Consider the following 288358-nt stretch of genomic DNA (forward strand, 5'->3'; position numbering starts at 1 on the left):
CTAATATGGTCTGAAAAGAGAAGCAAGAATGGAAGTGCTTTAAACTTGCTTAAACATGAAAAATCCTCTGGTTGCAAGAAAAGTTGAACTCTGTAGAAGTCCTCAAGAAAATGACCCTACTCTTCACTTAAGTTAAATATTTTGAGCTTGTAACAGTTTGTTTTCAGTTTACATTTCATCTAAAATCGTCTTGTTCTGCATTCAGATGAACTAAAACACCGTGATTATCCTTTGCAAGTCCTCTAGGGTCCATGCAAAAATCCCTGTGACCATATAGACTTGTGTGTGACTTGTTAGACTTCAAAGAGGCGTAACAAATATGACCAAAATAACACCTCAATACATGTTTTTTGTCCCGTCTTCCTCCCCTCACTCCCAACCAGTCACAGCAGATACCTTCACAGCCAAATGGTGTAAAATGCCAAGACAGTGCAGTAAAAGCCCAACCAAACTGCATCCATCTCTTGCATATAGAACTGTACGTCTCATGACAAATTCAGTTCAGTTCAATTCATTTAGCATTTCTAACACCAGTAATATACTTTAAACAAATCAACCTGAGGACTCATCAAGGTGGGGGAAGAAACTGACGGGGCTCCTGAGGAGGGATTTTCTTTTCACTCCTTCCTTTATATACAGACACAACGAAACACAACACACATTTTAATTTGTTTTGGGGGTTTTTCTAGAGTCTTTTGTTCCCACATGCTCTCCTGCTGTCTCCCCCTTCCTCTTCACCCTCTACACCACAGACTTCAGCCACTGCACAGAGACCTGCCATCTTCAGAAGTTTTCTGATGACTCTGCGGTGGTTGGATGCATCAGCAGGGATGATGAGACAGAGTATCGGGCTGTGGTCGACTCCTTTGTCACGTGGTGTGAGCAGAATCATCTGCAGCTCAACGTGGCAAAGACCAAGGAACTGATCGTGGACTTCAGGAAGACCAGGAAACACTTGACCCCTGTTTCAATCCAGGGGGTCAGTGTTGACATTGTGGAGGACTATAAATACCTTGGAGTACACATTGACAATAAACTGGACTGGGCTAAAAACACCACAGCACTTTACAGAAAGGGCCAGAGTCGTCTCTATTTTTGAGGCGACTGAGGTCCTTCAACATCTGCCAGAAAATGCTCAGGATTTTCTACGAGTCTGTTGTGGCCAGTGCGATCCTCTATGCTGTTGCATGCTGGGGGAGCAGGCTGAGGGTAGCAGATGTCAACAGACTCGATAAACTGATCCGTAAGGCCAGCAATGTTTTGGGGATGGAGCTGGACTCCCTCAAGGTGGTGTCGGAGAGGCGGATGTTGTCCAAAATAAAGACAATGTTGGACAACACCTCCCACCCACTCCATGACATGCTGGTCAGTCACAGGAGCACGTTCAGTGAAAGACTGAGAGTACCAAAGCACCACTGAACGACAGGAAATCTTTCCTGCCTGTGGCCATCTCCCTGTACAACGCATCCACTTAACACACTGTTTACTGCTACAACTGCACGTTTCTTTTTTAGCTATTTATTAATAAGTGACTTTTTTTATATATATATATATATATATGTGTGTATATGTATATATATAGGGCAGCACGGTGGCATGGTAGTTAGCACTGTTGCCGCACAGCAAGAAGGTCCTGAGTTCAATTCCACCATCAGGCCGGGGTCTTTCTGTGTGGAGTTTGCATGTTCTCCCCGTGTTTGCGTGGGTTCTCTCCGGGTACTCCGGCTTCCTCCCACCGTCCAAAGACATGCAGCTTGTGGGGATAGGTTAATTGATTAATCCAAATTGTCACTAGGTGTGAATGTGTGAGTGAATCTGAGTGTGAATGGTTGTCTGTCCCTGTGTGTTAGCCCTGCGACAGACTGGCAACCTGTCCAGGGTGTACCCCGCCTTTCGCCCTATGACAGCTGGGATAGGCTCCAGCTCCCCCCGCAACCCTGAAAAGGATAAGCGGAAGCGAATGGATGGATGTTTATATATATATATAATCGTAACTTGTGGCTTGAGTCTGATGACACTCTGGTTTTTGCTATGACACAGAGACAAGAGTTTTCTAGTTTTTCTATAGAGAAGTGGTTAGGTACTCTTGGAGGGAGGGGGGACTTTCAGAAACTTTTAAACTTATATGTTATTGAAAAAGATTGTGACTGAGTCACTGTGGATCACTGTGTATATATATATATATATATATATATATATATATATATTAGGGGTGCAACGATACACAAAATTCACGGTTCGGTTCGGTTCGATACTTTGGTGTCACGGTTCGATATTTTTTCGATACAAAAAAAATGTTCATGCCTTTTTTATTTGTCATTTATTAAAATTATAAATATATGTTTTAACTCAAAAGTACAGTTTTTAAATTTAACCCTAACCCTTGTGCGTGTTTTTTATTTTGACAGCGAATGCGCACCTGCGGACCACTTATGTGCAGCCCTGGTTATTTAGCTCGTCATATTGCAGCCACAGAAATTCTTTTGTCCATGAAACCATAAAGCTGCACTTTCTTTTTGCCTTATAGTCTGATTTGTCATAACTTCTCCGTTTTGTGGTAAGCTTTTCTTTGGCTGTCACTTCTTCACCCTGACCTGTCTTATTTGCTGCTTTTACACACGCACTCACATAAGCTCAGCGATTCTCTGCGCGATCAACCTCTCACAAGTTTAAGCTTGCTGCGGGAGATTTCACTTGTCATGTTTGCATAGTAAGCTACCAATTAATAAGACGATGTCAGAGGAATTGGTGCACAAATTATCATCACTCACAGATCAGTGCTGTCATTGCAAAGTGAAAGCAAAAAAACAAGCGCAAATTCAAACGTGATTTCAATATGTCACATATTGACAGTGGCTCACCGATGCCAATGACATAATTACCCAGCTACATTTCTGAAAGAATGCAAAAGCATTGACATATATTCTTCCTACAATAGCCCGACGGGCAGGGAAGAGATAGATTTTGGTAGCCCGACTGAAAAGATCGCTAGCCCCGGGACGTCGGGCTAGCGATATTGCAAGCCCTGTATCTGATTGAGGAATCACTCATCTTTGGAAAAGAGAGTTTATTACAGAGAAATGTCTCTTTCCAAAATAAAAGCTATACTATCCGCTTCTTCTGGGCTATATTCTCAGCAGCATATTAAACATATAAGGAGAATCATGTGCTAACAGCTGTCTAAATGACTCGGCTAAAGTTAGTAGCATGCTTGCTTTTTTTTGTTTGCTTCCACTTGTCTTTGCACTAGGATGATGTCGGCGTAAATGTGCAGTCATATTCGTTGTGTTCCCACTAGTGCTTTCAGGTTAATCTCGTTGAAATTACCTTAACGCCACAACACGGCAAATCTCCGTTAACGAGCTACCGCCGATCGCTCCGTGCATGGGGCTAGACGGCCAACACGTTAACGAGCTAACTGCGCTAACACACTAGTTCCCACCCATGTAATTGAGCATTGCATGGCACATCCAACATACTGTTTTACTTTAGTGCATGACTCGCTTACCTTCAGGGTCATATGTCACATGAAAACCAAAATAATTCCAAACGCCAGATGTGGGGCCCGTTCTTCGTACGTCGCTTACTACATCCAAGATCAAATGACACATCCAAGATCAAATCATCGCGCTAACCGTGAGCTCGCTAATCCGGTTCCCCGAACACACCTGCTGTTGACGATTACTACAGCTGGACGCAGGAATGTGACATCACTGGGTGTCGTAAAAGGGGCTACGCATCGATAGTAGAAACATTGATCGGCAACCCGCTGATTGGTCGGCGAAAATGTCGAAGGGGCGTGCTCGGTATTTTCCGGCAGCAGAGCAAGAACTCATGAGTGAGGGATTTCAGGAGTTTCAGAGTTTAATTAAAACGCAAGAGAACACTGCAAAGGCTGCAAAAGCAAGGAGAGAGGGCTGGCAGAAAGTTGCTGACAAATCAAACTCGTAGGTAATTTAATAATAATAATAATAATAATGGAGTGGATTTATATAGCGCTTTTCAAGGCACCCAAAGCGCTTTACGATACCACTATTCATTCACTCCCACATTCACACACTGGTGGAGGCAGCTACGGTTGTAGCCAGGCTGCCATATCGCGCCATCGGCCCCTCTGGCCAACACCAGTAGGCGGTAGGGTAGATCTATCATATGACACTATATTGTCCAATATCATATGGCATTATATTATATTATAATATGTTATATTATATCCCCTTTCACATTAGAGCCACAACAGGACCCACAAGAACATGGGAACAAGTAAAAGTGGAATACAGGAGTATTCTACAGAATGGTAATATTTATCTCTTAGATTGCTTTGCGTCTCTTGGCAAGGTAATACTGGCCTGTAATACTCTGTTAGTTTGTTCATAACAGCAACCAAGAAAAGGGCAGAGGAAAAAAAGACAGGTGGTGGTCCTGCACCCCCTCGTCAACAAGTTGGTTAAGTGAATAATACCCTCACGGGAATATCGATATCTCTCTATGAGCACACTGTCGCGCTGAGCTAAAGGATCCTGTCTATCCCGCAATATACGCTGAATTCTGAGGACTCTCCTTATCAATCTTGCACCTTCCGCAATGGGTTGGTCGCGTATACGGACAGGACATGGCTGCGACAGGCTTCCCAAATCCACCTTCGCTTTTATAGCCGTGGTCTCTCATCTTGATTACACGAAGTAATTTACAATTACTACTCTGAAATATGAATTACATCTGTAATAATCACATACATGTAATAGAATGTTAATAGTACATTTCCCTTTTTTAGGAAATGACCTGTATGTATCTGTGTGACATCAATAAAAGGATCAAGTGCTGCATTATCTTTAGTTACATTGATGTTATTTATTTATGGTGAAACAGTGGAAAAATATCGCTGTTGCTTTCGTATAAATGAAGCGGACATACCTGCGTGGCCGCGATCTAATCCTGTTTACATAAAGTAAACCTGCTCCCGAGCAGGTTTACGCTTACGGCTCTGTTGCTATGGCAGCAAGTCCCGGATGAGCTTCGGGGAACCGAACGATCCAAGATCACGCGAAATCGTCAACAATCTAATCCAGCTAACTTACTTAGCGAGGTACGAAGAACGGGCCCCTGAATGAGGGTGGGGGAGGTCCATGTTGCAAGGAGAGCTTAACTTCTGTCTTGCTAGCTTGCCCTGCGCTCTTCCTTCTGACGATGCTGTCTGTGTTGAGCGCTCAGTGGATCTGCGCTCGACAGTGCAGCCTAGGCGGAGCATCGTCAGAAGGAAAGTTGATAAAATAAATTAAAAATGTTGTATTGTTCGATACATATGCGTACCGAACCGAAAGCACTGTATCGAACGGTTCAATATCGATACGAATATCGTTGCACCCCTAATATATATATATATATATATACATATATATGTATATATATATATATATATATATATATATATATATATATATATATATATATATATATATATATATATATATATATATATATATATATATATATATATGTGTATATATATCTATCTATATATATATATATGTGTGTGTATATATCTATATATATATATATATATATAGGGATGGGTACCGGTGTCCGGTGCCATGATGGCACCGGTTCTGACATAAACGGTAGTAACCAGACCGAAAAGCAGCGCACATTTCGGTGCTTTATTTCGGTGCTTTTTTTTCCTGAGCTGTGATACACTTCTAGCCAATCATTTTACGTTTCCGAGGATAGTAGGCGGGGCCAGGTACGTTCTTTTATGCAGAGCTACAGATTAAAAATGCCCAAAGCGAAGCGGTCAAAAGTCTGGCTGTACTTCACAGCAAAATATGCAAACTCAGCAGCCTGCAACAAGTGCTTTAAGCTGATACTGTGATACTGTCAAAGGAGGTAACACCTCAAATCCGATGAAACACCTGGCAACGCATAGCGTTTTTTTTTTAAAAGCCGAGAAATGCGCCGTATTTGATGGCAGCAGCAGCCGTTCTTCTCTGCGTGAGTAGCTTAATGTTGTTTGTGTGTAATTTACGTTGAGTAGGCTAACCACGTTATTACATTAATGCATGTAAGGTGAACTAGCAAACATCATCATAGCTACATGCGGCTGTCCTCTTGTTTGATGGCAGATACTCCCTTCACCCTGGCTAAAAAGGCTAAAATGACCAAAGAAAAAGTGGAAAACAGTTAAACATGAGAGGTTTTTGGACAAAGTTTGTATTTTTTCCATTGTTTAAGCACTGCTTCCAGCTAAGAGTGATACCATATATGCCCCATAGCTGCAGAAAAGGCTAACATTGTTATCTTTTTACAAAAAACCAGCTGAATATGAGAGGTTTTTGGACCAATTTTGTGTTCTCCATTCTTTAAGCACCGGTTTGAGCACCGTTTGAGCACCGGCACCATTTCAAAAGTACCGATTTGGCACCGGTATCGGATAAAACCTAAACGATACCCATCCCTATATATATATATATATATATATATATATATATATATATATATATATATATATATATATACACATACACAGTGATCCACAGTGACTCATTTTTTTCAATAACATATAAGTTTAAAAGTTTCTGAAAGAGTCCCCCCTCCCTCCAAGAGTACCTAACCACTTCTCTATAGAAAAACTAGAAAACTCTTGTCTCTGTGTCATAGCAAAAACCAGAGTGTCATCAGACTCAAGCCACAAGTTACAATTAACATGTAAACTAATACAACGTGCTTTACTGAATTTAATGAAAACCATTTTCTCCCTGCGACAGACTGGTGACCCTGTGTTAGCCGGGCCGGGCTCAAGCCCTTCCGTGACCCTGATAAAGATAAGCAGAAGAGAACGACTGGATGGGCACAATTTCTGATAATTTTTTTAAAATTCAGTTCAATTCAGGTTTATTTATATAAAACCAAATCACAACAAGAGTCACCTCAAGGTGCTTTAAATTGGAAGGTAAAGACCCTACAATATTAAGTAGCTGCTTCTATCTTTGGTAGTTTAATGGGTCTGACAATGCTATTGATGCTATTATTATGTAGGTCAATGATTCAGTAAATTCTGGCAGATCATTCCAGAGTCTTCCTGCTTTGCTCTTTCAGTTGCACATATAAAGACAATAACAGTGAAATTATGCACTCGTGCAGCTTAATTCTGGATAAAAGTCCGGCTGCTAACTTCTGCCCTGTCTAAAGTCAAGCAGTATTTTTTTCATTCAAGCAGATAAAAAGACTGTTGCATCCCTCCAAGTGTTATTGGGTGAAAGCATCTGTGTCTTTAATGAATGAAATAGAACATTCTGGAACATTCCTACACTGACAGAACACAGGTCAGCATGAGAGCATGAGACCCCATGTGCATAGCTACCATTTACAAAAAAAAAACCCACGCAGGTTTAACCATTTCCTTTCCAGTAAGTCTCCTCCCCCTCATATCTGTCCCATTTTGCTAGACATTAAGACAAGCGGGATGACTTCTAACATTCAGCAAGCACCTCTTTGGAAGTCTCACACAGTATTTCTGCTCTCTGAAGTCCACCTCTCTTTGGTGTTTCCTCCTGTCCATCATGGTCTCTCTCCAGAGGGCCTTTTCATCAGGCTCAAGAAATTGAACTTTTGACAGATCCAAGTGTGAGTAGTATTTCCAAATAACACTAACCCAGCATTATATTGTTTTGTAACACTAACCTGCACACTAGCCTGAAAGCTATTTTACTGATTTTTCTAACTGGATCTCCAAGTTAAGAGACATGCAGACATCAGAAATGTGATGCACTGGCCTCTACTGCAGTTTGTGCAACTTAAGTTGATTTTTAAGTTGTTGTTTTTTTTTACTGTTAAAGCCAGTAAAATGTGGGCATACTAGAGCTTATTCAGGAGCTGCTTTGCATTCGTTGGTTTCTGTTTTCGTACGTAAGCAGCCTAGCTTTTGTGCCTTTCAAGAATATATTTGATTAGGTCAGCATGCTGAGATGACTAAGCCTGCCTTCCTGATTTGTAAACTGTCAAAGATTCCCATGTTTTGTTTTATTTTGCATTGCTGAGAATTAAAGAGGAACACACTAAATAGGCATTTTTTTCTCTCTTTTTTTTTTGCATTGATCAGAGATCCCTAAACCGGATATAATATTGCCCCGTGGCTGCATTTGATCCACTTCAAAATCACACTGTTTGTGTTAGGGGACCGAATCCCAATACTCGTTGTGTCAAACATTGCTCCAACCCAAGGATCCGGTCCCCCGGCAGAAACAGAGTAATATTGTGCACGCTGTCAGGAGGATTACAGTGATTTATACATCAGAGAAGCCAAACAACCTCTGGCTAAGCAGATGGCACAACACAGAAGACCTACCTCCTCAGGCCAGGACTTTGCAGTCTATTCACACCAGCAGTTTACACCTCTTATGTACTGTTGGGGTTGGGGAAACCTGCAGCAAGCTGAGACTGAAGAAATCACTTGGATGCGTGACAAGACGTTTTTCCCATTAAAAACGCCATGTCCAAATGAACAGCATCAGCTTTTTGGAACGAGTCAATTTTTGCATCCAGAAAAGTACATCATGCTTTGTTTGTTTTCAGGACTCTAAATACATATATGATATATCCATGTATCCATATCCATGCAGCTCGAGTGCTCAAAAATAACATGCATCGTTTAATGATTCATTCACTCTGATTATTAAGGTGGTATAATATCAAAACACAATGGAATTCAAAGAATATCTATTCAATTGTCTGGAGTGGCTGTAGCTGAGAAGGGAGAGCAGGTCATCTGCTGATTGGAAGGTTGGTGGTTAGCCAGTCTGCATATTTGGCATGCAGACTGGAGTAGCCAGATTTGCATGGGCAAGATATTGCATGAATCCATCAGAGTGTGAATGTTACATAGAAAGCATTTGCACATAGAAAAAAAGTGATTGGGTGAATGAGGCATGTTGTATAAAGCAGCTTGAGTGCTCACATAGGGTAGAAAAATGCTATGTAAGAGCCAGTTTACTTACCAAGTGTGTTTATATATATAAAAAAAAAAAAAATCTGACGAACAGCAGACCAAGCATGGAATTAAAACGATAAGAATCTGTGAAACTGTGATTCATCATTACAGATGCACGGAGAAACTGTTATTTTTAATTTTCACTAATTCAGCATTTATACACTACATTAAAAAGGAATGTGGAAAACATGAGCTGTCACAATGAGCAGTTCTTACTTATGTGCGGTTAACACCATCTTAGGCACATATGCAAATTACCAAATATGTGCATGTGCTTACGCACTTTGACTTTAAAAAAAAAACCCCGCTAATAATAAAGACAGTATGGAGAATGAAACCTAATTCTTGATCATATCAAACTGAAGCATATCAGTTACAAACCAGAAAGTAGATTAACGAGTGAGTAGGTCCGGGTCAGCTGAACACAGGGAATTTCAGAGTTTCCCCAGTTGACAGATGACGACTCAGCATGAGCGCAGGGCTACTTAAGTTTCACATCACACCAATACGGGTTTTTCATACTGCTTGTACAGCTCTGCAGAAATAATAAATTTGTTGACAACGTTTTATTTATTATTGCATGCTTGTGTATGTGCATGTGTTATTCTGTGTGTGTGTGTCAGGTTAAAACCACTTAGGTATTGGCAAAAAGCACTTGTATAAATGTGTGTGTGAATGAATGAGGACTGTGGTGAAAACCACTTCAAGTGCTCAAATAGAGTAAATAGCACCAGTCCGTTTGCAGTCAAGTGTGCATTAAATAAATAAATGATGATGAATTCGTTTTTTCATTTCCATCACTAAGCAGAGCACATTCATCACAGTGAGTAAGCTGGGAGGGCAGTTCAGTGACTGAAGAATTACTCGTAGTTCTCTGTTGGTCAACTACAGGGAACGAAGATGAAGCTCCAAGAAATTTGCTCTTTTACTGTTCTGAGCATTCTTCAAAATAGGCATCGATCCACCCCGTTACCAGCTGTCAGATCAGATCTCATGCAACTTGTTACCACACCCATCCATGTGAGTGTGACTGGCGGTATCAACGATACTTACTGACCCTGGTCATAGAAGATGCATTTCTGATCATTTCCTTTTTGAGAATTTCTAAAGCTACACAAAACTAGTGAAGACACACACACTCACACTTCATAACAATTGTTTATGTTTATATAACCAAAGCCACAAAATATAAACAATAACTGAAACATACCTGAGAAGAGTTGTGTGCTACAAATGAGGGGGGGGGGAGAGTACACATACGCGCACACACACACGCATTCAAACGGACAAACAATGTGAAAGTGAAAGAGGAGTGTGGTGAATGTGACTGTAAAGACGCGTTAGTTTCTGATAAACTGACAAAAAATGTGATGCACAAGGCTGAGGAAAGGCATAACTACAATACAGAGTGCAAGTCATCAGGTCTGCAGAGCACAAGAAATTCACATTCAGACGCATTGTTATATCAGCTCATTTCTGTCAAGTTCCAGGAGTGGGTTAGGTTTCAACTGGATGTGATATCAGCAGTAGTTTCATGTAAAGGGCTGAAAATCGCTGACAGCAGATTCTCAGCACTGGTGCATGACAGCATCAGCAAACTGAGGTGAAGGGTTAAGCGCAAAGACAACAGAGACACCTAATTATTTACAAGGCATACGCCTCCCAGCCGACTGTTACAACAAAGCGACAAGATGCAAGATAAGCTCTGGCTCTGCTTTGTCCCCATTTCATTGAAGCAAATTGTGAACAGGACATGAAAAGGGATGTGTTGGCAGAAGAAAACCGTTGTATGGTGTGGGAAATATCACTGCTAAAGCACTTCTTTGCGGTTTCGTTTGACAGGTTACCTTTTACAGACTGAGATGAAGACGCCGCTTAACGAAAATGTTAACTTTCTGACAGCGCAGATTCTTTTTCATAGTATTGTCATATTGCTAAAACAAAGAGATAAAACTTCACGCCTGTAGCTTTCATCTATATTTTGCAGCGTTCTAGTGTGAAAGTCACAAGTCTGTCAGTTTACTTTATTTTATATTAAAATGAGACAGAAATGCAAATGTCACCCGAGAAAGGCAGCTATATTAAAGTGTATGCGGTTTTCCTTTTTTTGGTGCTACATACTGATTCAAAACCAGGAAACAGCTTGTTACAATGTGACTGATGGAGGACTGATGTAACCTCTGTACCAGAACAGAGAAGTCGACTATAAAGTGCCTTAGCCCTTAAAGAATAAGACCCAACTTCTCTCTTGATTTATTACCTCAGTAAATACTTTGACCTTTTAGCACTGTGTTTTCAGTTTCAGTAACATTTCCCTTGCCTTAGATTGCTGTTAAGATTTTTTTCAGTCTCGAGAAGAGTTTTTGCTTGCTACAGGCTGCATGGCAGCACGGTCCTGAGTTTAATTCCACCATCAGGCCAGGGTCTTTCTGTGTGGAGTTTGCATGTTCTCCCCGTAAACAGGAATGTGTTGCAAGAGGCTACAGTTTACATGGGCTCATCACAACTGGTGAGATTGGGAAAAACGTCAGGTGTGATGAGTCTAGATTTGTGCTGTGACATTTGGATGGCAGGGTATTGCATCAACAGTCAGGCTGCTGCTGCTCGTATAATGTTCTTGGCGCACTTTAGTACCATCTTAGCATCACTTAACTGCCACAGCCTACCTGAGCATTATTGGTGTATTATTGGATCCTTACTGGGTATGTTCATCCCTTTGTGATCCCAGAGTATCCATCTTCTCATAGACACCTTCAGGAGGTTATCATGTCCCAAAGCTCAAATCATCTCAAACTGGTTTCTTGAGCATGACTTTGAGTTCACTGTACTCGAATGGCCTCCACGATCACAAGATCTCAGTCGAACAGAGCACATTTGGGATGCGGTGGAACAAGAGATTCTCATCGTGGATGTGCATAACTGTCAAGTGAATATGAACCGAAATCTCTGAGAAATGTTTCCGACACCTTGCTGAATCTGTGCCACGAAGAATTAAAGCAGTTAAGGCAAAAAGGTTTCCAACTTAGTACCTACAACAGGAAGGTGTGGTGAAATGCTTAACTGGAGGCATGAAGACGGTAGCCCACAAACCAATGGATGACATCATTTTTGCTAATCTTTTGCATATGGTTTCAGGTATATCTCGTGGCAAACGGGATTAGCATTACTAATACCAGTAACACAATTTCAACCTGAACTAATCATACCTTGATAACACCTCAGTTCTGTGAATGGCAGGTCTGAAGACCTCATTTATTGTGTGGTGTGGGTTTCTATTACTCAGGAGTTTATCTGGTTAAACATCTTATGACAAAAGATTCTGACTAACAACTTAAAATTTGTCATTTTCAGAAAAATGACGTATCAGACTAGTCAGAAGTATCTTAAAAGCAACTAATTATACAAATTATAAAATCACAATGCAGAGCGCATACATGCACTGATGTGAAGTATGAGGCGTTTCCCATGAACTGGTCACTGCTGATTCATTTATTTTACGTGGAGTAACTTCAGCTGTTCCCTTACTTCCTAAGGTGTTGCCCCATGCATAGATTTTACGCTGGATTGGCCTTAATGACATAACCATGGGACCAAACGAGAGTACACTAGCTCATGACCCTCTAAGGATGGAGTTTGTCGGCTCTCGGTCTCAAATCAGGGATCTTTTACACGTTAGCGAATGGGTTAACGACTACACTATAGATTTCACAGATAATAGAAATCGTGGATAGATTTGACCACTTCTTGATTTTTCTCTCCCTAACCCAAACCATAACATGTTCCCTTGCTCTGTTTATTTTTTGTAACAAACTGAAAGTTACACCATAATTTAGACATTTCAAATCTTCTGCCTTCAAAAACAACTTGAAACCCTTTTATTAAATCTCTTATTACAATATTATTGCAAAACTATGTATGTGTCACGTGTTAAATGAACTTTAGCTTGACCCTTCATTTGTCTGCTGACTGCAAAGTCTGTTTATCACACAGAGGCGATCACAGAATGACCCCCCCCCTCCCCACACCCACACACACGGGCGTATTTTCCAAATGCCAGTGTTGCCTAACATGCACGGCCTAAGACGACGTGTGAATTGGGGAGATATCAAATTATCTGGACTGCTGGACATTCCATTCAAAAAAAGTACTAAGGGGGAAATACCTCTTACACTCCCAACATTACTGAATCACTTCTCGGTGCGGTTTCTCTATTACAAATCTGAAAACCTATATACATTGTTTTTAATGCAAAATGGTTCACTGAGAAAGGATTATGGAATCTAAGAAAGATTGCAGTAACTCGAACTCAAAGTGAAAAGCACTCTTATTACGTATGTCTGACATGCAGCGAGAATCCACAGCGTCATCATATTCAAACCACAATTCATGTCATTTCCATATGGGGGTTCGATTTCCTTTGTTATTGTGAATAGTCATACGTTGCTTTTCATGGACTTTAAACACAGTTTTTACACTGAAAAATCAGTTTGGAGTTCTTTATCTGCTCCTTTTAGGAACTTAGTAGGGTCGATGCGTGTAAACTTGTCACTTAAAAGCAACAGGTTGAATAAAAATTCTAAATATATAATGATTATAATAAGGTGATGAAGGATAACTATATTTACTATTACTGGTAGTGGTAGCAGCATTTTTATTATATATGCAATATTATTACTATATGAAAAATCATTTTTTTTAAAACAAGCAAAAACCTATTGAATTATTGATCACAGAAAATGATGTCAGAGTTTATTTCCATGATGTCAATACCAACCCATATGATGGGAGTGGTAGAACATATGCAACACACTAGCTGCTTCTAGGCCAAAAAAAAAATTCCCCTTCATGTATGAAGCATGTTTAACCATTTCTCTTCCAGTAAGTCTCCTCCCTCGCCAGATTTTGCTATAAATTAAAGCAACTGATGAGCTCTAGTATACACATTTTTCTCTTCTGAGCAATTCAGCAAGATCCAACAAAGCCTTTTGTGCAGCAGCAGCAGGAGCATCAGCATTTCTGTGGACCAGCTATTCTCTTCATTCCAGCCAGAACACTTCAGCATCTTATCCAGCAGAATGACTTCTCAGACCGTCCTCCTGTGCGTCCTGGCGCTCGCGTCTTTCTTCAGCTCTGCTTTGTGCTCTCCTATGTGCAACAACCGCTGCTGCCGTTTCGTGGAGGGCTTCCCCGTCAGGCTCAAGAAGCTCAGACAGGACTATTCACGGATCAGAGATTTCTACGTGAGTAAAAGCACGTTCTCTGCAGGCATTTTTGCAGCATCACCAGCCTTCCCCACAGCGGGGATGCTGCACTTTCTCACTTCTGCCTGTCAGCCTTTGTGGGTGCACGGGTGTCTCACGGCGCACTTACTATTTTTTTTCTCCTTCGCTGTTTTTGCAGGAAGCAAACGATGACTTAGACTCAGCGCTGCTAGATCAGTCCGTCGAAGACTCCTTTAAGGTAAGATTCTCGAGGGGGAAAAAAACCCTCTCCACAAAAAGTTTAGGATTTGATAAGAAAAGCATGAAAATAACCACGCTGATGTTCTGCTCCATCAGAGCCCGTTTGCCTGTTACGCCATGAACAGCTTACTGGAATTTTACCTGGACACGGTTCTGCCGACAGCCATGGCCGGAGTGACTGAAGACACCAAGAACTTAAAGCCTCACGTGGAGTCCATACAAGAAATTTTCAATACCCTGAAGAGAGATGTCACCCAGTGTGTGAGTATCTGACACGTGTTAACTCCCACAGCAAAACAAACCGTGTAAATATTCACCTTGCGCTGCTTTAAGGTCACGAGTATCCTCTGTAGAATACGCAAGTGCATGCCTTAAACTACCATTCAGTGGCTTCATATGACTTTTTTGTTATGTTCGCTCAAGTCGTTAAAGATGGCAATAAAAAAAAAAGCCGAGCAGAATTCAATAAAACTATTTACAAGTAATCACTGCAAAGTATGTTTGGTCAGGTGGATAGGGTTTGGTTGATAAAATACACCTATAAATTGAGTTATATATTGATTTTGATTTTTACTTTAAATAGCCGTTTGACTTTGTGATCATCTGCAAGGAAGTTAGCTTCTACTCTGCATTTACAAATATCCAATTTCTTAATTCATTAAACCAAAAAATTTCCAAGTACCCTGCGACAGGTTGATTCGGGTTTAAGTGAGTGCTCACAGAACGAGTCTTAATACTGCATTAGTCATGTGATTTTTGAAATGCACAAGTGTGCATCTTCCAGATTATGCAAAAAGGGAAGAGAAGAGACTGAATGTTCCCGCCTTAAGGTTCTTTTCTTAATGTTGTCCGCATGCAGATCACCAGTAGTAACATCATGTCTCTTTTGCTCTTCTTACAGAGGAACTACTTCTCCTGCAAAAAACATTTCGACATCAACAATCTGAACTCTACTTACACTCAGGTGAGTGTCAAAGTCACACATGCAGTGAGGCAATATTTGTAATCCTGATTTCAAAAGAATATGCATGCCTATACTTTTTGCCATTTGTACTAAGTGAACCTGTCTTTGCTCATATGCAGATGGAGAGCAGAGGTCTATACAAGGCCATGGGAGAGCTGGACATATTGTTTAACTACTTTGAGACATACCTGGCTTCTAAACGACACAGACAATAACCTCTGCTGGAAGACCTCCTGACCTAAATCAAGATATGAAGCTCATCTCTGGGAGAAACAGAACTTTTACAAGTATTGACAGATGTGAATTTTTTGTATGGGACTTACTGAACTGTTGTCTTTATTTTTTATGAGACGTTATAACCAATTTGTCCTATGGACAATTTTCTGTTAGGATCCTTTTGAATCATTATCATGCTGTTTTTAAAAAAAGGACACTTTGTTATAATAATATTACATTTGTTATAATTATTTATAAAGATGTTTCATTCTGTGTTTTTTATATTTATTGTGCCTTCTGTTAAATTGAAATAAATTACTTTAATAATATGACAGATGTCTCTTTAGAGTTGCTTTCACGATATGTAAAAGCTGCTATGTTTGCCATTAAAAGGAATAGAGCACTGAATACATCACATCCTGCAGTATACGTGAGGAACCATAGACTGCACTGTCAACATGCTGATGCACTAACCTCAAACGTGACCCATATACATCACTTACCAGCAGCAACACTGCTGTATCTTACCGTAACTCCAACTAGCCAGCCTCACCCTCAATGGCATATGCACACTTGCATGCATGCAAAAGTAATCTCACTTAGTCACACACATTTAGAACAAAACTGACAGGCAAACTAAAACCACTCTGTCACAATGAAGGGAGCACAAAGTCATGGGGAGCAATTGCAGATTTATTTTGGGGAGGGTGTGGTGAAAGCATCATACAACAGTCAATGATCTGAACTGCAAATAAAGAAGAAGAAACTGTACACAGACACCTGTGTACTGTAGTATCTTTGACTGTTTTTTTGAAAGTGAAGCATCTACAAAACAAACTCACAAGCATCAGTGAGGTTCCAGACCTGACTCAGGGCTGCACTGAAACTACTCCAGGACATTTCGTCAGTCACTTGCTGACTCAACGTGGGATGAATAGTATCAATTCAGCAATGACAGTACCTTGCAAAAAGATATCATTCATAACTTTGTTCTAACAGGGCATTGCTATTTTTTTGACCTGTGCAAAAAGCAGTTTGTCAGCAGTGTTGTGGTCAGTGCTTTTTTTATTTCGATTTTTTTAAAGATGCTTGCAGATTCACACTTCAGTCACCCCCCGCCCCCCAAAGAGCTCTGGAATCGGTTCCACGTAAACCGATTAAGATCACATCTGGTTGTTATGTAATGAGTGGACTTTCAGACAGCAGTAGCTTCAAAGCAGGCTGAGAAAAACTGAAGAATCATTTTCACAAGTATCACGCTGGTACTCTTTTACACTAAATATTCACATCCACCTAAAGCATGGCATTGAGCAGAATGCAACATCTCTGAATATTGTACAGGCATGCTCACGAACAGCAGGTCACAATAAAGAAAGCAATTAAAATATCTGTTCCTTGGGCAAATGAAATACGGCTGTGTGGAATCTTTGAAAATTACGTTTCATGGTGTTTTCAGTGAATAGAACATTTTCACAGATGCATGCGTGTCTGATTTTGTTGATGGAAATATAAACAAAAAAAGTCTTTCACTCATCTGTTTCATGGCTCACGTGTATAGGAAAGTAACAAACAGTGCACACAGACGCATATGTGTTCCGCACCCTGGAAAAAAAAAACATTTATTCAGAGGTTTCGGTACTCGATCACGAGGCAATTAATCAAAGGGAAGGTACCTCTTATAAGACTGGTTCTAAGGCTGCAAGTGCATATTGAAAGTTCAGTCAGTTTGCCGCTTCACTATATGGACAAAAACGGTCACCTTCACATTGCACCTACAGGAGGTTTTATGACATCCCATCCTACATCCGTAGGCAGAGCACCTATGATGTCTTCCGCTCTTCTGGGAAGGCTTTCTATGACATTTTGGAATGTGTCTCTGGGAATGATTGCCCACCCCCCAACAGTGGTGTTGGACAAGAGGCTTGACTTGCAATTTCTGTTCAATATTTTCTCAGAGGTGATTTTGATGGGGTTAAGGGAGGTCAGGGTTCTGTACAGGCCAGTCAGATTATTCCACACCAAACTCGTACTTTTTTTTTTTTTTTAAATTAATAGAAAAACAAAGTCTGTTTAGAAATCATGAAGCTATGTGAGGAAACAAAAGCATCTTCAAGAAGAAAAGGAAACAGCAGTCAGATGTCAAATAGACCAGCTATGATTCATTATTTTTAGAATAATTAAGATTCAGCATGTTTGCAAAGAATATTTCTACACACACATGCACCAAATTTAGATCCTTCAAAGACTGATACCCTTTAGATAGAAAGTGACAGACTCAATTATGAGTTATTAGTCCACCTTCTTGGCATGACACGATTAGTAAAAGGACAGTGCATGACATGTCACTTTGTAGGCACAGTATGGATATTCTTCCTGGCAACCTTTCTGCATCGTTCACTGGAAAGACATCGGTGTGAGCTCTGATCATGTTGTGACGGATTTCACAAACACAATATTAAGAGCTGTTCCCCACACATTGCACAACTGGGTACTTGCTGAAAAAGGACATAACCATATTAGGTTATGTTCTGCAAATGACAAAAGTGCCACACAAAGCATGTGGTTGTCACAGTACGATCCTATTCTACTATAACTACTCACTGTATAACTGCATATAAGATGAATATCACAGTGTTTCATGGCAGAATATTAGCACAAAAACTGTTAATAATAACAATAACTATGACTTATTATTACTATTATTAATATTGAGGCATCTGATAGCTGCCAAATTCATTTTGTAGCACCACAATAAGCCTAAACATGCAGCCTCATTCACAGAGAACAATCTTGAAAAACAATCCAGCAACAGGTGGTCTGACTGCCATCAGCTCAGGTCTCATAGTCTGAGAATTACAGAGGAGCCACTGAGAGCCTGAATTCATAAGCTGTTCTCCAAAATAATTTATTTATTAAAGCTTGAAACCAAGAAAAAAAAGCAGCTTTTCTTAAAAACAAAAAACAAAAACAAGTTCTTTGGGTAGCAACTGAGAAATCAAAAGCCATCCATTGTATTATTTCTAGAAAGGCCCCTCACTTTGCTTTCCAGTATTTATAACTTGCACTATACTAAATGTATAGTGACACTTCCTTGTGCAACTCAGCTTTAAAGATCAAGAAGCACACCTTTGTTACAGGGACCTAAAGAAAATTTATCAGAAAAACGTAATCAAAGCAACCGCACTAACCACAACATGCACGCTGGGCTGTTCTTGACAGTAAGATGATGTGGATTTCCATCACATGTGAAAGATAAGCCACTGTACATGCTAAACTGACAACACAAGGATTCCATTTCATGTCTGGTTTACTCTGTGCTGCGGGTTTCTTGCTGAGGTAATGTGCCGCATCTACGGCTCTACTGTCTGCAGCAGGTCAAGTCAGAGCCGGCACGTACAAGAGGATGTGTGTTTGTGTGTGAGAATCAGGATGGCATGCCACTTCAAAGAACTCTGAGCTGTGTGTCACCAGCTCAGCTGAGAAGTCTCCATCCTCTACATTTCCCCACACCTTTTAAAAACAGTGAACACAACAATAACATATTGGAGGCCAACTTGCTGACAGTTTCCAGACCAGGAAAAAATTTTTAATCACTTGTTTTTAAATTGATGAGGGGGAAAAAAAACAAGCATCTAAACCAACTTCCTCTGATCGCATTTATCACAAATCACATCAGCTGCTGAGAATATTACTTTAGAAAACATGTACATATAGTGATGACATTTTACAATGCTGCTCATCTCTACCCACCCAGACCGCAGAAAGAGTCCGGGGACCCGTCTTTTGTGAAAAGCATGCCGAGTGGGCGCCCTAAGGTTCTGATGCATTTGTAGTGAGGGGTTGAATCTCCACAGGACTACTATTACAAGGGACTCCCCTGGGGCCCAATTTACCCCCTCTCTCACTTACCTGGCAGAGACACACGTTTTACAGAGATGACTGTGGGTTTCGTCACACTCAGAGCTGGAAGCTCAAAGTCTACAGTTGCCTTGCACCTGAACCATATGCACTAGCGGGAAACTGCTCTAAACACCCCACTGTTGGCAAATGTCTGTGTTGACTCAATGCCACTGTGCTGTTTTGCTACGCAAATGCGTATATTCCAGGAGTCACTCATTCTAGCAGGGATGATACAAACTGGTCACGAGTTGAGTCTGTGCACTTCGGCTGAAAGCCACAATTCCCAAATCGACACAAGAACCTGAATCATAACCGACAAGTGTTTCAGTTGAAAAATTCCCTGAATGTGGAGGCATAGGTCAAATATGAGGAAGATATTTTATATATATATATATATATATATATATATATATATATATATATATATATATATATATATATATTTTTTTTTTTTTTTTCCCCCATATTTATTGAATTTCATAAAATTTCAGTTATACAACAAAACAGACTTGAAGTGCAAGACTTTCAGTTTTACTTTGAGGGCACCGGAAAAGGGTTTTATAGCTCAAAGTCTTGGCTTTGTGATGAGATCTTGAATCCATACTATACAGAAACACAGGCATTCACACACAGATCCTGTTTTTTTCTTTAAAAGAAGAGATAAGAGAAAGTTGGTGTTTTATGGTTGTTGTTTTTTTTAATCCAAAGCTGAAGCAGACAAATGTACGGGAGCTGAACAGATTCCAAGACACATCTGTGTTTCCACTACAAAAATGTGTTGAGAGGGACAAAAAATAAAAAATAAACATTGTCACAAACATTTCATGAACATTTTTCCTGTAAGAAATTTCTAGGTGCGATATGACAAGTAAAGTGGAAGTGATCTTACAAAGTGAAGTGGCCTAAACTGACAAAATTATACAATAATATTCCCATGATTCCCAAAGTGAGCTGGGAAGTGTCCTGTTGCATTAACAAAACACTACAGAAGGAGAGACCATTATACTTTCTCTGAATGTGATGACAGCTTGCTGGTGGTAAATCAGACTGTGCACAAGGATGAGGAGCAGCTACTACGTACTTTCTAACCTATCAGTTTCCGAGGAATTGTGAAGAACTGACAGATGATAATGGAACTGCACTAGATTAGTCAAGTTGAGTATATCCTGACTAACCCTGGTGCAACCAACAGTAACTGGAAATGACCAGTGTGCCCTCTGTACTCCCAAGGGGATGCTACTGCTTACATAAAACACGGGAACACTCCCTACAGTTGCTCAACATCTCTTCAACACATGTACAAACAGAAATCACTCGTAATTTGATGACAAAAAACATCTGCATAGCATTAACCTGAAATATAATCTGGCAACGTTTTAAATTCTGAAGCAAAACATTGGTAAAAGCTTGAACCAAATGGTAAGTTTGAGTTAAAAGCCATTTGCTGATTTAGCAGTACTCATTAAGGCCTATGCTAAAACGTTTATAGAATTCATAAAAAGTACAGTATAGGCTGCCTCCAACTCTCCTATGAGCTACATGCAGGAGAAAGACGGGCCAGTTTCTGTATTTTAATCTGGCTTCCCTCTCTGCCCTAAAATTGTGTACCTGAAAAACAAGCGTAGATAAAGATAGGAGAGAGGGGCCACAAGTGAGGTGCTCTGTCAGAACGGCCCCTGTGTGAGTGCATAGGCCTGTGTTCAACATTCACAAAGACAAACTGAACCTGACACACACTCCGAGTCCCGGGAATCAGCAGCTTACTTCTAGCTGATTCCAACAATCGAGGACAGAGTCTTTACATTCCACTTGTCAGTTCAAAATACATCTGCTTATTTTGCATGTAAGAAAAACTAAACCTTCCCTTGTGTGTCTGTGTTTTTTTGTTTTTTCATTTTTGGGATTTAGCCATCAGAGTTAACATTCAAAAGTTTGGGGCTTGAGCTGGAGCAGGCTTGTGGGGGGGTGTAAAATCACTACTGCTAATGCTAAGGCGTACATCTCCTATTCCAACATTCGAGCCCCTGTGAGTACACAACCTGATATTTAGGAAAGAAGAGGCAAGAGGATGTGTCAGTTCCCCATTCTCCCCTTTTCTAAATTTCATAATCTCTTCAGTGGTGTAAAAACACAGATCAACATCCCCTCTGCTGTTGCAGAGCGACGAGTTGTTAAAATGGTAGAGTAATAAAAACAAACACTCTTACAAAACATTACAATTTGTCATGAAAAATAAAACACTGAGAAAAAAAAAAAGAAAGAAAAATCCATGCAACCCGACTCACGTGTCGACAACTTATTGCTTCCTTTTCACAACCTGTGTTTGTATGTGAAGGCAGGCATGCATGCATCTTTCAGTGAGCAGCAGGTGTAGCCACGGCGTTATTTGCCTTCTTCCTCCTTTTCATTAGCAGTGGATTGGTCGAGTCCTCGATGGTCTTAATTCTGATTTGCTCGTAGTCGACCCTCATTGTTGCCAAGGCACTAGTCATTTCTTCCTGTTAAATTGAGAAACAAAACAAGGCCATTAGTTTTATTTACTTATCAAAATCTGTGGTTTTAATGGATGGGAGACATACATTTAAACTATTTGGTTTATCAAATAAGCAAAGCAGGTGCCAGAGCCTGGCATGCACTTGATGTGAAGCTACTACTGGGAGTTTTTAATTTTTAAATCCAACACAGACAAAATACCCTCACACCAGATTTTGATATTTAATCCATTCAAATTACCAGAGACCAACAAGCTACTGATAACTTCATCTGTTTTACTTGGTGAGCCTGTTGCAAACACACTCAAGTAGAAATAATAGATTAATAAACAAAAATCATGACATGATTCCAAAAGTTGATTTGTTTTTCCTTTTAGGTAGACTACTTGTTTTCCACACACTGCCCTAGATCCACACGCTGGGTTGGTAAAGCTGCTCAGTCTCAATGACAACATTGCAATTTTTTTCCTTGTTAAAGTTTCCGTTCACATGAATGAAAACTAATGTGATTAATATAACTATTTTCACCAGACACTGTGTTAGAGGAAGAGAAGAAGAAAAAAAAAAATACAGTTCCGCTGAAGCTTGTGGTTACACCGGTTCAGGTAGCACAGATGTTCCAGTATATTAGCTGCAAGCATTCCCAGTACAGCACATCAAGTACTCATTTGTTTTTGCTTACACAAGAAACTTGCAGTTTGTGTTTTCAGATTCATAAATAAATGACGAAAAAATACAACTTTCCATGTTTAATTCTGGATTCTGATATCCATGAGCTATTTAAAATGTTTGCTTGGAACACAATTTATTTTTGCACGGAACCCCCCCCCCCCCCCAAAGAACTCTTAAATGTAAATGGATTTTTGCAATTATCAAACAACTGAAACCGCAACAGGTAGTAGGTGTCAACTTTCACATTAAGTAATTTTTCTATTTGACTATTTGTCACCATAAAAGCTGACAACATATGGATGGTGCAACGATAAGCAGGCATCTTTTACCTTGACTTCCTCCCATGCGTCCTTCTCTTCCATCAGAACCCGGCTGGTGTGAAGGGGGGTCTGGGGAACCTCCATTGATTGCTTTAGGATGACACACAGAGGCAAATTCATTCATTCTTACTTTTTTATATATATATATATATATATATATATATATATATATATATATATATATATATATATAAATATATAAAATGGTGAAAAACACTCATGATTTTAACCAAAGGGGGTAAATAAAAGATCAAATAAATAAAATTTAGTAAGCTGTTTAAGCAGAAGTTAACTTGCGTGCTTACATTGATCCAGGGATGATTCATGAACTCTGTGATGGTCAACCTTTGGGTGGGCTCAGTCTTTAGAAGAGTCATAATCAGCTGTTTCGCTGCAAAAAATTTTTATTATATTAATAAAAAATAAAAGACACATTTGTATGAAATCACCCTTTGTATGTATTTACAAATCTGATTTAAGGAAATGAATCAAAAAGAATGTTTTGTAGACAATTATGTCAGAGTGAAGTTGACTCTTAAAATCCAAAATAACTCTTTGAGTAATGTGATCTCAGCAACCTTTGACTTTCAAACCTAATTAGCATTTTGAATGTCTGTTTGTTCCAGATGTAATGATATAATAACAGTTCAGGGAGAGTCCATAGTATCCCATATTTGAAAACTTTTCCAAATTATTCATGTTCTTAACCAGGCCACGCCCTGGACAAGTCACCAGTCCAAATGGTTAATTTAAGATCACCAATAACTTGTGTCAGCAAGCCAGAGTGCCCAGAGATGACATGCAAACTCCACACAGCAACGACCCAGGCAACCACAAGGTTCAAATCTTTTTAATGTGGTACAATAGTGCTAAGCACCTCTGTCGCCTATTTCCTAAATTAGGTTATGTGAATTGAGAAAAAAAAAAAGTGTGTAAGATTTGGTATGATGGTAATACTTTGGCTGCCTTAACCAAAACACTGTAAACACTAGAGCTCATCTTTCTTTGATATACTGCTTTGTCTGTTTTGTGGTTAAAAAGAAAAAAACCCACTCTGAAGTAGACGACTTTATCAGCAGTAAATACTGCACTGCTTCTTGAGTAATGCATTACAGTAAGTACAACCCATCAGTCGACAACTTCCACAAAAACTAGAGTCATTTTACAAGGTATAGAGAGCAACACCAGCTTGCATTTTCTCTTTTAAACAAAAATCCATCACAGAATAAATGCATCACTTTCAATTGCAGAAAATGTGAACGACAGTAAAGGATGTGAAACACATCAAGTTTCTAATTTTTGATAATAAAGTAAAGACCAGTCTGACTGTCATATTTAGGTGAAATCTTTTATAAAGACTTGAAAGTGATACCATTATGAAATTTCTTGTTTAGAAATAAGGCACCTCCATAGTTCCATTTTACATATAGATACACCACCAGTCACAAGTGTGGACACAGTCTCAATGTTTTTTCTTCTTCTTTACTTTTACTACTTTCTACAGTAGATACATACTGAAGACATCAAATATATGAAACAAAATACATGGAATTTTGTAACAAAGAAACCATTGTTGAATAACTTTTAGTTTAGATTCCTGAAAATAGCGACCCTTTGCTTTGTTGACAGTGCTACAAACTCTTGGCCTTCTCTCAATGAGCTTTATGATGTTGTCACGTGAAATGGTTTTCACTAGGGCTGCCACAAACGATTATTTTGATAGTCGACTAGTCACCGATTATTTTTGCGATTAGTCGACTAATCAGATCATCATCCATTGGACGTACAGCGTACAGCTTATTGCACCAGCAGCATCTGGTCTTATATAACTATCATTAGCTTACAGCTTGAAGTGTTTGTGCTAACTAAAAATAAAGACAAGATGGTAGTTTATTAATTTTTAATGAAATTTGCAGATTGTTTCGGTGAAGTTTAATAAACTCCTTGCTTTCTAAAATATAACAGGACACCGGAGTATATTCTCCAGCGTCTCACACTTCTGATAATCAGCTGTCTGCTTGACAGTTTTAGCTGTGCAAAAACTATAACTTTAATCTCAGCCAAACCGATTTACTCAGGAACAAATAAAATACTAAAGAAAGCCAAACAATAACATTTTTAAGTTATCTAAGTGACTTATATATATGTTTAACCTGACTAGCGAAAGACGGCAGTGGGTTTGAAAACGATTTGCCGGGAGTCCGGTGTTCTCATGGCTCTAGTTAGCCTTGCCCCCGCCTAGCTAACGAGCTAGTGGGTAACAGACGTCTCCGAAAACGTCGGAGCGCTTTTGAAAATATGTGGTGTCTTGATAAACTGAGCAGATATTTGAGGTTTACACAGCTACATTCTCGCCTGAAAATATGTTAAACGTTTATTTTGTGACCCAGAAAGAATAATAAGAGTAAAGTTAAAACTAACTAGCTGCCGCCATTGTTGACAACTGCGCTGGGCTGCGCTATGAATTCTGGGACACAGCTTCTTCTTCTTCGGGGATTAACGGCAGCTGGCATCCTTGTACATGCAGTGCTGCCATCTTCTGTTTCAGTCCGTTATTACACTCTTAAATCCTACTACTCATTCCTGCGTCCTTTGTGATCTTACAAAGCTTCAAACGATGCGTCGACTATTAAATTAGTCGTCGACGATTTTAATAGTCGACATAATCGTGACTAGTCGACTAATCGTGGCAGCCCTAGTTTTCACTTCACGTGTGCCTTGTCGGGGTTCTTGCCTTCTTAATGGGCTCGAGAACCTCAGCTGTGTTGCGCAGTCAAGGTTTGTACACAGCTGACAGCCCTATTTGACAACTGTTAGAATTCATATTAAGAACCAATCAGCTACGTAAAGACAGTCAATCATTACTTAAAGAACTGAAGGTCAGTCAGTCTGGAAAAATGCTACAATTTTGAATGTGTCCCTAAGTGCAGTCGCAAAAACCATCAAATGCTAGAGTGAAAGTGGCTCGCATGAGGAGCGCTCCAGGAAAGGAAGACCAAGGGTCACCTCTGCTGCTAAATAAAGTCGTCCGAGTCACCAGCCTCAGAAATTCCAAGTTAACAGCACCTCAAACTAGAGCCCAGATAAATGCACAGAGTTCCAGTAGCAGACATACCTCTACATCAACTGTTTAGAGGAGACTGTGCGAATACGGGAATTAATGGTCAAGAAACTACTAAAAAAAAAGCAACAAGCAGAAGAGATTTGTTTGGGCCAAGAAACAAAAGGAATGGACATTAGACCAGTGGAAATCCATGCTTTAGTCCAAATTTGATATCTTTGGATCTACTTGCCATGTCTTTGTGTGACACAGAAAAGGTGAATGGATGTCTCTACATCCATGGTTCCCACCGTGAAGCATGAAGGAGGTGGTGTGATGGTGGGGTGATGGTGGGGGTTCTCTGCTGGTGACACTGTTGGGGATTTATTCAAAAGTGAAGGCACACACGGAAGCAGCATGGCTACCACTGCATCCTCCAGCAACATGCCATCACACCGGGTTTGCATTTAGTAGGACCATTGTAACATGGTAGACTAATGTGCCTGTGTTAATTCAGCTCCATATTATTGTGTGAAGTTGCACTGGGTTGGGAGTGGTTTTGTGTGTGTGTGTGTGTGTGTGTGTGTGTGTGTGTGTCACATTTTTGGTGAGCCAATGGCTGGAATGGGGTTGGACTAATTAGAGGCAGGTGTACTTGATTGCACTGATACACTGGTCAACTTATAGCCCACACTACAAACACTGCTGTGTCGTTTTGTCTCTCTGTGCAGGTATGTAATGTGATGAAATCAGATATGTTTGGGATGGATGGATTTTGTGCTATGAATTCTATAGTGAAAGTGTCGTTTTGTCTCTCTGTGCAGGCCAGGGCCTATTATATGCCACAGCCTAAAGGTAGCAGAGTTGCAGAGGCTGGAGTGACCACTGGCTATATGCTTGCAGGGTGGTGGGTCTCCAAGGACAACTTCTAACCCTGTTACAGGCAACACGTGGAGTGCAACTGGCCATGTGGCATAGCTGGCTCTGGCCTTGGGACTGTGTGTTTTTTATATAATTCATAAATGGGACACTGGACTGTTTTATCTTTTATCTCTTGATATATTTTTTTGTCAATAAATTATCTTTTAGAATTTTATTGACTGTCATCTTTTTGCCCACGACAGAGACGGTTGGTCAGACCTAGAATCTTTCTTTGGGTGTGTTACACCATCATTTATTTTTCAACAGGACAATGACCCCAAACACACCTTCAGGCAGTGTAAGGGCTATCAGAAGGAGAGTGATGGAGTGCTGCGCCAAAAGGCCTGGCTAGAAAGTCACCTGACCTAAACCCAATTGAGATGGTTTGGGATAAGATGGACCACAAAGTGAAGGGAAAAAGGCCAACAAGTGCTCAGCATATCTGGGAACTCCTTCAAGACTGTTGGAAAACCCTTTCAGGCGACGACCTCATGAAGCTCATCGAGAGAATGCCAAGAGGTGTGCAAAGCAGTAATCAAAGCGAAGGGTGCATATTTTCAATAATGTAAAATATAAAACATGTTTTGAGTTATTTCACATTTTTGTGTTCACTACAGAATTCCATATGTATTCATTCATAGTTTTGATACTTTCAGTCAGATTCTACAATGTAAATAGTCATGAAAATAAAGAAAAACCATTTAATGATATGGTGTGTCCAAACCTTTGACTGGTAGAGGAAATATTACAAGTCAATATAAAGTTTAAAAAAAATTAGTTTCGACATTGCATTAACAAAGTCTATTTTTATGATCTTACCTTCCTCTGATACATCACACCATTCAGGGTTGGGAAACTCATATTGACCATTTCTGATCCTCTTCTTCATCCCAGGAGAGATGGCTAGACCATGGTTAGAATAAAACGGAGGATATCCACACAGCCTGTGGAAGGTGTAAAACATCATTATATGCTTCCGTATTGAATGTGACATCTATAACAAAAGGATTAGAGGGAGGAAAAAAAACAAGAACTTACAAGATATACATAATGACACCCAACGACCACATGTCACATGACTTGTCATATTTCTCTGGGCCGAGAACCTCTGGAGCTGTATGCCATAAGGAAGAAAAGAAGGAAAAGGCAAGAGAGGGATGTTTTTAACTAGTTATCAATGAGAGCAGCTGTAATGTAGTAATAAACACAAACAGGTTCTTACCAACATAGTAGGGCGTGTAGCAAGGAGTAGCTAAAGAGTTAAGTGAGGTGGTCTCCTTGGCAAAACCAAAGTCTGTGAGCTTGAGCAGGGCACGGGGTCTCTTTGAGGAATACAGTAAATTCTCTGGCTGCAGGGAGTATTCAGGAATCCAGCATAAAGATAAGATTACAACATTAGTAACTTTAAGTCATCCTCAGTTTAAAGAAAAGTTTATTTCTTATGAATAAGTATGATAAGGCAATGCAAAGAGCACGTACCTTGACATCTCTGTGGGCGATGTTGATTGCGTGTAGAAATTGTATAGCCTCACCTATGCTCTTCATGATGTGAGAAGCCTCTGAAGTGATGAGACAGTTCAGTTTTTTAACAGATTTTAAGTGACTGTGTCAGCAAATGTCAAGCGTCACAAATGGAGACTGAATGTATTTAGCTGGTATCAGAGTGCATATGTCTTTATGATTAATCAAATCTTCTACATAAAGCATAGTAAGAAATGCTGGGATTTTTAGGGCAATATAGGTTTATTACCCCTCTCTGTGAAGGCCTGGTCTCCTCTGGACTGGATTCGATTAAAAAGCTCGCCACCATCCATGCTAAAAAAGAAAAAAAGAAAAAAAAAGCCTTATGTCAGTAAATACACGTGCTTTACAGTCTTCTATGTTTGATTCCAGGTTATTGCATGTACAGCGTGATACCCTACCAGATGTCCAAACAAACAATTATGGTGGCTTGTTGCAATGATACCAATAGAGACAGAGGAAATTGCTCTCACTGGGACAGAATTAAAATGAGAGAAAAACTCTGGTAAATTAACTGCAGTGCGAAAACACATTAAAACACATGTCCTCTGAAACGTGTGTGTGTGTGGGGGGGGGGGGGGGGGGGGGGGGTAGCACAAAAGCTAAAATAGCTGTCAGGATGTGGGGTTTGGTGTGTGCCCTAGTTGTAGGAAATACAGCACACCATTCAAGCCGTTTCAAAGCAAAGAGGATGCTCTCTTCCTCTGCCTTGTAGAGGTGGTCTGCGGTCTGTTGGTTGACCAACAAAAGTGTGCGAAACCAATAAAATGACTTTTTCTCACACCTTTTGCAAACTAATCTAATCCGCCATCTGTAAGGTATTTAAATCTTACAGTTACTTCCTTCTTCCATGAATGTAACTAGTTCATCTTGTATACCACAAAGTGTGCATGGCAACAATTCAAATTTGCATGGTTTTTTTTTAAGTTAGTTCAAGTAAATTTACGATAAAAATTACTACTATTTTACTGGCAATCTACTAGGTCCAGCTAGAGTCTGTGAAAGACAGAAGTAGGTTGCTATGGTCTTTTACACACTTCTAGTATGACTAACAGACAGATTGCTGGTTGATTGATCTTCTGCTTCCCTGTGTTGCGCAAATGTTAAAGACTGCTCTAAAAAGAATGTTAATGTGTTCAACGTAGCTGATAAACTAGGTCTTTAAATGCCCCCTTTCGTTCCAAAAACGTGTTATGCAGAGTACTTTTATGTATGAACCATCTTGAAAGTATCTATATTTATACTGTAGTCAGATTTAGTAAAATACTGCTTACACATCCATGGCCCCTCATCACATTATGATAACACACAGGAACACCCCACACTATGTATTACCAATGAGGCGCAGACATATGCATGTGAAAAGACTTGAAGAAAAGGTCGATGTAAGCAGATGCTGACCACTGGTAAACTAATGAATGTTAGCCTGAATTTAAATGAGTATGAGAAACTCGCACTTAGCATGCTTGATGTTAAGTTTCATTTAATCTCATTGCACACGGTATGACTGTGAGAGTTTCAGGTAGAATCATCAACGTCAATTTTGTATCCGAGTGTGTCTAATGGTATATGGCAGTGTGCGTATGTATAGCAAGCAAGCAAGATCCGGGGACGCCACGGGACAGGGCTTCTAAACCACAGCACACTTCGAACTTCTTTAAATTAATCATTCACATTTTGCATACTGAAAAATGGGCAGCAGTTTGATTGAACTCATTTTGATTAAAAAAAAAAAAGTGTGAGAGATCAACATGTTAAACTGCCAGTTCTGAGGTGATCCAGCCATTATTCAAACTTATCTTATACTTTTGCACTGCAAGCAGTAGGGTTCATCAATGTAAATGAATCTATTGAAGCATCTGTTCTGCTGAGAATTCACACTTCTTTTAATATTTTCAAAAGCTCAGAGGAATTGCACACATTTTACACCATAACAGCAGCAAACTGTAACACACTTGTTAAGCTACAGTCTTTCACATGTACATGTGGAGGGTACAGTGTTATAAAACTGGATTTTTAAAGCTGATTTTCTCAATGAATATATCATAAAGGCAAGTTTGTATTTGCTCTAAGGATCTAAAACTCTAATAACAGAGTGTAATACTAAGAACAAAGTTTCTATCAATCAGGAGTGGTAGTAGCAACTGTGGTTAGCACTCTGAAATTAAAGAAATCCCATAACCACAATGCCATACGGTTCAAACCACCAAGTTTGTGCTGAAGGTTGTACAAATAACATGTTTATCCAGCAGTCCCAGACAGACTTCCGCTTCCAGTTTGTCATGCAGGAGAGATGACCAGCACCGAATTTCCAAAATTATGTTGCGGACCTGACATATTCACATGTTGGGTTTTTACACAACACGGGAGAAAACAAAAATGTAGGTCATCACACTGACTCAGTTACTCAGCGTATCTAGAAAAGAGAAATGCCTGACTATGTTTCTCTCTGTCCACAGGTGATTTTCTAGGAATCATTTTAGCTTCATCAGAAAACTTCATTGGCGTTTCATGCCTAGCACATTTTCTCAAGGAAATGAGTCATCAGCGGCGCCATTTTTTCGCATGTCAGTGTGTAAGCAGATCGGTCCACTAACGCCGACGACTACAAATTGAAACCGCAAACCTAATGAGTGCACGTGTTTGAAGTTGGTAGTGGGGGATGGGGGAAGGGTGGTTTAAAATGCTTCAAGTGGAACTACAAAAGCAAGGAAATTGTACCAATGTCATTTAGAAGAAATGGGTCATTTCAAAGGTTGTACACAAGTGATTTACAATAACTAACCTGGCAGAAATTTGCTTAGAGCAACAGAGAGGTCGAGATGAGTATCACTTCACCTTTGTTCTAGGTAATCTTACCTTACCTACCTTACCAATTCTAGAAACTGAAAACTATATAACAAATGAAAATTTCACTCGATTTATGGTTTGGCATAATAGCCCATAGACGAGAAATACTTAAAGATGAGTGGGCTTATGTATTTTAAAACAAAGATAAATTTACGTTTAGGATTAAAGAAAACAAGCTGCTCACCAACACTTTGATTGTTCCCAACAAATCCTGTCAATCCTGTTACATATCGAACACATTGTTATCACTCTAATTTAAGCTTGCTTACAACCTTCTGAAAAGTTTATATTTCCCCCCGCCATTTAAGCGTTTTTTAATGAAGACATAATAAAGAAGAAAGTATCATTAATGAAAAATGTAATCCATAAGTAATAAAGTATTAAGTTTAATTTATCTCTACCTAATCCTCAGTTTTGCATTTGAGCACAATGGCAGCCACCGACTGTGTCCAGAACTGGGTCAGCCCTTTTGCATTCAATACAATACTCTACTTAAATACTAGAAGTTCCTCCAAACTTTGAGCTTGATTTGTGCTTACATTAGGGCCGGGCGATAATTTGAAGCATGTGCGGTAACGATATATATCACGATATATTCTTTTCTTCTGTATAACGTATTTTCCACACTATAAGGCACACTTAAAATCCTTTAATTTTCTCAAAAATCGAGAGTGTGCCTTATGTATGAATTCTGGTTGTGCTTACTGACCTCGAACCGATTTTGGCGTGCAGAAATCTGTTAAAAAAATGTTTTAGTACAACTTTGGTAAGCTGCACAGCTTGATGGATTGTCAGAACATTGCGGCTGCCGTAGTGAGGAGCTTCGCGGAGTAATCTGGGTCCAAAACTCCGTCCCTTCAGATCCCAAAGTCAAATGAACACTGAAAGTTAAAAACGGTCTAAATTCTTTCATCTTTAATAAAATCATCAGCGTTGCTGCTTTAACAGGTGTAACAATTAAGTTTAACATCCAGGCATCCATGAAAACAATATTTATTAAATTTAACGGAGTTACAAGTTAACAGGAAGTTAGCTCGCTAGTTTCCACCTAAACCTGACAGACCATGTTCTGACTGAGAGATTTTTGAAACTAATTAAAAGGTACAGCTCTGCTACCACTTCCAACATAAATGAAGACAGAAAACTAAACAGCAGTGGTGTTTGCAGGGTTACTGAAGCTGGACTACCTGGTATATAATGTTGTGCTACGTGATTGCTAGCAACACAGCTATGTTAGCATAACATTAGCACAGTGAAGCTGGAGGATGAACGCCAACTTTTTTTCCCCCACTCGATAAAAGTTAACGTGAGGGATTCTGGTGGTTAGGGACAAATGCAATCGCATAGCAGGATGCTATACACGGGGCAAACTTCAGTCAGGAGAACAACTGAGATTATTCATCCACAATACGAGGTTAGTTATTAATATACTGCAACAACATGGGAAAGAACAGCTGCGAGAAAATTCAACATTAATGAATCAATGTTACGGAAGTGGAGGAAGCGCAGTTTTTGGCTTTCCCCATATTTCAAAAGTGCTTCATCACTTTGCTATGACTGTCGCCCGGCATAATTTGCAGATGATAATGGTTGTAGCTGCTGCGATGCTTTCAACCAAAACAGGTGCAGCTTGATGACATCATCAACACGCGCTATCGCGGTATAGTCAAAATCTCTATCGTTGGCCAAATTTATATAGTTTCTATCGTATATCGTTTATATTGCCCACCCCTAGCTTACAGTGGGGCAAAAAAGTATTTAGTCAGCCACCGATTGTGCAAGTTCCCCCACCTAAAATGATGACAGAGGTCAGTAATTTGCACCAGAGGTACACTTCAACTGTGAGAGACAGAATGTGAAAAAAAAAAAATCCATGAATCCACATGGTAGGATTTGTAAAGAATTTATTCGTAAATCAGGGTGGAAAATAAGTATTTGGTCAATAACAAAAATACAACTCAATACTTTGTAACATAACCTTTGTTGGCAATAACAGAGGTCAAACGTTTACTATAGGTCTTTACCAGGTTTGCACACACAGTAGCTGGTATTTTGGCCCATTCCTCCATGCAGATCTTCTCGAGAGCAGTGATGTTTTGGGGCTGTCGCTGAGCAACACGGACTTTCAACTCCCGCCACAGATTTTCTATGGGGTTGAGGTCTGGAGACTGGCTAGGCCACTCCAGGACTTTCAAATGCTTCTTACGGAGCCACTCCTTTGTTGCCCGGGCGGTGTGTTTTGGATCATTGTCATGTTGGAAGACCCAGCCTCATTTCATCTTCAAAGTTCTCACTGATGGAAGGAGGTTTTGGCTCAAAATCTCACGATACATGGCCCCATTCATTCTGTCCTTAACACGGATCAGTCGTCCTGTCCCCTTGGCAGAAAAACAGCCCCATAGCATGATGTTTCCACCCCCATGCTTCACAGTAGGTATGGTGTTCTTGGGATGCAACTCAGTATTCTTCTTCCTCCAAACACGACGAGTTGAGTTTATACCAAAAAGTTCTACTTTGGTTTCATCTGACCACATGACATTCTCCCAATCCTCTGCTGTATCATCCATGTGCTCTCTGGCAAACTTCAGACGGGCCTGGACATGCACTGGCTTCAGCAGCGGAACACGTCTGGCACTGCGGGATTTGATTCCCTGCCGTTGTAGTGTGTTACTGATGGTGACCTTTGTTACTTTGGTCCCAGCTCTCTGCAGGTCATTCACCAGGTCCCCCCGTGTGGTTCTGGGATCTTTGCTCACCGTTCTCATGATCATTTTGACCCCACGGGATGAGATCTTGCGTGGAGCCCCAGATCGAGGGAGATTATCAGTGGTCTTGTATGTCTTCCATTTTCTCATGATTGCTCCCACAGTTGATTTTTTCACACCAAGCTGCTTGCCTATTGTAGATTCACTCTTCCCAGTCTGGTACAGGTCTACAATACTTTTCCTGGTGTCCTTCGAAAGCTCTTTGGTCTTGGCCATGGCGGAGTTTGGAGTCTGACTGTTTGAGGCTGTGGACAGGTGTCTTTTATACAGATGAGGAGTTCAAACAGGTGCCATTCATACAGGTAACGAGTGGGGGACAGAAAAGCTTCTTACAGAAGACGTTACAGGTCTGTGAGAGCCAGAGATTTTCCTTGTTTGAGGTGACCAAATACTTATTTTCCACCCTGATTTACGAATAAATTCTTTACAAATCCTACCATGTGAATTCATGGATTTTTTTTTTCCACATTCTGTCTCTCACGGTTGAAGTGTACCTCTGGTGCAAATTACTGACCTCTGTCATCATTTTAAGTGGGGGAACTTGCACAATCGGTGGCTGACTAAATACTTTTTTGCCCCACTGTATATTGTTTTTTCTTCACAGTTCAGTCTTTTAGGTTATGATCTAATTGTTCTTCAGAAAAAGGTAAGTGCATTCAGAGTGCATCAGGAAGTTACCTTTCTTCCATGATCAGTGAAAGTGGTAAATATGCTTGCCTACTGGTCTGCATGCAGCTAGCTAGCTAGCCAGCACCAAAGATCCTTATTCAAAGTAATGTGCAGAGAATGTATGACTATGTCAAGTGGTTAGATGCTCATTCTGCATGGTCGGGCAGGTCGAGGGGGAAGCAAGTCGACTGGGAAATGCATGGGTTCTTCCACCTGACGATTTTGATTTTGACTCTGAAGGGGAAGCCCCCCCCCACCCAAAAAAAAGTATCCAGAGAGTTAACACGTTTTCCAGCTCTTAGCCAGAGCACTATCAAATTCAAATCGAATTACTGCCCTGTTGCAGTCTTCTGAAAAGCTACAGTAAAACCCATCAATACCTGTTTGTTTGTCTGTGTGCACCAAGTTCAACAGTTTCTTGTACACTTGTGCATACAATGACGCTCATCTAATCTTAGCTGGCATCATGCTTGCATCTTTAGCAGTAATAACATAATTTTCTGCATGACTCCAGTCTTACAGAAAACAATTCAGTATGATATTGAGGAACGTCTTTACAAGGTTGCTTCAGTTCATTGAGGTTTGTGGGTATTGTGTTTATGCACAGTTCTCTTAAGGTAAAGCCAAAGCATTTCAATCATGCAGAGGTCCTAACTTTCACTGGGACGTTGCAACACTATTTTCCTCCCAAGAGTTTCTGCTGTAGATTTGCTACGATACGTGGGGTCATTTTTTTCTTGCATGACTCAATTTGGGCAAATGGTCACACATTTGGGTGCCACAGTAGCATGGTGGTGACTCTATGTCTTAACTTAAATCTGAGCAGGTTTATTTTAATATAAAATGATACAACTGAGAAACAGTTTGTGCAAAAGAACTCAGGCAAGTAATTTTGCAACAGTACATTTTTAAAAGGACAGTGACGACAGAGAAATGGGATATTTAGCTACTATAAACAAAACTGAAGGCAGACACACAAGGATCAACTGAATGTGGCAGCAGTAAAGGCTTGGGAAAGAATCTGAAGGGAAACATAGCATTTAGTCATGGCCATGAGTTCTAAACTTAAAGAACGAGAAAAAGCATTACTAAAATCCAATTAATTACAATGAACCTCAAATTCAGAATTTTACTAGTTTGTTCATTGAGTCTGACTTTTTTGATAATGTATACAAATTGCTGTGTATCAAACTGTCAGTGGAACAGTTCTGACTGATTCAAAATCTACTTGGACAGTGTACAGAGTCAAATCTGTAAAGCCTGTGTCACTGTCTAATTACTTATAGACCCAATTGCACATTTTCAGTGTGTGGGTGTGTGTGTGTGTGTGTGTGGGGGGGGGGGGGGGCACCCCAAAACTGTATACTCACCATTCCATAACGATAAGCAGACACTTTTTGCCCTGATAGAGGTTCTCATAAACATCGATGATACGCACAATGTGGTCACAAGGTGATGCCCTCCAGTGAAGCTCCACTTCCCTGCGGGCTTTGGCACAATCCTGTAGCATCTGAGTAGAACAACAAAGAGGGACATTGAGGTTAATAACAATAAGAATAACAATGAGAAATTAACAGGCTTTAGGAAGAAACTGGAGTCCATGTTATATTAAAATTATCAGGTGTATATTAAAGTTTGTTTGTTTTTTTAAATTGGAGTAGAGAATAAAAAGTTTGAATTTGCAGACCAACTGAATGCCTCCAATTCACATCAATACCAACCATTAAGAGTGCAGTGCTGCCATCAGGTGACAAAAATCATGAACCATTCCATTTTCCATTCATGTGAAAGTGGCACCCTCTGTTGGTTACACCTGGTCAATGCACCATTCAACATTATAAGCCATTGAAACAATATACAGTAAATGCAATGGACTGGAATCTATAACATACCTAGGCGTCTCATTCAACCAGTAATACACAATCATGCAATGCCTTTAACTCTACCTAAGCACTTTGCCTAACATTCAAAGACACTCCGATGGATTCATGGAGGGCAACTCGGGATTCAGTAAAATGCCCAAGGATAGTTCAACACATGGACAGGAGGAGCTAGGGATCAATCAACTGACCTTGGTAGACGACATGCACATTCAGCTGGTATGTAATATTCTGTTTATTCTATTATTCAATACTGCTACATTATGATCACATGTAATTAAACTTAGCAAAGAGTGTAAATGTAAGTTAAAGGAAAGGGTCAGGGTGTTATGACCCTGCCCATTGTAAATAACACATTAAAACGCCTACGAGATTGACACAGGAAACCAGCCGATTCTGTTACACTAGTAAAAATAGTTCCTTAGACAAATAAGGACCTGAAGGTCTAAAATATAAGCTCCTGCCTTTCTTAAATAGCAAATAAAGGAAAATAGATTAATATACCAAGCAGGAAAACATAAACTACACTTTTCAAAATGTCTCTAGAGAATTGTTTGTTTTTTTTAACTCAGTTGCACTGCTGATAGAAGTGCATGACTACATGTTTTTATTTACAAATTTAATTAAAAGATAATTAATGTAGCCCCACAACCTTAAAATATCTTTGTCAGCCCACAGAAAGAATTCTGCCATGTAGCTTAGCCAATGAGCCGCCGTCTGTTTATTTTGTTGTGTATTACATTCCAGCTCTACCACACACACACACACACACACACACACACACACACACACACACACACACACACACACACACACACACACACACACACACACACACACACACACACACACACACACACACACACACACACACACACACACACACACACACGGTTTAGTTCCAGCTGGAGTGTCCAGTCTGTTGGCTGAGCATCATTACATTTACATACATGATAACCTCGTTCCCTTGAAATACCAGGAAAACAAGAAATTAAGCAAAGTGTTAAAAAACAGTTTCAGTCATATCATCTATACCCTACCTTTATAAAGCATTCTGTCCTTATCATACAATGAAAGTAAATTCTTATTTGCCTTATGTACAAACTTTCTTCAACCTTTAGTCAGACCATCAGTAACATCAGGCTAAATAATGTTTTCTCTGGATTGGAGTTCAAAAACAGCATTAGTATTAAATGCTTCCGACCCAAATCAGTAATAGCTCTGAGTTAGATTTTTCAACAAATCACCACCTAAGGGTACATTTAAAAAACACAATTTTAACATGACAAAATACACTTAACCATGTACAGGCTATTAGACTAATGTCAGTGACAGTGCTGCATCAGATGATCTGGCCTCCATAATTGTCTAACTTAACCCAAACTGAGACGGTTAGGTTGAACTGGAGTATGCTGACCACATGAGGGAACCACCTAAAGGAATTTGGAAAGAAATTCCAGGCAACTATCATGAAGCTGGCCAAGAGAATGCTAAGTATGCACGAGCTTGTTATCAGTATAAGGGGGAGATGTGCGAGGAATTGAAAATTCCACTTTTCCACTACACTTTTTGACTTCCTACCCATATCCAAATGCTTTATGTTTTGTTTTAATGTCACCACTGCTTTCCAGTGGGAAAACAGGGAAAAACAAAAGAGTCAATGTGTCAAAACCTTTCACTGGAATGTCCCTGCATGGTACAAAACACATGGATTGTTAAGGTGAGAATCAAATGTCTTAGGGCTCACTGACCATTAAAAAGTGACAGTGTTACCCAGGAGGAGTATGGTGTGATGTATGAGTCCACTTTATGTCAACACTGAACTCACAGGACAGTTCAACCACCCTTTGCAACAGAACAAACAAGGGTGGGTCTTACTTCCTTCGTCAAAAAAGGAACGAGTCTATGGATACACACAGGCATGAAGGGAACAGAAGCTTCTGTGACATAACAGTTGATATTTTGTGCACATCTTGTGAATCAATTAAAAAAATGGATTTTGAAAATTAAAAATCCACGGTGCAGCGTGGCACATTATTACATGTCCTTCATCCTGACAGCAGGCTGTACAATCTACACATTTGAAATATAAAAAAAAAAAATTAATGAAATACAAAAAATAAAAAGTAGCTCACTGCTGGTTTACTTCACTTGTGAGAGACTATGCATAATAACACGACCGTCACAGGAGGAAGAGATCCACTGTATCAGAATTAGTCAGCAGCCAGTTTCTACCTGGAGTCTGGGAAGGCGGGAACAATAGGTAATATAAACTACAAACATACCCCAGCTCCTAGATACAAATAAAATGGAACAAACAAACATACGCAAAAAAACAGCCCAATACCTTAAACACATAAAACAAGGACATATACACATATATGCTCCCCATTCAGTATATAAAATTACTATAGACCATTTTATAATACATCTCGCATATTTAACAAATTAGTGTTGCTGTCTTGTCTTTGTGTCTGTTCATGTAGGCATTTGTAGAGTGAATGATTTTGGGTATGCAACCTTCAAAGGCAGGCTTACAAAAACAGTACACAGCCAGACGGTGACGATGCTATGCATAGGTCAAATGCTGTTGAAAGCAGAGTTCAGTACAAAGGGGAAGAGGTGCAAAAAAAAAAAAAAAGAGAAAAACAAAAAAAGAGATAAAAGATCAAAAAAAGCAGCCTAAAACACAGACAGCTGCTGCAGTAGACAGACCAAACCAACTCCCTTAGTTCAGTACATTCTGTGATTCAATTAATTACCGAATACACTGTAATATCTCTCTGGACAGAACAAGTACAATAACAAAGTGTGAGTTACACTGGGAACACGTTAGTGCACCAGCTGTTTTCCATCAGTAAGAGTATGCTAATGGGGTAGGCCTTAAACACTGCAATAGTTATTTACATGAAATGTGTTCATTTTAAACTAAAACACTAAACATTTTAAATATCGGTCACAACCTGGGACTCACCCTGTAAGGGGAAACAACAAAACAGTCCGATATTGTGGCAATGTTTTTAAATTTGGTATTATTTATTAATTATTTCTAGATATTAGCCCTCTGGTCTTTTGTCCACCCTCACTAATAATAGTTAACACTAGAAAGAGAGCAAGAGTTACAGTTTTTGTGACTGAGAATGACTGAATTATTGTTACACTGACTATTATACTACTACTACTACTACTATTATTATTATTATCATCATCATTATCTTATCATCATTATTATCATCATTATTATTATTATTATGTTGTCCAATTGTAAAAGCACAATTTAATTAAAGACTGGTGTGCATGCATGTACTGGAAACAAAACTATTGTATGAAACACTCACACCACATCTTTAAGTATATGGGCACAGATGAACATGCTCCTGTCACCTTTCAGCTGATGCATTACTGCATTGCAACCCCCCTCCAATCTGCTGGTAGCCCTTTGAGACCGAAGCTTGTGGAGAGAAGGAGGGATATGTGGAAGACAGATGGACACACAATACACTTCCTTTAGCCGGCACAAAAGCTCCCCTGCCCAGAGCAGGACAGTGGGAGGTGGGATGGGGTTACGCTAAAGGAAGTAACCATCCTCCACCTGCTATTCCTGAGCCAAGGAAAAGCCCAGGGCTGATTAGAGTGAGACCAGAGGGTGGTAGGGAAGTGAAATTCAGTGGAGAGGCGATAGGTTAAGCTAGGCTCAATTAGAAAAAAAAAAAAAAGGGTTAAACAACACTGTAGCAGTAGACTTGCTTCTGTATGTGACTTTTTCCTTTTGTGGGCTCAGTGAAGCACCAAACATGTTTGTGTGTTAATAGGACATGATCTGATTAAAGACATCTGTTAAGTCTCAAAATACAATCACATCTGTTGTTGTGTGTCTGCACACTTTCATGAAATCATGTTTTGCACATCTATGTAATTAGATTCGTACATCTGTACGTTTACTAACATTTCAATAAGCAGTCTCCAATACTCCTGTTTAATACAGATACAAAGGCGTACAATTTTGCAGTCAGTACAATAAAAAGTTCATTTCTTCAGCTAAATACAAACAGAATTTTATAGAGTGACTGCATGTCAAGACAAAGCAAAGATCCAAATTCACCTTGCACAGTGCAAATTAGACATCCATGGGTGAATACTGTTTGTAGTTGGGTGAAATGTTTGTACATGGAGAGATATACAAAGGTAAGAGTAAGGTGGGCTAATTGAGAGCGAAAACAAAGGCCTCAAATTCCCAGTGAGTTCTATAGGTCTGTCACTCTGAGCTAGAAAACACATAAAAAAATAATAATGCAGCTTGTTCATGCGTAGCCCTGTGACGGACAGACAATCTGTCCAAGATGTGCTCTGCCTCTGGTCCTGTGACAGCTGGTTAAAGCTAACATTTGCACAGAACATACTGTTTGTGGCAAGTAAACACAGTTTTCAACTGTGGCACTTGAGGTGAGAATTTGTTTAATTTAAAAAACTAAATCTACGTTTTGAATGTCTCACCAGTGACCAAACAGCACTGTGAAGTTCTGTCAATAATAATGACTGTGAACCTAGCAGGACAGATGGCTTAAAGCATTTCAATTCATGAAAAAAAAACAAGTGGCTTGTTAAAAGAAGGAAATGAGACAGGACTATGTCTCTATGACAAAAAACACCAAGTTGTCTCACTTCCCAATATAGACTGGAAGATGGAGGGTTGTTTTTTTTGTTTGTTTGTTTTTTAAAATAGAAGCAGCTGAGTTGGGACAGATGAAAACCGTTTCAGGCAGTGGATGGAATTATTATAGAAGTGAAATAGTGAAATAGAGACTAATGACATTTAGCAACATTTTGACTATAACCCTTCCTTTTAGCTAGCCTCAGTACCGCCTCCCTTTGGCCACCCTGTGATTCATTGTGTAAATCCCCACCTGCACTTGTGGCTTTACTATATAAATACAAGCAAAGTGGCGTGTTATCAAGTGCTTTCAAATGACAGCAGGCCAACAATGTGACCAGTTCCCGGTTAGTCACAGGTGTGAGTGTGTGAGAGTGTTTTCAGACAGACAAACTAAGATGTTTAGCAGGACAAGTTCCCAGAACAGTTAAGCTATAAGGAAGTTCCACTCTTTTGCATATTAAGGATCCTTAAGAGTTCAGCAGTTTTATTTTGGTTCACAATTTCAAAATAAAGTTGCACAACAGCAACTTTTGCTTTTAAATGACTATAACTAGCTTCAAATCTGTGAATTACTAGAGTGTTGTGTCACAACTGACACAAAAGCAACAGATCTATGTGATATGTTGCATGAATGAACTCTGAGCAAGAGAAACCACTCACTTCCCGTTACTGTTAACACCATTCAGCACTATTTAACCATGCTGCTTCCATATTAGGAACTGATCATAAGACCCGAGCAGAAAATAATACATGAAGAAAGAACAAAAAAGTGAGGATGAATACATAAAATATGCCTAATTATGTTACATGAAAAAACTAAGAACTTGCAAGTACACAGAAACAGGGGCTAATTTAGTTTCACAAAGTACTGCATCAACTTGGAAATTACTCTGTCACATCTACAGTTGCCTACCTACATCTGGGACCATCTTTCACAACCACAATACCACATCCTTCCAAAAGCACTTCCCTCCACAGAAAGAGATGCAAGAAAAAGACATGGTCAGTATGTGTGGGTGGTTTCAGTTGAAATTTAGTTATTTATTCACAGGGGCCACATTCACAAAGAAGAGATGCACCATACCTCATTTATCTACTAGTCAAGCAACATCTACATCTTTGGGTGGTTACTACACTCGATCACAGACAACATAACTGATTAAATCATATTAGGCCAAAGAAGCTTAAACCCCTGAGATGTTTATGAGGCTTGAGCTAATCTCTTTGTTTGTGGCAAATGTCAAACACATTTTTGGGGGTAAATATGCCACCATTTTGACAGCAATAAAGATTTAAATAATGCTATGATACAGATCCCACTTGTCACTGAGCCTGTGACCTTCAGACTAAACACAAAACAAGCACAAAGAGTAGACAATGGTCTTTCTTCTTAACCTCCTGGCGTCCACATATGTGGAGATCACATTTTGGGTTGTCTAGACCAAAATGCCAATAACTAGTGAGTAACAAAACCCCAAAAGGTTTTGTTTCAGCGTCATACCTATGATCTGCATCATTGTAGCTACTGACTGAATAAGTAAACAGTTGGCTCTCTGCCCACAGATAAAAGGTACATATACACACTGAGTTATAACATCAAGTCAGTTCATTTTATTCTTGCTGTCCAGACATTCCCCTTTTCCTTTCACTCTTTAAAAATGAAAAACATTACTGTCTTTCAGTTTCACACTACCTTCAAAGCAGAGTTTCAGTGAATCAATGTGCCTGTTAGCGAAATTATGTGTTCTAAGAGTGAAAAACATTTTTAGCCAGAAGTTTGGTACATCTGGTATCTGATGGCAAAATGAAAAGAATACTTTTAGAGATTTAAGGATTAAATTATTGAGTAATACATTCTGTTTAACTCACTTTCCACAGCAAATCAGTGATGACTAAATGTATGCTGAAAGCAGGGGGATTTCAATCTTGCTTAAGCAGGTAATCAGATGCATAATGGAAGTAGCTCATCATCAAGCAATGAAAAGAGAGAGAGGAGATGGCAAACTCATAGGGGAAAATCATAAGGGTAGAGAAATAACTCAAAGGAGACCAAAAGAGAACCTCTTCCTTCCTCCCCGTCCTTCCTTTTCCTGCCATCTCATGATTAACGGGTGAGCAGTTTTTCCTCCATCAGTGATAATACTTAATCAGACCCCTTACCAGCATAAAGTCACAAGAAATTATGATGTTAGACTTTTTGTTAGCCGTTTCAAAAAACACTACTTTTAAAGCACCATTTAGACAGGTTTCCTCTGCTCTGTAGTCCAAGTGAAATTGTGGAAATGCAAACCACAAAAACACACATTTAAACTGCCTAAGATCACCACTTCCTCTTTTCTTAAACAGACCTTGACAGGTGTTTACTTCACTTGAATAAGTCAAGCATTTTTTTTCCTTTTTACCTCAGAAGGGACAACTGTTGGAACAACTCTGAAAATGTGACCAGAGGATTTAGTTTCTCTGTCTACTGTCATTTTCACACAATGTCAAGAGAATCAGTTTGGGATATTGCTCAAAGTTGCTATTTCTGATGCAGAAAGAGGAAGCTCGCCTCTCACTACAAGAAATACTGCAATACACAGACGATGTCCAAGTGACAGTTACCTGCACTACTCACACATTGCCACATCACGCTGACTTCATACTAGGAAGCTGACAATTTAGAGACAGAAAGCATTAGGAATAAAATTCAGTTCATGTGGAAAGTGCTTAAACACCTTAAAAATGCACAGTACAGGGAGTTCCTTTCCAGATACAAACAAACTTCAGAGGGATATCTTCTTTTGAAAACATACTGTTAATTTCACATTTGTGGGTCAACATTATGCGAACATCCTAGTCTAGTGAAAATACTTGACTACAGCAAGATGACTGCTTTCTTCCAAAACAGAAAATATAGTTATAATAATATATGATAGACCCACACAGAATAAATAAATTATAAAAGCCATTGGTGATGTATTAATTCCAGAAATCGCTACAGTTTCCAAAATATCTCTGCTCATTCTAAGCCCATATAGTCTAGAAGGCCTAAAGCCCTCTCAGCCTTGTTCTGCATTCCCTTTTATGGTTTTGTTAGTTTGTTAGTGTTCATCTAACATCATTTATTTGTCTTTATTTAAATAATATACAAACTGCAGCCAACTACAATCACATAACACTAAAGTATGTCACTAAAATAACCCTTCTGTCAACCAAACAGGCTTCACTGTAAACTTCACTTCCAGCTGGAACACAGTTCAGTCATAATGTATAACAAGCCTATATAAACAGGCACAATCCTCTGTGATCTAAAAAAATAAATGTACCCGGCTAGATCCTACAGGTTTAAACCTCTAAAGTGCCTGCTGTATTCAACCTCTTTAGTTACTGTGAAGACACCACTGAAATTGCACAGCAAGGAGTCCTGACACTGAAGTCCATTTTTTACCACACATTAGAGAAAGAGAAAAAAAATGATAGCAGTAAAACTGAAAAACCGTGTAGCATTCTGGCATCAAGCAAGTCTAATGAATGCCTTATCCCATTAGGACTGTATGGAGGCATTTCATTTTCTTATCTGTGTCATCTAACAACTTCACAAATAAAACCCTTTGTGTTTCGATTAAAATGTGACGTTGAATTTAAGCGCTTCCAATAACCTGCTTGCTTGTCAGCATTAAAATGCAGGCATTGTAAGACAACACCTGCAATGCTTCACACCTTGTAAGGGTTCGCCTGTGTTACGACACTTTAAAGATAAACCAATTCGTGCCCGTTTTACGGTACAGCAGATGCATCCATTAGGTATTTGCCTATGGAGAGGTACTGTCAATGTATACAAACATGGGGGCAAATACCAGTTGGCTAAAAAGTGGGCCGAAATAGGGAAGGGTACAACAGGCTTCTCCTATTCCAGTGACCTCCAGAATGAAGCCTGTTGCTTCCATCAACAAACAAAATTTCAATTTGATAAGCAAAGACAGTGACTGCAGTGGACACAATTCATAGTTTTTAAACACTTGTTCTCACTTCTCTTTTTATGCTATAATTCGCCCTTTTCAACACCACAAGCACAAGTAGCCTGCGGACCCGGTTGCACCACATATTTTGAACACTGCCTCCAAGAAACGCTCAAACAAGGACACACAACACTGTCTCCCACAAAAGTTAAGAAGTCAAAGCTAGTGTTTCTGTGTGACAAACTATATTAAGCACAATACATCAGAAGGTTGCAACTGACTATTTAAGGGACTCTAGGGCTGCACGATTAATCGTTAGAAAAATCGCGATATCGATTCATACTTATGTGCGATCTCATTTCCAAATGACAACGATTTTTAAAAAAGACGACCACGATTGTACCGCATTTTGATCCGGGACATAATCTGCATGAAAACAAGCGCTCACTCTTCCTGCTCAACAAATGACAAGGGCGGAGCCTTATACCACGTGATACAGAAGCTGGCTGCTAAAATTAGCAGGGAAAAAACAACGGAGAGCACGTCAGGGATGACGAGAAAGTGACAGGAGAAAATCAGTCCCGGTCAACCACCCAAGCATCAATAACGGGAACCTTATACAGCGCTTCCCTATACCCGTCGAACTCCCGCAGGCACAAAGAAATTACAGAGGCTATTACTTATCACCTGACCAAAGATATGGCTCCCATCAACACTGTACAAAACAAGGGATTTAGGAAAATGATCAACACCCTAGACAAACGCTACACAGTGCCGTCCCACAACTATTTTTCTATTGTTGCACCACCTGCTCTATACACGCAGTGTCGAGCAACGGTGGAGACGGAATTTCAAGCAGTACAACATTTTGCGGCAACAACAAAACGTGAGACATTTGTTGTTTTTATGTTTATTCATTGTTTTTATGTTAAGTCTCAACTGTTACGAAGTTGATGTGCAGTTAATAAGTGCAATAAATATTTATACTGGAAAAGAAAATCGTGAGAGAATCGTGATCTCAATTCTAAGCCAAAAAAATCGTGATTCTCATTTTATGCAAAATAGTGCAGCCCTAAGGGACTCCACTTCTTTATCACAGTATCTCTTGCATGCACAGCTGAATAATCATGACTTTTTCATCTGTATTATTACCATAAAACCTGGTTCAAGAAAACATTTTACAAGGTGACGCCACTGTGGGAGATGTCGGCAGAGTCCTGAGGGTGGTGGTTGGGGCTAGGGCTGGGTATCGTCCCTAATTTCTATAATCAATTTGACTCCGATTCACAGGGTCCCGATTCAATTCGTTTCCATTCCATTTTGATCCAGTCAGAAATATTATAATTATGATAATTTATCAGTACATATCCACATTTTTATATCTATGTATAAAAACAAAGCTGACACTTGTGAGACTTCATCAGAGGTGTAAGCATCACAGCAGATGCAAAGATTATATGACCGCCTTAAAGATATTCTGCAGTAGATCAAAAACGCAAGAAAACCATGAATCAACATGTGAAAATTACCCGATACGGCTGAAGTGAAGCAGAGCAAAGTTACAGAGGTTTTATTAGAGGCGCAGCTAAGAGTTTTGCAATTTGGCGTAATTTTCAAAAAAATTTGGCTTCTACCAGTCGGAGGTCATTTTTGAGAAGAAAAAACACAAAAATCAGCAGCCGACAGTGCTGTACACAACAGTTGACTGATGCGTAATAAGCAAGCGAATAATGCAGAAAACAGATTTGAGATGGGAAACGGTTCTTGTACACAGAGAGAGAGAGAGAGAGAGAGAGAGAGAGCAGTGCAGGAAGTTTGATTTTATCGTGCTGGAAGCAGAAAGCAAAAGTAACAGGGAATTAATGACGATGTTTATCAAACATGAAACCTAGATTTGATCTTTTGCTGCTGGTTCAGTGAATTTTGGTGAAAGACTGACAAAACCTGCAGCTTCACAATCTGTGACATCTCGGCTTTCAGCTCCTGTGTAGGGTGAACGATCCGCGCTTTGTGTTTACGTCTTCGTGCGGAATCCGTTTACCTGCGCTCATTTGCCGTTTTAGCTGTTCGGCAGTTGTTGAAATAGTTTTGTGAGCTTTAATCTGAGATTCTGGCGTTTCTGAAAAAATACATTTATATTTAAAAATCGATTCAGGATTTAATGAATCGATATTGCTTTATTCAATTCAAAATCGATTAGAATTGGAAAATCAATTTTTTTTAAACCAACTCCTAGTGGGGGCTCAGGGGTCTTATGGAAGAAATAAAAAGTAGCCTTTTACAATAATTATTACTGTTTGAGTCTATGAAATTAGACAGGCAGCTAACAAAGCCATCTGTCCAGATGCTAAAACATAAGAATATTTATGTGGAAGCATATTTATGTTGTCATTCAAACAGTGTACAAAGATTAGGTAAAATCTTCACTAACTTTCCTGTAGCTGTGATACATAAACAGCAAATCCCCCCAACTTCTGTCTCCGGTTAGGAGAGAGAACAAGTGTTCTGTGCAAACGTTATCTTTCATCACTGCTATTTGTTCTTCCATTTTAGGGGCTTCTTTGCAGCAACATGTCTTCTAATCCAATTTTTCAATTGCATTTTATCAGTGAGGTCCTAACAACAGTTTTGACTTTGTACTATCAACAATATAATATTAATTAAGCCATCTGTCACTTTCTGCAGCTATTTCTGGCAAATATTTTTAAATATACAAGTTCATATCAGGGGAAGGACTGCTTTGCTGATGGAAATTCGGGGTTGGCAACATGACCAAAAAGGGAAAATCTACATGGCACCCCATATCTTAGGTTATGAGCCGCAAAGTGCTGCCAGTTGTAATGTGCCTTGGCAGAGATTTTGTAGGTCTCTGAAACTAATACATATTCCCCCATTTGGCGTTTTGATGATGGTGTACAGTACTGTTGAATATGCAACTCCAAAATTTCCAATAGGACTTCAGTTGGGTTGAGATCTAGTGTCTGACAATGTAATTTTCATCAACCACTTAGTGACTCCCCACCTTGTGCATTGTCGCCCTCGGAGGGACTCAAATCAGGATGAAAATATTTCATTGTAAGATAAAAGTGATTCCTCAGAAACTCTTTGTACTGATGTGCACCAACACCTAAAATTATAAGGCTGCGAGGTCACCTGAATTTAGGAGACAAGTGTTCAGATTTTATAACTTCAGTCATTTTAGTGAACCTAATGTGTGCAGTTAAGAAATTTGTTGTGTTGTGATTAAAAGGATAAAAATGATCCACTGTTGACAGCCTCTTGGACACGATCTCGAGTCTGACGATAACAAACGCTAAAGAAAAACCCCATATTGGCCCCTAAAAAGTTGATTGCATTAGCAGATGCAGTATGACTTAGGCACTGTGGATGTGCATGGACAATGGGGTAGTGGTAGATGCAAAAGACAGGGTTTATTATTGCCCGGTAATAAACACACCCATACCACACCATAATTACTAAGGGCTAACCCCTCCCACGTGAACCAGTCTAAAATTAAATGACCCTACCACCCACCTTCAAACCAAAACTGTTGCTCCACATGATTACACTCAGACGTCAACAACCTTTACAGCTGGCATATCAAATGAGATGTGATAATACTGCGTGCCATAAAACATTCTCAATGTAGCGGCAGTAAAAAGAAAAAGAGATAAAAAACATCTAAAAAGGATGCATTCAAGCCACTATATCCAACAGAAGAAAAAGACATCTAAATAGTCAGCTTGTACACAGTAACAAAAAAGAAAAACACCAAACTGCAGCATCTTTGTCATTCAAGCAATCACATGACCCAACCTCCCTTAAGTTTTGCATAAGGTCCATGTTTTTCAATCGGGCATTTACAGCATTGAACACAGTAACAAAATAGCAAAATTTCCCAGCACCTAGACCAGAATAATGAACACTCAGCACTGAAGGAATCGGGCAAAGTAAATTATAGCGCATGCAGGTAGGAGGAGGGGGGGGGGGGGGGGGGGGATTCCTTTTGGCTTCTTATGTGTATCAACTTCACTTAGTTCAGACTTGTATATTTAGTTGGAGAGATGCCACAAAACAGGGTTTGCTCAGTGTGATTCATTTTAGATTCAGACAACTCTCAACACAGGAATGCTTGAAGATTCAAAACAATTATATTAATGTGCAATAATGGCAACTACTCAACTTCACCAAGTGACCAGAGTCAGGAGATGCAGCAGCAGTTGCTTTATTTATTATACCTCATATTGGATTAGGATCATAGTCACAGTTTGAGAATTACAATTTTAGGGTTTTTTGAAGTGTTATGGAAACAATATTCTTATTCTTACAATTTTATCTTATTCTTATATTGTTTCTAGGTGAAACACGGTTCTGGAACCTGTCTTTGGGAGCTCGGGGTGCCATGTTTAAAGGATCCCTGAGTGGACTGTGCTGAACGCCCTGATTCACAGAAACTTGGATGAAGCGTTAGTGTTAAGCAAACAATTTCTCATTTCAAGTCATTTAAACTGATACCTACTTCTAAACCCAACCCAGCAGTTAATTTTCTGCAAGGCAGACAGTGTTCAGGAGTCTGCCTGTACCTCTGGATCAGTTTACTTACTAGACCAGGGGTATTAAACTAAAATTTGAGGAGGTCCAGTTGGAGAAAATCTTCTCAAGCAGAGGTCCGGGACATCATAATGTCTAACTTACGTTATGATTGTGATAGAGAAGCAACCTTTTTTTTTTTTATTTATTTATATCTGAACGTATGAACAATAGACTGTCAAATCAATGAAAATACAAGTTAAAACATTTCAACAAAATTTATTGTTAACACTGAAACACACAGTAGGCCTACATTAGAAATAGGGCTGCTGTTTAAAATGAATTAGAGAAAATAAATAAAATGGCTAAATTGTGCATCTTAAAACAAAGTGCTTAGTTTCAGAAAAAAAAAAGTTTCCCTTTTTCTTTACATTTTACATCTCGACTAAACAGTCTCAATACATTTTCAACAGATAACCTCAAAACATTTTAACAATTTTACAGTTTCTCTTTCTTTCCCCCTTATATTCCACGTCCCAACTTTCTGTTGTTCAGTGAGAGAACTGAGCTTTAGTTCGCTCTACTAGGATTTTAAATCTGGGCTGGAATGGTGTCAGGGCCATTCTCATACACATGTGTAGGTGCTCATTGGTGATCCTGGAACGATATTTAGTTTTTATTATGTTCATTTTGGAGAAAGCTGCCTCACAGCTGTATGTGGAGCCAAACATGGCAGGTTCAGTTCTTCCAAACTGCTCTTTCAGGGCCACATCTGCTTGGAGATCAATTAGTTGCATTTGAAGAGGCCCAGCATTTGCCCACTTGAAGTGCTGTGTGACTTCCTTTGAGAACCCTCTGACATCAGTGATGGCAAATGGGTTCTTTATGAACATGGTGAGCTGCTGTCCAAAGCTGAAGCTATCAAAACGTTTGCTGAAGTTTTCAATCAGCTTATCAACAAAGTCAACAAAAGAGGACACATCTCTCTGTCCCTGAACCTGTTCCTTCACTGTTGGGAAGTGTGCATAGTCTCCTTGCAGGTCTTCTTTGAACACTTCAAGTTTCCTCTGAAAGCAGCGGACAGCTGTCATCAGTTCACAAATTGAATTGTCCTTGCCCTGCAGCTTCAAATTCAGTTCATTCAGGTGTGAAGTGATATCAACCAAAAAGGCCACAATATCCATGTTTTTCCCATCATTTAAAAAGAGAGAAAAGTTTGTTGCTTTTTGACTTTCCAGCTCTTCCAAGAAAGCTGCTACTTCACTTCTGATGGACCAAAATCGCTCCAATGCCCTGCCTTTGCTAAGCCATCTCACATTGTTGTGAAGCAGAAGATCATCAGCGTGTGCATCAACTTCTCTGAGAAATTCCCTGAGCATGCGATGCTGACAAGAAGAAGATGCCCTGAGAAAATTAATCATTTTCATCATTGTTTTCATCACCTCAGCATACTCGTCTGACAGGGTGGAGCATAACACTGACTGATGAATAATGCAATGATAAGAGATTAGCTCGGGATTGTCCTCTTTCATTCTTGCTACAGCTCCTTTCTCTCTCCCCATCATAGCAGGGGCTCCATCTGTGGTTATTGAAACCACTTGGTTTGGCTCTATTCCTCGCTTTGTTAACATTTCCTTAATGGCCAGGTAAATATCCTCTCCTCTTGTAGTGCTGTGAAGGGAAGTTACACCTAGCAGGTCTTCACAGAACTCTTTCTTATCATTGTTGAAGAACCTTACATAAACTAACAGCTGAGCATTGTCAGACACATCAGTGGACTCATCTACAGCCAAGCCTACACATGGTGTCTTATGAATAGCTTCTTCCAGCTGGGATAGCACATCCTGAGCTAATAATTCACTTCTCTTTGTGGCTGTTGATGCTGACATAGGTATTTGCTTTATTTTGTCATGAAGCTCTTCTTTTTGTTTACCCTCAAGTAATGTTTCTGCTACTGCACTCATGTACTCTTTGACAACACCTGCATCTGCAAAGGGCTTTTTGTGTTGACCTAAAATCCAAGCAACTCTGAGGGAACATTCATGAGCACGTTGTTGGGCGGTGAAAGAACTGGTTAAGATCCTTGTGGACTGATCATATTGGGCTCTGAGACTGCTAATTTTCTGGGACCTGAGTTCAGACTTGGGTGGGTATGATTGTTCAAAAGCTTTGTCTCATAGTGGCGTTTGACATTGCCACTTTTAATCAGTGCCACGGTTTCTGAACATATGAGACACACTGGTTTGCTGCTTGCGGCCGGAAGAATGAACATATATGCGTCAGTCCATTCAGTCTTGAAAGTTCTATTTTCGGTGTCTACTTTTCTCTTTTTTGAAAGCGCTATAGTTGTTTTACCTCTTGTGACTCCCGCTCACGTCTTGTCTCACTGTATCGTTAATTGTCTCGCTTGTCATTCACCTCTCACCATGTCTTTCCTCTGTCTGTCTGTGTCTGCACTCAGAGTTGCGATCGCCTTCAATGCGCAGATGTGATTGGCTAAGTAGTGTCACGTGGGTGGCGTAACTCGCACACAATTGGTTAGTATGTTCCCTGGTCTAATACAGCATGTTCCCTGGTCTAATACAATGTAAGGTTACTGCTTAAAATTGAATCGCCCCGTCAAAATTAAATATAATTTAATATTTTGTTAACTATAGGTCCGGGTCCATATAGGATGGCGACTGGGTCCGGACTCGGACCCCGGTCCGCCTGTTAGTGACCCCTGTACTAGACTGATGACAACCTGGGCTGCTGTGTAAAGAAAAAAGGAATATTTTTGCATGAACCACATTCTACACTTTGCTAGCATTTGTGAACAAACAGAGGGGCTAGTCATTAATGCATCCAATTTAACAAGTATCTGTCACCTTAACTAAACAAAGTTGGTAAAAAAAAAAAAAGCTCCTTTGCCATCTAATGGGGTGTTCCAGTGTTAGAGACTATGAATAGTCTGTAGTGGCTTAATGGATTGATTCAGGAGTTTATTGCTCAGGGTTGAGTCCATTTCTCAGTTGAGGGGTGTGACCAGATGGAAGTCTAAGATCCTTACAGTTGCAAAGAAATTTTTCAGTAACAGCATTTAATAAAGATTTGTTAAAAATGCTGGTAAATACCTCTGCTAGTTTGGTATTTGGTATTCTAATGTCAGAATTAAGGATGTCAGAATTAGTTGAACCACATCTAGTGATGTGTCAAAACATGTCATTAAGGATACAGGAGAGGTATTCAGATACTGTCTCTAAAGGGCAAGGACCTAATGTAAAAAAGCAGTTAGAGATTCAAAGATGTTATGACCCCAATGGCCACTAACCTGGGCTGCAGCTCTGACAGACAGATGCCACCCCCTTTCTGTCTGTTAATTTTTCTTTGAAGGGAAGTTGCAAACAAGCAAGGGGAAAAGTAAACAGATGACAGCCGGCTAGCATGGCTGTCACCCCCCCCAAAAAAAGAAGTGGCCGTTTGTCAGGGTGTGAATGCTAGGATAAAAGAAGGCCACTGCTGCTGCTAGCACTGCTACGTTTGGTTAGCTAAATTCTACGAACACTGATGTTGTTTTTTGTGTAGCCATTTCCCTTGTTGCTAGGTTTCAAAAAAATTGTGGTTTTGATTTTTTGTGAAGGAGCTGCTCTCATGATTCACTGAGTGACAACAATAACTGGCCAATCAGTGGCATGGAGTCTGTTGACCTCACATTTTTGGATTATTTCAGATCACTTGGAACCTTGGCCAAGTAGGTATCTGGTGCCAGGTACTACCACATACTGGAAAACCCTACAAAATGGAGTTGAGTCGAGCCAAGCAGGTACTAGGCACTAGTGGAAAAGGTCTATTAGTCGCCAGAAACATCCCTAGTTTTGGTACTGAGGAAATTAAGAAAATAGATTTATTATTACAACATAAAATTATTTTACAATGATGTAAACAAAATTATTTCATTACCGATTCCCAAGTCTCCCTCTCACAGCCTGTCATTTATCCCTCTTAAGCAATTATCTTATAAGGCAGATGTGCAAAATATCTTTCAGTTTTGGATCATTTTAACTGACACCGGAAATGGATTTAATTATATTCATATTCAAAGATGTTATGTTAACCTAACCACTGCTTTGTCACTACTTTTCTAGAAAGTTTACACTAAAATGAATTACTCACTTATGAGACAGAATCTAGCTAACACTAGTTAGTTACCAGCTGCAGTTCATATATCTTTTCTTTACTTCTTTTGAGAAAGAATTTATATATATGTGGTCTGAAACTGATGGAAAATTGACAATATTTGCAAATGTGATTTTACCCTCCAGGACACATTCAGTCACAACCTAATAAGACTAAGATTTAATAAAAGAATGACCCAATATATTAAATCATACTTGGAGAAAAGTTCTCTACTCCCTCAGCCTTAAGCGCTCAAAAATCCTGGAAACAAATTAAGTAGTACAGAATTTCAGCCCACTTCTGTGTAATCTGTGGACCTTTAGCTTGGAAATTTTTTCACAGGGTGAACATAAAACTGATTTTTAATCGAGTGGCACCCATTTTACATGAATTACTGAGCAACTGCAACAATAATCATGGGAGCCTTTTGCCAACTTCTTTTCAGCTTTGCACTTCTATTGGATATTAAATACTGCTTTACTAGAAATGTTTTACACTTCACTGTGAACTGAGTCCACTTCCACTTTAAAAACGACAACTATATTCACATAAAAGGCAACTATAGTTTTACATGCAGCGCTATCAATGTATAAGGCCCCTGCTCACACAAAACAGCTGAGAAGACAATTGAGAAGGCCTGAAAGTTCAACATGACTTTCTAAGTTTATACTTGTTACAAGTGTTTTAACAACAAACAAAAACATGGCTGATTGACGGTTGCGTGGGAGCTTGTGTGAATTTGCTGTTTAACACACACACACACACACACACACACACACACACACACACACACACACACACACACACACACACACCTGTTTTTTCAGGTTTTAGATTTGTATTTTTCGTTTTGTCTTTCCCTGACTCATTCACTTGTAGAAGATTTTGTGCAACAGTTATGTATGCTGACAATCTTAAGATTACACTCTCTATCATAATGATGGGGGGGAAGCCTTCAGTGATATTTAGCCTCACTGGATAACATTTCAGTTACTTGTGTGTTTATAACTGTTGTGACGTTTGTCCTTTATCAATCATTGACCAATACAGAAAATGATCTCTTAAGAGGTAGATCCTGATACTGCAGTGTCACTTTACAGCCACAACCCTAACAACCACCAGCCCCAACCCATACACGCTTTTTTTTAAAGCTACGTATGACATTCTTACCTTGTTACTCTACGTGGTGAAAGTGGGTGACAAATAAAACAATGACAATGTGAAATCAAAAAAAAAAACCAAACCAAAAAAAAAAAAAAAAAAAAAAAAAAACGCACACAACTGAGAAAAAGCTTTAACATCACATAGCAACCTCCAGTCACAAGAAGCAGCACTGCACACTTGAACTAGAGATACCTGTTGTGTATCAATTCATTATTTGCTTATAAGTTACTCTAGGTTCACTGTGCACCAGCTTATTATGATGAAGTTACATGTTCTAATAATAGGAGTTAAAAATCACCCGTTGGACAACATCGGGACATGTTTTAGGGTAAGAAATTATTGCCAAAGGTGATCAAAAATTTAATTCGTGGATACACTTTTACCAACATTGCCACATCAATGAAAAGGAAGGAAAAGGAAAGAGAGACATAGAAAAGGAAGACAAAAAAAACAGAAATTTGGTGCTCTGTAAAATGTAAGCACGCTGAAAGTCGAATTTCCTGAAAGTTTGAGGTCTTGATATGTTTTATCTAAATTTAATACTTTGCAGGACAACAAACAAGGAGAAATATGCCTAAATAATAAGTCTAAAAATGACACTGTGGGATAAAAATGAACTGCTCTGATTGACTCTGTTTGCCTATTAAAGCGTCCAGTGGTGTAGAATTGAACTTTAAAAGTCTTCATTGCAAAATAGTGACCACTGCATGAACTCATAGCTGGACAAAATTGTGTTGCTTTCATTACAGATATGACCTACCTTTAGGGCATACTTGTCGCCAGTGCTCTTCTGTACTATTTCGAGCACTTTTCCATTGATTCCCAACCCCAACACCTGGCTGGTCACCTTGTATTCGTCAGTGATTGCGTTCTTCCTGATCTGTAAGGTGGGTCTGGGCTGGAAGGAGTGGAACTGGCCCGAAGGGTTCTGTTGCCCGGCTGGGTTCTGCTGCCCCGCCGGGTTGGGAAACAGTGGTTGGTTCTGTGAGTTTGATAGCATGTTCATAGTTCGGGGCTGAGAGGTAAGCAGCCTCCCCTCAACAATACTGTTCTCAATACAGAGACCGAGTCTTCCTGAGTTAGCTGGCCTCTGACAAACTGCTCACCGCGTCGCGTCCAGGCCCGAGGAAAATCTGGCAGTAGTTCTAACGATACGGGTTCACAAAGTCGCTCGGTTAGCCGGTAAAAAGCCAAGTTAGCTAGCTAGCTATTAGCATCGTAGCTCGAGTCTTTTCGGTGATTCTCAGCTAACAACTCAGCTATCGGTTAGCTTATCCATCTCCGGTGGTGTCCGCCGTCCACCGGTTTCCTCAAAGAAAGCTTCAGGAACTTTTCTAAAACATCCTCTAAGGCGGCAACAGTGGCAGAGTTTTTTTTCCAGTCGATACCGTGAAACCTCTCGAGGGAAGTAAAAACAAAAATAACAGAAACACTTCACGAAAGACAGGCAACACAGGGAGAAAAAACTCCGATAGCAATAGCACGACAAACACACTTCACTTTCCAACGGACAGACACCCAGCAGGTTTAGCTTCTGACGTCATATGGCCGGGGCTTTTTTTCGGCGCTTAAAGGAGAAGTGCGCCAGAGGAAACGACTGGATTCATACAACAGACTGGAGCGTCGGCCAGGAGAGGGCACACGCACAGGCGTTTACAAGAACAGAGACTTACTTTGCCAAAAGATAATCTAAGAGTAGCCTGCATTTTTATTGTGCGTTTCCTGTGTGACAGTATGAAGCGTTACGCAGGTTTTAATTGCCAGTCTTTCAGGCAAGAGACCCCCCTCCAGAGTTTATTAGCAGTCTAACAGGGACGAAAATAGACACACTAATCTCTGACCAGAAGGACCAAAGTGCTATAGGTGACCTCAGCGCTAGAGCTTTTGTGCCTTTAAGTCTGCTGTTCCTACTTTCACATTGATTTGTTTTGAGAAAGGTACGATATTGGCGAATTAGAACCCAGATCTGCATGAAAGTATTGAAGTTACAGAGCAACCAGGATTGTACACACACATACATACACACACACACACACACACACACCTTGCTTTGTCTTTTTTCTGTATGTATGTCAAAGGGCAGCAATATATAAAATATTTTCCATGCAACTACTAATATTGTAACTGTCAAAAAATGAAACCTTATTAATTAGCCTAAAAGCAGCATTGAATGCTAACAATAGCCTGTGCAATCACTTTAATACCTATCATTTTTACATTCTAGTTATTAAATGAAAACTTCCTCAAGGATATAAAATTTCCACTTTCAACACAAGATACAGATATAACATGGTGTTTTGGTCCGTACGTTTTAATTAAACTGTGGTACCTTTACAGTAGGCTGTCTCTGAGCCTAAATCACTGCAGCATTGTTGCATTTCAGAGGGATACATTGTGTTGCTAATCTGCAAGGGAATAAGACAGCACAATAACTGTGGAAAAGAAATGATTACAAAAAATGTTAGGATAGGGGAAGGCTTATGGTAACCAGCATGACTGAGGAGGAAACTGAGCAGATGGGCCTCTGCAGGTCAGTCTGTGTAGGTTCTCAGTTGTCCATGTCAAGGTAGTCTTAACAGCTTTTTTTTTTAAAAAGGAAGCTGGACTTCTTTAAGTTAGTGGAAACATCATCTAAGAGGCTGGAGAGACCTATGTCTTGAAACCCTAGTACAGTTGACCCAAGCTGTACATCACTTAAAGGAGAAAGGTCACTCTTTGAGGATGAGAATGTCCACATTTTAGACCAAGAAGACAGATGGTTTGAAAGAGGAATGCAGGAGGTCATTTATGTCCACTGTGAACAGCCATTGGTGAACAGGAGTGGTGGCTTACAACACCAGCTATCAGCCACCTACAATGCAGTTTTGATATCCCCTCCCTGGCGCTTTAACCCTCCCTCACACCTTGCCTCAGGTGACCTCAACAGGGTGGGGTGAGGTCTCAGTGTTTTAACCCTTAACCGCCATTGATGGTATTGACCTGTGCATTTTTTCACACCTTGGCTCATGTGAGAATTCAATTACTTCCAAAGGAGAGAAATCCCACTAGGCGCTAGGGGTTAAATACCTGGGTCTCGCCATCCTTTATTTTCAGAACTGAAGACGCTTCTTAGATGAGAGGTGACGCGTCTTCACAAACCTAAAGATGTCCACTTTCCTTCTTTCCCAGACTTTGAGGTGTATTCTTCATGTGTCCTTGAAACTAAAATAGTGGTCGTTGAGCAACTTTTAAAGCATCACTCTGCTCTGAAGTTCTGAAACAAGTGGAAGTGTGTTGAGGATATTCCATGCTTACATTCAGCTGTTCTGGTGAGTTCACTGATGCACTTAAGCACCTGGAGAAAAGGTCTCCTCTTTGTCTCCTGTTTGGCCTCTGAAATATTAAAAAGATAAAGTGTATGAGTGCAAGCAGTTTTTTTGTTGTTGTTGTTGTTGTTTTGTTTTGGGAGGGGGGGGGGGGGGTTGTTCCAAAGGAACAGCAAAGTGACTTTAGCCAAATCCTGTCAAAATTGGTTCCCTTTTCAAGTTAATATGGTGTAGTACTGGCCTTGGCACAATAACAATGAGCCTGCAATTTGAACAAAAAACAAACAAACAAAAAACGTGCAGAAATAGATGAGCACATTATTTCTGTTTATTTTTCTGCCACTTTAATTTCTTACTACAGTGTCAAGCACTTGGTCCGGAACTAATGGCGGTAGAGAAGCTATAAATTGAATGCAGCGCCTCTTTTTTACCAGGAGATGGCAGACAAGTCTTAACGAAACGCCTTCCTCAGAGCATATTAATATAGGGTTTTTAATCTCACTGGAGAAGAATATGAACAGTGTATAGTGTACAATGTGGGTCACATTAAAATGTTTTAATATTTGTTTATTTTTTAACTTTTTCAAAATGTTAACAGTGATCTGAAGAGCTTGCAATGCTTTTTCCATTGAAATGCTTTGGTATGTAGTTGTGTAGTTCAAATGGTAATTAGCCAAATCTAAAAACAATCTGAAAAATCAGTTTGGAACGCCATCTTCCAACAATGTATATGCTTTGGTTTCCTTTTGTGCAAAGTATTGTTTATTTCAATCATGCTGCACCGGCTCTGAAGATTTCAACTTAAAAAGTACCTTTTAATAAAAATTGGACTGTTATTGAACACAAACATTATTGCAGCATTCATATGTAGTATACAAAAACTTCATGTGGTCATTCTCATTGTGCTTCCAACAGTCACAGGTCAGTTTGGTTAACTTTCTGTCTGTGAGTGGGATAGATTTCACCTGAAAGTGTTGCTGAATGAAATCAAAGTCTATTTCACTGCCATCAGAAATGAGAGAATACAACTAAGATATGTTTAATGTGTGAAATCAAGATTTTAAAGGTTTATCCAAAGTAGTGCCACATTATTAAAAACCTTAAATGGAAATACACATACACTCATCTGCCAGTAATTGGCTCACAATTATGTAGAAACGCCGCGTTTTATTCTAGTGACATATGCTCACTGACCACAACTCTTATTGGTGGCAATCATGCTGGTCTGAATATTTCAGAAACTGATGATATACTGGGATTTTCCCAGTAATCTTCTCTAGGGTTTACAGGAAAAAGTCTGAAAAGGTGAAAATATCCAGTGAGGCAGTTCTCTGGACAAAAAAGTGTGTCTCGTTGATGTCAGACGTCAGAGGCAAATGGTGAGCATATTTTGAGCTGATAGGAAGACTAACAGTAACTCATTACAGTCAAGGTATGCAGAAGAGCATCTGTGTAATAGCAGCAGAAGACCACACAGAGTGTCACTCCTGTTAGCTAATAACAGGAAACTGAGGCTACAATTTTACGCAGGTTCATAATAAAAGATTGGAAAAACACTGGCAGCATTCGCAATAATCTCAGTCCAGAGCACCTTCACTATAGAAGAACAGGACAAAGAACTGTGATGCTATCATGTCAATATGGACCCAGATCTCTCAATAGGTTTCTAGCATGAATCTTTGCCACAAAAATAGGACTTTTATCACAGATCAAGATCCAAAAATGGTAGCTCCTATAAGCTTCACCATACAGACTTAAATGGTGGCCAAGCTCTGCCAAAGCTGATTTTATATACTACCTGGACACAGCAGAAGAAATGATACAGCTGTTTTAACCAACTGCTTCCTATTACAAGTAAGCTAATATGCCAGGGATAAAGGACATCTTACAAGCTTCATAAATTTCCAACCAACAGAAATTTTCTCTGGCATGGTGTACAGGCACATCTCTGTCTTTATGCCTCTTTATCCACAGTTATGTAAGAGAAGCACATCACATGTCCTGACGGACCACCTATATATATGTATGCAGAGAGTACATCTTATAAAACACTTTTGCACAAGCACGTGAACACACATACAGACTCCATATACCACATGCGGAATGTTTGAGTGAAGGCTCTGAAAATGGAAACGCTCGCCTGAGCTTTTGACAGCTTTGTACTGATGAATTAACACAGTCTCCTTACATAACTCGTGGAGTACATATAGTGTCTACCCAGACACTGGTCTGACCTGTTTATAACAATATTCACCTAGGGTTTAGTGTCCTGGCTCCAACCTTTCTTCATTATCAAAGCAACCTGAGTGACTATATGACACCAACTAAACATAGAAGATTTCTATCCATGGGTTATGCAGCAGTGTCCCAAAGTTTATCCTGTTCTACAAGAATCAGGAATGCGTGGCCGGTGCACAGGGCTGCACAGTTTGGCATGTTGACATTTTCCTTTTCTCCACTCTTTCCCAGAATGCTCCCTAGACACTCTCTCCTGTTTCACAGCACCTCTTTTAACTTCCTGACAGGGGCAGGAGGTGCATCTCCTTTCGTATTTCCTGCACCCCTCTCTGTTCTTCATTAGAGTGCATAAGTCAAAGCAAGTTTGGATCAGTTATTTCAGGCTGGCTAGAACCCATCTTTCTCAGAATAATCCTCCGCGCAGGGCTGAAACTCTAGCCGACTCTTGATATAGACCCATGGTCAGCACTGGCTCTGATATAGGATTCTAGCACCCGAACACTTCCAACCCTCCTGCCCAACATGGGACCCGATGAACCTGCTCACCCCACTGATGCACTCAAACACACACAATCAGACACACACCCGTTATAATGCCCTCTTATGATCTTTGTCTCCCACCAACTTTGGCTCTTTTCTCTTTGACTCTCATGTCTCTGTAATTGTTATGTGAAACAACAAGAACCCATAAATTAATGTTTTCCCATTTTACTCTGATTTAGCTGCATCTGTTTGCATGCAGTCTGATTTCACTTAGCCAAAAAACAATAATCTGTAGACTCTTCAACTAGAAATTCAGTTATTTCCATGCTTATGGTCTGGTTTTTCAGAAAGCCAATAATAAAATGCTCTCTCCTCAGGAGATCTGGTTTCTCTGTTCTAGTTTTGTTAGAAACAGATATACAGTAGCTTTTAAAGACAGTGCATTACTAAAATTTCCCTTTCTCTAGCCTCCTTTCTCACGGTATCCCTCTCTTTCTCATGTTCTCAAACATAGTAGGTTGTAAATATCACAACGATAAGTCATAGTCACTAGCTATGAGGCAGTCCAGTCATGTGGCTTGTGGTGGAGTGATACAGCGTGTGCAAAGACACGTGCAGTCTCACTACATACATTTCTGGAATATGTCATGGTCTGTAGATGATAGTGTAAGCGTGAGTTAATTCGTGAGTTGGTGTGCAAGTGTGCTAACGGAAGTGAAAATAATTCATTAATTCATCTCATAAAGTAGTACAAGTTCTTTCACAATATTCTCATGGAGCACGTTTGTGTAGAGAGTTTACACACTCACTTAACCAAGAGGAGACACAAATCGGTGGGTTTACATTAGAAAGGGCATCCGGTGTAAAATCTGCCAAATCAAACATACCAATCATCAAGAATGAGACTTCCATATTGGGTCAGTGCGGCCTATGTTAAGAATGAACAAGGTCCTCATTCTGTTCTAGTATTGGCCGAAGACAAAGGAAGAGGAATGGGGGAGGCATGTTTGAAGCCAACTAGAGGGAAGGAAGAAGAGATGGTTGAAGTGGTAGAGAGTGTCCCCAGGGGAAGAGAGTGGTGATTGGAACAGATGTAAGCTGATATATATTCAAAAAAGAAGGTGGCAAAGAACAGTGGGATAGTTAGGGAGATGAAGAAAGTAGAAAGTGTAGTATCAGGTAAATGTTAAGAGGTAGGAACGTTTCTGCTGGGTTGTTGTGGGGGGGATGAAAAATAATAAAGGACACTCATTGGAGTAATGGCCCGTCTCGTGTCTGTGAGTCATGCCTCCAGTCAAATAACATCCATAACCTCAACTAACGGAACATGGTGTCAGAAGACAACTGGAAACGTTAGTTGGGTATAAGCGAAAGGTTTCGGCGTCGGTGCCAGGTTAAAGGTCAGCCATAGAGGAGCTGCGCGAAAAGAGACGTGACGTCATGAGTCAGTTTCAAGTCACCCCGCCGGAGACATTCACTTTTAGGTCCGACGACTGGACCAAATGGATAAAGCGTTTTGACAGATTTCGCATCGCGTCTGACTTGGAGACGCAAGCGGACGAAAATCAAGTGAACGCCCTTATCTACACTATGGGCGAGGAGGCAGGTATCCCTGCACCTGACTCCCGAAGAGGCGAGCAATTATGAGACCGTTAAAAGGAGGTTGGATGCTCACTTCGTAGCCCGAAGAAACATCATATTAAAGCGTGCGGGTCTAATCTGATTTCTTGGTTATATCCCAGCATCACATCCTATTTAGTAGGGGGGTGTAGTATCAGGTAAATGTTAAGAGGTAGGAACGTTTCTGCTGGGTTGTTGTGGGGGGGATGAAAAATAATAAAGGACACTGTGTCTGTGAAGGTTCTCAGTCATCCAGGTCATCGTAGTCAAAGGACACTCATTGGAGTAATGGCGCGTCTCGTGTGTTTTTGAGTTTTGCGTCCAGTCAAATAACACCCATAACCTCAAATAACGGAACAGAAAGAAAGAACAAAGGTGGTATGCTGATAAAGCTGATAGGCATAATTTGAAGATATGGGAACGTGTTGATGAAGCTAGGGTAAGAAACTATCAGTGAGAGTGACAATCGGTGAGCTTCATGCTTTGAAAGGACACTCCAGATGTGCTTTTTGCTTTCAGAGTGTTGATGGAGATGTATAGAGAACATCAGAAGAAGTCGCACTGTGTCTTTCTGGATCTAGAAAAAGCCAATGACAGGATGCCAAGAGATAAACTGTGGTACTGCGTGAAGGTGTCAGGAGTCACAGAGAAGTATGTGATATTTGAGGACACGGTGTTGAGGTGTGCAGGAGTGACAGATGGGTTCAAAGTGGAGGTGGGATTAAATCAGGGACTGGTTCTGAGCCCCTTGTTTGCAGTGGTGGTGATGGACAAGCTGGCAGATGAGGTCAAGCAGGAGTCTCCGTGGACTATGATATTTGCAGATAACATTATGATCTGTAGTGAGAGTAGGCAGCAGGTGGAAAAGAGCCTGGGGAGGTGGAGGTATGCTTTGGAGAAAAGAGGAATGAAAGTCAGCAGAGGCAGGTCAGAATACATGTGTGTGGATGAGAGGAAGAGAGGTACAGTATAAGACTGAAGCTGCAAGGATAAGAGGTAGTGAAAGCAGATGAAATTAAATATCTGGGGTCAACCATCTAAAGCATAGGTGTTAAACTCTGGCCCGCGGGCCAAATTTGGCCCACAGCCTAATTACATTTGGCCCGCGAAGCCATACCAAATTACTATTAGAGCTGGCCTACTGGTATTATACAGCTAATATATATATTGTTTAGTATATAGCATCAAGAGTGAAAGTGAAGGTTTACAAGGTAGTAGTGAGAGCGGCTCTGCTGTACAGTTTGGAGATGGTGCACTGACAAAGAGAAAGGAAGCCGAGATAGAGGTGGCAGATCTGAAGATGTTAAGGGTTTCACTGGGAGTGACTTAGTGCGTTAGAGAGGCAAGGCTGAGATGGTTTGGACATGTGCAGAGGAGGGACAGTGGATGCACTGAACTAATGATGCTAAAGATGGAGCTGCCAGGCAGGAGGGAAAAGAAGAAGACCTTAGAAGAGTAGTAAAGGAGGACATACAAAGGGTTGACATGACAGAGGAGCATACGGTGAGATGGAGGCAGATGATCTGCTGTGGCAAACGCTAAAGGGAGCAGATGAAAGAATAAAACATAAAAGCCCTCATGACAAAGACCAAACATTAAACTCACTTCACTCTCTCTCCCTCTAACACACACTTATGGTACATACCTGTGGAACTAAAGACAAAAAAGGAATGCGTTAAGCATAGACTGACATTGACCTGCACAACGCTATAGAAATGCTGTATGCACATGCATCCAGACACAAAGGAAAACCATGTACGGCTTATTTTCCATGCAGTAGTTGGCCTCTTCTATAGCGCCGCAGGAAGCATGTGACCGTCACTGGAATCCCCCTTTCATAAGAGAACAGAGACTATATCACAGAGATCCCTGCAGAGGCACGAGAGCCCTCATGGTCACATAGTCTGGCCTTTTTCAAACTGGTCCTCTGTGGAGCTGAGGAGGGATATTTTTAAGCTGGTAAAAGAAATAAGCAGATGAACAAGATTTCCTTCTTTCTTTCTTTTCTCTTTCATGGATAGAAGGACAACAACTTGTGGGTTTCATGTGTGACCAATTGCTCTCACGTTTTAGTCACATGAACATTCCTGTCCCCCTCTGCCCCCCGACCCCCCGACCAATAAACAAGAGACTGTTTGATGATAGGACATGATTATTTAGCCTACTTCTGCTGCCAGCTCCTCTTTTGCCCTGCTCAGCTGTAAAGAATGCCCTAATTTCAGTTCCACCCTACTAACAACCAGCCTCACACGCCCCCTTTTCCTTTTCATTTTACAGCTTTGGCCATCTCTTGTTTCTTTCTCACTTTTGGGCACACACACAGATATGCAGGTCTGATTCTGCTGACCCAGTGGCATGTGGCTGCAGGATGCTCCAGTTATTTTGCACAGAGAGTTTCTGCATTTATTGGTCCACTGGCATAAGGCCCACTTCCAACCAGACACAACAATTCCATGCTGCTTTTTTCCCCAATGATTCACTCCTGTCCACTGACCCAGTCTTGGAAAGAAGATACACTCTCACACTCACTCAGTTATTGCTGGTAGTTAAATCTGTCTGATACGACCCTAGGACACACTCAGCACCTTAAGATGACTCAAAGGGCTGCTTTGACCCCAGGCGGTTGTTATTTTGTCACGGATGGAGATGCATATGCAGAATATCCAAACAGCATGGTACACTAACCGCAGTTCTGCTTGTTCCTGAGATATCAACATGAAGCTCACAGTGTATGTTTATGTTTACATATTCAGTTCAGTTCAAGTTTCCATGCTTTAAATCAGTGTTCTCTCACTGAGCCAAGTACATGGCATGTTTATATATCAAACTTGGCCCGTTTCTCCTTTGTTCAGTTGTCCATTTAAGATCAGTTACAGCTGTAATAAAACATAATTAAGCTTCCAGAAGCCATGTAAAGGTGCAATACCTTAGGATCCAGCTATAAAAGAATTTATTCTATTTCACCAACCTGACAAGTTGTTTCAATACATGATCAAAGTCTAAGAGACATGGATGTCAGTAAGATAAAAACTCATGGTGACGTTACAGAGATTCAGTAACAGAGTTCTCTAAGTCAGTTTTAGTGATTAAATGTTTGGCCCTAACAGATCAGCTACAAGTCCATCCCATCAGGCACTGGTGGAGGTGGTTGGTGTCCCTTGCCATTGCGGGAACTTGATTATGTGACTCTTGGATTTTTGTGTATATTATAGGTAATTTTGAAAATGAATGTGATGTCCTCTGTCCTCTGGAAATTTAATATTGGTAATCACAGGACTTTTGAACAAGACAGTGATTCCAAGCATATTTGTTGTTCACAGTAAGTTTCAGGAATCTCTTTGAGCATCTGTCTCAGTGCTCAGAATCCCATGAAAATAAAAAAATCTTTCATGGTATTTAAGGCTGGCTCGTAAATCACTTTATGCTCTGCTTCAGCGTAAAGTCTAGTTCACCATTAACTTTTTATAATTTTTTGAACATTTGGCAGAGACACAACTGAAGAAAAAACGCTTTAAACTTCAAAACAGTAGAATCTCATTTGTGTTGGAAAATTTAGAAAAAAAATATTAGAAGCTTTAAATGTCATGTGGACCAAAACTTTATTATTTTACTACACCAAAGTTCTGTGTTTTCTACCAGGTAAGCCCAATATATATTATGGATCTTTTCCTTGACTGTTCACTAACAGCTTATATGATGTTCTGATTAAAGCTCATCTTCTGGCAGGTTAGCATTGTCCTGTCTGTCTGCTATATATGAGCCTGCTTAGCTTAGCTTAATAACTTTGTGTTACAGAAACATGTCATTTTAGGTTCTATACTAAATTATTTAAACAAGTCACTGTATGAATTTTAGTTCAGTCACTTATTGGAATTTGTTACCCTTTAAGAGCCAGGTTAGCTATTTCCCCAGCTCCCTGTCTTTATGCTAACATAAGATAAGCTAAACTAAGCTAAGCTATGTGGTTACTGGTATCAGCTTCGTTCTGCAAGTGTAAGTTTCAGCTGTCCATCTTTTTTTCTCTCAGTCTGTGTCCCTGCCTCCCTGCAGGGGGGGGCTCGTAATCCAATAATCCATGTTAATCCAAACTGAGATTACATGAGGTGAAAGAGCCACTTTGTCCATGGGAATATGGTCCAGTTTAAATCAGCCCGACATTTTATATAGATTACATTTGCTGCATGTTTTGTACATAATCAAATGTATTAACATCTGTGCATGAGTGTTGATCTGTTATGGAGAAGAGCGCTGTGCTTCTTTTTAATGAACAGCTGTTCCTGCAGCCTAGCGGTGCTTCTTCCTCCCTCCACTGTGTTCTGCGTATTAGCAGAGGTCAGCCCAGCCAGTGCTCTTTAATCCTGCCAGTCTGATCCTCATCACGTTTCACCTCCTACACTCAGCCTACTGCCCCACTGCCCTAACACGTCTGATCGACTAGATTTGCTTCAGAATATTCCATATTCTTGGCGTACTTGCTCTGTTAATACAGCCCTAACTGACTTACAGCATCACCTTAACCTGCCTGCATCACACTTCTGCTGGTGTCTTATGATTGAAGAAAGAGAGCTGAGATGAATCCTAAGACATAACTTGGTTTAATGATCATCCTCTTTGTCTCAGCAGACATCACAGAGCTGAGAGAAATCTGCTGTGATTTACTGGACTTGCGGTCATGTGTTCTTAGAGTCCCATGCAGTTGCAATCCTCCACTCGGCACTATTTTTAAGCTGCCCAGCTGGCACCACCACCCCCCACACCACACATGCACACACCCACACTGATGTATGTGCTTGTGCAGGGCTGGTATGACCATTGCCTCTACTATGTCCTTGTATGGTTGTGTGACCCACACACCCTGCTAGTACAGCTTTCCATTCCTGGAGTCCACTCCTAAAACATACTGTATATTCCTCATTGCCAATATTATGTCCTGTCACGCCTCTTGCGTACTATTTGGCCTACCCCTGACATGCATATACAGTAAACCATCATGGGCATGCAGCACTAACAGAAACAACCACACCTGCTTATCTAGATGATGTGAACCCATGCCATCTTTACGGATAGATGACATAAATAGACCATTTTGGACTTTTAGTATATCCATACTGTATATACATAATATCTCCCTCCCTGCCTCACGTTCCCAGTGTATCTTTCACCAACTGACAGGATTAGTAACATTAAGCCCTGAACTCTTGAACCCAGGACTGTCAGGGAACACGACCAGTGCACTACCACTGTTAACTGCAGCAGGCTTCGCACACTGTTGTATGCATGCTTTTTTGTTCTGTGGTGAAGATGAGTCGAGGAGATGCATGCCACTGTCATATCTGCCCATTAAAAGTGAAGAAGATACAGTCAAGTGCTAGTTAGCTTCACTTAGTCTGAAGACTGGGAACAGTGGAAAGAGCAAGCCTGGCCCTGTCTAAGCAAAATGTTGTGGGTTATGTGCCAGACTGTTTCTTGGCTCTGTGTATTTTCCAGGAAACCAGCAGACACTCCATTTAATTACTTGCTCCAAACCAAAAAAAGAAAACTAAGGAGGAAAAAAAGTCAAAGGACACATAAAACCAGGAACCAGTAAACAAGGAACTGTCTTTTTTTAGTTAAAAAAAAATAGATTCATCAAAGAACACAATCTGCTATTAGGCGGTTTTAGAGGTGCTCTACTGATCTCTAGCTCTATAGCTACACTAAATGGCTAGAACTAAAACTAAAGGACTTACAAATCAAATGATACTGCCACGTCTTTTCTGTTCTGTTCATTTCTTTTTCTGTCTCTCCCTTTATTAGGATTTTTTTTACCCTGCTTGCGATGTTTAAGCAGCCAGTTTGCCTCTTAACACAATGCCTTAGGCCTTAATGTAGCACTAAGTCTGCGCTCAGCTGCCAGTGAAACATAAACATTAACACTTTGCAGAGCACTTGAATTATTAATGCTCAGCTGATGGATTGTGTTCAGTCGTTGCTTTAGCCTCTTCCAGTGTGTGTGTGTTGGTGTGTATAAGACAAAGGGGTAGGATAATACAGAAAGAAGAGGCTAATTCAAAGTGTGCTCTTCACTGTTTTGGCTCCTGTGGGAGACGCTGCTCTCCTCTCGTCAGTAGGTCAGGATGTTTCCTGTCAGAAGCAGACAGTAACAGCAGCTCCTCACACTCTGCCATGGAAAAAACTCTTAGGACAACAATCCACTCAGCAGCTGCTAACAATAGAGAGAGAGCTCAGAAAGAGGACATAGAGAAGAATGAGGCCAGTGGGGCTTCCCCTGAAGATGCAAACTTACAAACATATGCACAAATATCTTTGTACAACACTGGTGCCACCCTGTCCCGCAAACGCCAGCATATAATGTGCTGTGTAATACCTTCAGGGGTGATTTCAGTGGAGCTTTTGTCCCTTGTTACAAAGTAATGCAGTATGCCCTCTTCAAACTACAGTCAGTGTAATCAGCATTGAGCTGACTTCTCAAGTAGCCACAGATAAAGAATTACGGGTGGTTATGAAAGCATTCAGAGAACAGCTGGCCTGACTAAAGGACAGTAAATCGATTATCTTGTTGTCCAGTAGAAATACAAAATTGAAATTTCTCAGAATTCTTTGTTCCAACACAACAACACTGGAATACACAGATTCCCATACTTCGAAAGCGGACTCTGTAGAAGTACAAACAAGATAAACCATGTGACAGAAAGTGATGAGTCGGTGTTTACTCTGTGCATCTACTGATGCAAAGACAGTCACAACACACATGAATGTGTTAAATATATACAAGCAGCACCCGAAATTACTTTATTATTTATTTTACAAATGCCAAACCGCTTCCAAAACTATAGGCCAGTGAAGGTGGTGTAAATTGATTGTCAGTGCTGATGTTTACTAAAGGTTCACACCAGAACATGACTGTCTTCCAAACTCCAAAAATTCCCTGCTAAAGGTTATCCTGTCTTTTAAAGGAAACCCGAAACCCACCATAAATATACCATTTACCCAGCAACAGAATAGATGGGGCAAGAGTTTCCAGGCTGCAGGTGCCTTACCAGAAAACACGAGTCTGATGTTTTACTACAGATAACCTGCAGGTCGCGTTCTCTTAGCGACAGCTAAACATCGAGCACAACGTACAATGATTTGCTGTGCTGCCGTGACATGTTTAAAGTGGACAGGCTTGGGTCACCAGGCTTATCGGAGCATACAAGGGAGTGCATGCATGTTTGATGGGGAGGGAAAGAAGATAAAGAAAATAAAACAGAATAGATGGGTGATGTCATTTAGGAAGACTTTTAAGGATAGGAGCTTGCCACCACTTGGTCAAGCAGCCTTTTATGGCTTTTAGAAGTAATTTTGTAGGTGTAGTTATCATAAAGCCTGAATGAGTCAACCACATCAGCATACATTCCCGATCACACAAGATAAATATCCTTTATGGTGGTTTCTGTCCTGAAAGTCAGGGACTAAAGCTTCCCTGTTTATTATCTGTTTATTTACATTATCTGATACTGAATTTCAGTGTTTCTTAATCATTTTATATAGTTTTAAGATCCAATTTGAGTAAACAATTTTATACAACCTCAAGTTTATCTTATATTATGTTTTTTCATGCAAACTACCTGTTGTCGAAAGACACAACACAAATACACATGCCTGACACATTATTGGGTGGATGAAAACAAAAATGTCAGAAGAAAAACACTCTCGAGCGCCTGGTTAATAATAAATATGTTGAGCAAGACCAGACTGTGGAAAATTTGAGTAGGTGGGCAGACAGATTTTGAGATAGGATTGCTTTGATGCGCCCTTGGAGCGTCTTCCTAGAGTGTTGCTGTGCAGACCGGTTACTTAAGGCTATAAGAAAGCACACACTAACTTACATACACATATAGAGAAAAAGACACACAGTCAGATTCACCTCTGCAGACAGGGGGATGAGTCATCCTCTATTCCAGTCCCAACTGTGATCCAGCCGGGGTCATGTAAACAAGTCTAGCAAGCTGGCAAACTAAATATGGGGGCTGTATGTACAGGCAGCAAATACATTGAGGAATAGATACAGTTTCAACCAGAAAGATTAATTTAAAGGTTGCAATAGGATGCTTTTTAAAATACTTTTTTTTTAAATGGGGGGGAACAAAGTGTGCACACGGTGTATCATGCAGTCTGTGTGGAATGTAGATTGGTGGGTTGGGTGGGCAAATGTTCTTGAAGTGCTACCCCACCTCTCGCAACGATCTGCATCTGTTCAGCCTGTATAGACATGTGCTCAGCTGTGCATGTGTTTGTGTGTGTGACTAGTGCGAGCTCAGCTGTGAGTGTGTCATTGTGTGCACATGAGTAAGGAACAGTGAGCTGTAGTCAGTCTGCTTTTGTGCATGTGGAGGCATGTGTTGTGTTTGTGTGTGAGTTTGTGTACTGGTGCAACAGCAGGGACTAATGTGGCATTCGCCTGCTGCTTCCCTCGCCTGGTTCGTACCTCAGCTGTTCCAGTGGACCGAAGCCAGACGACACTCATAGCTCTGGTGTGTGTCTGCACTCCGTGACCTGGGGCTGTGTCTGTGTGTGTGTGACAGTATTGTCCATTCCAACATCGTGCAAAAAAAGAAAGGTTTGTGTAACTGGAGAGCTGAAGTGAGCCTACTGAGGAATAAGAGAATGAGCTATGGAGTTCACCAGAGAATCGCCATTCCAGTAGACAGTTCAGTTCAGGCAGCGTTAATAGGCTGCCGCTGGTGGATCATCACAGAGCTCAAAATTACATAAAACGAGCTTCGTAACGAAGTTTTGTAACATGCAAATATGTGAACAAACTAAATCAAAAAGAGGCTCGACAGACCCCTAAATCCTTTTAATTTACCAAGAAACATCAGTCTCTGTCTCATCCTTAAACACTGGCTAGAGAAGTCTGCAGTCACAGATGACTGCACTAGAAAATAAAAAACAAATTCTTGGCCAATTCTTTGGGTAAACCTGATACTCTACTTAATAAATCACTAGAATTACTAACGACCTCATTCTTTATTAAAACCACGTTTTTCTTATTTATGTTTCTTAATATCTATCAATAAATCCAGCTTTGGCATATCCTCTTGTCCCTATGCTACCCCGAGTGTCTTTAGAAACACCATTTATTTTAAAAGAAGGAGGTGCCAGGGCCTAACAACTGCTGCTGAAACTCCAGCCAGCAGCACCAAATTCTGGTGCAGATACAAGTTGCAGATTAAGCCCTAAATGTATTCTTGCGTCGACTGAAAGTTAGCGTTCTATGTCCAGTCTAACTGCAACATTGTGTTTGATTAAATGTCATTTTTCACACAAACTAAAACTTTTATTTTATTGGGAGCAAGACAGAAATCTGAGACAAATGAACTGAATTTCTGAAAACTGGCTACATGGCAAGAAACAACTGGAGGTAGGGCTTCACTTTTTATGTATTTTAAAGTACTGCTTCCACAGGTTTTAAGAGGGTATAAGTAGCAGCCAGGAGCTACTAATCAAATGCATTTCAGCACCTGATCATCAGCAAATGTGAGCATTTCTGTGAAAGCAGATATTTTGTTGTTTGCAGTTTGCTTGTCTGGAGCATTTCCACCTGTGAGTGTCGCAACAAATTCAGTCTATGGCTGTATAATAATCTGCAGAAAACCCACAAGCTACATATCAGAGCCCTCAGCCAGCAATGTTAAAGTTGATGACAGTACAATTAGCAAAAGACTAAACAAGTACAGCTCCTTTGAAAGGGTTGCCAGGAGAAAGGCTCTTCTCTCTCAAAAGAACGTGGCAGCACGGCTTAGCTTTACAAAGTGGCATCTGAACAAACCACAAGACTTGAGTGTCCTCTGGACTGTAGAGCGGAGATGTTGGACCACAAAGGCCTTTACACACTGCAAACAACCACATTTTCTGGTTGTGTAACACATATATATGATCCCGATGTTTCTAAACAAGAAAAGGAGGAAAAGGAGATCCTAGGTTTATCCAGTTTTCACAAGAAGGAATCAGCAGGGAGAATTTCTAGGTTTGATCCAGGAGTTGAAGCGGGATGACTGCTGTCGTAGATAGTGCATGATTTCAGTTGGGCAGTTAAGCTTTTCTTGGTTCAGGACTGCATCTGAGGAGGCAGAGAAATAAATTCAGAGAACCAACTGACCCAGAGCAGCATTTAGCTGTGTGTCTGAGGTAAAATAACATTATTTAAATATTTCTATATAATTATATAGTCAATACTGGTGCACATTTTGAGCTACGAATACATTTACTTATTCACATCTGCAAAAAATGGGAAAAATCTAGCTCAGAAAAAAGGCATGAAATATTCACACGAATCTTTTTACACGTCCAGTGTGTGAAGGCCTTAACACATGGCGTCGTGTTTGCTGAAATTCAAACACATATCACACAAACATGTCATACCAACTGTCAAGCACGGTGGTGGAAGGGTGATGATTTGGGCTTGTTTTATAGCCACAGGAGCTCAGAAACCTTGCATTCATTGAGTCAACCTTGTACTCTCTGTATGCCAAGGTGTTCTAGAGTTATATGTGAGGTCGTCTGTTTGACAGGTAAATCTTGGCTTAAACTGGGCAATGAAACAGGGACAATGCCGCCAAGCACGGCAGAAAATCTACAACAGATTGGCTGAAAAAGAAAACGATCAACATATTTCAATTTCACATCACAGTCCAGACCTCAACCTGATTGAAATACTGTGGTGAGACCTTAAGAAACAAGAAGAAACATTTTAAGAAGCCAGGCCCAAATCCCTCCACGATGTGAGAGACTGACAAAGTGACATACACAACCATTACTTCAAGTTACTGCTGATGGAGGTGGTTCCACAGGCTACTGAATCATGAGGTGATTTATCTTTTTCACATGACTGTAAGCAACATGCCTAAAATGTTAAAATCATTGGCAGATGACACTAATTTATATTGCTCTGGCAAAGGTTTGCAACAGCTTCTGCACACAAATAAAGAACCTTAAAGTCTTAAAGGAATGAATATGTTTTCACTAAACTACAGGGAAACCTATTATGTATAATAACAGGCAAATAAAAATAAAGTTATCCGATCGAATCGACGGCATAGCGGAGCTTGTAGAGAGACAGAAACACATGTTTACACTTAGAGCCAAACTTTTAGGAAGAAGCAGGTCAAGATTTCCTAACCTGCAAGGTAACCAGAAACCTGTCACCACTCTGCCCCTCCTCGTTCAGACTCAGCACCAAAAATCCTGCTGTGGCTCCATATGGTCTGCAGGGTTAGACTCACTGGGAGATTCTCGTGTGGGAGAGAGATGTGTGGGGTTGACAGAAATAGAAATCAGTGTGTCAAAGTGGATGTAGGGACAGAGGAGCTTTACACCATATGGTCAGAAGGTGACTGGGTTGATGTCTAATGGGATTGGTCTAATCTGCTTTTATGTTAATCAAAAGAGATGAAGAGAGAAAGATTCAATCACTTAGCTTTAGAGTCTCTCAAGTTCTACTAGCTGATTGTACGAATCATTTTAAAGGGAAAGCTGAATACAGGAGAAATGCATCCCTGTAAAACCTGTTCTTCTGCTACAGCGCAAACAACGTGAGATGAGAACGTTTTTACAAGGACGGGTTACCACATCAAAACAAAGACAGAAGTTTTCTTGTAGGCTTAAATTCCCTGAACAATAAAATGAGATGGTCTGTCTTTTCGCATGCATTGTCTGCTTGCTTATTTGTTCTGCTTAGCCTCATATTTGAATAAAGATTTTAATAAGGGCACCCTGACCTACTGCTGATGGAAAGAAGGTGCCACACCCAGGCTCAGGCAAAATAATGGTACACACATCATTTTTACCCTAAGGCAACCCTCGTATTTTCAAGATCAGCTGGCAATAAACACCTGTGTCAAATTCTGTTACGTATACCCGGCTACCTAGTCATCACAAACCACTTCTCTAGTTTCTGTATCCAGTCATGTTGCTCAACCGGTTTCTCCTCCTCCTGTTGCATGTGTACCTGACTTTTTCATCCCACTGGACACCAGCCTGCACAGTGTAAACAGCCATGAATCACCAGTGTCTGCGATCTTACGAAAGCAGGCGTCTTCTTCCAAATTTTTCTTGACAGGATTATTTTTAGCAGTCTTGTGTTTTGGTTTTGTGTCACATCAGGACACGAGACACAAAGGACATAAAAGGACAAGAGAAAAGTTGAGAAATATCAGGAGGAGGGGCAATTTAATCTATATATAATGAGATCTAATCAGCTAATCACATGGCAGCAAATCAGGCCGTTCAGGCATGTAGACACGGTCAAGACGATCAGAAGTTCAAACTGAGGATCGGAAAAGGGAAGGAAGGTGATTTAAGTGACTTGGAATATGGCATCTTTGTTTATGTTAGATAAGTGTTGTCCAAAAAGGAGAAAGCATTTAGTGAGCTGCTGCACTCCCGCCAAAAGTCCCCCGCTGACGTCAGAGGTCACACTGCATCGAGCTGGTAGGAGGGCAGCAGTGACTTAAATAACTGTTTATTGGTATGCAGAAGAGCATTTCTGAGAGCACAACACTTAGATCCGTGGAGCAGAAGACCACACCGGGCGCCACTTTTGTCAGCTAGGAACAGGAGTCAGACAGCAGGGTCATAATTTAGCATAATCAACATGAAGTTTCACATGTCACAGAAGCTGTAAATGAACAACAACAAAAACATTACTGTCAGCACTTCCTCATCAGTTTACTAAGATAGCCTGTACTCATTGTTAATTTTGTTGGCAGAGCAGCTGTTTCGGCTCTGGCACAAACACAAGTAGCAGGTACACTTACTTTGTTTCACTACCTAGAACTAAAACGCAGTCCAATAGCCTGGAAGGCTGAATCGTCTTCCCGTATGTGTGCTGCGTATTTTCTCACATCTGTTCCTTACATCTTTATGACTTTAATAAAGGTGGCATAACAACAAGGCAGCCTCAGTATAAAAGGCTATTGACTCATTCATTACCGTCTGTAACCTGATCGCTGACTGAAATCCAGTTCACTTAAAAGTGATTCATTATGCTGACTGCAGTGTAAGCCACTGTTTTCCTGACACAAGCTCCTGATGTCAGGCAGAAAAAAGACCCAAAACAACCCCCCCCACACACCTGGTTTCTTTGGAGATGAGAGCTTCACACTAGGTGACAAATGAGCAATACATGTCTCATGGAATTAAAAAAATTCATTAAAAAAAGCCCATTTCAATCCAGAAATCACCCCAAAGCTTAACAGTTCACTGAAATCATTTTTATTTTTTCTTAGAAAAAGAAACTATCACAACTTCATTTGGTTACTGTACAGTTTCTCTCATAGTCACTCAGTTTTGATAACAGGTTGTGATTTCATGCTGAACACCAAACACCCTCCCTACTAACTCACACCACTAGTACAACATGACAGTATATGACTTTTCTCTTTTTTTCTTCTTCTTTTTTTCATTTTTTTTTTTGCATTTGACATCCTTTGATATTCAGGAGTGAAAAGCATTAGAAACCACTTCTATAAAAAAAAATGGAGACAGAGTAGAAATCCCTGACAGTTTCACTTAGAAAATGAGGGACAAGAGAAAGAACTCTTTGAATGGTGTGGTCCATACCAACATGCACCTGACATGTTTCTGTGTGCGCGTCTGTACGTGTGCATTCTGGACAGCACCATTATTCACTGTGTATGTGAGCGTTTAAGAGGTTCCCTGCCCTACATGAGACAGAGTGAGAAAAAAAGAGGAGCGATAAAAGTGAATGTGGGGGAGGAGAGAGAATCTAGGTCAGATTGTGGAGCATGCAGACCCCCTTCACAGACTCTCGTAAATGCTCTCGCTCTGAGCGGACTGGGCTTGCATGCCATCTTCATCCACAGTCAGGATACATGACTATAAGTGGAACACAGTAAATTTTAAGATTAAGGGATGTATCAAGTATGTCTCCCTGAGAAACGTTTCTTTCAACAGTACCATTAAAACCGTTCGTTTTGTCACTGGCTCGTCTTCCACACATCTCTCCTCCAGAGAATAAAATATCCTGGCTCATATTGAACATACTGCCCTTCATTTTATCCCGTGATCTATCTTTCCTTGCACTACCCACCCATTAGGACCACTACCGCTAACAATCTCGGCAGCCAATTACAGGCACGGGCAGGTGACATTCATACAAAACTTTCCAGCCAATCAACCCAAAGGTGTTTAGGTGCTTTGACTTACGGCTCTCTCCCTCTCACTCTCTATCTTGCAAACCAGTTGTGAGGTACCGAACGCGACGCCTTTGTGACCGAGTCCAAGTAGCTCTACTGTTCTTCCGATTCCCCATTTTTTCCCCACTCGTGTACGGTGAAAATAGGAGGACGACAGTGGGCTATAAATAGGTTGTCCTATGTCCTCTCAGCGTTTTCCATAGTATTAACATCACATACTGAGCTGACACACAAGTGCAAGGGATGAGGAAAAGTGGTGTATGTGTGTGTGTTTGTGGGGAGAAAAAGGAAAGAGGAAAAAATAAACTTCTTACTTCTGTTTTCAGAATCTGTCGCTACATAAAGCCAATCCTGTATTACCAGTCTGAAGGCATTTTTGTTGTATATATGAGGGATAACTGAGTTAAGTGTTCGCAGAACCCAAAAACTAACAATTTGTCTTCTAGTTAAAATCCATTGGCTGAACAAATCTCGCTAAGTCTAACTTGATAAGAGTAATCTCTGTAGCCCTTTTCAAGTTTAAGAGAGTGAAGTGAGGCAAGTGACAGTGCAGGTGTGCTTCAGTGCGTTTTACCAAAACACAACACTTACGTGAGATCGCACACAGGTTAGAGATATTTTCTCATTGAACAAGCTGTCCACTCACACGAGGAAGTTTTCTTTTGTTTTTAAAAAGCATTATCTAATATCAAACCACGTCCTGTGGCTGTAAACGGAAAATCCACAGCCGCTGTATAAAAACTTTTGAGTGTTTCTTTTATTATTCCTCTCTTTCTCTTTTCAACTATTATTAAAAACCAAAGACTGGGGTGTCGACACCTCGCAGTAGAAAACAAATAAAAGAACAAACAAAGCTGTTTTAAAACCACTTTCTCCTTTACTCTGACTCCTCCTGAGGAGTGGGAAAACGTGGCGAGGGAGGAGATTAGAGGATTTTATCTCTCGCTTTCTCTCTACGAGACAAGTTTAGGTAGGACCGTGCGAAGAGGTATGGCCTCTCCTGAATCTCCCATCATGTTGCTTCTAAGTTTGTTGTTACTGGCAGTTGTAGAGCTTAAGCCAGGCCCCCCCTTGGCCAGAATAGAGGGAAAGGAGGTGCTGTGGTGCTCGGGGAGTCGTTTCACAGACGCTCCTTGGCTCTTCTCTGTCCCGGGTATTGGTTTGGGAAGCCTGCGATACAGCCAAGGGTGTCTGAGGGCCTGGCTGGGGGTGAGGCGAGAAGACGGGTCCCAGTCCAAACACTTCTTTATGAAGTCAGTAAAGGCGGGGTCCTCGCAGCCCTTGAGTGCAGCACTCCAATCCTTGCTACCTGGAGGGCCTCTCATCTTGCCACGGCGCGAGCGGGACCCTGTCAGCACAGTGGCTCCAGTGGGCAAAGTGTTTGCACCGCAGTACCGAGGGTGGCCCTTGGAGTTGATGAAGTTTTTTGCTCTTTTGGCCTGCTCCAGGACCTTCTGCGGCGGCATCCCCAGCAGCTCCATAACACAGGCCAGCTGGTCGCCCTCATCTTCGCCGGGGAACAAGGGGTAGCCAGTCAGCAGCTCGGCCAGAATGCAACCAAAGCTCCACATGTCAATAGGAAGGCCGTAACGTGAACCGAGGATCACCTCCGGAGCTCGATAAAAACGAGATTGAATGTAGGTGTAGACCCGCTGGTGTTCAAAACAGCTGGAACCAAAGTCAATCACCTGGTAGGGGCAAGAGAATAAGAAATGATATAAATGAAAATGAAAACCAAACGCACAGACCCATTACAGCACAGACGAGAAGGCGCCGCCTTTACCTTGATGCCGCTGCGACCCTGCTGTTTGAGCAAGATGTTCTCTGGCTTGAGGTCACAGTGGATGATTCTGTGCCTGCTTAAAGCCTCCAGGCACTGCAGGATGGAGTGCGCAAACTTCCTGACCAGTGCCAGACTGAAGCCCTGGAACTTGTTGCGTTTGATAAGCTCATACAGGTTCATGCTGAGCAACTCAAAGGTCATGCAGATGTGGTTGCGGAAGGTGAAGTTCTCGAGCATGTGCACAACATTCATGGTGCCGTTACGATCCTGCTTCCGCAAGTGCTCCAGGATGCGGATTTCCTCCTGCGCCTGCCGGTGGAAACGCTTCTCGTTGCGCACCATTTTCAGAGCCAGGTGTTGCTGCAGTTTGTGGTCATATACCTTCGCAACCTGGCCAAAGCTACCTTTACCAATGATCTGTAGAGAGTAAGAGAAAGGACAAGCATTTGTTTAGCTAAAAATGAAAGAACAAATTTAAAGCCACAAACATCAGAACACATCTGACCTTGAGGAACTCGTAGCGGTAAGCCAGGTGGTCGTGGGCGACGTGAATATAACCTCCTTGCTCGTCATCGTAGCCGCAGTTGTTGCTACCTCCGGCAATTGCGGGCCTCTTCTTTGCATTGGGTCCCACAAAGTAAATGTCTGGGTAGGAGTGGATCTCCGCCTGTTCCAGGGTGGTGAGCTGAGTTCGGTACAGTCTCAGAGCCTGATCAGGAGTTAGTGGGCCGCACACTTTACTGCTGTTGACGCCATTCCCGGCTCCATGCGGGCCAGAGGATTCGACAGAGCCCTTACTGGATTCAGTGCTGTGGCAAATGAGGATGGAACAAATGTGTTAACCGACAGCTTGACTGGTCATCATCTCGCCTGTAACATTTTACTTAGTTAGCATGCTCTTAGTTAGCATGTCCATCTTTCTCACCTGTCCACACTGTGCTCTTTGGACAGGCTGGAGGCTGGGGCAGGTTTAGTGGGTGTCTCATGAGTGGTCCCACTGTTCAGTGTGGTTGCTGTGGTTATGGCGTTGACCTTGCGGTTGCTAGTCGAGTCATCATACAGGTACTTCACCTTTGACGGGGCACCTCGGATGGTCACCTGATCCCTCATTACAGCCTTGTTACTGACAACCTATTGACACAGAGGCAAAACAAGACTTTACAAGACGCAATCGTTGAATATCAGAGCAAATGCAGTTTATTTTGCTCTACAAAGAGAAAACAGTTTCTTAACTGAGGGTCTTCTAAAAATGACTCAAAACTCAATATTATCCTGCATCATTCCAGCTCCACATATAAGACAGAGTCTGCAACATTTTTAAATCCTGATTATTAACAAGAAAAAAAAGGTTGTATTTGATGCAGATCAAAATATCAACACCCAACTGTAGAGTCTCAGGTGGAGAGAAATGAGCAGACATCCAGTTTGCAGTTGGTTAACCAGCACAACAGGATCCAGATCCAGTCTGGCAGCAAATGCTAATGCGCAACGTCCCCTCTTCTCCTACCAACACATGCAAAACGACCCACATCCCCACCTACTTGTTTGTATCCTTGCTTAGATGAAAGATACCACTAATCATTGTTAGTGCTGTCATAATCTTGCTATAAACATTTAACTTCTAACTTACTCCTTAATTACTGCAAATAGCATCTACGTACAAAATGAAGTTCAGAATAAAAGAAAGTGATCGCACAGTCACTAGGCGATTTCCCCCCCCAATATAACTGTCCACAAACTTTAAAAGTGACAGTTCCACCTTTGCTTGGGGGTGAAGGTTAAAGGAGTTTAAAGAACGGTCTCGAGTCTCGCCGGAGAGCAGCTTCGTTTCAGCAACCCCAGGAATTCATTCCTCCTCGCTCTCTCTCTCTCTAGCGGAAAGAACGCTCCGCAAGATTATGGAGCACAAGGGAAATGATGGTCATTAAAGTTGAATTATATTGTTAAACTATAGAAGATGTGTGGCTGTTAAGACATGAACTCACCGAAGCCTTCGTACAAGGAGTTAGACTGGAGAGGGATATATCCTCGCGCTTTTTGTCTCTCTCTTACACATGTACACTTTTTACTCTAAGGGCAGACCGATTTTGGGAAGATTGTTTTGTTTTTTTTTAGGAAAAGTGGGTGTTGATCATCCACGGAGAAAGGACTCAGCTGAGAGTGTGTTTTTGTACCAGGTTTGGGCTCTCTAAAAATAGAGTGGGAATGCGGGATGGGTTTCCATACATGTAACTATATAGTCTTAACTTATTACAACAGCTCTGCTGCTGACCCAGGGTCTCATGCAGCTGTTGTTCCAAAGTACACAGTGAATGTCACTGATCGAGCCCCTTCACCCAGACACATACACAAATATTGACATACATATCAAAGCTCTCCACACGGGGAACAGCGTCTGTGATGGATTACTGACTGACCCGGCTGAAAAATACAATAAAAATTCAAACGTAAGAGGGCTCCAAACGGGAAGAGAAATCAGAGCGTGCGGCATTTTCTCTCACTCAGGTATTACAGAGGGTGGAGTCCCCTGTGTGCAAATCTGCATGGTGCAACAGATGGAGGAGAGCTAATCTCTTTCTGCTACAGAAACACCTCAGTATCTTTTTCTCCTCTCTCTGAAGCTCACACAAGGTTGCAGCAACCACACAAACCTCTGTCACAAACAAAGCAAATGATGGTATTATTACGCTGCCGTAATTTGGGTGACAGTCAGAACACGGCTATAAAAGGTGGGGGCTCATGAATTCAACTTACTATGAGTACAATTTATTAAAGCAAATCAAGCCCTCATCTATCAGTTTATTACTTTAATAGAGCATGAGGCTAGTGTCTGAGGACTGAACACGCTGAACTGGGGCGAGTTACTGTCAGTCACATTCACCGGAGGACAGTAACTCTGTGAGCGTGACACAAAACACAAAGGAAGAAGGATGGGACTAGAATAGAAAACTAGGCCTAAACTCTGTGCAAGCCCACTGATGGAGGATTACACGAGCTAGGGGAAGGGGAGGAGAGGGGGAGAATGCTGATTGGTGAGTTTGTTTGTGGGTCACATTTTCAAGCCCAATAAATCTTTACAATATATCAAACCAGCCTTTTTCATCTACTGACATGTAGGCCTGTGGACTATTGTTGTTTGTGTGTATGTGCATTTTATTTTGCCATAGGGGACATTTATAAGATCACATATATATATTTACCTAGGCTAAAACAGATCATTTATTTTTGGTAATAACCCTCCTTTAATGTAAAACTGCCTAAAAAACTCAAAGCAAATCCCTAATTATCTTTCAGAATGGATTAACAGAACAGCAAAAAGTAATTATGGTATATGGGTCAATTTATTGAGATTAATGAGGTCGTATCCTCAATGAAAGTTACCGTAAGCACCGTAAACATGCATATATATCACCTGCTCATTAACATGGTTTGAGTCAAATGACGTGTCCAAAAACAGATGAAGGCAAGATAAGCGCACTCTGTATTCACTTTAGCCGAAAAAACAAATTGGCCAATTCACCGTAGTTTCCCTGACGCAAGCACCGAGAACTGCTGGGGCACCAAACTTTGATGCCCTAGGACAATAAATGAGTCTTACTCACACAATGCTATTAAATGAAGGGTATAAAAATCTACTGAAAGTCACATGTTGGAGATAAGGAAACAGATAAGCTGCCCATCCTACGCAGCCAGAACACAGTGGAACGAGGGAGGGAACGAGGGAGGGAGGGAGGGAGGGGGGGGGGGTACAAATGTGATGAACAGGAACACAGGCAAGGGAATATCTCTCAGAGGAGCAGGAAGTCTGGAGACAGAGTGTGCTCCAGCACAGGAAATAGGGCTTAACTGGCTATGCGCGTATGCGTGCGTGTTTGTGTGTGTATACTTACTGTGTGTTTGGGCATTGGGGGTAGCCCCGACGGACTGTTTGTGTCTGCTTCGTCTTTCAGGATGTGGTCGGTCCTCATGTACGAGTCGTACAGACCGTCACCATGGCGAGCTGCAGGGACAATGATGAACAAAGTCAATCAGTGTGATGATGTGAGGCTATTAAATCTGCAGCAAAAGCACAGAACGATCCTCGAAGGTGACGTCAACAGAATGCAATTTAATTTTCTCCACTGAGACGCACTATCCTTGTTTGACCAAATCAGGCAATGTCCTATTAATCATCTCATCAATCACACTAGCAGTTCTAGTTACCCTGATGCTAAAACAAACTGCATTGTACAACTAGACAAATCCCTTGAGCCACCACAGCAAGACATCTTGCATTACACCGATCTCTGTATGCCAGTGGAGATGAATACGGTCTCCCACAACAGGCTAGCTCACAGTTGCAGTGAAAAGACCACCATTATCAGATACATCACTGTAGCTATTGTACCCAATACATTGTGTCTAAGGCCAGCGCTCCAACCTGACCAGCTTACACGCGGCTTAGGGTCCCAGATCGCTAGCGCTGCAAGTGGTATTATTGGCCTAATGGGGCTAACAGATGCCTCTGTGACGACAGCATCTTTCCGTCTGCCCATCTGTCCATTCAGCCCAAATCATGTGGCGCACACACCAGGTGTGTTTGGAATTAGAGCTAATATAGAGGGATGCTTGTGCCTGTCATTCAATAGTGCTGTGTTTCATGCTCACCTCTTTGGCATTGAGCCAAACACCTAATACGAGATGATACGGCTACAGTAGATGGACGAGCACGGCATTTGGGACTGTGGGTGGAAGCCAATTACAAAAATGGCAATCGCTCCCATTGGCCAACTGTTTACCACAACAGTCATCGAGCTTACATGCTAGCTGATACACCAACTGATTAAAACTAACTGTGTAAAGTGCAGCTTGAAATCAGGGTGAGTAGCTCATTAGCCGAAGTTGTGGCGAGTTTGGCGTTCTCCCTCGTGAGTCCCAGAGAGTGCTGTAACCATGTGTAGGTGCGTCAGAGACTATGTTCCCAGCACAGGCTTGCTTCTGGACAGATTAGACCTGCTGCCTGGATACGCACGCATTAAACCTGCACAGCACTGCAAACAGTGGCATTAGGACTACACACACAATATTAGCCAAGCACAGACTCCATTAGCCCTTAGCAAACTCCTAATCGCTCAGTGGGTGCTCAGCACTTTTTGTACAGAATCTGAATTTGTTGTCCAAGCAAAGCTTGAAAGGAAAAAAAGAGAAGAAACAGAGAGCAAACATCTGTGTAACCCCAAACATCCAGCCCACTATGTCCAGCTCTCCCCACTATGAAAACTCCTCGGCACTGTAAAGGATAGAGAACAGGGTTCAGGCAAACAAACACAGCAGCTCATGTGTCATAAAACGTGTGAGCGTGGCTGTGGTGGGGGAAAGGCTCAGCTTTTTGTCCTCTTCCTGGCATTCTGGACAAAGTGTGTTTTACAGAGGCAAGGTAAACCACAGGGTTCATATGACATGACATAACGATGACAGCCCTGTCATTTTTCATTCTTTATTTCTTGGCTTCTTTCTTATTACCAGCTAAAAAAATAAAATTAAGAAAAAAAATCTGCACATAAGCAAACAAAAACAGATCAGTCACAGTGTCATAAAACAATAATAACACTGGTCATAGTACAAATTCCAAAAGCGCGTCTTAAAAGGATGCCAACTGAGATATTACTGCTTATCAACCCTTTGATAGAACAATAAAAGTTTACGAGAAAGATGAAAATAAGAAAATAAAATAAGCTTCCTGGTGTGACATTCAAAACCTTCTTAGATAAAAGTCTTGTAACTGATCAGGGTAAGCAAAAGGAAAAGAAAACTTGTTAACATGTCGGGTCTTGTGAGAAGCCCACGGCACTGTTACAGTAGCTTATATACGTGCTCTATCCCCACAGACGCGACGTGACCGCGAAGACACTTGTGAAATTAACCAGTTCTGCAGCTACTTGGAGGGCATTTTTTTAAATCCCAATCATACTCACCTCTAAATTACCCCCAAATAAATCCTATTCACACGACCACGAGGAAGCGAACGTACAGACAAACAACGTTTTACTTTGTTTTGGTTACCTGTTGCTATTGGGCCCTCTGGTTTCCGGCTTATTATCATCATGATTGCAATTAATATTAGATGCCAGCATCCAAAGTGAGGGGAAAAATCAGATTAAAAAAAAAGGAGAATAAAAGTTCAAACTAGCAAACTGAGCTACTAGTATTAAAAAGTCTGCTGTTGCAGTGTTTTGATAGCAGTCCGAGTACCCGTTAGTTGTCTTTTCGACTGAACTCAAGTTGTTTTCCTTTCTGTATCAGCAAGCTTTCTTCCCAGTGTAAGCAGTAGTTTCTTCTTAGTTTTACTGTGTTTTCATGTGTTGCTCTCACACTCGTCTTGGCTAACATGGGCCAAGCTACAATTAAAAAAATGAACAGGCGGTGGGGGTCGTTTCCCTCAGCTAACTAGCCAGCTAGCTCGCAGAGCCACGAAACACTCGTCCGCCGGAGAGCCGCTTCCTCCGTTAGTTTGAGTCCAAATATCACAACTCGATGGTCTGACCCATGTGCCCCTCGCCTTTCTCTGACAGTACAATGAGTCGATCCAGAGCACCATTCCCGTGCCTATTCCTGGTAAGCTGGCTTGGTAGTTAGCAAACAAGAGCCCCCAGGATTTGTCCTCCTTCGGGACAGCTTGGGGGGTGCTTCGCTCGTCTTCGGGGATGGCTAGCCCAGAACAGGCTAACTGTATTCACGCCTCATGTTTATACTGCACTAATAACCGGAGCAGAATCCCCGTCGCGTAAAATCTTCACCTGAGGTCAGTGCAGTAACGCTGCACTGTTAAATCCTTCTCCTGTGCGCTGCGAGTATCTTATTCGACGGTGCAGCTGTGTGTTGTTGCTAAGGGCGTCTTCACTGAGCTCAGAGTCAGCAGGCGGACGGAGGGAGGGAGCAGGGCGGCGCTTACCGGGCATCCAGACGGCAGGCAGAAGGGCGCCCTGCAGCGTCCACATGGAGGTCTGCAGAGGAGCCAACAGGAAAGTGGTCGAGCTTCTGCATGCATAAGAACATCACAGGTTGTTTTTTCTCACATCACTGCGCGAAAAAGCAAGGGGGGAAAAACAAACAAACAAACAAAAGACTGATGTAAAGAATTAGCAAGTGGTGCACTTGTGTAGAAGAGAGCCATAAGTTTCAGAAACACCCGGGCTATTCCTGCGGCAAGAGTCCTGTAAAAGGCTTATAAGCAACACTCATTAGCAATGCTATTATCTCAAAGTAATTATTATATATTATAAAGCAATTATAAAAGTGGTTTTTATTAGAAAGTGGTGCAAAAGGGTCAATAATTTGCTAATTCCTGTATTTGAACTGTGGATACATGCTAAATGTGTTTTTTTTTGTTTACTTGTTGTTGTTTTTTTTGTTGTTTTTTTACTGTTTTCAGACATTTCTACAGCACAATAGGTCCACTGATGGGCTAATAAAGTCAGATGCACATATATGGCATAATATACTGTGCCAATACCCTTTTCGTGCTTGTTTGTTAATGTTTTAAGAATATGATTACCTGTGATCTGCAGCCCAAGAATTAAGCATGGCTTCTCCTCTCCCTCTCCATACCCTATGAGGGAAAGCTGTGGATTGAAACCGGAGTGTGTTTGGAGATCTATACAAGGCTGGATATAGTTAGAGGCAGGGCAGAGGACAGACGGAGTGAGACCCAGCAGGCATGAGAAGGGGAGCAGGCTATATTCAGATAGTGATACATGCTGGGCAGAGGGTGATTCTAATCTTAGCTCTTTCTCAGAGGTGAGAAGAGGTCTCTCTATATTTGCTGCCACAAATACATACACTGACACACTTTCATTTAGACCCCCCCGGGGCAGCAACCGACCCTTAAAACCTGTTGCTTATTCTTAGATGGTGGTGTATAGAGTGAGTAGGGTGACAATGCCTATAAACTGATCTGCTTATTGCACTTGCCTCTCAAGAGGTTTCAAGGTGTAAGCTTGTGGACCATGTGCCACTTTTAATCGCAGTGAAGTGAATTTAAAACTGCGGCCCAATGGGACCAGGTGCAAAGCTACCTATAGGTCCTCGAGGTGGGGGTCTGGGGGGGTCTGGCTGTATTTAGTCTGAGGCTGTGTGACAGACACTGACACTTGTGGGTTTATTCACCTGACACCACATTTTAAATGCTCTTGAAAACAATCTCATCTGGGAGGATACGTGTCAAAATGTGAATACTTTCTTACCAGAACATATAAAAACAAAATAATGGAGCTGTGCATGAACTCACACTACCTGTTACTACACAGTGATTACTAGTGATTGCTGTTGTTATAAGAACCCGCCACCTGCTGGTGATTTTGCAGCAATGCAAGCTGGTTCTGGCGGAGAAGGCATAATTGTCTTGTTAGAAACAGCAAGACAAGAAGAACAATTACATTTTTTAATATTGGTAATAGTAAGGTTATTTTTATGCTTATATGTGTAACGGCAGTACACTATTAAAATGTAAAAACCAGAAACTCATTATTCAAATACTGATCATAAAAAATGATGTCAAATTTTATTTCCATTTCATTCTTTTCACCCTTTAAGATCTTTAAAACTTATAGCACCATCTGATGGGAGGAGTGTCCCACAGAGTTCACAGAACAAATCTTAAGTGGTTCAGCAGTTCCTTAAAATGAACCACTGTGCATCACACAGTTTATGGGAAAAGGGAAGCAAAGGGACTGAATGTTACCACAAAGGTTGATTTCCTTAATGCTGCCTCTGATGCGCTGCATACAAACCCAGCTCTCTTATGCCCAACAACAAACAAGGAGTTTCTCCGGGTCTGTAGTAACCTCATCTTTCTTTTGCTCTTCTTGAGAAAAACTATACTGCCGAGATCAGACAGTAACTGGGTCAGCCTTATCAGCTACTACCTCTCTGTTGTTATTTTGTCGTTGGTTTGTACACAGGAAACAAGTTTCACGCTGCATGTACATAAATCTGCCAGTAGGGGGCACCAAAAGATGTATTTTTACACACTTTTATGTGTTTTATGTTTTACGCAAACATTTCATCCGTGCTCAGGATCACTTTATGTTCTTGAGCATCTTTTCACCCAAAGTAAAGTCCACTATGACGGTGTTAAAATGATTTTTGCAACAGTTTGTTCATTTACTCAGTGTAAATAAAGCACAGATCGTGTGGGCCGTTATATTTTCATTAACATTTAATAATGCATCTGTATCCTCAAACATCATCTTTGATTATTGTTCATTTTTACTTAAACAGTTGCATAATGAGTGAATCATAGTGCGGTGGCGTAACGTCTGCCTGCTTCAGCATGTGCCACAACTCTCATTCACAGGGTGTAAGATCATTGTACAATCTACACATGTCTGTGCTTCGTATATATTTTACTTTGTCATCCACCATCCACAGAGCCTCTTTATTCATATCAGAATATCAGAGTGCTTTGTGATTTTTTTTTATTTATTATTACATCTTGAATGAGAATGTAGGATGTTCCTCCTTAGAGAGCAGCACTGGATGGTGTTCATTTACAAGGTTTTCATCCAACCGTGGCCGGGTAACCTCTGCTCTTTGCTTAAATTTGAATACAGTGCTTAGAGTGCAGGTCACAAGACTTTCCAACATCAGCTGGGCTTCGTATTGACACTGAACTTGGAAACCCTGATTTTAAATGTATAATTGCGCCCTCAAATTTGATAAAAGACACTGTGTCTGATTTGATTTAACACTTTATAAGGTTATATTTATGTGTCTGGAATTACTCATGCATGTGCTATTTGTAACTGATGAGCATGAATGTGCTTTATAGTTTTTTTCTGCTTTTATGTAAAACAGTAAATGTGAAAAGCCAATGGATAAAAACAATAATCATATTTTAGCATTAAAAACATCGATAACACTTTATAATAAGGCCTGCAACTAAGGGCATACTTGGCTTTTTAAGTCTTTACTTAATGTTCACTATGTTGATGTGCATGATGGATGTTTTATTTCTCCCTTATTAACCTACAAGAAAAAATAAATACCATAACATTTTGCAGGGCTATGTGACCTTACATTGATGGAGCTAAGGCTAATGTACTGTTTTCCCTTTCACATCACTGTTCAAGCCATCAAAAGGATTTCACAGGAAAGGAGTGTCTCTTTCCCTGTAAAATACCTGGAAGTCAGGCAAAGTTAAACCACTCCCTAAAATGCCCAATCCAAAAAGTACAGTGTGTTTACAATGTAAGCCTGGGAAATGTTGTTTGTTTCTCCACAAAATTACCAAGTACTGTATAAAATTATTCATGCAGTGCTTACAATTGCTTGAGCATCAGTATAATTTCTGTCTCCTTTTTTGTAAAACACCCAGAATTTAGGCAGAACCTAAAATTACTTTTGCACTACTTAAACTTACTTACAGTATAGTTATGCGTTTTGAGGGTAAAAACAAACAAACAAAAAACCCTTACTTGGTAAATATACAAATTCATAATTCAATTTAATTCCAGGGGAATTATGACCTTAGTTATGGGACATATTATAAAGTGTTGCCAAAGTATAATTTTGATTAAGGAGCTTGCACATACTGGTGAGTACTGTTGATTTAGAGCAGCTGTGACTTTACATTGAGCGGTGGTATAATAAATTTGTTAAGCTCTATGTCTTTTGTACACAGACCTCTCTTGTATCGCAGTAAAGCATTTAATAAGTATTGATTTAACAGTATAAGATTGTTCACTGAAATATTTTATACTGCTGTAAAGAAAAACAAACAAACAAAGGAGAAAGTTTCAATAAAGGAATTTCCTTTTTTTTAATTTCATTTTCAGATTTTGTACAATTCTACTGATACACACACACACACACTTCTTCAAATAAAACAAAATAAAATCGCAATAAAAGCATCAGGTCTACACATCCCTCACATAATAACAATGTGGATGGTGTGAACCGTGAAATAAATAACACACGCACACACACACACACACACACACACACACACACACACACACACACACACACACACACACACACACACACACACACACGGAGGGTTTGGTGGAAAGACATGAGTGTTACAGGACAGAAAGAAAAATGAGAGAAACAGCACCACCCGAGGGACACAGGTTTGCACACATGCGAAAGCACCCATACATTTAACTCGGGCACCTGTGTGCTGAAACACAGTACATAGATACACAGGGGCACAAGAAAAAAAAGGCACTGCCAGCAGGAACAGCTCAGGCTTTGGGTGGTGGCGTTAAAAGTAAGAAAAAAAACAAACAAACACACAAACAGTACAGAGGGACGCATGTGCTCATGGACAACAGGCCTCGTGTATCAGTACTTTTATGCACTAAATGAAGAAGCATAAGAACTTCTCAAGGTTGAATGTTTTCTGTGATGCATGCACTCCAGATGTTTTAGCAGCCAGCTAATGTGCAGTTAGGATCCGTTACATTATACGTGCACTAAATGCACATCTTTGTAAGTGAGGCCCAATGATGGAGCGCTGTTGACAGACACACTCATTTTAAAACACTATTCACATGATCCTCACTGCCCTAAATGAGAGTGCAGACACACGCGCACACAGACGCACACACACACAAACCAACCAGTAGGAATGATACCTAAAAATGTTCATTTCAACAGTTAAGTTAAACCTTGTCACTCTTTTTCCAGTGTCTACATAATTCATATGCATTGCAAACACATCATTGGTACATCATAGCCATGTTCATGAAATTTATATATTATTATTTCCTCTTTTTTTTTTTTAGGTTGGAAGGCAGGTAGATTCAAGAAAACCTAAACGCATGCCCAGCCCCAGATGTTTGGACCATCATTAACCTGCGTCTACTGTAAATGTGCAAAACAGAATCAGTTTTCCTCACATACACCACCTTTAATTCAACAAACTTTTGTCTGTAATCGCTTTAATCACTCTCGGCAGATGTGCCCCCTCTCTAAGCTTTGGCATCAAAGTCCTGTAACATTTAATATACAACTCCATCAGTGTACATAAAGTGTGTCGATAAAGGTTTGTGGTTCACCTCCCTCGGCAGGCTTTTCTCCGCAGGTGGGGTTCATGCAGTTTGCAAGTGGAATTCATGCAAGTTTGATTGCGATTAAAGTGAGAGGGGAAATGGAAATTATATGACAGTTATCATCTTGGAACATGTCTGGATTATGTGTATGTTTTGCAGGAGCATGGAGAAGGGTGCCAACTGGGTGTGGCTGAAGAAGCACTGACTGAATTTAGCAAATAAGAGCAGATAAGCAGGGGCTAAAACGAGCTTGTTCTACGTGGAACAGGGCTATCTTTTTCCTCCTTTAGCTTTTCTCTGTTCCCAATTCATGCTCCCTGAGAAAAAGCCCAGAATGGATCTCGCTTTCTTATACCTGTTCTGAGATTTCGAAACTCCTTAAGAAAACATTTTCTAAGGAGAAGCACGGGTTGCCAGTACTTCAACTCCCACCCTAAATACCTCCCTTAGAACTCCAGAGAGATAAAATAGCACATCTGCTGATAACTGATATATCATTTCCAGGAACAACACAGTATGATTGTCCTTCCATCCCTGCATGATGCAGAAAAAAAGTAATCATGCCTACTGTTCTAATCCTAAGTCTATGTGCAGGGAAGATGAGCTCAGACTCATGCATAAGTAACACTTGCAGTAGCAGCAGCAGCAGCAGCGGTAGCAGAAGAAGAGGGAATCTTTACAAACACCACTTATTATGAAAATCTATCAGTCTCAACTCGAGTTGAGTTACAGTACAGATCTTTCTGTGTGTATGTGTGTGTGTGTGCAAGCGTCCTTGGCACTATTTGTCCCATCAGCTAGAAGACAACACACACTCTGTAGCTTTTTACAACGCTTTCGACTCCCGATTCCCTTCACAAGGAGGCGACGTATGAGGGGTTGTGGTGGCGGTGAGAGGGGCTCATATGCGTCCTGAGAAAGGCTATGCAACCACGTGTGAACATGTGTGCACGTCCGCGTGTATATCTGGAGCTCCAAGAAAAGCTAGTTCGGGCTCTGCTCTGCGAATAGATCTCGAAGGTGTCGGAGTTCAAAGGGTCAGTCTCTCCCTGGGTTAAAGCCATGACGTTATGTGTGACGGGGGTCAGGGGGTATGTTGTTGAAGGGCCTGCTGTAGTTTCTTTCGGTAAACAGTGTATTTTTGCTCCACTGCTCTAATGCGCTCCGCCTCCTCTTTCTGAAGGATGACCAGGAAGTTTTGAAGCTCGGGGACAGAGAATGCATGCCACTGTGGGATTAGGAGGGAAAAGAGAAGGAGCAGATTTATAACACTTCTGGAGGCACTTACCCTCTTAACATTTGCAGCTTAGTAATAAACTTATGCATGTTTTTTTGCCTTCTCACCTCTACTTCTCCGGTCTGATTTTCCTTAAGCACAAAGCTGAGCTGCTCTGGATCTGGTCCCGCAATCAACCTTAGAAGAAGAGGGTGGTCAGAGAGAGGAAGCTTCTGGAAGAGGTCTGCAAAAAGAAAAACATAGCGTTGATATCACCAGTTACTTTTCTGGAAACCACGCGAGCTAGCGGCTGCACATGTGTTGTCCTCACCCTGTCCATCGCGGTGCGTCTGCCTGTACAACGCAAACTTGCGTGGATCGTCCAACACCATGAACTTCTTCAGCAAGCCCTTGATGACCTCTCCTGTGGTGGTTTGAGAGCTGATGTGGAGCTGCTTCACACTGTCGCTTGGTAGATAGAAGGACGTTCTCTTCTCTGAATGCTCAGAGTCTGTAGCTTCCTGCTCCTTCGGCGGAGCTTGGAGGCGGTCGCTGACCTGCTTGGACGCACCCTCTGAGGCTGACGGGTCCACGCCATGGACGGTGACTGGTCGATTGAGCCTCAGGTGGACTTTAATGAAGCCTGTGTATGAGCCGTCTGAAGCCTACAGCAAGAGAGGGAAAGGTCGTGCATTAATGTGTGCAAAGTAACAAAATGCACCCTAATGATGCTGTTTAGGATCTAATGTCCACCAAACTTGTGGTGGTTTAAGATCTTTCAATTTATAGACAGGTTAATGCAGTGAAACATGGAAATTAGGAAAATGTGAAAGATGTGTTTTTTTCTGAACTTAACAAAAGATACAGTTTTTTAAAAAAAATGAATCTTTAGTTACAGTTATGATTTTTTTTCTAATATAAGTGGAAAAACATGACAGAGCAGTTAGTTATGAAAGACCTACTGCATGAAAATTCACAGGCCTGTCAAAAAACAAACTACAAAAAAACCACCAACCACCACCCCGAAAGCACTCTAACATGTTCAATCTTGTTTGCATAGTTCATGAGAAAAATGTTTCTCGCCGGCAGCAGCCACTTCCTGGTGCATTGCTATTCTTGTGATGTTGCAGACCAGCAGACCAAAATGAACTTTGAATGGTCCCAGGTGTTTGCACCTGTAAGCTAAGTTAAATCAAGGCTTCCAACAGGGAAGCAATTTTTATCATCTCTTTTGTGTTTTTCAAATCATTCCCGTACTTTGTTTTGTTTTTGTTTTTAACAGTTAAAAGCTACATATATAAAAGTGTGTTACTTTATTTGATCAAACTAAGTATTCCGAAATACTATTCCTAATTTAATATTTTACTTTCTACACTACATCCAGGTTTGTTTGGTTGTTTTTAATATGTGTGCATTAATGAAAAAAAAGGGAAGCTAAAATAATAAGGTTTCATTGTGACTTTGAGACTGAATAGTGCAAATTTACAAATTTGTTTAAAAAACAAAACTCTCACCAATTTCATTCCATTTTCTGTGACTTGAGCGTTATACGCTTCAATCCTGGCCCGCACTTCTTCCACTGATAGGTCTTTTGTCGCTCCCTTCTCTTCTTCCTTTGCTGCATTCTGCTGTGAGGCAAAGAAAAAATTATTATCAGCACTGCACCACTGTCGCAAGTAGCAGGAATGTTTTATCTTTAACCAGCAGATGGTGCCGCTTCAATCTATCCAGAAAAACAAAAACGGTCTAATAGTCTTTGCTCAAGTTTCTGAAGAAAGATGAACCACAATCAGGAAAAACCCTTTCACCTTCCACACAGACTTGCAGACCTAGTGGGTGTCATGCTTGGCTCACAAATAAGACTAAAGAGAATCTAGGCCAGTTCCTGCAGGGTGGTCTCTCTTGACACTACCCTGCCCTCCATCTTTGCCATCCTCACACAGAAAAAGCTGACTCTGACTGCAGCTGATGGGCTTTGAATACACGCTAAAGCATAGTTACACTAGCCCGCAGCTCTGCACGGGGACAGGAAATGTTGTGAATGGAGCTAATCGTGCATTCAGCATCTCAGCGCAAGAATATTGACAGCTTTGCCTCCCTCTTACTCATTTCCCTTTGTGAATAAGGATGAGAACAAGAGAGAGAGAGAAAGGAAGGATGCAACGAAAGGAGACGAGGGGGAGTCAAAGAGTGGGAGGCAGCGAAAGAAGGGGTAAGGAGTGATGAAAAAGCGGCTGCTGAGCCAGCCTTAGCAACACAGAGTTTGACTAGGTTATTTATAGTACAGTGGGATGCATCCTCTCTATCTCACAATAGCTTTTTTTTTTTTATTTATGTAAAATTTCCTCCCTTCTACTTGTTCGTTTGCATTTTCCGGGGAGGTGGGAGAGAGAGATTATGTGTCTTTGTGTGTGTGTGAGAGAGAGAAAATGTGATGCAGCTATGGTTTCTAGAGGGAAGTCCTCAGGTTGAAGATGAAGTCACTGTTTCTTTTTTCAATGGAAATGCAATAAGTGCACCCTTATGGTAACAAACGACACAAATAAAAGGACCCATTCTGGCTAAAACTGGGCATCTGGCAGGGGAAACGCTGCACTGCTTATTCTTTTTGTTGCTCTTCTTATTGCGCTACCAGACTCTGCCCAATTATAGTCCCACAATTCTGTAAAAATGCCAAAGTTGCAGCAGTGCAGCAGAATGAAGGTGGCGCCTTTGAGAATAAAATGTTTTACTAATTAGGACCCAAATACGAGTGTTTTTGCCTCATATCTGGATCATGAATGTAAGTATCTCTGTCATGGGGGAATTTGAAGCCTTCTGTTCTGCATCTCACAAGACCCATAAAAAGCCACTGAGTTTACTGACCCAGCTGCATTCATAAAAACATAAATAAAATAAAGAGCACATTGTGCAATCCAAGGTTAGGAAAGGAATCTGAGGGATACGGAGGAGCGGACTCGTATCGAGAATTCCGTGCAGTGGAAAGCAACAAAATGCAAAGAACCTCGCAGGAATTCCTGCGTTTGTATGTGAGTTTATAAATGTATCAGAAGCAGTGCCCTGCCCTGCCTGTCTGCATACCAGCGAGAGTGATCAGAGGACAATAGAGCCGGACAATAGTACAGTTTTCGCTCCTGTGAGGTCGGCAAAAGCCCTGACTGTGACCAGGTCGCAGAGGCGCACAGAGTCTGCAGAGGCATTCCAGGAAAACACATCTGATGGACTTGCACTGTAGATTATTGGCTCCAGAGCTAAGTGTTTCACTACATTAGATAGTTAGATATCTTTAGACTGTAAGTGCTTGAAAGTCTCTTAGCCAATGTGCAAGCACACTTCCATCATCTAATGCATACATGTAATAAGTTATCTGATTATACTGTCTCAGTCTCATATGAAACAATCAGCTCTTGTTGCCATGTTGGTTTTTAAACGCTCCTGTTTTCATAATTTAGATACCACACTTTTACCACATAAACAGCTTTTATTATGCTACTTGATTGAGCTTCACTGTGTTGGCGAGGGCGCATGAGGCAAACCTGAAGCAACTCAAATTTGTTCTTGTTGCTGAATGCATCTAAAGGTACATGTGTATCTAAAAAGCATGAAAAATATAAATAAAATATCTCTGACTGTTACATAAGAGTCTCTCACATACACAGACACAGACACAGTCCCTCCAAGGTGACGCAGATAAGTGTTGATGCTCTCACTCTTGTGAAGCTGGACAAGAGGTTTTACGACTGCTTGAAATATCACGGGAGTGTAGTCGATATGAAATCAAGTATCACACCTGTCTGTGTGTATCACCTGACCAGCTTTTTAACTCAAACTTGTAAGACCGACAACATGACGAGTGATGAGCGTTTTCACAAAAATACAAACATTTTGAACAGTGTGCGATGGTCACATGCAATCACATACATAAAATACACACATGGACCTATGCACACGCAAACTGTCAGCAGTTTGTTTCAGAGCGCTGTCTTTACAGGGTCAAGTGTCAAGGAGAAGTGCAAGCTGATTCTATTTCACAGCCCACAGAGCGCTGTGTGTGTGCCATCACTGCCAGCAGTGCAGGTCTGTGCATGAGTGTGCACTCACACAACAAACGCACAAAAACCTAAGCACCAGCATCAAAATAGATTTACTACCACAACTTATTGCATTTTTTTATGATGACTGAAACTGCAGATATCTACGGTTGTTGTTCGTGGTCTCACTGCGATGCTAATTTAGAGCAGGATTGTAGCTCAGTTTTTAATATGTTGTATGTTTGAGTGCAAGCAGTAACAATCATCTGTGCAATGACTAACTAACACGAGAGCTACAGTTGATTCAGCTGGTTTGGATTTAGCATCACTTGATGCTCTGGACTGGGCCCCACAGGTAGCTAGGTGGCTAATAAGGCAAGCTACGTGACACAGTAACACTTGGTTGTACACTGAAGAAGTGAGAGATTTCACGACAGGTTGATGTGTTTGGATCATATCAGAGTTTCTATTAGCTAAGATAATGTAGGAGGAAGTAATAGACACAATATTCTTGTTTTATTAGCATAACACGGTCTGTTTCTGAATAAAAGGTTACAGGTTTCCGGGTGAATATCAGTGTTATAACTCATTTATTTGGACCATACCAGAGAAACACACACACACACACACACACACACACTTCAGTTCACTTCCTTATGCACAAAACTTATGATAATGTCTCTATTTACAAGATGCATCTCAGATCTTTGCATACTCCTTTTCCATATTCAAACACGAGGATAAACAGAGCACTTTGCTCTTTAAAGACGCACTGCCCCACAGGGCTGCATTTAACGCAAGCACACAATTCAGTTTCTATTGGGTATGTAGACTAGCTACCATGTTGTCTAGCTAACAGTGCTACTACATTATAATTCATATAATATTTCTTGGTTACAGGGCGTCGGGGTCATCAGTCTCAATCAGCTGGCAGCTTCTGTTCTCTCAGATCAGGCAAGTCAGCCTCCTTAGGCTGTGAGCCTGGCTGCAACCCTAACTCCACAACCTGACAGCATAGCTGGTCAATTATTCAGAGATTATACCTTCTCCAAGTCAGACACCAAAGGCAGCACAAGGCAAGGACAGCAAAGAAGGGGGATGAGCAGGTTTTACATGAACACCAACTGTCTGTGTTGGTTTGTCAGGCCGCCTCCCACTTCCTGGGTCTCTTTTCTCTTTTTCGTCTATAGTATTGACAGCGCTGCTTTTCTTTCAAGTGCTACTTTAAATACTTTGGTTATGGTTTGTTACACAATCAGGTCACTGAATGTACAGTAGAGCTAAACGAAATCTCAGGAAGTGTGAAGACTGCCAGTAAAACCAGCAATGGGTTGCTATGGTAACTAGAAAAGTGCAGTTAAACAGTATACACACACACACACACACACACACACACACACACACACACACACACACACACACACACACACACACACACACACACACACACACTTGCTCTCGTGCAAAAGTATCAGCTTTGCCTCTATGGAAACCTCTCCACTCCCACACACTGTAGAGAAGAAGCCTCCATGAAATCAGTCTGTTAAAAACAAGCAAACCTGACAAGCCAACAGATCAACGTTGAACAATACAGCTGTATTACAGTAACCCCTTCCTACTTTCTCACACACACACACACACACACACACACACACACACACACACACACACACCTAGAGGCCTACTTAACCATGCACAAACGCCACCGCTTCCTCTCCTAACTTCTCCTTTTTGGATAAAAGTTTTGTTTTTTTAAATATAGAAAAAGTGCAGTAGAGTTTGTTTGCCGGCACGATTGGCGCACTGACTGAGCTTGCTCCGATATTAAAATTTCAATTATCAGGTTGACTGTACTCCTGATTCTGTACCTTAGTTGTTTGCCTAGGCTTGCGGAAGAACGAGGTCTTGGCTGTGAAGAAAGTGAAGTCCTCGCTCTCGTCATCCAGGCTGCAGTACCCACTGCTCATGCTGTTACTGCTGGTCATGGAGGGGGTCAGCACTGTGTTGACGGTCATGGAGAGGTCCGAGGACAGCCTCTGGCACCAGAAAAGCACCAGAATAGCACGTTGGCAGCTCGAGGAAGCGATGGGTTGTCTCGAAGTGACGCTTGGGCACAGTCAGAGTCTACACGCGTACAACTGCCCTTTACTCATCCAGAAATAGTCTGCGCTCCTGTGCTGATGCATCCAGAGGGTTTAGATCCCACCTGCGAGGGCGAAACAGGTGAACTCTGCTTCGATTCGGCACTTTGGGTGCTACCGGAGAGACGACCAGGAAATGCAAGAGCGAGCAACAGACGTGTCACTTCCTCCTGTCATGCGTGTGAGTGTGTGTGAGAGTCACAAACAGGCCATTCTGTATGTGCACCTGAGTATTCTCAGCTAGACATACAGACACTTTTACGCAAAGCTTGTAACTACCTCACACGCACGCACGCACAAACGTAGGCACACGGCGGAGTGATGGAGTCAGCTTACAGACTGGTTTCAAGTTAAGCTCGCTCACCTGAGAGCACCTGTTATGCCCACAAACACACACTCGTTAAGGCATGCATGCAAGCAACACCACATCCTGCTTTGATCCTGCTCTGTGTCTCTGTGAAGACCCACTGAGAAGGAGCGAATAACAGTCCAACTAAAGTCCCTCATGCACAACCAAGTCAATTATGCTGGCATTTATTTGTGTAAGCATCCATCCGTCCCCAGGGTCTTGGGTAAATAGCAGCAGCAGAGCTCCTCGACTGCAGAAACGAGATGCTCACAGATCCCCTGCTACCTCCTCTCTGCTCTCCTTCCCATCGTTTTGACAATGTTACCAAAAAAAGGACAGAATCCTCACACTCAGCTCCTCTCTTTCTTATCCTCTCCCTCTTCTCTCAGCCTGTCTTTGCACCAGCTTCACCGCCTCACTCTCTTGCAACCTTGCTCAACCATCTGTGGTTGAGCGTGTTATCAGTCTGCAAGCGCCCTCCCCCTTCTCCCTCTACTCTCTCTCCCTCCCTCTCTCTCTCTCTTCCTGTAAGCGACTGCACCCTGCAAAGCATGGCCACTTCCTCTCACAGAGGGGAAAGAGAGAGGTATGTGTAAATAGAAAGAAATGCTGATGAGTGAGAGATATGAAGGCCCGTAACTTCTGTATGACATACAAAACACGAGCACAAACAGGAAGCAGCACAAAAGCCGGGCAAGATGGCTGCTCTGCAACTGATATTTGGGTGCAGCGTGCAACGGTTGACTGGAAACCATCATAACCGCCGTAAATGTCACTTTTATGTAGAACCATCCCGACTCTTAATTTGTCAGCACCGAAACACAGGCAGGGACCGACACAGTACTACAACAAAAAGGTGCACAATCATTGCTGTTTTGGTGATGAGGGATAGGCTTATGGTGCCCACAGAGAGAGAAAGAAAATGAAGAATGATGGCTGTTAGCATAGAGATTACCGTGACCCCTAACCTCAGAGCGACCCTACAACCTGCCCTCTAACTCTGGCAGCGACCCCCTTGCCAAAAAGCAGCCGACGCTTGCTGCTGCTGAGATTGATGTGCCCATCTGTCTGTCGGCTGCTTCAGTGCATGTAGCAAGATTTTAAAATCACACAATAAGCTTTGGGAGAACTGTGGCATGCACCGACAGTGTGTCAGCCTTTTACTGGGGTGTTTTTCATCAGGTTTAAGTCAGCTGATGACTGATAACCTGCAGCTCTGCTCCTCGCTTCCATCAGCGTAATCAGTATAGGAGAAGAGTGCTAGCAGGGGGTGCTGCACACAAACTAGAACACACACACTACTGGTCTCAAGTCGATGAAACCTGGTCAGCGTGATGATCCTTTGTGTGGCTGCAGCAGTCTCCGTCCATATGGGGCAAAAGGCGATCAATTTCTGCTGATGTACACACAAAAAGGACTCGTACTAACCACACACATGGTTACAGTTATAAAACAGAGCAATGGAAAAAAGGGGGCTGCAGGAAACAAAGTGTCGTCTCTCCTCTAGCCATTCAAGAGGCTTTATTTGAAGCACACCAGTCACTAAGTTCATATGCCACTAAAACTGACATAATCTTTTAATGCTGACATGCTGACTAATGGCCTAAATGTAAAATACATAAAAGCAATTTTGTCGTTATTGTTTTGTTCATGTGTAGCTGGACAGATGACCTGAATGTAGGACACCAAGGCAGATGAAGTAAACACAACAGGAACCGGTAATGGCGATTACAAAAACACAGAAACACAAAGTCCAAACAGCAGCAAACCAAGAATCCAAAATAAGAGCACAAGAAGCATAAGGAATGCAGGGGAAAAGCACTGAGCACAAACAAAGGGAAACACAAAGTCCACATGGACAGATGAAGACAGGGCTATTAACCCTCCTATGAGAATTTCAGTTTTGATTTTGTTCTGGGGTCTTTAAACACATCTTTCACTAGTTTTCTTTCCAGAGTCTTTGAAATCTTTTGCTTCCTAACTCTGCCAGGCTCGTTCTGTACTGTGTGGCTCTCTTCAGTTCTTGACACTTTTTGTGACAACTTTGTATATCTCTCTCTTGTTATATGAGCATCAACAATTCTTTTTCTCAAGTCTAAACTGATGTCTTTTGCTTTTGCCAAATAGAAATAATTTATAATTTCTAAAGAAAACTAGTGTTTGTATAAAATAGGAGCTGGTGTGATGAAAATCCCTTGCTCTACTAAAAATAGCACTTGGGAAAGTTTGACCAAAAAAAAAAAAAATTCATAATGATTTTGTCCTCTGGGGTTAACTGCAAAATGAGACACTGGTAGGGACAAGGAGCGGGTGAAGTAAACAAAGCACATATAAAACTAATGAAAGGCGAGCAGACAATCACAAAGAAAGGAAAGCAACAAAAACAGGAAGTACATAAAACAACACCACACATGAGAAAATAAACCTTCAAAGTAAAACAGGAAATAACTGAAAGACAAATAAATAACAAACACGCTGAAACAAGGAAAATGATGCTAAACATGATGCACGGAAACAAAATGACACCAGAAACAACTAAAAACTAAGGGAAACAACTGGGACTGTGGCATTTATGTTCCACTAGAGATTTTGATTGAAACCAATAGAGAACAAGTGGTGCTATTGGATCAAACGACAAACACACTTTGCTCCAATTCTGTGCACGCTGTTTTGATCGTATTACGCTCTATGCATTCGCTCACACTCGCTAGATGACCTCGGGACATAAGAGGAGCTGCCAACATTTTGCTGCAGGCCTGCTTGGTTAGCCAGAGTACTCTTGTGCCTGATATCTGTGTGTCTGTGCGTGTGTGGATGGACCACATCGCGTGGGTGACTGTGGATGGCATGCCAAGAGCAGCACACTCACAATCTTATAGGTCCCTAAACACAACCATGTGCTTACACAAAGAGTGAATGAGGCACTATTTTGACGATGGATTTTACGTAACTACTGTATCACTTGGACGCCTCCGGACTTGTACAGTAGGAGAATAGGAAACAAGGCTAAAAGCTGAAACTTTGAATTTCAAGTTTAAAACTGTTGATTTCTTCTTTATATAGGTTACTGACTTACCATCATCCATGGATACTAAAAATTACATATTCCTTTAACATCTAAAAACTCTGATATAGAGCAAGCAACAAATAAGGTTCCTGTACACAGAGTTAGTGCTGTGGACAAGGAATGTCCACTAATTGCAGTGTGAGTGGTTCTCCGGCTCCTCCTGTCTGTATGCCGAACTGATAAAGTGCTTTATGGGTGTGTGAATAAAGCCATTTGAGTGGTCAATGCAACTAAAAAGCACTTAATAAACTCATTAAGCAATCCAACGGTAGTAACCAGACCGAAAAGCAGCGCACATTTCGGTGCTTTATTTCGGTGCTTTTTTTTCCTGAGCTGTGATACACTTTAGATTCTAGCCAATCATTTTACGTTTCCGAGGATAGTAGGCGGGGCCAGGTACGTACGTTCTTTTATGCAGAGCTACAGATTAAAAATGTCCAAGGCGAAGCGGTCAAAAGTCTGGCTGTACTTCACAGCAAAATATGCAAACTCAGCAGCAACAAGTGCTTTAAGCTGATACTGTGATACTGTCAAAGGAGGTAACACCTCAAATCCGATGAAACACCTGGCGACGCGTAGCGTTTTTTTTTAAAAGCCGAGAAATGCGCCGTATTTGATGGCAGCAGCAGCCGTTCTTCTCTGCGTGAGTAGCTTAATGTTGTTTGTGTGTAATTTACGTTGAGTAGGCTAACCACGTTATTACATTAATGCATGTAAGGTGAACTAGCAAACATCATCATAGCTACATGCGGCTGTCCTCTTGTTTGATGGCAGATACTCCCTTCACCCTGGCTAAAAAGGCTAAAATGACCAAAGAAAAAGTGGAAAACAGTTAAACATGAGAGGTTTTTGGACAAAGTTTGTATTTTTTCCATTGTTTAAGCACTGCTTCCAGCCAAGAGTGATACCATATATGCCCCATAGCTGCAGAAAAGGCTAACATTGTTATATTTTTACAAAAAACAGCTGAACATGAGAGGTTTTTGGACCAATTTTGTGTTCTCCATTCTTTAAGCACCGGTTTGAGCACCGTTTGAGCACCGGCACCGTTTCAAAAGTACCGATTTGGCACCGGTATCGGATAAAACCTAAACGATACCCATCCCTAGTTAGGACATCCAGAAGCAAACCTCTACACTTCTGGAGAGAGTTGGTGGAGAGCCAAAGCTGGGAGAGAGAGGGCGGCAAGAGAAGTCATGAAAGTAGGGGAGCAGACGCTAATGTGACGTAGCATATTTTGTCCTGGGAACACTTTGTGACCAAAAAAAGCAAATGAGTGCATAAATACATTCTTAAGTGGAGAGTTAAGGAGGAGAGACCGCATGCAGTCAAAGTGGAGGATGGTTATGTAAAAGTGTGGGCACGGAAGGAAAGAACTCTTCCATTACCCAGCCCTGACTCACGTACACCTCTGCTGCACACGTCAAAGTGCTTACTCTTCCTCTGTACCCCCCCAAAAATGGCACCCATTTCCTGTCATGTCTTTTAAAATACTTACCCTGAACTGAGAGGCTGTGGAGGAGCTGTGCCGTCTGGGAGAAGGAGCTTCCTCGGGCTCTCTGTCCCTCTTGTTGCAGTCAATCTGTACTTTACTTTTACACTCCAGGTGACATGTGTAGCTGCAGTCTGTTGATCACACACACAAAAACAAAACACTCCAGTCAGAGACAAGAACAGAGGCGCAGAACCGAGAGGGAACAGCAGCGAATTTAATCATGTGGTGATTTAATAATGTGGCCCCTGTGAAAGTGTGAAATGGTGATTAGTCGCATGTAAGTTATAAATGAGACCCAGTTCTGACTTAATCAAAGGTGAAATCATTCAAAAGATCCATTTGCACAGAAATCTGGCTCCATCTAGTGGCTAAGGGCAGACTCACAGCTTATACAGTGTTAAACTGCTAAGAGATTATATGCATGCGTGTAGTGATTCAGGAAAAATGGAGGCATTGATACCTGAACATGTGCTCTAATCAAGCAACTTTACCTGATACTGACTAATTTAAGGCCCGGTGAAATCTGGCTGTCATAATATTACTGCTCAGAGAAGGGATCAGAGAAGTAAATTCCCCTCCAGTGGAACTACATTAGTCAGTCAATAACGAACATGTCACATCCATTAAAAATCAAATGCATAATGTAACACAGTTTTAATGCACCGCAACAACTGATGGGCTTACTCCATTTAAAGGGAACAAATGGTGCAATGCTGCCATTGGTCAACTCCCATCGACCGCCCAGCTAGAAAAGAATAGATTCAACTCCCCCCCCCCCCCCCCCCCCCCCTTTAAAATGTCCCCAAATAGTCCATCGTTGTTCTTTAATTTCTAGGTGGTTCCGCGTATGTCAGCGTCTGTTTATTTTTGCCCTGCTGACTTTATTGTGGTCAGAGACTTTCCCCATTGCAACGCGCAGCCTCAGATCTCACTTCTCCTCCGCCGGTGAGATAATCCATGCACAAGGATATAGTAAAAAAAAAAAAAAAAAAAAAGATTACTATTATAGAGCTGCACGGACAAAGAGAGAAGTGTATTTTGTGGAAGCTCTGAGTCAGACGCCTTTCATGGTTTTTGAGCTTAAAGCTTCATAAAGGACACACAGTGCGCTATACTGCATGCGCTCGGCGAGATCAAACCTCAATCCGCATGTGTTGTTTTCTGTTACACCTCTTTGCTGCAGCTAGAGCTGAATGAGTAAGGCTGAGCCCTGCATGTTGTTTTTCTGTCTGCTGTTCTTAGAGGAGGGAGGGAGGAAAGAGGAGGGGGGGGGGGGGGGTATCACTGCGTCTCTCACACTCAGCATCAGTAACCATAGTAACAAGCTTGTTAATGAAGCGCCTTGATGCGACTTTTGTTGTGATTTGGCGCTATATAAATAAAATTGAATTGAATTAATGACCACCGTTAAAGAGAAGGGCTTTACAGTTTCACATTATTATCCGCTACTGATTAAAAAAAACAGAAAGGTCTATGTGGGCATTAAAGACACTGGATAATGGTGGGCTTGCTTTTTAAAGCCGGGCTACGTGGGGAAAAAGTTTTCCCATGACAGTTTAGAAGTCACTTCAGATTGAGACGCCTCTCTGCAGTGACCTCTAAACTGCTGGTGTGTGTCTGTAGCTTCAGCAGAGAGAGAAGGACGTCAGTGCCTCACCGGCAGGAGGGATGTGTTGAAGCGAGAGGAGAGTTCAGATAGGGGATGCTCTGCTCGTGACACTTTAGAGGTCACTGCAGAGAAAGAGAGATAGAAAGGAAGCACGCAGGGGAAGGAAAAGGAGAAACTCCTTTCCTGCCCTGCTTTTCTTCATTCACTCCCTCCATCCACACTCTGGCTGGCATTCTGTGCCTTTTTTCCTCTGCATTTGGCTACGCTTACACAGAAAAACCACTGCTGGTGTTTGGTTGGGTGACAACTTAAAGACGGACCCCACCCTTTTCTCTGATAAGTAACTGCAAAAGTTGGGACATGCTGAAAGGAAAACAGCCACAATGTAAGGGTGGAACGTCTTTCCCTGCTCCACACCTACATGATACACCGCTGTCAGCAAGACGTTGTTCACCTAAACTCCACGTTATTCCCACGCTGATAGCATACCTCTGCCTCGCACATAAACAAACAAAGAATGGAAATGGCATTTCAGCGTTTTGGAGTATTTTGAAAATTCACAGAAGTGTTCCTGTACAGGTTTCAGCACCTTCCTTATCCCATTCTTTTGAATTGTTTGAGCTCAGGTTTTTCTTGTATGTTCAGGGTAAATGTTTGAGCGTCTGCTGGCATGCTGGTGCATGCAGGCCTGGTATTACATGAGACTCCTTCAGATGAGTGCTAATGAGCAGGTGGAAAAAAAGAGTAGCAGCAGATCCAGTGAACCAGAGGGTTTCTGAAGGTCATGCAGGCGTGCTGACGTACGCACAGGCAGAACAGAAAGAGTAAGTAGGAGAAGAGTAAGCACTTTTCTTGTGTGAGTTTTCTAAGTAATTGCAGTTGAATGCAAATTGACCCCACCAGCCCCGAGCTCCTCGCTGGGACTTGCAAAAGGGGCTTTCCACTTTCTATTCTGGAAAGTACAGTGCACTCTTACGCCGTCCACTCAGTGGAGAAGTTCCTCAATCTTAAATAGATTCCACCCTGCTGGAGTTTTAGATTTTTGCAGTAGGAGATATTTACAGGAAATGCCATTTTACTTCCATATCTTTATGTGAAATTAGGCTGGAAACTACCTTTCAAAAACAACAACAACAAAAAAAAACTTCAACCACTGTCCGCTGTGAGCAGAAGAAGGAGGACGAGCTCTGATTTGTGAAGTAAATTCTGATCTCAGAGGAGGATGAGGCTGTTTTGTTTGTTTTCATTCTTTCTGGGGGGTTTTTCTTCCTCGTTTAGTTTCAGTTGAAGTACTTTGAGACGTTCCTGTACGCAATCAAACAAATTTGACTATGCCAAGAATCGGCAGGTAGGGCATGTGGGTGGTTGTGGTTGTTTTTTCTGCGACATGGTGGGTGTGGGAGACACAGGCGTGGGTAAAAACAGAGATTATCAGTGAGTTTTTGGCTATGGAGGATGTCTGTATGGTTCCAGATAGAAACGAGGGGGGGCATATTGTATTTACTCCTCGTCTGGCTGAGGATGAAGGGGTTACACAGGGGTTAGGTAGCGATAAAAAAGGGGCGAGGATATTAACACACTAATGAACCTGAAGGGAGCTCTGTAGGATTTAGAGTAGCTTTGGGGGTCTTTGGGGGGCCTTTAGCTAGTCTGATCCCATCATAGCTGATTTGAAGCAGTTATCCATGTTCTCCTACTGCGTAGCTGTTCTTCATCTCTCGGCACATTGGTGAATAAAAATATTACCGTTCCGTTTTTATACTTGTCTCCATCCTTATTCATAACTCAAACCACCCCTCCATATGCTGCCAAATCGGACATGAACAGATCTAATCTAATCCCAAATCTGAATTTAATCTGACCCTCTTACCCCTTTGACATCTGTTTTTATTTGTGTAAACAGTCATTTCATATTTCGTTCTGACATTTTTAATCTTCATCGCGGCAGAGTCTGTCTTCTCCTCTCGCAAAACTCCCATCTGCGAGGTTACAGATGCTCTGAGAATAAGCAAAACAAACAAGACAGGAAGTGGGCTTTATTTTTGTTTGTTTTTTTTAGTCTGTGCTGTGAGCTGTAAATAAATACAGCTGAATATTTTTGTGGGTAATGATTACATCGTTAGTGAATGTTTTGGAATGATGACAGTTAGGCTGCATGATAAAAAAAACAAACAGCACATTTTAAAAAAATATGAAGTCCATACATGCATGTTGGCCCCATAAATGTCAAATAAGCAAAATTTCCATATAAAGTTATGGATCCCAACCTAACCATCACCCTACTATTAACTAAATGAGTCCATCTGAAGTGCGGTCATAAATGGATGGATGGATGGATCGATACTACATGCTAAATGAAATACAGTTACAGTAAAGCAGACTGACTGTACAGTATGTCCATATAGCGTTTATTTGAGGCTGCTTAACACATGTCCCCATCTGTTGTCACGAATGTAAAGCTTCATTCTGTGCTGACAACTGAACAAGCAAGCAGGCCTTGAGAGTTTTCCCATCATTCTATGGTGCTAATATTTCCCAGTTTCTAATTCACAAATGACTCTCAAACCTCAATAGAAGAACGTCCAGCGTAGTAAACTGCACTAAACTGCGTTCCAGTGAGGCAAAACTTTTAAAATGTGCACGACAGAAGCCTTGATAAGCCACTAATAGCTTGACTCAATGAGCGCTCAGATTTGATACTACTTGTACTTAGACTGAGAGAACAGGAAGATTTTATAGCAGCGCAATAAATTTGGCACATTTTCGTAGCTATATGGTGTTTTATATGTTGTGCAGTTTCTTTTTTTTTTTCATGTTCTGTGTGCTAATGCTTAAAAAGTACTTTATGGTTAATGGAATGGCCTCCATTTGGCTTCTGAGCACAACCTCTGATGGGCTACGGATACACAGACCGAGCCCTGGCGACGTGGTTTTAAACTGACAGAGTGCACTTTTTCTAGTTATTTCTGTAAATATGCAGTAGCGCTAAATTATAGCCCCGTGTTGGCAGGAAGAACTGTCAAAAGCCTCCCCTGATATAATTATGTAACTGTGTCTTTTGTTTCAGGTCAGTTATTATATTCTCAGCAGGTTACAGCATCTAAGAAGACGCCCCGGGGATCCTCCACCATTTATAAGACTCTTTGGCAGACAAATATAGACTAAAGATGCAGTAGAAGACAGAACAGAGGAATCCAAATTGGACAGGTTCATTCTTAAAAGGATGAATAGGGTTTCCTTAGAGGGAACACCATCCAAAAATAGCTGCTATCTGTCTGTGGCAGCTTGTACTACTGATGGTGTTTCTAAAGCTTTTGAGGCCGCAGCATGACGTTACTCAGGTGGTGCAATGATGACCTGCTCCTTGAGTCATGTTTAGTTAGGCTCTTATCAGGCTCACACAGGAGGGCGCTCCTACACCTTCCCCCAAAAGATGTGCACACACATTCACACAAAATAAGCTGAAGTTTTCTTTGTTTTTTAGTGGTGGTGGGGGTTTAAGCAGCTGCTGTCACTCCCTGGCTGAATCAATGATTCTGCAGCACCCAGCCATTTCACTCCCTGCCTCTTTTTTTTAAACCCATTCACACTTTGTGCTGATGCTACATTAGTCCTCTATTTGGAGAAAACATGGGAAAAATCAATGGCATGCAGCCTCAGGCAGGCTCACTTTAATCTCAAATTTCTGCTACAAATATGAAAGTCAATATGATAATTGACTTACAGAGGTTTTTCCAGGCAGACTGAAAAAGTGCAGGTTAAGAATAAACTCTAGTTACTGTGTGCTGTACACAAAAGCACACAGGGGGTTGATCACCCGTTAGGGGTACTGACAAAGACTAACACAGCTTACCGGCTCATTTCAAAGACAGATGGCTCAGTGCGCACAATACACAAATATTTTGGCACATGGCCGACCTCTGAGGCCAACCCAGCTCAACCTGTCTACTCATCATCTTTCCCCTTGTCCAGAGCACTGACCCTAACTAATCAATGCCCTATGCCCACATTTCCAGGTTTCACAACTTGTACACACTCTGCGGTCATCTTGATCATCTCCATACCTGAGTTGTTAAGCAGAGATCCATTGGAGGATGATCGCCGGAGGATTCGCAAGCTGTCGCTCCAGGAGCGAGACTTGGGCAGCCTCTTCAGCAGCCGCCCCAGCCGCCGCGACACGTGACCGAAGCAGGCGCTGCCAGCCTCCCCTTCCGATTCACCCGTCACCTCCTCTAGACACAGTGAAACCTGGCCGAGAAATGTCCTGCCCACCCTAACGCGCTCTGCTCCCCCAGCCCCAACTCCAGCTGCTGCCTCCCCCTTTGCCTCCTCCTGCCCTGGGACGGGAGGTGCTATCTGTGCCATGGATGGAACATGGTGGCACCATCCGGCAGGCACCGTCCTGTGTGCGTAACCCTCGCTGGAGGACCTCCTGTCCTGCCGCCGGCCGCCCCTCTCTCTCTGAGGACTGCACCAGCGCCAGCCCCCCCACTGCCCCCCTCTGCCATCCCAGCGCAGCCACTCTGCCACCGGTGCCACGCTCCGAATAAACAGCCCCCTCTCCACACGCTCTGCCACCCCTCCACCTGTACTTCTCACACCCTCCCCAGTGCTCAACCCCCTCTTCTCGCCCTACACTGTCCTCCTCGGGTCTACCCCTGAAAACAGTCGTCTTCAACCCTCAGCGTGAGGACACGAGCCCCAAATCTCTGCGGTACAACTTGTTCCTCTGTCGTCCTGCTGCTTCTCTCACCGCTGCTCTCTCATCCTCTCTTCGTCTCTCCCTCTGTCTCTGCTGCAGCACCCACACACTCCGCAGTGAAGAACGGCCAGCTTAAAGAGACAGAGACCCCCAAATGCAACCACTGCCCTAGCTTCTCTGACCCTCTCTCTCTCCTCTCTCCTCTCTTTATAGCAACAGGAGTCTTTCTGTCCCATCAGTGGCTGACTTTCCTCACTTCATTCAGTATCTGAAGACATCTTCAGACGTCACAGGCATCACTGCAGACGCTCCCAGCGCCGTTCCCCACTTTTCTGTCTCCTTGGTTTGAAATCCACATCATGGCGAAGAGGAAGTGAGTCAGCCATGCTGTCTAACCCCTCAACAGTGACATACTGAATCTTGTCAGTGTGAAGGATATGCTTCACCTTGTGTGTGTGTGTGAGTTTGTGTGGTTCGCTGTGACACGCAGTCCGTTGCTTCTTAATATGCACTGTGAAAGAGAAAGAGTGAAAGCTCCTGAGAGTTCTCGTCCTGCCCCACTTACAGAACTGAGCAGTACAAAGGAAAGAGATGCTCACCATTCTCACACAAATCCATTACATTACAAGAATTTTCATCTATTCTCACTGCTTTTTTCCCACTGAGGTGCCTGGTTTTTTTGTTTGTTTGTTTTTTTAACCTGTGATGTAATGTGTGTTGCTAAAGTCTAAAATCCCCCGAATCGACCTCACCTAACAGGTTCTTGAGAATGTTTTCATTGGTCCTTACTGCTCTAACCACCTCTTCCTACACAGTCCTGCTATCAATATCCACTAAGGGCAACCTAAATATAGCCTGCTTGAACCCCCCATATACATACAGCAGAGTGGCAATGCAAAGTGAGGCAAACACAAAACACCACACGGGTCTTTCTGCAAAAATACAACAAAACCCTTCATGTCCTACATTTCTGCTTCTATTACAGCTAAACATATTAATCACCCTGATGTGTAAAGCCTCACTGAAATGACATTAAAAATAAACAGATTATAATATAGGTGTTCAATCAAGCTCTGTTCAATACTCAAAGCAGCTTTGTACTCAGACTCAACTTGATTTCAACTTTAGACACATGAGCTCCAAAGGAATGCTTTGGATGAAGTCTTATTCAAACTATATTCAGCTCAGCGCTGGCAGAGCGCAGCAGCGGTATGCAGGGACAAGAAGGTTATGAACCATTTAACACAACCCTCCTCCCATGTTTTCTTCTTCAGTGGTGAAAAAGGCCAAAGGAAAGCAGTTGCTGAGACAAGGCCTGTACTGTGTGGACCACAGGAAGAGGTAGGATAAGGATGGAGTTCAGGGAAATAATACAGTCCCTAGACAGACAGGGGGTATGCCCCGAGGTGAAAAGTGTGTGTGTGTACACTTACACAGGCTTCCTGTTAGACAAATACAGAGACGTGTGTGGGCTCACACACTTGTTCATGAATGCTTTTGCTGTTGTCATAAATTTGAGGATCACTGACCTCTCAGGTGCTCACCTTGTCAAACAGACCTCTGACATGAGAAGCAGAGACACGCAGAATAACCGATAGCAAAGCTCACAAACGGTGGTCGAAGTACAAGTTCATGCAAACATGGCCACCGTGAACAATCTCTGAAAAACTTATTGATCTAAAATAGTTGAATTACTTGAGTAATCTAGCAGTTAAATAAAATGAGGATTCAGATTCTCTGGTTGTTGCTTCAAAACTTTGGGGCATTTCAGGGGTCTTTTGTTCTTTTTCTATATTATTGCACATCATACTGTGCTGGGACAACATAACCAATGAGGAAAAATGCTAACTCTGACAGTTTTCTTTTCACTTCCTTCTGGTTTCTCTTTGAAATGTTTCGTTTCTATCCCTTCAAACTGTTTATTTAACTGAATGTACAGAGAAACATTTAAGGGCATCTCTGCAATTGTCAGTAGCCATGTTTCCTCCTCTGAGGCTCTCATAGCCCTCTTATACAGCATATAATGGCCCCAGATAACACATTAACAAATCCCAAAGCATGCTATGCTGCATTTGACACTTATAAATCAGCTTACATCTACATTAAATTGCGAATTGTTCATCTGCTGCCTGAATGTTACGCTCAGGGATTAACTACAAAGAGGTTAAAATAGCATTTAGGAAGAAACAGTGTAAATACAGACAGTGCCACATGTCTTATAGATGACCAGATCCAGCATATCAGTGTACGAGCGCCACAACAGCACGCTTCCCTGAAAGCTTTAATTAAATATTAATCTGACGTCTGATCCTGTCTGTTTGTAATCCCAGTGATTCCACTCTGGAGAGATAATCCCAGGGCTGGAGACACTCAGAGCTGAGATTAGTGGGAGTGCCCTACCCCTCCTCCTCCCTGGTATAGTGTATAGATTTACAGATGTACGTATGCATCTGCTACACACTCATTTCTTTTTAGTGTGTTTAAATTAGCATTTTATAACAAGTCGTAATAATATGTGTAGTGCAGCGGTGTCAAACATAAGGGCTAGGGACCAGAGTCAGCCAAAGCAAAAGAAGCAGTGCATACATTTTTGGACATTTGACTGTTTTTCAGCTTTTCCTGGTGATAAAGAACTCTTCCATGGCCAGTCAAGCTAAACCAAAGGAATTAAGTAATAATAATTAAAAAATTAAATGACAGAAATGTTCCTTTTTAATCACCATCTATGGAAATATCAGTAAAGTTTTCAACGTTTATCAGATAAAAACTGAGACATGCTGTTAAAATTGTACTTCTTTTTCTTATCGTAAGATATTTTAAGGGTTTAATGTTTAGTTAAACATCTTTATGGCCCACTTAAGATCAAAGTGGGCCGTATGTGGCCCACAACATAAACTGTGTGCATGTTTTCTGCCTATAATGGTAAGGGGGGGGGGTGTCTCCTACTGGGACAGACTAGCGCCAGTAAAGCAGCTCATAAATGTCCTGACTGTCACAGTCATCAGAATCTGTGTTGGTCTTTATGCTTTCATATGTCGTGCTCCACTGAAGCCTGATGTCACATATGGCTCATATATGTGAGTAAAGTCTTTAAGCTTTACCACAAATCACATTCTCATCCATCACCCAAGAGGCGCAATAAAGATAAAGAAAACATAAACACAGAAGAAAGGCAGCAGAAGAAAGTTAAAGGCCTGTACACCAACAGAGCAGCAGACTAGAAGACTGGGAACTCTTGGGAGATTGACAGATTCCAGTGCAGAGCAAGGCCACAACTGTCCCAGGGGTGCACGCTGCACAGCTGTTTGGGCTTCGTATGCAACAAAGCAAACACAGACAAGGCCGAGCGAGTGAGGCAACCAGACAAAGATGGAGAATGATGGTTGTTTATGGTTGCAGGGCCTCTTGTCTCTCACTCCCTGTCATTTGCAGGGAGCGGGGTGCGTGCGTGCCGTTTCTATTTTGGCAGTCACGGCTGCATTTCTTCCACCGCAAAAATACCTTAAAATGCCTACATTTGTATTGCCTGCTGAACTTCACGGCTGTTCACCGCATTCACCTCAGATGTCTTCTGATAAGAGAGAGCAGATGTACAACTAATTGGTTTTATCCATGAAGAGAGTAATTGTGAAGGGGAGTGAAAAAGTTAGTGAAGTTTTTGAGATTTAAAGAAACTGTGTGTTTTGTGTGTGTGCATGTTTCTGTGGGTATATATGCTCCAGTAATCTTTCTGCTCTTGCCTCAGTGAGCTCTTGCTGATAGCACACTAAATCAGACAGCTCGGCAGTGCCGGCAAACTTGCGCTCTTTTTCCTCCATCCCTCTCTCTTGTGCACTCTCTGCTCTTAGCTCTTTGTCTCTCCTGATTCCCGTCACTTGCCATCACCCACTGTTTGCAACCACATGCCATCCTTTATTTTTCTCCTTCATTTCCTCCTGGTTTTGTTTCACTGTTTGTTTGTTTTTTAACCTGCTTCATTCATTATCCCTCCCTTTCCAATCATCCTTTATCCTGCCTTATCTCACACTACTCTGCAGCTCCAACCTCGCCATGACAAACTACTGCTGACACAATGCCTGCTCAGCAGCCGCATACACTCAAACACACACACACAGAGGATGAACGCATGTGCAGTGGGTGTGCAGAGAAGCACAAAGGTACCTCAGGTTGAGTTCTAGTCCAAACTGTCTGTGACAGAGCCATGCAGATATGTTAGGAGTGGCATCATCAGATGCTGCTTTCTGTCTCTGAACATATTCTCACATCCCACAGCATCAGACTGATGTATTTAATATATTGTCCCCATTAAATGTGTCTGAGCAGACATTTCCACTACTCAGGATTTCACCAGTACACCACTGTGGATTCCATCTCGCCCTCTTTCTCTAAGTCTGGTAGCAAAGTGGGAACTCTGGGAGGCACAGCTGCAGAACTAGATAAAGCTCTTTCCGTGGAAGGATTTTGGCTGCCTGTGGTGAAAAAATCTTTGGAAATGTCCTTCCCTGTCACTCCGAGTCACTCACAAAGGCACATGCACAATTTTTGTGTGTGTGTGTGTGTGTACAAACACACAACCACAGCTATGGTTTGGCACCCAGCTACAACGTGCCCTTCATAAAAACTGCGCTGCAGGAACAAGACGCGGATCTCTAATTCAAAACACTCTGCATTCACGTGCGCAGTCTGTTCCACGATGTCTCGTGTGGGGAAATGAAACAGTAATCACACAAGTGAATAAAGCAGGTATACACCGAGTGTGTGGCGTGGCACCACATAAGCCTATAATCACTCATTTCCACGGGGAAAGAAAAAAAGCAACTCACTTGCAGTAGCCTGCTTTAACTACTTACTTTGACATTTGAGTGCCTCCACAGTGACCTGCCGGCTACACGCGTCACACCAGTCCTGCTTAACGGGCTTGGCCTCGAAACGGTGTCCTTCACCCCTTTCCGTCTTCACCCGGGGGTCCGTCCCCTGAGAGAAGATGGACCAGGCCTCCATGCGGTGAGGTTCGGGACGAGCCAGCTTCACCACTCCGGTTCTGCCCTGCGTAACCCGCTCCAGTGGAAGACCGCCGCTTTTCCCTGGCGCTGAATGCCGCAAGGAGATGCTCTGACGTCCGCTGTCTCCGTTCACAGAATCTGCCTGCGTCGCGCTCCGATGCCGGTGCAATCTTTTATGTCCACTCGCCAGCGATTCGCTCGGTATGACATTAGTGCCCGGTCCCTTCAGCGAGGAGCTCCTCCGACCCCCGCGGGCGGTGTGCTTGGCGTGACAGTCCATGTAGCTGTTGCTGCTGCAGTCGCCGGTGATGTGCCCGTTGTGACTTTGCCGTGCCCCAGCGGCGGTGCCCGCGCCGCTGTCCCGCTGCTGCTCCGGGCTACGTGGCGCAGAATGGGCGGACGGAGCCCCGCATCCTTCACCGGGCATCATTCCTCCTCTCACCACCGTCCCTGTGTCTCCTCCAGCAGTGACAGACACATCTTCCTCCCCACTCCCTGAGCTTCTCCTGAACATCTCCCAGGACTTTTTCCTCGGCAGGATGGTTTTCTTCCTGCCACCGAGCTGCCCGAAGAACTGCGGACTCGGCTGCTGCCCCACCACACTCACAGACGCCATTATCCTGTCAAACCCCCTCCTGTAAGCGCGTGTGTTCGTCTGTTTGAGGGGTGTCAGTGTGCGTGTTTTCACTCCGTGCCCTGACTGTAAACTCAGCTCTCCCCGCCGTGTCACGCCTGTAGTAGTGACGCAAGGGAAACGACACTTTTAAAGCGCGAGCGCGCTTCCCCAAAGACACGAGGGATAGTAGCGCGCATGAATTTCTGTTTAACGTTTTAGCACGCTAACCAGCCCGCATCACTGGGTGATATTGAACTTGATGACGAGTCAGTGAAATTTGTTTTATTCCAGCCGGCCACTTACTGTAAATGAAGGGAAAGCAACAATCTCCTGAAACCAGAAAATGCGTTTCTTAAAGAATCACAGTTCAGGGATATGCAGAGAAATACCACGGACTGGATGTATAATGAAACGAATAGCTTAAAAATGATAAATCTTCTCTTATTTAAATAGTCCGTTTCAAGTGGGTTTTTTTGTTTTGGTGTTTTTTGTTTTTAATGGGACAGCAAATTAAAGGCCAAGATATTTGACATGCCACACGTTTACCTCAATTTTATTTTATTTTTCTAAAAAAAGTGGAATTACCACCTCGAGATTGTATGCTTCCGCCATCCAGTCAAGTTCTGTTTATGCTGTGAGTCCAGATATATGTTACGGAAGATGATTAGATATGTAGACTTTGAATTTACACCAAAGATTACATCTTTGACCCCTCAGGTAAATATTTTCATCTTGTGTCACATCCCTTTTATATTTAAGGTTTAAATTCTTAAATTATGGACAAAATCACTTTTTGTGATTATGTGTGTTTATTTCTAATGGGGGCTTAGAAATAAACATTATTTTCAAATGATTTGATTTCTGTTTTGAGTTTCTTGTTGTCGAGTCTGTTTTGTTTCTGTTTGACTCTGTTCAGTTTCACTATTATTTTTAGTATTATTTTGCATGGAGGGGATTTGTCAGGGGCAAAATGAAAGGTTCTGACTCGGTACTGCAAGACAAACAGCATTTTTTGGGCAGCAGACTAACAAGTCTCTAACCAACAAGACAAGTCTCAACAGACCTTAGTGCCAAAGCCTCATCAGGAAGGGTGTGAAACCAAAACTGAGCAAACTGACAAAAACTCAAATCTTGTCCAATATATGTATATATTTATTTTAGAAGCATAGTTTTTATTTCACATAACAAAAAAATAAACCCAGAATGGCTCAGGCTACAACTATTACTGACCGGGAGGCGTAAAAAACACACATTTGATGAATCTGATTTGTAGGCCTCACTCTGGACTGACAGTATCGCAAATTTTGTCTCAATGTAAAATATCACAAAGTCTGTCTGTTACACTTGTTTGTGTGGGCTAAAAACAGTAAAGTTTTCCAATTTGCCAGAAACACGTCATGAGCTGAAAAAAATAACCACAGAGGCAGCTGAGCTCATCGCCCCCAACTGATCTGAGAAAGTCCACGAGGACGCCCACGCCCTGCCCACACACTTTCTTTCATTTTCAATTTCTCACACTTGTTTTACGTTTTCACTTCAGGGTTTTTTGGTGTTTAAGAGCAACGATATTCGTTCACACCCACCATAACCTGACATTAGGGGCCAGGAAAGGATTTCATCCACTTTTCTGTTTGAAATCTGGCTCTGACTGAATTATTTTTAAAGACTACAAAACAGTCAAATAAATAAATAAAAGTTGAAAAAACAGCAAGTATTTCCCCCCTAAATACCGCCTTTCATAATCAACAAATAACAAAGCTGGGATTTCCCCAGCATACACCACAGTGGCTAATGTCACTTTATAATGTCATTTTGGTCAGCTGTTATCGAAGTGTTAGCTTTAATGCCCTTCTGCAAAGAGAAAGAAGACACTGTGGTGAGTCCTGAGTTCCCCATGGTCGTGCTTCTCTTTTACAGGGATTCCCATGATGAAACACACAGAATTATTTTATCATTCCACTTAAAAACCAACAGGAACAGAAACAAATGTGGGTTAAAAAGATGAAATAGAGCAAATTCATCATCAAGTGGAATGATCAATCATTGGAAGGCCTTTTTCATCAAAAACACACAGACACAAAGAAAAACAGAGTCTACAAGCACAACCATTACCCTGTTTATAAGCAGATTTGTACAGAAACATTTTATACTGTTTTTTAATAATGTTTCTATATCCCAAATATAATCAAAACCTGCATACTAGTACACACTCTGTCTGGATAAATATACTATTCAAGGTTCTCCAGAGCCTACTCTTCCTCTTCTGTGAAACAAAGGACCACAAAAAACAGAGTAAGAGCTGACTATGCATTCATTGATCCTGGCTGACTATCTCTATGGCAGCCTATTACAAATACAATAACACTTAAGGCATTAATGAAGATTTGATTGATCTTATTACTGCTACACACACACACACACACACACACACACACACACACACACACACACACACACACACACACACCTGAAGCCTATCCTCCTTTCTCTTTGTGCTTATCTTATTTCTAAATTGATAAAGGACATTTCATTGATCATTAAAGGAAGAGGAAGCAGATAAAAACAAACACTGTAGATGGTCCTTGAAAGGCCAGTACATTCATTAATGGCACTTAAGATGAGGTGATTTTCAGAGAGTGTGCGTGCGCCTCTCAGAGGCAAGATCCAGAGACAGTGGTCTTGTGTCACAGTGTAGAAGGTCTGGCCAGAGTCGGCTCCAGAGCTGCAGGAGAGTTCACGGCTCCCAGGCTATGGAACCACAGAAATACCATCAGCATCATGCTGTGTGTGCTTTGACAGATGAGATTTGTTAACAGTAAGGTGGTCACACCACTGACCTCTCTATAATACCGTTGTTACACTGTAGCTCCCTCACCAGAATCTCCATTTCCTCCTTCAAATGGTGCATCCTACAAAAAAGAAAGAAATACTGCAATGGCAGTCGGGAAATGTCTTAATTTTACACACACACACACACACACACACACACACACACACACACACACACACACACCTGGAGACCATCTGGTCATTGTCTTTGGGTATGACTGCTGACTGTTGTTCTGGTCTTTTGGACTGCAGAGTGTAAAGGATTCTGTCCATAACCTGAGGACGACAAATGAGACATGACATAGTCACTGACTTGCTCGACATCACTAATACAACAACTACTGAGCACAAACAAAAAGGCAGCACAGGAAAAATGCATGTCAGACTCCATGTTTATGCATAAGGTGTCAAGACTGTCTCCTAGGCATGAAAAGAGTGATACTGACCTTATTCTGGCACTGCTCACTCATCTCTAAGTCTGCTATTAAGCCTGCAGAGAAAGAACTGAAGTCCTGCAGTCGGGTCTGCAGCTCCAGCATAAGGCTGCAAACAAATGTAGAAGCACACTTGAGTAAACCTAATTGGTAACAGACAGGTTTTCAAACCCACACCCACCATCCTGCACCATTCTTGGAAAGACCACTCTGCTTTCAGTTATTAAACACCATCATTAGGCTGGTAACTAGGCAGGGTTTAAGGCTCAACGACCTCATAGAAATAACCTTTTCTTCAAATTTTTAACCATCAAGTGAATACCAAAAATGTTGTTCACCCTTGTGTCCTTTTGGCCTCGCACTCCTTCACCTTCTTTTCCTAAGCCAGAGTTTCCTGTTGCTCCAGTTATTCCACTGCCTGCCATGGGAAAGCTATCGCTGGCCACACGAGTAAACAAAAATGCCATCCTGTTCCTGTTTTAGTTGCTCAAGCATCAAGTAATTTTCCACGGAGATTGGATATCCACTGACAGACAGTGCTGCCAAATGAAACAAATGCTTATAGATAAACAATCATGGTGGTGGTGGGTTTTATTTTTAATTTTTATTGTCCAATCACGTTATAACGACGATGAAAGATAATTTAAAAAAGCATTACTGAGAAAATGGTGGTTTGTACATGTGCAGAGGAGTTGTGTTTTGGAGATGATCACACAGGATTTAACGATATTAAAGAAGTTTGATATAAAAAAGATTATCATTGAATCTAGATAAAACCAAATTTTTGTTGTTTGGAAACCAAAAGAAAAATATCAAAGTAAAAATATGTGTTGACAATGTATATTTAAAAAAAAGAGTGAATTAAATAAAATTTCTTGGTGTGATCATTGACCACAAGGTCTGTTGGAAACCACAAATTACTTATGTTCAAGGGAAATTGGCACCGGGCATGGCCGTCCTGGGGAAAGATAGGAAATACTGGAGAAAGAAAGCACTGCACATATTATACTGTGCTTTACTACTGCCGTATATGAGCTACTGTGTAGAGGTCTGGGGAAACACATACAAAAGTAATACACAAACAATAACAATACTACAAAAAAGGGCCACTAGATTAATAAATAATCCAGGATACAGTGACCCTGAATCCTCCCTTAGTTATGTTGCAATAGACGTAGGCTGCCGGGGATTCCCATGATGCATTGAGTTTTTCCTTTCCAGTCACCTTCCTCACTCACTATGTGTTAACAGACCTCTCTGCATTGAATCATATCTGTTATTAACCTCTGTCTCTCTTCCACAGCATGTCTTTTATCCTGTCTTCCTTCTCTCACCCCCAACCGGTCGCAGCAGATGGCCGCCCCTCCCTGAGCCTGGTTCTGCCGGAGGTTTCTTCCTGTTAAAAGGGAGTTTTTCCTTCCCACTGTCACCAAAGTGCTTGCTCATAGGGGGTCATATGATTGTTGGGTTTTTCTCTGTATCTATGAAGCGCCTTGAGGCGACTTTTGTTGTGATTTGGCGCTATATAAATAAAATGGAATTGGATTGAATTGAATTCCAAAAGAAATCTGATAATTGTTTATAGAAAGAGAAGGTGAGTATAACTTAAGAAGGAAATGGAATTTTAAAATACAAAGTGTTAGAACAACTTTAAAAAGTATGTCTATCTCCATAGCAGGAGTTAAATTATGGAACAGTCTAACAGAAGAAATTAAAGAAAGTAACAACATAAACCAGTTTAAAATAAAATATAAAAAACACATTTTAAACAAATATAAGAATGAAGAAAACAGGGTTATCCCGGGGCGGTAATGTTGTTCGTAATAGTGTTTTAGTTTGTTTGTTTCATAATTTGTGAATCTGCCAATGTAACCATTCTGTCTTTATTTATATGAAAGTAACTATACTGTGGTGGGGCTTGTTTATTTGTTTTGTTTTATTGTTTGTTTGTTTTGTCTTTGCTTTAGCTTCATATGTTGTTTGTTTAATTTAAGACTAAAAGAAAATTAAATCAATGAGACGTAAAACTTGAGGGGGTAGGGACTAATAAGTGTATACTTCTGCCTACTCCTTTTCAAACAAAATAATGGAATGATCTTTTGTAATGATTGTGAATGCACATGTTTGAAACAAAACTGAACTGAACTGAAGGAGGGACCGTGGATATATTGGATAAAGGATATAGAATACTGAACTGCCAGCCAGGGGGAAAAGAGGAGGACCTCAGAGAAGTCAAACCTTAAGATTAGGCTTAAAACCTTCCTTTTTGATAAAAATTATAGGTAGGGCTAGATCAAGTGACCCTGAATTCTCCCTTAGTCGCGCTGCAATATGACTAGGCTGCTTGGAGCCTCCTATGAAAAACTCACCTTTTTCCCTGTCCATGTGTTTATACAGCACTCTGATGTAATTATTAATTATTATTAATCTGTGGCTCTCTTCCACAGATTTCCTTCTCTCACCCCCAGCCGGCAGATGGCTGCCCTTCCCTGAGCCTGGTACTTCAGGAGGCTTTTTCCTGTTAAAAAGGAGTTCTTCCTTCCCACTGTCGCCAAATACTTTCTCATTGGGGGTTTTCTGTTTGTTGGTGTTTTCTATGTTATTTCTGTGCTATTGTAGTTTTTTCACCTTAAAATATTAAGCCTTACCTTGAGGTAACTCTTGTTGTGATTTGGAGCTGTAATAAATAAACCTGAAGAAAATGTCACTGGATTCAGCTGAAATCCAGCAACAAATTGCAGATGGCTAAATCAATCAGTATTGTGTGTCAACTATGGAGACATTTCTTCATGGTGGAAGTAAGAATTGTTTTCTTTGTGTGTTTTTGTTTGGAACACATATTGTGTATTATAGAGGGTGGATAACATCTTTGCTTGCTGCTGGTGATGCTATCATCCAAAGGAGGACGATTGGAGTAGGGAGCGAACCACCCAGCCTTATTATGGTCATTACTTGAGCCAAAAAGAAGGATAAGTCACCACGTATTCACTGGATAATGACTTGTCAATCACAATCGTTTGTCTGGTCAAGGTGGCAAAAATTCTCAGTTTGAGGCTTCACAAGCTGCGTGGCTCCACCCATCTTTTATACCATATATGTTTTTAACCTGTATTTTAAAATAAAATGTTTCTACTCTACTTAAACACATTTGAAAGACAGAGAATCAAAGTGCATAAAGTACGTAACCTGTATTCCATGTTACACAAATATACAGTGATGATGACCAGGGTTAATCAATAACATACAATATCAGCTTTGATCAACTGTTTGAATGACTGCTAAAGGTTATTTTAATGAAGGAGTAGCTTGCTCTGACCTGTTCCATGTTCTTGTTGAGTCTAAAACCTCTTTGTATCTCTGCACACAGTCTTCTCTGAACAGAGATTTCACTCGCTTAATGTGGCTCGACAGGTGGATTCTGTCAAGGAAGAACGACAAACAGATTACACGACAGCGCAGGTACTTTACAGGCTGGGGCATAGCTGTGGGAACACAAATCCATAATCACACACACGCACTCACTTCTCAAACTTGTGGATTTGCTCATCATTGTATGCTAGCTCTGTGGGAAAAAGAAGAAATCTGTCAGATGAATAATATGAAACACAAACAAGAAATTTATAGTATCTATAGAGAAGCTGTGCATACTGCCAGTCAGCCTGTCTTTACGATAATGCTGATGAATTGCTGTTATCTTCTGTAGCAGCATCTCTATCTTCTGGCAGCTATAAGAAAAGAAATTAGTTCTAATAAACACTTATAAATAAAACCAATTGTCCATTCTGCAGTTTTGAATCCCTGCCCCCGATAGTACCTCTTATCATTGGCCAGAGTCTCTGACAACTTGGCCTGTTCTATCTGCAGTTGATCAAGTCGGTTCTGAAACTCTTGGATACCAGCACTGTACAAAGGTAGGTGTTGATGAACCTGAGGAGACAAGCATCTCAGATTCTTACACACAACACATCAACAAAGCACAAATCTGTGCAATCAGTTATGATTCAAGCACTCACATTTAGGGGATTCAATATGAGACGCATCAAATATAAGCTATGCTGTCTGCCTGTCTCTCATGATATTGAATTTCAGTCAACTGCGAGGGAACTCTAACTCCTTTGCATACCAGGTTTAAATCTTACTATAACACTAAGGCAATGTGCCTGTTTATATATAAATTCATAATAAACCAAAATTTAGCATCCTCTAAAATTTGAACTACAATACAGTATCTTATAATTCTAGTAGCAACTAAATATCCATCTCAAAGACACTCAATCAGTGTTAATATTTGCCAATAGGTAGCATAAAAAGCAGGATGATTATATCTGCTTTCCCTCTATGATGTTTTTAGAATAACAGCATGTAAATCAGGTGCACCACAAACTGCAGCATCCAGTACTACTACTACAGTACCAGCAAAAAGGTATTAAACCTTCACAAAGACAAGACATAATTTGAGTTTTAATTGTACAGTTTTAACTGGGACCTGTATAACTGCATCAGTCGAGCTTGTCTCTGTTTTTTGCTCTTGGTACTCACCTGCCGCAACCTTTGACCATTAGCAGCTGAGCCTTGATTTTCTGAAGTGTAAGGGTCTCTAAGAAATGTAGCAGATATTGGAGGAGAAAGGAAGGTTATAGGTTAAAGATGGCATTATTACAGTATCAGGAACATTAGAAATGTTTTGTGTCTATGTTTACACAAGACCTAGCCTCATTTGTCAAGATAAAAAAAAAAAAAAAAAAAAAAAATCTACCTCAGGTAACAAGTATGCCCGAATTATTGCAAACACTGCACTTTACCATCTCGAGTGCACTTTTACAGAATTAATTTTCTGTGCTTATTCTAAAAACACTTACGGGTGCCAGTGCTACCCTTCAGCCTTCTAGTAGATACACTGTATGTATTCATTTGAAAATCCCAGGTGACTCCCTTCTTGAGCTATCACATTCACAAGATTTCCAGAAAACTTGCTGCAACAACAATTCCTCTTCAGCCTTTTACAGCTTAGGGTTAAAAAGTGTGCAGACAAACTTACAGTGTGCGAATCCCGTGTTCTGCATTGAGGCAGGACTGCAGTCTAATGGTGACCATGGCAATACTGTGCAAGGCTTCTCTGCACTCGTTGCGCAATTTCATTCTAAGAAACAAGAAAAATAGGGAAACGCAGAAAATAAACTGAAGGGAAATAACACCCGGGAGGCCCAGAATTCCAAGAAGACTAACAAATAATTTTTATCTGTGTTTGCGTCTCACATGTAGCTGTAATATCCCTGCAGCAGCAACTCCCGGTGCGTGTGCAGCAGCCGTACTATCCTCAGATACTGGTGGACTACACCTACTACAATCTAAAAATAAAAGGGGATCGGGGGGAAAAGAAGGCAGATATGAAAAGTGTTTAGTATATAAAATAATATATTAAATAATATTTTAAACTACCGGTAATAACAGGGAGCATTTACCTTGGAGAAATTGTAATCTGCCATGACGTCAAACCTGGCCGGGATGACGGGACTCTCTGCTGCAGAGGACAAAAGAAATACATCGCAAAAAATATAGAATTCATGAAAATGTGCAATCATGTCTGTGCAACTGTGTGATAACAACTGCATGCTCACACCAAACCAGCTAAAATATTTCTGTTGAGACAGAAACTGACACCTTTTTCTCAAAACTTAACACACACATATTTCCGTTATGCAAGTCTCGGTCTTACGTTCTCTGAATGGCAGGCTGGTGTTTGCTTCATCAGTTGCATAGCTGAGCAGAATGAGGGGCTGAGAAGGTGAAGTTCGTGGAAGATTGACCACCTTCATGCTGCCCTCCAAGAGCAGGTCATGTCCGAGGTACATGTGATGTTGTTGCTGTACCCCTATACCTGTTTGAGACGCCACCTCTTCGAAGAAGATTGATACTCTGGTTGAGAAGAGAGACAGATTTTAATTTTGTTAGACACATTTTTAAATTTCAGGAGCAAGTTTGCTTCTTAAGACTGTTCTCAGTGCGCCTGGTCGCTGCTGTTTGGAGTGAAGCTTATTTAGTTAACTTCTTTCTTTTTGACTTTTCTCCTGGAGCTGGAGGCTTTGAATACCCTTTTGATTTGTTCTTGTCATTGGTGTTTTTCTTATTAATGTCCAAATCCCCACAAATAAAGTGTATTAAATTTCGGTGATTACATGTGTCAGTAAGTCTTTTAAACCTTTAGTTCGCTTCATAAACAATGACAAAATAATAATGGTCAGATTACCATAAAGCTGAGTTGCAGACATATTTTTATACAAAAATAAATGTAAAATAATTATTGTATTTGTTTTAGCTTTTTGTCTTTTTTTCAGTGCTGGCAGAGACAAAAACAGGAAACATGGGGTGAAAAAAGATGAGGAAATAGCAGCATTTATGTTTGCATAAAAATCACTATTTCTTAAATTACAAACGTAACATACAAATCTGCTCTGTCCTCAAACGCTCTGAGTTCTACTGCACAGATTCAATGAACTGAGAGTGAAAGGCTTTAAAAAAGCAATTTGAGATTACAGATATAATCCACAGCTCAGCACAGAATTTACTGGCATTACCACATTAAAACTATAACACATATTACACCTCATTATTCTGCGAGTTCTTCTGCTGCGTATTTCTTGTATAAATTCCAGAAAACAAAATGGTTTCACGTCATTGTCAGTAAAAATTTCAAACTCTCATCAAGATACTGAGCTTGCACTACATTTTTTTAATAAACAAAAACAGCCAAAGGAAAAAAAAAGGCCACCCATAAAGGCCTCTGCAGACTTACGTGTTGTAGTGGTGTATGTAGATGCAATGTGCCATGGCCTGCTGCAGAGAAAAGAGGTGAACTGCTTGCCGCTGCAACACATCTGTGGTGGCTGTGAAGAACTGGTCAAAGCACCAACACTTTTCCTGGTCAGCCTCCATTATACCTGCTAGTACTGGAACCAGCTGCACCCTTAGACCCCTACAGCCACAGAGACAGGGAGAGCAAGAAAAGGGAACAACAAAGAGAGACAAAAAAAACATGAGGGTTTGATGGTGACAAGGTGTGTATAAATAGGATTTAGTTGTTTTTATTAGGTGGCATACTGTGACAGCTGGCAGCTGTGAGGTAGGTGATAGCTCCAGTCTATAGGTCCGCCCTCTCTCCGTTGTATTCCAGCTATCGCCCCCATAGGTTTCTCTGTGGTTATTTTGAACCTATAAAACAAAACCCCCAAAATGGTTCAGAGGAAATACATAAATGTATGTCCTAAGGCACAGTTACTAACATTGATCATGGCTGGTACATGTAGATGTACAGATGTTAGCTATGGTTTCAGTTGGGGGCTTGAAGAACTCTAATGTATTAACTTACATAATGGGCTTGTTCCTGCGTGGTCCTTCATATGGTGTGAAGGGAAGACTCCCAGTGGCAGCGTGGTATAAGGTCACACCAATACTCCACAGGTCGACACTCACCCCGTAAGATTTATGATGAGGCTTACGTAGCACTGCGCGCTCATACATGTCTGGGTGCTACACACACACATGAAGAAGAGAAAACAGTCAAAGCACCTTCATAGTGAGCCACAGTGCGCCATTTCGATCCAGCACTGTGTATCAGTCAAGTCTACATAGTTCACCTTTTGTTCTGATAACGCAGTGATTCCCTGGCTGGGGCCCCCTTGTGGGGTGCAAAGGTACCACAGATGGGCCGCAGAAACAACAGAAGGTCAGTTTGAAATTCCTCAGATGTATGTACTTTTATAAATATATTTATTTATATAAAAAGTGACTTAAAACTGGCGATAAAAGCTTGTGAGTTTGGGATATTACTCATTATTTTAGCCTAAAGTCGCTGCTCTTGTATCAAAGTTTGTGTGCCAGTGGCAGGTGGGTCACACATTGGCCTTTAAGACGTTACATATGACTGGGTAGCATTTGAAATTTATAGCCATAATCGTGTTTTTTATGGTTTTCTGATAAAATTTTCAAGAAAATACATCACTTGTATTTTGATTAGTGAGTGAAGATTTAAGACTAGATGAGCCCCATGGGATTTTCTGGTTTTTAAGTGGGCTGCAGCACTCTTGATTTTAGGAATGGCTGTTATAACTAATAGATTTGACCACTAGATGGCTACCTAGTCCTGATCATGCAGGCTGCCTTTAAATATTCAAATTTGGGCTCCTGAAGATTGTCATTTAAATGTCACTTGGATACTGTCCACTTTGCTGTGAAATCGGACCCTGGTAACAAAACATTTTCACATCTACCTCAGGTTAAATCACTCGCAGAGGTGTTGGTCTCAACCTAATCTAACATAACACAGAGATTCACATCAGAGTTTACAAGGTAAGATATTCCATTGGGGAAATTGGGAAAAGCAAAATAGTTTAGTGGGGACAAGGCTGCAAGCCGAGTGCTGAAGGAAGCATTTTAATTATTGCAATATGAAAGTGTATCGATTTAAAGCTTTTACTTTAAAAATCAACACTCCTTGCGAACATGTTATGTTATATACTTTTTATTGACCCCAGTTATTAGATGGGAATGAATGCACTCTTTCACCACTGTACCTACAGATGGAAAAACGCATCATCATAAATGTTTTTAACTGTAGTGCAAATGGAGCATAAATGCAACGGACCATGTCAAGGCCACCTGCAGGCTAACCCGAACCTGAAAAAATAATATAAGACAACTCTATGTCCACTAACCACTGCTTGCTTTATTCTTTAGGCGGGATAGTGGACCTGCACAGAGCACTTGCTGTCGATGAAGGCAGTGTAAAAAACATGTATTTCAGTCAGTGAGTGGGCTACTCTTCCCTGTCCTGTTGTTCATCCCACAGACAAAAACGATGGAAAGTATCCACTACAGCTATTGTCTGTGCGTTTCCTGCTGTATTTTTTTTTAAATCTTTGATTTTTTTTCCACATTCTCCCTTTTCTATTCTGGTCCACTCGACAGTGAATCAGCATTCGATTGACTCCTAGGTGATTCAAGTCCAGTGCCGTACAGTAGGATTTTGAAGGACTGCATGGCAGCACGTGTGCGGTGGCTAAAAACTCCTCTGTTTGCTGTCCTAATGGAAGCATGTACATCTGCTGATATCCCAGCGTTGGTGTTGTTTCTACATCATCATAGCAGTGTCGGTCGACAATCACCATCGCAACTGACCAATCATGTTGTCTGAGCATTCATTTAGCATTAGCCAAGCAGTTATCTAATCAGGGCTTTAGGTGCACCAGCACAAAAGTTAGGTGCACCCAAATCTTTCAACCGCATCGCTTAACACGACAGTTTTACATATTCACTTTTTTTTTTTTTTTTTAATTGCTGTCCATACAGACATATTGATTTGTAAATGATTAACTAACAATCTTGTCAGCACAAAGTTCTTTATTTTGAGCACAGTTCTACAAGAAAGATAAGTTACTGAAAAAGTGCTTGTGCTTAAAGTGCTTTGGCACTTTGCCACTCTTTGGCAATATTGCAGGCAATGTTAAACTTAATCATGATCTCTGCCTCCTCTGATGACCTGTTTCCTGCTGTGAAAGGCAGTGGGGAGAGGGGACACCTGGGCAGTGCATTTATCGCGGCATATAATGTGCTTTCTGGATACACTGTGCTGTCTCAGCATTTCAGTTCGAAACGTATTAGCACCAGTCACAATTGCAGTATTGCCGGCCATGGTCCTTCCACACAGTAAATGCAGTGCATCATGTTGTCAGCTTTATCTGTATCTTAGCCAGGGAAACTGGTCAAGCCACTCTTCTATTGTATATACTTTCCCCCTTTTGCTTTCAATGGGCTCTGGCTCGGAGTCAATCGTATGTGGCTCATTATCTGATGCTGTCTCTGGACCAGTGTTACAGAGGTTTTATTAGAGACACAGCTAGTTTTGCAATTTGGCATAATTTTAAAAAAGTTTACATTTCTTCAGTATTAAACAGCAGAAATTCGGTTTTCTTGTCAGAGGTCATTCTTGGGAAAAATACAATTAAAAAAAAACAGCGGCCGACAGCGCTGTACACGACTTGTTTGTAACAAGCGAATGAATAACGAAGAAAACAGATTTGAGATGGGAAACTGTTCTCAAAATAGAGAAAGAGCTGTGAAGGAAGTGTTATTTTATCATGGTGGAAGCAAAACAGCAAAAGTAAGAGGGAATTAATGGCGATGTTTATCAAATGTGAAGTGTAGTTTTGATCTTCTTCAGTGAATTTTGGTTGGAGAGAGACAACACCTGCAGCTTCACTGTGAGCTGTCGGCTTTCAGCCCCGACAGCGTGGGGGCATAAGTGCCGTTGGGTGAGAAAGCCGACTGTGGCGAGGCGTGGTCATCGATGCAGACGCACCTGCACAGCATCCGCGATCACGCCCGCTGTGTTAAAACACGGGGGAGCAGGGGTTGTGGGTTGGAAGTTGTGGTGTGATGTGATGCGTGGCTGGCAGCTTAAGAGCTGCAGCTGATAACAATAAATGGCTCTAAATGATGATCTGTGGTCCCACCGTGACTTATTCACACCACACCGACATCTCACAGATTCTGATGCATCGGGTCCATGCTTTGTGTTTACGTCTTTGTCCGGAATCCTTTTCCCTGCTCTCATTTACTGTTTTAGCTGTTTGGTGGTTTTTGAAATAGTTTTGTGAGGTTTAACTTGAGATTCTGGCGTTTCTGATAAAATATATTTATATTATATCAGGATTTAATGAATCAAATTGATTATTGACTACTCACCTCTCTCTATCCGCCTGCACTTTCAAACGTATAGACACCTAGGCCTACAGGAATATTTGGACCAGGGCCAACCAGAGAGGTCCCGCCCCTGACTATCTCTGATTGGTTTAGACCACGATATGGGCATAATGTGTGTCTGTTGTTGACCACACGTAGACAGAGTTGCGGAGACTTTTTTTACTCAAACGGCTGATCGCACCGGTGTGACCTAGGATATTTTTTAGTCGCACCATTCAGAAATTAGGTTGCATGTGCGACCTAATTGGTCGCACTCTAGAGCCCTGCTAATGCTACTATCACAAGCAAACCAGCACTAAAAACATAATAAACTGTAATCAGTCTTCACTCACTTATTCGAAGGTCCCCAAAGTATTTACAGTGGGGCAAAAAAGTATTTAGTCAGCCACCGGTTGTGCAAGTTCCCCCACCTAAAATGATGACAGAGGTCAGTAATTTGCACCAGAGGTACACTTCAACTGTGAGAGACAGAATGTGAAAAAAAATCCATGAATCCACATGGTAGGATTTGTAAAGAATTTATTCGTAAATCAGGGTGGAAAATAAGTATTTGGTCAATAACAAAAATACAACTCAATACTTTGTAACATAACCTTTGTTGGCAATAACAGAGGTCAAACGTTTACTATAGGTCTTTACCAGGTTTGCACACACAGTAGCTGGTATTTTGGCCCATTCCTCCATGCAGATCTTCTCGAGAGCAGTGATGTTTTGGGGCTGTCGCCGAGCAACACGGACTTTCAACTCCCGCCACAGATTTTCTATGGGGTTGAGGTCTGGAGACTGGCTAGGCCACTCCAGGACTTTCAAATGCTTCTTACGGAGCCACTCCTTTGTTGCCCGGGCGGTGTGTTTTGGATCATTGTCATGTTGGAAGACCCAGCCTCGTTTCATCTTCAAAGTTCTCACTGATGGAAGGAGGTTTTGGCTCAAAATCTCACGATACATGGCCCCATTCATTCTGTCCTTAACACGGATCAGTCGTCCTGTCCCCTTGGCAGAAAAACAGCCCCATAGCATGATGTTTCCACCCCCATGCTTCACAGTAGGTATGGTGTTCTTGGGATGCAACTCAGTATTCTTCTTCCTCCAAACACGACGAGTTGAGTTTATACCAAAAAGTTCTACTTTGGTTTCATCTGACCACATGACATTCTCCCAATCCTCTGCTGTATCATCCATGTGCTCTCTGGCAAACTTCAGACGGGCCTGGACATGCACTGGCTTCAGCAGCGGAACACGTCTGGCACTGCGGGATTTGATTCCCTGCCGTTGTAGTGTGTTACTGATGGTGACCTTTGTTACTTTGGTCCCAGCTCTCTGCAGGTCATTCACCAGGTCCCCCCGTGTGGTTCTGGGATCTTTGCTCACCGTTCTCATGATCATTTTGACCCCACGGGATGAGATCTTGCGTGGAGCCCCAGATCGAGGGAGATTATCAGTGGTCTTGTATGTCTTCCATTTTCTCATGATTGCTCCCACAGTTGATTTTTTCACACCAAGCTGCTTGCCTATTGTAGATTCACTCTTCCCAGTCTGGTGCAGGTCTACAATACTTTTCCTGGTGTCCTTCGAAAGCTCTTTGGTCTTGGCCATGGCGGAGTTTGGAGTCTGACTGTTTGAGGCTGTGGACAGGTGTCTTTTATACAGATGATGAGTTCAAACAGGTGCCATTCATACAGGTAACGAGTGGGGGACAGAAAAGCTTCTTACAGAAGACGTTACAGGTCTGTGAGAGCCAGAGATTTTCCTTGTTTGAGGTGACCAAATACTTATTTTCCACCCTGATTTACGAATAAATTCTTTACAAATCCTACCATGTGGATTCATGGATTTTTATTTCACATTCTGTCTCTCACAGTTGAAGTGTACCTCTGGTGCAAATTACTGACCTCTGTCATCATTTTAAGTGGGGGAACTTGCACAATCGGTGGCTGAATAAATACTTTTTTGCCCCACTGTAGGAAACCTGGCAGAGGTTTGCTCAGTGAGTCCGCTATCTTACCAGATACTCTTCAGTTCCATAAATGGAGACAAACTTCTCGTCATCTTCGAGCTCTCTTGCTGCTCCAAAGTCTGTCAGCTTGTAAACAGACCTGCCGTCCTCCCCAACCTGCCGCATTATGTTCCCTGGCTTAATGTCCCGGTGTACCACTCCATTTTCCCGCAGGTGATTCATACCTTGCACTGAAGAGAACAGAGGGTGGAAAGTTTCAGGAACAGGTGCATAAAATTACAGACCGATACCACATATACACACCCACCTATACACTGCAATACTGTGAGGAACTCTGTTTCAGCGAGACCAAAGGCGTTTTCCGGCTCCTCGAGCAGGCTTAGGAGACTCCCTCCTGAACAATACTCCATCACCAGCACCTTCTGTTTAGAGGGCAGCTGAAAGGTGAGGGATTAACCGTGAGGTGTGCTTCTTTTACATGTTGCTAATATTTTTCTTTTTTTTTAATATAGATATCTTTTTGTATTCTTACCTCTTCCACGGTGAATAGCTTGATAATATTGCTGTGATTGAGTTTCCGGAGCATCTCGAACTCCCTCATCTGGACCTGGTGGGGGCGGTTGTAGCTCATTATGTTAAACACCTTGACGGCCACCAGTTCACCCGACCTCTGCAAACACGCATGCACATTTGCATCACAGATACATCACAGAATTGCGCAAATGTGTCAGCAATCAACAGCATCTCTGAAACCACAGCTTTTCTTATCGTACATCCTGGTATTGCTCTGAGCAAAAGAAGAAGAAGAAGAAAAGCAGGCTGAAATTTCAATAATGACGGCAGCACTGATGTGAATGACTTTTCCTGTGAGTACGATGAGATGATAAAACCATCCTGTGGTTACCTTATGGCGTGCTTTGTAGACGCTGGCAGTAGCCCCCTGCCCGAGGACATCGTCTACAGACCACAGGTAGCTTATTGTACTGGCTGTAATACCTGACATACTGGAAGAAATGAGAAGGGAGGGTTACTATTATTAGAAAAGCCTTGGGAGACAGAACCAAGGTTATCCAATCATAAAACAAACAAATGCTAAAATAAAGAGGTTAGTATCGGATAACCGTACGGCCTGCTGTTGTAGTATTTGTCAGTGCATTGCCATACTGCAAATTCTGGTGTCAATCTGATACCAAGTAATGCAGGGCCAGCATTACCTTTTGACTTGTAAAGGTACTTTACCTGGGGTATAGCAGTGTATCATGACATACGAGATGCACCAGGATCAATTTGCATATTCTAAACAAAACTCCTCTGTTTGCTGTCCTAATGGAAGATGTACATCTGCTGATATCCCAGCGTTGGTGTTGTTCCTACATCATCATAGCGGTGTCGGTCGACAATCACCATCGCAACTGACCAATCACGTTGTCTGAGCATTCATTTAGCATTAGCCAAGCAGTTATCTAATCAGGGCTTAAGACCAACTTTTTGCCACAGTTGCACTGGTGTGCCTAACTTTTTTCTTAGGTGCACCAGCACAAAAGTATTCTAAACAGATTTAGAGATCACTAAATCATGGTGGTTTTTACTTTCTACAACAATTAGTTGTTAAAACAAAACCTTTCGGCTTTTCATTTATTGTGAAACTGGGTTTTTTTTTGGGGGGAGGCCTGGAATGTAAATGTGCCTGTCTGTAAAGCACTTTTGGTCATCTTTTATTAATTAAAATGTGCTGTAGGCTATAAACAAAATCAATGTGACAGTCAACACAACAAGGTTGAGACATCTTTCATACTGCATGACAGGCTCCAACCCACACCGAGACACTAATAAGGTTAAACGGAAAGGAAATGTTGGATAGATTGATGTTTGAGGTGAGGTTTTTTTATATTTCTAAAATAAATAAATAATTTAACACAATGCAGTGGGCTACATGTCAAACTGAGAATAGAAAAAAAAGTATCGATCCTATTATGCTAGTATCGATCTGACACCAATACCGGCGTTGGTATCGATACTTTCAATTTTTGAATCGATCCGCCCACCTCTAGTATTTGCATTTATTTATTCGCTTTAAACAGGCTAGTTGAGTTCATGTCGTCACAGCAGCCATTTTTCCCATTAAAAGCAGGTGTTACATTAATTAAAGCTCTGTCAGTAGACAAATACCTCCACGGATATCTCCACTAACACGATTTTTTACATTTTACTAAACTTCTACATCAAAGGCTCTATTAAAACGACGTTAATACGCGGTTAGCTACTTGAAGCTAGGTGTTTAATTCGTTTAGCAGGGCTCGCGCTACTAACCTATGTAGGAGCTGTAGCCGGACCTCACCTGGACCCGTTGCTGCTGCTCGTCAGTCGTCCTTTAATTTAGCCCTGACGGTTGGTTACTAACTCCAACTGCCCTCTGGGTTACTGTAAATCCAGCTCGTCTGAAAACAAAATACGCCTACGTGTGAAACTTCTTCCGCAGTTAGAAGCAGCTTTCATACCTGGAAGGGCTCCTTTCCGAACAGGTGAGACGCGGAGAGGAGGTGCTGCTGGACACGGGCTCAGTGTGCCGTGGGTCACTTTTTGTAACGGGGATCCAGGAGGGTTCGTTCAGAGCCAGCAGCTGGCCGCATTGCGTTATCGTTTGGGAAGTGCGGACTTCACGTTGTGGGACGGACTTTAGATGAAGGCGGAAATGTAGTTTCCCTCTGTGCCTGTGTGAGAGTGACTGCCGTGAGAGTACGCAGATCAGCTCAGAGAAACTGGGGCTGGAAAACCCAGGAGCCATACTGGGATTATGTTTTTGCTAGAGGGAAGTTGTAGCAAAAAAACAAAAAACACCAACAAAACTTTGCTACTCTCTTACATAACCATACAATAGTTTTAAGTGTACTTGGTAATGAATGCTCTTATTTATCTCTGTGCATTTTGCTCCTTTCACCACTGACTTCCCCAAAGAATTAGATTAAAATGAAAATTGGCCGCTTAATTTTGCTGTTTGTGTGTTTTTAGCGCTTTATTAGCAAGTGTTTCATTACTCCTCCTTAGCATGCCATTTGTGTTATGTTTATCCACCTGTTACTGTTACAGCATGTACAGCTATCACTGCTGTACATGCTGTAACTATGTACAGCTGTCACTCCTACTACATCACTGCCAGCATTAATCATAATCATCATAGTATCAGATCTGTATTTATAAATGGCATACTAAGGAGGAGTAATGAGATATAAATGATGAGTTAAGCATTTGCTAATGGAAAATATGTTGTAATCAACCGGATTTACGGAAGGGTTATATAGAAATTACTTATTTTGCAATCGTCTTTATTACTGTGTTATTGTGACTACACCATAATCCATCCAGTCCTTATCAGACCTTTTTAGACTGATGGCAATATGATATTTTTTAATACTTCAATAAAATATATATAATTGGTGTCCCTGTATAAACATAATATCACCACACAATGCTACATTGCCCCCATTTAATGTTCATATTTGACCGACTCTTCTCCCGTTTCACAGTCTTTTCTAATGTTGAAGATATATAATATATGCATTCATCCATCTTTCTGTGTGGCACTTTGCAGAGTTCTTTGAGAGTTCTGCACGGCTTAAGGGATTTTCGGACTTTCTTAACATTAAATCGATTAAACTCCCCTTTGGACAGCTGTATCTTCGTGCCGTGGATATTTGTTTATTACGTCTTACTAATGCACAATAGTAAGACGTAATAAACAAATAACAGTGGACAGACATAAAATTGGAAATAACGTTTTAAAGAACGACTTCCTGGGAGTTTCATGTTGTCAATTTATTGTTACAAACAAATCAAGAATCTTTATAGCAAGCAATGTTTATTAAAAAAAACAAAAGAACAAAAAAGCAGATCTACAACAAGAACTACACGTGGAATATTATATAAGGCCTATTTGATTAAACTACTATTGCTATTACTGTACAATATTGTACCAAAAAAAGAGTGTACCTCTGTAATGTACAACATTGTATTTACAAAGTAAATCTGAACACAGGATTCTCCAGTAATACAGAGACAACTATAAATAGATTTGACATTACGGTCTTTTTTTTGTTTTGTTTTTAAGTTCTGCCATTTTCAAACTGACACAAAAATGCATATGTAACAATATTCAACGCCTACATTATCATCCCCACACAGTTAGTCCACATGCAAGCCAAGTTGTTCAAGTGCACGATGATTGATTTGAGATCAAAAGAGGCTCCCAGTTCCCTTTGGACAGCACAACTGGGACAAAACACACCAACCACCCACATGCATGGTGTGTATGTGCGAGAGTGTTTGTGCCGACAATGTCATTTCATGTTTCTGCACCACAACCACACACACGAACACACATGCACGCGCGCACAATCCCTCCAGTTCTCATGATGAGGTAAGAGCAACACAAATACACAAGGTAACACACAATCAGTATACAGTGATTAAAAATAAACCTTAACACTAACAAATCATTGCCTGGGAGAGAGAGAGCATCCATGAGTGCACTATGTGCTGGGTAATGTGAGTTTAGCATTTGTTCAACACGGTTACAAAAAAAGGCTTTCTTTCTTGGATCTGGGTGAAGACAACTGGCAAACGAAGACATTTTAAGTATCCCTGTACGCTTTTTATCTGGTGACATTTATACAGTGCATATTTGTTCAGCGCTCAGGCGGCCAGCACTCCAAAACACCGGAGAAGTTTCTGTGTGTCTCCAGGCAGTCGCTGTTGGTTGGCATCCATTTTTGCTTAGGCAAGGGCTGGGTGAGGTGCATACATACTCTGCCAATGCGTGCCTGACACAGGAGCACGCATGTGCATTTACCCAGGTGGCTACAAAACTCCACAATTTACAAATTCTGAGCATAAAAACCCAAAAAATAAAAAATAAAAACCCCAAATGAGAATATAAACAAACTTTGCTTAAGAACGTATTCGATGAGGTGGTTGGTTGTGCTTTTATATAAACACACTCAGGAGGAATCTCAGCTCCGTGCTTCCAGTTATCATTGTGATTATTAAATATACATACACACTGTTAGAATAATCAAAACTCCTTTTTTTACGGCTATGTTTGAAGGATGTCGTTAAAAGGAGCAAAATGTAGCTCTGTTTGGAGTTGGACTCGGACAGCTGCTGCTGCTGCAGTGGCTGCAGTCAGCGGCCCCCAGCATGCAAGGAAAACCTGAAAGGGGTTTAGCTGCCACAAAACAAAAGCACTGCCACGCACATACGTTTAAAGAAAACGTACGTTTGCATGTACAGTCCAACACTACATAGGAAAATGCTGGGTCTTCAGTGGTCCCCTACACACAAAACCGAGCTGCAGGAGACGAGCAGCACATAATGCCACAAACTACCAGGGTTTAGCATTTGTATTGCTTTACGTAGACTTAAAATTATTGTTGGCCATGTTATTTTATGCTCCTGTTGTGGTGCGAATACAAAAAAAGAAATATTAAAAAATAAGAATATTTCGAAATGATATTGAACACTGAAGGAAAAAGGCAAAGTAAAGCTCTCCATCATATGACTTGCACAGGTATTTGGACCAGTTTTCTTTTCTTTTTGTTATCATCCCAAAAGTCTGCCTTTACCTCCAGCTTTCCACTTCTGAAGCAGCAGGTCAGTGTGTGAGTTAGAGGTTAGCATTTCACAGTCTGTTCTCTGAAATCTGGTCTGCTAGTCACGGGGTCATTAAAAAGATAAAAAACGCTGTCGTATCTACTATACAAAAAAACCAAACAAATTAAAAAAACAGTGCTTTTTATTCCTCACATAAATCTGTGTATAAAAGGCAAGTAACACTCTTGCACGCCCACTCAAATGGAATTTCATACAACGCAAACTAGTGTATGCAAGCTCCAGGGCCTGTATGAGTCCACCCTGAGTCCTGCTCCCCTGTACAAGATTTGAAAATCCAGCAACGTCTGGAATCTCTGTGGTGGCAAGAAGGAAAAAAAGAGAGAAAAAGTGTCTTTTGCTTTATCAGTGATAGTTGAGCTGTAGTAAAGCAGAGCTGGCAGGAGAGGGCAGATTAAAAACTTGACACTAAATTGAACATGGCATCATAAGGAACTCATCTGGTCTCCAAGTAGTGAATGCTACATGTGAGAATTGGGTTATGGGTCCTATGTAACAAGCGAAGCGCTTTTGGCACCTGACAGAAGAGCTGCAAGAATCTTAAGAGTTTGCAAGAATCAGGATTTCCATTTTGGGACTTAAGCAGGGCAAGATTTATCATTAGACTGGGATGGAGGGGGAGGGGGAGGCGTGTGGGGGAGAGAGTGTGTGTGGCCTGCAGGTGGAGGAGGAGGTGTAGGGGGAACAGTGGAGGTTGGGGAGCCCATTGCTGGACTGCCGCTACCTCCTCCACCCTTTGGGAACACCACCGGCTTGGGCCTTGTTGCTGGCGGGCGCGACTCTCTGAAGGAAGATAGGGATGAGGAGTGAGAGGTGGACAAAGACGGGGACGTGGCAGAGGGCAGGGGGCTCCGTGGCTGGCTCTTGGCAGGGCGGAAGGAGGAGGGCACGTCGCTAGCTGAGGAGGCGCTGCGCTGGAGTGAATGGGCGTGTGAGCCTCCCTCATTGTCCCGCAACAGACGGGAGTGGAGTGGACTAGAGGGCTCTGAAGCTCCTCCTCCGCTTTTCAGCTGCTCCAGGGTGTCCAGCACCACGTCAGGGGTATGTGTATGTTTCGGGGTGCTCTGTCTTTCCAACTTACTGAACTCATTTAAGGTTGTTTCAATGTCCTGTAATGAAGGAATCCGACATAAAGTAAACACACACAGACAGAAAGCTGAAATGTTCCAGATGTTTAAACTTGAAGCTGAAATGAAAGCAGTACCTGTGAGAGGGGATCCACCTGGGCTATGACTTCAGGGTCCAGTGGTCTGTGGTTGCTGAAGCTCTTGGAGCGCCCTGCTGTAGTCGTCTTCCGCAACTGTGGACTCTCCACCTAAAAGCAGCACAATGGCCTCAATTAAATGTTTTCCCAGACAGCAATAGTGCAGTCACTCCATGTCTGCATACAAAAGGAGATCCAGTTACAGTACCTTGGTCTTGAGTGAGGAGTGGCGAGTAACTGAGTTGAGGATGCTATGAGCGCTCACGGGTCGCTTGTCCCCGGTTTCTTTTACAAGAGCGCCGCCAACAGGAAGAGAAGCGGTCCTCACTCCTCCTCCCCCGCCTCCGCTGGTTCCTGGACTTGTGCTGTCGCTCTCTGAGCGGAACGTTCTTCTGATGTTCCCGGGCTCCGGCCGTTTCCTCAGCCTGAATAACACAAATGTTTTACTCATTTCTTTTCTATACTATTGTGAATCATTACGAAATGTTCATGGAGCTAATGGAAAAACAATCTGAAAAGAATAAAACCACACATGACTAATGTCACAAACTGTCATCTGACTGAAACGTATATATTTTGAGACGTATCTGCACACGATACACACTTGTTCAGGTTGGCCAGATAGATGTCAGCTACATGAGCTCCTGTAGGAGAGGCAGCACTGACTCGAGTGGGTACTCTATCCTCCAGCAGATCCCTGCTGTCCAAGTCTGGCTTTGGACTTCCTCGCCCCACATCAGACCTGGAGGGAAAAAAGAAACACAGCAAAATCGCGTTACTCCCGCTCTGCCTCTGCCTTGCATCAAACCTACAAAGCAGAGAATATAACGCACACTGACACATCTGCAAGAAAAAGCTTATTTTAAAGCTATATAGCAGCTGCTCTTTACTTCCACGCGAACCACGAGCAGTCAAAAAAAAAAACAGTCTTAGCTGCATTAAATAAATAATAGAAATCTGCCTTGACCTACTCTTACATTTATACTTGTACAAAAGAAATAAGGTATTTCTCTATATAAATCCCAGATCTCATTGTAGTCATTTGCAATGCAGTTGCAGAACAGTTAGCAACAGCAAAGTGAACATGAGGTTCAGATTTTTGTGCTTGGGTAGCAGGGAGGGAAAATCCTTACACTAACGCAACAAGCCTCTCTGCATGCTTGTTTAAACAAGAGGCTAAGCTGAAGAGGAAATTGATCTGCTATGATATGCAGTCTGTATGACTGCACTTCCTTAGCAACGGGGATTTCCACTGGACTAGTTTCTGTATTTACTCATGGTCAGTGTTTGACATCATTCCAGTTTATGCTTTTGACAGAGGCCTCTTTGTTCTCTGGGTAAAATATTATTATTATAACCAACATTCATATCAGACAAAAATTTTAAAGTAACATCTAATTTAATGAATACAAAAGTCAGCCTCTTAAAATGTATGACGTAGATTAATTACTAGAACAGATCTTACGTGTCTTGGACCACAATATACTGGTGTGGCACCAGTCCATCCACTCCATTGTGTCGTCCCTCCCACCAGTCATCAGAGGCTCGGTGGTACAGAAGCAGAGAGGCACCTTTCTTGAATGACAGCTCCCGACCGGTCCGGCCTGTGTAATCAAACCTAGCGATGGCTTCGATTGGATCAGACTCTGAAACAGCCAAGGAGCCTGAGATTCAGAGAACGGCGGAGAGACAGGGGATGTGGCAGAGGAGCGGAGGAGCAGAGGAGCCGCAAAAATGAGGGAATAGAGAGGTGTAGGAGAGAGGAAGCCTGATTAGCGCATGGCAGGTTAGTGCTGTTTCATTCAGTGACTGCAATCACGTTAAAAATTGCTGCGCAATAACAAAACAGATTAATGGGAGCAAGACGTGAGCTTGCACAAAAAAATTTAAGCCACAGTAAATGGTTAGGAAAGCATGAGATCTCCTAAACTAATGAAAAACAAGCCAGTATATAAAGCACATACAGTGCATGTAGTTAGTTTTGTATGTTACTTACCATCTTCGCTGTTATGGCTGACAGAGACAGTGTCAGGTGCTGGCTCTTCCACAAGAGGGGGCTCACAGTGTTGACTGTCACTACAGTAAATGGAGGGCAGCAGGAGTTAGAGGATGCCATACTTCTCTGATAACTCACAATCTGACCTCAAAATCCTGCACCAAGTTATAACTGCAGACCAAGTTGTGGTCTGCAGTTATATAGAGCCTTTTAAGGTTAGACAGGTTCTACATAGTGCTTAACGTGGTGTTCACCCATTCTGAGCTGCCTGCCATCAAAAACAAATTTGTTTTGGAAGGTTGGTGAATTGAATGTAACAGAAAAACACAGACTGCTGGAATTTCTTTGTCATTTGCAGGGATTGTATAAGATGTTTAAAATATTGAAATGAAACAATCGACTACCCTGTGGATATATTTTCTGTAGCGATGACACAAGCTCACAGAATCATTCTGGTCGATTCAAATAAAGTTAGCATATGCTAGCGTGAATGTAGTCACCATACTTTGTGTGACATACAGTCTGTACAACCGGAATGACTGCCAGCAATCATAATAACTGGTGCCCGGGCTTGTCATTATAGTAAAACTGAAAGTAACCATTGTGTGCGTTGTGGTGTGTGAGTGTGTACACGCTGTGCTCTGTGGTTAGGCGGGGCTTTAATCTTTAGTGTGACAGAGGGTAAGCTGATCCTCGTGGCCCCTTACCCAGAGTAGGGCAGACAAGCTGAGCCTCCATCACTCCCCGGCAGCCTCTAAATCAACCCCCACTCCCCATTTCTGGCCTACTCATCATCTCTAAGTCCCTTCTACAGCAGTTTGAAAAACAATTGGAAGATATATCCAGTTAGCTTCAAGAAGCTTTAGTAATTTAAGTTTCATCCCATTGTGATTTATGGGGTTTCTTCCCCAAGCCTCACCAGAAGTCATCTCCAACTCCAGGAATAGTGTAGATGGGGCCTTGCAGGTCTTGCGGTCCAGGAAAGATGGTGTCATGGTGGATGATGATAGTTTTAATGAGTTCGTTGACATGGGCCTGGCAAGAAACCTGGTCATGACCCTCTGGGACAGACATCAGGGTGGGGCCAAAACAGATTGCCAGGTTGTAGGGGTCCATCATGTTTTCCTCGCTGTACTGAGACAGGCTGGGCAGAAGAGAAAGCAGAGTCTCAACATATAAACCCAAACAACCATGACAAGTCATTTATAACCTGGTGATGGAGAGACTCCGACGATGTGTGTGCGCGTTTCAGTGAGTGAGAAGAAGCAGGAGTTTAGGGGTTGACTGTAAATCACTCACGTAAAAGAAACTCCCCTTCTCCACATGAGCTGTCTGGGACCACTTGGTTTACCCATGAGTCTCAAATGTCACGTCTCCCACACCATATTGCTTTTTACCCTTTCTCCCTTTAACTGAAGGGTTTAGTCACGGCTTTTAAGGACGGACTGGACAGAATGGATTGCGTCTCTGCGTGCCGTACATGCACTCAGACAGTTTTTTTGTGGTCTTGCTCTTAGTTTAATATTTCTTTGAACTGATACAAGATTAGTACCTTTGTTAAAAAAGCTTTTTTGTTTGCCCTTCACTTTTTTTTTTAAAAGAGATTGGATTTTTGGCTAGTGTGATGAAACTGAGTCCATTTCAGAATATTGAACTACTAAAATAAACTCAATGGAGGAAATTTATTAATTTCACAGAGAGGAAGGCTTACAGTTTCTTGAGTAATAAAGGGCTTGTTATAGTTTCTTTTGTGGACTTTTATGACCCCGAACTTGACTTTCCATGAAAGTTGAAGGATGTTTTGATTCTGTGTGAGATGGCCATATAAAATCGGATGTTTACCAAATAATCAAGTGACTATAGGTCAGAGATTCCCAAAGTGTGGGGCCCGCAAAAAACAAAAAACAAAAAAAGAACCCTTGGACATCATTGACTGGTTTTGTGACGGGGCTCCCACACAAACGCAAAGCTGGAGATGAAGCATCGCCAAATATGTTTCCAAACCAACTTCATTCCAAGCCAAAGACTAGAAAATATGGTGAAGCATATCTTTCCTTTGCCGAGGTAGGTCTCTGCGACAGAATTAGTTTCCCTTGCATCGGGAGCAGCGCTGGGCTCTCCAAATCACGGACAAACACTTTTCTTGTAAAACAAAAGGGGGCCCAGCAAAAAAGTTTGGGAACCACTGCTATAGGTCAAGTGGATCAGAATAGGGCTGCTTATAGTGACCTTTACACGTGGTTAAGCAAGTTTTAGATTTTATGTAGTAGATATTGTTTTTAACCATACTTCCTTTAGACTTCTGCTCTGTGGACTCTTTCTACATTGATTGATACTGAAAGTATATTTCTTCATGAATGAAGATTCAGTGAATTACTTACATTTTTATACATACATTTTGAACTCTGTTGTCCAAATCAACAGTTTGATGACATTTAATTATTAGCAGTAGCTCTGTGATAGGTTTGCATGCCTACTTTTGTGCTGTTTGTTTTAAGATTAGTGAATCCACTGTTCCTACTGTGTCAAAGAGCAGGAGCAGGTTATGTGCGACACAGGAAGTGAAAACACCTGAATTCAAAGATTAAAAGGTGTGGCCCAGTAGGTTTCCCAACAAAGCGTTACACTAGACTGTGCTACCACATTAATACACACCATCTATGTTCAAAATTGTAGTTAGTGATACATCTATAGCTTAATCCCAAACATCTGGCCTCTGAGCGCTCTGGTACTCACTGGTTGAGGAAGGCAAAAAGGTATCTCATGATGATGAGGGTTTTACTTGGTAGGGACTGCAGAACCTTCTTAATATGAACTGCCCGCTCTGTGAGGCTCTCCATTGCTGAAAATGAAAATGAACCCCCATGAGATTACTCACACTCTCAAATTCATAAACACACAAACAGCCAAAAGGAAGTAACACTTACAGACACAGGATATCAGGTCATGGAAGACTTCTTTAGGGAAGAGGGCGTGATCCAGGCCTCTAAAGTAAAGCTTGAGCACACCAGCAATTGAGTCCATGTCATGGTCATTTTGGTCCCCTGCGAGCGGGTCCTCACCTACACCGGATGAGAAGAGGAGGGACCGTGGGACACAACGGATAATAACGCGCTAGATAAACACAACAGAGGGGAAATGCTTGTTTTTCCTGCAGGACAGTGTTACCTCTCTCAAAAGCATTCTTGATGTCATTGACTTCCACTTGTGAGCCTGACACTCTGAAGATTCCCTCATGCTGCAGACCTACACACATACACAACCGCACACAAGTCAATATCAATTCCCTTGTTCAATTTCAGAGATTCACAAATCTGAAATTAGAGGGAAGAATTCTGATACATTTTTTCCAGTTCAAAGAGATCCAGAACCAATCGCATTTGTAGTAGTTTAACCAATCAGCAGAGAGAAAAAAGCTGATCCTAAACCTATCACTTCACCGCAGAATTTCCTCACCATGGCGACTGATGAAGCGGATGCAGCTCTCAACCATCAGGGGAATGGTTTCGCCCGACTCCTGCAATAAGAGGGAAAAGAGTTACTCCTGTCAGAGGAAGAAAACGGCACATTTCTTTCTTCTGACATGTCTGCAAATGCACATGCATGGGTGCACACATTTAGAAGGAACGGGTATCAGACATGGGGGAAGGACAGTGGGCACTGGGTTCCCAGCTGTTGCTAGGAGACAGCACCTTTTCCTTTTCCCTTTGTTTGTTTGGGGATTCCAAAAAAATCTCTGGCAGTGAGTCCAAGGAATCCATATTAGACAGTACATGCTCAGAATATAAAGATATTTCATCACAGTTATGTTTTTTTTTTTTTTAGATATAATTTAAAATTAACAATTACTGGGATTACATTTTAAGCCAGCGCTTAAAACAAACACAACCACAAGGGGGAGCTACAAACACCAGATTCTCTCATGAAAAGGTTGCCTGCTGATCAGCTACTACAGATGCAACTGTAGAAGCAGACATGTACGTTTGTGCATTGCTATATCGGGTTACATTAAAATGAGTAATACGATACAAATAATAGGTACAAATTCACCCTATGGGAGGAGGATGTTGTGAGAAATCACGTGGCCTGAGTTAAAAACAAAGCACACACACACACACACACACACACACACACACACACACACACAAAATGCTCAAAAAATAATTACCTGCTTCCGTACTGTTGAGTTTCTCCGTCCGCTACGCAGCAGAGAGGGAAAAGGGAAAAAAAGAACGGCACTCTGTCATTATGTCTCCAGAGAAAGTCTATTTATACTCCCAACTCTGGTAATACTCTATTTGTATACACAGACACACATGGACATGTGTTGAGGATATCTATAAACACTGACAAGGAAAATAATAACCCTGCCTGCCAAGAAATCAGGCTTTAACACTGCTTTGGTAAATATGTGTGTGAATATATATGTGTGTGTGCGCGCATGTGTGGGTCCCTATATGTGTATATTAGCATATTTCCTTCCTACGCCACACCTACCTGGCAAGGCAACAGTCAGTCTTCTGACCTAAAATAGGGAGAAGCAGGAAGGAAAAGGGGATGGGGGTGGAGTGGGGTAAAGGGAGTTATGACAGAGAAGAGAGAGATAGGCAGTTATAGCAGAAACAGGACGCATGAGGAAATTTGTCTGATGGAACAGAAAAAAAAAGAGAAACACACTTCCCACTTTTAGCTTTACACACACACACAACTCAGGAGGGGTTCTCCCACAACGCTGTGAACTGGATGGCACTTTCAGCCCACTGCTACACCTTCCCCACACACAAACTAAGTTAAGCAAACAGCTGCATCCACATATGGTCACTGTCACTTTGACCTACCCTCGCCCTCTGTCACACACACTGAACGTGTGGATATTAGATATATTAAAGTGATTCTGCTTCCCTGCGTTGCTCACTGATGCGCCCCACTGCACCACTCATCTCTCAGATTTGTTCCCTGTTTAGCCTCTGGGCACCAGACTGTTCATGAATCCTGAATCCTCCTCAGTCCCACTGGAGGACTCCCAGCACGTAAACACTCACCCAGATGGGAAGGAAAAAAGATCAACTTCTAAAAGATATGAAGGACATTTTGGCAGTCATACTCACCCTCTCCTAGGGTCTTCTTGATGAGGTCATGCTTGGCCTCCAGCTTGGTGATCAGGTTCCTGCCTTCCAGAAACTCCTTCAGCTTCTACAACACATACAAAGACACACATGATGAAGTTACAGTTTGTGCAGATTATCCTTTCCAGCCAACACAAATGAACATTAATGACCAGAGTCATTGCTAGATAAATGATAGCATTAATTGGAACTGACTGTGAAGTAAAACTGCTCCGTCTCCTGCTGATTGGCCCGTCGCTTGGCCAGGCTGGGTTTGCTGAGATAGGATTCACAAGTGGATTTGACTGACTCCATGCTGTTGCTGTGCTGGAAGCACTCGGAGACATCATAGTCCTCCACAGTCACCATGTCTTGAATGGTGGACAGAGTAGCCTCCATGGTTTTCTTCACCTGAATGGCAGCAATGATATAAAACAGGCTGGGATTAACACACAGCGCAGGTGGAAAGTGTGAGAGGCTAAATGTATAAATAAAACGAGAAGAAGAAAAGAAACATGCCCGACCTCATCATTCTCAATCTTAAGCGTGGAGAGGCGGGATTGCAGCTGCTGACACCTCTGGATCAGGTCGCTTTCAAGTGGCGACTGTGCACACATCACTCCCATCTATAAATGAAAAAAATAAAAACTACACATATTAGAACAATCACATTTATACACTTACTCTAACACACAAACGAGCAACGCGACTCTACCGTGTCTCCCATGTGGGACTGAAAGTCAAAGCGAGCTGGTGGGCAGAAGACATTGTTGTAGGTCTCCATCAGTTTCTGTTTGTCTCCGTTGGCTTCAAGACTCTCTGTGGCTCCCTCTAGAGCACCAAGCCCTGTTTGTTTGGATGTTTCCACATTCTGTTCAGCAGACAAGTAGGTCCTCAGCGCTCGGTGGAGGCTGGCATGGTAGCCCAGGTCACAGCACTATCACACATGCAGACATATGGTATGAATAAACATTATTGGTTAAAAAAAAAACAACCCCACTCTCTTTAACTTTGTAATTTTTATAGTTTTGCCCCTTTGTTCTGCAATTCATTCATTTATTCAGTGGCACATGGGAAATGTTTAGAGAGAAAGCCAGAAACAGACCAGAAACACTGAATTAACATGGTATATGACAGTGTCACTAGACTTCTCCCACACATTGCTGACCTGTATTTTTATGTCAGCATCATTTATCAAATACAAGTGGAAAGTGCTGTACGATCAATATCGTCTTACTACAATAACCGTAGTCTACCCTAACTTCTCCTTAATGGTATTCATTCAAAATATATTTTAAAAAAGCTGTGACAAAGAACTTTTTTAAACCTGACCCTCGAAGTCTGATGAATGAATGAACATTGTGATATTGGAGAGGAGGAATATCTTGCTAAAAGAAAAAAGAAGTGCTGATAATAATATTGGTTCTGCTGTTTTACGATAGCATATGTCCCTCTCTCTGTACCTGCTACTATTAAGTGATTTCATGGTTATTTATCATGAAGTACCATAAAGATGTGTCATTTTTAAAACATAAAACTGGATATAATCTAATACCTAAAGGTGTAGCAGTTTACTTACAGGATGAATAAATACAGAAAAAAGGCTGAATACATGCTGAGATAAGTATCCTCTTTTCCAGCAACAGGAAGCTGTCCAGTGCCATTGGGGCCGCTGGAGCTTTCTGTGACACTCAGGTCATGAGCCTGTTTCGCTGCCCTTTCAGGTCACCCTTGCAGAAACTGTTTATGCATACACATGAATAATTGCATGATTACTGCTTCCTTAATTTGCTTCACAGGCATGATAGGAACACTGTCTCCAGCTGGTACCTGCTTGCTGGTTCCAAGCAAAATTATACACAATTTTTAAACTAAAACGAAACAAAAAAACCTGTAAAAAAACAAACAAACAAATAAATAGAACTGATGTATTGCTACATGCCACCTCCTACCTAGTTAAATGTTGCTTGTCCAGACACGTGTCAGTTTCTTCAGAAATGAAACGTGCTGATGACTGCTTCGTTATTTCAACAGGCCGTGACGCGTTATAATCAAGCAGAGAATTAACAGCTTCCGTGCAATCTAGATTTTTTTCTTTTTGCCTCTGGCTGTCAATGGAGAGGCACAATAAACCCTGTGTTATGCACTTGGGAAGCATAAGGACTTAAGAAGAGAGACAGTACTGAGGCTAATGTGAAGAGACTGACCGAGGAGCCACCGCTGGCTCAAACGCAGACACAACAACAACGCGGTGCGCTTATACTCACATCAATGATGTCAGAGAGGTCATGGATGTAATATTTGAAGACGCAGCTGTTGGTGGCCTCGAGGGCGAGCAGGTACTCATTTCTGGCTTTGATGGCCTTCAGTCTGTTCTCTGTGTACTTAGCTTGCCTCTGATAAGAGAGGAAAGAAGAATAGGGACAGAATGAGAGAAGGAAGAGAGAGGGTTAATATGTGTTTCAGTGTAACGTCTCAGTATTGATTGCCGGTAATAAGAAGAGAGGAACCGTGCTGGTGTGACAGGCTCCAGTAATAATAAACAGGGTTAGCAATAAGCCAAGCGCACACTTATAAATCATTCATGAGACACAAACATAGATCTGTCTGACAACAGGTGGGGAGCCCAGAAACAGCCGTCATCTATCTGCTCATCTATCTGCTCGCTCCCCTCGATTTGCCCTCCCCCCTTAATCCCACGCAGGCTTGCTCACCTTCTCCTTCATCTTCTCGATTTTTTTGACGCTGGAACGCCGGACGGGTTTCTCGTCCATCTTTATGCTGGCCAGGGTGTCTGGGGAACGCGGCGTTTGGCGGTCATCCTGTCGACCAGAGCGCCCCATCTGCTTCTCCTCCTGCTTCTCTGCCTCCTTGAGCTTGGACTCAGCATTGATGCTGTCAGTGTTGTACATGTGGTATGTCTTCATCACCTGGAAACAAGGGTCGAGATTTGTAGACAAACACAAATGTGTGTCTCTTCGCTCACTTCTGGCTCCGTATCAAAAGCGGGCCTTTTGCCAGTGAGCAAGCGAAGCACCAAAGCTCAGTGCACACACAGCTCAAAACACCAATTGGCTCTCTTTTCTGGATAAACCTCGAGCAATGGCTGGCTTCAAAATATTGAAGAGAAGGCGTCACAGCACCGTGCTGGATGGCAGAGGGGTGTGGTTTGAGTTTACCGTGAAGAGTTAAACACGTGAAACGAGAGCGTGTGCAGCGTCAGCCTTATTCAAGCGACCACCACTAGAGCCATCATTATGCTGTTCTGCTCAAACCCTCCAGCAACACTGCAGACAGACACACTGGTTTGTCTATGAGCAAGCATGTGAGCGTCACTCAAACCAGATCTATTCCTATCTCTTACTATAGACTATAATTACAGTGCAAAAGTTGCTTTTATGGGCCTGGCTGAGCCTTAGCTGAAGCTTTAAGCTGTAGTAGAAAACCCACACACGCAGACAGTGAAACACACTCAGACTGCTTTAGTGCTTTCGGCAGTAGCATGAAAATGTGGAGCCAGACTCTTAGATGCCCGTGATGGTGGAAGAAGACAGTGAGGTTTGGCATGTTTAACACGATCACCATTTAGCTTTGGCACATCCGCTAATCAGCTTTAAAAACAGGGTACAGTTGAATTTGATGTCATTAGTTTTGCAGGCATTTTGGTGGTGAACCAAAGGAGTAGATCGAGCAAAATATTAAATATGAATGTGACGATACTGCTAACTAAAAACTTTAGGGGCCCTGAAGGCACCATAAAGCTGATGACGGCAAGAAATGCTGCTCAAATTCACACCTGGTGGTCGTACTCCACAGAACGTAAGGAAATGACTGAGGTAACTGTAGTTAAACTGTTTACTTTCTTATGAGCTCATATTTGTCTAAATACACTGTGAAAAAAGGTAAAAGAAAGCAGTTTTAGTGTCTGCTAACACCTACCCATAGCACAACAAGGGCAGGGCTCTTTCTCATTGTTCTGTATGAAATGCAGGCGATCGTGAGACAAAATTATAATCTTGCTTGTGACTGTAATAAAAAGGGTTTTCCTTACCGAGTAAAGCTCATTAAGAACTTTCAACAGGTCTTCTTGCAGCTGTAAGCCAACCTCTTTGCTCTGATGAGACAGAGAGAGAGACAAACAGAGAGCACATGTGGTGAAACAGTCCCAACCATTGACACAGTGTTATAACTTGCAGCTTCTAAGGGCTGTCCACTGATGGGGTCCCACTATACCCACTCAGCCATGTGGTCGATCAATAAATCAAGAGTAGATTATCTGGCCAAACAGCAGTGGACAAGTGTCTAATCCAGACAAATGAGTGAGGCGGTAATGGTCCCGATGGATGTGGAGCTACAGATACTGATCTCTACATGATGGCCGAGATGGCGAGAGGACAAAAGAGCTAAGGACAGGGTGGGATGACGAAGTGGCAAAAGACAGAAAAAGAAACAAGAGAGGGAGGACAGGGAGTCATACAGGCGCTACCATTCTCCAGACATAACTGCCAGGAGCCACTACTGACTGATGACTTCACAGCAGCCCACAGATGAGTAGACTCCACACACATTAGTGCACACACATGAATAAACACACACATCCATTCAGAGCCCTTCTCAACATTTCTATGTTAGGACTTTGCTAATCTGCTAAAAGGGCACCAGGGTCCAGACTTGGGTTTAATATTATCACAAACCGAAACATAAAATTTTAAAATCACTCAGTATCACAGATTTGCCTCAGGACAGTGCCTGTCCCAAAAAACAGGAAGAGTAACAGACAAAGGATACCTCTGTCTGACCGGCAACGCATGCTTTGTGTGTTCAGAATGGATCCATATGGAAAATGTACAGTGTGAACATACAAGGTAGGAAGATACCAAAATGATAACTGGTGACAGGTAAAAGAAGAGCAACCGATTGAACAATAAAGAGAAAATATTATTATCAGGTTTAGATCAGGGGTGCCAAACATAGGGCCCGCGGGCCAAAATCAGCCCGACAAAGACTACAATCCAGGCCACTGGAAGGCTGGAAAAAGAGGGCATACATTTTGGGGTTTTTAACTGTATTTCCTATTGAGAAAGACCTTCCCAAAGGCCATTCAGAGAATTAAATGATAGAAATGTTCCTGTTTGTCATCACATTTTTCTTTATCAAATTTTGATTTAAAAAAAAGAAGAACATTTCCAGTGTGAATTAACAAAAACTCTATACTCACAGGACAATCTGGGCAGCTACCAAAACCTTTTCTGTAATTTTGCACATTTATCATGTAGAAAATCTTAAACATGCTGCTGAAATTGCACTTCCTTTTCTTGTATTAAGATATCTCTGGGATGTAATGTGTAGTCAAACATCTTTATACTGACAAAAAGAGGAAAATCACTCGTCCGACTCTTTTAAGATCAAAGTGGGCTGTATGTGGCTCAAGACGTAAAATGTATTTGACGTCCCCGGGTTAGATTTTAAGGCCTAAACAGAGTCATGGAGGCAGATGTCTGTGGTGCCATGACAGGAAACTGCCCTGGAATTTGCTGATTTCTTTTCAAATCGCAATATGAATAGGAAAGGGCTCATGCTTCTCACTGTATTAAGAGCATAGTCAGACTGTTTCAGAATGATGAAGGGCCACTTTTTCCCATTTTGAATTTTGTACATCATCAAAACCTCCTTCAGATCTGTTTAGGTTAGAATTAATTCAAGTCAAGTTCCAAATTGTTGAGATGGGATCAAATCACAGAGTTTTATGCTTAGAAGACTTTATGTACCTTAAAAACAAAAAGTTAGAATAATCAATTCGGATGAAACAAAAGCATGAATTATTGTCTGAGACAGCCAACACCAGAAAAGACATTTTTAAGTCTTTGTGATATCTTTGATAAGCTGATCTGAAGAAAGAGTACAATAACTGCCAACAAAAATCTTTCTGTCAGTTCTTGCTCTTGATCATTTTAGTTTTATCAGAATTCGGAAGCAGAAAAGATTGCATTACACAGTTTTTCCCAGCAGACACGCAGACCTATTTTAGAGTGACAAGAAGACACTGGAGTGTGATACATTATCAATATTTGATATTTCAAGACAGTCCCACAATTTCCCAACTTTTATGCAACATATTAAACATTTGGTAGCAAATGTGGGCAGCATGGCGGTGTAGCTGTTAGCATTGCTAGCACTGGCCGGCTGGGGCCTTTCTGTGGGGAGTTTAGATGTTCTTCCTGTGCCTGTGTGGATTGTCTCTGGGTACTAAGGCTCCCTCCCACAATCCAGAGACATGCATGTAAGGTTAAGCAGTAATTCTAAACTGACAATGAAGGAGCTGTAATTGTGAGCAAGAGTAATTGTTTGGTCTCTCTGTGACAGAGGTGCGACCTGTCCAAGTGGGTATCCCAGCCTTTTAATCAGTTTGGAGTAGGCTCCAGTGCGCCCTCGTGGACCTGATTTAAATAAGAAAAGGATGATTGATGGATGGATGGTTGCAATGGCAGCTGAAAATATGGAAATCATGTTGTTGTTTTCGCTTTCTTTTGTGATTTTCTACTTTTTCTAAATTCATAATTGTTTCTGCAGAAAAAAAAAAAAAGAAACCCAAAAGGCCAAAAAGGCCGTTGCATTCCATTGTGACATAGTCACTGTAGCTCGGACTGGTGATTGAATGACATGAAATTACACTGACAGGGTTCAGAACACACTCAACACAAACTCACACATGAGCTTCCTCTTTCGATATACTTCAATTGCATTGCAGCCTCTTGCAGATATGCTTCAGAGCATGTGTGCCTTCTGTAAAACGTGGCATGTACCTCTGTGATAATCTAGCCGTGGGAGTAAAAGGTCAGATTGATTGCCACTGGAACTCATAGAAATAAGGAAACCAATATCTGACACATTAACTGAACAATATCCCTTTTACTATTGGAAGTGTTTGCAGTGGTTACGATATGTGTGCACACAGATTTACACATAATGCAAATCTGTGTACACAATCTGGCTTCAATGGTGAGAGACAGCAGCAGATAGGGAGGGGGGAAATGAAAGGAGGAGAGAAATAGGACAGTGAAAGTAACAAAAAAAGAAGAGGAATGCAGACTGAAAGCAAAAGCAGAGCATGTTGAACATCTGTCTTCTCCTGGATGAGGGCGCAAAAAGGAGCAGAGAAGGCTCGGAGGCTTACAGGTCAGCGAAAACAAAAAAGGTTAAGGGTGGGAGGTTTGAAGGTGGTATATGAAAAAGACAAGGCGAGGCGTGTAGGGGATCAGATATCATAATGTCGAACCTATGTGACATCATTACAAGGGACAAAAAGGTCAGGAACAGAGGGGATAAAGTGGTACGGAAGGAGATTTAGGATAGCACGGCAGACAAAAGAGGTAACAGGATAACTGTAGTTTTCCTGCCCTCTAAAGAGGCACACATTAGGTGACAAAGCCCAGACCACAGCCAATTAAAAAGCAATAGTCATGGCTAAGCTCTCCTACCGTGGATGTCGACCTTTGAACTTCCTGTTTTGCCTGTGGTCGTCTACTTTACACTCTACAGGTACTACAAAGCAGAAACTAGCAACGGCTTCATTAGTCCTGATGTTTGTGGCTTAGGTGGAGATTGTGTACGTGTTAATAGTGCAGCTTGATTCATTACTGCTTCCTGTTGGCCAGTGACTAAAATCTCACACACTCCCACTCTATTTCAAGAGCCTGAGATGAATGTGTTAGCTTCTCTAATACGGGTTGTGCTTTGCATCTCCATGAGTTGTGTTTGTGTATAACAGCCCCTGGCACTACTGGTATTCATGCCACTGACTGGAAATGTTATAAATGAACCAATTATCCACTTAATTAGCCATCAGAGCATTCTCTGTGCAGCCTGCTTATGGCCTAGACATGATGGAAACAACCCACATGCACATGCACCCAGTATTAAAAAAAACGTGAAAAATTTAAATCAATGTCCAAGAGGCTAGAGGGCAGGAATGAGTGCTGCATGTCGGACAGGCAGAGAAATGAAAGTAGAGGTTTGTGTGCGCTCCTGCCACTTGGGATCTGATTGTAAATGTAGTTCAAAGACAGCCTATCGGGTTGGAAATCAGCAGCCTCTGCCGTGACATTCCACTCACAGATGGCCTCACTTTGCTGTCGGAGCAGACACTTATCTTTCTATACTTGGAGTGGCTTTCCTCTGATTAAATTTTTTCCCTGCGCCCATCCCTAGCCTTCTTCAATGTGACCTTTACCTTAGAGTCAACTCTTAATATCCAAACTAACACTTACTGTAAATTTAAATTCAGCCCTTTGTGTCCATCGCTCAAAGCTCCAATACGGCTGCTAAAAAATGCCAGAATGCCCTGCAGAAATGTTCACAATCTGAAGCTCACACAGAGCAAAAAGGAAGCGCTGGAGAAAAGTAAGTGAAATTTTATTTGCATTTTTGTCACTAAGGGCTTGTTTATTTGGTCTCATATCCTGGAGATGAGCAGCAAACTCCCAGGGGAGAATACTTCCTTGCCATTTGTTGTCATGTAAAGCCCACTCGCTCTGTTCCAGTTCTTTTGTTTTATTCTTTTTTTTTGTTCTTCCTCCACATTTTTACTCTTTCATCTCTCAGACTATAAAGGCAAAGATCAGGGCGGACAAGGAGGAGGTTTCGGTATGAAACAGACAGTATAAACTCTCCTGGCCTGAGGTTCTGCTGCCTCGCTGTCAGTCAATAAATCAGCCAAGACAGAAAACAGATGCTGGGGGGGGTTGGAAATGGCAAAATACGACATGGATGTAGCACATCGGGCCGAATTCTTTCACTTCTTTACGTGAAGTGAAAGAATGGGGAAGGAGCATCTAGCTAGCAGCAGCATGGATTTAAAATGTATTCACACATGAGAACGGCAAATCCTTACGCCGTTAGGTTCGCCACATAAATCAAGCTAACCGCGATGGACAATTAAACAAAATTACAGTGAGGAAAAACAATCAGAGCGAGACTCTGATGTTTCTGCGTGTTTGAGTGGGTGCTTACCTTCTTGAAGAGGCGCCCTGAGTCCTCACTGATCTGTGCAAAGCGGGGAATGATGTTGTTGAGGTAGAGGTCAGACAGAGTGGCGTGGTCGCGGCTCTCCCTCTTCACCTGTTGCAGCAACAGGTTCCAGCAATTCACCGGAGATAAAATGCTCTGCTCCTTCCTGTATGCACAGAGAGAAATGACATGTCTTTATTCAAGGGAAGCTGTAATCTAAATTCCTTCATCTAACGTTCACTGCAAACTTGTACACACAGGTCTACTTTATGTTATATGCAAAATCAAGCAAACGGTACACCCATAATACAGCTTTTACAAACATGAGACAGGGCACTGGGATAACAGGGATAGACAGAGAGTTTGTAGACAGACTCTCTTACACACATACATACACAAAGGGTTGGTAAGCCAGCCCCAACGCAGGATTCAGCCAGGGTACAAGACCCAGCAGGAAGAGGTAAGGCTCCCCTGCAAGCACAGCTGCTGTCGAGGGAAATAAGCAAGAGCAGAAAAAGATGGAAAAAAGAGGGCAATCTGAAGACTGTAATCATTTCACTAACGATATAATGGTTCAGTGGTGTTGCACTCTTTGTTTCAAAGCCATTACACAAATGCAAAGCTGTTAATGCCCTGCTTACATGACAATACAACAGCTTTTATGGGGTGTGCACACTATAAAAGTGTGTGTGTGTGTGTGTGTGTGTGTGTGTGTGTGTGTGCACTATAGTATGAGTTATGGATGATCTAGTGGGTAAAATGGATTATGAGTGAGTGTAAGTGGATGAAAGAAGGCCTTTGTGTTGTTAAGAGGAGCTTTAACTGGATAGAGACAGCAAAGAGCTGCAAGGCAATTATATCACACACACACACACACACACACACACACACACACACACACACACACACACACACACACACACACACACACGGGTCACGGAAAGTAGAACAGTGACCCCAGCACAGACGATGCCAAACAGACAGAGAAAGTCTTTGATTTGACTAAGTGGGGGTATACAGCGGGGGCGGTGAGGGGACTGTGTGCATGTGTGTGAGTAAAGAAGGTTTTCTGGGGGGGTGTAAGGGTGGTTCGAATGAGATGACTCAATGGTGGTGATGTGATAAACTGGTACTGGGTGACACTGGTCTCAATGTCATATGACTAACTACATGAGTCTAACAGACAATCCATCCGCACCACCTCAATACTGGAACCCGTCTCGCACTTGTTATGTGGATGTACCTCACTTTCCTTTCAAACTTCTCTCTTCTGTCTGATTCATGTCCGGTGCGTCTGTCTTTACTGGTTGCACAACAAACACAAAATGTGACTCCAGTTCCTCCGTAAGCTCAAGAAGACAGCCTCAACGCCACCATGTGACTCGTCACCCTGAATCCACCAGCGATAACCATGGCAATGGCACTGCGGCACTGGGTGAAATATCATCCAAATCCCTCTCTGACCTTCAGCTACTGCAAGGTAAACACTGAAACATAATTGGCCCCCCTTAGGTCACATGGTGCAGATGCTGTTCCATACTGTTACAAAGGCTTCATCCCCGCATGAAGTTATTTTCATTACTTCCTCGCAGGCATTACAGCTTTTGCAGCAATGCATCTGTGCTTGAGGATTACTTGAGCGCCTGATTTAGACAGTGACACTAGACAATACAAATGACAAAAAAAGAAAAACGGGGCAATATGTGAAATCTGGGAGAACTAAAATGTGCTTTCATGAATCTGTGTGAAAACTGATTTTAATTCCTGGTGCATGATTTTTGATTTTGTGGTATTTTAATGGAGCAAATAGATAAAGCCGTGGACTTAAACTTAAAAAGTAACAGCACATATAAAACGGATTTTTACTGTTTCATCCCATGGGTGGTCATGCAATCATGTGATCAGATATCAAAAAATCTCATTCAAGTACTGGACTGTGCAAGAGGCTGCATCGTATTAACAGTCAAACTGTCCTAATATTTAACATAAGGGCAGGCTTTGAATGAGTGCACAATTTGTGAGGGCTTCTCCATGTGACCAATCAGCCTGTCAGCCTAAGGGCACACACACACACACACACACACACACACACACACACACACACACACACACACACACACACACACACAAATAAGCACAAATAGCCGGAAAATAACTGAAATTCCAGCATGGCACCCGGACTGAGCAGCAGCAGATGCAGCAAGACTGTTAAATACACAGATGTTGGGAGAAAAGAAAAGCAAACGGGGTGGGAGAAGAGCACAGAAATGAATGAAAACTACAAACTGAACAGTTTTCAGTCATACTTTTGGTGCCTTACGATGACTTAGTGGATATGATGGGAGAACACCTGCTGCTGCTGGAGCTCCAGTCGAGCAGGTAACCTACATCTTCTCTTCTGTTTATTGCTCTCCCTTTTCCTCATCATCTTCTTTCCCTCGCCCACCCCCCCAATATGCATCGCACAATCTGAAACTGTCTCAGTATTGATCAGGGCTGGAGGGTGTGTATGAGGCCGAGTGAATTTGTGTGTGATGTGGGGTATGTCCTCACGGTCGGAATTGGGTTTCGTTTAGAGGACCTATTGATCCTTTTGAGTCTGCGAGAGAGCACGTAAACATGGGTTTGCCCCCAGCAGGGATATTAATATCTCTGGAAGGGTGCATGGTGCTTAAGAAAAGGGAACAGTCACTCTATGGAAGAAAGAGGAAGGCTGGTATTTAGGAGGTAATAGTTTAGAGGAAGTCAAAGAAAATATAGAAAAGCTGAGCAGAAAAAAGTCCCTGTCCTTTGTTACAGTTTCAGTTAACTTGGAAAATCCAGAGTATCGAAAATTCAAAAGATCATTTCTGTGGAAATGAGCTATACCTCTAACACTTCTAAAACCAAAAGCTGGTAGCTAAAAGCGCCTCTGCTAATGATTTTTTGATTATTGTTATTACCAGTTAGTTTCACAAACACAGGGTTAAACACTGTATCTGTCCATTATTATTAACAAAATGCATCAATTAGCATTTGAACATAAGCTGCTGCTCCATGAATGAATTCCCATTTTCTGAGCATGACAGACAAACATATTAATCTGTACGATAGCCTTAATTACATCAAGGCAATGCAAATCAAAGTACTAAATTATGTTTCTGTCTAATCAAATGCTTGTTTTTGTCCCTTAATGTAAAGCCTTCGTGACAAACATAAAAAAAAAAAAAAACCTGAAAGCTGGTTTGAAACCCTATGAGGGTAAATTTCAATTTACAGAATCTGTGTGTCTCTTTGTTTTCTCATGTGACTCTTTTAATTGGGCCTTCAGTCCTAGCAGGGAACACGAAAGAGACAAACGCACAGAAGGATGACGATATTGTTTCTGCAGAAAGGGCTGTCTCTGCTCATTTAAGAGTAAGCAGTTACAGATGACACACAGCTGTGTGACAAGTCATCAGACATTTAGTGGAGCTATTTGTGTCCCTATGGGTTGGTTAATGACGTATTAATGATACTGCAGTAACGACAACAGGAGCTTATTGCTTGTTCAGCTAAACGGCAGGGATCGCCCATTATATGTACTATTGCATCTAAAGGCTGTTGCCAGCATAAACCTGTGTATTATATCTCAGCATTTAGCAATCCTCAGAGTTGGCGGTCAAATTCCTGTTCACAAGGTAAAAGATGGAAGTGAGATGCAGTGAGGCAGTACTATCCAATAGGATATGTTGTGTGTGTGTAGTTTATGAATAGCTAGCAGTTCAGTGAATCCTTTGGGCAATGATCCACTCACAGCAAGACACTACAAAATAGTCAGAGCACAAAATCACCACCTGACCATTTCTGGCAAAAGTTGTCATTTCCCTCCCTCAGACACGAACACTGACTCACAGGACCACAAAGACAGTCGAAAGGAGCCCTTAAAATGCAGTGTGCACGCAGCTACAAGTCAAGCAGCTATTTCACATTTATCAGGAAGGAAGTCACCAGTCTCTGAAGCAATGCTGTTTTTTTTTTTCTTTAAATGCTAAATATGGAAGCTGGGTCAGTTTTGTCTCACATAGGGACTTTTACAGGGGCAGGATATTAATTGCCCCAGGCACTTAAAAATACACGTATGCGACCAAAAGCCATAACCTGAGGCTTACTGTCAAAATAAAACTACGTGTGCTGTCTGTGTGATTTTCTCATACTTGAGTAGATGGTCCTTGGTGCTGCGCGTCTTTGTGAGGAATCTTTCACCCAGCTTCTCCAGGTTGCGGCTGTAGTCCATCTCAATTTCTGCCTTCTTTCGAAAGAAGTCCTGCAGGTCCTGAAGCAGCTGCACCCTCAGCTCGCACTGCTGGTCCAAACACTTGAGCTGCTCCACCAGCTGAGCACGGACCTCTGAAAGGGTAAAAGGAAGGAGTAGAGTCAGAGATGACGTTAGCTTTTTGGTTAACATAGCCATGGGCCAGGTGAAATCAACACACGAATCGATGTTTAATGTGCAATCGGTCTTTGCTAAAAATCAAAGGCCTTTTCATATGTTGCTGTTGGCTATACACCACTACCATTAACACACATTTCACAACGATGTGTAAGATGTTAAAACAACCCCTTTACAGCTGACTGAATGACTGGATGTTCCAGTAAAACACCTGGCACTGTGTTGGCTTGGCTGAACTCCATTCCCCTCCCACCCGTCCGCAATGCACAGACGGCTAAGCATGCGTGTGCGTGCGCATCATCATATTTATAAGTGTGCATCTGTGAGTGCGGGATCAGATATCATCTTCCACACAGACATATCTCCAGAGGCAGTCATTTATCCCAGCTTATCACTTTTCATTTTCCTCCTGCCTCCTCCCTCCTCGCTCCTCCATGCTGCTCTCCAGTCTGGCCCTCAAATTAATAGAGTGCACTCAGTGCAGGCACATTCAGTAACCGTATTCAATCACGGGCCGCAAAAAAGTTCTCTGGAGAATCCTGCTCATTGCAGCTACAGAACAGGAGACACAAATCATACACAGCAGCACTTCTGCACAGCCAAGGACACACACACACACACACACACACACACACACACACACACACACACACACACACACACAGGTGATAAGCTGGATCAGTCCTGACAGCTGACAGATTAATGCTACGCTCCCATAGCTTCCTGCCAATGCCGAGCAGTCTGCATCCCTTAAACGAGTTAGGAAACAACACACGCATTTCTCTAATTGTCATCATGGCTAATCTACCACAGCTGTCATACCTCTACAACGCTGGCTGTACAGAAAGCGGATGGTTTTGGTCTCCATCCTGGCTTCAGTGATGTATGGATTCCCTTCAACAATATTCACACACTCAGACACACACATATAGACACACACGCGCAGTCATGCAGTCAGCTGCCTGTCCAGCCAGCAGCGACTGTTGATGCTGCCTTTGTGTTTAACAGCTGAGAGTGCAGTTTCTCATTACCACAAAGAGAAGTGGGATCTCTAAATGTGTCTGTGAGCGCCCCACTCCTCCCACTTCTCTCTCTCTCTCTCTCGCTCTGTCTCATAAACACATACCTAAACACTGTGCCACCAGCCAGCGGCCACTGTCGTTCTTTACTGATTCAAAAACCAGAGTTAGGGAGTTTTAAGACACTGTGGGCAGGGGGGCAAAGGAATGCACACACCGAGCCTGTGTCAGTGCTAATGACCTGGTGTGAACATTTGCTTTCACAACATGTGTTTTTGTCTCGCCGGCTGCATACGTGCGTGTTTGTGTGCAATTTTCTCGTCGCACGCCGTTGTCAATGATCCAGAGTGAGTCAATGTCCCACCCCTTAAGGCTGTGACACAAAACCTTGTAATTAGCCCATCCACGACGACAACACACAACACCTCCAACAAAAACAAACCTGTCCATCCATAAGGAACGTAAGAAGGTGACAGAAAGCATATGGTTATCAGCCTGGAAACAGCTTGAGGGGTGGAGGATATGTACAGGAGGGAATTAAAAAAAAAAAAAAGCAACAGGTGAGTCCCATGTGATCCAAATGTTTAGAAAGCAGATTTAATGGGGGGGAAATTAATTTAATAGGGAGGCCGTGCCCTGAGCCCTGAAACCCCTCTCAGGCCCCTTACATTTACATTAGGATGAAGAGCGAGTTTGACGGCATGCTTCATTTATAAAATATATGGCTGCGTTACATGAGCTCTCCCCACTAAACCCTATTGGTACTGGCTGCTCGACACAATTTCCTTAAGGGGATGTAAAAAGCACAGACGGGTGACAAATTAAAGGAAAAATCCACCATAAAGTCTCATCACATGTGAGCAGAACTGCTTCATTGAGCTTTGATATTCATTCTCCAAGCCCCTGAAACTCTACTGCAGGGTTATAAAGCCATCCTGTATTGGGGGAGGGGGGCACTGTAAAATATGCCTATAGAAAATATCCCATCAGTGTTCAGCTTCATAGGGCACAAAAGACATTACGTGTAAGTGAGAGCATTTTCATACCAGTCACTGACCTCTCATGCCGCGTAGTTAAAGTAATCACTCAGATGTGTCAATACAAAGGGTCAAGTGGTTCCAAATCATGTCAGCATGACTGATAGGGGATAAAACATGCGGGTTGCCTTTTCATTCGATTTGCCACCACTATGCATTTCCGTCTTTAACCATATAAATACCGTTACTACCAAAAGAAGCCGTTTGCTTAGTGAAAGGGAGTTTGCTACAACAAAAAGGAGAGGCAGCAAGTCAAATAGATTCAGCACAGGTCTTCCCTTCGGTTTCATCCCTCTGCAATGACTATCATCCCCCAGCAAGTAAGAAATGGGATGTGAAGTGGGATGTGAACTGGAATGTGACGCCTCCACCCCCTCCAGACAGTCCAGTCACATTTTCCAGGCAGATGAGAGCAGGTCTTGTAATCAGGCTCTGGGATTCTACTTTACTGATGCTCTTCTCCCTGTTTTTCTTCCCTCTCTCCCCTCCGCCTCCTCTGTCTGTAGTGCTGAAGGCTGTCTGGCTCTGTTTGCACGAGCCTCGTCCATACGCTTTTCAGTCTGTTCGCCCGTCCAGCCACACTCACAAACAGGATCAGTTTGGAAAAGGCAGAGATGACTGCTACCTTTGAAGCAGCTAATCCTCTCTTTGGTTTCTATTAACATACATAGTGTATTTGTCTCCCAATAGAATATAGTCACACTACTGCATTTTTCTTTTTTCAGGATCAGTCTTTATTATTCATTTATCTCTTTGACTCTCTCCAGACATAGCAGCCACTTGTTGGTGTGTTTGGGCAAGTTAGACGGTTGTGTATAAATGATATCAGGGCAAATCATATGCCTGGAAGATTAGTGAGCTCACAAAGTAGCAGTGAAATCTGAGGAGTTCAATGTCTTTTTCCCATTTAGATTATTCCACCTACACCCACGTCTCCCTATGGTACATCAGAGCTTATGATACATCATCATAGAAAAAGGAAGACGGCAAAAATAGATGATGGATGAAGACAGAATACTCTGAGTAAGGTGGCACTTCATTGGACTAAGAGTGCAGGCAGCTTGTCTGTGTTGCCTCAACTCAAACCTGAGACAGATGTGTCGCTGCATATTAATGCGTGGATGGCCACTGAGGAGGAAATTAAAGTAGAAAAAAAAGGCATTACAACCATCGACCTGAAGTTCACAGTACATAGACAACCACAGCGTGAAGGCTAAACATAGCTTTCCCCCATCATTTCCTTTGCTTAGAGTTATTTCTGCAGCAAATTTCCCACCAGCTTAACGCCGTTTTGTTTTGTAACTGACAAAAGTGATGGTTGCCCTGGATGCCATTGTGTACTGGCCTACATACAGAAGCTACACATAATGCTACAAGGACTCATTATACCTGAAAACACCCTGGGCTATGGGCACACACACTCACACACTCACGCACACACACAGCAATGTGACACTCTGAGTCCAAGTTGTCACTTTGAGCTGTTTTGACAGCAGCTTTCAAGCCTGCTCCTGGAAGCCCCGCCCTAGTTCTGTCCCCCTCCGTTACTATATTATTATTCCAGACACGCACACGCACACACACACACACACACACACACACACACACACACACACACACACACACACACACGCACACGCACACGCGCACGCACGCACGACAACTGTTTACAAGTATGTGATGAGTGTTTGAGACAAGGCTTGAAGTGGCTGGAGAAGGAGTGTGACAGAGAGTACAGACAACAGAGGAATGACAAACTACGACAGTCCACACAGTTGTGTTGATTTACAGGGTGCAGTAAAGTTCTGGTTTACGGCTCCTATTACTTTTGGTAACCACGTTCTATGTGTGCTCAAGTATGGAAATTCCCATTTCCTTTCTCTGCAGACATTATTTATGTGACATTATTTTGTTGGAGCAAAATAATGCAAGGTGAGAAATATGTTAATATAGAGTAGAAAACCTGGCTGTATACATCAGGATTATCTCTCTGCAAGCTCTGGGCCTACAAACTGTGGGCCAGGTAATCAGTAATCACAGCAGGAACACAAGAACACACTCACACAGTACAGTTAACTAGGACTAAGAAATCCAAGTCAAACATTAGGAGATGTAGCTCCCAGCAAAGTACAATATTACCCATTCTTCTTGCTACGTTTGTGTTTATGCAGTAAGGCCTGGTCTTTGTTGCTCTGGGGACTGATACTGCAGCACAGGCTACGGAGAAGCTTATAAAAGAGGGGAAGCAGAAGGGGGGTGGTAGTGGTTTTGTACCACTGTGAGCTCATACCATTGTCCTCACAAGAATGAAAGAAGCAGAGAGAAAAGAAGAGAGAGGGGGACGAAAAAGCACAAAGTAGTGTAAAGGGTGAGTAAGAGGGCGGGCACTGCGTCAGTGTGAATAATATGACCATTCATCCCATACACACAGGAAGACAGGACACAGTTGACAGGAAGTCAGCTGGACCAGTTTATTACCAGCAGGGAGCAACACGAGAGGGGAGGGTTATACTAAAACAACTACAGGAAGCATATGTGTGTGTACGTGTGTTTAAGAGGGAGTGTAGGGGTTGGACTGATGTGTGTGTGTGCTGTGTTTTTCTCAGACTAAAAGGCCCTGAAGAAAAACAGGCAGCTGTGGAGTTCACCAGTATAACCCACCAACCCTGAACCAGGCAACCAAAGAGAGAAGATGGACTGAGGGAGAGAAGATGGGCCAGGGGCTTACAGGTTGAAGGCAGTCAAAAGTGTGTGAGTGAGAGTGAAACAGAGACACGATGTTTAGGCCGTTGAATGAGTAGGTAGACTAAAGCCTCAAGTTGCAGGTAGTATTTCCTAATAAGATTCTTCAGCAGGGTGGACTCTATTAGTTCCAGACATGTCAAACTAATACTGCTTTAGTGTATATACACACACAGACACACACACACACACGTACGTACACACACTTGTGGAGAGGGGAGGAAAGGATAGAGTTACAGTACAGTAAGTGTTGGAGGGAAAGCTATTGCAGGAATGGAAAGATTCCAGCCAATGCCTTTTTCTTGGGTCTGGACATTTCCTCCAAAAACAAACACACACACTCTCACTCTTTCTCTCTGCGTCTCACTCTCTGTCACACACACACATGCATACATTAAAAGTTATAGAGGCATTTCCTCTCTCACCCAGACCCTAAAACTTTTAGGAAAAGTAGTGTCGTCTTAAGAAGGCAAGTTAACAAGCTTCGCGACTTGTAGACATGGAAAACCATCCCGAAGCCAAACCGCTGCAAATGTACTGTTCAGCAGAGGAGAGGAGGGACCGACAGCGAGTTCGACGGCAGAGAAATAAACGCTGGGCTATGGTCGGGCATAAACGAATAAAGGGCATAAAACATCAACGTTTACTGGTGTCACTATGGTACTTTATTAGTTTCCCTTTTCAACTAACGTCATAATGCTAGTGAATATATAGTGATACTTTCGGGAAGGCGAGGATGCAAGCTCCTGACCTTTCTCACACGCACACACACTTTCATATAGCAAAGCAGCATTAAAGCTTGATTGCTTGGCAGGCAGGGTTATCATTTTCTTTGTCAGCGTTTAGAAATCCAAAACACGAGTGCACGTGTGTCTGCATTCGAACAAACTCAAGCAGTGATTGGCCCCACGTCCGGACAGCTATGGGGGAGTAGCTGTTCATATTGTGCTTATTGCTTATCTGAAGTCTGGAGAACATATGCATAGTTGCTGCATTATAGCAGAGTTGACATCTGCACAGAGCCTCTTGCCGACTCTTTTGATGACCAAATTTACGTCACTCTGACCCAGGCGATAATTAAACACTGCCGTCAGAGAGGCCTTATTTATTTCACAATTGTAAAGAAAGTATTTTGGATCTCCAGCAACACTTAATAGATTTCTTCATTCTTCATCTCCACCAACCTACTCTACCTCTGCTCTCGCTGTAGCAAAGTAGAATATTACAAAAAAATGTTTAACATTATATTAAATCTAAGGGTGCTTTTCATAAAGCCTCTACCCTGGAAGCAAGGAAACAGCCTCTAAGGCATGGCTGAGCGCTAACAGGATTTGTATATCAGCACTCCTAAAACTCACTAATCAATAGGCAATCTTACTCTTCATTTATACGATCTACAAAAGACCCAAAGGGGGCAAATGATGTATTATGTGTGTGCTGATGCGGTGACTTCTTCTAGGTTTCCTATATTAACTTTCCCATCCAGCTCTCAGCAATAAAGGGGGAAAAGCATGCTTCTCTCAGTGACCCAGATATACTACATCAGAAGATTAGACATCAAATGGGAGCTTTTAAGTATCAAAGTGACCGAATGCTAAAATAAGACAAAAGCACTTCTGAAAAAACTACTAGTCATACCATGATATTGGAGATACGCTTCCCCTCCCCACTGAGTTTTGCTTGGTAACTGTTACTCTTTGTCCATGATGCCCTCTTTGGTGGTGGTTGCGAGGGAGCAGGGAGAGGGGGAGGCAGTGTGAGAGAAACATGAAAAAGAGGTGACGGGGAGGAAGAGGGGGGGTGTTTTTGCAGGGGGTTTAGTACTCAGCGGGGGTAAATTCCACGGCACTGCTCCACACCTCTGTGGTCAGATCAGGAAGTCGTTAACCCTTTACGTGACAGTAGGATGCTTTATGTGCAACTGTAGGAAAGACAGAGGACGTTTCTATGATCGATTACATTTTTTGTGGCCATGCAAGCTACCGTCAGGGTTCCTTGCACTCTGTGAGCAAAGAGCACAGGTCAAGGGTCAGGGGTCTGCAAAGTTACTGGAGGGGGTCAGTCTCCCATGTCAACCAGCTGGTTACAACTATCGGTTTCAGCTCCAAAGAACGCTCAGCTTGTTTCTAAGTGTTCCTGCAGAGTCTATTCTTTTACCAGATCGTTATTTCTTTTTGCAGTCATGCTTTCCAGGAGTATGTTCTACTTCTTTGCATTTACCTCTCCTGACACCCATATCTCTTTCTAGCCATCGCGTGCACAGCACACAAGCATTTGTGTGGTGGCAGACAGAATGTGGGGTTAAAGACTGGGGGCTGGGGGTTTCTACGCATAATAAAAAAGGCTGCTTATCAAAAGTTAACTAGCTTCTTTCGCTCCCTTTCAGGCACCGCCTGCTCCACTAACCCAGTCGAGAACGGCACTGGGGGAGGGGGTAGGTCCCACACACGCGGGAACTGGAGGGAAGCAATTCTGGTAAAGAAGCGAATAACGATTATCTTCCAGTTTAGTTTAAAATGCTATTGAAGTGTAGGTACTGGACTTCACAGACAACCTAATCAGCAATCAGATATCCAGAGTCTGTGATCAACTTCTCAGTTCAACCGAGATGAGCGGCACTAAATGAGATCACACGTTATCCTATAATTTAGCAACGCACAAGATTTGAGACTGACCATCTTGAATTCTTGGCCTCAAGGCTAATTTCAGTGTCCTTTCTGTGTGTATGTGTGTTTGTGGATGCTGTTCATGCTGAAGGGTACCATCCACCTGGTGTCACCTCTATTTCCTGTCTCTGTTGGACACAGCCATCTGGGCCTCAGTCTGTTCCAGCAGGCCTCATCTCCGTCTCTCTCTCCCTCTGTTTCCATCTCATACACTCTCCAGCTTTGGCAGGCACACGCACACACACGCACACACACACACACACACACACACACACTCTCCCCACAGGGATCCAAACTATTACAGTATAGAGCTCTATGCCATCTGTCTGAGGAGGTATGGACAGGTATCAGACAAAAACCCACACGCACGCATATCATATCACCCTGAGCCAACAGCAATATTAAGCTGAGCTCTCCCAGTGTGCATGTGCGTCCACACCCTTTCCAGTGTTTCAAAATGGCCAGTGCATAACGCGCCCCCCCATGTTAATCAGCTTAGCAGCCAGTCAGGAGATTTGACTAATCCAAAACACAACCATGGGAAGAAGCCCACTGAGTGTATGTCTGTCTGTGCAAGTGGTCTTGTCTGACAGTGCGTGGAATAACTTAAATCAGCCTCGACATTTCCAGGCAACACTCTCTTAAAGCAACAAGCATTACCACAATCATCCAAGGCTAGTTTCAAACAGCAAAGGATGGGGAAGAGGATGCCTTTCATGTGCGGAAGCATCACTGGGCGGGTAAAGGTTCTTCCCCGTCTTTATTAGCGTGTTAACACTCGTCATAATCCCAGCGATTGAGCGGCAGCGTGTAATCATTTCTTACTTCTAGATTAAACAGTCATCAGTCGTGCAGTCATCTTCATCTTTATTTCACTCCTCAGTAAGAATTAGCCCAGTCATCACTAATGATTCACAGGGACCTTGAGGGCTGTGTAGGCATGTGCACGTTAAGGCCCCCCCGAGAGGAGTATCAGGGCTTTGAAGCCTAACACAGTGCGTAATGGAAACCTTTCTGTCATTTAATAAAGAGCTATGGCAGCATTTGCTGCACAGGAGAGGGGAAACACACATGCATATTCTCAGCGAGGAAATGCTGCATGATACTAAACACGTGTGAGTGACTCGTATGGATGTCCTTATGCAGCAAAGTCTTATCGCGACACTGCATGAGAAATCAGTGGCATGTTGAAAAAGGCTGAAGGAAAAATGATAGAGATCAAGATAGGACGCAGTGAGAGCTGAGAGCAGAGGCTGGGCAGCAACACACGAGTTAAAGGCCGTATCTGCTGATGGCTGCTGATCTTTATCCGAGCGCCGGCGGAAGGCACGGAGGCCAGGAGAAAAAGAGCAAAGGGCACCATCACACAAAGGATGAAACCCAGAGCAGCAGATGATAACATGAGATGCTATCAGCGCATCCGACTCGAGGTCAAATCGCCACAGCCTTCAGCTGCGGCTCTCTTCGAAACAGGAGGGGCACATACGCAAGATAAAGGAATGCAGAACTACATGAGTCCTAATATAAAACGACAGCTCACCCCAAAAATCAAATAGACGTTGTTTTTATATTTTTAATCTTATCCATCTATCCATGTTTTAAACCACATATCCAACTTATGATAGTAGGGTGCTGTTTATACATACATATCAGTCTAGGAGACAACAGCTCCCGAGATGTCTGCTTTCTCTTAAATATAATGAAACAAGATGCCACATGCCTCGTGGTGCTGAAAAGGGAGCAGAAATATACTTAAAAATCTCTGCAGCATTCTATTTTTTTCCTGGAAGAATCTTTATTCTTCCATTATAAAAAAAAAAATCCCTGAAGAACTCGGCTGTGAAGAGCGGTTTAATAATGAATTCGATTATCAACAGAAAAACAACAGCATATTTTGACTGTCTGTGTTGTTTGTGGAGAAAGGAAATGCAATTTGTTCCGGCTTTTAAAATCTGCTTCTTCTTTTTTTCTGTTAGTTTTTTATATTTTGGTAAACCAATGGTAAATGACACTCTAGGAAAAATGTAGTGATGTTTTTACTACTATTTTCTTCACATTTTACCGATTAAAACAATAACGGATAAGGAAAGTAATCACTGGTTGGGGGATAGAAGTATTTAGAACATATATGTACACGCGTATTATTAAAACATCCTCTGTGTGGATGGAAACAGCGTATGTCACAATTAGACTGCAGTGCAGCTAATGCGGTCACCTGCCTTTCTGCCTCTACCTCTACACATCTCTCCAACCCACTAGTGCAATGGTCATTTCTCTGCTGTGTGCAAGTGTGCATGCATGCAATTTTTACACATTATGGAAATCAGTCATGAGTCTAACTGCTGCAGAGGGACTGGGAGTAGCGAGAGAGAGCGATAGAAACTGGGCCATGCTCCAAGAGGAGGCTACCAGCAAAAACAACAACTCCACACCTCAGCACAACAAACCACCACACACAGTTCTGTGTAACGGCACAAAAACTTCGCAGGGATTTTTTTTTGTTTCTCCTCTTCTTCTTTTTCCCTGCAGCACTGTTCGGGCTTTAACTGGCTTTCCACTGATTTTCACGATAAAAAAAAAAAACAACAGTTACTCTTCTTCCTTGGGGCGGACCGAGAGAGTAGACGGTGAGGACAACTTTTTCTTACACCCCGAGCAATCAATGTACAACAACAGTCCTACGTCTGCGATTAGGATGGGTAACTTGGGGGAAAGCAATTAACCAGCTTTCATTTTAGACACTTGGCTTCCATCTATCACATTTACACCCCTTTTTTTTTTTAAACATAATTATTTCATGTGCAGACATAATGAGATGCTTGCAGCAGCAACTGGTTTGGATTATCCAATCATCAACGAAGGGTTACAAAAGAGACTTCTCACAGACGGCCAATAAATGCACTTTTTTACAGTATTTAAATACATTTTTACTGAACGTTACTGCTTCAAGTGCGATGGAATCACAGTGTCCTGAAGACAAAACCAACTATTTGAGGCAGTGACTGAAGGACGGCAGGAAGAGTCACAAGCGCACATACTGACCCATGAGGCTCCGATCATGGGTTATCAGATTTGGTGTATCCAAGTACCCATGTCATGAAAACAGATAATTTTGTAAAAGGGGGCTAGGTCATTGTTCAGTTGTCCACACTCTGTCTGTTCATTTTTCCCTCTTCCATTAGCGCTGAGCCCTTTAATGAATATTTTGGGCTTCTTGACCTACCAAGGAAAGCAGCAAATGAGATTACAGAAAACACAGAAGTCAGGTTATTCATTTCAGCAGGCTTAGGAGAGTGCTATGAGAGTGAAACAAGATTACAATAATCATAGACTGCAAGCAGTACTGTGCAAAAGTCCTGAGTCAGCCCTCAATTTCGCTGTGCAAGAAACTGCACAGTGACAATAAAAAAGTCTAAGTCTCATTTCTTTATATTTTGTGTCCATGGAGCCAGATTTTCTTGTAACTTTTTAAAAGCGGTCTTGCACAATACTTCAGTCCAGTCCTCACCATTTTTAAAGGAAGGTTTCTCTTTCGTGAGTTCAGCAACTCAACATTGACCTGTGAACCATTGAGCATAAAAAAAATCATCTAAATTAAGCGATGAACCAGTGTTGTACCTACACATAACAGACAACGCAGCGCAGAACCAATTTTAAATTGTATCTTTAGCCATTTGCTACTAGCAGGCTGCCACAAATGTACACCATTAGTTCACACTTTTTTAACAGAAATATGTCTGAGAGCAGTCTGAGAGGCATAAAATAGTCTGAGCTTTTAGCATTTTAGCATGCTGTGCAATTTGCCCTGAGAAACAAAACAACACAAAAACCAAAGAAGAAACTGAAAAAGCAGCTGACCTTAAAACACAATCTACAGCAGAGGAACAGTATCTGAAAGCCCCCGTCACTGTTGGGGGTCCATTTCAGCCAGCAGTGCTGGGGCTCTTAAAATGAATTGTGTTAAATTAAAACTCATAATTATAAACACAGATATATGGTCAAATTCTGATCCAGCATGCAACACATCTGGAAAGCATCTGATTGGCAACAGCTTCATTTTTCAGCATACCAGTGATCGAAAAAACACACTACCAACATACCTAAAAACATACCTAGTAAAAAAACCACCCAATGCAACACTATCAGTCATGGACTGGCCTCCCCGCAGTGTGGGATCATCTCAACAGAGAACAGAACAAAAGGCAGCCAACATCCAAACACGAGCTTTGAATGTCCTTCAACAAGTCTGGATAATTATTCCTGAACCCTACTTAAAATACTTAAAGAAACAACAAGAAAGCTGCCTAAGAGAGTTCAAGCTGTGTTGAAGAATAAAGGTGATCATACTAAATACTTCTCAAGCTTGTTAGAACTCTATACATATATTTTTAGGATTTGAGGTACAGAGATGCTAATGCAGTATGCTGATGCAAAACCAGAAAAAAAACCAAGAGACCATGCAAGAACTTCCTGACCTGGCCAGCAGTATAAAAATAATTTATTTTCACACCTTCTAAGTTTGATATTCTGTAACAGTTTGCAGCTGGCCAAATGTCATTAAAAGCACAGGACAGGTTGTCATTTGAACTTCTTCATAATGAAGATACAGCATCCTTTCATACACAAATGCATCAAACTAAAGCAGACTTTTGCACACCTAGCAGGACATTCTTGCACATGGCAGATTCGTGATTGGGGGTTTACCAAATAAAGATCTAAAAAAAAAAATGAACCTCCCTGCAGCAGAGCAAATTAGGGTCAGTTAAAGTTCAGTAACTTAAGCTCTTTTCTGTTGCTGAGTGAATAAAGTAAGAAAGTGCAACTTCAGGCAATTTCCAGACCTGATTCTTCCGATACCGTTTCACTCTCAGGACAAAGACATTGTATAGGCTAGTGTTACAGGCTGCATGTTTTCACTGTACACTCAGGTAAGCCTTAAGCTAATCTTCACTGTACCTCTGAAGTAAAACCTAGAAAAAAAAGAAAAAAGAAAACACGGTTCAGAAATAACTCACCTGTCAGAATTCTCTCAGATAAAGTCTGAGAGAAATGATACCTGGAGGATGTGTTTATAAGCCACTGCAGGGTAAGCCTGAGGATATGCTAATACACCGTGTCACAACCTCTGTGCTCCTCAAACACACAAAAACACTGTTATTTTTACTTTCTCACACATACTCATAACACCTCAAATCAGCATCTCAAATATCACCCTCTAATTCAATGTCAGAACATCAGCACAGTCAGACGTGCTGGATGAACAGTCTACTTCACTTTAAAAAAATTGACTATTTGAAAAAAGAATCAATTAAAAGTATTGATTAAACCCACCGTCTGCCCTTCTCATGCTTTTACTTTGTTCCTTGATGTATTTTTTGCACTTGTCCCCACAGGTGGTGAACTCTCACACACAGAGCATCACCCCCATCAGGCTATTTGGTACTCGGTCTGCACAAAGCACGTCTGGTACCCATAATCCTTCACTCTTTGTAGTCAGATACCTAAATAAACCGAGACACTGGTGCTCCCATATAGGAATGGCATCCACTCAATGCTAATAGTAATCAATCACACAGACTTGATACAGGGTTAAAAACCATTTATCGTCCAAGTCTTCATGTCTACTTGTAGTTTGCTGTCACAGTGGCAGATTTCTGTAGATTTCTGTGTGATGTAGACTGTGATTCATGTTTTTGATCCTTTTAACCAATAAGCACTTAACCTATAACTAGGATCACTGACCAAATGCAATATTCTGGGATTGTACAAACATGAGTCTCTATAGCCTTTGTGTTAGTTGTATTTCCTTAATTTGCTACGCTAGGTCTTGAGCCAGTTGTGTTGCTGGTCTGCTAGTCTTCACCTACCCATCTGGACAGGCTGTGGATTGAAAGCTCTTACACTTATTATGGACTATTCTAACTTACAGGTCCAAAAATACAAAGGAGAAAATTATATCTACTTTGATACATATGAGGACTGCTGGTCAAAATAAGTAGAACCTGCTGAGCAGTGGTGTCCCTTCTCATGAGGCTTCACATTCATGGATGCATGATTAAAACTGGACTTCCAAGTTCTGTTTTCCCTCAGTACCTTCAATAACATGTCCCAACCCACACACTTGCTATTAGTGTGAAGACAGCCTTAATGATTAAACTTCATGTCTGTGTTGAATCCTCAATAAAAGCAAGTAAACGTCCACTGAAATGTGCATAAGCAAGACGCTGAGCAGAGGATCGCCTCTCGGTAGCTGACCCCGAGCGGTGACTTCCCCGAGGAGGAGAGACAGTGACGAGATAAACTTCTGGAAGTGTCAGATTTTTTGATTAAACTGCCAGTTGTTTTCACTTTGGAAGTCTGCTATCTAGTGAGTTTCAAACACATGACAGAAAACAAAGCTATCTGTGCTCAGGAATGGACAGCCCTGATACCAAGAGAGAATATACCTCTTGAGTGAGTGGAGAGTGGAACACGAGGTCAGTGGCTCTGCACTGAGTGTGTGTTCAATTTTGTGCGTGATGTCATGTGTGTTTATCAGAGAGAGGACATGGTGGAATCACTGCAACACAATAGAGTACCGCAGTGTGGGTGGCCACACCCTTTCCTCTTAGCTCCCCTTAACAGACTTTTCTCCGGCCCCCAAAAAACTGCCTTGACAAGATTTTTAAAAAAAGAAAAGAAAAGCACAGAGGTGGGAAAAGAAGGGAGGGGATGGAATAAAATCCCTGACTTTTTCTTTTTTAAACACAACAAAAGCAAAAGAAAACCATGGGAGAGAAGAAGGGAAAATAAGATACTAATATAAGTAAGAGTGAGAGATTTGAGAGCTTTGGTGTAAACTTGACAGCAAGACTCTAAAGACAAAACTGAGTAGAATGGGAGAGGGGATGGAAAGAAACAAAATAGGTGTACAGTAATAGTCTAAAAAGCCATAGATAAATACAGGGGAACCTACAGGGAAGGTTAAGACCAAAAACACAGAGCTGTGTCCTGCAAGTGTAGCTGAATTATTGATGATGACTATGAGTTAAAGGATGAGAAGAAGGAGCACTTTCAGTGTAATCTCCCAGTGTACCATAAACATGCCTGCTCATATACGTAGAGTCACCTGGAAAAGATACCATGACGTTAATGCTTGACAACCGGATGGGCTCCAGAGATGGGAGCAGATCCCCAGGGACAGTCTGTGGCTGTCAGGAAAACAAAAAGGTCAAGGGTTGCAGCAGAACAGAGGTAGGAATGTGGTCAACACCTGTTCTAAACTTGCAATAGCAGACTCAGACAGAGTATTAGGAGTAAGCCACAAGGTACACAAAGCAAATAAGATGCTCATTAGGACCGTTTATTATTTGGCAGTTCTCATTAGCTTGAAATACTACAAAGAGCAGTCTTCTTACTTTGCTTTATCCCTTCCCTGCTCATGTTTTTTCTGTCTCCCTGCCAGGTCCTCTTTCTTATCCGCAGTGGAAGCCTGTTTGATCTAACGGAGTCCTGCTGTTCTGGCTCTTCAGCTCCCAGATACCAGGCACACACTCCTCCCTCACTCACTACAGAGGAGAGCTCCCTTTTTCTTACTCCTTCACAAAAAAAGAAAAAAAGAGAGAGAAAGAGAGAATCACAGGCCCTCCAACCCCCCTCCTTTTTAGAAATCAGACACATTCTCCCTCTTGCACAAGAAACAACTAAATAATTCATGAATTCAAAATGGCCTCGCTGCTGTAGAAGCTGCGCTGAGGCCAGCTGCACTGCGTGCATATGGACCATGTAGCTATGTAAGCTATGTTGACGATGTATTTCAATCAGAGGACAGTGGCTATCATTGTCATCACCAGCAAAGCAGGACACAATGGAGAGGGATACAGCCAGGGACCTGACTCACACATACTGTAAGGCTTCCTGGCTGTTTTCGGTAACAAAGGCACTGAACAATGGGTGGTAAGTGTCAACGTGCTGTGTGGTGATACAATAGCGGCTTTACCGCACAAAAAAAATTGTACCCGCCTGTTATTCCTTGGTTTTACTGGATTTCCACATGCTGTTGCCTGTCATGGCTCATTAACTACAGTTTTTGTATATTTAACATAACTATCAGCTGTCTTTAAAAAGTACAGCATCAGGAACAGACGGTGAGAAACACTGTCGAGTTTACCTTGCTGAAATATGCAAGCTCTTTCCTGGATGGGAGCGTACGTTGCTCTAAAACCAGTAGAAGTCTTTCAGCATTGACAATGCCCTTCCAGATGGGAAAGTGGCCACACAGGGCTGCATGAACTAGATCCATTTAGAGGTCTTCCAGTGATTTCTATGATACAATCACTCACGCCTGTTTTTAATGCAGTGCAGCCTGAGAGCTCGAAGATCACATTCGTCTGATTTTGATTTTTAGCCTTGCCATTTGCACAGAGATTTCTTCATGTTCTATCTTTTGATGAGAATATGTACTGTAGATAATGACACATTCAAAGTCTTTGCAGTTTTACACTTAGGACCATTATTGTGAAGTTATGCCACAATTTTAAGGATACAGTTTTACAGATTTCTGAATGTCTGCCCATGTTTCTGCCTTTCAAAGACGCTCTTTTTTAAACTCGTACACTGAGCTCATATTTCTCATTGAATAGTAAAATGTCTCAGTTTAGACGTCAGATATGTTTTATTTGTTCTCTTATGAATAAAATACAGGTTTAAGAGATTTGCAAATTATTGGAAATGTGTTTTTAATTACATTTTACATTACATCCCAACTTTTGTTTTGCAGTTGGAGTTGTATAATACAATACTTGTAACAGTTGTGACTTGTTGTTGGTTTGGATACTCAAAATAGCCAATCTAGGTGGCACATTTTCAAGTGAACTCTTGAACGTAGGTTATTAAAAGTTATTGCCAAATTAACCAGCACTTAAGTCCTAATGCACATCTGTCTGCATAAAACTTTCTGGGATGCCACAATTTATCGACAGGATCTTTAAAAAAAGAAAAGATAAAGCTAACGGTACAATAAATGTGCAAAGCGACGCGACCATAATGACTCCTCTTGGTCCACATTCATACTCAGACTCAGCAAGAAGGAATCCACCATTCCAGGCTGGGAAACTCTCCTCTGCATTCTTTAGAGGGAATACCAACGACACATGACAAGAGCCCCACTCACACTGAGTCACTTGCCTGCCTCCCACTTCAGCCTTTACATTACAGAGAATGCCTGTGTAGATATGTGTTATGGACAGCAACCTTTACCACGCAACACTGCCCTCAGACAGAAAGAAAACAAAGAGATGTGGGTGAAGCAAGTTACTGAGGGAAAAAGAAGAAGAGAAAAGGGATAGAGGTCACAAGAACATGCTTGTGTCAAACAGCTATGCCACAAATGTGCTGAAGTGATTGATGGGAAGGTTCTCTGTGCTGAAGGACATCCTTCATCTTCCCCCCGCCTTTAGGTTTTCTTTGGCAAAATCTCTGTCATCCAGAATTTCAGGGCTTTTCATTACTGAATTTTTTGTTTGGGTTTTTGGATAGCTTTTTTTAAACCTCCTGGTCTCAATTTTCAGTTTTGCACAGATCCAAGCAGAGGCTGACTCCCTACTTCTGTCTCTTAGACATAAACCATTATCACAGACCTCGAGAGAATCAGGTCCAGGCATTATCTCTCAGATGTAGAACACAAGAGCTTCTACATGTATTCTGGATCCTCACTGCTTCCATTTGAATTTAGTCAGGGGGCAGGACGCATGACACCTGTGAACACTGTGAGTTCTCAGGACAGTTACCTGCTCTACTCCCACGTGGGCTCAATCAGACACGATGCACTCTTTGTACTAGAGAGCTGTCAGTGCAGACCAATAACATCCAGCCTGATTGATTCAGATGTTTGCATTCCCAAGTACAACTTCACCAGGTGCTGTCTAGACAAGTTCAGGGCTGTAATACATGTGAAAAACAACTTCTATTATAGTACACACGGTATATTATCTGTATGGAAAGTTATATGGAGACCCACTCCAGCCCCTGTCCTGCATGCGCCACTGCACAATAGGAATGAGTGTGTGCACACGTATGAGGGGTGGGATGTTCCCGTTTCCACTCTGTTTGAAGCACATGGGCTGAGTCGGAATGTGAAGGGGGAGGAAGCAGCAGTGGGGGGGTCAGGGGATGGGTGAAGGCGGTAATCTGAGAGAGGTATCCCACGGTGATAGGCCAGCACATGGTCTTTACACACTACTATGAGCCTGGTGCACAAGGAGAGCGATGCCAGCAAAAAAGTCTTCACTATCAATCACAGGCCTCAATAGAGGAATACAGCAGCGCATACTGAAGGGGTCACCACATCATACTTTAACCACCTACGATGCTTGTTTAATGACAATATGACAGTCATTGCTTCCCCTAAAAATATCCAAGTCATGTTCTCGCCTACACTTTAAACTTTAACTCAGTATTCTGCTGCTTCCAACTTTCTTCATGAGGGGATACTTCTCCTTTAATAAACAAAAATAGGGCAAAGTCACTAGCTTTAACTTATGTGCATGTTTTGGGGGGTTTGTTCTTCTATTTTTCTTTAAATTAGACCCAGGCCCAGATATTTTTCTTCTGGCTAATAATTTGCAGTTGCATCACTGCAGCTTCAAAACACGCCTGACTGTATGATGCGGGATCCTTCAAAACACCCTGTTTAAACCACTTACAAAGGGAAAAAAGCAGCACTAAAATATAAATAACATCTAGTCTGACAAGAGTGAGAAATGAACTACAATCAGTTTTGGAAAAAATAATGGTTCACAAATTGTTTTTCAACAAATCCCATAGCCATACATCAAAACACGCTGCATTTCCCCCAAGCCCCGTCATGCAAAGCATCTAACTCCGGCCTGAACGAACACACGTCTACCACAGAATCAATAAAAAACTGACTGTGGCTACACAGTCAAATGATTGCAGGGCATTTGTGTTAAATGGCATCTGGTTGCATAAGTCAACAATACAAATGGCAAATCAGTGTATGCGATTATTGTCTGTATCAACTGTACTCCACAGCCCACAGCCAGCCACACTTAAACACGTGAAGAGCACATATAAGCAAGCTCTTCTTACAGGTACACACAGAGTATTGCCCCCTGGCCATGCTCAGTGACAGTCAGCTACAGCTCCTGCATTCAGATAAATATCAGACCTTAGGTATGGTATATGTGCTTCTGCCTCTAGCCTCTGACAGCTGTAGGACAACGTGTACTCAAGGTAAACCACATTTTAGGGTGGGTCATCCACTCCAGGCCTGGCACCAGCACCGACACGTCTTACTAACACAAATATATAGATGCATTCTGCAAGGTAAGCAATCAGAGGTGTTAATACAACCACACCCCCACGAGTGTACCTGAAATAAGGCTGGAGAGTGATTAAACAATGCACATCCTAGAAGGTGTGTTTGAACCACGCTGGACCACATTCAAAAACTTGACTGGTCAAAGGTTTACATTTGTTTGCCCGGGATACACGGGTTCCTGAACTCTTCTACTTTGCAGTAACACCACTTACAGCTGGAGGGAGGAAATTTCATGAAGTGACTTGTTGCAATAGTGGCATCCTATTACAGAACAACGCTCCAATTCAACGAACTCTTTGCAACAGCCCATTCTTTCACAATTGTGTGTAAAGTCAGACAGCATGTCTGGGCGCTTTTACACACCTGTGTCATTGGGACTGAAAACACCTGAATTCAAAGATTAAGACTCCAGTATTTTTTGCTCATACAGTGTTTCGCTATAGAAACGTCACACATGTTAACCAAACCCGGAGGGCACCAGAGCTACATTCCCAGATTGGTCGGATGACTGTGGGAGAGATCGACCCCCGCTGTGTCATGCAGAAAAAGCAAATGAGCCTTTAGCCTTTGTGGTTGCTTCCTACTCACATGCAGCCATGTTTCCTTACCGGCAAAGCAGAGCCCGCTGTAATGAGTTGCGCGCAATGATGCAATAAAAGTTTAAGGCAGAGTTTAATTGACACATCTATTTCCTGCTCCTAAAAACCAGCTAACTCAAAATGCGAGCCATTCAGCCAAAACACTGTTTAAGTAAAGCGAGTGTTTGTCTGTAGAGGTGGTGCATATGGTCTGAGTGTGGGGCAAGGGGCCTAAATGTGAGGGCTGGCTTTTTGTGTTCTAAGGATCAGAGAGCAGGGGATGCTCCCTCTTCAGAGCAGCAACCTACCCCCTAAACATTTTTTTTATCATGATGCTAGCAAAAAATTATGTATTGACTGTGGGAAAGAAAACGACAGTATTCCCACACAACAGTAGATTTAAACCAAAGCTAGGAATCAGCACTTTAAACAAGCCTACAAGAGGGGACTAATCTCCATCGGAGGAGCTCTGACGCTGGGAAAAACTAAAATAGAACAGGTTCACATAGCAGGGGGAAGAACTCTGTGTTCTCACACTCGGTTATACCGAAGAAAAGAGAGAGGAAGAGGCTGTGTGTGTATGTTTGTGTGGGCATCAGCGTGTCCGTGTGTGGAGTTTCAGAGAGAAAGGGTGATGAATGGCTTCATTAAAACAGCATTAGGAGAGGTGTGAACCCGAATGGCGAGTGCCAAAGTGCCGCGATTGCTCTGTTCCAACACACAGACACTTGTCACAATACTGAAATTCTCTCCTTGGTACCTGTAAAACTCATCCACCCCCTATTACTACTACTACCGATTTACAGTGTTTGATCTTAATGCAGGTTTAAAACACAACCTCAGGCTTTAATAATTTCCCCGCTTAAAAAAAAACTGATGGGAAGAGGGAGCCAGAGGGAGATGAGGAAACAGCAGTAACACTGTGCAGAAAGAGAGAAATGAAAAGAGGGAATAAAGGCAGCAGATGAGAGAAAACACAAAGCACAAGGATGCAAAGCAAGAGAAAAAAAACCCCTGAAAGGACTGAGGTCTGAAGGTTCAGAATGGAACCAGGGTGTGTGTATGTGTATAGGAGTAACCTGATTAACCAGACCCTACAGGCTAGGCAAACCTACATTATTCTTTCACATTTTCCCTCAGCTCCTCACAAACCTAGAAAAATGGGGGCAATTCAGTAACCCTAGCAACCAACTCTGCCTACGTGCTGAGAAAAGCTGCTGATGGAGGGGGAAGGAGAGGCAAGAGATATGGAGATGGGGAGTGAAAAGGCTAATAAGTGTGCATACTAGACACACACGCTTATTGAGGTAAGCAGATGGATCTTACAGTCTAGTGGGGTTTCTTCACTTTTTTTCTTCACAATCCTTTGCTATTCAGCCCTCATGCAGATCCCTCCTCCTCTTCTTTCACCTAATTCTCCTTCTTCCCAGCCCTGCTCCTTTTCCCCCCCTCCACGGTTAGAACCCTTGCTTTTTTCTTCTCCTGCTCTCTGGTCAGTATGAGAGCTGTTCAAACACAACCTGTTTCCTCTAGCATCCCTTGGGAGTGTTATCCAACCTACTGTTGTGTTTTCTCTCCTTTCTTTCTGCCTCCCCCCTATTTATTTACAGCTGGATGTCTCCCCCCCCCCCCCCCAATCGATTGTTTTATAGAGGATATGAGCGGGCTTTGTTTTTTGCGTGCTCAGCTTTATATAGATCCCTCTGTTCTTAAAGATGTTCTCACACACACACACACACACACACACACATCCTCTCTCTCTCTCTCTCAGCTGGTTGCGAGTCAGTGTCCGGTAGTGAGGCTCATGCACGCACAGTCCGTGTGCTGTAATCATAAAGTGATGATTATAGGTTTAAGCTGCCATAGGAGGTGTGTTGAAAATGTGTGTGCATCACATTTCATCACTGCTGACAAACATCATGAGAAAGAGCAAGGAGAGCAAAATAATTTAAAGGGGGGGTAAACATTTGCCTTTGCCTTTCACAGTGGTCTTGTGAAACTTGTGAAAACTGGAAGTACAATTTGGAAAAAAAGGTGTGTGTGTTGGGGGGGCTGTTATTGACTGCTCTGCTGGTGCTATGTGTGGCAGATAAAGAAAGTAAACCTGCAAAGAGGCACCCAAACAGAGGTCAATACCTCAAAGGTGCTTGGGTAACATGCACATTCACACTGGCTGATGTGATTCTACAAACATCTGTAATCAAGAACTTGGTTTGACTCGATTTTGGTCTTTTATGCAAAAATGAACTATTACTTGGATTAACTTGGGCTCTGGGGAACATGTCTCGCCTTTTTCCTCTAGATTTTGATTATTTAGAGACAAAAAAACCCTGCAAAAAGGCCAGGGTATACACTGCCTTTTGCCCTATGACAGGTGGCAAAGGTTGCAGCCTCTACATGACCTTGAATTGGTTGAGTGAAAGAAAATGGACAGATGGGTGGATGGAGAGCAAATAAAAAAAAAAAAAAAACCTTTAGCAAACTGATAAATACTGAAAAGAGCCTTTTGCTTCAGAGCGTGTACACAAGCAAACATTCTGACCCACAGTAATCATTGTTTGGATGTCAAGATGTTGCATCCTGGTTGAAAAATAATTACAAAATGAAATGTTGTTCTGGCTCCTGTTTACTGAATCTCCTTCATCAAGGTCCTTCCTGGGCATTCTCGTTAGGAAAAGCTTGCTTATCTGAGGCTTGTTTTTTATTTTGCTTTTATAAAATTAAACAAAAAAGACAAATGATAAGATATATAACTTTTCTTGCTTTGCAAAGTGGAATTGTACCTGTAGCTTTTTCATTGCTATCATACCTCAGGGGTTAGATTGTTTACAGAGGAATGGTTATGCGATGTTGCACCGTTTCAGGTCTGTACAAATAAGCTCATCATGAAATAGTTGTGTTTAAATATGTCTTTTTGTGACTGTGTTTTGTTTTGTTTTTTAAAGAAATGTTAGGAACTTATTCCAGCTTAGGCACCACTACCAGCAGCACATCTGTAGAAAAGAGGAAGTAGATATTTGCGGAAATCTTTTATTGCAACTAATACATGCCAGCTGTTTTATTCTAAGGTAACCATCTACTCCATATCTCTGGTTTAAAAAAGACAGATTTACTGGTTTGTAATGAAGTATGATTCGACACCGATTGCATATCTAGTAATTTCAGTATCAGCCACAATCGAGCGCTTCCATCTGGTCATTTTATCTACAGAAAGTTTATCTGTTGAGTTTCTTGGAAATATATGATACAGCAATAAAAAAAACAAAGCAGATCAATATTAAAAAAAGGATTTGAAACGTATTGCCTGCACACGCACAAACATAGGCAAGTAGTAACTTCTCCAACACAACACTGTTCAGCTTCATCAGCTTACAAAAACCAACTGTCTGGGTGGAATGCTACAGTTGAAATTATGCAAAAACAAAATCTACAGCAGGTAACAACAAAGTCTGCAAGGCTTCATCTGTGTGTGTGTGTGTGTGTGTGTGTGTGTGTGTGTGTGTGTGTGTGTGTGTGTGTGTGTGTGTGTGTGTGTGTGTTCTGCATGAACAAATAGCTTCCACATGTTTCAAAAATGTCACAAACGAGGCAACATATTGACCAGACAAACAGGTGCACCCAAACACACATGTGCAAACACACGTGCACACGCACACACACACAAGCAGCTCTTCAAATAAAAAAAGCAGAGGCACCTGAAAAGAGGGAGGGAAGATTTCAGCCAATCACAGCATGCCTCAGCACTGTTGGCCTTGTATAGGGGTATCAGCCAAACTGTCGGGAGTAGCCAACCAGGGCAAACACAACATCTGTTACCCAATCCTTGCATCTGGAACATCTGGCAGTAGTTAACAGCAGTCATCTAGATGACTAGATGACTTCTGTCCTTACCCACTTGGCCCCTCTAACAGCTATTTTATTTCTTGTGTTTATCATTCACTTTAAAGCACCGTACATGTCATCATCTCTCTGATGAGCTGTCACATCTTAGATCTGCTACTGCACCAGGTAAGAAACAGACATTTCTCTTTTATCTCTCAGCAATCGACTGCGTCGTCAGTGAGACATCTCGGTCCACATCGCAACAAAACACTCACTAACTAGTGATCTGTGTTTACATTTGTGTGCGTCTGCACTGAAGGAGGCCAGATCAGCACTTACAGAGTTTGTCAATTTAATGCTGTGTGTTTTCTCTCAGGTGCCGCAGGAGCCTCACAGTAAATTGTCATACTGAATAGTGAAGAATGGGGAAGCAGACAAGCAAACGGGAACAGAAAATCAATGCGATTTTTCAGCCATGTTATGTCTGCCGCTGACATGGCACAAGACGACTGCTACTGCGCACTGTCCCACACACAGAACTGAAAGGACAGTGGGACACCTGGTTTGGAACACATTGTTCTATTGTGACTTTGCAAAGAGAACTATCTATATATATATCTATATCTATATCTATATCTATATATCTATATCTATATATATATCTATATATATCTATATATATCTATATATATCTATATATATCTATATATATCTATATATATATATATATATATATATCTATATATATATATATATATATATCTATATATATATATATATATATATATATATATATCTATATATATATATATATATATATATATATATATATATATATATATATTAGGGGTGCAACGATACACAAAATTCACGGTTCGGTTCGGTTCGATACTTTGGTGTCACGGTTCGATATTTTTTCAATACAAAAAAAATGTTCATGCATTTTTTATTTGTCATTTATTAAAATTATAAATATATATTTTAACTCAAAAGTACAGTTTTTAAATTTAACCCTAACCCTTGTGCGTGTTTTTTATTTTGACAGCGAATGCGCACCTGCGGACCACTTATGTGCAGCCCTGGTTATTTAGCTCGTCATATTGCAGCCACAGAAATTCTTTTGTCCATGAAACCATAAAGCTGCACTTTCTTTTTGCCTTATAGTCTGATTTGTCATAACTTCTCCGTTTTGTGGTAAGCTTTTCTTTGGCTGTCACTTCTTCACCCTGACCTGTCTTATTTGGCTCAGCAGAACTGAAATGCTTTTACACACGCACTCACATAAGCTCAGCGATTCTCTGCGCGATCAACCTCTCACATGTTTAAGCTGCGGGAGATTTCACTTGTCATGTTTGCATAGTAAGCTAACGATTAATAAGACGATGTCAGAGGAATTGGTGCACAAATTATCATCACTCACAGATCAGTGCTGTCGCTCTCTATACATAGTTCGCACGATTGCAAAGTGAAAGCAAAAAAACAAGCGCAAATTCAAACGCGACTTCAATATGTCACATATTGACAGTGGCTCACCGATGCCAATGACATAATTACCCAGCTACATTTCTGAAAGAATGCAAAAGCATTGACATATATTTTTCCTACAATAGCCCGACGGGCAGGGAAGAGATAGATTTTGGTAGCCGGACTGAAAAAATCGCTAGCTCCGGGACATCGGGCTAGCGATATTGCGAGCCCTGTATCTGATTGAGGAATCACTCATCTTTGGAAAAGAGAGTTTATTACAGAGAAATGTCTCTTTCCAAAATAAAAGCTATACTATCCGCTTCTTCTGGGCTATATTCTCAGCAGCATATTAAACATATAAGGAGAATCATGTGCTAACAGCTGTCTAAATGACTCGGCTAAAGTTAGTAGCATGCTTGTTGTATTTGTCTTTGCACTAGGATGATGTCGGCGTAAATGTGCAGTCATATTCGTTGTGTTCCCACTAGTGCTTTCAGGTTAATCTCGTTGAAATGACCTTAACGCCACAACACGGCAAATCTCCGTTAACGAGCTACCACCGATCGCTCCGTGCATGGGGCTAGACGGCCAACACCTTAACGAGCTAACTGCGCTAACACACTAGTTCACACCAATGTAATTGAGCATTGCATGGCACATCCAACATACTGTTTTACTTTAGTCCATGACTCGCTTACCTTCAGGGTCATACGTCACATGAAAACCAAAATAATTCCAAACGCCAGATCTGAATGAGGTTCAATTTGCCTGTTACAAGGAGAGCTTAACTTCTGTCTCGCTAGCTTGCCCTGCGCTCTTCCTTCTGACTATGCTGTCTGTGTTGAGCGCTCAGTGAATCTGCATTCGACTACTCCGCCTAGGCTGCACTGTCGAGCCTAGGCGGAGTAGTCGAATGCAGATTCACTGAGCGCTCAACACAGACAGCATTGTCAGAAGGAAAATTGATAAAATAAATTACAAATGTTGTATTGTTCGATACATATGCGTACTGAACCGAAAGCACTGTATCGAACGGTTCAATATCGATACGAATATCGTTGCACCCCTAATAATATATATATATATATATATATATATATATATATATATATATATATATATATATATATATATATATATATATATATATATATATATATATATATATATATATATGCAGCTGGATAGCGTAGTGGTCAAACTACACGCCTTTGGAACAGAGGATCGCAAGTTCGATTCCTGCCTGGGGGGTCTGTATCCAGTCAGGGTCCTAAGGCTAGACCCCCTATGCTAAGCGAGCCTACCGCAGACATGAGCGAGACAGATAAATATGAAGGCATGCCGGCTCGGACGTCGCCCGGATCAACAAGGTCCGCGTCAGGTGTTGAGGAACCAGGGCACCCTGACGAAAAGTGGGCTACTGGAACAAGAAGGCATCGGTGGGCAAGGGACGAAAACAGGGCGTTGTTGGAATGCTACTACGCAAGTAACGCTGGCGGAAGGGGCTACATGAATAGGATGAGGGACCTATGGATTCTTCGATACCCAACATCCACAATGACGGTGAAACAACTAGTAGCTCAGTGTTCCAACATTCGAAAGAAGGGACTGCTCTCACAGCTAGAGATTGACGAGATACAACACAAATGCTACGGCAAGGAGGAGTCAGGATGCCAGGTCAGGGGGGAGATATCATCACCCCCACCCGAGATTGGGTACATAGCCCCAAGTGCGATAGGAGAAGGATCGTTGAGTGCGAGAGGAACTGACCTGAAAAATAGGATCATGGCCAAGCTTGAAACCTGGATCCCCCGTAGCCGGTTACCAAGATTACGTGAAGTACCCTCAGAAGGTCTGCTAGATGATGTTAATGCAGCACTACGGGCAATACCTACAACCACGATTACCGACACTAACAAGCTGATCTACAATACGGCAGCAGTGATCAGTGAGATGCTTGGCTACAAGTTGAACAGCCACAAGGGGCAGTACCCTCCATGGAGAAGGAGGCTAGAGGGCAAGATCAAAGTAGCACGGAGGGAGGTTAGCCAACTAACAGAGTTGCAGAAAGGTGCGACAAATAAGGTGCCTAAGAAATACAGCAAGCTGTCCATACCTGAGGCCTTGGAAACTGCCAAGCAAAGACTCACAGCCTTGGCCAGCCGCTTGAGGAGGTACACCAGAGAGATAGAAGGCAGGAGAATAAACCAGCTGTTCTCCACAGAACCAGCAAAGGTGTACTCTCAGTGGCAAGGGAACAATAAGAGAACAGCACCACCAAGGCTGGAGACGGAGCAATACTGGAAGAGCATATGGGAGAAGGATGCAACCCATAACGGCAATGCTCAGTGGCTAGTGGATCTGAGGGCAGACCACAGCGACCTCCCTGAACAGGGTCCAGTAACCATCACAGTGGCAGATATCCAAGAAAGGGTCTCCAGTATGAAGAGTTGGACAGCACCAGGGCCCGACATGGTTCACGCCTACTGGCTGAAGAAGCTGACTGCACTCCACGAGCGTCTGGCAGCACAAATGAACCAGCTGCTAGTTAACGAGAGACACCCGGAATGGCTAACTGAAGGCCGGACGGTCCTGATCCCCAAGGACCCCAAGAAGGGACCGGTCCCCTCCAACTACCGACCAATAACCTGCCTCAGTACTACATGGAAGCTCCTGTCAGGCATCATATCGGCTAAGATGAACAGGCACATGGGTCAATACATGAGCGGGACACAGAAAGGAATTGGCAAGAATACCAGAGGTGCAAAACACCAGCTACTGGTAGACAGAACAATCAGCCGAGACTGCAAGACCAGACTGACCAACCTGTGCACTGCCTGGATTGATTACAAGAAGGCCTATGACTCAATGCCCCACAGCTGGATACTGGAATGCCTAGAATTGTACAAGATCAATGGGACCCTAAGAGCCTTCATCAGGAACTCAATGGGGATGTGGCGTACAACACTAGAGGCCAACTCCAAGCCCATAGCACAAGTTACCATCAAGTGCGGGATCTACCAAGGAGATGCTCTGTCCCCACTGCTGTTCTGCATAGGCCTGAACCCCCTCAGTGAGATCATTAACAAGACTGGCTACGGATACCGACTACGGAACGGAGCAGTTGTCAGCCACCTCCTGTACATGGATGACATCAAGCTGTATGCCAAGAGTGAACGAGACATCGATTCACTGATCCACACTACCAGGCTATACAGCAATGACATTGGAATGTCGTTCGGACTGGAGAAGTGTAGTCGGATGGTAACAAAGAGAGGGAAGGTAGTCAGAACTGAGGGGATTGAACTACCAGAAGGCAACATTGCAGACATAGAGGACAGTTACAAGTACCTGGGGATCCCGCAGGCAAATGGGAACCATGAAGAGGCCGCTAGAAAGGCTGCAACCACCAAGTACCTGCAGAGGGTCAGGCAAGTCCTGAGGAGTCAGCTGAATGGTAAGAACAAGATCCGGGCCATCAACACATACGCCCTGCCCGTGATCAGGTACCCTGCTGGGGTAATAGGCTGGCCAAAGGAGGAGATAGAAGCCACTGACATAAAGACAAGAAAGCTCCTGACCATGCATGGAGGGTTTCACCCCAAGTCCAGCACCCTGAGGCTGTACGCTAAGCGGAAGGAAGGGGGCCGGGGACTGGTGAGTGTCAGCACCACAGTCCAGGATGAGACAAGGAACATCCAAGAATACATTGGGAAGATGGCCCCAACTGACCGAGTGCTCAGTGAATACCTCAGGCAGCAGAAACCCAAGAAAGAGGAGGGAGACGAGGAACCATCATGGAAGGACAGGCCCCTGCACGGTATGTACCACCGGCAGATAGAGGAGGTGGCTGATATCCAGAAATCCTACCAGTGGCTGGACAAAGCTGGACTGAAAGACAGCACAGAGGCACTAATCATGGCAGCACAAGAACAAGCTCTGAGCACAAGATCCATAGAGGCTGGGGTCTATCACACCAGGCAAGACCCCAGGTGCAGGCTGTGTAAAGATGCCCCAGAGACAATCCAGCACATAACAGCAGGGTGCAAGATGCTAGCAGGCAAGGCATACATGGAACGCCATAACCAAGTGGCCGGCATAGTGTACAGGAACATCTGTGCCGAGTATAACCTAGAAGTCCCGAGGTCAAAATGGGAGATGCCCCCAAGGGTGGTGGAGAATGACCGAGCTAAGATCCTGTGGGACTTCCAGATACAGACGGACAAAATGGTGGTGGCTAACCAACCGGACATAGTGGTGGTAGACAAAGAGAAGAAGACGGCCGTAGTGATCGATGTAGCGGTTCCGAATGACAGCAATATCAGGAAGAAGGAACACGAGAAGCTGGAGAAATACCAAGGGCTCAGAGAAGAGCTCGAGAGGATGTGGAGGGTGAAGGTAACGGTGGTCCCCGTGGTAATCGGAGCACTAGGTGCGGTGACTCCCAAGCTAGGCGAGTGGCTCCAGCAGATCCCGGGAATAACATCGGAGATCTCTGTCCAGAAGAGCGCAGTCCTGGGAACAGCTAAGATACTGCGCAGGACCCTCAAGCTCCCAGGCCTCTGGTAGAGGACCCGAGCTTGAAGGATAAACCGCCCGCAGGGGCGTGCTGGGTGTTTTTTTATATATATATATATATATATATATATATATATATATATATATATATATAAACTTGTTTTTAAAAATCTTTCTCTCCGTTCTTTTATATGATGAAAGGCAAATACGGTAACTGCAGGGAAAACGACCCTCACGCATGAATCACGGTCACAGCATATGTGTGTGCATGAAAGACATTCGTTTCCTTTGCCCAAACACAAAGCCATGGGTCCAAACAGGAAGCTTCACACACTCCTGTATGATTCCTGTGTGTCCCGGCCTCCGAAACCTAAGTTGCACACAAACATCCTTCCTGAGTGATTATTTTAAGCTCTGTCAGCATTTTTAGTCAGCTTACAATACAACATTCAAATCCAAGGCCCCCCTCCTCTGCCCCATTATACCAACACACACTGATAAATAAACACACACACAAACACTGACACAGGATACGCCAAATAATGTTAGAGACTTGTGTGACTGACTCACGGTTGATAATTGCACCACTAAGTCAATGCAGTCAAGCTCTAGTTAGCCAGACGTTGTTAAAAAGATCACACACATGAAGCTTTTCCTCGTCCTCACAACCACACACCCACAAACAGGGCCTGTGCTGCAAACAAGTTCAACACAACCAGGTAGAGCTGGGCGATAGAACGATAACGATATGTATCGCGATATAACTTTTACTCGATAGAGAAATTAAGCTATCGCGATAGACCTCGCCGCTCTTGTCCTCAAAAAAAAAAAAAAAAGGTCAGCCAATCCAAACTAAGTAGCGCAGAGCCGAACCAATCACAGCCGCAGCGTCACGTCGCGTGACTTGTTACGTACAGCACAAGTGCCAAGCCGCACGTGTGTTTGTTTGGGAAGCAGCCAGCGGGTAATGGAGCCAGCGCGTAATGGAGGAAATGAGTGTGCCGACTAGAAAAATCAACCGAGCGTGACCGAAGAGAAAACAGATGATGGTTCCAATGCCGGAGAGATTGTCGAACGGAAGAGCCATAGAAGCTCCGTAGTGTGAAGGTATTTCGGCTATTTCAAGTCTGACAAAAAACAGAGTAGCGTGCACTGTAAATTGTGCCGAAAGCAAGTCTGGAAATACAATGAACTGGTGCATGCGTCACACTGTGCGCCACGTTATTGTTTCGGTGAAATGAATTTCTACAATACTGTTAATCCTACTCTCTGCAGTGTTTGCTTACATATACACACAGTTACTGTCCCTCCACACATACGACTCAGTTCTGCTTCTATGCCCCAGCTTTGTTTACTTTTTCCACCGAGGCTTCTAGACTTCTGATTGGCCGACATTTCGGCACGGTTAGGAATCTAGCGCCACCTGCTGCTTTGGCATGTTCATAGCAGCGTTTTCCTTCATTTCTGCCTTTATGTGTGGACGGGATTATTTTTTAAAACGAAAACGGAAAATCTCCGTTTTCAAAAATACCCGTGTACGTGTGGACGTAGCCTCAGTCTCTGACTGGAAGCGCTAATTCGTCATTCGGCTTTTGTCAGACTAAAGTAACTGTTAAAACTGTTTGAAAAGCTCAGCTATACAACAAGGAGAGATTGAGAATTTCCTTTTAGTTCTCAGTTTATTTGATATTGACAAAAGTTAGTCAGTTTTGTCTGTTCTTCTGTAAAACAAACTAAGATTTATTTTTAGAATTAATATTTTGTTTCTAAGTGGAATTGACAATTTAGTCTGTTTCATTTGTTCTATTTTGAAACTTAAACGCTTTAGCGGCTGCCTTTCTTTTGTAGTTTGCAATATTTGCCTTTATTTATCTGAAAAAGTCTCATGTTCCTTAAGTACATCTGTTGAACTTATTATGGGAAATAAATATTTAAATAAAAACAAGCTGCTGATTATTTCACATTTTACTTGTGAGCAACGGCACATTTAAATCTTACAAATATAGTTATTTGGCTTATATCGTGATAGATATCGTTATCGCCTGAAATGAAAAAAACATATCGTGATATGAAAAAATCTCATATCGCCCAGCTCTACAACCAGGATATCTTTTCATCATCTGACTTAACTAAACTTAACTACAGTCACGCCAAATGGTCAAATGACACTGGTTATAAGGTCAATGAGTAAACCCAGGTTTTCAGAATCTAGGAATGAGGAGCCAAAAGAAGAGCAAACTATAATCCTAAACAAATATGAGGAAAACAGCACCAAAAACCACAGACTGAGTTAATAGATTATTGCTATCACTTCCCTGGCATTAAGCAACAGGTTATAATTTTGTTTACTGTTAAACTGATATGACACCTAGACATGTTCTTGTAACACATAATAACTATTTCAGACTCAGTTTATCAACTGAAATAACAGATATGAGGAAGAAAACATTATTTAAAACCATAAGTAGGCTTTAACTATCTTTTATAAAGTCCAGTAGCCTAAAGAACTTGGAACTCTCCATTTTCCACTTGCCATGCCACAAAATAAATGTGACATATAGAACAATTAAATGTTTGAAATGTTGGCTTCCCAGCAAGTTCATACCATTTAAGAGTCTAGACCTGATGTTCCTGCAGTACAGCCAAAAGGTGGAGACATTCGCCAAAAGGCCTACAGTGTCTTACTATGGTTTATAAGACCTTCAACTAAACTTGACTGGTCAGTAAGCAGTAGTTAAGAGCTTAACCCTGATTCCTGGTTCATAGCCATTTGATATGAAAGCCATTGCAAAAGTGGGTCAGTGTTTCAAGTGTCGTTTCACTTTTCCTTCTGCCCCTTAACGTGGATAAAGACAAAACAGAGATCTCCACACTGTCCCTGCACCTTCTCTTCAAATAAACATCACTCAACAACAATGGAGTCGCAAAGAGAAATACAGGCCAAGCACAGAACCTCACATAAAACAAAGACAGAGAGCCACAGTCATGCAGACAAAACCTCTTGCTGTGACACCACCTTTCCTATTGTGTGCTAGTGAAAGCAGCCATTTATCCTAAATCATATGTTTCTCTGGCAACCGTAAACACGCAGTTTATATGTACACATAGACAGACGCACATCACACTTGCAGAGATGACTGAGCTTATTAGCCTGCTAGGAAAAGTAAGTAAAGTAAGGATACTGTTTCTTTAAATGGGTCTCTCAGTATTTACTCTAAAACTCAGCAACAATTATTCAGTTCGACGTCAAATTGAATGGCCACTCGTACCCTTTTTGTATTTTTTTTCAGCAAACCACAAAAACACCACGGCCAATCAAAATTGATCAGTGGCAACAAAGGCAGATAGTTATTAACATTCCCAGATGTGTAAAACACCGGACAGCTGCTTAAGGGCTGAGCCAAAACGCATTTGAAAAATGAAACATCTGTTAAAAGACTCGGCACACCTTAATTTTCCACTAAAATATTTCTTGCTCCTGATATTAAAGGCTGCCACTGGAATATAGGAAGTTGCTCTCTAGTGTTTGGTCGACACACATTTACAGGCTTTCACCCTAACCCTCGTTTACCTGCCTGCAAACACGTGTGGATTTTTAAAATTACAATAGAAAGATCTACTTAAAGTGCTGGTGAATAGTCACAGCTTTTTTTTATTTGGTTCCCAAAAAACTCAATACTCTGAAGTCATAACCTCTCTATCCCTCTGCAAATATGTCGTATTTTCTCTTCCTCTTTCTCCATTCCTGATTCTCTTTCTGTCTGTCTTTTACTTCTCAGCACATCTGTCTGTGTGTGTGTGTGCCTCTCTTCAGGCACTTATACACACACACACACCCTCTTCCAAACCAAGTAGGAAAATTCCTTTCATCAGCCAGAATCCAATATTAGAATATCGGGACTCTGTCTGTGTGAAATAACAAAGACAAAGAGATGACAGCATTCGAGCGCCGGTGTGCATTTAAAACCTTATCCAGGTACCCTGTCAACAGATGAGGTGACCACGTCCACTGACATCGCCGTGCCTGTGGTATCGAGTCACAACATCATTTTTTGGTAATCAAAAGAATACAGAGCATTACAAATCATAATGTCAAATACAAGTATTTTCCATCTGTAAAAGTCAAACAGTCACCAGTTACTGAGTGTATTTTAAGCTTTAAAACACTGAGCCATATAAAGGGAACAAATAATCTCAAAATCTCACCAGAGCTTTTGATGATTTTTCATCTTTTTCTGCCCAATACTGCCTAATGTTGCATGGAATACTAAAACTACATAACACGTGGATACCATCTCTATTTCTACCAAGTAACAACTGTGCTAGAACACAGTATGATGGCACAGATGATCAGTGTATGTATGTATGACAATACTGCAGAAGTGTGACCAGTCTGTAGAAACAATAAACCACAGGCCACAAACACAAATTTATAGTAGCTAATAAGCCAGAATAATCAGCAGAAATCCATTCACCGTGTGCTTGACAAACACTGTCAAGCACACTCATCAGTGAGAGCGTGAGCATTCATGCCTCTCCCTCTCTTGCTGCAGCGCTTCATGAATGTCATCTGGGGAGGATTTAAATCCATTTTCCCCATGATGCTGCAGTGCATGGCTGCGACATGTAAAGTCTATCCCTTCTGCCTGATAATAGCAGAGTCATGCAGGTACGCATGAGCCCTTCTTGGCTAGCAGGACTGAAATTTGTAGAGCGGATCTAGCGAAGATTTGGGAAACAAGACAGACACGCGTTAGCAAACACAGAGAGAAAAAGAGTGAGAGCTGCCTGATGCTTTCTACAAGAGAGTCTTTAGCAGCAGCACACAGGATAATGACAGGCTGTAGTGAAGGCATGCTGTTGGGAATGTCACAGAAGAGACAGCATCTCGATGCATCTCTACACACACACGCCCCTCAAATAGATATGAGGATGCACAGATTTACCCTATAATCAGTTCCTTCTAGATAGGATGGGGAGCAGTGAGGTAAGTGACAGGAGGAATCAATGCAGAGGGTCGATGGGCAAACATTAAGTCCGCAGTCTGACAAACCCAGCAGACAGTGCCCACAAAACAGCACAGACAGAAAGTCTTTACACGTGCCGCTGGGCATAAACAGCAGTCTAAAAGGACACAGAGACAACGGCGCTAATGCCACTGTGGTGCCAGCCAAAGTTTTCAAATGAAGCAAAGAAGGAAGAAATGGTTAACTGTGAGCCAGGTTACCCTGAATTACTCTGGTGTTTTGTTCAGATGCCAGAAATACCTGTTTTAGTGCATCGCCAAATCAAACCTCTGCCAGGATTTGTTGCAGATTTAGTGTCAGAAAAATAAAATAAAGAATATTGAAAGGAAAGGTTTGAGAGGTCTAAAATAAACCTCAGTTCAACTGCACAAATAAACAACAGCTTATGGATGACTAGCTTCAATGACCTGAGGTTCCATAAACTTGTTAAATCTATGCCATCAAAGGTGTGTTTTGTCTGCTTTCCGTTGCTCCACACCTCACTGAGACACTCGACGAGCGCTCTTCCTTGTGTTTGCCACTCATATGTGCATTGACACCAGTAATTCCAGTTTAACAACCTTGTGATCTCCGATAACGCTTCAAAAGTATTTTGTTCCTTACTGACTATCAAGCTTCGTCAAAGAACGCCATGGGGAATTTCTTCGGCAGAAGAGGAGTGCTGAGAGGTGCCAGTAAAGAGGCGAGGGCGTGAAGTGGGCTGGTGTCTTCTCTTCGAAATGGAAATAAGAATCAAGCAGTCGTGGTGGTGGTGTTGGGGGATAAGCCAAGCAGTGGCCCATCTTATCTAGTCATCTGGCACTGCAGTAACAGTGCAAACATGCTGTAACACCCACTCCCCTTCCTGGTACCTCTGAGCCTGTTCCTTCCCTCTCCAGCCTCAAGTACATACCACACAACCCCTCACCCCCCAAGATCTGATAAGCACACACTGTCACTCTGAGTGACAGTGGGTGCTGGATCCAGTGTGACTGCCTGATGACAGGGAAAAAAATCAACAAACACAACAATCAGCTAGCGACTAGTTAACAACTCAAACGATCCTTCCTAACAGCTACAATCTACTCTCCCAGCCCTCTCGTGTCCTTGATCACCGGCAGAAGCTGCACCGATGAACTGCGATCGATGAACAAGCCAGGGCACAAATCGATCATTTAATTGCAGTCTGCGTTTAACGCATGAGCGAGCGGTGCCGGTGCACAGCAGCAGCACAGACACGCAGGAGACACAGAAGGGGAAAGAAAACGCCCTGCCTTGTACAGTGTCGAAACCTCAGCCCAGTGGGTCCTCTACGCAAACATACACACATCACCTTAACGTATGCTTTGATAGGAGGCCGCGGTGAGACCACATCTGGACGACACCTAATTTGTGAGCGTTTCCTTTCGCCTTTTGTTGGCCATCGGCGCGTTGCCTTAAAGGAGAGCGATCACACGCTTGGGGGCACGCTGATCATCATGTACCATTTATGATTGCCATTATTTATACACACAAAAAGTGATCCGCCACGTCTGCACAATGACAACCTTCTCGAATGGTTGGTGAAATGCAAAGGCAAGTCTGTCCTTTACGCCTGGTAGGATAGGAGAGGTGAGGGTAACAGAAAAAAATGGGATGCATTACGCCAAGTCAGATCAAACACAGCACGCAGTAAAGTAAGCACAGATTTGACGCTAAATCTCTCCGGGTTGTACTGCATGAAAACATCTGAGGGGCTTTGAAAAGTTTTACCTTTAACTTGAGTCTCATATTCGGCCACGATCTCCTTGTCCTTTCGGAATTTCGCTGGAGACGTCATGGCTGAGTTTGGAGATCAACCACTTGTCCTCGCAGTAAAGTCAAATTTCTCTTAATAATTCAACAAATCAGCCGTAGATGGAAGGATTGTCAATCTGGAGCCGGTTTTTCAAAAAAGGAAAAAAGAAACAAAACAGCCAAAATGAGATATTTACAGCTCTTCAGTGTTCCCGTGGATAAGTATTGTCTCCCTGCCTCTGCTCACTCAGGGCGCATTGTGAGTTTGGCGCTGCTGCTGCTGTGTGCTCCTTCCCGACGCCGCGCCTCACCGCCTCCTCAAGAGTAATGGTGCCAACAGCTTCATGAGAAAGGAGAGTCATTCCCTTTACGAAAAAAAACCCCGATTAACTTCTTACTCAGCACTTTGGAAAGTTTTTTCTTTTGTTACTTGCCCCGAGCGAATCTCGATCTCACTGCTGCCCGTATGCTTGTCTAAACTAAAGTGCTACCCTCTCTTCCACCACCCACCTCCTGAAGTGCGAAAGAGGAAACCAAGTGGAGAGATGGAGGGGCTGGCTGCTGGTCAGCCCCCAGTGCGCAGGACAGGCATGGATGCACACATTCACGAGTACATACAACTACATCTGCTACAGCAAGCCTTTAGCTTGCATGCTGCAGGACCGACGGGTATTTATTTGCCTAGGTGAGCTTAGTTTAAATGTGTTGGTAGATGAACACCTATTTAGGAGCAGGTCACTGCAAATGTGGCTGAAGAGAGCCTCGTGCTTTATTTAGCTATGAACATTAGCGTAAATGCATATAAATTCTAACCCTTAAACGGTAACACGCTAGTTGTGAATAAATACATACATTCCTTCATAAATTCAGCTTTTATAAGAACAGAATACCTGTATACATATATTAAAATGCATTCCATCTTCAGCCTATTACTACGTCAACTTTCTTTTTCTTTTACACTGGCTAAACTACGACCCCGCCTCATACCTACCACTCCACCACGATTGGTCAAACGGTCACACGTGAACGACATTCAAGTCCACCAATCAGCTTTTTTCAGAATTTTGAATCAGGGTTCGTCAAGTTGAATTTTTACCCAATCGCATTCAGAATCCGTAATGAATTTGACCAATAGCGTTGGTTACTATAAAGTGTACATCCACTCAAAATAGCGTATAGGGTCTTTTAAAGATAGTTTAAGGAAGTCCCGTTAAATACCAGGAAGTTGTAAACAAAGCTGACAGCTATTTAGTTAGCTGTTAAGTACATGAATGGATGCCCAGTAAGCCGTGAAAACAGGCCAGTTGTTCATCGATATCGTGGATTAATTAACAGTACAGCTTGTTTTATACATATAGAGCGGGTTTCGCGAGAATATATATATATATATATATATCCCTTCGTATGTTCGTTTCACAAGCTAACGTTAGCTGCCTTCCGTTATATCGTTAGGAAAGGCTAACGTTTGCACAAGGACATTGGAGCTAGCGTTGACGCTTGCAAAGTTAATTTACAGCTTTATTAAACCGAAGTGAACGGTTAGTGAGAATTCTCAGTGTCTGGTTCTTTTTTCCCTTTCTGCGTTTGCTGTCCGGAGGCAGAAAGAACGTGAAAAAAAGGGCGAAGTCCGCATTTAGCAAAACAACAATGTCTACTTCAAACGCTAATTTTAAAAACAAGTGTGTGACCCAGGTGAACTGCATATTTTGTGACAGCCTGCTCTGCACGAGAGGCATGAAGGCAGTGCTTCTTGCAGACACCGAGGTCGAGCTGTTTTCCACTGACATACCTCCCAATAGGTAAGAGCTAATTTTCTTAGTAGTGCTGCTAGTTTTTGTTTATGTCGGTTTCCAAGGCAAGTGGCAAAACTGTGGCAAAGTGATGTCTGTCTGCTTAACCGATTGGAGGAGATACACAATGCTCTGGCCAAGCTGCCGTTATAATTAATAGGGTTTGTTGTATGACAATATAAAATAAGTGTGTGTGTTGTTGTTTTTTTGTCCTTTAATGGGTGTGTTTGTGTCTCCTTGCACGAACCCTCCCCGCAGAACTGTTGACTTTGTGGCCAGCTGCTACTCCACTGAAAGCTGTAAATGCAAACTGAGAGACATCGCATGTCTCAAATGGTATATATTATATTATATTATTCCTTTTCGTCTTTGCAGTGTTTACTTTGGAAACATAATCTGTTGATATTCATAAGAAGGACACCAAACAGGTAGTTGCATATGTACACATATCTGTACAAATTGTTGGGCCTGTCAACTGTAAGTTTATATGCTGATTATTTTATTTTTGAGCCTGTTGCTATACTAAACATTAGGTAGTGCTTGAAAAGCAACATTACAATTTATACACTTTAGCACAAGTGATCAAATGATACCGGAAAATACTTGTCTTTACTTAAAAATGTCAGTTAAATAAATATTAAAGCCATTGCCAGTTATGTCTGCACATATTAATTTTAAATCATATTTACAGCACAGTACAGTAAACAGTGAACCTTTATAGAGTTTCATTTGTGTTCATGGGCTTTTGTTATTGTATGCAGGGCAAACACAAACATGTGTTAGATAATGGAAACTCACTAGTAGTGTTGGCACTTTTCAGAAGTGCCCCCAGCAAATAGCTGACTCACGTTTCTTCTTTATCCTCGCTCCCTCCCTCTTTTAGTGGAAATGTTGTGGGCTATCACGTTGTAGCCCCCTGCAAACCCTGCCTGCTCTCCTGTAACAACGGCCACTTCTGGATGTTCAATAGCGATGCTGTTTCTACTCTCAACAGACTGGATTCAACGGGTCAGTATAAATTCACCTTTGATAAAACTGAAATGCTATGCAATTGCATAGTCCATGAGATGTGTACATAAGACTTCATAAGTCCCCTTCACATGTGTCTGCAGGCCTTAATCTGCTCCTTTGGGGAGATCTTCCTGAGCTAGATGACAGCGAGAATGAAGAATCAGAAAGCCCATCAGAGGAGGAGTGTATTAGGTAGAGTGGGATATGGACAATGTGAGAGACCTGGAGTGCCAGCTTTTGAGAGGTGGAGATTTAAAAAAAGAAAAAAAGTGTATAATCCATGCTGGGATGAGACAAAAGAAGAGGAACCAAAAGGGTAAATGAACACCCAGTTACATGGGACCAGCAATCCTGCTGTACTACTCTGTGTGGGCTGAAAGATTAAACCATTGTTCACTTATGACCCTACCTGGAAAAAAAAAGTGGTGTCACAGCAGGTGTTTTCCCACTATAAGCTGGCAGAGAACACCTGCCTTGACATTAGTGATTTGGGGTGTGGCTGTAAATACTGGAAGGTTTAAACCCAAAGAGAGCGGTACAGGGGAAGCTTTTGGTGCTCGTAATTGAGTGTTTTAATTACCCTTTAACCTGTGACCATGCCTTTCCTGATCACTTTTCACTGTTAAAAGCACAGACACGCACATTCACACATTCTTTTCAGTCTTTCTCTCATTTTTGTACATTTGTGTGCTATTATTTTAACAAAAAAAAAACATGCAGCTGAATTAAATTGAAAATAACAGACAGCTACACTCCATAATGTAGTGTGTTCTGCTTTTCAGAGCTCATTGTTTTGATCAGCCTTATGAAAAGTTGGGTGTGGTGTGATTAATTAATGGTACATACCAGTGAATGCTTTGCTTTTTCACACCATTAACACCATCAGATTTTTCTGGGTAGGAGGTCTGAAATTTACCTATATCCTTTTTTTTAATAGCACTTATCTTTATGTTGAATGTGCTGTAATAAGTAAAACTTCTAATAACGGTAATCTTTTAATCTCTGGAGGCCTTTTCAGATATGGGACATTAAAATGTTAAAGTGACAGCATTCTGTTCTTCAGACATGGGTGACTTTTACGTTCATGTTCCTCGAGGTTTTATTAAGATATACTAAGGGGACTGACAAAGAGACAAACGTGTGTTTGTAATATTTTGAGTGATATGTTGAATTATTGGCAGCAGCTATTGACGCGTAAAGAAAAAAAGAGCTTTTCTGTCTTATTGGGATCAACTCGTGAGATACTCAACTCGCACAGATGCAGCAGAGGCATGCATTCAGATTTACGCCATGTCGAATGTGACACAAATTTTTTCTACCCGGAAAAATTACTGTCACGACTTTTGCTTAAAAGTTATCGGGGTGCCCATTCAGGCACAAAGCTAACATGCTCAGATGCTGTCAAATTAATGAAAAGGCGCTAACTGAAACTTTGAGTTCTTTTTGAATCCCTGATATTGAAGAAATAGCACAATTACAGAGTGATGTATCTATTTATGTTCCTTAGTCGTAAAGGGCATATTTAATTTAGGTTACCTTACAATCTGCTCTTCTGTCATTGGTGGATTTTGAGATGCTGACATAGTGTTTGCTGCACTTGTGATAGCAGCATTTAAGTGTTTAACACCCAGCCGAGTCTGACTGTAGCAGTGTTCCTTACTAACTTACTAACCTATGAATGGGTTGTGCTTTCACACAAGCCTGTGGAGCAGCTGAGTGGAGTATTCACCCAGAGCTCAAACAATAAATAGCTCAATATAAACAAATGCTTACATTTGTGACAATTTAAAAAAAGCATGCCGATCATGAAGCAAGATCGTGAAAACATGAGCTCAAATGGGTGCGAGTGTCCTAGCTCTGTTTCTGTTGCACAACTGTTCACTTTTTATGTAGCAGCATACCTGTAGCAATTGAGGAGATGGAAAAAGTGAACTCCAAAGAATCATGGGACATATCAGTGTTTAACTTACAGGTTGCCTCCTAGTCTAGAAAGATAATTACTTCATGTGGCGCCTGATTTATAGAAAAGCCTTTGACTTTTTATTTGTGAGCTGTTTGAAATGATGCTTAAACCAGTGCTACAAAGCTCCCAAAATTGAATATTTTAGCCTTACTGAAATGAACCTCTGTTAAACTGTAACCTCTGGGCTGTTGCTGTATATTAACCTGTCATCACTGAGTGACCAGGCCATTTACTCAGCAAGCTACAAAATCCTCCATTCACAACAGACTCAACTCAAAGCCTCTTTTTCACAGTGCCATCCTTAAGCTCTTGTTATTGTTTCACTGCTGTGCCCTGCTAATACTATGATCCTGTCTTAAAGTAACAATGTTTCTGTGGGTGATTGACAACTTCCTGTGTTGCCGGTGAACATTATTTTAAAAAAGGAAAAAATGAGCAAATGTTGAATGTCCCACTTTTTAGGTGAAGGAAGAGGAGAAGAAAGGAAGCAGCTTTTTAAAATGTTTAACTGGCCTCTGTTTGTCTATGCTATAGCCTTTAGTTGTGGAAATACACCCATAAACGAGGAAACTTTTTCTGTATTTTCCACATCTATCACCTTTTAAAAATTATAACTGACAGTCTGTCACACTTTCACACCAAATACTGTCTGTGTGGATACCATACAGTGCATCAGCTAGGTATTTATTATATCCACAAACCAAATATCTATCACCACATACTTACTTTGGGGTTTTTTTGTTTACAAAATTTGTTTACAACTGCTTGTTTTGTTTTGTGCTGTAGTACTTATGTTTCTGTTTCTGTATTTAATATTTAATTGTGTAGTGCTTTGTTTTGTACATTTAAAGACTGAATGTGTGCAGTTTTACCTCAAGAAGGTATTACTCGTGAGCTTCCTCTGGCTAGGACAATTGTCAAATGATAATCAGAAGAACTATTTAAATGGCTGTGTCTGGATGTGAATAACTTTGATTAACATGCCCTGCTGAAAATGTATATTTTGGAATTGCACTGAAACTGCATTGATAGTTTGAAGAAAATGATTTGTTGTTTTGTATGCTTGTTAAATTAATAAAGTTTTTCTTTTTTTTCAAAGTTTCTCAGTTGCCCCAAACTTTTTTTTTTTTGTTGTCAGTTTTTTTTGAGTATATAACAAGTGGACACTTTATTAGAGATACTGCTCAACTGCAAATGCAAGCATCTGTTTAGCCAAGACAGACAGCAACTCAATGCACCATGTTCAAACTGAGCATCAGTGAAGAAAGGTGATACAAGTGACTTTGCATATGGAGTGACTGTTGTTGGCACAGGGATCTTGTCTGAATATTAGACAACAGTAACTCAAATGATCTGTTGTTACAACCGAGGTATGCAGAAGAGGATATAGCTACAGCAGCAGAACACCACATCAGGTGCCACTTCCATCAGCTAAGAACAGGAAATGAGCTACAAATCCCACGCGCTCACCAGTATAGGACAATAGAAGACTGGCGAAACATTCTCTGGTCTAATGAGTCTTGATTTCTGCTGCAAAATTCCGATGGTAGAGTCACTGTGGGGGATATGTTTTTGGAGTATTTTGGACTACTTGGCACCAACTGAGCATTATTGCTGATGATGTCTTTTGTTTTTGTACAAATCGTCTGATTGCTTCTTTCTGTAGGATAACATGCAGCTTCACAAAGCTCATATCATCTCAGACTAGATTCTTAATATGACAATGCGTTCATTTTGCACAAACAGCCTCCAGAGTGTCCAGATTTCAATCCAACTGAGCACCTTTGGGATGTGGTGGAAAGGGAGAGTCACATAATGGATGTGCAGCTGACAAATCAGCAACAACTGTGCTATTTACCCCATCTTTTACTTATTTATTTGTTCTGTCAAATTAAGCAGATGACTCCACTGGCTTTATCATTTCACATTTTAATCTTATTGAGCCAGGAATCCATCCCATGTCTCTGAACACCCCAGTTAGGATCCAGAAAAAGCGTTCTGCTCTGTTTTATATTCCGTAAATCCTCCGCATCCCTGGAGTATCATTTAATTATAGGGAAGACTTGCAAGTTCTTCACATATTTTTAATTTGCTGACAACAGACCCCAACGCTATCCCGGCTGCTTCAGCCAGAATTTTTAATCCTGCTTCTTATCTCATAAATTTATCATATAAAAGGTATTTCATGGTCTGTTCACTTGAGCTCTATTACAGAATGTTTTGACAAACTCACAAATCATTTAGTACGAGCCCGTCTTGAATTACCCTTTAAAACACTGGTGCACATTAAAACCAGAGAAAAAGACTTTTGCAATAGTGAAAAAAAGCGTAATATAATTAATTTTATAAAGTGGAATATTGTACTTGTTCTTCTATGTTCATCATCATAATCATCAAAACACTACCCCCCAAGTCTCTCCAATCCACACAGCTGATATGATTATCATGATTATGATAATGAATTTGTCAAATGAATATTTAACTATGGGCACAAATCACAAAGTTCATCACCATGTGTGCATAACAGAGCGCTTCCCCATCTTTAAAGTGAATGACAGAAAAAAAGCGAAGAGCAAGATAAGTTGGTGTCATTCCAAATTATTATTAAATATTAAATTATTAAAGGAGGATATCTTCAAGACAGCAGGAGGGTTAATATGCTACAGGCTGTTTACTTTGGAGACATGCTGTGGATATGGATGCAACCTGACACGACACCTTGAATACTGCATAAAAATGAGAAAAGAAATATCACCTGTAACTAAATTTGATCATTTTGTAACAAAAAGCAATTAAAAACTAATTATTGTAATTAATAATTTGCTTTGTTGATTTAGTCTTAATTCTTAGAATACATTTGATGGTGTCAGCGCCCTTGTACCGATGGCATATTTTTACCCCCCAAAAACCTGTATAATCACGAGGAAAGCAAATTGTGTTTTGACTGTGAATTATTTTATTTAACAAGCACGATACGAAATCTGAATGCTGTGTTTTATGTTATACCTCAGTGCAAAGGTATGAAATTCATAACTAACATGAAACTAAAGAATATTTTTTTCCACCTATTATTACCTGTGAAGTCTGTGAAATCTCCTCCACAGACAGGTCAAGGAGAAAGCCTTTGTTTGGAAAGTTTACAGTGTAAGGAGAGCTCTTTTCAGTGATGGGGATACTACGCCAGAAGATGGAGAAGCATGCCAGTAGACATCTTAACTACAAAGAGAAAGAGTATTTGCCTTGAAAGAATACAAGTAAGAGAGCATATCTGGAATAAGGAAAACTCCTTTCGTCTGCAGTTTTTAGTAGTACAGGGTGTGCAACTGTAAACTTCCACAAGAGCACAGAGGGACTCACTTCTTTTCTGGAACGGTCTGCCTGAAGTTTTGGAATTTGTTTTTGCATGCCTTCATATGAAGCATTCTTTGTTGCTGTTGGGACAAGTACTGGGCAACTCAGGTAGTGAAAAAGAGAGAAAAAAAACGATATAAATATCTGATTCTTGTGCCTTGCCCTGTTTTCACATGTTTTTGTAGCAACTGCATACATTACAGCCCATGCCCACACAGCGTCTGCCCTTTCTTTGAGTTTATCGCTTCGCAGAATGTTTCAAGCTGTCGATTCTTATCTGCAATTTAAACAACTCCACCATAGATGTCACCACAGGTCCAAATGTTAGGTTGCATCTAAATTTGACTCCATCTGCTAAACCATTGTTGTACTTTTGAAGTACAAAGTAGTCAAAGGGAGACCAGTTTTCCAGGAGAGCTTCCAGGTATCTGTAAGACTGAATGAATGTGTAGCAGGGCAAATGAATAGTGCGTAGTCTCATTTCTTAGAAAAATAGTGGATAAATTAAATCCAATATTCTGTCTTTGCCTAAGTGTCAGCTGAGCTGGTTAATCAGGCAGAACCAGGTTTACAGGAAAACGGGCTAGTGCAAGTCTAACAGTGTTGGTTTGGTTTACTGCTGTTGACACTGTGTTGATCTTGATTTATTGTGATTTTTCATGAATGTGCAAAAAATCTTCCTAATATCAATTTAGGAAAGTTAAAGTTCAATATTGAAAACACTTCTGGAAACACCAGATAGCCCTAATTCTAAAATTTTCATCCCACATGAACAACTTTCAGATGATAAAACAAACACATTCATACCAACTAACTTTCTTTAATGAGAGTTTCGTGGTGGCAAAAAACTGACATTTGCAACCCCGTGGTATCCAACTATGGGTTTGCTACTTATAACGTGAGTTCGCTGCCATGTTTTCAGGGCTGAATATGTCTGTTTGTGCGCAACGATCGCTTTCATGCTCTGTAAGCCACAGTTCTGAGAAAGTTTGGAAGTGAAGCCATAATTAATCTTCATAATTAGTCCCGTTCTTCCTGCTATGACTTGTGAAAAATTTCTTCCATTCAAATATTCAGTGCCTCTGGTGAACAAAGAGAGCATGTTGCTCAATCAAATCCACAAAGCAATCATAATTACTGCAGTTCAAAATCTGTTTTTTTTTTCTCTTTTAATGGTAAATCAGGATTGTTTTTTAGATCGCTCCAGAACTTAATTGAGTAAACCTACTATAGCAGGGGTGTCAAACTCAAATACACAGTGGGCCAAAATTCAAACAAGTTTTGCTGAAAAACTGAATATGGGACAAGAAAAGCTTAATACTAAACAATATATATATTAGCTGTATAATACCAGTAGGCCAGCTCTAATAATAATTTGGTATGGCTTCGCGGGCCAAATGTAATTAGGCTGTGGGCCAAATTTGGCCCGCGGGCCAGAGTTTGACACCTATATGTACTATAGGTATACTTTAAGTATTCGTATAAGAAAGATAAAGATATGTGTTTTTATTTACTGCCTGTACCAATAAATAAAATAGAGGAAATCTGACTGCAGCGCAGTCGTCTGCAGCTACTTCGTCACAATCACACACCTCCAGCATTTAGTTGTCCAAGCATATGATAGCACATACCTGGTGATTCGGTGGACAATTCTCAAACAGAGCACAGTGGCTCCCTCTGTTGGATGTAAGGTGGAATAACATCCACAGAAACTTCAACAGAAACGATCTGCTGTCAATGGTGGACATTTCAGGCAGTAAATATAAATAGCATCATATGATTTCTATTTGAGTACAGACTGGCCTCTTTTGCAGTACACTAAAACCACACTTTTATTGTTTGTTACTCTTTTTTCTCTCTTTCTTTTCTTTTAAAACATTACCTATTTTAAGTATTAAAATCTGAGAGTATTAGATTAATTAGTGGGAGAACCTATAAGATTTTTGTTCCTGCATCATTTTGGTAATCTGAGGAAAAATACAATAATGTGGTGTCATCTCTTTGATCTTTAAGACAACGACTGTAAATCAAACCTGGAGTGCCGGAGGTGTCCTTCAGGGAAAACTTTTTTTTGGTTTCGTTGGTGGACAGGTTTTTGTAAAAACGTACTTTTGATTCAGTTATGATAATTTCATGGTGATGACCTTAGTATTACTTTTATTAATGTTGTGGTGAATGACGCCCTGTCTAATCATTTTTGTGTTTTCTTTGATGGGCTGATCACCTCAGTCACCAGAGCCAGACAGAAAACTATCAAAAAGAGGCATTTCAATGAACACGCTACTGTATTTATGGAGGCCATTGCTATGATATCCGATATAACAGCAGAGTCTGTGGATGACCGGCTCCATCATTTTAACACTAACCTCCTCGGGGTTTTCTCCACCATATTGCACCTGTGAGGGTTAAAATTGCTGCTGTTAAACAGAAAGTATCCACAGTGCTTCATTTGTTCCACATTTTGTCACGTTGCAGCCTGATTCAAGATGGATTGAATTCATTTTTACCTCAAAATTCTACACACAACCCTGTAGTGACTAAATGAAAAAAGTTTGCTTGAAATTCTTGTAAATGCATTAAAAAACAAAACAAAACTGTGTCTCAGTTTGTTATGTATGGGACTGCATGGTCACAGATCAGTCAGGGTACATGCTATATTATACAGAAATAAAGCATTGTTGTTGCCAGGACACTCAAACGCTAGTTCAGGTGTGTTCAGTTGATCTGTTTCCACTGATCATCTGCTAGACTTTTCTAAAACTCCACCTGTGGTAAATCCAGTTGATTGAACATGATTTGGAAAGGCACACACCTGTTTATATAAGGTCCCATAGCTGACTGATCATGTCACAGTATAAACCAAGCCGTGAAGTCCAAGGAATTATATCAAGGCACAGATCTAGGGAAGGGTACAGAAAAGTTTCTACTGCACTGAAGGTCCCAGTGAACGCAGTGGCCTCCATCATCCATAAACTGAAGAAATTAGAACTCACCAGGACTCTTCCTGGAGCTGACAGCCCGACCAACCTGACTGCTACATATACAACATATCACGCCCGTATGGCAGAGTGGCCAGACAGAGTAGTCACTTCTCAGTAAAACTAGTTTTCCAAAAGGCACCTGAAGGACTCTCCTACCATGAGAAACAAAATTCTTTGGACTGATGAAACAAAGATTAGAGTCTTTGGTCTGAATGCCAAGTGTCATGCCTGGAGGAAACCAGGCACTGTTCATAACCTGCCCAATATCATCCCTGCAGTGAAGCATGGTGGTGACAACATCATGATGTGGGGATGTTTTCTGGCAGCAGGAACTGGGATTGAGGCAACTAGTCAGGATTGAGGCAACAATGAATGCAGCAACATAAAGAGGCATCCATGAAGATATCCTGCTCCAGATCTCTCTGGACCTCAGACTGAGGTGACGCTTCATCTTCCAGCAGGACACTAAGCCAAAATAACAAAGGAGCAGCTTCAGGCCCACTCTGTGAACATACTTGAGTGGTAGACATATCTGAAAACGGATGTGCACAGATGTTCCTCATCATTCGGGATGGAGCTCAAGAGATTCTGCAAAGAAGATTGTGAGAAACTGCCCAAAACTAGTGTGCCAAGCCTTTAGCATCATACTCAAAAAGACTCAATGCTCTGTGTGCTGCCCATAGACTGGGGACAATCTGAGCTCAAAGAACTCTTTCTGTTAAATGGAAGTTTAGTTTTTCCATCCCGCTGTTGTCAAATGTTAGCTCACAGGGACCGTTTTTTTGTTCTTATTTGTTTTCATTTTGCTTTATTTCTTTGTGTTTTATATTTTTTTTAATGCTATAGGATGTGTAGCCTACACAGCAATTAGTTTGAGATGTTGACTCGGCTTCCAGTTTCCCCACATCTCGATCCAATCGAGCATCTGTGGGATGAGCTGGACAAGCAAATCCGATCCATGCAGGCTCCACTTACAGGAACAGCAACTTATAGGAATTAAAGGATCTGCTGCTAAGATCTTTGTGCCAGACACCACAGGACACCTTCAGCTGTCCTTCAGAGTCCATGCCTTGATGGGTCAGAGCTGTTTTGGCAGCAATAGGGGGAACCAGCCAGGTGTTAGGCAGGTGGTCCTAATATTACGCCTGATCGGTGTATAAACATCTTTGCATGTTTTCCACAGACTGTTTGATTGTTGCTGGTTCCTGTACAAAAAGAACAGCTAATTGCTTCCTTGCATTGATTGACAGTGTTTACTGTAGAACATTAAGAAAGGCTATCATCTCCAAACAATCCATAAAGGAGTTGCTCATCAGTGTTGTACGTCTACTTAAAAAGAAAAGTATAAAAATTTGGTTTTTGACACTAGATGGCGCAGTTGTACCATAAATAGAGGCCATCATTAGCCCACATGGGTAGAGGGACAGCCCGATAAAAGAACCATTTTAGAATAAAGACACCATCACTAACTTTGGCTGACTTGCCACACTGGTGCTGGAGTTATTGTATTTGGAGGATGCAGGGAAAAAAGAACCTAAAGGACAAATCTCATAGATTCTTAATTTAAACTCCCCAAAACAAAACAGAATCTGATTTCTCATTAACAGGTTGTGTAATCTGTAATAAAAAAAAGAAGAAGAGAGATTTCTCTCTGCGCAAAAACCACCAGCTTATTTTTCAGAAAGGTCGTCAGTGTAAAAAGACTGAGTTACTGCCCTTTTCACATGGAATAAATAATTTTACATTCAGACACTCCAAGCAAATGTCATAATTGCACTGGCTAGGACAGATGACTGCCATCAAATTAGCGGTCACCTTGATCATCAGTGGGAGCAGAATATTTTATAATATTATATTATAGCGCTGCAGTCTGTCATGGTCATCTCTTGATAGCAGACCTAAAAGGCTAGACTAATGTCCAGCTTTGCTTGATTATGCATATTAATGACACCTCAAGAATTCATCACACACAAAAAAATCTTTCTTCAGTGGGCGAGGAGGGCAAATGGTAATAAATGGCTGAATTTATTCACTTTAGGAATAATTCTTTTAATCAGGGGAGGAAACTTTCATGAGACTGGTAGGCAGGCTGCTTGAGTTCTTAAATAATTTAAGAAAATCGATTTTTGTCTGTGTGCGTGTGTGTGTGTGTGTGTGTGTGTGATGGGCTATGATTACCTATCCACAAAAACACATCCTTTAGGAACTAATCAGCCCCTGAGCTTGAGAACACTCGTTTTATGATTAAGGCATAATAAAAACAATTGCTTTTCCAAGCTTAGTCTGGGGAAAAGGAACTGCAGGTGGCATGTGCAACAGTGCAGGTTTTCAACAACTGGGCTGCCTACTGGCCCAAGATTATACTCTCGGCAAGCTGCACTGGGCTTTTGTTGAAGTGCTAGAGATAACACAAAGAAAACTTCAAACAGGCTTCTTATTGTGTTCTATTCTTCTGGGCAAGCTGATTACAGTTAAGGATAAAAGTTGTTCCTATACAGTAAACTAATGCGGAGAATCAGAGAGCACTAATTAAGTCATGGGGGATCTGAGGCGGTCGGCTTGGATGTGTTCCCCAACACCCAGACCGTAGGGGTTTAGTAGGAACTTTACAGCCCAACAGCAGTCAGCATCAAAGGTGTTTATTGTCAGCTGAATGTCCGGTGGAGGCATGAACCGCTGGGTGTTCAAAGCCAGAGGGGCAAAAAAAAAAAAGCACTAGCTACAGCTTCTTACCCTTGCTTGTCTTTACTCCTCTTTTTCGACTCTCCATCTCACCGCCCCAGTAGAGCTGAGAAAGTTGCACTAAATAACATTTTGTGTCCAAATGAGTACAGCCAGTGTCTATCTAACATGTAAATAGATATTAGCATAATGAAGCAAAAACCCCTTCATTTAACCACAGATTTTTTTATTTCTAAAACTAAATAGCATTTAATTGGTTTTCAGGCAGGAGAAAAAGAACCTTTAGACTAATGTTTCTTTAAAAATCTGACAAATTATGAATTTATGAACTTGTCTTTCAGGTCAGTGTCAGCATGTTACATTCAGTTTTCAATTTTAATTTCAATAGAATGGATATTACTATGTTTAAGTGGACATGTTGCATTCTTCATGATCACAGCTCTGAATAGCTGAAGCATCATTGTTTGCTCTACGACCTCGGCAGACACTGAATAGATTCATTTTGTGCAAAATTGAGTGCGCGCATTTGTGTATGTGTGTGCAGTTTATCCGTGTGTCTGTGTGTGTGCGTGCATGTGTATTTACTCACCTCGTCTTTGAAATTGTATCTTCAGTGACTGTTTGTTTGCAAAGCCACTGATGAAGGTGACCAGACCTAGAACAGGAACACTGCCTTTAAAGTGTTGGGCTGTATTTGCTTTTCTTTTCAGTGCCAGTTTTGTAATTTGTCCTTGTGTTGGCCTGGCCTCTGTGTGTACTTACATGCATCATTCTTACATTTTTTCCCTTGTACACCTGCCTTCTGTTTCCTTCTATGCAGTTTTTCTATATTTTAACTGATTTGAAGGTCTGTGAAGGCATCACCTGCCTCCCCCAACATCAGTTTCTGTATGAATAAAAAAAGAAATGATAAAATATTCTTGATAGGACTTAATGGCTGTAATTAATTAATGACAAATTTAGTTGTTTGGCATCCTAAAGAAAACTGTGAATAGCCGAGGAGGTTCTGGATCAAAGTCAACTACGAGGTTATTAACAATCTAAGCTAAATCTGGAGATGTGTTTTCTTTTGGTTTTTTTAGTGTAGTGATGTTTTTAGTTTTCCTTATGCCCAGTTGTTGCAGAATACACACACACACACACACACACACACACACACACACACACACACACACACACACACACACACACACACACACACATTTCTTAACCCCTTTCCTCATTAATGGGAGGGCTTGTCCTGCTGGCTGTAGCTGCCTGCAAATTACAATTTAGTACTCCAAGAGTTAAGACTGTGTTCTTTCAGCCCATTGTGTGTTTGTGTGTGCGCACGCGTGCGTGTGTGTGTGTGTGTGTGTGTGTGTCGGGGGAGGGGTAGAGAGTGTCTGGTAGAAAACCTTTAATCCGGGTGCTGTCAGGCCCAAACCCGGCTTGACGTCCCATTGATGTGGAACAGAACAAAACACAGGGCCCCTTGCTAAGCTCTGACTGAACTCAAACACACACACACAGACACACACACTCTGGGCTCCTCTCTAAAGCCCCCAGCTTGGGCCCCCACTCTCTAACCGGGAAGGGCATTCCTCAGCCCTTGTACACGCGTGTGCATACACAAACTCACTCACACGCATGCGCAAATGCATGTGCCTGCACAGACACACAAACTGAGCGGAGTGAACACAATATTAACTCATTGAGTGCTGCAGTGTAATTTGCAGGTGGCAACAACTTTAGGGTTCCCCACTCTCATATAGAATATATGTCCATTCATTATCATCCAGAAACCTGAGTGTGTGTGTGGGTGTACTGAAGGGGATGACGATTTGAGAGTCTGGCAATCTATTTAAATTGGAGATAACTGTGTCCACTGCGCGCTCACACACACACACACACACACACACACACACACACACACACACACACACACACACACACACACACACACACACACACACACACAACATCAAATGTTTGTGAGAAGCTGGGTTACAGTTAACAGAAGCCAGATGCTCTGGTGTGTGTTGGCAGTAATGAAAGTATGTATCCGTGGTGACAACAAACAGTTATTATTGTCCTGCTGTTTGGACAGCTCCAAGCCCCCAGCATCTCTGTTTACTATTAGCTTTGAAAGAAAGAAAGAGAAAGAAGAAGATGGAGAACAGAGACAGTGAAAGTGAGAGGCAGATGTATGGCTGAGCGGATACAAAAAGTGACTTTTATTAGAATAAACGTGTTTTAGTTGATGCCGTGGAACTGTCGAGGACCTCAGAGTTTATCTGCCTGCTGTTCTCTGGGTGACCAGGAGGTGGGGATATGGACATCACGCAGTTGTGGAGCTGAGCGTCTTGCTCCAACTTTGACCCAGCGATAGCTTTAAGGTTGAAGCATTTCACTTCATCAGTTCAGTTTCAGTCTGTGCCCTGAAAACTGAGGAGGTCCCCTTGCACTTCTCTCTGCTGTGATGACTGAAGGAATCCACTTGCCTACAGAGGGTTCAAACATCCCCTTCTGTAATACTCAGCCACCCACACCTACTTGGTGAGCTTGCTCCCCCCTCCTTCTCCAGGACTAAACTTACCCTTGATTTCCGTTGTTAAATTACACAGAACTTTATTCCTCGGTGCTAGAATTCTGCTGCTTCCGTTTCGGAAAGTCAGAACTCCGTGTGAGCTGTTTGTTTGGGCCGGGCTTCAGTCCAGAGAGGCTCAAGCTGTCCCAAGCAAAATGTTTTTATTGACGGCTGAAAGCAGTTAGACCGACAGCACCGATTGGCTGTAATTGGTCGGCAAGTCAGTGGTGTGTTTGAAATACCCTATGTAAAGTGGCAGTCTTAAGAGAACGCGCACACACATGGCTGCCACCATTCCCCCCTCACCCCCATCCAGTTCCCTTAAGAGAAGCCAGATGGGCCACGGGGAAGCAATCACCTCTCTATTTGTCTTGGTGCTGATCAGGTTAGTGAAGTGTTTTCAGGCCTGGCCAGGAGTCCGCATACCTGCCTGTTGTCCCTGCTGCTCACTGCACCGCACTCCACGACTCTAGCCAGCTGCCTCGGTCAGATCTCTGAGGGACTGTTTAAACAGAAGTACACTAAGAGTGGGGACATGCACTATCAACTGGTAAAGGGGCAATAAAGGACAGAGAGGATGACTTTTGTTAGTTCTGGTGCATTTTTGATATATCAGGGCCAGCTGAAAAGCAGATTTTGAATTTGAGCGGTGCACAAAAGCAAAGCAGCTGACAGTTAATATATTAATATGAGGTCAGCATGGAAGCTGGTAGCTAACATCTTTCATCTGTTGATATGGACACCGCCATTTAGCACTGGGTCAGTGGATGGGAGGTGTTTAGGCAGCAATATGTGTGGAGAATATTCCACCCACTGAATACACAGATGGTTTGGTTTAAAGCAATGAAATGAGCACCAGACACAGAGCAGTGTCAGTGAATGAAAGCCTCAGTGATGCACATACACACACATACATGCGTATACATGAAGCGCTGACTGCTTGGGTTAATGGAGTGATGCAATCCAGAAGGAATTTACTCAAGGACTCGGGGAGTCAACCATAAGGTAGCCCCTGGACTGCCCTGTACACATTTGTTTTTTCACATTACAATGCATTGTCTTTGTCATATGTCTTAACAAGAATCAAGTCCAAAGACAAACAGCGGTATCAAAAAGACAAAAAGGCAAAGAATGGAAAAGACTGAGAAGCACAAGATGATCCAGCGAGTCGCCCCGCGTCTGGACAGAACCATCAGGGGGACTCCTGGGCAGAGAAACCTGATCTCGCTCAGACTTGCCCACCTCCTGATTGGCTGGCCCTCCCGTGAACCCTGACCCTTGACTTTGTCTGGGGCTTGTGACCTTGAGTGAAGTGCAGGCAGAGTGTTGAATCTCCTCCCAGACTCTCATCTGTCCTCTTTTTCCTCTCTCTTTCCTCTGGCTTTTCCTCTCTGCCCATTCGTTTCCAGTGAGAGAGAGTCGGTGGGGAGGAGATGGAGAGCAGAAATGTCAGCGAGACATTAAACAGAGTGCGTCTGTGTGTGCTCTCATAGTCCAACCTGTCTTATTTCCCTCTCCTCCACCCCAACCACCTTCCTCCTCCTTGCGTCTCCTCTAAATACGCTTCTCTAAAGAGCAATAAATTCATCCTCTTTTCTACAAATCTCCTCTTTGTCTTTTTTTTTTTGCTCCATCAACACTCTCATCACTTTTTCTACTAATCCATTCTGCCTCCCTTTGCTATCGTATGGTTTATCATACCAAGTGGCAAGGCCAGTGCAGACAGTAATTCATAAAAAACTGTTTTATTTTAGTGACTTTTAGCAAAAAAGCTATCACAGATCAATAGAAATCATCTGTAAAGGTCCCATACTATTTGTGCAGTCTTAAATGCAATTCAGTCAATAATTAAGTGGAAAAGCTTTAATTAGACAAACAATGTCACAACAGCAAGTAACTGTCAGTAAATACAAAACAACTTTAAAGGTAAAGTGCTCTCTTTCTCACATGCTCTACTATAGACACACAATGTGTCCTAAATCCCATATTATGTACTATATGCACTAAATCCCAGCATCCGTTTGTGTAAATAAAGTATAGTATCTTCTCAAATACACTGCTTTTATAAACTTTTCTTACATTCAAACCTAAGAGTCACTGGTTAAAGCTGAGCTGCCTTTGTCAGTCTTTCATTTGCATCATTTTTTGCATTGCATTGTGGGATATTTATTCCAGCGTTTTGTGTTTGCATAATGGTACACACGGTATGTGTCGTTGTATTCATACTCAGATTTCAGATATAAAAAGCAGCCACATAAAGAAAAGAAAACTAGCTTACTGCAGAGTTTAGGACAAACTTTGGAAGCAGCAGGTGGAACCAACACCTGCTTGCAGTATTTCTCTGATCCACATAAAAGCGTTACAATGGCACATTATAGTTTCTGAATCAGACCAGTAATAACCTTCAATCCTGCTCTTACCAGGAGCCCCTAGCAAAGCTCAGCATCAGCAGTTACTAATCTGTCGCAGGGCTAATACAGAGAGATGGCCAACCACTCGCATTCACATCTACGGCCAGTTTAGGATCACCACTTATAGTGTCCTAAAGATACTATACATGTCTTTAGGAGAAAGTATGCGGAGACACGGGGAGAAAATGCAAACTCCACACAGAATGGCCCCAGGCCCCCTGGATAAACCAATTCATCGGTGAACTCATTTATTTATTTTAAATAAAATCAATACCTTTATTTAATAAAAGTCAGTCTACCTTTATATTTCTGCACCACATTAGTGCATTAATACTAACAGACTCTTTGTCTGTTTTTTTATGGATTAATAAACATTTTGGTTTTGTACTCGAATGTACTCTCCTCTCCCACCTGTGGACACCCAGGCACGTATACCTACATGTCGTTTAGATGCACACAAAGGTCACTTTGTGCTGTCTCAGTGCAGAACATGGCAGCAGTGTGCAGCGGTGCACAGCTGAGGGGGTGTTTATTTTATTGGATGTTTATTTCGCTCTGTAAAACATGCCACTCAGGGACCTCGTGGAGCGATGTACTCAAACCCCTTTCTCTCTCTTTCTTCCCTCTCTCCTCCAGTGTAAACAGTGAGTATACTGGGAGTATTTCCTACACTAGGCTGTGTGGACATGTAATCCATCCAGTCAGACATTGTAAACAACATCTCTGCATGTTTATAAATGCTGCCCAACCACTCTAATGAATTTATGGTAATGTCTTGTTCTACTGCTCCTGCTGTATGCTTCTGCTTATGTGTGCGAGGTGTGAGTGTGCATGCATTACCACTCTTCTAGGGAGTGCTGCACACATTTTACTGGTTTCTGATGTTTCTGAAGGAGGTTTTATTTCCTGGTGCATACAGCCTGTTTAAAAGCTTAAAACCCGTGACAGCATCAAGCATTGAATGACTGTTATGAAGCAATGTGCCACAGTACGAAGTCCATTAGCAAACCAACTCTGTTTTATTCCATTTACTTCATTTCAGCTTACCGCAGCAAGATCTGATCGTTTAATAATGAAGCATATGATGATTTGACGATTTTTTAAACACATGGCGGAGACAGCTAATACCACTTGAAATGTGTGCACATTATTAAACTTGCCGTTTACTTGTTGGAGTCTTAGATCACTGCTTTTCCTTGTTTGTTAAAAAAAAAAACATTTATAATAAATGTTTCCAGTGATGGAAAGCACACCAAAGAGCAAACCAAGGTATGCTCATTAAAAAAGCAATTCTAACTGGACTGTGTCTTTCACAGAGTGATCCTGCCTGCTATGTTACTTTTTAAGTACAACTGTTACAAGTTCCAGTCCTCTTCCAGAACTTGGAAGCAGCATATTGGTTGGGTGGTATACCACAGCTGGGCTGTCCTGAATTAATTTTAAAAATCCTACAAGAATGACTCTGAGATTTTTAATTACTCAGTCGAAAAGAGTGCGCTGTGAGAGCACTGCGAGACATGTCTACCAAAGGCCCATTAAGAACTTTGGCAACAAAGTCAAACAATCAAAATAAAACTTTAAATGAAGCAGAAGCCAATTACTTTTTTACATTTCTCTCAAACTTTGCTAAAAAAAGTTTAGCATTTTTCCATTTGACCACACATTAGCTGCTCGTTGGCAATCATATGCTGATACAGATTGCAACCATATATTTATTAAGCCCCTCTGCTGAACAAATTAGTTTGCAGTCATCACAAATATGTCTTTTAGGCCTCTTAAATTCTCTTATTTAAGTATTTGTTACTCCTACTCTGTGTATCAGTTCGAAACCTTAGCAAAACTAAAGTCCCACAGCCAGTGTCATTTGCTAGGCTCTTAATAAACGCTACTGGTGCAAATAAAACCTGATTTGAAAAAGAAAAAGGGGTTGCACATTTTGTGTAGCTGTCGCCAATCAGTCCAGCATTTATGTGACAGTACAACAATGACGTGCATGTCAGAATTTTATTTAGGCTTGTTTCCATGTGATGACGTGTGAAAACTAAAGGGGACTAAAGGAGGCTGTGGCCTCTAAACTATGGAATGCACTGCAATTATAGTTAAAGTCTATGGATGCTACTGAAAATTATAAAGAGCAGAGTTGTGAAGCACTGTGTAATCCTTAACACAAAGATTCCTTATCACAAAACAAACTTCCCGAAACACTGTTCAATGCACAGTGTTTGGAAGTTAAAGTTAAACCCATGCCATCTAATTGGTGCAACCCACTGGTGAGTCCTCAACAGCTTGCTTTTGTTTTTTAGGATTTTGTGACTATAAAACTGTCGCCAGTACCACACCAGTAGTTTATCCCTTGCCCTGCTTACTCAGAGAGCAATACAAAATATAATCACCGTTACAGACTGAATATGTGATCATAATGGAGTTGGACAACACTCAGGCTTTCAAAGCTAATATGATATGCGACGGGCAGATGAATACGCCTAAACACGAAACGCTCGCCATTCCCTTGATCCTCTAAATAATAATAACAAAAACATGTGTTTTGTTTATTTGATTATTTTATGTGCGTATCAGCACATGTGTGACAACATGCATGAGAGCGTGGGCGTATTGCTCTGAGACTAAGCCATCATTGCTCCCCCATCATCGGGCCTGACAGGTGTTATTACATTGAAATGAGAGCAGTGATGTATGCATCTGTAATGTGGACCTGTCCTCTTCTGCTTGATGGAACCTGACGCTTCTCATTAACGTGACACATCTGAGAAAAGAACAAAGTAGCGACACTTCGCCTGAAGTGCGGCTCATAAGGCATTACGAAGCATCATAAGCACATCTCATAAAGACGCTGACGGGTAGGGGCACATCCCATTTTACGTTTCTTTCAAAGTGCTAACAAATCTGATGTCAGTTTCATTTAGTGCAGCTAAATGAAGTTTCTGTTGCACTTTTGGTGCGGGATGTTAAAATACTTGAGAGGAGAGTGCAGCAGGGAATAATTCTTTTTTTAAGGGTTCAACTTGTGAATGTCTTAAGCTAATTATATCTAGAATAACAGTCACGAACCACAGTGATGTGAATATTAAACTAACAAAGACATGTACAACTTGTGCTAATGTTAACAAAACAGCTCCTCTTGTCTTTCAGAGAAATATCTTGACTAAATACAACCTGATATGTGACAAACACATTGCTAAGTTGGTATTTGCCTCACTATTTACCAGCTTCTCCTCTCTGCACACCACCTTAAAAGAAAGCTTCATTCAATTCATGCCTTGCCTCATTTGATTACTGATTTGTAAAAACCACAGCACTCTCTTTTGTTACTTGTTGTTCATTAACAGTGCTTTCACACGGTGTTGTCCCATCCAGTTGAAAGACTGGTGTGCCACAGAGACTAGAGAATGAACCGTGTTTTGTTCTTAACATGCCGCAGCAGCAAACTTGACTGCCATGCTACTGTGGTCACGAACAATGAGAGGTGATAAAATAAAAGACAAAGATAAAGGTATTGTTTGGCACATAAAGAGAAGACAGAAAAGGGCAAAACAAAAGAAACAACAAACTTAGCGAAGCCTCTAGAAAGCGGTGCCAACCCATTCACTATTTGTTGTCACGGCTTTACTGTATCTACATTTTGTATTTGCTTCTTTCCCACTCATCCATGTATGTTTTACTATCTTTTTTTTTTTATTGCTTCCTGCATTTCTGGTTTCACTCCTCATAAATGAATGTTACATGCTTTAGGAAACTTTCAGATAACTCTTATGACTGGTTAATAATATCAGCAAGCAAATGTGTCACACAAAACATCCAGCAACTGCATCCAATTTACCAGTGAATTATGCAGTGTTCATAAACACAACCATGCACTTAATCCCCCCACTTATCTTTGAACATCTAAACACTCATGAGTGCTCTTTCAAAATCTGTTCAGCTCTGCCTAAACATCTCTCTCATTTGATTTCAGTCTTTAATTACCTTTATTTAATGCAAAACAGATATGATGCCATGTCTACAACACTTTAACCTAAGCAGTCCTAGTCAGACACTAAGTATTTTAAAAACCCAGTTTACATGTAGAAACAGTTTGCAGTGAGATGTAATTGTGCTGAGGCAATATTGAAGGTTGCTTGTCAGTAACACATATTATTTGCATGTTTTCACCTGACATGAATGAGATGAATGAAACATTTGCTGAACTGAGAGAGCTAGTGTGACTGCTATACAGTTTGTGCAGGAGGGACCTGTCCTGCAAACCTCTTTTTTTTGCAGAGACAACACAGGGCCGTGCATAGTCTCTGCTCTCTTTCGTGATACCATTTATCAAGTTGACCCTGACAGCTGAGTAAGCTGACAAAATCTCTCTTGTGCGTTTCTAGCAGTAATTCAGAAAGTTCAACATATTTAGCCAGCTCCTCATTCATCTACCGATCAATAGTTACATTGTCACTCTAGGTTTATATATAATTTTTTGCAGAAAGTTTATAAGATAACTGGAATTCAGTGCGGTCTTGGTGAGCTGAAATGTGTCTGCGTGGATGCCATGGAAGTAGATAAATAATTCCAACAAAAACATTCTGCCAGAAAATGTGTGGTTACTGTATGTAACCACAGTTCTATGATTATGAGTGTAGCTACTATCAAGCATAACTCTTTGTTTGGGTGGCTACCGGTCACCCCTCGCTATCCCTTCATTTGACAGCTGGAACTAATCAAGCGGATGTTTGCTTCTATGTAGTGAAGACAGGCTGAGGCTTGTAGAAAACATCAGGTTTAGTAAAGCTGCCCCTTAACCTTTTTGATATAAACTGTCATCACGTCATATTCTGCTAGACGTTTAGCAGAATTTCTTCATCCATTCATCGATTTCCATCCAACCATCCATTTCCTTCCGTTTATCCAATGGGGGCTTATGGGCTAGACTGGAACCTATTCAAGCTGCCATAGGCAAATTGTAAGGTACATACTGGACAGGTCACAGGGTTTTTTTTGGGTCTCTAAATAATCAAAATATTGAGGAAATGCAGCTGACAGCCAGTTCCTCATGGATGTTCCAGGCTTTGATTGCCTTGGTAACCTTCTAATGTATTTCCTACCAGGTGATATTTCAGTTAATGGTATTCTTCACTTCTGTTGGTGGTTGCTTCAGAGCTTGGGTCCTGCCGGGTTACATTACAAGCGGTTATTTCACCCGTGTCACTGGAAGTCGTCTTTGGTCACCACATGGTGACCAGTGTGTACGCCAGTGTTCTTCAAGTTACTTGAAAAAAGTAATTTGTTACTTACTACTAATTACTTCTCCAAAAAAAGTTATTCTGTTACATTACTGATGACTAATTTTCAAAAGTAATTAGTTACTTATTACTTAGTTACTTTTTAAAAACATGACATACAACCTGAATACTTAATAATCAGAGATGGGCAGTAACGCCTTACAAGTAAGGCATTACTGTAATCTGATTACTTTTTTCAAGTAACTAGTAAAGTAAGGGATTACTATTGCAAAAACGGTAATTAGATTACCGTTACTTTCCTGTAGGAACGCTGCGTTACTGCGTTACTAAAACCGTGATTTTTTTGCGAGAATGTCTCACGACAGTGACGTAAGCGAGTGACAACAGCTGTGTGCAGATCAACAATGGATCACATATCGATTGTGGGAGAGAGTATGAGCGTGCAGCGTTTAAAGCGTGGAAGTACTGACCTTACTTTGAGTTTGATTCCATAAAAAGTGACAAAAACATTAGTGTCCATCGTGCGTGGACAGAAAACTTCTTTTTACAGCGAAAAAAACCCCTAAACAAGCACCGAGTGCGCAACGACGTAATGTGAAATTCACAGAGAAACTCGGGGATTCTTCAACTGACCGCGGCGCACCTGCACCAGGGTAAACCTCCGCCTACCATAGTCCTGCTTTACAGGTGAAAACAGAGCAAAAGGACCACTGTGTCAGGGTCCCTGTGCCTACCCGGTCGGCTCAGTACGGCTACATATGTTTTGTATTCCTTTTTTAATTTTTTTCCTGCTCTCTCCTTTCCCCTCTTTCCCTCCTCCCTCTGCCTGGGCGGAGCTTACCTGCGGGCTCCTGCCCTTGGCCCACGCACCTGTGGCTCATCACGAGTGATCCAGCTCCTTTATAAGACGGCAGCCCTGTGTTTCTCGTCGCTGGACCGTTGCCGACCCTCGTCAGTGTAACCCCAGCTCAATGACTTCAGAAGTGTTTCATAGCGATTTACCTAACTACCCATTCGTGTCTCTGTGTACAGATTCCCTGGACCTACCCCTGTGTTACCCGAGTGAGTGGAGTGTGAGGAGGAGTGGACGGAGAGTGTGTGTGTCTTTCCCGTTCGTGTGTGGACCCCCGGAGCCCGGCTTTCCCCTCACTTTTGTAAATAATCACCTGGTGCATCATAATAAAGACCCTTGTGCTTTCAAGACCTAGAGCCTGCGCGTGAGTCCGTTCAGTCCCGTTGTGACACACTGAGTCTTTGATTTTATTTATTTACTGCTGTGTTTTACTTGCATCTATTTGAAAGACTGAGTGTAAACACAAAAAATATTTTATTTTATGTACTGGAATGTGTAGAAAATAGGTTTAAATGTTAAACTAATTTATTCAAGTCAGAGAATGGTGCATATAATTTTATTTTTGCTTGATGCATAAAGTTAAAAGATTAAAACTGATAAAACAAGTTAAAAAAGAGACTTTTCCATTTGATTACATTTTGTATGATGGATTATGCAGAAAAAGTAGAATTGGGCTGAAAGATCTATCACTTTATCACCTCTTCAGGTTGTAAATCGTGTTTTTAAAAAGTAACTAAGTAACTAAGTAATTAATTACTTTTGAAAATAAGTAATCAGTAAAGTAACGGGATTACTGTTTTGGGAAAGTAATCAGTAATTAGTTACTGATTACTTTTTTCAAGTAACTGTATCCAACACTGTTAATAATGCAATAAACATTTCAGCCCAAGTCTTCTTTTCTGCACAATCCAACATATAAAATTGAATGACATGAAAATAAAAATTGTTTTATTAGTTTTAATCTTTTATTTTATGCACATTGCATTAAACAAAAATATGGAACAGTCTTTGACTTGAAGAAATTTAAACCAATTTCTGGTTCAAATTATTTTATATAAAATAAAATGGTTTTTTTGTGTTTACACTCATTCTTTCAAATAGATACAAGTAAAACACAGCAAAAATAAATGAAATCAAAGATTCAGCAGCACAGTCCTGTCGCTCTTAAATCTATAGCTGTAGAAATAAGTTTTCTTACAGTGTACAGCGGACGGTAATGTTTTTGTCACTTTTTACGGAATCAAACTTATTTAAGTACTTCCACACTTTTAACGCTACATGATCGTACTCTCTCCTGCACTTTATATTATCTATTGTTGATCTACACATGCCTTTTGCTGCCACGGATGTCAAATGTGCTTACGTCATTGTCATGAGACACTCTCACAAACAAAATCACAGTTTAGTAATGCAGTAAAGCAGCATGCTTATGGGAACGTAACAGTAATCTAATTACTTTTTTTGCAACAGTAATCCTTATATTACTTGTTACTTGAAAAAAGTAATTGGATTACAGTAACGCGCCCATCTCTAGTGTACGCAACTTTACTTTTTTCCTCATTATTCTGTCTTTAACCTCATAATTCTGAACTTTTGCTTGGAAAGCGATCAGGACTACAAAAACATGTTTTTGGTTTATGACTTTGTTCCCACAGAATTCTGAAAAACAATGTATGTATTTGTATTGGGGTTAGGGGTTACCAATACAAATACATTACTGATTTGAGTCACCGCGTGCTCTGTCGCAGTGACTCAAATCATTGCATAGCTTCTGTGAGTGGCCAATAGGATGTCTGTTATTATTAAATAATGGTTGCGCACCAAACAAACCGATCAAGCAGCACTTGGAGTAAAGTTTTTCTATTGTATTCAGGCCTTTAGCTTGGTAATTTGTCGTGAGTGTCAGCATGTTGCTGATTCCCTCGGAGATGGCTCGGATGAATAGCATGAAAGGACAACCCAAGTGTACAAGCGAATAAAGTATACACATTTTATTACCCTTCATCCCTTTATCTGTAGATGTGAAAGGGTCTATTCACTTGGCTGGTCTTATGCAGTGCACGAACAAGCAGCCAGTCCCATGTGTGCTAGCTGAGTTTGTCCATGTTCACTCCAACAATTGAGAGGGACAAAGGTGAACCAACTGATTTGTTGCAGTCGCTAAAATAATAGAGCAATTTCTTTCCTTAATGCTCACGATCTGCTGTTGACTCACACACACACACACACACACACACACACACACACACACAGAGAAATACAGAGAAATACATAGATGACCAGGTCCACTGAGAACGGGCTGTTCGCTCAAATCATCCTCAAACAATGAAGTGCTGAACAGATCACATCAATCTCTCTCAAGAGAAATATTAGTTTCCCCCCCCCCCCCCCCCCCCACACACACACACACACACACACACACACACACATACATAGTGCACATAGTGGAGGAGGGCCGGGGTTGCGTATGTGTTTTTCTGCCTGGATTTGAAAGTGTGTGTACATGGCGTCTGGATGAGTGTAGCAGTGTGCAGTGAGCACAACGACAGACAAAAAAAACAACATTCTCAGCTTGTCTCAAATTTTCATCGCGTCCCCTACGAAGCTTATACAACTGGTAAGAACAGTGAAAGAGATTCCACCACCACGAGACATAAAACAACCTCTAACTGGCAGCTTGTGGCACATCAGTTATACCTTTATTTGTTGGCTGGGAGTGAAGTGAAAGAGGCCTTATTTTCACAGATGCCTCGAAAGACATTTTACTACAGTAGTAGTATTTAAATGGACTCAGTTAAATCAGATGAAGTTTATTTTTGTTTGTTTGTTTGCATCAAATGGCTTTTTAACATGCGGGAATCACATGGAGAGCAATATTAACTTATAAGACTTGTTTAGGGTTTAAAGAATTTTCCATCTTTATGAAGTTTTAACTTTCTTTTGTCTCTTTTTTGTTTCCAGAAAGTCATTCTCCCCCATCCCCCCCCACTAATCTCTGTATATTAGCTCTCAGGAAGGGAAAGCTCTCTCCATGTGTTCTGGCTGTTTTAATATCTGTCATCTTCATCCTGTGCTCCATCCCTCTGCTTCCTTCTCTCTTATTTTGGCTCTCTGTTTCCTCTTGTCTTCATATTTCACTCCATTGTTTGACTCCTCTGTCCTCATCTCCGTTCACTCTATCAGTCCTCGTCAGTGACCGGCCGTAGACAACTCTGCGAGTTAGCGTGTGCGCGTACGGGTGTGTATGTGTGCGCGTGTAGTTACGAGGGAGTACGGTGAGGTCTACGCCATGGCGAGTTGTCTTCGCATTCCTCATTTAGCTTGGTGCTTTTTGTCAGAGCTACCCAGGTTCCTTGACACTCTGTATAAACACACTGATTAGAACTAGAGCTATGGGACCAGTATGTGTGTGTTTGTGAGCATGCGTTTGTGTATATGTGTGTGTGTGAGAGGCCGGTGCCAAAAGCACACCTGTGTTTAGGTGTTAGCGCTGCAGCAGCATCTTTCAGCGGGCCATCTATTCCATTACGTCTGCTTCAAAAGCACAAAGATACACCCTTTTTTGTTGGGTTAATTTCCAAGAATGTCTAATTAACTTTGAGACTGTATAAAACACACCTGTGCATCATACTTTGATATCCATTAATCTCAAGACTGAATTGACAACATGCCCTTGGAGGCATGGGTTGGATAAATGCATGATGAAACATTTTTTAGCTGAATGAAAACTGAACTGAATCAAATGTTTCTCTTTAGAAAATAAATTCTGTGCTATGCGCAGGTTTTTCTCTCAACATGGCAGGATATTTGGCACCGAGGCGTTTAGGTAATAGTGCTGCAAACTTTGTTTCAGAGACTCCGATGGCCACTTTATACACTGAATCTAAATGATTAGTTAATAAGGAAAACAGCAGGAATGTTTTCTGCATTTATCCTTGGCACGGTCGATCTCTGAAACTCATTATTTAAACAGAGCCTAACACACCATGTTTTAAGGAACAAAGAAAGCTGGCTTGTGTTAAACTTAATGATAATGTACTTTTGTTTCACTCTGTTATGTTTTGAAAGGATTTTTCGTGAGCCTAGCAAGTGGTGGAATTTGCTCAGGACATGAAAGAGCATGCAGTCCTTCAAGTATATTGAAAGCTTCAAAATAACCATACTTGGAGACACCTGAATTTCGCTGGAAAGTGATGATACCAGGTATTTATTGGTGGAATTATCTTCTCCTCTAAATTTAGTCATAGCCAGTTTTGTGTCTCGTGACACTGCATTTAGGTCTGCACACAGGCCCGAGCAGGCGGTAAAATGCACCATCTGACAGACCTAAATAAGAAGCTGCTGCTACTTCTTTTCTTTTTCCCTCTCATTGCAGTGATTGACCCGGAGAGCACAAAGCCAGAGGTTAATATTATCCACTTGAGATCGCCTCTCTAGTGAATAGATGCCCTGACCAGACACTAAAATTGTTTTCATACGTTGTGGGTTTTTTTAGCACCTTTGCACAGGTTGATCTGTATAAAAGCTGCAATTTTTTATTATCAGATAATTTCTAAAGATTTGAGCGAATATATAGAAAATATTTAAGTTTCTGTAACGCATATATTTTAGTTTATTGCTTCTATTAATATTTACAGTAATATTAATGTATTACTGTAGGGTCGTTACCTTACAATATAAAGCACGGTGAGGTAACTATTGTTGTCATTCGGTGCTATAAAAATAAAATGGAATTAAACTCAATTTTTTAGTGATGGTGGAAATCTAAAACACACCATCTTCTATGTGGTACGTGACATTTCCACTCTGCATGCGTATATTAGTTGTTGAGGCTTTCAGGATTGGCAGAAGGTTGAATTAAAAATAAAGTATTTCTATTTCTGAGCCCTAAAGAAACAATAGACCTCATTACCCTCCTGATTGATTTGACTGCAGTGTATTGATAGTTTTTATTGTTTAATATGCTGTTGCTGTTCTAGCCTGGCATTAATTGCACAATGAGTGTTAAATAAAGTATTCGATTGATAAATTACTTTGACCCTATAAATATATATATCTTTTCACTGTTTTCAACTTTTTTTTATTCAGTCCACACTCTTACGGCTCTGTCACACAAGAGTAACAATAGAAAGGGAAACTGTGGGTGTAAAAATTGGTGCTAGTCCAGCGATTCTCACATTTGGCAACTGACTGCAAGTAGTTGTAGTGATTATTTGCACAGATCATCTGGTATCAGGCAACCTTTCCCCTAACAATAATTCTCAGGTTGGTTTGCAAGTATTTGCTGTCTAATTTATAATCACTGACAGATTGACGTAGTCGTCTCGTTGCAACAGGGGATTCAACTCATCTGGTTGCTACCTGGTTGCATTCTGGGTATATTTTTATGTCATTTTGCAGTTAAATATCTTGCAACAATTACAGTGACCCCAATGGCAGACTGATCTTATCTTATCAATATTTTATTGCCATTTTGATGCTTCAAAGTTGCTTAAAAGATGGCAGTTGGCTGTGAGAAATTGAAGACCTGGTCTCTGTCTTCAAAGCAACCATTTCTGAGACGATGAGAGTGCAAGTCTGTTGCAAATTTTTGTCATAGTTATGGGTCTCCAACCACTTTACCCCCCAGTGTGTGTAGAGAAAACGTATAACTGATCACATGTGATAACATACGTCTATCTGCAAATGGTTTCAACCCCCATAATAACAATTTTAGAAAAGCTTTCGAAAAAAATGGTTTGTGCCCGTCTTGTAGAGTTCCAGACTTTAATAATCAATGCCAAGAAATATCAATATCAAGAAACGTCCCGTTTTGATTTTTTCTCTTCTGTTGTGTTCTGCTCTCCTGTGTTCTGCTAATCTGAGCTTTGGCACTTTAACATATACGCATTATTATTACATTCATCAAGATATTACACACTCTTGATGGATTTATTTCCATAAACATTAACAAAAAATAATAAATATGACACATAACAATTACTCCGAGTGTTACTAGGTTATCAAACTGGGTTATCTGGCCTATACATAATAACTGTCCACGAGCAGGAATTACACTGTGCTGCACACACACACCATCTAAACAGTAATCAGTGCTCACTGGGTGTTTAGAAAGTTACACTGGTGATTTAAGAGTGATTATGTTTTACTTTGAGTAGCTGAATATGTTTTAGAAGAGATTATTGTTCAGCTCACGCAAAGAGAGTTTGGGATTTTTTTACCCAGCCCTTTGCATCACCTTGAATAGATTTATTTACGCACCTTTCAGAGCTTTAACCGTGAACAGCCAGCAATCCACACAGACCAATATTGGTTCCATTCTTAGACTATCAGCCCTTCTGAATATCTGTGGTAACTGTTGTACTCTTATTGAAATTCAGTATTTTTCGTGTTCTGACTGTAAAACCTGAAAGGCCGAGGTGGAACTAATTCTCTCAGCCTTGTTAGCAAAGGCTGTCGCACTTTGTTTGCGCGCTGCAGAAATGTGTCTCTGCCTTCCAAAGCTCGCCCATTCTCATTTCTCTATTTGCTTTTATGTCTCAAGTACATTATTTTGTTATTATCATTAACCAAAAAAGCCAGGCTTTCTCTCGCTCTCACTTCCAGGAGTGCGAAAATTGAATATTGCATTTAAAAGTCAATTTCCACGATGGGATTACGCAAATCAGCCTCTCCCTGTTTCACCCTTTTTCTTCCATTCATCTCTCAGTCATCCTCCTCCACCTTGATGCATCTCTTCATTTGCCGTGGTTTACTCTATTCATTTGAAGACATCTTTTTTCACGCTCAACAGCCAGACTCATGTTTTTCCACTTTGCATTATTATGTTGCTCCAGGCCAACCTATCTGTGTGTGTGTATGTGCTGCTTATTTGTGTGTGTGCGTGTGCATATACAAATATCTTGTCCAGGCCCTTTTAATGGTTAAAAAACCCCTAAAAGCAATTACAACTCTAAAATTTAATGCTTTTGGTCAATGCAGTTTTATGATTAGAAGAGGGAGTTATTTATTTATCTTTCTATCTATTCATTAGTATATATCACCTTGAAAGAGTGGGAAGTGGTGAAATTGTGTCTGTGAAATGAGTTAGGACAAGAAGACGGGGGTGCACAAAGCACACATTATTTTCCCACAATCCCATCTCACTCTGAATCAACCTTTCTGTCATTCAGTGTAGGTGAAAATCTACTTTTGTGCATTAAGAAATTCTGATCATAACAATCTTTCAGTCTGGTAAAAGATGTCACTATGGTACCGGTAATACCTGATGCACAGTGGATAGATTATTTTAAATTGTCTCGATGTGAAAACAGATTAATTTTACTTGCGATTGGTGGCGGGAAGATCTGAAAGACAAGAGACCAATTTAAAGCATTGCAGTTGTTTACAATAAACTCATTGTCTGATCTCATTGCCTTTGAAATGGTTGCCTTGAAGATGGCACAAATGTCTCTGACCACTTGCATTCAGTTGTCGTCTTTAAAGCAACGTTGGAACGCCAAGACGGCGATAAAACAGCGATTATAGGAAGTCACACTGCTATCAGTTTGTGACTGAATGGAGTTGAGTTGCATAGTCAAAACCTCATAGTTCAAGTTACTTTCATTTATATACTTCAAAATCAGAACAATAGTCACCTTGAGGCACTTTATATTGTAAGGCACAATAACACAATCAGACAACCCCCTATGAGCAAGCACTTGGTGATAGTGGGGAGGAAAAACTGCTTTTCTTTTCTTTTTTTTTCTCACTAATGACTTCATGGCTTTAAATATATTATCTCCCCCTACAGGTATTTTCTGTATACAATAACGCACCTTGTGCATGGGTATCCATTTCACATTTTGGAGAGACAAAACATGAAATGCAAAAAGGTGAGTGAAGAAGAAACAAGTGCATCATGGGAAGCTCTCAGCAGCCTAGCCTGTTACAGAATCACCCACAAGTAAACCAGCAGTCTGAGAGTAAAGTATTTTGATGGGGTGATATGGAATTATGAGGTCTTTAAATAAGACGGGGCTTGATGATTCAAACCTTGTATATGAGGAGAAGGATTTTAAATTTGATTCTGAATTTAGTCAAATAAAATGAAGTCTGCATTTTCAAGTGAAGGTGTTTCAGGGAGTATTTAGGACAAGCTGATAATGATGAACTGCAATAGTTGAGCCTAGAAGTAATAAACAGATTTCATGCAGGGTGGTGATTTAACTGCAAAATTACACAGGCCCCTTGGTATCCTGGCTTTTGTTTATCAATACATCAAGATGGCAACCACTTGAATCAAATCCCCCACTGCAAAGATGCAAATCACAGACCAGTTGTACTCATTGATGTAGAAGAAAACAAAAAAATATATCTATTTATAGGGTCAAAGTAATTTATCAATAAAAAAAAAGTATTTAACTATAATGGTGCAATTAATGCCAGGCTAGGAAAACAACAGAATACACAAAAACTATAAAACTATCATTAGAGTGCAGCCAAATCACTCAGGAATGTAATGGTAATTAGGTCGGACTGATTGCAAACTGGTGGAAATCTGGCTGAATTTATTAATCAGACACTAATTAAACCTTTGCCAATCTGTCTGTGAGTGACTGCCTCCTAACAGGCGACCTAAGCAATGGCTATCACCCAGAGGTTGACGGTGTTGCATGTTCAAACTCTGGGAAACCAGCTGATCATCACAGGTACTTACAGTTTTTTGCCAAAGTGAATAAATTGCACCGGAGAACCATCTTTTTTTTTTCTTGTTGCAAAGAAATTGTCATCCTGAGCCAATAGTAAGGCTTTACAGCACCACTCCCCACTGGCTTTATTGCACCTCAGCGATTACTTTTGAGCTCTGCAGCAGAGATAAAACACATCAGTCCAAAATCTAACAAATAATAAATATAATCCATATTATTTTCATACTCATCAAAGCATTCAATTACTTTTCCTTGCTTTTCAGGTGGGGGCTTCGTCATCCTGGAAGAGATCAGCCCATAGAAATGCTTTATCATAAGATCAGTCTTTCAGGATAATTTCTGTGGGGAATGCAGTGACACTTCCCTCTAGTAGAATCAGCAGACACAAACCATGCCTCCTTCACAGCAGGACGATCAATAGTTGTGAATAGACTCATTTTGTTGTCATTTTTAAATTCATACACAACATCCTGGATACCAGATAATAATTTGAGTTGCATTTAAGTCCATCTAGGCTGTGCATATATGTATTCCCAACACAATAACAAAAACCTAATTCAGTCACACGCAGCATTAAAGTCCCTGTAGACTGAATGAACAAAATAATTGTGTAATAAAAAACAAAAAGATGATTGAATTAACTGACAGCTATGGCCGCATGTATGCAAAATTAACTCTGCTCGTGGGAATTGGCGCACAAATTGACATTCTCCCTGATCTTTGAACTTCTGTCCACCTGGAAATTGAGGTGCAAAATAATGTAGAGGAGTTGATTTGTGTGCATTGCAAGGAAGGTTTGTTATTGCCTTGAACTGAGAAAAAAAGTCAGATAAGGCCAAAACTGGCTCAACATGCGGAGAAAAGAAAAAAAATAAACATATTGAGTGGAAAATGGAAAGACCGGTCTATTCATTATGTAACATAAAGCAATGCACGTGGATGCTGTTTCTATAATGGTTTTCTAACTGAGGAAACATGAGTGGGAAGTTTGCTGCAATTTTCTACTTATATGTTGAGGTTATGTGGTATAAAACTGATAATTGAAAGCATTTTTTGGTAAACATTCATTTGATAATCAAAATTTGGTTTTTTTAAGCACTTAAATAAGACTTTGCCACCCGGGTGAAACAGCTTTCGAACTCTGGCCTCATCATCAGCGCTGTGCCCGTCCCCCCTCCCCCCTCCCCCCTCTCCTCCACTTCTTGCTGCTTTCTTCATTTTCCGCACCTCTCCAGACGGCATCTCTCGCCCGCTCCACTTTCCTCTCTGCTTGTTTACAGTAAGCAGGTCTGAGCAGGATGGTTTTACCTTTTATGGCCATTCTTCATCCACGGTAAAAGTTCGCTAATACAACGGTATGTTACCCACCTCCCCCTCCTTATTCTGACCTGCTTGACGGGGTACCAAGGGTTGGGTGTGCGTGTGCACTTGCGCGTGTGTGTGTTTGAACGTGCACAGACCATGCCTGCGAGGCTTTCAATATCTGATGTATGGTAAAAGCACCTTTTAAAAATGTCTCACTTGTCTACATAGACAGATAGTGGCTGAGGCAATGGTTTGTTTTGAATGTCGGGCTGCATAAAAAGCTTCTCTCTGAAGTGTTTACGTTAGATTGGGGGTCCCTGTGTCTGACATACGCATGCATTCACACATGCACACGTTCACAAAGCGGACAGGTGTTATTGAGTGGGACCTGCTGTGAACGTGTCCAAGTATTCAAGGGAGGAATGAGCATGAGCAGGAGAGAAAGAGACGACATGCAGCATTGTGCAGGCATAATAGGCACGCAAAAGAAATGTCATGTTTCAAAGCAATGTTAATTAATATGTAAAGACAGAATTAACTCCCTTTCTTACTTAAGCCCTGTAATTCCACCATACACTGCATAGCATCAATTAAAACCCTTCAGACCTTCTCCACTGATGCTCTTTGCTGCGTGTCAAGGCCGGCATGCTGGCAGGATTCATCTCCGTGAATTCTCACTGCCACTATGAGCTATAAACATCTCTAGTTAAACTAATTCAGGAACAAAAAGTCTTATGCTGGTGTATATGTGGCGCTTTTGTGAGTTTGTATGCTTTATTAATATGACTGAATAGTTGTTTAGGGGCTAAGTGCAGGAGAGGGTACTTAAGTTAGCCACAGGGTGTGATGGGATTTGACCTCCAGTGCTTACAAAACGCTGACCTGCATATGTGTGTGTGGTTCTGGAATGCCAGTGTCAAGGGCCTGAGAAACAGCCATGTACAAACAAACACAGGCTCGTCTTTCCCTGTTGCCCTCCTCCGGTCCCTATCACTCCCATGAAAACACACACGGACACAGTGTGACTGCATGAGAGCGCTGTTTATTGTCTTAGTGTTAACTCACATTGATGCCATATCTGCCCTGTGTAATTAGATTTACCTTTCCTTGTTTTTCTTTCTTTCTCGTTCAGCCCTTTTCCTGCCTGTTGCCTCGCCTTTCTCCTTCAAAGCTGTTTTTCTTCCATGAGTGGCCTGCAAGCAGGAGAGAAGGATTCAAGCTCCACCCACTTCTCTTGCATTCCATCTAATTTTATTTTGTCCTCCTCAGTTTATTTCTCTCTTTTTTTCCTTTCCTTACCATAACTATATCATCTGTCCTCTGCTGCTTTCATTTTCATGGGATTAGCAGCACCCTCCGGTTCCTCCCAGAGCACCGCCAGCGGGATCAGCTCTCTCCATTTCACCTCACCTCACCTCACCTAAGGGGGATGTCACCCTTACCTGGAGGGGTGGTATACCTTGCTGTGGGGCATACCCCCCCCCCCCAAACACAAACATAACGCTACATTTCAGGGTGAAGAGCCTCCGCTGAGAGCGCAGTGCCTCTGCGGCACAGTTGAGAAAGAAGCACGTTAGCGTGTTTTCCCCGCAGAGCTGAGGTTGCAACCCACTGTCAGGAGACATGTTGCGATCTCTCTGTAGTTGTTTTGCCTTTTATGCATTCCCTCCTTCCATTACATCTTTCTTCTCCTCACCAGTAATGCTCTCTGTGCTTCTAGATTGGAAACACTCACACTTTGAGTCTCCTCAGGTACTCAGAGAAACATGCACATGGCAACAGCAACCCCAAAAGTTTATTTTAATAGTCATTATCTTATGACAAGAAGAAAACGCTTCCTCACAGTTTAGTTTAAAGTAAACGGTAGTGCGTCTGTGTGTGGACACGAGTGTTTCTGTTTTTGTGGGTTGGCAGCTGATTTTAGCAACACTCTTTTTCAGTGATACAGTCTTTGGCTGTGTTTTGGAAAGAATAACTAAAAATGTCCCAGTGCTGGTTGAAGTCACCCGACATGCCAGCTATAAACTCCTCTTATGGTAGTGTGTACAGTACTCTGTGTGTGTGTGTGTACATCTATGAGGGCTATGCCACTTTGTTTTTCCCTCTAGATTTAAAGCCTTACATGGAGACAAACAGACACCAGAAGCTACATGGAAGTTCCCCAGACAGGTTTTTGTTGTGTGTGCATATGTGTGTGTGTGTCATTCTGTGTCGTTGTATACACAAACCTTAGAGGCCCATGGGTGAAGGCTATCATATCAAAGGTTCAGTGAGTGGGGATTAAGTATCACTCCCCTGCTAGAGGAGGTTTGGTCCAGTTTAGATGTGACAACAATAGCTGGCAGAAGATTAGACTGTCACTAGAGGGGTGAAACCCAGTCTGTCATGCCCTGAAGTGCATGTGTTTGATTCTCTTTAGTGAAAATGTGATGGGCCCTGTGTTGCCAAAAATGAACATCTATCACATCATTGCCCCCCCGTTACTCTCACCTGGTCTGCTCTTGTTTTTTAATATGTCTTTGAATAGTAAGGTCTGGAAATGAAAGACAGGAGAGTTAAGTGCAAGAAGAAATGAAAAGAGAAAACTACTCAAGCCCCCCTCCTTTTCTCTCTCCCTCACCTCTTCCTCCCCAGCCCTCCCCTCTGGGGAATGTTTTGGGGCCCAGCTCATATTTTGTTTGCACAATGCATTCCTGCAGGCTCTTTATTTATGTCAATCTTCCTTTTGATCAGAGTCCGGTTACCACCGGTTACCCACTCGCTGCTCCTGTGAGTGAAGGAACCCACCTGTGATGCAGGACTTGTGTGTTTGTGTACGTGTGCGTCTTTGTGCGTGTGTCTGCTGGAGTCTGGGGCCTTCGTTCCAGGGCAAGTTTACCATCAATTAATATGGCTAAATGATTCCCTCACGTGGTAAAGTATTTATGTAAGGTGATCTGGTTGGTGGTGGAGCCCCGGACATCTGGCTGTGATCTGAATCACAGATGGTTCTACCTGCACGCAACTAGGTACACACACACACACACAGACACACACACTGCAGTGAGGTATGTTTTGTGTTTAAGTGGAGAGCCCTGTGCATGTTCTCTGTATTTCGGGCATTACTGCTGCTGGTTAAAAAGAAAGGTTCAGCTTGATGCACGTATGCACTGCTGAGAGCAGAGGTCACGCATGCTTGCTCTCTAGGCTTGGTGAGCAGAACCACTTAAAAACAAAGGAAAAGCAAAAGAAGCATGCAAAATCAAAAACTAGAAGATCCATATTTTTCTAAACAACTACATCCAGCTGCTCATATTAGACTATAAATCTGCTGCGCAGGTCATGATAATAATAATTTTAATGATAGTGGAGAAAAGTTATGGTTTTCTAGTACAGAAAAGCTTTTTTTCTTCTTCTTATGCAAGCAAGTTTCTGCCTTGCCGTGTTTATCTAGCTATAAAGTCTTCCTCTGACAAATGACAAATGCTAAATGTATTTAAACAAAAGAGTTGTGCAATGTCTGTAGTTTCTGCGTGTTATTTTACAGTCTGACTTGAAATGTTCTTATCCCTCCTTCTTGTTTATTTTTGCTCTTTCACGTCCCGGCTCGCATAAAACAACCCGTGTCACACTTACGTGCACATTCGTGTGCCGATAAAGAGTCTTATCTCGAATGGCATTTACTGTACATCGATCAGTAACCTTTCTATTCGTGCCCAGATGGAAATAATCTCATAAATAGAACAATTAAGGTCTTGTAAATAGAACGACACAAGGAGCATGCTTTCACCTCTTACATTAAATGTTATGTTATTAGCGACATACTTTGTATATTTGGTGATATATATGGACATAAATACTGCGATAAGTTTCTGTATATTTTCTCCTAAAAGTTGTGGTGAAGGTTAAATATCAATAACAGCGACACAGACTGAACTTCGGGGGTTTGTGGATGCAAAAATGTTCCCTTCTAAAAACTTTAAGACCACCGAGAGCATCAGACATTACATACATTGATGGAGTAACAGTCAACCCCTAAAATGTCACAATTTTACACTTCAGCATAAGTTTTTTTTCACGTTACATTGAAAACGCTGCTCATGGAAACCAGAAGAAGGATGTGGCCGTACCGCACAACTCCCAGGTGTGAAAGAGAGAGCTTCTACAAACATGGGCTGTTGGTGAAAAACTCTAGATGAATAAAGGTGAAAATACTAAAGTAAACACGACTAATTTTAATTTGCTCCCCTGTTTTCCCCTCATGGACGATCCTGTAAGTGTAAAAAATAAAAAGGAGGCTGTTCTTGGCTTGAAGAAAGATGAATGCCTGTGAATCTTTCCTTGAAAACAGCCCTCTCTTCTGCACTCTTCCTCATCTCCCCCTCCTCTCCATCCCTCCATCCTGAAAGAGCCCTCAAGAGATGTGTGTACCCTCTCGCCGCCTGTATCCAAATAATTAATCCAAAGCAATTACTCTCCTCCTTCATCTGTCCGTCGGCCCGCTAACAAAACATTTCGACACGTGTCCTCATCACTCCCCTTTAATTAAGGCAGAACTATTTATCACTCCCCTTTAATTATCCTAGCCTGTTTATCAGTCCGCCTTTAATGGAATAGGCACCAGAGAGATACTCGTACAAAACACACCCCGCTACGCTTTCCTCGCTTCTGCCAGTTTTGAACTCGAGAAGGGAAAGAAAAAAAATACCCAAAACAACAAAAAACAATTAGTCAAGGAAGGAAAGAAAACAGAGAATTAAAAAGAGAGAAAATCAGAGAGCTGAAGGAGATATAAGTTGTTGTTTTGCTTCCTCTCCTGGCAATCAGGGTGATGGCCACACTCACACACTCTGCTGTGCTTTTGTTCCCCTTGCAGAAAGCTTCCGCAGACTCCATGCAGTTCACACTGAGTTCAAACGCACACACACGCACGCACATACAAACGCACACACACAAACTGAGATCAAACACACCTCCACAATAGTTCTTTTGTGTTCAGTAACCATGGTTTCTGTCAGGTTTAATGCCTAGCAACATGTGTCACGGGGCAACCACTCACTGGGAAGGGGAGGGCGCCTGATACACTTCATAACGGCACAAGTGTTTGACCATGAAACAAATTTTACTGTGGCGGTGCTAGTTTAGCGGAGCAGAGTTTAAACGCGGAAGTAGAAGTTTTGTTGTTGTTTTTTCACTCTCAGCCTACACATAATGCATGATGTCAGCACGGTCTGACATCATGCATTATGACACATACATTGGTGTATGTGTGAACAGCACACACTGATCTCTATCACAACCACATCAAGGACGTTGTTTTGCCTGTCCTCGCGAGCCGTATATTAACAGAGTTGTCCATCAGCCTTTAAGCAGCTCAGACAGCGCAGAAACCCACAGCGGCTCCTGAATCACACCCAGATAGAGTGCTCCTCCCCTGGATCAGGAGCTCATAGGCCTGGCTGAGGCTGGCTCTGCCTGGGAGCAATTTGGTGAATGGAAATTGTAACCACACACGGACTGGGTCGCACACATACACACCAGGACAAACATACATGTACATATACACACACATAGACACACATGCAAACAAGCTGTTGGTAGGGTCAGAAGTCTAGGTGTCACACCCTGTCATTGCAGATTAAGTTATGCAAAGTGAGGTGGTCAGGCAGCCAACCCCCAGGGCTTAACAAGCAGGAAACACTAATTGGGTCGGCTTGCTGATTGCCATAATTGCTCCTGTGAGTGTGCGTGTATATGTGTGTATGTGTGCATGTGACTGACTGAGGGAGGAAGGTTGAACAACCTGCGAGGTGGCAGCTTTCAGCATGGACTGTTACCCTCTGAGGGGTAGAAGAAGAAAAGGAGACTCTGAGGAAAGAGAAGGAAGGAGAAAAGCAGGGCTAAAAATGTAGGAGATTCACAATAAGCCTTAAAAACTAAAACATTAAAAGGTAATTTATTTAAAAAATGTGAACAACGTACGCCACAGGAGGCAAATGTGCATTTTTTAAATGCTTGATAATATAATATATGATGCGATCACAGCACTATGCGCATGGCTTTGTAGAAAAGCCCTTTGAATTTGCAGTATTTTGCAATTTGAGAGCTTGTTTTCAACCACACTGAGTGGTCAAAACGTGTGATTATAATTATTTTATCTCATAGTAACCAACAAAAGGAGAAAAATAATCAAGGGATGAATACAGACAGAACAAACTGTGGTATGTAATAAACTGCAAAAATACATTCTGAGAGTCGTTTTACCTGAAAACCTTAAAAGCCGATGCCTTTGAATAAAAACGATTAAGAGCTAGCTCAGAAACAATCACAATTTTGGTAATCACCCACATCCAGCTAGCATTTGTTTTCAACTTGTGTGTAAAAATGTTGAATAGACGGTCACATAATGATGTAAGGAGTGGGGAAATGAAGCAACAAAACAAAATCACAACAACAACAAAAAGAAATTCGTATTTCAGGTCACATTTCAAGAAAGTGCTGCGGTAGTTTGATCAATTTTAACAGCACTAAGTTCATGGATATTAGCACGAAACACTCTCACACTGTAAACCTTATGCTCTTTATAGTCCAGCAATATAAGATTTTTCCATTAAGAGTTATTGTAAATTATAAAATGCTGACTGTGAAATAATACTTTCTCTTTAGCTTTGAAATAAATAAAGGAATAAACAGACATAGAAACAATACCATAAAAGATACTGCAACGCAATGAGAACATCATTTTCCCCCCCTTATACCTTCTCTGTTACCCTTTCAGATATGTTCTTACCTTTTATTGTTCTGTAGAAAATGACAGGAATTGTGTCAAAAAAATGTTTCCCAGTCCTTCAAAATGTTTGGACACGGCACCATTATTATAGACATAGTGGGGGAAAAGCTGAATTTCTAATTGAAAAGCTTTGAAAAGAGAATGAGAAAAGCATCTCATGTACACTCATCGGTCTTCTCTAGGACTGAAGAAACACAATGCTTACATAAAAAACAAGAAATACCTAACATATATGTGAGGTGACTCTATTAACATAGTGATTAATTCAAGGCTGAAAAAAACATTCAGTAAATCGAGTGTTAAATAAGCTAAATTATGGCAAATTACAGCATAGAAACAGCTGGAAAAGCCACATATTTTTCTATTGAAATTCCACAAGTAATCAAACAGATGCTTCATGTCCTCATGGCACACTGTTTATTAGGAGTAAAATAACCCTTCAGTTCATTTATCATTGATTGTTATAGTAAAATGTTGCCAAACACTCCTTTAAAGTTTTATTCTCTGGTATTCCAAGTTGTGCATTTGACCTAGAAAGAAGCTTCCCACTACTAGTATTCATCAGTATTACAGCATAAATAATCTCTATATTTTTCTTCTAACACATGTCACTGCATCTTCTTTGCAATTTCTTGCTTTTCTACTTCTTTCTCCCTTGCCTTTACCTTAATCTCTCTCTCTTATACACAGTCGCACACACACGGATGTCCCCTCCCGCACTGCCTGTGTCTAACTTCCTCACTTAAAGTGTTCTGGATAGTTCAACTTGTGAAGCTGAAGTAACCAGCACGCTCCACTAATTGCCTGCTTTCGTCAGCCCTACTCTGACATGCACACACACACGCATACGTGCACTTACACACTTCCTATGAGTTGCTAGCGCCCAGTGTGGCTAACAGCGCATAGCTACAAAGGCAGCGTTGGACCCCTTTACTCGGTTTGCCGGTTTCTGTGCAAGTGCTCCCAGCAAGCCTGCTGGATTTTAGGGTTTAGTATCCCACTGAGCGAGAATAATAAGTGTATGTTTCTAATCTGTGTGCATGGTTGTATGTGTGAAGGTGTGAGTGTGTGCGCATGTGTGTTTGTGCGCAACTGCAATGCTGGAGAATAATGAGTGTGTGTTGCTAATCTGGGCCCTAGGAGACTACCTCTCTTTGCTCCTCGAAGACTGTCTCAAATCAGTGGCCTCTCTCTCACTCCATCTCTTCTCACTCTCTGTATGTAGGCTAATTTAGCACTGGCTTTGATGCGTTTTCCTGCGGGCCTGCTTTTCTCATATCCAAATGCAGGGATTAGCCGGCTTTTATTCTCCAAAGCCCATCTCATCCTGTTCTCCCTTTTTCTGTCTGCTTGCAGTCTTCCCGACCCTCGGAAGCAGTGGCAGGGACTTAACAATCTGACAACAACTGCTTTGTTGTTGTGTTTTTGTGTATCGGTTGTTAGCTTAGGCACTTAGCCCTTTGTGGGCCTGGTATTTGCTTGTGCGTTCTGGGGATACATGTCAGTAGGGAGCAGAATGGAGAGGAGATTTACCAGGGATGACAGGAGAAAGAAAAGATGAGTTGAGGTGAGGAGAAACGAGTGTAGGAAATGAAAAAGGAGAGTAATTTAACAGCCACTATCTTGTTTTAAGATTCATTAGGAGGAATAATGGGAAATTATGTGGAACTAAGTTACGTCTCTGGGTGACATCATGAATCCCTTTGTAGGGAGCTTTGTGCGGGTATTTCTGCATGTTTGTGTGTGTGTGTGTGTGTCTGAAAGAGAGAGAGAGAAACGGAAAGAGATGGCAGGTCTCTTGGTGATATTCGAAATCCCTTTGTAGAGACAGGGACTGTCACTTCTGAGTGTGTGCGTGATGAAAGTGAGTGTTAAGCAGCAGACGCAGCCAGCATGCTCCCACAGCGACAACACACACACACACACACACACACACACACACACACACACACACACACACACACACACACACACACACACACACACACACACACTTAGATTGAGAAAAAGTCTCTTGATGATCTTTCAACAGATCTGCAGAAGTGGCTTAGGCAGCTAGGGCACCTCTGGGACTCTTCACAGACACACACATTATGTACCACACATAAATACACTCACCTTTCAAACGTATCCAGCACTCTGTCACACGGGTGGAGATTCATTTATATATGAGGATGACAGCGATGGGGATGAAGATCCCACTTTCAACAATCATCGTAAATACTGACATGTTAAGCACACCTCTAAATAGGATTGATTTTTCACTATAAGCATGAACTACAGGTAGTAAAGGAAATATATCACAATGGTCATATGAATTGTGCTGATTATATTTGATAGTTTGATCGGTTTTGATTTGATTGTACATTTCTGATAATGTGAGTTCCCATGGTCAAGAGTCTGAAAGAATGGACAAATTCAAAATAATTACATAAATACATAAAGTCGCTCCATCTCGCCCACCTGACTGTTAAATTAAGTTTTGCATGCAACATCTAAACATTTAATAAAAAAAAATAATAACATACATAATTAGCAATTTTGGGAAACCATCAACTAGTCAGCTGACCTGTCATCTGAAGGAGTGGAGCAGTGTTGTGGGAGAGTTCCAGTGAAGTCAGTTTATCCAAAGAGGGGATTATGGATATCTGGCTTCAGGCATATGGACTGTTTACCTGAACAAAAAGCATACTGAAAAGTGATTGGTCAAAAGCACTCTGCATATCAATATGTATAATCTGTTTATAGAGATCATGTGACAATGAGCAGTCATAATGGTTGTATATGTCAACATGCTGCAATTTTTAATCACACCCCCTGATGACAGTGCTTTTTTTGTAGGTGTTGGCGCAGGCAATGTTTGAGATGAGTGTCAAGAAGGAAGTCCGAAACAGGGTGCTAGTTTTCATTAATGTAACGTTAACCTGTGATGTTTCAAGGGAATAAGGGGTCAAGTGTTTAGAGCCATCAGCTATGAAGGTAGCCGACCTGTAAATCATGTTCACGGTCTTTGCATTTATATAATGAGCAATACTACTTATGCACTACTTATTCTTCTTAGTGTTTTCTTTTTGTATTCTCCTGTGCTCTTGTTAGATCTTGTTCCTTTTTTGGGGATTTTCATAATAGCTTATGGCCTTTTGAACAATGTGGCACGGAAGGCTGGGAAGTTAGGAGGTACATCTGCGCAGGTTAATAGTGAGCAGTGGTATTTACCTTCATCCTTACATGAAAAAGCTCCCTGGTTCAAGAAGCCAGAGGTCACAAGCTAATGTAGTCCTAGTGCTGGAGTCAGGTCTGGGAAAATGGGAGTGTTGTGTCACAAAGACCATCCAGCTTGAAAGGTCTGTGCCAAAGCAGATTTCAGCAGGTTTCAACAGCTTACATATAAATAAGCTAATGTATTATAATAAATGATTACTAATCTGAAATGTAATTTATTTGTAATGTGCCAGATCATACTGGGAGACAAAAGATCCCGCCCTTCCATCCACGTTCAGATAAATCTGTATAAAGTCATCATCTCAGACTATTTTTAAACATCACTTACCCATTATCGCCCTTCTGCACTAGCATGCTGTCTCTTTCTCCCTGTTGTTGTTGTGTGCGTAGCCTCATGATTCTATGCTCTGTGTTGACGGTGATTGAGAGCGACCTTTGACCTCTCCAGCTCTATGGAATTCCATACATGGTATGTCTGTGACCCTCTAACCTCCAGCTGCGCTATGATTCTATTGGCTGAAAGGCTCCCTGTGCTGTGCAGCAAAGTGCCACCAGTCAGAATCCAGAGGTCAGAGGTCAAGACTTGTGGAAATGAGGCAATGAAGTATAGTCTGCCATTTACAGCAAAACCACAATACCGTCATTCTGTACTGACAGTGAGAAGAGCATGACAGACAGAGGAGAGAATTTAAGAGCAACAGAATGTAGAAGACTGTTTTTTGTGTGGTGAAACTAAATTGACATAACTGAGAGTTGTTGGCAAGCCTCTTTTTTTCTATGATCCAAACCAGGCTTGAGTTTAAATTGACGGTGCTGGTTTTCTGCAGCGTGCATCTTTTTAAAAAATGTTTTGTTTACTGTAGAAATATCGCAATGAAACATCTTCAAGAAAGACACAAGCTGTTTAGCTGCATTATCTAAATATAAGGTGGTTTAGGTTACCATATTTAGTGGTAAACCCAAAAGTTCATTGAGTTCATTGTGAAAATTGGCAAGCTGTCACGAATATTTACAGCCAATAATGACGGACATGGGTTGAAGTTTTATCTAGTGGTGTAGCAGAGTAATTGGATTCATCTCAGAATAACTCCCGAGTTGAAATGTTTTCTTTGTGGACAGTGACCTGGGCTGCTGCTGTGGCTCCGAGGTTCACTGCTCTTTGTGGAAATAAAGAAACTGCACAAATTGACCACATCTGAAAGAATTTCCCATAAGTGATGTGATCTTTTACCATGCAAAGCTCATCTTAACATATCAATGTTGCATTAAAATTAGATCTTACTAACCCATGTTGTCGTTTCTTGAAACATCTATTTCAGTAAATAAAACAGTGCATGCTCCATACAACTCCATTCTCATTTAACCTCCAAATGTACATCAAGTCCACAAAAGCTGTGACCTCTAAGTTTTGCCTTTGAGGTTATAGACACTTCAAAGATATAATAACTTGCGCACACAGCACAGCATCAGTGTCCGGATTGTCCAAAACTTTTTATGATTCCTCTGTAGTCAAAGTGTACATCAAGCACCCTCTCCCCCAACAACCCCACCCCAAGCCCCAAACTTCTTCCTTTGTCAGAATGAAATTGCCCTCCATCTCCCTGACGGAGGCACGTGGGGGTGGAGGTGAGGCTGTCAGTAGTGGCAGCACCTTGCTTTGGAGTAGCCTTGATCAAGGCCCTAGATTGGACGTGAACACGAAACGCTCGTCTCCTCAAACCGCTCGGCCTGTGACACTGTTACAGGACAGGTTGACAGACAACGCCTTCACCGTCTCTCTTCAAGGCCTTTGAATGTCCTTTAAAACAGGCAGGTGAGGCAAGTGGAGAAGAAAGAGAGAAGGTTTTCCTCTTTTTGTGTTGAATCTGACATGTCAAAGAGTAAAGATTCTTCTAGATCTGGTCTTGGGACTTGCTTTTACTTCTTCTCTCTGTTCCTTTCATGTCCTCTTAAAGATAAGGAGTGATCTATCTATCTATCTATCTATCTATCTATCTATCTATCTATCTATCTATCTATCTATTAGGGGTGCAATGATACACAAAATTCTCGGTTCGGTTCGATACTTTGGTGTCACGGTTCAATATTTTTTCGATACAAAAAAAAGTTCATGCCTTTTTAATTTGTCATTTTTAAATTAAAATTATAAATATATATTTTAACTCAAAAGTACAGTTTTTAAATTTAATGTGCCTGAAACAACAAAATAATAATAATAAAAAAATCTATCTGATCAAGAAATCACTCATCTTTGGAAAAGAGAGTTTGTTACAGAGAAATGGCTCTTTCCAAAATAAAAGCTATACTATACACTTCTTCTGGGCTATATTCTCAGCAGCATATTAAACATATCAGGTCCCCATAAGGAGAATCATGTGCTAACGGCTGTCTAAATGACTCCGGTAAAGTTTGTAGCATGCGTGCTTGTTGTGTTTGTCTGCTTCCACTTGTCTTTGCACTAGGATGATGTCGGCGTAAATGTGCAGTCATATTCATTGTGTTCCCACTAGTACTGTCAGCGTTAATCTGAAATGACATTAACGCCACAACACGGCAAATCTCCGTTAACGAGCTATCCCCAATCGCTCCGTGCGTGGGGCTGGACGCCGTCAACATGTTAGCGAGCAAACTGCGCTAACGCAGTAATTCCCACCCATGTAATTGAGCATTGCGTGGCACATCCGACATACTGTTTTACTTTTGTCCATGATGCGCTTACCTTCAGGGTCATGCTTCACATGAAGACCAAAATAGTTCCAAAGTCCAGATCTGAATGAGGGTGAGGGAGGTTCAATTTGCCATGTTGCAACGAGCTTAGCTTCTGTCTTGCTAGCTTGCGCTGCGCTCAGTGATCTGCATTCGACAGTGCAGCCTAGGCGGAGCAGTGTTGCCAGCTCTTCAGTAAGGAAAATCGCTATCGGCTGTCCTAAAAGTCGCTAGAAGACGCCAAATGATGTCATCGCCTAATTTGCATAATTGGTCATGCTAATGTAATTGTAACATACGCCGTTGGAGAAAGAAATAACATCGTGATAGAGACATAAGGTGAGTAAAAAACGTCCTAGATGCAGTTTGAATTTATTTAGAACTACAAATTAAATTAATTTTAGCAATTATTGTTTTTTAATGTCACAATTCCAACCCTGCTCCTTTATCCAGGCCTGGACCGGCAAAAGTGACCCGAAATTGGCACTCTGGTGGAGTTACTTTGTGTGTGAGAGTGTGTGTTTATAAGTAGTTTTAAACCTTGTGATCCACAAAACAGCATAACGGTAAAAGAAGAACTGACTGCGTTACAGTCAGTGCGGGAGCAGCGGCTTCGCTCATGTGCGATTCATTTGCTGTTTGGATGCACAGGTGTGAACGTCTCCTGCCCTGATAGCAGCTGGGGGAGGACTATCCTCCGCCTGTGAGCGCTTTGGCACGGGTGAGGTGCCCAAGGCAGCACCGCTGCCTGTTGAGAGTAAGAGTGATATGCGTTTTCACGTCAAAAAGTCGTCATGAATAAGTCTCCAATAATACCAGAAAAAGTCGCCAGATTTGTCGCTAGTCGCTTTTTAGAAAAAAAGTCGCTAAGGGGGTCTGAAAACTCGCTAAATATAGCGACAAAGTCGCTAAGTTGGCAACACTGAGGCGGAGTAGTCGAACGCAGATCCACTGAGCTCTCAACACAGACAGCATCGTCAGAAGAAAAGTTGATCAAATAAATTAAAAATGTTGTACTGTTCGATACATATGCGTACCGAACCGAAAGCACTGTATCGAATGGTTCAATATGGATACGAGAATCATTGCACCCCTACTAACTATCTATCTATCTATCTATCTATCTATCTATCTATCTATCTATCTATCTATCTATCTATCTATCTGTCTATCTGTCTATCTATCTATCTATCTATCTATCTATCTATCTTACTCCTAAGCACTCTGGGCTCCACAGCATGCTGTTTTCTGTTGCTTGTGTTGGAGGGACCCAGTTAGGTGGAGAGCTAGAAAGAGAGAGGAAAAGGTCCAGAAAACAGCCCTAAAATAACTGTCATGCAAGTGGACAGGCAGTGATTAAGGATTTAACTGATCATCCTGCAGCTGACAGTGAACTAGCTATTATCTAGCAGGAATCAAACACAGCTCAAAGCCCTGGGAGGCTCTCTGCGCCTCTCAGCATCTCTCAGCTCCTCTCAGAGGCCTGGCCAACATGAAAGGAGACGTCAGGGCCTGGCAGCTGACAAGCCATGGATAGTGAGAGAGTGAGAGAGAGAGAGAGAGAGAGAGAGAGAGGAAGAGTAAAGTAATGAGATCTTTATTTTGGCCGTTACCCCTGGGACTGTTGATCTTTGTTGTGGTGATGTGCTGCGGATTACAAAGACCTGCTCTGTTTGTTTATGTGGGAATCCACTGCCTGTGTGTGTACGTGTGCGTACGAGTGTGTACATGTTGCACGTCACTCAAAATTAGTGAAGTAAAAGTCATTCATTAATCTTGCACCGCCTAAGAAATGACAGGAAACTAGATGCTACCAGATGAATAAAAGTAAGTCTTATTGAGATGGTGGTGAGAACATAATTACAGTCAGAGGGAAATCAGTGAATTGGTCTGTTTGTGTGAGTATGTGCGTCTGTGTTATGTTGGTGTGGTTACGCTGTTTGTATTCTTCCTCATCAAAGGCCTTTCCATTACACAAGAGACTTTACACTTGATCCTTCTGCTGATCTCCCTATTGAAGTATGTGCTTCTGTATGTGTGTGTGTACTATGCAGCACCATGCAATGCTTAAACCTTTGCACTCCAGTCGTTTGAGTTTGCATCTTGTAGTTGTTATACGTTGATTAATACCAGCACTGGTTTTCCTCCATTTGAGATAAAGCACTAGTAATTGGATAGAAGAGGCAGTGAAGAGAAATCCACAGGAGTTGCTGAAATCTGAACTATAATGTGAGGTAATAGGGAACTTTTTGATGAATTACTATCACAGTCTTCATGTACTTGTACTGTGATGTTTTCGTAGTATACTAAGTGCACTTTGTAGCGTATTCTCTTTTGTCCTGTTAAAATTTCGACAGGGGTGACGTTGTCTTAAATTGAACAGAGCGAGCTGTGCACTTAGCAGAAAATAAGACTGCCAGGCTAGCTGTAACCGTCTGTGAAATTTGGAAACTTGTTGAGCCTGTGACCACACATGATTCTAAATGATTCTACAGTGAAGACAGCAATTTAATTTACAGCATAAACACCAAACAACTCATCAGTGGTTTAAAAAAAACATGCCGCTTCTACTTGTGGCTCAGTCACACCAGACTGAAAATAGGACAGTGACCTCTTTGTGACTAGGAAAAATTGGTAGTTACTTAATTCAGTGTTGGGAAGGTTACTTTTAAAATGTATTCCACTACAGATTACAGAATACATGCCCCAAAATGTATTTTGTAATGTATTCCGTTACGTAACTCAATGAGAGTAACGTATTCTGAATACTTTGGATTACTTAACATATTATCATGCTTTTTTACAACTACATAAATGTACTATTGCTGTGTGATTTTTTACTATTACTGAAGGCTATTCGCCATACCAATACCAACTAGATTTTTGAATCTTAATATAAAATGAGTAACAGTAGGGTGGACATTAGGTAAGGCTGCACTTTTTGCAGCGATCTCGTATAGAAAACTATTCCGCGCATATATAAAATAACGGAACTTATTGTTTCAGAGGAAAACACGAACACAGTGTACAGTCGAGTCTTAATAGCTTACTTACAGCTGGGCTTGTCAGGCACTCTTTTTGGCTGCAGTGGTTGTTATTATATTTACATGCTTCCAGCTCCCATTTCCGGTCAGTGACAGCTCAGACACATAACGTGTATGGCAGTCCATTCTCCCTGCAGCACGGACTACACTGCCCATGAGGCTACATTCTTTAGGGCGATGCCTGTAACACTCTGCTATTGCCTTCATATTAAATCATTTTTTATAATATTTCTTCACATCATTATGAGACGCGAGATTGAGACACGGGCATTTGAGCCTCTTAATGCGTGTTTTGTTTGGGTTTCCACCGGTGTGGAATTACCGAAAATAGAGAGACCATAGCCTAACATATGAAACAGAAAAAGACCGCCATGTAATCCCTTTATTTCAACAAAGTAACTGTATTCTGAATACCACCCGTTTAAACGGTAACTTTAACGGAATACAGTTACTCATATTTTGTATTTTAAATACGTAACGACGGTACATGTGATCCGTTACTCCCCAACACTGATTGCATTTTTTTCGCTGGTTGAGGTTGATTTTAAGCGTGCAGATTGTGTATGTTACCTGGTTGGTTGTGTGCCATTGTCTTTGAGGTTCTGTAGTTTATGGGAATTTTGATGGCAGATGTTTGATTTTTATCAATTCATCACAGTTAATCTCAATATTACTGCTAAACGATCACCTTCTGACAGCAGACCGACGCCCTCTCATGGTTGTTTTATCGCAGCTTTGTCACTCTGACAATCATAACTGACCTCAAGAGGTTGCAGACAAAATCAATGAAATCGGCAGTTCATTGCACACATAATAATAATAATGATAATTGTCATAATAATCATAATTTTGGTTGTGCTGCAGTCTCCAGCCAACGTATTCCTACGTGTGACTGTAGCATTAGTTATCTAAAAGAGGTGCTGCCTTCAGTGCTGATGAGGGTTTACATCTGGCTCCTTCATAGCCAGATTTTAACCATTTCGGTAAAAAGTGGTGTGCACCATTCCAGGTGACCTTTTGACCATTATTGACTGTTAATTTAAATTTACCCACTCACTCAAACTAGCAAAAAACCAAACCAAATTCTACTCACTCAAACTGAGAAAAAAGCAGGCAGCAAAGGTCACCAGCACAAAACATAAAGCATCCCAAAGACCAGACCATCCTACACATTTTTTCTTTCATGGTTTCTTTCCTTAAGCTATAACAGGTTAGATAAGAATTGGAGATTTGTGTATGAACTTAACTTTAAAGTGCATTGCAGTAAGTCTCCAAAAAGACTATTTATAGCTAATTTAAGGTTTAGCTAAAGCACTGGCGTTTGAGTATCTAAAATCTGCTCCATGTACCTGACTGATGACCTGCTGTCAAGGAAACGGTGTTCTGGTCAAGAAAAGATGTTATAAACAGAACCAACTCATGACACACTGTATGAAAAAAGAAAACACACAGAAGAATTTTTTGTTTCTGGGAGCGGGGCTGGGGTATGGGTGGTGTTTCAGGTGTTCCAGGAGTGAATGGCAACGTTGCAATGGGCTTAGTGCATGACATCTTCTCAGCATGCTTTGCCTCATTGTGGCCAGTGCCATTTTTCTATACCAGTTTATTCTGTTGTTCACACAACAACAGCGCCACATTCCTGTGCAGCTGCTTTGAACTTGGCATTTCTAATTTCTCGGGGTCTTCAAGGACCATTGCATTTTCAGTGTTTTAGCTGCGAGAACACCAACACGCAAACACACACACACAGACATACGCCCATGTAACCACATAGCCATACACACAAGCTCACTTGCTCATGCAGAGATGAGTGCTGTGTTCCTTCCTCAGGTCCCTTCACACATTAGACCAACTCTAATAATAAAAGGGAGAGGAGTCAGAGTGGTTCCTTTGAGTGTTCAGTTAAGGGCAGGTGACCCACTTATCCATTCCTCAGGCTTTGTCTGGGCCTCTGGGTTAACCCACTTACCCACTCCCCAGGCTTCTGCTGGGCCCCGGAGTGAAGGCCGGCTCCTTTTCTCATCAAACAACTGCTCTTAATAAAGGCCAGAGGCTGGGGAGCCTGAAGCCTGTGGAGCCCTGTGTGCTCTCCCTCTCTCTCTCTCTCTCACACACACACACACACACACACACACACACACACACACACACACACACACACACACACACACACACACACACACACACACACACACAGTGCATCCAGAGGATCAGAACAAAACCCATTTACATGGTCCTCAATAGTTTTTTCGCTCTAACAGCAAATTTGTTCAAAACCTTTATCGTCGTTTGCTGTTCTGACACACGGAGCTTCAGAGTTTCTGCTTGTGCATGTTTTCTGTAAGGGTTTATCTGTGTTTGTGTGTGTGTGTGTGTATTTCTCCTTCTGCGCGTCTGTATCTGTGTGCATATCAGCTTAGAGATCTCTCTCTGTCTCCTTCACCACCAAACTGCATTTGCATTTTAATTATGTCAATGTTTGTTCAAAAGCATGACAGGCACTCAGACATGACAAAATGGAAATAAGGGACTTAAACTGGGGAATTACAGCCCATTCGCTCATGTTTTGTGCGACACTAACATGATGTCGATCCCTGTGTGCCGCATGTGAAACCCTTCTTTTTCACGCCTCTTAATCCTGCTGTTGGGGTTACTGAGAAGGCTCACTCAGGGGAACCTGAACAAAACAGATACACAGGGAGGGATCTATTATCTATTCTCTCTTAGTATTGTTTAGTATTCTTTTCTTTCTTTACAGTCTATACTTTACTTTCTTGTGGTTCTTCAAAAGTGAATGTGGGCTCCTGTTAAGTTCAGGCTTTTTTCTTGATTTTTTTCACCCATGCAATGGAGTCAGGACATGGCTGGCATATAGTTTAGCGCAAGGGCGTTAAACACAAGCTTGAGGGTGATAATAGGCCAATAGAAGACTCCAATATGACTCATTGGATGACTTTGGAAAATACGAACAATATAAATTTTGGACTTTTACAGTTTTACAGCTTTTCCTACTGTTAAAGACCTCCTACATGGCCATTTATAATACACCAAAGTAAATAAATTATAGATTTCTATAATTTTGCACATTTACTTCTCACAAGTTCAGCCCAAAGAGTCTGCTGACAGATTTCTTTCATTTACTGCAGCAGCATTTCTGTATTCATGTCAAAAAACCGAGACATATTGTTGAAACTGCACTCCTTTGTCCTATATTAAGATATCTCATTGATTAAATGTGGAGTTAAACTTCTTTACACTGACTGGTTCTATCTAATTAAAAAGTTTAGTTCTCTACTTAAAACAACTTTTCTTTAAACTGTTTGATTGTTGAATTTTGTGGCTTGAAACCAAGACATGAGAGTGACCTGACAATCTTGATGAATCTATAAATAACGCTCAATAGCAAAAGTAAAAAAAAAAGAACGAAAAAGTTTTTGAGAAAAACAGTTCATAAGTGGTCTGAAAAAATGTGTTTATGCATTTATACAGGGTGGGCCATTTATATGGATACACTGTAATAACATGGGAATGGTTGGTGATATTAAAGTCCTGTTTGTGGCACATTAGTATATGCAAGGGGGCAAACTCCTCAAGATGGGTGGTGACCATGGTTGCCATTTAGAAATCGGCCATCTTGGATACAACTTTTGTTTTTTCAATAGGAAGAGGGCCATGTGACACATCAAACTTATTGGTAATGTCACAAGAAAAACAATGGTGTGCTTGGTTTCAACTTAACTTTATTCTTTCATGAGTTATTTACAAGTTTCTGACCACTTATAAAATGTGTTTAATGTGCTGCTCATTGTGTTGGATTGTCAATGCAACCCTCTTCTCCCACTCTTCACACACTGATAGCAACACCCCAGGAGAAATGCCAGCACAGGCATCCAGTATCCGTAGTTTTAGGTGCTGCACATCTCGTATCTTCACACCATAGACAATTGCCTTCAGATGACCCCAAAGATAAAAGTCTAAGGGGGTCAGATCGGGAGACCTTGGGGGCCATTCAACTGGCCCACGACGACCAATCTACTTTCCAGGAAACTGTTCATCTGGGAATGCTCGGACCTGGCACCCATAATGTGGTGGTGAACCATCTTCTGGAAAAACTCAGGGAACGTGCCAGCTTCAGTGCATAAAGAGGGAAACAAATCATCATGTAGCAATTTCAAATATCCAGTCGCCTTGAGGTTTTCATTGATGAAGAATGGACCCACTATCGTTGTACCCCATATACCACACCAAACCATCACTTTTGTTGTTCCAACAGTCTTGGAGGGATCCATCCAATGTGGGTTAGTGTCAGACCAATAGCGCTGGTTTTGTTTGTTAACTTCACCATTCACATAAAAGTTTGCCTCATCACTGAACAAAATCTTCTGCGTGAACTGAGGGTCCTGTTCCAATTTTTGTTTTGCCCATTCTGCAAATTCTGTGCGCCGATCTGGGTCATCCTCGTTGAGATGCTGCAGTAGCTGGAGTTTGTAAGGGTGCCATTTGTGAGTAGCTAATATCTGCCAAAGGGATGTTCGACTAATGCCACTCTCCAGTGACATGCGGCGAGTGCTACGCTGTGGGCTCTTGCTGAATGAAGCTAGGACAGCCACTGATGTTTCTTCATTAGTGACAGTTTTCTTGCATCCACATTTTGGCAAATCCAACACTGAACCAGTTTCACAAAACTTAGCAAGCAGTTTGCTGACTGTAGCATGGGAGATGGGTGGTCTCGTAGGGTGTCTTGCATTGAAATCTGCTGCAATGACCCGGTTACTGCGTTCACCAGATATCAACACAATTTCGATCCGCTCCTCACGTGTTAACCTCTTCGACATGTCAATGGCTGTGAACAAAGAGAAACTTGTAAATAACTCATGAAAGAATAAAGTTACGTTGAAACCAAGCCCACCATTGTTTTTCTTGTGACATTACCAATAAGTTTGATGTGTCACATGGCCCTCTTCCTATTGAAAAAACAAAAGTTGTATCCAAGATGGCCGACTTCTAAATGGCCACCATGGTCACCACCCATCTTGAGGAGTTTGCCCCCTCACATATACTAATGTGCCACAAACAGGACTTTAATATCACCAACCATTCCCATGTTATTACAGTGTATCCATATAAATGGCCCACCCTGTATTATGACTGAGTTACACTACTGTAGAAATAGAAAATGTAAAAAAATGTAAAAAAATAATAATAAGTAGTACTAGGGCTATCTTGTGACTAGGAAAAATCAAATGCTAAAAGTGGTTGTTGGGACTGACAGAGGTTGAAGGTATGACAACTTTTTATCGCAAAGCGACTACACGGGTTGCCTGGTGGGACGCATGTATGTACACAGCAACAGGTTGGCAACATATGGCTACATATTTGCTATTTTTGATGTGCTGGCAGGGCCATATTACCAATTACAATTCCCAGTTTGACCTTACTGAACTGTAAAAGAATATCTGACTCCTTATTATCATTGTACTGCCGACTTAAAGCACTAAAGTTGCTTTAATGGTCAGCTGACCACTAGTGTCTGCAGACCTGGCCCCCATATTCGAGGCAGTCATTTCAATGTCAACAAGATCGCATGTTCAATCCATGTGTTCTTAATAATTTCTATAGTGCTGCAATCTCCAGCCATTGTTTTCCCAAGTGTCTCTCTAGAATGATCTAATAGCAGTAAATTCCCACAGTCACTGACCTTGTACTCAAACAGAGCATCTCTTACGATATATAACATTGACAAGCAGCCCCCCACACTGGATAAATACCAAAACAAGAGAGTACACAAAGTGTCCCTGAACTCCTGACACATAATCCTCCTTACATTTTATAACTGCCTGTTTTTCCTCCCTCCTCCTTCTCTTCCCTTCCACCAGTGAGTGGCAGGGCCAGGATGGCGCTTCTGTTGTGTCTAATAAATGCTGTTGTATTGAGCCCAAAGGGAAACCCTACTCTCCTCTCCCAGCCATTACTGTCTAATGGCCAGATGATGGGAGAGACACACACAGAGCCTGTCACAGACAAGCTGATCTACTGCCTCGCTATGTGTGTGTACAGGCATTTGTGTGTGTGAGTGTGTGCGTGGTGCATGTGTCATATAGAGGTTGATATACCACCTTGGCCCCTGGGCAGAAGGAGGGGGAGGGGGTAACAGTAGTAACTCACTCGCAACCTGATCAAGTAGTGATCAATCTTCTGAAGCCATCCTGTTTCCTGACACACACGCACGCACGCACACACACGTGTGAACTCGCAGACACAGCTCCACCCTCTCACTCCTGCCCACTAAACCCTTTGGGCGACAATGAAAAGGATACGCACATCACTTAAACTGTCCCCTATGAATGTGCTACATTAAAGGAGCGCTGTTATGCTTCTAAAACACCAGGGGTAGCTCAGAAGTTTTGAAGCAGAGGGACAAAACTCACTGTCTAATTTAAGTTGTCCTTTTATTTTTATTTTTATTTTTATTCCTATTTATTCTATTTATCCCCTTCGTATATTTTATTTATATTTGTCTCTGTATTTATATATGTGTGTGTATGTGTGTGTGTGTGTATATATATATATATATATATAATATTCTGTAACTCTGTAACTTCTGCCGGTGCTGTGCTTTTTGGAAATCGAATTTCCCAGAGGAACCCACCCGAGGGATTAATAAAGTTCTATCTTATCTCTTATCTTATCTTAATTTATTTGGATTTTTAAAAAACATGTTGATGTTGTAAATTTATACCATTTTAACAGTTATGGAAATAGCCTTGCTTCTCATTACAAGCACTGGGCACACTTTCAACATTGTAATCACTGAATAGAGTCTGTAATGTATTTTCAGTTACTAAAGGCTGGTAATATTCTGTCTGGTGCTCAGGTGGTTTAAAGATCTCAATCTTTGCTCATGGCTATATTTTGGAGGGAATGTATCGATGTTATTCTGTACTCCAATAATGCTCAAGGACAAACAATTTGAGATGTTTTAACCAGGTCCATTCTTTGTCAACAGTTATCTCGAATCATGAAAAATCTTTTTGAATAATGCTGCAGAGAAGTTGTTGGTATGCACTGATTATTTGCGCTCGTGACAAGATAATAGCAACCTCTTTTAATTAGGGGTTATTTGTGCCCGCTTGAATATGTTATTATGTGCCGAACTGAGTTTTGGTGAGGAAAACTGTTTAAACTTTTCAAGCATGCAACCTGTATTCAGTATTTGATCTTGTTGTCTTGCTGAATGCTAAAGTGTCCTTAATGAATTCCAGACTTGGAACTCAGACTTCTTTTGTATTGGGAGCACAGTGGATGTCGATTAAAAAAAACCAAAAACGTTTTTTATTCATTTGTATATTCCTGCAAAGCACATGCATAGGAAAGCGCACACACCCACACACACTCGTGTACACATGCAAACTGCCGCACACACACCTTCACAAACACTAGAAGAAATACAAGGACTGGACAGTGCAAGGACACCAAACCACTTCAACTACAATCAGACCAACCTTAAGAGGAACTAGTTCTTTCTCCTCATCCAAGCTTAAAAATAATTTGAATACCTATATAAGGTAATAACATTTGCTTGCTACGAATGGGAAAAAAATAATTATAAATACCCAAACAGTTTTGATGTCATTCGTTTAAAACCTTGTCTCTAAAGGTAAACATAGAAATGGCTTCTTTTTGAATGTAACTGTGACTTAATTTACAGCACCAGTTAAAGCTGCTTAAACTAACCCCTCGAAGAAGCCAGTCGTGCAGCCCGACAAAGGACTCGCTGCTTTCAGTGACCGTGATAAAGTCACCATAATAAAATCTCGGCATGTCCGTTAACCACTGATAAAAATGTTACACACACACACAATTTTATTTTTTTTCAAATTTCTATATTATTAAGGAGATAACAACCACTTGCGACTGCTGAAATAATATTAATCATAGACGCAGGAGCACACCACATGGTTGAATAATGTGACACTGACATATATTTTTCTTCTGAATCTGCCAACCCTCAGTTCAATGATTCCTTGTGGTTTAATACAAGTTAATTAAATAGAAACAGAATGAACTGATTTGCAAATGTCATAAACCTCTATGTTATTCACAATAGAACATAGAGAACATATTTGATGTTTAAACAGAGACGTTTTATGATTTCATGAAAAATATGCTGCCTGTGGAATGTAGTGGCCAGTGAAAGTCAAGGATACATGTAGTTACATAAATAAAGGAAAGAAACCCTGACATGACAGTTCATTCTTCATTTGCAGTATATGGATAACAGGGTTGCACTGGCAGGAGTGACACATTCAGTCATTCAGTTTTTGAAAGTATTTGCTTGTATGGAAGTTTGTAAGTTAGAATGAATGTCTGACCATTTGTCCCATATGTCTAAACATTTACACTTATTTATACTCATTTATACTTTTATTCAAACTGTAAGGGACTGTGTAACTATGTTTTGAAAAGTGCTATACAAATCAAGTTATCATTTTTATGAATCTAGTCAGAAAAATTGGGAAAAATACAAAACATATCAATTAGGAGGCTTATAGGCTAAAAAGACTTTAGGAACAGGGTTGTTCATATGTTGTAGGACACAACATGCACTGCCAAACTACTGGTCTTTAAAATATGCTGATGTTAAATAAATTGGTTTAACACTTAAACCAGTTTTCTTCTATATTTACTTCTATATAAAAATGTGCTCTATCTTCTCTAGATACTGTTCTGCAAACTGGTTCCCAGGTTCCCAGTTCAACCCTAAAAAATCCTTCTTGGACTCATGTGACCAAAGAATGATTTCCAATACGTTATACGGCAAAGCTTACTCAGGATGTTTGTGCCTAGCTAGTCATCGTGTTTATATGCTGGTTGCTGTCCATGGAAGCTGACAGTATGCTATGTCTTTTTCTGAGTTTCTGAGCTGTTACTGAAACTCATATTTCCATTAAAAACTGCCGTGCCAGAGCTTGATTGTGCATGTAGCACAGTGTCTGTGGTGTCCTTTAGGAGGATGTTCACTGCATCTCTGATTAGTGCTACTGTTGCTCATTTTATAAATCCTGATTAGTGCTACAACTGTGTTTGATATCCAGTGGTGTGTCTAGAAATTTTTTGTTGGGGGGGCCAGGTAGGGGCACAGATTTGGAGAAGGGTGGCAGATTTAATTGGCAGATAATGTTTAAAAAAAAAAATTCTACCAACCCTTAACCATAATTCAATAATCCTATAAACCTAATAACCAAATGCACTTTTAACTCTTATTAGAATGAGATTTTAACCACTACGGTGCAAAGTTTTTAGATACTGCGTTGATAAAGTACAAGAGATACAATCAGTGCTTTGTCAGTGTTTACTCAGCATTCAAGGACAGCAATATTTGCATAGTATTTTTACTGACATGTAGTGCACATATGTTTTGGGCAAAAACATTTTTGAAAATTAAAATACGAACATTTGTAACAAACAATTGACAAATTAGCCAATGCCAATGCAAAACTTTATCTGCCTGTTAAAAAAAGAAGATAATCTTCTCACAAACTGGTGTTTGATTTTGAAACAGGAAAAAAGTGGGGAAACAAATGAAAAGACTAACATTTGAATAAAACCTGAAAGCAAGTAAATACTTTCTATGCTGCCTTATGGTAAACTTTGGTAATATTGATAAAGAACAACACTGGCTGATGATGAAATACAGTCAGCTGGCATGGTGACACTGCCAGTATAACCTGCAGGGCTGGACTGGGACAAAAAAATTGGGCATTTTTACTACAGACCGACCCACCAGGTAGTAAAGCCATAAAGACTTTGAATGAAAACAAATGCTGTTGTGACAGTGATGTACAGTCTTGTTGGTATATGTATGATTTCTATACATTTTACGTCAGATAAAAACTTTGGTTGTAAGATTCAGATAATTATTTAATAAAAACTAGGTATTTTAAATGAGAATAAGAAAGAAAAGTATTTCTTTGTGCCCACCTTTCCCTGTTAATGCCCTACCTGGCCCCCTGGCAAAACTTTGCTAGACCCGCCCCTGCACAGTTACCAGCTGTCAGCTACATAAAAAAGGATCCTGGTGTTATTAGTCTCTCAGAAACAGTTGATAACTTCAACTCATTCATGTCACCTAAAAGGTAAACCTGTTTCTCCATCACCTGTTCAGCTCTGATGGTTCAGTAAGGACATCTCCTGGTTTCATCTTCATGTTTCCCTCTCATCACATATCTAAACAGACATCATGACCAGCAGCTTTACAGCTGTGGCTCCAGCAAACATCAGCTGATACTAGAAATTAATATTAAATACATTCTAACAACAGCTGATCAAGCTTAAACGTGCTGCTGTTGTTTAGCGCAATATCTGCTGGTTTCCTCTTTCTGGCGCAAAGTGGGCGATAAACAAACAAGAGAGAAAAGCCGATCAGCTGATCATTGATCAGTTTCATGATTGAAGTAGCAACAGGAGAGGGAGGGGGAGAGAATGAGAGAAGAGGCAGCTGTGCAGCGTAAAGACAGAATAAATCCAGCTTTGTGTCTTTTTTCCATTCTAGCTAAAGTCCGGGACAAACTGCGTCTCTTCTCTGCTCAATACGAAACGCGTAATATTTTCTCTGAATGAGGGACCATTCCATTTTTTTAAGGAGCCGTTGGCAACTCTACTAACCTTATGAATAAAATAAAGTTCACTATCAGTAACATCATAGCACCCACCCAGCTGTATAAAAACTCCATCAAGCTGGCTAGAACGCAGTATGAGTTATTGCAACTGACAGTAAAAAGTCAGCAACATGAAAATAAACTCCACCTAAACTTGGTTTATATCTGACCCAGATAGACTGCAGGTCATAACTTCTTACCTGAAGTTCAGTTCACCTGACACTCGGACTGGCGGCTGCCTCGGGGCTCTCCTCCTGCCTCCCCTTCCCTCATCCACCTGTTGCCTCTGTGGAAGCCCCGTCATAGCCACCACCAAACAACGGAGTTATTTCTACACATCGACCTGCATCTGGCCAATCCACCACCTCTCATTGTTCATGCCATTACAAAAAAAATAAAAAATAAGTCACTGGGGATATGCCCGATGGCCAGTCCAGCTATGTTAACCTGCAACCAAATTTGCAGCTCCATACAGCAATGTTACGACTTAGATTATATCTTATAACGCATAACTCTTATGTTAGCTGCCCTCAGTAGCATACTGTCTGAAATATTCCACAGCTGCAATAATTCTTTAAGTGTTATTTTTTTCCTTGGTATTCTAATTTCACCGAAGTTTACTAAACTCAACAAACTTGATATTACTTACCGGGACATTTATTCTGTCCTCATTTTCTTTCACCGAAAAATTGTTTCCTGCAGTGACGTCTTTCGCGCTTGGCTCTCCTACCTTTGCTAACGTGATGCGCATAGCGCAGAAGCGATGCTGCATTCACTTACACTCGGATATCTGAGCGTCACCGTGAAAACATAATCGGACATTTGATATTTGATTGAATTTTATTGTTTTGCCTTTGGGGTGGCACCTGGGGTGGCCAGTCTGGTTTGGGGGGTGGCCTGTGCCCCCCCAGGCCACCCCGCTGGACACGCCATTGTTGATATCTGATTTGGTTTCTGTTGGTCAATGATCTTCTTGTATTATTACATTCATATTACAGACATGTAGATAGAGCCAGCCTATGAGTTCAAAGTCACGGTCACTTTGGTGTCATTGAAAGGTCATGAGCTGGGTTCATGTGATTAGGTTAATTGTAAATCACAAATGTAATCAGTATTTTGGCATTGGCATTCTACACTGAAGCCTGTTTTTTCAATATAATCTATTTAAGTCCTAGTTTTGATTGTTCATAAGAGGAAATACTTAAGTAATGAATTTATACCTGCTAGCAAATATTGATCTGTAGTACAATTTTTAATCATTTACATTTGAGTGATATCGCATAGGGGAGTACTTAATCTGTTGTTGCTAGAGACAGACTTACTGAAGAGAGACACCCTGCATGTCATCTTTACATTAACTAATGTTTCATCATTTTCAGGTATCCAGGTATTTCTTAAGAAAATGGGCTGAGACACAATTCCAAACAAATACTTACATCTGACCTGGGTGATGCAAGCAAACTGATGAAGGCACCTGGTCCACAGCAACCTTTTTTATTCATCTGTTTGCCTTTAAATGCTGGTTATATATGTTGTTAGCACTAGCTAGCAGCAGTGCTTACAGCCTATGCTAGTAACCTTGTAACCTTTGGCTGGAACTATATTTTGTCCTCCAGAAGGAGTACTCTAGTACTGCCATATATAGTGGAGTACCTATCTCCACTATATATGGCAGGCCAACATTTTTCCATGGCAGATATGCCTCACTATCTGCTAGCTTCTTCACTAGATGCTGGTGAGTGACATTTTCTTGATATATCTGCAATATCTATTGTTTACTGAATGTCCAGTGTAGCTGTGCTGCTCTCACCTTGATGCGGCAACTCTGGTAAAGATTTAGGGACTCTAGTTGAGTAGCTTATGGTAAGTACGTACAGCCATCCACAACTCAGTTTAATTTATTTTCTCTGTGTGCTTTTTTGTCTGCCTGGCCAAGTGTTTTATGCCTCCTTTAGCGGCACAGGACAGTATGTACCTTGCCCAAACAAGTAAATCAGATTGCTTGCCAAAGTCACACATGTGACTTTGTTGGTTCGATATCTGCACATGCACACAGTGGCTATTTCATGCCATCTCTGTGGGTCATCTAGAATTCATAGAACCTTAGTTACGTTTGTAACTCTCATCTACAGGATTTCATGTTTGTTTTTTTTGTTTTGTGTGTGTGTGTGTGTGTTTTAACCTTAAGGACATTTCATGTGCCCTTGGGGCATATGAGATTGCAGGTGCACTAAACAGGTACTTCTTTCACTTTTATGTTGGGTCATTCCCATAAGTTCTCATATGCAATTATTAATAATAATAACTTTATTTATATAGCACTGTTCAAAACACAGAGTTACAAAGTGTTAGTTACTTTGCCTAGAGTACCCATTCAAGGACATGTCCTCATGTTTTCAAACCTTTTCAGTTTAACAGTTATTGAGATGACTGTGTTCGTGGTGATACACTAAGATGTGTCCATGTCTTGGTCTATAGAGAATTTGGGGGGTTTATGGTTGCAATTTTGTCCTGGTGTCAGTGTAAATTGTAATATCACATAAATAAGTGCCTTTCTAAACCTTGTGTAGAGACAGAAAAATACAATCAATGAATAAATAATTTTCATTAAAATCCTTGTAAGTTTTGTTGTATGTGGGAAATTTTGTTTTTAAAGAAATCTGAAAAAATGTGTCCAAAAACTCACACACTCTCCTCACCGGCGATACTTGTGAGTATTGCAGATTGCAAAGAGGACATGAGTAACTGTTTAGGGTCAGATGATCATGTGCATTTCATCCTGTCTGGACAGTTTTATTCTGTAAAGCTCTCTTCTTACAAGAAGATTATGTGGATCAGACAATGACTGACAGATGTTCGTTTTCTTCCTCCCTCTCCCTACTCTGATGTGATAATTGCTGTAAACAAGGTTTCACGACTGTATTATTTGGCATTTTATGTTGTACAAATAAAATGATCGATCATCAGCTTGAAGACAGTAAATTGAATGTAGAGTAAAGAAAATGTGTCTATTTAGGGAATATCAGATTGTAAATGCACTAGGCATTATGTGTGGTACACACTAATGTGTGCAAATCAATAAATGTGTCCTTGTATGGTGAAAAGGGGGAATGAAAGAAGGAGAATGGCACTTTTAATTGATTTTACTGTGATTTGTGTACAGAGTTTGTGTCTGCTGCTTTTTTGTATGTGTGTATCTTGGTTTAGTTCTGTGGATGTGTGGTAAGTTTGGGCCATGGGCAATAGCTATTCCAGTGAATTAAAAGCCACTTTTTTTTTAGGTCAGTGAAAAATCTATCAATACCAGTGTAACAGCAATGCTTTTGGATGTTTTGAGTGGCTGTGGTTTTCCTGTCTGTGTATCAACTGTGAATTCCTCTTGGTAGCATTGATGCAGAGCCTTTCTTTTGGGCATGAATTGGACAAGGATGTAGTCTTCGTGAACGCCGCTTTCATGAATTACAAATATATTTTTTTCCACTAGGAAAATAAGATTTGACTCAACAACATCAGTCGTCAAAGCTAGTTGTAGCTCTGTGGATAATAAACTGTTAGACAAACATTTGGAGGTGGAACTAAATCCTCAAATAGAAGGAGTTGCACAGCAAACTAACTGTCAGTACATTTATTTCCCTGACTTCTGCATTTGTTTGAGCATTGACAGCTTGGTAACATATTCAAGTTTGGTATAATCGTTCAAAACGTTTTCTGAATGTTGTTCAGCAGCTAGCGCTCACAGGCCCATTTACTGTTCTTTTTTTATTGGCTCAAATTCATTTTGAGCATAGCAAAATTTCAAAAGTCTAGGCAGCATGTCTCTGTTATAGGACATCCCTGTCTTTACACATGAATATACATAAACTCTGAGGGCAAAGAACACAGACCATAGGGCAGGACAGGCATCGGTCACAACCAGCCAGTGTTGGTCAAGTTACTTAAGTAATTAGTTACTAATTACTTCTCCAAGAAAGTAATCCCATTACTTTACTGATTACTTTACTGGTTACTTATTTTTAAAAGTAATTAGTTACTTTATTACTTAGATACTTTTAAAAAACATGACACAACCTGAATACGCTGTAAAGCAATAGGGCTTTCAGCCCAATTCTATTTTTTCTGCATAATCCATGATACAAAAATTGAATCAAGTGAAAAAGTATTTTTAAAACTTGTTTTATTAGTTTTAATCCTTTAACTTAATGCACATTGCAACAAGCAAAAATTAAATTATTTGCAGCAGTCTTTGATGCAAGTAAAACAGCGAAAAAATAAATAAAATCAAAGGCTCAGCGGCACTAAGTCCTGTTGCTCTTATGTCTATTTTCACCTGATCAGCAGGCGGAGGTTTGCCCGGTGCTGCAACAATCACGTCCGGGGGGGGGGGGTTCTGGGAGTTTCTCTGTGAATTTCACATTCCCATGGAGGCATGCTAGGTGCTTGCTCAGATTTGAAGTTAAATTTTTCGCTGTGGAAAGAAGTTTTCTTCCCATGCATAGTGTGCAGAGGATGCTAATGTTTTTGTCTTTTTACGCTGCATGGTCGTACTCTCTCCTGCACTCCATATTATCATTGTTGATCTACACATGTCTGCTGCTGCCACGGATGATGCACGCTCGTACGTCATCAAGAACAAAATCACTGTTTAGTAACGCAGTAACGCAGCGTGCTTACTGGAAAGTAACAGTAATCTAATTACTTTTTTGCAATTGTACTCCCTTACTTTACTCGTTACTTGAAAAAAGTAATGAGATTACGCGTTACTGCCCATCTCTGCAAGCAACATGACATGAAATCAGACTAAGGCTAAGTAGCTTGCTGCTGCAGCAACTATGATGCTAATGCAAAAACTATGTCTAATTATAGTTATATGTTCTTTTTTCTTAGTATTAATGTTCAGGTCGTATTTTTTCAGTTCTTTTTTGTTTTTCTCTTTATTCTTTTAAAATATTTACATTTAATATTTATAAATTTAAGTGTTTTAGTTTGTTTTTATAATTAATATGTTGTGGGTGATATTTCTAAGAGGCAACACTATGAAAATCAGATGTCAACAGTCCAATGATGACAATAAGAGATATAACCTTAAAATAAGGACATTTCATCCATACTGAAATTTCAGTATGATAAAAACAGGTATTCATTTCTGCTCATCTTCTCTGCTGCTCTGGTCCTCAATGTTGTCCACCAAATTGTTTGGAACAACAGGATTGTCTGTTTTAATTGCAGTTCGTAGTAGTTAACATATGAGAATCTAACATATGAGAAGGTTCTCAAGCTTTCATTTGCTCTATGGTTGAGCAGCATAGCTAGCTATATTGGTTGCTTCTGCATTTGTCTTAGGTGCTCTTGAAAAACTTATGATGTAATTTTTTCACTTGCTGCTAAAAGTTGACACAAATTTTCCCAAACTATCAACACAATCATCAAAACATTTTATTTTCTGTACTTTTGTTCAATTTCATAACAGATACCTCAGGGTGGCATTGCAGCTTCTGGGCTTAAATCTTGTAGATGCTGTAGCTACTGCTTAGCACTGTCCCTGCAGATGTTTGAGTATACTTGGCAATAAGCATTTACATGTCTGTGTATATGTGGTATTTGAATGTCTGTGTGTTGGTAACAGAAGATGAAAGGTGTGTGTGTTGAGCCCTGCTGTCAGTCCCTGCCATGTTTTACAGCCTGTCCGCTCTGCACAGTGATTAGAGCTGTCGACTCTGATGTGATGACACGGGCTGAAACCACAGCAGGGGGGTGAGAGAGGGAGAGAGAGGTAGACAGTGAGAGGCAGTTTGGGTGTCAGATAAAGATCAGAGGGAAAGTTTGAGAGAGGAGGTTTAAGAGAGAGAGTTGACCTTGACAATAGCTGCAGCAACAGCTCATAAAAGTGCGAACTGGCACTAAGCTGTGGCTACAAGCCTGATAGTTCAGCATGCAGGTCCCCACCTGCCACTGCCGAGTGCCTGGGCCACCCATTGCTCACGAAAAGTGAGCACTCAGAAAAGCATCGCATTTCAAGGTGACAAGCAAAACTGATAACATAGGTGCACCTATGTAACGGGCATTAGCCTTTTAAAAGAGAGGACATTTTTTAAGTGCATAAACTTGTGCATTAGTGCCTATAGGAAGGCCAATGTAGTTGTTGGCATTACTGCTCATATGTGGTCTTCACAAGCACTCCCCTCTCTTTCACCTTTAGGATGTCCTATTTCCATATGTTCTTAATTGAGCCAGAAGGAGGGGGTGGGAGGTGTGGGGGTACTCAGGCCCATTTAGGGTTTAACGTCTGCTCCTGCTCTAATAGTAGATAAATAAACACCGTTGTGGAGTGCACAGCTCCTATAGACACACACGCTCGCACGCAGGCCCACAAGACTTACCTTCTGGTTGCATGTCCAGTCAGAGCTAATATGGCAGAAAATGGCTTGCTCCCCCCCCCAAATTCACCGGTGCTGTTATTACTGGAGCCTAATAAGGCCCAGATGCCTAATATTAGACGTAATCTGTCAGGATAGTTTTGTTTATGTAATTTAATTTTTCCAGGCAGTTGTTTCCAATTAGGTTGTTTGAAAATTTTAATTGAATTAAATGGGAGATATCTACGTGGCAAAAAAAAAAAAATCAGGGCAAGGGCCAGGGTAGACATGTGGAAACAGTGCTTTTTTGGCTTGTGTGTGTGTGTGTGTGTATGTGTGCGTGTGTCTATGTGTATGTGAGCACGGGTGCCATGATACACACCTATCATTACAGCTTTCCCATTATTGTCAAGCCTCTCAAAAGTGAGGGCTGCAGCGTCTGTGGTAATTATGACGTTATGAGGTGGCAATTACATTGAAATGTGTTTGACTGTCAAACGCCCACTACAATGACATGTCAGCCTGCTGAGATGGGCATAAAATGGTTGAAATAGAGAGAATGAAAGAAATAATGTTGAGTGACTGCTTGGCTAAGAAAGTGACACAGAAAAAAAATCGAGGCACGAAATAAAGAGCCTTGCATTGTACAAGGTACCATTTAATAAGCTCTGGTTATGACAGCCTAAAATAAAGCCTACTTGTAACTTGCAGTGTGTAACTTTGTGTTGAAATTTCACAGTTCAGTGAGGTTTTTTTTATTTTTATTAAAGCACAATAAAACTACATTATGGTTATATTCTATAGCTGAAAATTTACCACCATTCTCTGTGAACACGGAATTGTGATAATTTTACAAGAAAAATGGAAAACAAAAATCTTGACCTGACCCTAATTTGATATCTACTCTATACACAGGATTGAGTAATGATCCTTTATAACCACGAGGGGCAGTCATGAGCAGAAATATGTGACTACCCATTCCCTCAGCTCAGGCCTCGGGCCTGCTGTAGAGCCAGTAGAGTCAGTGTAGTAGAGTGGTGTGTTGGTGAATGCACCTTCCCATTCAATGTACTAAAAATGTGATGTTATAGCTCAGTGGCAGAAGTGGGGGTAGGTAGTTGGTGATGAGACAGCGAGGAGTCGGCTGTGCGGTTTACATCTCAAATGCCCTGAAGAAGGCATAGTTGAGCAATTGTATGAGTGAATTCCACAGAAAAAAAAAATAGAAAGACAAGCATCCTTTCAGCAGTCAAAGCAGTGTTGCGTGACTGGTGTTTTATAAACACACACACACATACACACACTGAAACAGAATTGTGCTCCAATGTGTTTTCTCTCACTGGTAACTGTAGTATGGATGATTTAACACTTAACTGCAATCAGTGTTAAAGCGTTCCACAAGGCTCACTCAGACATAGCTGCTGTGCATATGTGTGTGTGTGACTCTCCCAGCCATAACACACTCCTGGGCTGTTTAGAGAGGCTGGCTACAATGCGGAGGACAGATGTGGAAAACCCCTGGCTCTCCAGACAAGGGCCTCCTTCATCCCTCCTTCTCCTGTCCTTCTCTAAGACGGAGGGATGGAGTTACTGAACTAACTTCCTGGATTACATCAAACACCCTTCTGGAAGCAGGGCAGCCGAACCTCCCTCCTCCTCGCTTGCGCTCTCTATCACTTTGCGTCTCTCTCTTTCTTCCCATGGCTTCCTCTGCAGCGAGTGTATCTCTCCATCTTTCCATCCAGACACATGCACAAACAAAGCAACGTCCAGCTTTTCCTACTCTACAAACAAAAAAAGCCCATATGGCCTTTTTCAACCCCCGCTATGCGAGTATGTAAGTGTGTCTACGAGCACTTCAGGAAAATACTTACTCATTATGACATCATCACGAACTGGATGAGAGCAGTAAGATTATACAACTGCCTGATGAAGACGCACATTAGAAGCATGCCCGAAAATATACACGTAGAAAAGTTTTATGGTACTATTAGAAGAACAACTTTGCAGTTTGACAAGGGATCGTGTAGTTGAATGAGCTGAAGCATTAAGCAGCAGGTGTTTGTGCTGTGTAGAAGGCATGGCCAAGGCAGCGAGCTGCAGAGGGCAGTCAGTAGCCACTGAGCCACAGAACAAGTTGGGGATTGGGATTGGCTGTTATCTGCCCAGTCGTCTGCAGCTGTATTTACAGCCTTTGTTTGTTGTTCCCTAAGCAGTCGGAGATATGCTTATGTGTGTGTGTGTGTGTGTGTGTTTAAGTGTGTGTTTGCTGTTCCCTGTGCGGCCCAGGGAGGACTGGGAATTTTCTGTGTCAGTGCGTCGGAGGATTTTGGCTGGAGCTTTGTTGATCCTGTCTTTGTTGATCCCGTGTTGTTGTAGCAAGGGGGGCAAGAAGATTGAAGCATTAGCCATGGCAGCCAGGACTTAACCCTCTCCCTGCCTCTTCTCTGCCTTTACTCCACCCGTGTGACTGGCCACTGGGCAGGGCCTGACACCCTCTCTGACCTATCCCAAGTACTTACTAACTCCCGCATACAAGCGGTGCGAAAATGCTCTTGGTTCCCCTCTTGGTTTTGTGTCATGCTCTCTGAAGCGAGCCAACTTTCAATTATTGTCCCTCCGGTTCACCCAGGCACCAGTGGCCAGAGGTGTGTGATGCTGAATGTGTGTGTTAACGCAGAGTTTGTTTGTGGCTGGGAGCCAAGTGATCCAGACGCCTTTATGCTTGTCTGACCAGTTAAGAGATAGTGAGAGTTGTATGTTTTTGTGATTTCAGATAAAGCCTCTGTTTTTATTAAACTACAGTTCTCCACATCTGAGGGGCATTAAGGTCTTGGCACTATGTTTTTGGCATTGTAAATGCACATACATACTGTGACTTGTTTTAAATTGACTAGTTCTCAAACCTCTGTGAGCTGTGACCTATCCCAGGTCAGGATAAAAAGTAGTACATCTAAAGTTGAGTGGAGGTTGGAGGCTTTAGCTTTCCAGTGTGACCCAGCAGTTCCGACCCAGCAGTGGAAGACACACTGCTCTGCTCTACAGGAAAATCCTAATAACACAGGAGCAAGAGGAGATGACAAAAAGGAGCTTCTGCACCTTGCAGTTTAGGCTGCATGTTAATTGAGAACCCAGTAGAAAACATAAGTGTGAGAGAAAACAGTAAATGACAGGCAGAGACAGAGAAAAGTGCAAGATAGCAAGATAGTTTTTTTTTTCCTTTTTAAAAATAATTTTGTATCTGTAAACTACCACTATCAATGTTAAATCAAACAATCAAGACGTGACTGAAGTTCAAACATTCAGCTTTAATGAATTCAATTAAGCAATTACAACCATTTATATAGTTCTGTGGAAAAGTCGTGACAAACCTCTAATTCCTGTATATTTTGTTAGGAAGATGGGAAGTAAGTGCAGTGATTTACATGGAAATACAGCATGTAAGGCATAATTGGCCAATTCTAAGGAGTTTGAAAGTCTATATCTGGTATGAACACCTTTATTCTTCAGCACAGTCTGAACTTTCTTAGGCAACACTTCTTCTATTTTTTAAAGTAGTCTTCAGGAATAATTATCCAGGCTTCTTGAAGGACATTCAAAGCTCTTCTTATTTGTATGTTGACTGCCTTTTGTTCTGTTCTCTGTCAAGATGATCCCACACTGGTTCAATAATGTTGAGGTCTGGGCTGTGGGAAGGCCAGTCCATGGCTCATAGTGTTCAGTTGTGGTTTTTTCTATCCTGGTATGCTTTTACTACATTAGTGGTGTGTTTGGGATCACTGTTATGTTGAACAGTGAAGGCGTTGCTATCGATGCTTTCTAAATGGTATTACATGATGGATCAAAATCTGACTGCACTTTCCTGTGTTCATAATTCCATCAGTTTAGAAAAGGTAAAGGTGTAACAGAGCGTCCACTCTGCTTTAGAAATGGCTGCAGATACTCACTTTTATAATGAGAACAATTTGAACCAAACAACCAAAACAATTTGAACCTTTTCTTCCTGTTTTCCTTCCTTAAGAATGGCTTAAGGAACAGCCACCCTTCCACTGAGACCATTTCTGATGAGGCTACAGTGAATAGTAGATGGATCAACTGAAAGGCTGGTTACATTTCTCAGGTCCTGTGTGGGTATTTGCTGGATTTTTAAAATTATTTTCTTAAGGACATGACTTTCAGGTATTGTTCATGTGCTACAAATAGTTTTTTGAGGGGTCTACCACTTCTTCTTTTGTCATCCACGTGTCTAGTTTCCACAAAGTTTTGAGGTCATTGGTTTAAAACTACTAAGCTCAATGTTTCAAAGTGTGTTATCTTTGGCATTTTCATAGATAACAGACCTGAAGAAATGGAAACAAATGAGTGTTTTTTTCAATAGGACACTAATAACAAAGTGCTTAAAGCTATGACAAGCTATGATTTAACAAGAGCTTTGAAAGTTATTGGACAATTGACTGATGGACCATTTCATGGACGCATGATCCTTCATTATTCCATTATAGAATGAAGCAGGTAAAAGATCTGTAATTGATTCTAGGTGTTGAACTTGCATTTGGATGCTTTCAGTGGACCTCTCAATGCGAGACGGAGAAACATGCAAGTGAAGGCGGCAATCATGATGCTAAAATAAAAGAAGCAAAAAATAAACCAGCCAGAGAGAGACCAAAAACTTGAGAATTGGCCAAATCAAATCAAACACACTCTTATTATTATTATTATTATTATTATTATTATTATTATTATTATTATTATTATTATTATTATTATTATTATTATTATTATTATTATCAAGAAATACCTCCATGAATGAAGTTTTGAGGGTTTACAACAAGGTGTAAACCATTGGTTACATTCTAGAAGAAGGGCAAAAACGCCGAAAAGAGCCTGTGCAGTTTGGGGAAAATATATATTTTTTTTTGCTCAGCTAAAATTACAATAAATGCATACCAGTGTGATGACAATACATTTATATTTACATTTTTAAAAAGAATATTTACAGAGATCTCCAAAATGGCCATTTACGTGAAAAGGGAAAGACCATCTCTGAATCGAGGAGGGGTCCTAAGGGTACATCTTTCACCATCTTACAATGCTGTGATTGCAGCCATTCCCCAACTCTCTATGAATGGTACTTATGGCCATTGATCAGTGGGTTTTGGTCAGTGGTTGTTGATCAATGGTCATGAGAATTTGCATAATTAAGATTAAGGAACTGACCTCCCAGCCCGTTGTTCCTTCAGTGGGCTGGTTTCAGTCATTATGCAAATGTACTGTTTATAAGATTTGGGGAAACCTGCAGTCAGCTGAGACTGAAGAAGTCACTTGGATGAGTGACGAAATGTTTCTCCCACAAAACGCTACGTCCATATGAACAGAATCAACTTTTAGAGATTTACTTTCCTGGATGATTGAGAATGCATCAAGATATTTACAGAGATGTTTTATTTACATCTCAGTAAATGTTTGACTATTAATGAGAGTGGCTGAGAGTCTGTACCAGTTAACACAATACTTTTGCTAAACCCCTTGTATTAAACTTCAATTATATCTACTTTTTGAAATGAAACTCTCTGGGGGGGGTTTTGTACAGAGTACATTATAAAAAACAAACAAACAAACAAAAAAAACATACCACTGTCCAAAAACTTATTGATCTTATTGTAATGCAGGTGCAGTTTTGGTATAAAAAGTCTCTTTGTACAGTCTTGGCCAAGTTCACACATAGATGCAATTATATTTGTCACACCTGCTATTTGTAAAATGAACACTGTATAATTTTAATTACTTAATTACTTAATTATATATAATTATATATGTATATATACATACATATATATATATTAAGGGTGCAACGATACACAAAATTCATTCAATTCAATTGAAATCTATCTGGGCTCTATTCTTAGCTGCATATTAAACATATCAGGTCCCCATTGTCACGGTTCTGGGTCATTTTGACCCAGTTTTTTCTATTTCTCATGTTTTGGTGTTTTTATTATGATTACAGATTATGATGTTCTGATTAGTCAGTGATACTGATTTGATTATCCATCCATCCATTCGCTACCGCTTATCCTTTTCAGGGTCGCGGGGGGCGCTGGAGCCTATCCCAGCTGTCATAGGGCGAGAGGCGGGGTACACCCTGGACAGGTCGCCAGTCTGTCGCAGGGCTAACACATAGGGACAGACAACCATTCACACTCAGATTCACTCGCACATTCACACCTAGTGGCAATTTGAATTATCCAATTAACCTATCCCCACAAGCTGCATGTCTTTGGACGGTGGGAGGAAGCCGGAGTACCCGGAGAGAACCCACGCAAACACGGGGAGAACATGCAAACTCCACACAGAAAGACCCCGGCCTGATGGTGGAATTGAACTCAGGACCTTCTTGCTGTGCGGCAACAGTGCTAACCACCGTGCCACCGTGCTGCCTGTTTTTATTATTATTATTATTATTATTATTATTATTATTATTATTATTATTATTATTATTATTATTATTATTATTATTATTATTATTATTTTAGTAGGTTTTGGTCAGTGTCAAGTCTGTCTCTGTCTAGTCTGTGTCTTAGTAAAGTGTGTTTTGTTTCCTGTTTTACTTTGAAGGATCATGATCTTGTGTGATGTCAGTGTCTTCAGTTTTACTCCTCCCTTGTCTCATCAGCCTAATTTCTCCCAGCTGTGTCTCCCTCCTGTTTTCCATTCCTTGATTGTCCTGTGAGTATATAAGCCCTGTGTTTTCTCCTGCTGTTTGCTGGTCTGTCTGTTTTTTCCCTGAGTCTCTCTGTGTTTTTATGTACCGGTGTCTCCTTGCGTTCAGGTTTGTTGGTTAATTCGTAGTTTTTCCCAGTTTAGGTTCTCAGTTATGTTCTCGCCACCCTCGCCTTTCATCGTTTGTTCTTCTCCGCAATAAAGCTCACTCGTTTCATTAAAGTTAGTGCCTGCGTTTGGGTCATTACCTCACCTCCACACGTCTGCCCTCGCAGCCGTGACAGTCATAAGGAGAATCGTGTGCTAACGGCTGTCTAAATGACTCGGGTAAAGTTTGTAGCTTGTTGTTTTTGTCTGCTTCCACTTGTCTTTGCACTAGGATGATGTCAGCGTAAATGTGCAGTCATATTCGTTGTGTTCCCACTAGTGCTGTCAGCGTTAATCTCGTTAAAATGACATTAACGCCATACCGTGGCAAATCTCCGTTAACGAGTTACCGCGGATTGCCCCATGCGTGGGGCTGGACAACGTCAACACGTTAACAAGCTAACTGCGTTAACTAGTTCCCACCAATTAAGCATTGCGTGGCACATCCGACATACTGTTTTACTTTTGCCCATGATGCGCTTACCATCAGGGTCATACTTCACATGAAAACCAAGATAGATCTGAATGAGGGTGGGGGAGGTTCAATTTCAGGTAGCGTTGAGGCAGTTGCCATGTTGCAACGAGCTTAGCTTCTGTCTTGCTAGCTTGCGCTGCACTCAGTGGATCTGCACTCGACAGTGCAGCCTAGGCGGAGTAGTCGAACGCAAATACACTGAGTGCTCAACACAGACAGCATCGTCAGAAGAAAAGTTGATAAAATAAATAAAAAAATGTGTATTGTTCGATACATATGCGTACCGAACCGAAAGCACTGTATCAAACTGTTCAATATCGATACGAGTATTGTTGCACCCCTAATATATGTATATGTTAAATGCTATATACCCAAAGTAACAGTAGTAGTTTCTATTAACAACTACAAAAATCCTAAAATAATTTCATAGTTCATCATTTAAAGATACTATGTCACTGTCAGAAAAAACTTTTCTTTGCAAGCTCCCTTGACTATGTCACTGTCATTAATAAATAGGGATGGGTCACTCAATGTTTTTGTTGGAACATACAATTTTCCTTCAAAAACTTCCTCAAACTCTTTTTTTTTTTTTTTTTTTTTTTCTTCAAATAACTTTCCCTAATATGGTTTTTCCTATCCAGCACACACAACAGTCACCTGCAAAGGATTAGGGGGGTGTGGAGGTGATGGGCTTTTGGCTACTCTGTGTGTTACTGTTGTCGTTGTGCTTGGTGGGTGGTGTAGTTTGTAGGTTTGCTACATTGTTAGTCTCTATTAAAACCTTTGACCTGGTTGATTCTGACGTTCTCGCTCAGACTAGTTGATCTAATGCCCATTTTTGCCTTCAGTACTCCCTCAGATTAAAGTTAAGTGTAATAATTTCACTTCAAAAAGCACATCAGGGCAATATGTTGCTTGCCAAAAGAGCAACACTGGGTTTCAATTTTTCCATGTGATGTGCAGCAGATGGTTCCTCAGTCTGTCCTGATTCTGGATACTTGCATTGCTCAGACATGGCAATCAAATGTGTGTTAAGCTGCAGGATTCAAACACAAGTCTAACTTGTAAATACATGTTCATATTTTCATTTAACAATCAGAGAGAAGGGAAAGGTGCAGGACAGACAGAAAGGGGACAGTCTCAGGTGGTATACACTATTACAAAACAGCAACAGAGAAGGAGTACTTCCTGTTTGTGTTATTTAGGAGTACTAAATAAAAAGAGTTTCCAGATGGTACCGTGGCCACATGTTTTCCTCCTATGAATAAACCACCTTTTTTTTAAATTTTTTTTTATTTTTTATTTTTATAGCTTTTAGCTTATATTACAGACTTTAATTACCCATAAAATCATCACATTCTCTGTAAGATTAAATTCAACCATTGACTGGCGTATATTTTACAGTAGAACCAAGTAGAAGCTGAGATAACTTTGCTAACATGTGGCCAACAGTTAAAACAATGATTTAGTGCTGTCAGCGTTAACCGTAGACTTATAACTTTAATTCTTTTGTAATGCTAACTTTTAAAACAGAAAAGAAACATGACAGAATCTTTCAAACTTTGTTTAATCAAACAATTATCTTCAGTTAGTTTAATCCATTTGGAATGCCCTCAGTCTGATTTTTCATTATTATTTACACAATGAATTTATTCATTTAAAGTTACAAAACTCATATTGTAGCAGAGAACCAAGAAAAAGAATCACTGTTATAGCTGACCATTGTGCTTTTCCCTCTTAGTTTTTAATATGCAAGGCAGGACAGGGTTCAAGGATTATGTTCTGTTTGGCTATGCTTTTGTCTGGACGCATTATAAAAAACACCCCAATAAAGTTTAAACAACAAACTTCTGGAACTCATGAAGTTTTAGCAGCAGGCAGTGTGATCATTTGAAGGTTAAATTTTCACAAAAATACAACAATCACTGAGAGGACGAGCGCAGCAGTGAGGAAGTCCAGAAAGAAAGACCTTTGTCAGTGCAGTGCTGAGGTCTGAAGTTGGGTGACCGAGGTGCATGTGTGGTTATGAGCACATCAGCCTTTGTGTGTGCGCTGTGTAAAAAAAAAAGAAAAAGAAAAAGCAATCACACAAACAAATGAATTAGTCTCACTGAGTTTGACAAATTGCTCATCTCCTCCACAACCTCCACGCTCCCTCCTTCATGCCCACAACCCTTCTTGCTCACTTCACCCTTTTTTCATGTCCTGGTCTCTTTCGCGCAATAAACATCTTGTTACATTGTCACACTTTTAATTAAATTTGCTCATTGTCTGCTGTTTTAGTGCTTTGCTTCATCCGTCCCACCCCACATATTCTTTACATGCACACGCTCAGTCATGTTGTTAAGCCTACAGGAAGGCACATAAGAACTCCCAGAACATACGGGCTTATTTCCCCTCAGCCCAAGTGGCTTATTTAGGCCTTCACGCTGCAGAGCCATACTCCACCTGCATTTAGATTAAGTAATACGTTTTAATTATTCATATTTCCAATTTTTATTAGACCACTTAACTAAAATATTATTCCCCCAGTTTGTCGATGGGCACTCTGTATGCCCGTCGTCAGAAAGCGGAGAGAGAGCAACTCGAACAACAGGAATATGCAACAGACGCACAAAACGAATTCATGAGTTATTTTCCCCGTGTGGGCGCTGGGGGCTGGAATGAAGACTGAGTCTCTATTCAATTATCACACTCAGACGCATGCACACAACCGGCCACACACACACACACACACACACACACACACACACACACACACACACACACACACACACACACACACACGGCGGCGTTAAGCAGTGTGCACTCATTAAACACTCTCATTATACACAGGAGGAGATCCCTGCAGGTGCAGTTTACCAGAGTTTAGTTCATTTCCTGCTCCTCCTCCCTCCTCCTCTCTTGCTTCTCTTTTTCTCTCCTACTCTGTCTTCTTCTGGCATTATTTACTTCAATAAAATAAAACTTTAACCCAGATGGTACGTCTGGCCTGAGGCTTTTCTGACACCTTTACCTTTGGGAAGCAATTTGCCTGATATACAAGACTATTCTAAATTTGTTTGACATAGAAGCCAGCAGAGGCACGTACATCAACATTTAATAAACCTCAATGAACATAATAGAAACCTGGCAAATACCTGAGCACGACAACATCAGATCTTTATCGCTGCGCTCATTTCTTCTGTTTTGCACCACTTAATGCTGCTGCCATCTAATTTAAAGGCCTTTCCCCTGTTAGAAAGCCGATTATTCACTATGATTCATATGCTAAAGTGAGAGAGTCTCTGAATGGCTGTTGAGCGGTATTATTTTAGGCGACTGAATGTTTCTTTGCGGCAAACCTCTCATTTTCTCGGCGTGCTCGTAGGCTTTCATACTTCCCTGATTGACACGCACACAAAAAAGCCCTTTATACCTGACCCATTACAACTTTAGATGAGCCTGTTCAGAAAGCGTTTGACTGTGAACGTGCGTATGTGTGTGTGTGTACATTTCGAGATTGTGAAAATAAGGACTGAGCACACTCTCAGCTGGTGGTGCATCTAGTTTCACTGGACTGTGGCTACCTGTGCTCAGATAGCTGACGAGCCCCGCAACCACCCAGATTTGCTTCTGATGGTTCATAATCTTGTCACTCCTGAGGAGACCAGATTTTTTTTGACCTTCAGAGGAAGGTAGCTGCAAAAGCTGTAACATTTTGTTTTTAAATCTCTTACTAAACGAAGCATAATGAGTGACAGCTTTTGTTAAAATGCACTTGGGTTTTTATTTTCAGGTTCTAGTGCTACATTCAATCCTTTCACACTGCATTTCATATACTTTCTAAAAGCGCCCACAACGTCTTTGTACTCCCGAGGAGAAAAAAAATAGAATTCGCATTTTAAATTTAGAGGAAGGTCCATGCTAGATGTTTTAATTAGTGTCTTGGCTTTTTTTCATTTGCAAAGTGGAGAAATAATCAATTTGTCTCTCATTTGAAGTGCTGTAGTCCATCTGACCTGCTTTTCTTTTCTTTTTCCGCTCTTGCTGCCATCTTCTCTCTACAGCTGTGAAAGAACAAGTTTGCCATTGTTTTTGACAATGGTTGTTTGAGTGCCTTTTCTTTTACCTGACTGGTAAAAGTGAATCAGACTTTCTGTTTGTCTTCATGTGTTTGCATAGCATATATGCAAAATAAAATCTTTAAAAAGACCCTAAAATAAGCAATAAATTCATTTTAAGGAGGATAAAAGTCTCCAAGGCTTCCACATAATCTTTCATTACTAAAGTATTTTGTGTTGGTGAGTTATTCTTAATTTCTCATATTTAGTATTTGCTTTTTTTCTTAAGTAAAAATTTCTGTTTCAATTTTCCATGCTTTATTTCTAGTATGTCTTGGCTTTTCATTAAGATTTCTAGCTACCTTTCAGTCTCTTGGATGTGGCCGTGAGAGTTGCACATGCATAGAGGTAAGTGCAAGTACAAAAGGAAGTCAAACAGCTACCTTGGCAAAGAAGAGTCAGAAGTGGATTTTTTAAAGTTGTAAATGCCGCATAAAGTATCATCGAGCCGCTTCCTCCCCACCACTCGCCCTAGTCTGTGTTTTAGTTTGTGAAAAAAAAAAATCCTAACTCTCCCTGAGCCTGTTGTCACCTATAACTTATTCCTCACCTCACCTGTCTTACTCATCTTTTTATCATCTAATTCAGCAAAACTGGAACAGAACTTATCCGCTGGAAGGCTCAGGATGTCAGCTGGCATAAAACCCCTGTTCCACAAAAGGTAAACCCAACAACCCTTTAGGTTCAAAGCAAGAGACACACTTCACATGATGCAATCATTTTCCATTGATTGTTCCAATTCTCACTTGCATTCAGCTGCTTTTTTTTTTTTTTTTTGCTCACTGAGAGATAACATTCAGGGAGAGAGTGATTGTGTGAGTGCGTGTGTGTGCGCAGAGAGTTGGGAGTTGAGGAGGCAGCGTCCCATCAGGCTTTGGATTCTTAAACATGTCTCACTGTCTTTTGTTAAATGTGATGCAATACTGATGCAGAGTTGTCAACCTGCGTTCGTGTATGTGTGTTTGTGTTATCAGACAGTAAATGAGTAAGAAGTTGGGAATCGGTGCTGATCTGAGCATGTTTTCAAAGCTTTTTTTTTCAACATGGAGGAAATTATAGGTTCTCTATTGAGGGAAACCCCTCCCAGCTCGAACCTTGCTATCTCTTGATATTTGCGTGCGTGCGTGCGTGTGTGGCAGTGTGTGCGTGTGGATAAAAGCATGTGTGTCTGCTTACATGCACATAGATGTGTTTGCACGTGTGCGTGTGTGAGTGAGTGGCAGGGCTGCTATCTGTGCCATCACACGTGGATGTGTGTGTTAATAGAGAATGCCCCACGCTGCCACTGCCTTTGTTTGCCAAGGACATACATATGCATGAAGCCTTGTGCGTGTGTGTGTGTGTGTGTATGTGTACATGGGGGGGTTACTAATTACTAGATTTCTATCATGAATATGTATGGCTGCATCCTTTATTATGGGATGGGCTTAAACACATTACACAGACAGGCAAGTGGCAAAAAGAGGAAAAGCAGGGGTGAGGGCTTGAGAGGGGAGACGCTTCTTCAGAAAAAAACAAAAAGGAGACAATAAAAAAAAGGTTTTTTGGCTGCTGAGATTGTATTAATTTTACAAAAGTGTTCACATTAAAACAATGCACAAAACTGAGCTGTTGATGGTAAAGTGTGTCTTTTACTGTTGAATAGCTTTTACTTATCCCACATAGTGAGCAGTGAGGGCGGGGGGCTGCATATTTATGGATAACATATGGTGATAGTAGAGCAAAGTAAACACATTTTTACTGTTACACTCACAGGTGCAAGAGCTACTTAAGATCCATTATGTAGGGAGAAAATAGTGACATCATGGTAGAAACCAACCGTTTTTTTTTTCAGCCATGCTGGTGGATATTTAACGTAAAAAAAATACCTCAAAATGGTTCGATTATTCTTTCTTTGTAATGTAAAATCTTGATCTGCAATGAAACCCTCAGATCCATTTACTGGGGGTTGAAATGTGCAATGTTAACCTGTGAAGTAAAGCAGAAACGCAGCATGAAAAGTCAATATTAAAGTAAAGTAGACATAAGTACGAGGAAGTACAGGAAAAGCGTACTTAGGTACTTTCCACCACAGCTTACAGATTATTATGGTCGGTATAGTTTTTTTTTTCCAGTATGAACACAGTCACACGTACAATTTCTGAAACACTCACTGAGGATAAAACCGAAGCTTTACTCGTTCATGTGTGGAGCATTTAAGCACTCTGCCCCTTCATCTCTGAATCTCCCCGTTTGTGGTTTCCTCCCTACTCAGCTCTTCAGCCTTCTTTTTCACACCCACAACGCGCAAGCGCTCCCAATTTAAACTTACACTCATGCGATCTGACATGTATACAAAATACCAGGCAATAAGTATTTTTTTTTCTGTCTTCTATTTTTTTTTTCCACATGGACAAACTCAATTACAGCATTTGTCTCTTTTGTTGTGCAGTTCGTTTCATGTGAGAGGTGGGGGACCTAAAAACAGGAAGACGTCATGAGGGATGTAAACAGTTTACACAGAGCCAACATTAAGTAGATAGGAGAGGGGGAACAAATGTCACAGGTTCACAGTTACTTATGTTACTTTTACCTCTGTCACCTTGGACTCTCTTCGGTTCTCCTGCATTTCTCTTAATCGCCATCTCGTCACGTTGCCGACAGTTTTTATCAATGTTCCACATCTCTGCGTGTTAGTCGCTCAGTTTTTAGTAGAAGGATGAAAGCAGGTTATTCCTGCCATCTGCATCTGTACTTACTCTTTGTGTATGTTTAGTCTTTCTTTTTCATTTTCCCTTTTGCTCTATCTTGCTTCAACTCACCCCAGCCCCAAATCACACAATCAGAACACTATGAAAGCTCCTATATCAGCCTGCAAACTCATTCTCCAGTACACACACACACTCACACATACGCACACTCACACACAGTGCTATCTGAGCAGAGGGAGGGAAACAAAGGAGCAGGACAGGTTTTTAAAGAAGAGAGAATGTCAACTGTCACTCTGACTTCTGATGTTGGAATCGATGAAAGCCGTCAGACTTTTACATTGAAGGAGAAATCAAAAAGGAAACAGGAGGAGAAGAAAGTGTTTTTAACACAGCTGTAAAAAGAATTGAAGGGGTAGGGGGCGAGGGATGGGGGAGGTTAAAAAAAAGGCCAGCTGCACGAGTACATCGTAGGTAAAGAGCCTGGTCATCCTTAGTTTGGAGCGCTTGATTTATCATTTTATTCCAGAGCTGCTCTCAGCATCTCTCCACCTCATGCAGGGACTGGTGTGGTGGTGGTGGTGGTGTGGGTTTGAGTGTTTTGAGAGGGAAAGCTCTTTTGCAGTACAGATGTGAGGTAGAGAGAGAGAAAGTGGACGAGACGAGGTCCGGGGTGCTGGTGTTTGGGAGCGTTAACACAGACATCACAAGTTCCTAGTGCAAGAGGGCAGCGGGGTGCAGCAGGGCATTGAGCTGGAGAGAAAGAGAGGTTACAGAGGAGAGGAGAGGAGGAGGAGAGGAAGAGAGGCGGCTATGTTTGAAGAGAGCTGTTGAGATAAATCAGTATGTTTACGTTCTGGAGGAACAAAGTGTTCCGTTGGCAGAAGAGCACTCGACTGTCCGTTTCCCCTTGGACTGTTTTTACTGGACCCTTTTGTGCGTGTGCATATGAGTGTCTTTATGTGTGTGTGCGCCTGTGTGTGTATGTGTGTTTTGGGACAGCGTCAAGGCCGGTTCCTGTGCCATTAAAGTCTAAGCAGCTCAATATTTAAGAGATTTTCCCCTTGTGGACAGTAATATGAGTACATTAATATTAAGACTCAATGGGAGTAAAATGAAAGTTAACATTAAAAAAATGAAAAAAAGAAAAAGCCATGTCGTCTGTCTAAAAGCACCATAAATGACAAGGTCACTTACTGACTTATTACATGTGCCTGGTTATTCTGACTATATTGAATTGTGGTGTATGTGTGTTTAAAGTTTTGTGTGCGATAAAAAAAGACTTCTGTACTCACGTGGCGTAAGATGGTGGGATACAAGGAGACACCACCTTTATTAACTATTTTAAAGGCTTGTTGAAGGTCCAGGTTAAACTCAAGAGGGTTCTAAGGCTCTTACAGACTTCTTTATGTGTTAAAAACACACTTTAAAGGGTATTCATGCTAATCAGGCTGGGTAAAGGAAAACACAGATGCTATTTTAACATTATGGATTGAGTATCTAAGCTAATCTCTTTTTCTGGTGTTTAAAAATGTCTATTACCAGCATTGTTTCTTTCTTTACATATGTATATATATGTGTGTGTGTATATATTGAAGAATAAGCACAGTTTGTGCTTATTCTTTAATTGTAAAATGGGAATTAAAGACCTTGGGGAAAAATATTCTCATATTAATCAAAGCAAGGAATTAGTATAGACATGAGCTGACAGAGTGTGAATTGGGACAGAGCCGAATAGCCGAATAGGCACAAAGTGCAGAGCGTAAGAAAGGCAGGACAGAACAGAAGGACAGAAGCTTGACGTGATAGCAGAACTTGAGCATATCTTCTCCTGCCTCTAAAATGTGTGCCACCACCACCAAGTGGAACGGTGCTGCACTAATGCACGATATGGAGCTAAGAGAAGAGAAGGAAACTATCTGTACGTATCTCGATGTTCCTCTCATTCTCATCCTTGTGCCATCTTCCATCCATTGTCCTCGTAGTTCGTCTATCAGTGTCCAAACTGCCCAGAGCAGAGAGAAAAAAGGGGTGTGTGGGGTGGGGCGAAGGGGCTGAGGCGCTCTTGCGTACAAGAGAGAGGAGAGAATGATAGCCATTCTGCTTTTATTATCTAGAATGTATCAACTTAATCACAGCTCCATTCTCCCCCAGTCCTCCCCTGGGCTCAGTGGGAGACACTGAAAGAAAATTGGAAAAGTATAGCGGGGCTGGAGGTAGGGACGAGTGAAGATGGACAGAACAGGGGGATGGGGACATACAAAGTGTAACTACCATAAAGAGAGGGGTAGAGAGACACAGAGGAAGCAGAGCAGATAGTGAAAGAAAAAGGAAGGAGATAAACCTGTTAATTTTTCATGGCCAGCCGGTCATAATCACAATGTTCGGTGCCCTTAGAGCCTTTGAGTTGGCCAATTCCAACATGTGCATATGTATATGTGTGTGTGTGAGGGAGAGACGAATCGAGCTTCATTACGAGGGGTCCCCCCCTCCCAAGTACCCCCACTCCAACCCCTCACGCTCCCCTGTGTGCCTGTCTGACTGCCCAAAGTTATAGTCACTATCATAAAGACACATTTTCCTCTGATAGGAGACTGCACCATCTTAAGGCTATAAAAACTTCATTTATTTGCCATATATGGCCACAGATATAGCTAATGAACTAACAGGAAAGTGTCAGAGCAATCAAAAAGAATCCCAAATAAAGTTTTTGAAGTTTGAAAATGATTCAACCGCTAGCACCGAATGTTCAGCCAGGAGGTGGTGCCCGACACAGATGACAGGATCGCTTTTTCCGAAGCTTGAAGATGCTGTCACACTTCCATGCTCGGTTTAATCTTTCATTCTCATAAATAGCTATTTTGGGTGTGAATAAACCTAAACCATAGAGAGCTCAGAGCAGTGTGTGTGTGTGTCTGTATCTGTGTAATACCTGCCTCTGTATAAACTACGCTGTTCTAGAACATGAGCTCACTCCAGCACACACGTACACACACAGTGCAGGTTAATAATGAGCATAATCACCCATCTTCAGCACACAAAGATACACACAAACACAGTTTGGCAGCACATGGCCATGTAAGGGGAAAACCACAGTGTGTGTTTACACTAAAACACCGCTTGTCGGAGTGGCTTTGGAGCCCAGGCAGAGCGGGCAGCTTTTTTAACAAGCCTTTAAAAAACAGGCAAACACACACACACACATACACACAACCTCCTCTTCTGTTTCTCCTGTGAAGAGTTCTCTATGTACTCTCATCTATCTGATCACTTTGAAATTTAAAAAAGGGGTAATCGTTACACTTTTAGGCCCATCCGTGCGTCTCATCACCTGCACGCTTTACCGAATCTGTTTATCCCAAACTATGACGTGTTTAAAAAAAAAAGAAAGAGCGAGAGCATGTGGAGTGTTTGTTGTGTCAGCGACACTTAGCCGTGGCTGCTGTTGACTTTCGTCCCATTCTCGGCCTTTCCCTTTCATAGCATGTGTCTTCGTTATAAGCACTTGCCTCTGTTTCGTCTGCTCGTGGGAGTGCATGTTGTCTGTGTGCGTGTATGTGTATTTATATGCTTTTGGATGTGTATCCCTGCACTAAGGACTGTTTGTGTGTATGTGAGTGTTTCTGCAGGTCAGAAAGGCAGCATTTTGTTCTGTGAAAGCCCATAACATCTGCAATCCCTTTTAAGGGATTGTTTAGATTGACGGAACGGGAAAATAAACGTTCTCAAGGAGGCCGGCACTCTTTACTGACAGAGAAATCTCCGCTACCAGCACAAAATGTGTATGCGTGGGTAGGTGTCTATTTGTGCGAGTTGAGACTAAAATGACAGGTTCGTTTTTTTGGGCGAGGGGGGGTGCTCTGTTTGGGTGATGAGAAGGCTCTTTTGCATGAACCCTCCATGACCTCTCTCCTTCTTCCTATTCTTTTGCCCTACTTCTTGGTAATCTATCCCGGTACATGAATACTGTTAGCAGCTCACACTTTTCCTTTTTTTTGTTCCACTCCTGGTTGTTTTCACCCCACCCCTCCCCCCCCCACCAGCTCATAACCTCATTAACTCTCCTCACCAGCAGAAACTTCTCACCGTCTCTTCACTTTTTCATAACACTCCTACTTATGCCAAGGAGTTGTTGTGTCTGGGTTGTAAGGAACATGTGCAATATATCAGAAGCCTCTCACTTATTCACATGTATACACACACACACACACACACACACACACACACACATGCTCACAGAGATCTGGTAGCGAGCGCTGGTCTTCTTGAGAACGTACAGCGTGAGGAAGTGGGGTGTCTGTCCAGCTATGATTTAGGTCAGAGGGAAGCAGGGATGGGAGGCTTCTCTGCTCTCTGTTTATTTGAAGCAGGAGCCATTACTGCTGTCTCTTAGTCGTATTTATACACAGACACAGAACAGACGTACCCTGATACAACCGGACCATGCGCATGTTTCTGTCTGTGTGTAGTTCTCTGTGCGAGTGTAAGAAAGAAAGAAAGGGCGTGCATATTATGTGGCTCGAGACCATGTCTGTGTACAATGCACAGTAAAAATAAACCGCAGTGATTTGTGATCTGGGCCTAATAGAGGAAGGGCCAGTGCTTTTAGCGGGAACAGTGTGCAGCAGTGGGCCTCAGAGTAGCAGCATTAGGAGTCTGCAGGGACTTCTGGCTTCACTCCAGCCCAGTCCCAACATTCTTGATTCACCTAATGAAAGACATCTAATCACCGAACTGGGGTAAAATAAGCAAGCAAGCCCTTCAGCTGCGTAGAGTATGAGTTAAGGCTTCACATCAGCATAAATGAAAGGGTGTGTTTATGTGTGTGGTCCAGTTATTACTCATGTTATTGGGGCCTAAATATGTTTACACAGTCACATAATGGGCATGTGACTTCCTTATGGGGACAAACAAGCCAGTCGAAATCATAAAATGTCGAGGTGAGGACGTGTTTTAAGGTGAGCGAGAGGCTTAGGGTTTGATTAAGCGAGTAGTTATGGTTAAGGTCGGAGTAAATCTTTTAGGAAACGAATGTAAGTAAGTGAAGTCATGGATACATGACTGTGCATGTGTGTGTGTGTGTGTGTGCCAGCGGCGTGGTTGCGTGGAATCTGTGCGGTGTGAACTAGTCCCATGGCGTCTATTGCCTGTTTGCCATTACTGCAGGGTTGCCACAGCTTGTAAAAGCCTCGTTAACACAAAGACCTGCTCACATGTTAATTGGCTAATTGACTAATTAATTTTTGCATAAAGGCATGCACAGTGAGAAAAGCCAGCTAATTGAAAGTGACTATAGGTTTAATTATGTGAGGAAAGCACGAGGAGGAAGGAGCTGTGAAGGTGGGACGCCCGGATGCCGCGTCTGGCTCACGCGATTTCTCGTATCCCCCCTGATCTCCACATCTCAACTACCATTTGCTTCTTTTTACTGCTCTTTTTGCTGCCAAGGAATTAACATGCAGTGGAAAAGGCAAGTTTGCCACCAAACCCAGCACTTTGAGTACTTTCCATATTTGAGAGAGATGCCAAGACAGATAGAGGTATTGCGGTGAGTGACAGCGATTACAAAAAAGCAAGATAAAAGCTTCAAGCAAAGGTTCCTCTTATTTACATAAACATTTCTTGTGGACCTTCAAGGCTCCTTCTGCTGAAAAATCGTTTAAGAACGACACAAGCCGCGTCAGTCAGGCAGCCATCCCTGGACTTGTGGTGCGCCAAGGCCTCGGTGTGATCATGCATTTACATCAACAGCAATCTAAGTCCAATTATTGAAAAGTATGTAAAACTGACACACACAACAAGACGGAGACAGAGGAATGTGCAACCGAACGAATTGCACGTTAATTCAATTCCTTCCCACCGCTCGCTAAAACACCGCCACAAATTAAATCGGCCAGGAGAGCAGACAGCTAACAAAGGAAATTAACAACGATGCTGTCTCTGTATTAGGGCATATGGATTCGCTGCATGTTTGCTGCGTGTGCGTAGCCGCAGCCTCACGCCTCTGTACGCAGAGAGAGGGGGGGAAAGGCCAGTTTTAATCAAGAAATCCATTCCACTTTTCTAACCTCTCTTCGCTCCACCCCCTCCTCCCTCCATGGCAGGCTTGTGTGGAAACAGAAGTGCTAAATTACCCTGGAGCAGTCAGACAAAAACATCTTGTTGGGTTCTAAATTGCTTTGCATGCATGTTAATTGGACAGAAATCCCTGCAGTGTATTTGGGTTTGTGTGTGACTTCATGGATGTGTTGTTTTGAACTGCATCTGTGTATGTACAGAGTCTGCACGGGTGTATATACAGTCTGTGTGTGTGTGTGTGTGTGTGTGTGTGTGTGTGTGTGCGTGTGCGGGTGTGTGTTGAAAAAGGCTGGTGAGCTATTATAGCTGCAACGGCTTGCACAGATTTGGAGGTTATCTGTTTTTGTTGGTTAATTGTGAAGCTGATAGTATCGAGGGTCTGGGCCAATTCAAGTGGGCTTTCAGCCAAATTACCTCAGTAATCATCTGTGTTCAAGTCCCTGGATGCTTTCACCAAGACAGAGCCTGGGAAGCCCCGAAGTTCAATGGAGAGGAGCAGATCTGACCCCAGTATTAGACAGCTTACACTGTAATTGAAATGATTTTTTTTTTGGATTATTGGATTGCTGACAAGATTTCACCCCAAAATTCCATTTGTGGTCAATTTATTCTGTTTGTTTTTAATTAATGCGGGCAGCTAATGAACTCAGAAGGGATCTTAGCCAAACAATCAAGAACTTCTTCCATGTTTCTGTGTTATCTTTGAAGAAGTAAGCTTTGAAACTGGAGCATGAAATTGTGTAAAAGTGGGAAAGGAATTCGCCTGGATGAAGCGCACAAACACCAAATCCAATGCACTTTACTTTGACTATAACTAGGAATTCCATTGCTAATGACTAAAGATTATTTTAAACTGTAAGTAATTTATTGTGGCAGAGACACGAAGACCTAATGAAATACACAAACTCTTATCAGGGTTCGTTTTTTTCCAGTGTTGATTTAATTAATTCAGAAGTGGGGCACACTGCACTTTAGCATTTTGTGGGTGCAGTCTCGCGTCGCTTGCCTCGTCTCTGTCTGCCGTCCTCTCGCTTTCTCTCACATGAACAACTGCTGCAGCTGCCCTTGTCAGACTATAAAAAACTGTATTCCAATCATTGACTGGGTTTAGAAAATAAGTTAATCAAATGTGGTAGATGTCTTGATGCTGTGTATTTTTAATATGAACTGGCTTCAAAGGATTCTCATCTTGGCTGTTACTGTTCATTAGGAATGACCATTTATACATCTCAGATCTAATGGAGAGAAAAGGATCAAACGCAACCTTGACAGATGATCTCTCGTTGTCCTCGCGACCCCTTTGACTGCAAACTGTGACTTTCTTTCCCTCTTTCTGAGTGCTTTACTGTATATGAAGCTCTGCAATTGGAGTTCGTTCTCTGGCTACACACAGTGTCTGACTCCAATACTTATTTTTCACTTGGACATCCTCATTACACACTTACCTGCACAGAACTTGCCACTTTTGTGTGTCTTTTCAAATTTGTGTAGAGCTCGGATGGTAAGGGAGTATAAGACTTTCATGTAAAAAAAAGAAAAGAAAAGAAAAACGAGCAACAAAAAGATTTTGGGCAGTATCGAAAAGCCCATGCCCCTGATGCAACCTCAACTTGAACCAGAAATTAGAGTCATATTGAACAAAGTAGAATAAAAGTTAAGGCTTATCCTGTTTAGCCAGAATTGGGGTTAGCGGGAAGCTGCTGGACTGAAATGCTTCCATGGTCCTTTCAGGGAAAGAATAAGTTGTCTACTATGTGTTAAGAGTGTGCAGGCCTCCAGGCCATGAATCCTCAGACGGTGACCTCATTTGACCTTCTCACCCTCCAACACACACACACACACAAATAGCCGCCCTAGCACACACACATAGAGTACATGTAGTGTAGTTCTGTCTTTTTCTTCTTTTCTTATGTATGCTGTAGCATCTCAGTGTGTGTGTGTGTATAACAGAGACACCTACACACGCCTCAGCTGCGCAGACAAATGAGACAAGGTGTCACTCTTTAGCTGTCATTTAGTTTCTGCCGTTCGACTTTGCTGCTGAAGGTTGAAGGAATATTCTGCTGAACACACAAACAGAAAAATAAGTGCGACAAGAGACAAACACACACGTACAAACACGCACACACGGCACCGCTAGAAGCTGTGAACATAAACACTTAACCCTGGAAAGATTCAATGATGGCGGATAAAAGAGTGATTTGTGTTCTGCTAAGGGGAAAATGAGTAATCCTATCATTCAGCGTGACATGCAACACAACACGGCGCATCAGTCACAGACACACGCACACACACACACACACACGACATTAAACACTGCCTATCAGGATGATAAAAGCATGCCTCACCCACACAATAAAGCGTTTGATTTTTCTATTTTCCGTGTCATTCATTTTTCTTCATGCTCTCCCTCTCCTTCCCCCGGCGGCATTGCTTCTGTCACAACAGAACATATTTGTGTATTCATGTAAATATCGCAGCTAATCTCTCTAAATATATTTATGAGATTTAATACCTTTGTACTGCAATACTGTGCGTGCAGAGCATCAGCTTTTACACTGTCACAAAGACACACGCGCATACCCACACACACACCACCCGTGCATACAGGCACCAGACATCCACATATAGCTTGCACTGGGGTGCATACCAATCCCTTGGTCTTTCTGTCTTCCTGCTGGGGCATTAATTCCTGCCCATATTTCCATCTGATTATGGTCCGGTTATACCCGCAACTAATTGAACATTAAATATAAATAAAGTTAATGAAAATGTCCTTTATCCCCTCCAAACTAGGCCTGAGAACGCATCTATTAACTCAAATTAATCTGGCCCTGATACGTGTTGCAGTGAGGAAAATATATGCACAGTTTGCTGCTCTCATCTCCGACCCGAATTATGGTCCCTCTGTCTGAGCAGGACAGTTAAATAAGAGAGACATGTTGTTCTCCTATTTCTCAGTATTCCTGCAAACCATATCCAGACCCTTTTATCTAGTTGAAAAAAATTGTGAGGCTAATACCTTGACTTTAAGCTTGGATTTTACTGGCCTGGGCCCACTCTTTATGGACCACTAGCACACTTCTGCCATTGGTTTGGATGGAAAACAGCCTGTGTGCAGTGTGGGCCAGAGCCTCTTCTGGTTAATTACCAGAGAAGGATTGTGCAGTTGCTTTAAAGGACAGATTTTGTAACACCAACTTACAATACAGTCTCCCGAAATACTCAAAAATAGTTGTAAACCATGCACAGAAATCTGCCGTGAATTGCCTGTGTTTTTTCCTGTGGGCTTGTTAGTTTTGCTCGTTGTGCTTTTCCTTTCAGACAAGCTTCCATTGCAAGCGCCTTTAACAGAAGCAAAGACACCCGCTGTGAGTGCGGTCGACAGACACACTGATGCAAGAAAAAGGAGGAAACAATGAATGGATGGATGCTTTCATTCTGATGAAAGGAATAAATGCTAAAGCATTTATTTTGTCTATTATCTCACTAAAAAGCCCTCTCCATTCCTGTCTCCCCTTGATCCCCAAGGCCCCTCATATTAGCATCTCTACTGGACAGCGAGGGGTTAACTAACCCGTTTAAGGGGAACCACAGAAAACAATACTTGGACCCCAAAAAAGACAATGGCACTGCCTTTCTCCTCCATATTTGTAATTTAACATCAAAAGGCTTCTCTCCCAGCGACCTCTGAGAGCCAGCGTCTCTTTAATGAAGCGCCCCACCCCCCTTAATCACATTCAAATTGGTTAGTGTTCAGAAAATAGAAATATGTATTAGATAGCAATAAATTTTCATCATTGGCTAAGCCTGCTTCTTAATTGTCCTGTCCCAAGGCTTGGGAATTTCATTGTTCGTTAGGTGCTTAAGTCCCCCATCTCATTCAGTCTCTCTGACATTACTGCTGAGGGCTCTAATGCCCAACTAATTTGAATGGGGATTTACATGATAGAGCAGGGAGCATTAAAATGTGGAGGGAAGGGAAAAAAGGAAAAAAGGAAAAAAGGGGGGAAACGGCTTCTTTCACTTCAAAAGTCACTTTGTTCAAAGTCAAATGACAGTGTTTAAAGATGCTCTATCTTTCTCTCCTCAGGATTTTGGACAGCAGTGCCAAGTTTAATGGTTCGTTATCTTAGACCCTCTCTGTCCTCCTCACTCTCCGTAGCGCTTTCTTCTTCCTTTGCCGCTAACCATGCGCTTTTGTTTAGTGGCACCATACTGTTTCAGAATATACATTGTTTTTAAGGGGGTTTTGAATTGCAAAACACTTCTGTCATTCTCCATTATTTTTTCCCCTCACATTTCTGTTACTCTGCATGTCACTCAGTGGCGCGCCATCAGAGATTTAAGAACCATATTGAATTGGCATGAATGTTCGGATTTATGTGCACGCATGCACCGAGGAAACGCGTGCACGTGTGCGTGGCTGCTTCGCTGTAGCTGTAAAAGTAGATTAGGCCCATTGCTATGACTTTTCTTCCACGCTGCCATGTAACCTGCTCTGCTTGCTGTTTGTGGCTGTGCTCTCTCTCTGAGAGAAAAAAAGAAAATGCTTGGAATTTTTCTGTTTGTTCTGGAGGTATTTTGGATCAGAGGTAGATTGTGTGTATGCTTGTGTGCATCTGTTTGTGTTTCTTCAAGTATGTCTATTTTGGATCGGTGTGAAATGGAAGCTGCGGTGATAAAGAGAATCAGATGTTTTCTGTTGGACTCCATGTGTGTCTGGCAGTGCAGACATAAAATGTCCGTAAGGCAGAGACGGGGCAAACAGTTTGCATGGCGAATTACAATTTTGGCAGTGTAATTGTTTGTGCACGTGGGTGTGCATGTGTCTCTCTCTCTCACTCTCTTTCTCTCTGTGTCTGTGCACACTCAAGTAAGACCTGAGGGCTTTGAATGCTCATGCAAGCATGTGCATTGGATGTACTGCCGTGTGCTCTTCCTCGCTCTGTCCACCTGTTGGTAAAGGTATTCAGAGTTTTTACTTCCTGCAGCATTGGGATAAATATTAGGTTCGAAAAGCTGAATTATGACACAGTGTCATGGCCTACTATTTACCCCGCTCTAATTATTGTTTGCCTCTTTTTCGCTTATAAACACTGACACTTTCCACCTTCGAATCTCCATAATTAGTGCGTTTGGTTTGACCTGCGTGTCACCGGAGATGAGAGGAGGTTGCAGAGGGTCAGAACTAATGAGAGAGAGAGGGGTCGACCTTAGACATCGACTCAACTTGGGGCAAAAAAGGGCATCACCATACAAAGCGTACACAATACCACACAAAACTGTTGCAGAATAGGACCAAAACAAAAAGAAAATGCGGGGAATAAATCACTTCATTACTTTCTGAACCAACAGTGGTGGTAAGTTTGATTCCTACGTTTCAAATCGAGAAAATAAAAGGACACAAAAACAGACTGAAAATCAATCCTGCCGAGTGTCACTGAGGGACTGCCGGTTGAAAAGTATTTTCAATTTACTTCGGACTTTTCACTCTTTATGAGTACGGCATCCTACCAACATATTCAAACTGTAACTTTAAAACACGCTCGGCTGTTGGTGCTTTAATGTTTAGCTTGTTATCCAAGGATATCGAGCTAAATGTCGAGCTGTCTGCAGATCACAGTAAGAAAGTGTAGGGTTAACTCTGATAATCACCTGTATTGATGTGTGTGTGTTCGAGGGAAAACTGCTGGTTCCAGAGCAGCCGACCATGAATGGTTATTGATTCCATCATAAAGACCTGCTGTCTCCTGTGTGTATGGCTCTTTAGGCAATCACCGATGCCTGCTTTCTTTCCTTCTGACAGCTTTGCATCTTACACCTGTCCTCCTCATCAGTCTTTTACAGTACCCCGCTTTAAACTCATTGCACCTAAATTAGTATGCATTTATGTCCCATTTGCCGGCACTGAATCTAAGCCCTTTGTCCTCTGGTATCTCACATCTCATCCTGTCCCTTGCTTTATCCCTTCTCTTTTCTTGATCGGTTTCCCACCAGTGCAACCATACATCCGTTTGGAAACTTTATTCAAAGCTTCACTGCGCTAGTATAGACAGGGAAGCAAACAGACAGACAGGCGACAAACGAGAAAGCACACACTAATCAGGCTTATGATGCTGGTGGGCTAATAGAGCCTTGTGCCCTGCTTAGACTGCTGCTGTAAATGATTAGCCTGGCTCAGGCTGAGCTGTATTAGCTGGCCTGCCATTACTGATAGCTCCTGGCTCCCAACTTTATCG

At 41.5% G+C, this 288358-nt stretch overlaps 7 protein-coding genes and 1 long non-coding RNA gene across 17 annotated transcripts; 3 read left to right on the forward strand and 5 right to left on the reverse strand.

The window, feature by feature from the left end:
- The first annotated feature begins 7293 nt into the window (after nucleotides 1-7293).
- LOC145428789 (uncharacterized) lies at nucleotides 7294-9547 on the forward strand. The gene is made up of 2 exons (XR_013909111.1): nucleotides 7294-7620; nucleotides 8096-9547. It is a non-coding gene; the product is annotated as an uncharacterized LOC145428789 (long non-coding RNA).
- A 4377-nt stretch (nucleotides 9548-13924) lies between these two features.
- Nucleotides 13925-15957, forward strand: il10 (interleukin 10). The gene is made up of 5 exons (XM_026166431.2): nucleotides 13925-14223; nucleotides 14384-14443; nucleotides 14542-14706; nucleotides 15347-15409; nucleotides 15529-15957. The coding sequence occupies exons 1-5, from the start codon at nucleotides 14059-14061 to the stop codon at nucleotides 15622-15624; spliced, it is 549 nt and encodes a 182-aa protein (XP_026022216.1). The 5' UTR covers nucleotides 13925-14058; the 3' UTR covers nucleotides 15625-15957.
- Nucleotides 15958-20202: 4245 nt separating this feature from the next.
- Nucleotides 20203-56635, reverse strand: mapkapk2a (MAPK activated protein kinase 2a). The gene is made up of 10 exons (XM_026168295.2): nucleotides 55860-56635; nucleotides 36146-36285; nucleotides 28721-28785; nucleotides 28450-28529; nucleotides 28193-28319; nucleotides 28009-28084; nucleotides 27790-27914; nucleotides 23315-23400; nucleotides 23019-23099; nucleotides 20203-22023 (listed from the first exon to the last, which is right to left on the reverse strand). The coding sequence occupies exons 1-10, from the start codon at nucleotides 56103-56105 to the stop codon at nucleotides 21880-21882; spliced, it is 1170 nt and encodes a 389-aa protein (XP_026024080.1). The 5' UTR covers nucleotides 56106-56635; the 3' UTR covers nucleotides 20203-21879.
- Nucleotides 56636-75979: 19344 nt separating this feature from the next.
- dyrk3 (dual specificity tyrosine phosphorylation regulated kinase 3) lies at nucleotides 75980-85628 on the reverse strand. Of its 3 annotated transcripts, none has more exons than XM_080301914.1 (6): nucleotides 85506-85628; nucleotides 82620-82729; nucleotides 79655-79860; nucleotides 79235-79538; nucleotides 78730-79146; nucleotides 75980-78634 (listed from the first exon to the last, which is right to left on the reverse strand). In XM_080301914.1, exons 2-6 carry the CDS (start codon nucleotides 82695-82697, stop codon nucleotides 77900-77902), a joined length of 1740 nt encoding a protein of 579 aa, XP_080158040.1. In that variant the 5' UTR covers nucleotides 82698-82729; nucleotides 85506-85628; the 3' UTR covers nucleotides 75980-77899. The 3 variants fall into 3 exon arrangements, with proteins under 3 accessions (XP_080158040.1, XP_026024081.1, XP_026024082.1); XM_026168296.2 differs by having other exon boundaries at nucleotides 84772-85610; XM_026168297.2 differs by lacking the exon at nucleotides 85506-85628 and adding an exon at nucleotides 84684-84711.
- A 3870-nt stretch (nucleotides 85629-89498) lies between these two features.
- On the reverse strand, nucleotides 89499-115840 carry rassf5 (Ras association domain family member 5). 2 transcript variants are annotated; one of them, XM_026168300.2, is made up of 6 exons: nucleotides 114225-115840; nucleotides 103067-103194; nucleotides 93495-93605; nucleotides 92312-92645; nucleotides 92109-92224; nucleotides 89499-91992 (listed from the first exon to the last, which is right to left on the reverse strand). In XM_026168300.2, exons 1-6 carry the CDS (start codon nucleotides 114991-114993, stop codon nucleotides 91849-91851), a joined length of 1602 nt encoding a protein of 533 aa, XP_026024085.1. In that variant the 5' UTR covers nucleotides 114994-115840; the 3' UTR covers nucleotides 89499-91848. The 2 variants fall into 2 exon arrangements, with proteins under 2 accessions (XP_026024085.1, XP_026024083.1); XM_026168298.2 differs by having other exon boundaries at nucleotides 93495-93608.
- A 1247-nt stretch (nucleotides 115841-117087) lies between these two features.
- On the reverse strand, nucleotides 117088-133771 carry ikbke (inhibitor of nuclear factor kappa B kinase subunit epsilon). Of its 3 annotated transcripts, none has more exons than XM_026168314.2 (21): nucleotides 133470-133771; nucleotides 131876-131975; nucleotides 131504-131641; nucleotides 131279-131408; nucleotides 131020-131201; nucleotides 125623-125783; nucleotides 125355-125465; nucleotides 125050-125229; nucleotides 123973-124172; nucleotides 123719-123777; nucleotides 123513-123604; nucleotides 123295-123396; nucleotides 122796-122853; nucleotides 122071-122183; nucleotides 121905-121981; nucleotides 121779-121818; nucleotides 121573-121674; nucleotides 118269-118365; nucleotides 118007-118098; nucleotides 117831-117902; nucleotides 117088-117741 (listed from the first exon to the last, which is right to left on the reverse strand). In XM_026168314.2, exons 1-21 carry the CDS (start codon nucleotides 133754-133756, stop codon nucleotides 117678-117680), a joined length of 2457 nt encoding a protein of 818 aa, XP_026024099.2. In that variant the 5' UTR covers nucleotides 133757-133771; the 3' UTR covers nucleotides 117088-117677. The 3 variants fall into 3 exon arrangements, with proteins under 3 accessions (XP_026024099.2, XP_026024101.1, XP_026024100.1); XM_026168316.2 differs by having other exon boundaries at nucleotides 133310-133612; XM_026168315.2 differs by having other exon boundaries at nucleotides 133282-133612.
- A 998-nt stretch (nucleotides 133772-134769) lies between these two features.
- srgap2 (SLIT-ROBO Rho GTPase activating protein 2) lies at nucleotides 134770-195216 on the reverse strand. 5 transcript variants are annotated; one of them, XM_026168307.2, is made up of 24 exons: nucleotides 195199-195216; nucleotides 194285-194673; nucleotides 158122-158314; nucleotides 153950-154112; nucleotides 148992-149054; nucleotides 147655-147870; nucleotides 147208-147336; nucleotides 145656-145877; nucleotides 145465-145566; nucleotides 145157-145351; nucleotides 144944-145028; nucleotides 144333-144360; nucleotides 144004-144034; nucleotides 143292-143352; nucleotides 143004-143081; nucleotides 142763-142897; nucleotides 142572-142677; nucleotides 140755-140979; nucleotides 139836-139915; nucleotides 139305-139503; nucleotides 138444-138581; nucleotides 138048-138264; nucleotides 137840-137950; nucleotides 134770-137744 (listed from the first exon to the last, which is right to left on the reverse strand). In XM_026168307.2, exons 2-24 carry the CDS (start codon nucleotides 194349-194351, stop codon nucleotides 137214-137216), a joined length of 3375 nt encoding a protein of 1124 aa, XP_026024092.2. In that variant the 5' UTR covers nucleotides 194352-194673; nucleotides 195199-195216; the 3' UTR covers nucleotides 134770-137213. The 5 variants fall into 5 exon arrangements, with proteins under 5 accessions (XP_026024092.2, XP_026024096.2, XP_026024091.2 ...); XM_026168311.2 differs by lacking the exon at nucleotides 195199-195216 and having other exon boundaries at nucleotides 194285-194445; nucleotides 194556-194823; XM_026168306.2 differs by lacking the exon at nucleotides 195199-195216 and having other exon boundaries at nucleotides 194285-194843.
- A 277-nt stretch (nucleotides 195217-195493) lies between these two features.
- Nucleotides 195494-200174, forward strand: LOC113022669 (protein FAM72A). Its single transcript, XM_026168317.2, has 4 exons — nucleotides 195494-196107; nucleotides 196357-196434; nucleotides 196982-197106; nucleotides 197211-200174. Exons 1-4 carry the CDS (start codon nucleotides 195956-195958, stop codon nucleotides 197303-197305), a joined length of 450 nt encoding a protein of 149 aa, XP_026024102.1. The 5' UTR covers nucleotides 195494-195955; the 3' UTR covers nucleotides 197306-200174.
- Nucleotides 200175-288358: the final 88184 nt, after the last annotated feature.

The sequence above is a fragment of the Astatotilapia calliptera genome, chromosome 5 (assembly GCF_964374335.1).
Source record: "Astatotilapia calliptera chromosome 5, fAstCal68.1, whole genome shotgun sequence".
Taxonomy (NCBI): Eukaryota; Metazoa; Chordata; class Actinopteri; order Cichliformes; family Cichlidae; genus Astatotilapia; species Astatotilapia calliptera.

Excerpts from the sequence above, each read along its gene's own strand:
- LOC113022669 (XM_026168317.2), top strand. The coding sequence starts at position 195,956 with ATGTCTACTTCAAACGCTAATTTTAAAAACAAGTGTGTGACCCAGGTG. Across the intron at positions 196,108-196,356 it reads ACTGACATACCTCCCAATAG|AACTGTTGACTTTGTGGCCA; the intron begins GTAAGAGCTAAT and ends CCCTCCCCGCAG. Across the intron at positions 197,107-197,210 it reads CAACAGACTGGATTCAACGG|GCCTTAATCTGCTCCTTTGG; the intron begins GTCAGTATAAAT and ends ATGTGTCTGCAG.
- dyrk3 (XM_026168296.2), bottom strand. The coding sequence starts at position 84,814 with ATGATGATAATAAGCCGGAAACCAGAGGGCCCAATAGCAACAG. Across the intron at positions 82,730-84,771 it reads AGAGGGCCCAATAGCAACAG|CTCGCCATGGTGACGGTCTG; the intron begins GTAACCAAAACA and ends TTGTCCCTGCAG. Across the intron at positions 79,861-82,619 it reads CCCCAATGCCCAAACACACA|GTTGTCAGTAACAAGGCTGT; the intron begins GTAAGTATACAC and ends CTGTGTCAATAG.
- srgap2 (XM_026168304.2), bottom strand. The coding sequence starts at position 159,285 with ATGTGTGTGTCTGAGTGTGTGAATATTGTTGAAGGGAATCCATACATC. Across the intron at positions 144,035-144,332 it reads ACTGACTGTTGCCTTGCCAG|CGGACGGAGAAACTCAACAG; the intron begins GTAGGTGTGGCG and ends TCTGCTGCGTAG. Across the intron at positions 142,678-142,762 it reads TGACCTGATATCCTGTGTCT|CAATGGAGAGCCTCACAGAG; the intron begins GTAAGTGTTACT and ends TTTCATTTTCAG.
- mapkapk2a (XM_026168295.2), bottom strand. The coding sequence starts at position 56,105 with ATGAACATGCTATCAAACTCACAGAACCAACCACTGTTTCCCAACCCG. Across the intron at positions 28,786-36,145 it reads CTGCTTATCGTTATGGAATG|CATGGATGGTGGCGAGCTTT; the intron begins GTGAGTATACAG and ends TTTCTTTTTTAG. Across the intron at positions 28,320-28,449 it reads TCGCCCACAGAGATGTCAAG|CCAGAGAATTTACTGTATTC; the intron begins GTACGTGCTCTT and ends TACTCCCTGCAG.
- il10 (XM_026166431.2), top strand. The coding sequence starts at position 14,059 with ATGACTTCTCAGACCGTCCTCCTGTGCGTCCTGGCGCTCGCGTCTTTC. Across the intron at positions 14,444-14,541 it reads CCGTCGAAGACTCCTTTAAG|AGCCCGTTTGCCTGTTACGC; the intron begins GTAAGATTCTCG and ends CTGCTCCATCAG. Across the intron at positions 14,707-15,346 it reads AGAGAGATGTCACCCAGTGT|AGGAACTACTTCTCCTGCAA; the intron begins GTGAGTATCTGA and ends CTCTTCTTACAG.
- rassf5 (XM_026168298.2), bottom strand. The coding sequence starts at position 114,993 with ATGGCGTCTGTGAGTGTGGTGGGGCAGCAGCCGAGTCCGCAGTTCTTC. Across the intron at positions 92,225-92,311 it reads GACGCACCGCGATGGACAGG|ACCTCTTCCAGAAGCTTCCT; the intron begins GTGAGGACAACA and ends TTCTTTTTGCAG. Across the intron at positions 91,993-92,108 it reads ATCAGACCGGAGAAGTAGAG|TGGCATGCATTCTCTGTCCC; the intron begins GTGAGAAGGCAA and ends CTAATCCCACAG.
- ikbke (XM_026168314.2), bottom strand. The coding sequence starts at position 133,756 with ATGGCTCCTGGGTTTTCCAGCCCCAGTTTCTCTGAGCTGATCTGCGTA. Across the intron at positions 118,366-121,572 it reads TCAACAAGAACATGGAACAG|CCTTATGCTGGAGCTGCAGA; the intron begins GTCAGAGCAAGC and ends ATTTGTTTGCAG. Across the intron at positions 118,099-118,268 it reads GTGAGCAGTGCCAGAATAAG|GTTATGGACAGAATCCTTTA; the intron begins GTCAGTATCACT and ends TGTCGTCCTCAG.